The sequence below is a fragment of the Microcaecilia unicolor genome, chromosome 6 (assembly GCF_901765095.1).
Source record: "Microcaecilia unicolor chromosome 6, aMicUni1.1, whole genome shotgun sequence".
Lineage (NCBI taxonomy): Eukaryota > Metazoa > Chordata > Amphibia > Gymnophiona > Siphonopidae > Microcaecilia > Microcaecilia unicolor.
The window spans coordinates 298,038,848-298,325,114 of NC_044036.1; the positions used below are offsets into that span (position 1 = coordinate 298,038,848).

A 286,267-nucleotide genomic window follows, 5' to 3' on the forward strand; every position below is an offset into this window, starting at 1 on the left:
CATGACAGACAGCTGTCGGCAATGGTCACCTGTATGAAAGACACCTGTCCACAGACTCAGTGAATCAGTCAGACTCTAACCTCTACAAAATGGCCAAGAGCAAGGAGCTGTCTAAGGATGTCAGGGACAAGATCATACACCTGCACAAGGCTGGAATGGGCTACAAAACCATCAGTAAGACGCTGGGCGAGAAGGAGACAACTATTGGTGCCATAGTAAGAAAATGGAAGAAGTACAAAATGACTGTCAATCGACAAAGATCTGGGGCTCCACGCAAAATCTCACCTCGTGGGGTATCCTTGATCATGAGGAAGGTTAGAAATCAGCCTACAACTACAAGGGGGGAACTTGTCAATGATCTCAAGGCAGCTGGGACCACTGTCACCACGAAAACCATTGGTAACACATTACGACATAACGGATTGCAATCCTGCAGTGCCCGCAAGGTCCCCCTGCTCCGGAAGGCACATGTGACGGCCCGTCTGAAGTTTGCCAGTGAACACCTGGATGATGCCGAGAGTGATTGGGAGAAGGTGCTGTGGTCAGATGAGACAAAAATTGAGCTCTTTGGCATGAACTCAACTCGCCGTGTTTGGAGGAAGAGAAATGCTGCCTATGACCCAAAGAACACCGTCCCCACTGTCAAGCATGGAGGTGGAAATGTTATGTTTTGGGGGTGTTTCTCTGCTAAGGGCACAGGACTACTTCACCGCATCAATGGGAGAATGGATGGGGCCATGTACCGTACAATTCTGAGTGACAACCTCCTTCCCTCCGCCAGGGCCTTAAAAATGGGTCATGGCTGGGTCTTCCAGCACGACAATGACCCAAAACATACAGCCAAGGCAACAAAGGAGTGGCTCAGGAAGAAGCACATTAGGGTCATGGAGTGGCCTAGCCAGTCACCAGACCTTAATCCCATTGAAAACTTATGGAGGGAGCTGAAGCTGCGAGTTGCCAAGCGACAGCCCAGAACTCTTAATGATTTAGAGATGATCTGCAAAGAGGAGTGGACCAAAATTCCTCCTGACATGTGTGCAAACCTCATCATCAACTACAGAAGACGTCTGACCGCTGTGCTTGCCAACAAGGGTTTTGCCACCAAGTATTAGGTCTTGTTTGCCAGAGGGATTAAATACTTATTTCCCTCTGCAGAATGCAAATAAATTCATATACTTTCCACAATGTGATTTTCCGGATTTAATTTGTGATGTGCTATCTCTCACTGTTACCAATAACCTACCCTTCAATTATGGGCTGCTCATGTCTTTGTCAGTGGGCAAACTTACAAAATCAGCAAGGGATCAAATACTTATTTCCACCACTGTATATATGCAATTGGGCAAAACACTGTTTTACACACTAGAATCACATAAAAAATTATTCCAACTGTGACAGTGCACAGGACTGGGTAAGTATATTAAAACAGACTTCTGGTTCTTGCTTTGCATTAGCCATATGCCATAACAATGTTGCTGATGACCCAACCTCTCTCCATCTTTTGAATATCAGTTCCCTAGTGATTCATTTGTTATTGTATGTACGAGTTTCTTTTGGTAACACTAGACTGCCTTGAACCCAAATACCCAATAATCTACTGTCGTTAGGTTCAGCACTGATGCCATTATTTTACCCACTCTTGGCGTCAGATTGTCTGGTTTGTAAGTAGCGCCTTCATCTTTATGTCCAGTTTTCTGAGGAAGGATGCTGTCTGCCCAGAACAACACCTCTCAGATCACTTCTGTTTCCAAAAAACAGAGATTGTATCTCATGATAAACCCTTAGCCAGTGGGTAATAACACTGCCATGAGATATTAGATTGCTTGGTCAGTCATTTCACCTCAAGCAGTGCAACAGATTACGCACTCTTTTCTTTTTATTTTGAAATCTGCTTTATGAACATAAAGAGCCTTATTGAAATTTTATTACAAACAGAAAGTTCTAAAATGTTTTTCTACCTCATCTTCAGTTAGTAATATTAGCAATACTGAAATTCAGCAAGCTTGTGCCATTTTCATGGATTCAAGCAGTCTTCTGTTCAGAAACTTTTTCCGGCAGAAAGTTAGTTGAGTCTTACATATTAAATGTGACTTTTCATTTCTTCCTCATCTGAAAAAGAAAAAACAACAAAAAGTAGAAAATGTATTCTCCCATGAGGGTTACCACACTCATCTCTAGTAGTGTGCATGCTTTCTTTCTTTCTTTACTGCATTTATACCCCACATTTTCCAACTAGTGATAGGTTCAATGTGGCTTACAGTTAGCTTAAAGGGAAACAGATTACATGTTAAAGAGCCGTGTGGAACGGCGAAGCCAAGTTAAGATCAGTCCTAGGTCATGATTAGGGAGTGTTGATCGATTATCTGTTTGACTAAGTGGGGTCGTCGGAGAGAATTGTTTTGAAGAAGTGGGCTTTCAGGTCATTTCTGAACTGTAGGTAGTTGTTCATGGATTTTAGGGCTTTCGGTAGAGAGTTTCAGATTTTTGTGTAGACTGTGATAAAGTCACCTCCAGGATAGTTGGGTTAAGGCAGTTTCAGTCTGAAATACAAGTCCCAGAAGGTATTGCAGGCAAGGGTGAGATGAAGAACTCGGACTGGACTCCTAGCTGCAATCAGGGAAGACATGGGTGTAAGCTGGCAGGTTGTGTAGAGTGGCTGCCACTAGGCGGAAAGAGAGTTAGGAAACCCTGTGTGCAGGAGCTCATCATTGGTCTCATTAGTCTAATGCTTAACTCAGCTGGTTTGGGTGTGAGGAAGCTAATGGAAGGAGAATGATTGGTGGTGGTAGCTGAAGCCAGGGATTGATTAGGCAGGTGGGAAGGAGTCCCAGCAGTGGAGTTGAGTTTAGTTCAGTTCAGGAGAGAGGAACTGAAGGAGAAAAGCAGTTGCAGGCTGAAAACCCTTGGGCAGGGAGGTCCCTAAAGTACTGAAGCAGGCTGAGATTCCTTGGGTGAGAGGAAGTCCCAAAAGTATTGAATTCACTGTGAAGCTGATGCAGGAGAAAACCCTTGGGTAGAAGGAGTCCCTAAAATATTGAACTCTCCTGAAGGTAAAGAGGATAGAAGGTAGAAAATGCTGCTTGGTGACTGAACTGCGATGATGAACTGAAAGAACCGTTTGTCTTGGGAATTGAATTACCGTTTATTGTGCACTGGATAAAGAGCCCAGACTGGAGCCTGTAAGCCTGTATTGAATCCTGGTATGTGCTATGCTGCTGTTGGAACTGTGTACTAGAAACCTGCATGGAATAAAAGTCCTTAAGATTGAAGTTACTGGTGGACATTTATTTCTTCCTTGTGCCGGGAGCCTGTAGCTGGAGGAGATTGTTCTATCCTTGGCTGCACAAGAGAGGTACCTGGTTACAAGACGTAAGTGAAGCTTGTTGACTATGTGGTTTTGCATTTCAGGCTTTGGCATCTGGGGAAGTAGAGTGTAATGTAGGATCTTGCGCTCTTGGTTGCGTTGCATAGTGGTAGGATTATTAGGTCAGTCATGTAAGCCAGGGAGAGGCCAAAAATTATTCTGTTGACCAGCATACAGATCTTGAAGGATATGCGAGATTTGATAGGTTGTCAGTGTAGGTTTTGGAGTAGAGGTCTTGCACTTTTGAATTGGGTTTTGCCATATGTAAGTCTTGCTGCTGTGTTTTGCGCAGTTTGTAGTTTCTTTAGTGTTTGTTCCTTACATCCTGCCTAGATTCCATTACAATAGTCTACATGGGCGAGGACTTGGTTTGGACGAGAATGTGAAAAGCATCCTGTGGAATATAGTTTTTTTTTATATATTTAAGTTTCCATTTTGTGTGGAACATTTTCTTTGTAGTGTTTGCTATCTGTTTGTCAAAGGATAGCTTGCAATCTATGGTAATTCCTAAGGTCTTCAGGTTGTCTGCTTTAGGGAGAGTTGTTCCCATAGCTTTGATGGTTGTAAGGCGTTCAGTATTGTATGGTGATATGAGTATCAAGAAGTGTGTTTTCTCCTTATTCAGTTTAAAAGCTGATGCCCAGGATTCCATAATATTTATGCCATCTGTGATTTTGGTCATAATTTAGGATAGGCCTTTTTTGAAGGGGATGAAGATTGACACATCATCGGCGTATACGAAGGGTTTAAACCCTGTTTGAATAGTAATTTTAGTCATTTTGGAGGGCTTTATTTAATTTCGTGCTTTTTTCCTCATTTTGTTTTGATTATCCAACTAAAACTGAAAACAAAAAAGAAAAAAAAAAGAATTTTGCTGGGATTTTTTTTGTTTCATTATGACATCTTCAGGGGGTAGTTATTAATCAGCATTGAGGGAATAAAATTTGCCTATTAATGTGCATTAAATGGTAAAATCATGAGTTATTTTGCTGTAATGCATATTTGTTTAGGTCACTGGAGCCTATGTTATAGTAAGACGCAAAGGATGGAAAGCACCTCTGTGACAGAACAGTGTGTTTTAAGCCTGTAAAGTGTATTGGGTATTTCCTGAAGTGTATTTCTCTAGGTTGGCCAGCAGGTGGTGCATGTTTATGTTTTGAAGCTGCTGCAGAACCAAAGCTGTTTTCTTTGTTTAAGCCTTTTGCAAGGCAGTCTGCAGTATACTTTCAAACTTGTTGGTCTGGGCTCTGATTGGCCCAGGAGCTCAATTTCATTTGGAGTGTACTGGCTTTTGCCCCAGTCTTACCAGGGAGAAGAGAGAGACAGATCTCTTTGCCGAGACCCTGTGATCAGTTATATTTGATAATCTGTGAGCAGCATATATCTCCCTAGGTACTTTTTAGAAAGTAAACAAATGTTTATATAGTTTTATAATTGTTCCATATTTCAGTTACTTGTTATTGTTGCTGATTGCACATTTTCTGTTCACTGTTCAAGTTGTGACAATAAACCTGTTTAGTTTGTTGACTCTGTTGTCTGGACTGATAAAAGAATCCTGGTGGTTTGTGTGTTGGGTCTGTGAGTGCTTTCTGGGAACTGTGGAACCACTGGGAGTGTGGCCTTTAGTAACCTAGAAATCACTGGGGATAATTTGAGAGTGGGAGACTCGCCCAGAGGCAGTTGTGACCCAGTCAGTGGAAGGAGGGTGCTAGTGTAGAGCACAAGCAACAGGTATTGCACAAATCAAATAACACAGCTTGCATTGATCACCACAAGCTTAATTATTTGTGGGAAAAATAATCAGCTTTGAGTTGGCACTACTTTTTTTGGCCCTATGCTCCTGGACACCATCTTAAATTGGATGGAGCATTATTAACATTCAGCATAGACCCTTTCAAGTTTAATAAGTATTTAATATAGCATCTATGGAAATCCTTCTGAGTGATGTACAGTAATAAAATATTGACAAAACAAACCTTCACCCCCCGAAGGTACTTTTATAAACTCCAGCCCCCTCCAAACCCCCAGTCAATGACCCCACCCTCCTGAGCCTATACCTCCAATCTCTCATGCTCTAGGTGGTACAGAGCAGGAGCAATCCCCAGTCGCTCCTACCTCATGTGGCTCCAGGTTCAAAATGTCATCTTTTGGAGACAACTACTATAGTCAAGAGACCCCATTTTGAACCTAGAAATACAAGGGTTAGGAGCCAATAAGGACTGCTCCTGCCCTATACTTCCTAGACCAACAATATTTGGAGAGGTAGGGTCCTGGGTGCCTATGGGTTGAGTGACAGATTTTTCAAGGGGGGGGGGGGGGGAAGTAATTGACTGGGGCACTGTTCACTCTAAGGTGAGCAGGGGTTCTCCAGTTGCAGTGCTGCCAGTGGGAAGTGGTGCTTCAATATTGTGTTTTCAATCGCTAGGGACAGGCAAGTTCCCTGGCGTCTTGCAGAGCTTGCCTGTCCCTCACTATTGAAAATGTTATAGTGAAACAGTGCCCCTCCCCCCCACATGGGTTGGCCTTAAGCAGGGGCAACTGGGGCAGCTGCAGAGGACCCTGCACTTAACTGAGTCAGATTTGCAGCTGTTGGTTGAGCAAAAGTTTAAGTGTCTTCTTTCTTTCCCTCTCTCCCTCCCTCTCGGTAATCGTGCTCCTCAGTACTGATGCTCTATACTCCTCTCACCTCACCACTGGCCCCTCTCACTCCCCTTTAGTTTTGTGCTTCTCAGAGGGATAGCACCATGTTTGTGCAGCGCTGCGTATGCCTTGTAGCGCTATAGAAATGCTAAATAGTAGTAGTAGTAGTAATTTTATTGCCCTTTTGGCTTCACTTCCTCATACCTGGTGGGGGGAACCACACTGATCCACACAGGGCCCTGCAACTGCTAAGGCTGGCCTTGTGCACACAACACTGAGGGGTCCTTTCACTAAGCTGCGGTAAGGGCTCTCGTGTTAACCCAGCAGTAACCAGGTAGCGCCCATGAGGATGGTGGTAGCTCCAGATTAGCATGCAGTAATCCCGTGTTGGGCTTACCGCCGCTTTGTAAAAGGATACCTGAATGAACACATTCTGGCTTAAGACCAAGACTCACTCCTGTATGTGCTAAGGAAAAGCATTTGAAGACTCCATCCTTTAATGTACAGCCTACATTAGATGAGCTTTTTACCCATTTATTGACATGTGCGTTCATATTCACACTCTCACATACTTCCCTCTTCCTGGCCCAAAAAATATTAAAGAGTCACCTATCTATTAATCAAATGAAGGGTGTAGTTATTATCATGGGCTACCATTAAGACGTGTTATGTTACCACTAACTCATGCTATTTTTAGCACAACTTAGCTACTAATAACTGGTATCCTATATAATCTCACCTCCAACGTTCTATTGGTCTTGCTGCCTGTGTTCGTGACTTCATCGGAGTTGGTCTGCTAGGCTCCATAGCACAGGCTGTCATCATCATCAGAACCCGCAAAAAAGGCGCCCATTGGTCATGGTGACGATGGCCGAGCAGGGGAAGAAGATAAGCGCCGTCAGCAGCAGCAAGTAGGGCACGTTGCTGGCGTAGTCCGGGTTACAGAGCAGCGAGGCCCGTGAGAAGTAGACGCGGATCACGGCGCCGCCGGGTCATAGCGATCAGGAGCCGCACCCGCCGCCGGCTCATCAGGCGCCCATAGTGCAGCGGGAAGAACACTCAGAGGGAGGGAGGGGGGACCCTGAAATTCAGAGGGAAGGAGGGAGACCCTGAAACTCGGAGGGAGGGAGGAAGGGAGGGGGCACCCTGAAACTTGGAGGGAGAGAGGGGACGACCCTGAAACTCAAAGGGAGGGGATGACCCTGGAACTCAGAGGGAGGGAGGGGACGACCCTGGAACTTGGAGGGAGGGAGGGGGGCCCTGGCACACACTCATTCTCACACACACTCTCTCTCTCACAGACACACTCGCACCCAGTCTCACTCTCTGTCACACACACATACTTGCACATTCACTCTCTCTGAGTCACTCTCCCACACACTCTCTCAAACATACACACTCCGAGGAAAACCTTGCTAGCGCTCGTTTCATTTGTGTCAGAAATGGACCTTTTTTACTAGTTAACAATAAAATAGCACATCTTAATGGTAACGCACATTGATAATTTCCCTCCTTAGGAGAAGATTCTATATATGGCGCCTAAAAAGCAGCGCTGAAATCAGTGCTGACTAAGCGTATTCTATAATTTTCACCTAGATTTAGGCGCCGATTATAGAATATGCTGAGTTGATATTTCAGCGCCGATATCTGCATGCATCCATTTACGCCAATGAAAGCTTGGTGTAAATCTCAGCACGTAGATTTAGGCATACTACTGGGCCATATTCTATAATTAGATGCCTAAATTTTGGAACGCCCATGAAATGCCTATTTCCCTGCCCATAACCACGCCCCTTTTTGCCTGCGCAAGTTAAAGTTCTGCGCACATTGTTACAGAATAAGCTTAGCGAATTGTGCGCCTAAATTCTAATCAGTGCCAATTAGTGCTTATTAAGTGCTGTTATTAACGCTCATTAGCTTGTTAAGCCAATTAAGTTATATGTGGTGTTATAGAATCTGCTCCAATTTCACCGCCTAAATCAACCCACACTGTATAGAATCCAGGGGTTAATGCGTTACCTCTTTTCTGCTTTTTCCAATACTGTGCTACTTGGACACTGCATTATAAGCTCTCTAAGATAGGGTTAAATACACACCCTGCTGAATGGGAGAGGTATGCTGGCCTAGTTAGAACAGGGGAACTCCTGGGATCCAGGAGGAATTACTTTACATCCCACAGACTTTTTGCATGAGAAAAAGTAGACGATTGCTTTCCTTACCTTGTTCTAGAGCCTCTGGAATCACAGATATTTCTGTCAGGCTTTCACAGATGGCTTGGAACTTAAACTTCTCAAAGTCAGATTCATTGACTTTACCTGATCGAGCTAAAATTAAATACAAAGAAACAACAATGGTAGGATTCAAAAACAGTGTATTTCTGAGAAACAGACTACCAGTTACGTCAGGTGGAATTCTGCACAAAAATAGAATATTCTGCACACTTTGGGGTCCTTTCACCAAGCTACGGGAAAAAGGGTCCTGTGCTAGCGGCAGGTGTCGTTTTTCACATGTACCATGGCTGTTTTACTGCAGTGAGTAAAAAGACCCCAGACACACATGGCCATGAGATAAGCGAACTACCGCCATTCTGTAAAAGGGCCTCTCTGTTTCTAATTTTTTTTGGTTCAGAATTCCCCTATTATAAGTTATTTATATTTTGAGGAAAGAGCAGAGACCGGGATTGTGGGGGTAGGGGGAGGCAGAACTGCATGCCCACCCACCTTGGGCTAAGGCCCACCCGGAAATGGCTGTCTGGCTATGCCATTGCTCAAGTCTACATCATAAAGGACATACTGTGAAAGTAAAGCGGTATGTTATTTATATCATCAGAAAACGATTGGGTGTTCAGCAGCAGGCAATCCTTGCATGTCCGATAGAGATTGATTTCAGTTGTATCATCATCATCTGCAATGTTAAAAAGAAATGAGTGTAAGGAAGTCAGGCTGAAAATGATGGAGCTCTTCATATTTGTAGGATAGATTGCACATAATGCCAGAAAACATCATTACCATGTTGGAAAGACAACTGTAGATAAGTTTTCCCAGCCATTGCTTTTTTAGGCATAAGCTTCCAATTCAGTTGAAACCTAGGTAGGGAGTATAATACCTAATCCTTTCTTCACAACTGCTTAGATTATTTTTCTGTTTCCCTTTATAAAGTAGCCATCACAGCAACAGCCTTGTTAGGGGGCCACAGGCCACAAAGCCCTCTGGATCCTAGTATGTGCACACACCCAACAGGCCTGAATTTAGGAATAAGCAATATGAGCATCTGCTGCTGGCACCAAATTTTTATAGGCCTGAAATGTTTAGCTATGTCTCCATTCAGGCTCGGTTTTCTGTGCTGGCCCTGCAGCAGCATCAACAAGCTGAAAAAAAGAAAATTTAGCATGGGGCTTGCCAGCCATCACTCTCCGACAATCCCTGTGATGTCCTGCTGCTTGCACTGGCTTCCATGGGTACTGGAAAATCCATACAGGAGGAAAGACTAAAACAGTGATGAGCAACCTTTGTATAAAGGGGCCGCATCAATGTCAATACTATCCCTAGTGGGCTGCAACCATAGGAGCTGACTCTGTGGGTGCTTGAGCACCCCCAATATTGAGAAAATTGCTTGAATGTGTCCAGGGAAGGATTGTTTCCATTAGGCTTAGCACCCCCAATAATTCTGAAAAGTTGGCTCCTATGGCTGCAACCTTACATATAGTATTTAAAATTGCCCAAACTCTGACTAATGTTGTTTTCTGTGTGGTTTTGCCAGCTGCATAAAATTTAATGTTGCCTACCTGTGGACTAGAGCAATGCAGGGCCTGTCAAAGCTTGAGGGATGGCAGGCCCCGTGCTGAATTCTCTTCCAACCTACTGCTGCTGTGGCAGGGCTCATGCCTATGGGCAACTAACATTTCAGTTTCAAACTTAATTCTATCTGTAGGAATCACTATTTTTTAATGACTGGGACTTGTTCCCCCACAGCCCATAAGCAACTGCTACTGAGCTAATGTGAGGCTGTGACAGGACTGACTTTTATGTGGTCCTACTTATGTGGTTAGCCTGGCCGGTTATCGGCCAAGTGCCGACTCTGCCCCCAGAACACCCCCCTAATAGCTGGTTTTCAGTTCAGTGCTAACTGGTTATTTTCAGCAGTGGTATTTGGTTAAATGCTGCTGAAGACTGGCAACATAATTGGCCAAACAGGCGATTTAAACTGGCCAGGAACCATTTTGGCCAGTTAAATCACTTTGAGGAGGATCAACCCCTGATTATACTGCCACGGGACTTCATATTCATGTTCTAATTATTTGAGTGTTAAGGACTGGAAATCACGGTTACAGAGGGGTAATTTTGTAAAGGATTTCTGTGTAAACTCTGTCGTATTCATTTAAGAGGCCTCGCTTAAAATTGACCCATTGTAAAAGTAGAAGGTGCATCGTTTTCTTTGACCTGAACATAGATGTGTTTGAGAGAGGAGTTTGGGCAGAGTCACAAAGTATAAAACACTTTGCTGTATCTGTTTACACCAGCACCCAAGCTGGCATAAATGTGCATGGTGTCAGCTGCTTTCGTGATGCTATTTTATAAAAAAAATACAGAGGTGCCTATGTGGTTTTATAAGATAGCCTCAAAACAGATGCCAACTTGGCAGCTTGTTATAAAATTGCACTTGCAGGACACGAGATTCAGCTGGTGACGATCAGCGTTTTGCTGACCGCCACCAGTGTTAAACCCGGGAATTCAATCCTGGACCATGTCTGGGTACCAGCATTAAATTTCCAGGTTTCTGGAACCAGCTAACACGCAGTCAGTTAAGTGTGATATTCAGCAGTCCTTAACACTCAAATAATACATGCTATGAAGTCCTGTGAAATCTTGCCTAATGTAAAGGTCTCTCTAGCTAATATTCAGCCCATGGGAGGCAGGCCAGATAAGTCCTGTGATTGAGGCTGAGCTTGGATATTCAATGCTGGGCCGTTTCCAGTGACCGGTACTCAATATCCATCTTTTTTTGGCTGGTTTAAATTTAGCCATCCAAGTTAATATTCAACACTGGCCAGTTAAGTTTCTAATGGCCAAAGATAGGCCTGCAATTTGGGCAGCCCGATTTGACCACCAAATTTAGCCAGCAATGTGCTGAATATTCGCAGGCAGCTGGTTAGCCATTATCCCCTGGATTCTATATAGTGCAACCAAAATTGCATGCAAATACAGTTATATTCTGGATTTGCATGCATTACTTAACAAGCCAATCAGTGCCGATAATTGCCACTTAACAAGCAATTATTGACACTAATTGGCATTAATTAGAATTTACATGCACAACTTGCTAGGTATATTCTGTAAAGTGGTGCATGTAAATTCTAATGTGTGCTGCCAAAAAGGAGGTGTGACCTTGGACATGGAAAGGGCGGGCGAAGGGCACTGAAAATTTACACGTACGGTTATAGAATACACCTACTCTGTGCCTAACTTAGGCGCCAGTATTTACACATAAATGGACATGCCTAGAGTTAGGCTCAGACGTGGCCGCTAGGCATATTCTATAAAACGCATCTAGGCGGAAATATTTTCGGCACCATATATAGAATCTAGTCCCATGCACTAAATACTAATACTCAGTGGAGATAACTTCCTATCTCGCTCTGAATATTAGAACTTAGCTGGTTAAGTGCTATTCAACTGGCCAGGAGTAGTTTGTGATCGGTTAAATAGCAATGAATATCGCTGGTCTCTTCCTCTGACATTATAATGGAAAGCCCATGAGATGGTGGTCCCAGCCCTCTTGGACTTCATTTTCAAAATCCTTGTGCCAATTTTAAAACCTAAAATCAGAAGCCCTAATTTTATATGATGATGTGGTATTCCTGATTCAACGATGTAAAAACAGAAGAAACAAGTCTTCACAGAAATACAAATAAAAAACAAAACAGCGAAGATGACTAAAAGTAAACAGAAGACGCTTCAGATAAAAATCCAAGATTTATTGATCGGTGAGCAAGACTTGACACAGCTGTGTTTCACCCTACAGAGCCTGCATTAGGAGTCTATTTTCAAAACAACCTTTTGCGATCAGAGAAATCAATTCTTGTATTCATCATACAGTTGTGGATCTTGTTGTGGAGCTGCAATGTCTCTTAGGTCTGAATAAAATAGTGCTCTGGAAAGCTTTCTAATCTCGAGTATAGACCCGGATTGAAAATCCTAATTTTATATGATGATGTAGTATTCCTGATTCAACAACACAGAGATGGTCCAAAGTACAGAACAAAGTCTAAGATACAACAAAAAGCACCAAGAGCCTTCAGAAATGAGACACAGTTCCTTTTATTATAAAAATCGACTTTCCAATGTGGACCCGACACAGGCCATGTTTTGGCACACAGTGCCTGCGTCACCCTGACAGGGGCCATGTTTTGGCGCACAGTGCCTGCGTCAGGGGTCCATCCACTTTATAAAGTGGTTGCGTGACGCGTTTTAGTGAGTAGATTTAAACTGAACAACACAATGGCCCCTCTGTTTGTTCCTTTACTAAAGAACGAAGGGACTTTTTTGTCCTCAACGCGTCAAGCAACCACTTTATAAAGAGGGTGGACCCCTAACACAGGCACTGTGTGCTGAAACACGGCCCATGTTTGGTCCACATTGGAAAGTCGATTTTTATAATAAAAGGAACTGTGTCCCCTTTCTGAAGGCTCTAGGTGCTTTTTGTTGTATCTTGGTATTCCTGATTCAGGCATTGAACATTTCAGCTAAAGCCAGCTCACCTTTTACCAGACTGTCTTTTGTGACTGAAATCGAAACCCCATCCTTCTGATCATCCCTGGAAAAAAAAAAAAGAATAAGAAGTGCCTCTCTTGTCAGAGTTTTATTAAAGTAAAAATAGAAGCTGGGCTTAGTTTACTTTGTATAAAAAGTAGGATTAAAATGTAATCTTTTTGATCCTATAAAAATGTTTAAAATAAATGTAAGCTGGACATAGGAACTCTCATACAGCGAGTATCTCTGTGGAAGAGAATGTGTACTAAGGAAAGAAGTGTGTGAGGAAAAAAATCAGGGAAGAGAGAGACAGCGTGAGTCAGGAAAGATGAGCTATAGGAAGAGTGTATGGGGAAAGACAGAACATGGGGAGAGAGAGAGGTGTGAACGTTGCTCCTTGTGATGGCGATCGTGGATTGTATTGCCTTGAGTTATTTTTGTCAATGATATTAGATGTTTTGTATCGGTTTTGGGGAGGGATGAGTAGGTGGGTATGTGTGGGGTGTTTGAGTGGGAGTGTGGTGGGTGTGGAGGAGTGTTGGTTTGTGTGGTTTTTTTGGACATGTGGTGGACAACATTGTGATTTGTTGGATATGGTATTTGAATGAAGAACTATAATTACATGATACGGTTGTTTAAGAAAGTGCCTATGAGCTAATTACAACTAATTGAAGAGAACAAGCCTATTATTGGATTATATATATATATATATATATATATATATATATATATATATATATATATATATATATATATATATAAACTATAGTGTGTTTACAAGGCTAAGAGGCTTATTTTCAAAGCACTTAGCCTCCCAAAGTGCTTTGAAAATATGCCTCTAAGCGAGCAAAAATGTTGCCCAAATCTTCTTAACTTATTCTCGCATATCTAAGAAAAGCTTTCAGTTATCTTGGGTAGTTTTTGTAACAGCTGGGAACAAAGTTTTTGACCCTAAAATTTTTGCTTTGCATTTTAAAAATATATTCTCATGATCGTATTGAGATTTGCTCGAATACAAAGGAAACCAATAGTGTAGCTCTGTTAGTAACTTCAGACAATGAATCCTCCAATATCGAGGAAAGATATTCTAAATCCTTATGTTCTTGTCCATTGCCTTGTTCACCTTTTTCAGAGCTCCCTCCCCCCCAATAACCTTTTTGTAGTTAGATAATATATCTTATTAACTAGAGGAATAAGCTCAGGAATATTTTACATTTTCAACAAGATATTCCTTGAAGGTAGATCCAAGATGGCGTCGTAGTGTTTTAATGCATCAGATGCGCTCAGACTCTCTCCTCAAGCACTGCTGTGAATGGCTCCGGACCTCCGTGAATAATGGGGAAAAGGAGAGGGAAGGTGCGGAAGAACCCCTCGACCCCCACCGGGACCCACCTTCATCAACAGGCAACTTTGGAGCAGTTCGGGCTAACATCCAGTCCAAGGCAAGCCTCTTCTCCTGCAATCGGAGCCAGCATGTCAGCGCTGACCAGCAGTGTCGATGGGGACTCTTTGAGCCCCGTCTTACGTGCAGCTCCCCCACTATCAGGAAGGAATAGCATAAAGTCCTGTAGCTCAATCTCCCAATGTAGAGAAGATAAACGCGCAGGGAGGGAACTTGCCCACGCGGGGAGAATCGATTAGGAGCAGCCAACTGGATAAACAAATTGCAGCACAGACATTGCCATCACAGATAGTGAGTTACTGTAAACCAACCTTTAAAGGCTCCCCTTCCTGGTTCTTTTTTGGGGCTTTTGGCAAAATCAGCCGTAGTGACAATGGAGTCACTCTGGGACCTGACATCTAACTTGGATAAGAAATTGTCTTGAGATGTACAAGATAAACCTTGTATTGCTTGGATACCACCTACACTTCCGGAGAACATTAACAACATATTTGTTTAAAAAGGCATACCCTACCAACCCAACATAAATGCCTGACCACTGCAACACAACAAAACCAAAATACGGTATGGACACAACACAATTCTTCTGTGTACGATGACGCCCCAATGTAGCTATATCACCTGAACTTTACCTTATCTCATGTGGCAATACCACATGAACTTTATCTCTACATCACTCTGTATTGGTTTACACCGGAGACTGCAATCGCATCTCCAGCTCTATGAAAGCCACATTGAGCCTCCAAATAGGTGGGAAAATGTGGAATACAAATGTAACATTTAAAAAAAAAAATCTCAAGGAAGCGGGAAGGCTCATCTGCGTGTTTCTCCAAGCAGTCCTAGCAGAGGACTTTGAAGGACTCCGTGAGCCATCTAGGCCTCATCTTCCACAGCCCCTGTACACTTTCCCACAGCAGAGATCTGAAAGCCCCAGCAGCAATCTTCTTCCAGTCCTACTGCAGGAAAGAGGCTCAGACATTTCTTCCCATTTGATTATCATCGTTGGATGTCCTAATTTTGGACCCCCACTAGTTCCGCCCAAACATGTCCCTCAACACACACCTCCTTGCTATTTGGATCACCTGCAGTATAGGATGTCAAAATTCTGCCATTCCAAAATCACAATTTGAATGTATTTGGCAGATAGACCTTTTTTGCCATTTTGAGACATTTACCATTCCATGTGCTTTGAAAATGAGTCTTTGAGTCTCTTTGGCCTTCTCCACTTTGTTCTTCTTTCCTGGTGATTCTGTGGAGTGTGCTGCTTATTTTTTCTGAGGATCCCTAGCTGTCGGTAGGATTAGATCCTGGACTTTGTTCATCAAAAAAAGTAATTAGTAGGTTTTGTATTTGAAGAGGGATTAAGTAACTGGATTCTGAGGATGGAGAACCATTTGATGGTGGCAGAATTAAGGACACATGCAGGCTCATTTTTGAAAGAGAAGGACGCCCATTTTTCGACACAAATAGGAAGATGGGCGTCCTTCTCACAGGGTCGCCCAAATCGGTATAATCAAAAGCCGATTTTGGGCATCCCCAACTGCTTTTATGTTGCAGGGATGACCAAAGTTCACAGGGCGTAGCGAAGGCGGGACTTGGGTGTGCCTAACACATGGACGTCCTTGACACATAATGGAAAAAAAAGGGCGTCCCTGACGAGCACTTGGATGACTTTACCTGGTCCTGTTTTTCTTACGTCCAAGGCACAAAAAGGTGCCCGACCTGGCCTGACGACCACTGAAGAGAATCAAGGATGACGTCCCCTTACTCCCCCAGTGGTCACTAACCCCCTCCTACCCTCAAAAAATATCTTTAAAATTATTTTGTGCCATCCTCAAATGTCTTACTCAGGTCCATCACAGCAGTATGCAGGTCCCTGGAGCAGTTTTAGTGGGTGCAGTGCACTTGAGGCAGGCGGACCCAGACCCATACCCCCCTACCTGTTACACTTGTGGTGGTAAATGTGAGCCCTCCAAAACCCACCACAAACCCACTGTACCCACATCTAGGTGCCCCCTTCACCCGTAGGGCTATGGTAGTGGTGTACAGGTGTGGGTAGTGGGTTTTTTTTGGGGGTGGGGGATTTGTAGTTCTGATTTCCCCATTGCATTCCCTAAGACTACAAGTCCCTGCCTGCAATGGGGAAACCCAGGACTGGATCAACCCTGTTGGGTGAATCTGGATCAAGCTGGCAACCTTAGCAAGAACAGTCAAAATAATTGTTATCTCCACAGTATCTAGCCTATTTACTTTCATGATCAGGAAAGCAATGGTGGAGAAAATAACAAAGAATTTATTTTCAGAATGTGACTTACATCCTTCGGCTGTCCCGGTAGGTGACTTGATCCCCATTCACTGAGAATTCAATCCAGCCAGTAATGTTCACCTTAGTTGGGTCATAACCCTCTTGTTTTTTGTTAGCTTTGGCAACAATTGTCCATCTACCTGCAATCTGTGGTAAAAGCTGATTAATTTTCAGGGCTGCCTCTATGATGAGTAGAAGATTCATATCTTGACTAAGTCATTCTCTGCAGCGATGGCATTGTGAATCCTTTTTAGATGCAATGCAATTCTATGACTGAGAAAAACAGGTCATTTGATAACTGGAATATGGGTGGTTGAGATTAGCCATCTCTTTTCAGCTTAGTACTGAACATAGAGAAGATTGACCCTAGCATACATTGGGTCTTTGATGTAGTGTGGGCTCTGGAGGAACAGCGTGGTCATTGCCTAGCTAAACCGTGTTCAAAGCAGACATTTCCTAGCATTATCACAGCTAAAGTAATATAACAGTTGTAATAATCATATGGACATTGGCATCAACATTTCAAAACAATTGGGGGTGCCAAACACAATTTAAACTACTCCTCCCTGGACACAGTGAAGGAACTTGCTTAATATTGGGGTGCTCAGCATCCACAGAGCTGGCTCCTATGCATATAGGTACAATTGCTATTAACGTGACCGCTGAAAAGACAAAATTATTTTTACCTCTGTTGTATTGATGGGGGTCACAGATTTCAAGGAATTGTTTTCACAGATTAATGCTAAGAAAGATTAAAATATTGTTATTCTGAGTAAAGTACATCTGAGACAAGTTAAACTGATTGAAAGTTCAGCCTGGCAAATGGATCATTATGATAGCAAATAAGTCCAAGTCATCAGGGGCAGGATGAGCCAGGTCTGGTTTTGCTGCACTACAACATGGAATTGTCGTTATGCTTTTTATGTTTCATAATTTTTATTAATTTTTATATACTTATTACAGAAATTATCATACTGCAAAAGTGTAATACAGCCTTTAAGTAATTAGTACAGAGGAAATAATAATTAAGCAAATTGTCCTAAACAAAGACAAAATATTGGCTTCCTTAGACCCCAATAATGGGGGGGTAGGAATTAGTGAAGATAACACAATCATAACATATAAATGAAAAATTTGGTTCCGTTAGTCCCATATATATCTCAACTCTATCGTTGTTTATTGTCTAGGAAAGTCTGAAGCTGATCAGGCATATAATATATGTATTTAACTTGATTTAACCTGATGACACATTTAGAGGGATAAGCCAGGAGGAAAGAACCTCCCAATTCCAATACTTTTGACCTCATAGAGAGAAACTTTTTTCGTTTTTCTTGTGTAGATTTAGTCACATCCGGATAAAGCCAAATCTTTTGGCCAGCAAAAACACGGTTAGTTGATTTAAAGTAAAGACGCATTACTGCATTTAAATCCTGTTGGAATACAAAGGAAATTATCAACGTCCCCCTTTCAGGTGATTCTTCAATTGTTTGCTCCAAAATGGCTGTGACATTTTGTAAGTCTATAGAGTTCTCTGTTCCAACTTTTTTCATCGTACTTGGTATGTAATAGATCTTATTCAAAGGGGGAAAAACTTCTTGGGGAAAATTTAAGTTTTCTTTTAGATATCTCTGGAACATATCTTTTGGAGATTCTCCCAATATTCTAGGAAAATTCAATATTCGGAGATTTAATCTCCTATTAAAATTCTCTACTTGTTCCAGTTTTCTTCTGATTTCCATATTATCTTTTACCACAGCCATTTTAAAATCCTCAGTTTGCTTTGTCTCTCTCTCTAAGGCCTCAATCTTGGAAGAAAAATCTTGTTTGCCATATCTAGGGAGTTTTTCACTTCCTGTACATTCAAATTCAAAGTCTTTACCTCCTCCGAAGATTGTCTCAGGGTTTTTTCTATTTCCAATAACTTCAGCCATTCTTACCCAGGCTCACCTCCGTCTCTCCTGCAGCTGCATATATCCTTACAGAGTTGGACTCCCCTCTGAGCTCCTCGGAATAATCCTTTCCGGGTTCCAAGAGAAACCCCGTCCCGCTCAAGGCAGTTGCAGGGCAAGGAGGCGTCGTAGAGAAAGGCGGGGAGAGAGAGACTTCTATTTCCTGCGGGGGGCTCGCTTCACCGGTCCCTCCTGCTAAGGACTCCGCTCCGCTTCTTCGGGACAATGCGGGGAAGAAGCGTTCCAAACCTCCGCTTGCCGGTGTGGACGTCGTGGGATGAAGGGGAGTCCCCCGAGTCGTCCCCTTACGCTTGGTATGCGGCATTTAGAAAAACAGGTAAATAATTCAAGATTCAGCAAGTAGTAGGCAGAAGCTCGCTTCCAACACCTCCGCTCACGGCGCCATCTTGACACGCCCCCGTCGTTATGCTTTTTATAAATCTACATGTTCACACTGCTATGGAGTAAACCAGGGCTGACTCAACCTGACCTGATGAGCTGGAGTCATCTGGCAGCTGTACGAGAATGTAAAGAGTTCAAGATAGTGGCAACTGATGGTTGAAAATGTAAAGTGATGGAACAAACACTATTACCAGAGCTCCCCAGGCTCCTGCAGTAGCTTAGGGTAAATTCTGCAGCAAGAATTAGAATATGTTACAGTAAAGCCTCTGAAATTCCTGAGTAGTTCTGAGGCACACAAATAAATATGCATAGCTTTATATATTCAATTATATATTTTTATTTTATATTATGAAAAATGCCTTTCTAGACTTGCATGTCCTATATAATAATTCTCACCTCCAACATTCTGAAGCTGCCTGGGACCGTGGCTTCCGCCGGAGGTGGTCTGCGTCCTGCAGTAGATAACACTAACGTCATTGGCCTGGAAGCATTGAAGAGCGAGCAGGCTCAGCGAGTCTGCTGCCTTCCCTTCTCTTCGCTCTGAGCTCTGACTCTGGTCCCGCCCTTGCGGAAACAGGAAATTAGGGCGGGACCAGAGTCAGAGCGAAGAGAACGGAAGGCAGCAGACTCGCTGAGCCTGCTCACTCTTCAATGCTGCCGCCGGGACCCCGGTAAGAGAGGGGGAGAGGGAGTTTGGCGATTTTGGAGTGGGGGCGACGTACACATTGGGGGATGGAGGGAGGGAGGACTGGAACTCGGAGGGAGGACAGAGAGATGGACAGTGACAGAGGGAGGGAGGAAGCCATGCAAATCAGAGGGGAGGAAAGGGGTCCGTGGGACTTGGAGGGGGACAGAGGGAGAGAGCGGGGGGGGGGGGAACCTTGCCTGCGCCCATTTCCTTTCATACAGAAACTGGCCTTTTTTACAAGTATGTCTATATTTTTTGTGGGAAGGGATCAGCCAAATGGGATCATAGGTATTTGGGGGACACAGAAGAGGTTAGGGCTCTTCAACTTGGAGAAGAGATGGCTGAGAGGAGATATGATAGAGGCCTATAAAATACTGAGTGGAGTGGAACGGGTAGAGTGAAACAATTGTTTACTCTTTCCAAGAATACAAGTACTAGGGGGCATACAATAAAGCTACTAAGTAGTAAATTTAAAACAAATTGGAGAAAATATTTCTTCACTCAACGTATAATTAAACTCTAGAATTCATTGGCAGATAATGTGGTAAAAGCAGTTAGCTTAGTGGGGTTTAACAAAGGTTTGGACAAATTCCTACAAGAAATCTCCATAAGCCATTATTAAAATGGACTTGGGAAAATCAATTTTATTTATTTATTTGTTGCATTTGTATCCCACATTTTCCCACCTATTTGCAGGCTCAATGTGGCTTACATTATGCCGTAATGGCAATTGCCATTACCGGAATAAGAAATACAGAGTGGTATTGCAGTAAAGTTCATAAGTGACAAAGTATTTTAAGCAGTCAGGTATAGAGAGTTCGGTTTTGCCCAGTTCTGGTATAAGTTTCGTTGTCTGGTATTTAGGATGGATCATTGTGGTAAGCCTTTTTGAACAGATTGGTTTTTAGTGATTTTCGGAAGTTTGTTAGGTCGTGCATTGTTTTTATGCCGTTTGGTAATGCATTCCATAGTTGCGTGCTTATGTAGGAAAAGCTGGATGCATATGTTGATTTATAGTTTAGTCCTTTGCAGCTAGGGTAGTGGAGATTCAGGAATGTGCGTGCTGACCTTTTTGTTTCTGGTTGGTAGATCTGTCATGTAGACCGGGGCTTTGCCGTGAATAATTTTATGAACCAGGGTGCAAATTTTGAACGCAATACGTTCTTTGAGTGGAAGCCAGTGTAGCTTCTTTTTTTAGTGGTTTTTTCCAAATATGAGTCTGGCTGCGGTGTTTTGGGCAGTTTGGAGTTTCTTAATGATTTCTTCTTTGCATCAGGCATAGATTGCATTACAGTAGTCTAGGTGGCTTAGCTCCATTGATTGTACCAGGCTGCGGAATATATCCCTTGGGAAGAAAGGTTTTACTCTTTTGAGTTTCCACATTGAATGGAACATTTTCTTTGTTGTATTTTTCGCTTGGCTTTCTAATGTGAGATTTCGGTTGATTGTGACTCCGAGAATTTTCAGGCTATCTGAGACAGGAAGGGTATAGTCTGGGGTGTTTATAGTGGTGGGTTTGTACGTGTTGTATTGTGATGAAAGGAAGAGACATTGTGTTTTTTCTGCATTGAGTTTTAATTGAAATGTGTCCGCCCATGAATTCATGATATGGAGGCTGTGTTTGATTTCATTTGTGATTTCTGTTGTATCATGTTTGAACTGGATATTGATTGTGACATCGTCTGCGTAGATGTAAGGATTAAGGCCTTGGTTGGATAACAATTTGGCTAGAGGTGTCATCATTAGGTTGAAGAGGGTCAGTGAAAGCGGTGATCATTGGGGTACTCCACATTCTGGTTTCCATGGTAATGATGTGTTCGAATTTGATATCACTTGGTATGTTCTTGCGGTTAGGAAGCCCTTGATCCAATTAAGTACGCTTCCACAGATCTCGAAGTATTCTAGGATGTTTAGTAATATTTTATGGTTTACCATGTCGAACGCATTGGACATGTCTAATTGTGGGAGGAGTACACTATTGCCAGTTGCAATTACTTGTTTGAATTTGGTTAGGAGAGTGGTTAGTACTGTTTTGGTGCTGTGGTTGGATCGAAATCCTGATTGTGATTCATGTAGCACTGAGAATTTGTTTAAGTAGTCGGTAAGTTGCTTGGTTACTATGCTTTCCATTAACTTGACTGCCAGAGGGATGGATGCTACTGGGCGGTAGTTGGTTATGTCATTTGCTTTTTTCTTTGAATCTTTAGGTATTGGGGTGAGTAGTATGTTTCCTTTATCCTTAGGGAAGAGTCCATGTTGTAGCATGTAGTTTAGGTGTGACGTGAGGTCTGTTATGAAGCATTGAGGGGCAGATTTTATTAGGTTATTGGGACATGTGTCCAGTTTACAGTGGGATTTGGCGAACCTGTTGATTGCTTGGGTGACGATTTCATCAGTAAGTAGAGCGAAGTTTGACCAGATTCGGTCTGCTGGGTATTCATTGGGGATTGGGTCCAGACAGTCAATGAATTTTTTGTGGTCAGTGGTGTTAAGTAGTAGCGTGTTTCATAGCTTTATAATTTTCTCGTTGAAGTACTACTGTGTATTACTAGGATAAGCAGCATAAAATAAATCTGTTTTACTCTTTTGAAATTTTGCCAGGTACTTGTGACCTGGATTGACCACTGTTAGAAACAGGATACTTGGCTTGAGGGACCTTCAGTTTATTCTAGTATGGCAATTCTTAGGTTCTTATGTTCTTAAGAGAGATCAGCACATGGAGGGGAATGAGGAAGATGTTGAGAGGGATTGAGGTCCACAGAGGTCCAAGAAGTAGAGAAGGGACGTAGGCCAACTAAGACACCAAAATATCTTCCAAAAGGTTGCAATTAAATTATTGAGTGAATTGTCCTTCCTGATGTACCTGAGGAGAGTGAGGTTCCATGATTGAGGGGAGGAGACAAAGGCAGGCAATCTCCAGTTCCCCTTGGGTTTTCAGGGTATTCCTAATGAATATGCATGAGACTGAATATTTTAAAAAACATATACCCCTCTTTTACATACTGTAGCTATGCTAGTGGCTGCCAGTATTTAGCCTAAGATGGTTAGTGATCTTAAAGGTGCTGACTGACATGGGCAGGATATAACCCTGATATTCAACGCCAAGCCTAATTTGGGTACCATTATTGAATATCTGGATCTTGATGACCACCAGAAGTTATCCTGACACTGGTCTGAATAATCGGCCGGCACCTGGATAACTGGCTGGATAAAGTTAGGATGAACTCTTTGCTGTTTTAATTATATTGGCGCATTTACCGGTTAACGGTCTGAAAAACACCACTAACTTCACCCAGAGTCTGTCCAGTGTTTTTATGAAAGTTTAGTAACTTTAACTTATGAACTTTAACTTATGCAAAAGGTACTGAGTGAATGTATCTGAAGCAATTAGAGGTTGGTTGGTAGAATTTCCCCAAGCCTGAAGCAAGTCTCTTTATGCTGCGAAATGAATGTCTAGGATCAGTGGCATTCCTAGCCTCGACGGCACCTGGGACGGATCGCCGATGCGCCCCCCCGCGAAATGACCCCCCCCCCCCGGGTGCACACCGCCGGGGGGGGGGGGGGGGTGCCGCAGCGCGCGCCTGTCTGCTCCCAGTTGGCTACGCTCGCTAAATTGTCTCATTCACTGCAGCTCCCACCCTCTGCCCCCGAACAGGAAGTAACCTGTTCCGGGGCAGAAGGAGGGAGCTGCTGCAGCGAACGAGAGAATTTAGCAAGCGTAGCGAACTGGGAGCAGACAGGCGCGTGCTGCAGCACCCCCCCAGCGGCGTGCACCCGGGGCGGACCGCCCCCACCGCCCCCCCCCCCTTGGTATGCCACTGTCTAGGATAGTTTTCTTGTGAATGAATCAAATGAAAGTAGTATGAAGACTTAGCCTGTCTCATTACAGATTTATATTCTAACTGAATGCTTCGAGATTGGATCTACAGGGACCTTTCCTCTAAAGGTGTTCTGCCCATTGTACCTATCATCTGAAACTGCAAAAGTTCTCTTGTGAACCAAGGATTACTTGGATGTGAACCGGATTTACTGTATAAACAGAAAACCTGGAGAACAGTCTTAGCCAAGACATTTTGTATAAGGAAGGACCACGTCAGGACCTTCTTATGTAATGTTACATAAGTATTGCCATATTGGGACAGACCAAAGGTCCATCAAGCCCAGCATCCTGTTTCCAACAGTGGCCAATCTAGGTCACAAATACCTGGCAAGGTCCCAAAAAAGTACAAAACATTCTATACTGCTTATCCCAGAAATAGTGGATTTTCCCCATTTAATAATGGTCTATGGACTTTTCCTTTAGGAAGCCGTCAAAACCTTTTTAAAACTCCGCTAAGCTAACCGCCTTTACCACATTCTCTGGCAACGAATTCCAGAGTTTAATTACACGTTGAGTGAAGAAAAATTTTCTCTGATTCATTTTAAATTTATAAATTGTAACTTCATCACATGCCCCCTAGTCCTAGTATTTTTGGAAAGCGTAAACAGATGCTTCACATCTACCCGTTCAACTCCACTCATTATTTTATAGACCTCTATCATATCTCCTCTCAGCCGCCTTTTCTCCAAGCTGAAGAGCTCTAGCCGCTATAGCCTTTCCTCATGTTAAGCTAAAGAAGGTGTCAGAGAGACACAGTGAGTCTCTGGCAAACTTGTCTTTACTTAGGAACTGCAGTTTCCTATAAAGAAGAGTCCTGGAGTAGGACTGAAACCACCCCCCCCCCCCCCCCCCGGTGTGATAGAAAGGACACAGTATAGAAAATAATGATCTGACCAAGTCATAGGAATAATAGCAGGGAGCTAATTAGAAAAGGCAGGGGCGTAGCCTGACAACAGATTTTGGGTGGGTCTAGGCAAGAAGTGGGTGGGCACCAAGTGTTCTCCCCCCTCCCAACCACCACCCAAAAAATATCTCAGCTGGTGGGAAAACGTTTCTTCCACCTTGGCAGTCTGCAGCAGGCATGACCTGAAAACTCAGCATGCGCAGGTGTCGGTATCGTGGAGAGTAGCGTTCATTACCATCAGGGGGAAGTCTTCAGCTGGTGGAGCTTGGGATCCCCACCAGCTACCGTTAAACGTGTGCTACTGTTGGGTGGGCCTGAGCCCTAAGTGGGTGGGCCCTGGCCCACCCAGGCCCACCTGTGGCTACGCCACTGAGAAAAAGTGCAGCTTCTAGTTGCCAATTACCCCCCTGTATGAGGGCAATGATCTTTGATTCACTAAAGCCAGTCCTCAATATCCATTTGCCAAGCAGGCTGCAAGCTAAAACTTGCAGGGACTCTCTTTAATATGTATCTGTAGAATGTTATATCAATATTTAGTAGTAGCATAGTATCAATAATTTATGCATGCATCCTTTTCTTATAAATCCTACCACCTTTCTTACCATAATCGATCAGGTTGCGGCGCAGACTAACATATTTGTAGTTCTTGCAGGCTGACAACTGCTTGAACTCCTCCAGCTCAGAGTCAGAAAGGTTAGTGGCTCTAGCTGGAAAGAAGACAAGGTTAGAATATTGGAGAAATCTGCAGGAAAAACTGTCAAAGAAACTTATAGCTTTAAAAAAAAAAATTGCCATTCATGTAAGCCTGGGGTTCTTAGCCAAGCAAACACAGCAGGGGTGACACGAACAATGATGCAAAAACAAAACATCCAAAGGACTAGAAAGAGTTTACATCAGAAGCTTTATTAAAATGTAATGGATTCGACACAAATTGTGTTTCGGCCATAGAGGCCTGCTTCAGGAGTCCCTCTAAGTCATGGTCATGTAGAGGGGCATAATCGAAAGAGACGTCCAAGTTTTGATGAGGACGTCCTTGCAAAACGTCCCGATGCTGGGGCGGGGAAAGCCGTATTATCGAAACAAGATGGACATCCATCTTTCATTTCGATAATACGGTCATGGACGTCCAAATCTTGAAATTTTGGTCATCCTTAGAGATGGTCGTCCCTAGACTTCATCATTTCTGATTTTCGGCGATAATGGAAACCAAGGACGTCCATCTCAGAAACGACCAAATGCAAGCCCTTTGGTCGTGGGAGGAGCCAGCATTCGTAGTGCACTGGTCCCCCTGACATGCCAGGACACCAACTGGGCACCCTAGGGGGCACTGCAGTGGACTTCAGAAATTGCTCCCAGGTACACAGCTCCCTTACCTAGTGTGCTGAGCCCCCCAACCCCCCCTAAAACCCACTACCCACAACTGTACACCACTACCATATCCCTTACAGGTGAAGGGGGCGCCTAGATGTGGGTACAGTGGGTTTGTGGTGGGTTTTGGAGGGCTCGCTGTTTCTTCCACAAACGTAACAGGTTGGGGGTGGGTATGGGCCTGGGTCCGCCTGCCTGAAGTGCACTAAAACTGCTCCAGGGACCTGCATACTGCTGTCATGGACCTGAGTATGACATCTGAGGCTGGCAAAAAATATTTTGAAAGATATTTTGAGGGTGGGAGGGGGTTAGTGACCACTGGGGGAGTAACGGGAAGTCATCCCCAATTCCCTCTGGTGGTCATCTGGTCATTTTGGGCACCTTTTTGTGCCTTGGTCGTGAGAAAAACATGACCAGGTAAATTCGTCCAAGTGCTCGTCAGGGACGTCCTTTTATTTCCATTATAGGTCGAGGATGTCCTAGTGTTAGGCATGTCCAAGTCCCGCCTTCGAACGCCTGCTATACGCTCCCTTGAACTCTGGCCGTCCCTGCGACGGAAAGCAGTTGGGGACGTCCAAAATCGGCTTTTGATTATACCGATTTGGACGACCCTGTGAGGAGGACGCCCATCTTCCGATTTGTGTCGAATAATGGGCGTCCTTCTCTTTCAAAAATGAGCCCAATAGTAATTCGGCGCTCTGACAGTTTAGAGAATTGGGTAATACCCAGTAAATGTGTGTCAGTAACAAGAGTGCTAATATAGAGAGTCGCTGCTAGACAGACAGCATAGCCTGGGGTTCTTAACCAGCGGTGCCATGAGAAGAGGTCAAACGGGGTGTGGAGAAGGGTCTTAAAATCTGAGGCAATTTATTGAAACTTTCTAGATAGAGTGAAGGCAGTTATTAGAACAGTTTTCAAAGGTACTTACCCAGAACAGAAACGGACTGAATGCACGTGATAATGTAGGGCTCATATTTGAAACAGAAAAACATCCAAAAAGCGGCACAAAGAAGGAGATGGACTTTTTTTGTCCAAAACGTCCAACTCACTATTTTTCAAACCCATTTTAAGATGTTTTTCTATGCAGTTTGTCTGCAGTGTGTCCAAATAACAAGGAGTATGCGGGGGGGGGGGGGGGGGGGGGGGGTTGTTGGGGGCGGGATTTTGGCATTCCCAAAACTTGGATGTTTGGAGTAGCCTAGTGGTTAGTGCAGTGGACTTTGATCCTGGAGAACTGGGTTCAGTTCCCACTGCAGCTCCCTGTGACTCTGGGCAAGTCACTTAACCCTCCATTGCCCAGGGTACAAATAAGTACCTATATATGCTATGTAAATCACTTTGAATGTAGTTGCAAAAACCACAAAAATTTGGTATATCAAGTCCCATTTCCCCACCCCCTTCCCTTCTGCCATAAAGCAAAAACATTCAGGGCTAAAAGTTAGACATTTTAGTCTACACCTATTTCAATCATGACTAAGTTATAAAAAGACACCCAAATGACCAGATGACCACTGGAGGGATTAAGGCATGACCCCGCACCCCCCAAAGATGTGAAAGAAACAGTACATACCAGCCTCTATGACAGCTTCACATATTATGACCAGTCCTATTAGAGCAGCAAGCAGGTCCTTGGAGTAGGCTAGTGGTCAGTGAAATGAATTGTAGAGAAGGGGACCCAGGCACACATTCCATTCTAACTGTTACACTTGTGGTGGAAAGTGTGAGCCCTCCAAAACCCAATAAAAGCCTACTGTACCCATATATAGATGACACTTGCAGCTATTGTAGTGGTGTATAGTTGGGCACAGTAGGTTTTTGATGGGTTTTGGAGGGCTCACACTTTCCACCACAAGTGTAACAGTTAAGGGAGTAATGGTGAAATGTGTACCTCGGACCCCTAGGTTGCCCCACTACTCTGCTGGGATGTCTGTGTGGCCAGTTTACTAACAATGCTGCCCCCCCCATACGTCCCAATGGCTTGTTTTTGAGCATTTTTCCCCTTGTACTTTTTTTTGTTTTTGAAAATGGTCACAAAAGAAAAATGCACTGAGCTCAGAACGTCTACAAAACATCTAGAAAATGGCTATTTTCAAAACAGAGAGAGAGAGATTTTTCTGGTTCGAAAATTGCTAGGTTCGCCACTTGATTTTTGGACGTTTCCAGTAAAATATCCAAAATTGGATTTAGATGTCATATCGAAAATGCATGTGTGCTGCACTGTCAAAAACTGATTCACTGTTTCAAGTGTTGGTTGAGGGCAACACAACAATGTTCTCAGTAATGTTGGTTTTACTTTATTTGCACACTTCTTCTCCAGGTTGCACAATTATGTCCACATGACAAAGGCCGTGACCTAATGACTGAAATGACTGAATTGTTGCAGTGCTTGCGAACAAAATGTTTCCTATGTATCTTTTGTAAACAGTTATTGTATTCAACAACATTATGTACAATTTATGTAGCATGGTAGCTTTAGATGTGACTTATTTGGTAGTATAATTGTGTACTACTGTAATTTTAGTTGCTATGTTAGCGGGTAACAGTCAGCAACATACAGTGGGGGAAATAAGTATTTGATCCCTTGCTGATTTTGTAAGTTTGCCCACTGACAAAGACATGAGCAGCCCATAATTGAAGGGTAGGTTATTGGTAACAGTGAGAGATAGCACATCACAAATTAAATCCGGAAAATCACATTGTGGAAAGTATATGAATTTATTTGCATTCTGCAGAGGGAAATAAGTATTTGATCCCCCACCAACCAGTAAGAGATCTGGCCCCTACAGACCAGGTAGATGCTCCAAATCAACTCGTTACCTGCATGACAGACAGCTGTCGGCAATGGTCACCTGTATGAAAGACACCTGTCCACAGACTCAGTGAATCAGTCAGACTCTAACCTCTACAAAATGGCCAAGAGCAAGGAGCTGTCTAAGGATGTCAGGGACAAGATCATACACCTGCACAAGGCTGGAATGGGCTACAAAACCATCAGTAAGACGCTGGGCGAGAAGGAGACAACTGTTGGTGCCATAGTAAGAAAATGGAAGAAGTACAAAATGACTGTCAATCGACAAAGATCTGGGGCTCCACGCAAAATCTCACCTCGTGGGGTATCCTTGATCATGAGGAAGGTTAGAAATCAGCCTACAACTACAAGGGGGGAACTTGTCAATGATCTCAAGGCAGCTGGGACCACTGTCACCACGAAAACCATTGGTAACACATTACGACATAACGGATTGCAATCCTGCAGTGCCCGCAAGGTCCCCCTGCTCCGGAAGGCACATGTGACGGCCCGTCTGAAGTTTGCCAGTGAACACCTGGATGATGCCGAGAGTGATTGGGAGAAGGTGCTGTGGTCAGATGAGACAAAAATTGAGCTCTTTGGCATGAACTCAACTCGCCGTGTTTGGAGGAAGAGAAATGCTGCCTATGACCCAAAGAACACCGTCCCCACTGTCAAGCATGGAGGTGGAAATGTTATGTTTTGGGGGTGTTTCTCTGCTAAGGGCACAGGACTACTTCACCGCATCAATGGGAGAATGGATGGGGCCATGTACCGTACAATTCTGAGTGACAACCTCCTTCCCTCCGCCAGGGCCTTAAAAATGGGTCGTGGCTGGGTCTTCCAGCACGACAATGACCCAAAACATACAGCCAAGGCAACAAAGGAGTGGCTCAGGAAGAAGCACATTAGGGTCATGGAGTGGCCTAGCCAGTCACCAGACCTTAATCCCATTGAAAACTTATGGAGGGAGCTGAAGCTGCGAGTTGCCAAGCGACAGCCCAGAACTCTTAATGATTTAGAGATGATCTGCAAAGAGGAGTGGACCAAAATTCCTCCTGACATGTGTGCAAACCTCATCATCAACTACAGAAGACGTCTGACCGCTGTGCTTGCCAACAAGGGTTTTGCCACCAAGTATTAGGTCTTGTTTGCCAGAGGGATCAAATACTTATTTCCCTCTGCAGAATGCAAATAAATTCATATACTTTCCACAATGTGATTTTCCGGATTTAATTTGTGATGTGCTATCTCTCACTGTTACCAATAACCTACCCTTCAATTATGGGCTGCTCATGTCTTTGTCAGTGGGCAAACTTACAAAATCAGCAAGGGATCAAATACTTATTTCCCCCACTGTATGTAGCTGTCAGAAGTCACTAGTGAGCATGTGGTTTAGGAAGGAAGGGAATGCAAAGGTTCCATTGATCAGTTAAAGGAGTGCAGGAACCAAAATAGGTTAAGAATCCCTGATGTAAGCCAACAACGAAATTGTATGCAATTATTATCCCATTATTTTACTTTAATATTACATTGTAAATGTATACATTATCAAACTCTTAAAGAGCATCAAATTCTTGATCCATAATGCAATGATACAACCACAGGTTCTGGGTTTTGCTATATATCTTTTGATATGCAACGAATAGTAACACAGTTTTAGCAGTTCTTGCCAGTTTCACAACATGATAATTACAGAAATCCATCTAACTGTCCTTTAGAAATAATCACAAAAATTCATCAAGGCTCTAACAAACATTTTTATTCCAAAGTTTTCAAATTACTTTCAGTCTCCCCGACCTGCCAGCCTTTGAGGCTTAGAGAGATGCAACTTGGGATTTTAGATGTAATTAATTGCCTTTTTTCCAAATCCAAGTTCAAGGCAGGAACACAAGTTATTTCCCTGACTAATAGGGCTTATAATCAATCAAAGTTGTGTCTAAGGATGAAGTGACTTACCTAGTTCCTTTGTATACTTACAGAATAGAAGAAGAGGGACAGTTTTATCCAAGTATAATTTGATTGTAAGAGACACTAGGAGGTTATTTTTCCACTTATACAGGCTCATGGGGTCACTCAACCGCATTCCTAAGAATATGAAACAGTAAGTAGGAGGTGAAAACACTAGATGCACATTCATTGTAATGTCTCTGCTTTTGGTAAAGTATAAAGTTTGTGGTAAATTTTCAAAGTGTTAGTCAGTTACATGGGTAATTGTATTGTTAACTTCTCTGTCAGTCAGCCATATGTCAGTGAGCAGATTATCAGTGGACACCGTTCGCAAGAGATGGTGCAGAGATTTTGGGTTCTAACATGCAGTTCCAATAGAGAAGGTTCAGTTTTTGCTACAATCCCGTGTCCAGATCACACAGTTCTGTTTTCTCTTAAATTTGCTTAAGGACTAAGGGGTCCTTTTTACAAAGGCGCGCTGAAAAATGGCTCACGGTAGTGTAGGCATGGGTTTTGGGTATGCACCGATCCATTTTTTAGTGCACCTGTAAAAAAGGCCTTTTTTTTTTTTGCTGAAAATGGACATGTGGCAAAATGAAAATTGCCGCGCATCCATTTTGGGTCTGAGATATTGGAGTTTTGACTGCACCAATGGAGTCACGCTTTGCTCAAATGTCTCACGACTTTTTTAGCTTCAAATGGTTCATTATTGAACAAGTCTCCACATATATGGGGGGAGGGGATAGTTACAGCGCCTCACCTTGAGGGAACAATATTGTATTTTTGAACTTAACACTGCTGTTCCTTATGGTCTTAATGAGTCCATTGAATGGAGTACTATCATTTAACTATTTCATGAGCCATTATTTAGCTCATTTGAGTGACTTGTCTTTTTTTTTTCTGCCTGTCTCCTATTCTTTAGTTACTACTTGTTAATAAAGTTTATTGAAAGTAATAATTGTCAGGTGTTTCTGATGCTGGTTTCATTTTTCCAAGTTCCTGCCTATAAATAATGAAGCTCTGTTACCATTTGTAAGCCCTTACACTCTACTTTTCTGAAATTCTTCTGGCCTCGTGAACAGGGCCGGTCTTAGGCAGAGGCAACCAAGGCGACCGCATAGGGCCCCGCGCCTAAGGGGGCCCCGCACGGCGCACCTAAGGGGGCCCCGTGCAGCACCTCAACTCTGCCTCGCTCGTGCCTCCGCTCCGACCTCCGCCGCTGCTCGCCTTAGTCGCCTGAGATGATCCCCATTCCCGCGGATCGGCCACTCTGCTCCCGCCACCACCGGCGCGGCATCCACCCCCGGCTTGGGCCCGCTACTAATTGTAGTGGACTTGAACTGAATAATTTCTGGGGAGGGGAGGTTTCATGATAGCATTGTGCTTATTATTTCAATCAGGTTTTTTTGTACAAGTTTAGCTTCATTTGTCTTTATTTGAAATTTCGTAAATAAAAAAATGTTCTAAAAATGGAATAATCTTATCAATGGGGTGGAGCTAGGGTGGGGACAGGGCTAGGGTAGGAGGGGCTAGGATGGGGCCCCACCAAATTGGTTTGCATAGGGCCTCGCACATGCTAAGACCGGCCCTGCTCGTGAACATTTTAACAATCCCTGAAGCAGGAGAAGCTATATGTCCTCCTCCCTCCCCCCTCCAAATGGATTCTTGAGCTTAAATGTCATTCATGAATGTTTGTAATCCACCTTGAATGTGGTCTTCCTCATAAAAGTAGAGTAGAAATGTGCTGGTAAATAGGAAACAGTAGTTTATCCTGGGACAAGAGGACAGTCTATGAATCAAATAGAGGAAGCATTTTCCACTCTTACACAAACTATCCATATAGCAGTGATCTACATATGAGACTTTCTGTATAGCGACATTCTATGTGTATTCTGTGCTGCTGCTTTTACAGATACCAGCGCTGAATATACATGTATTATTTCAACGATGCACCTGAAACAAATGCTGACTGAGGGCTTTAAATACTGACCCGAATATATTTTCGTAGATGTTTAATTCCTACCTGAGAGTTTGATTATTCCATTCGTTTTTGAAATGTCAGTATATACACGCTCTCCGTATCTTCTAAAGCCATCACTACAAAAATGTGTAACAAATTATATACATAGTTTATTTGTTAGTATATGCTTAGATTAATGTCAAGCATAAGTATTATATATGTAGCACCCCTCTGGTAATTTACCCATAAAGGCGGCCAAGGGAGTGACTAAACCACAACAAATATAGGGGTCCTTTTATAAAGGCGCACTGAAAAATGGCTTGCAGTAGTGTAGGCATGAGTTTTTGGCGTGCGCCAATCCATTTTTTTAGCTCGTCTGTAAAAAAGGCCTCTTTTATTTTGCCGAAAATGTACGTGTGGCAAAATGAAAATTGCCGCATGTCTATTTTGGGTCTGAGACCTTACCGCCAGCCATAGACCTAGCCGTAAAGAATCTGGCTTGCATCCGTTACGCGCGCCAGAAAATAAAAATTATTTTTCAGATGTGCATAGCGAACGCGCGCCAAAATTCAAATTACTGCAAGGGCCACGTGGTAACCAGGCAGTAACCCCAATTTGGCGTGCGTTCGGCGAGCATAGGTGCCTATGCGGCTTGGTAAAAGGGGCCCATAATTTCTTAGACACTTTCACCTATTCCTCAGATTTATTATATCGGTGGGACAGACGTTGCTTTTTCCCTTTCACCAGACTATCTCCCACTTGTCCCAGATGCACTAACAATCTAATTGCTGTGTTTACAAAGGTGTGCTATAGGCGTGTTAGTGTCCTTAATGCGCGTTAAATGCTAACACGCCTATAGGAATGTATTGGTGCATTAGCGTTTAACCCGCCTTAATTTTAAAGGCATGTTAAAAATGTTAACGCACCTTAGTAAACATACCCCTAAAGGAGAACCGGGGCAAGAGTTCCCTTTGCAACTTCAATCAAAAGGTTTCAAACTATTGATTGCACAAGGCAGAATAGGTTATACAACTACAAAAAGTATACATCATGTGTTGTACACAAAGATATATCAACAGAAAGCAAGTAATTTTCTCCAATCCTGAGCTTTAACTCATAAAGGGGTTCATTTTCGAAACAGAAAAATGTCTTAACAGGCAGACATACGTATTTCTTGCAGAAAAAAACTTCTAAAGCGCATAATCAAACCAAAACAAAGTCCAAGTTCACCAGTTGCTGAAAGGAAAACTTTCCCAGAAGCGGTATTTTGTGGGTGTGACTTGGACGGAATATTTTTTGACAATAAGAGATAGCAAAATTACTTCCTAGGGTCGGAAAGAAAAACGTTCGGAATTAGACCTGCTTTAAAAGCGTCTAGGGTAAGGCTAAACCTGTCTTTAGACCCATGTGTGATATTGCCGAGTTGGAAAGTAGAGAGGTGGAAGTGGTCATTTGTGAGAAATAGTGGAAAGTTACTGAGTGCTTTGTTACCTTTGTGTCTTTGGCCCAGTCTGAACCTTTCAACCCTCACATTTCTTGCCTTGCCTCCTCTGTGTCTCAACTCCTCCACTCCTTTCCCACACATGCTAGCCCACCCAGCCACACCCATCCCTTCCTCTGTATCACGCTCTCTTCTCTCAACAAACCCTCACTGTCCCAAAACTCCCATTATACTCCCTCCCACCTGCTTGTCCCCAGTCTCTCAGGCCCAGATGCACTAAACAATCGTTAGAGCCCTTCCCTTACCGATTCCCTTAGCGAATTGGTAAGGAATGGGCATGCATCAAGGAATAGGAATGCAAATGAGCTGCTCGTTGTAGCTCACTTGCATTCTCTATTCTGTTGTTAAACACTCGGCCAATCGGCTGGTCGAGCATGCGCAGAGCAGCCAAGAGTTATGCTGGCTACTCTGCGCATGCCAAATACGCCTCCCTGTGCCGCCCATAGACGCCGCGCCGCTCACCCCCTCCGATGCGGCTCAGTGCAGTTGAGGACGCCCATCCAAAAAAACCCGTCTATTTTGGCTGTCATTCCCCCCCCCCCCCCCGAAGACGCCGCGCTGCTCACCCCCTCCGATGCGGTTCGATCCACAGGACAGTGCAGTTGAGGATGCCCATCGAAAAAAAACGTCCATTTTGGCCGCCTTTCCTCTCTGCAATAATAAAAAGACTCTGAGCCAATCACAGTGCGTTTAGCTCAGCTAAACGCGTTGTGATTGGCTCAGGGACTTCCAGGTCTCTCAGCTGAGTGAAGCACGGCCAAAAAAGACATTTTTATCATTGCAAGGGGGGGAGGGGAAAGGCGGCCAAAATGGACGTTTTTTTTCGATGGGCGTCCTCAATTGCACTGGATTGAGTCACATTGGAGGGGGTGAGCAGCGCGGCGTCTTCGGGGGAGGGGGGGGAGGGGGAATTACGGCCAAAATAGACATCTTTTTTGAAGCGGGGCATCCTTGATGAGCACTTGACTTTTTTCCCCCCGATTTTTGGTTTTTGTTACTTTTGTAGCAGTTTTTCAATCCCACGCAGCCCCTACGAGAGGTACAGACCTCTCGTTAGATTTTCCAGCGTTAAGGCAATCAGAAAAGGTTAGTGCATCTCATTGCAATAGGGTTTCTACCATAGGCGCCCCGTATAAGAGGCTTGGGGAGGCTAAGCCTCCCCAGCCCAATCTTGACCTTCCCCTGGCTGCTGCCCTCACAAATGCAGGGCTTGCACAGCAGCCAGGGAGCTCTCCCACCGTCCTTCCTTCCTGCTCTCCTCGACCAGCAGCCTTCCTTGCCCTCCCCCCCCCCCATGTATAACCGTTTTACTCTCCCTGGCAGCAACGTGAAGGAAAAGGCACTGTCTGCAGGATCGCCTCCGGCTTCAGCTTTCCTCTTCACTTCGCTCTTCACACAGTGTCCCGCCTTCGCGATGATGCATTTCCTGTTTCCGCGAAGGCGGGACATTGTGTGAAGAGCAAAGCGGAGGGAAAAGCTGAAGGTGATCCTGCAGACAGTGCCTTTTTCTTCATGTTGCTGCCAGGGAGAGTAAAACGGTTAAGGCGAGGGCAGGGAGAATCGCTGGGAGGGGAGAGGAACAGATCATCGCTGGACAAGACATGGAGAGAAGGGGAAGGCAGGGGGAGAGAACAGATCGCTGGAGGGGAGGGGAGAGGCGAATTTCTGGCCATGGGTGGATGGATGGAGGGGAGGGGAGAGATCGCTGGAGAGAAGGGGAAGAGAACAGATCCCTGGAGAGGAGGTGAGGGCAGGGGAGAAGAGAATTGCTGCACACAACATAAGAAACTGGGACCAAAGCTAACAGAAAAACTAAATACTCAGACAGCAAAGGTAGAAAACTTTTTTATTCAGAATGTATTAATTGAAATAGGTCAGCTTTTGGAAATGTGCATCTGTGATATTTTGCATGCATGTTTAAATTTTTCTAGTATTGCTGTATGCAGAGTCTGACTTCTTGAGGTAACTTTCCAGTTCAGTATTTTGCCTTCATATCTGTTGTGTCATGTGTTTTTCATGTGTGATCAAGGTGCAGTATTCTGTTAGCGTGTAGTATTTGCAGCCCTTTTTATTTTTTTCACTAGGTTGTATACTGGTGTTTTAGAGCCAGGTGTAATTATAGTGCTGCCTTTCCACGCATAAGGTTGTAGCTTGTCCTGTCCTTGTAATTGGTGCTGTTGTGGTTTGCTAAGGTTATGAGTGTGTTTTTGCATAAGTTTTTGCATAGTGTTTTGCAGTGGAGAGATTGTGTGTTGGCCTTACTGAGCTGGCACCAAAACATCTGAAAGGGTGTAGAGCCTAAATCATGACATACTTCCTCTTGAAGGATCTACATATGGTTGTTAATAAAAGGAGCTCATTGTGAACACTATCCACCCTAAAAGGGTGTTTTGTGGCTCTACATTAGAATTGTGATATTATGATCCTTTGTTTCATATTGTTCATGGTCTGCTTTTACCGTATGGGTGGTATATTGGTGTATTCTGTCCAGTGTAATATTTATGGTACAGTAAGGTTCTGAGTGTGTTTTTGCACAAAGTTGTGCATAGTGTTTTGCAGTTGAGCGATTGGTTAGCTTATGCTTTGAGCAACCACTTTATTCTTTGACATATGATACATATCTAATATTATTAACATTTGTATAGGGCTACCAGACGCACGCAGCGCTGAACACCTGACACAAAGAGACAGTCCCTGCTCAATAGAGCTTACAATCTAATATCTAAATTTATAAAAGATATTAATTGTGACTATTTTATTTTTACTTATTTTTTTTTCTGTGTGTTGTCAGACAATTATGGAGGTAAGCACCGCCCCTGGCCCCGCCCCTAACTCCACCCCCTTTAGCCTCCCCAAACAGTTGGGCCACCGACCGCCTATGGTTTCTACACAATTTGCTCATCTGCATTCCGTTTTTGACTGTTAGTGCATGCCAGGGTTTACTACTTGCTCGTTAAGTTTAGTGCATCTGGCCCTCATTGTTTCTTTGATTGTCCACTTCCAGTTTGTCACTGTGCTCTGTGCTGCGGCTGTGTGGGTGACCACTGTTTTCTGGTGGTGGTGGAAGTGTAATGAGAGAGAGAGAGAGAGAGATGGGGCAATACTGGATAAAGGCGAGGGGAGAGACAGAGGCTACGGGCTGTAGAGAGTGAGAGAAATTGGACATGACTGGATAGGTGGGGGCAAAGGAGTCAACTTTTCAAAATGATTGGGTGCTAAACCCAATAGAAATTACCCCTCCCTGGACACACAGGGTTTGCTCAATATTTGGGGTGCTCAAGCACCACAGAGCTGGAACAGATCACTGTGAAGTTGGTTATAGTGGAAGAGGAAGAATCTAGAAGAAGAAAAAAAAATTACACATACACAGGGGACCCTTGGAAAGAGAGTTAAAAGAAGACAGGAAAGCAGTAACCAGAGATTGGGACCAATAAAATTAGAAAAATTTAAATGGCTAGACATCAAAGGTAGAAAAAAGAATTTTATTTTTAATTTAGGATAAAGTTTATTACGGTAACCATGTTAGTCCACTTTAAAAGTTAATAAATATAAATAAAACAAAAAATAGGCACCTTTATATTGGACTATATACATTTTTTTTCTAATTTTTGGAGAACAAAACCTACTTCTTCAGGTCGGGACAGTATATTGCTGTAATAGTATGCTTGTCCTGACTTAAGGACAAGCATACTATTTCACCTCCAAAAACTAGACAAAAAATGTAATGTTAGTCCAATAAAAATGTATCACTTATTTTCTGTTTCTGTTTTATTTGCTAATTTTTAATGTAGCAATTGAATACAGTGGTGTAGGACGGGGGGGGGGGCGGTAGGGCGGTCCGCCCCGGGTGCATGCCGCTGGGGGATGTCGTCTCCGTTGGTTCCTTGCTGCCTCTGCCCCGGAACAGGTTACTTCCATATCATCAAGCTGATCAATCCATAGACTGGTGGGTTGTGTCCATCTACCAGCAGGTGGAGATAGAGAGCAATCCTTTTGCCTCCCTATATGTGGTCATGTGCTGCCGGAAACTCCCCAGTATGTTCTCTATCTCAGCAGGTGGTGGTCACACACAGCAGCAGCTCTGGCTAGGCCTCCAAGCCTAATTTTTAGGTTTTGTTGAGTGCCTGGGGTTGAGGGCTCTTCTTGAGCAAGTGCAAACCTGGTGGCGCCAGGTCCCTCCTTTTCTCCCCCCTCCCGCTGGCTCCGTTAAAAAAAAAAAAAAAAAAAATTTTGAACGTCCTTAAAGGCGTTTATTTCGACGTTTATTTAAACGTTTATTGCAGCTACTCACTGGGACACCAGGTCGTTACAGCTCGGAGCGGAAAGCAGGTAATTTTTACCTTTTTATAGCGGGCAGGGGGTTCCCCGATTGATCTCCATGTGGCATATGGCGTCGGAGGGCGAGGGCGCAAAGAGTCGCTCCCCGGATCGCTTAGGCGCTTCTAGAGGGGATGCGGGGGTCTTAAAGTCTGATTCGCCCTTGTTGGGTGACAGTTTCGTGACCGATGAGTGTCCCGGTCCTTCCTCCGGCGTGGCGGTTTTTCCCGCCATAAACGCCCATCCCCCGCTGCTCGCCTCCGCCATCTTGGCCGGCCACGCGGCTCGGACGGCTTCTTCGTGGGCCGCCCTTGAGGGAGACATTAATGCCATGGACGCCCTTAATTTGGGCGACGGCACCAAAGCGGCTAAAGTTAAGCGCCGTTTTTCCCGCGCGGCTCCTTCGCGGAGTGTCGCGCCGGACGCCATTTTGGATGAGCAGCATGTCTCTCCCCCGCTCTTGCGAGCGCCGGTTGAGGGTGCGTCTAGGGCTGTAGCCCAGTCTGCGGAAGTGCACAGTCTGGGGGGTTTCTCCCCCGAGTTTGTTTTGCTGCTGCATCAGGCCTTCCTTATGCAAAACGCTGCCCCTGCTCCCTCGTTTGGTAAAGAGGTTGAGGTCCCCGGAGGTAAACGCCCTCGGGTTGATTCCCAGGCCTTGGAGGACCTTGTCTCCTCCGATGTAGATGAGGGCAGCGTATCTGAGTTCTCCCAACGGTCCTTTGCGGATTCCTTGGAGGAGACGGATCCCCGCTCGGTTGGAGCGGATGACCCCTCTGCAGCGCGGCTTTTTAGCTCAGAGGATTTGCCCAACCTGTTAGTGCAGGCCATGGGCATTTTGAAGATTTCCTCTCCGGAGGACGTCTCTCCCTCGGCCCCTGTTGGCTCTGCCATTATGCTGGGGACGAAACGCCCGCCTAGAACCTTCCACGTGCATGATGCCATGCACACCTTAATTTCGGCTCAATGGGATGTCCCGGAAGCGAGCCTCAAAGTGGCTAGGGCTATGTCCCGCCTCTATCCTTTGCCTGAAAGTGAACGTGAGGCCTATCTGTGGCCTACCGTGGATTCTTTAATCACTGCGGTGACTAAGAAAACGGCTTTGCCGGTGGAAGGTGGCACGGCCCTAAAGGACGCCCAAGACAGAAGATTGGAGGCGGCCTTAAGGTCGTCCTTTGAGGCGACTGCTTTAAGTTTGCAGGCCTCGGTTTGCGGTTCCTATGTGGCCAGGGCGTGCCTGACTATGGTGCAGCGGGCTTCCCCCTCGGATCATTCCTTGAGGGCTGATTGGCCGGCCCTGGAATCGGGCTTAGCCTATTTGGCAGACTTGCTGTATGATGTCTTGAGAGCCTCAGCTAAAGGCATGGCTCAGACAGTCTCTGCGCGGCGGTGGCTTTGGCTGAAACATTGGTCTGCTGACCACGCCTCTAAATCCCGCCTGGCTAGATTGCCTTTTAAAGGCAAGCTGCTCTTTGGGGTCGAGCTGGACAAAATCGTGACCGATCTCGGCACGTCTAAGGGCAAGAAGTTACCAGAGGTCAGGGCTCGGGCTAGTACTCGTTCCGGTACCTCCAGAGGACGGTTTCAGGAAGCCCGTCGGTACCGCCCGGGCAGGTCGGGCTCCTCTGCCCCCTCTTCCTTCAAGAGGACTTTCTCCCCCAAGCAGCATTCCTTTCGCAGAGACCGCCGTCCCGGAGGTGCTCCCTCCGGTCCTCCCCCAGGGTCTCGTACCCAATGACGGGGCCTTGGTCCACGCCCCAGTGCAGATTGGAGGACGGCTGTCCTCGTTTCTGGGCGAGTGGACCACAATAACTTCAGAAGCTTGGGTGCTGGAAGTCATCAGAGACGGCTACAAGCTAGAGTTCTGCCGACCCTTAAGAGACGGGTTTGTACTCTCTCCCTGCAAGTCTCCGGTCAAAGCTGTGGCAGTGCAGCAGACCTTGGACAACCTGATCCGCCTGGGTGCGGTCGTTCCGGTGCCAGAAAATCAGCTTGGCAAGGGACGTTACTCCATTTACTTTGTGGTACCAAAGAAAGGAGGTTCTGTCCGGCCTATCCTCGACCTCAAAGGGGTCAATCGGGCCTTGAAAGTGCGGCACTTTCGCATGGAGACTCTCCGCTCTGTTATAGCGGCAGTGAAGGCAGGAGAGTTCTTGGCTTCCTTGGACATCAAGGAAGCGTACCTGCATATTCCCATCTGGCCTCCTCATCAACGCTTCCTGCGTTTTGCAGTCCTGGGACGACACTTCCAGTTCAGAGCCCTCCCTTTCGGGTTGGCTACTGCTCCGCGGACCTTTTCCAAAGTAATGGTGGTCATCACGGCCTTCCTGCGAAAGGAAGGAGTACAAGTCCATCCTTATCTGGACGACTGGTTGATCCGAGCCCCCTCTTATGCAGAGTGCGGCAAAGCTGTGAACCGGGTGGTTGCTCTTTTGAGCTCCCTGGGGTGGATCATCAACTGGGAGAAGAGCCAGCTGCGCCCGACTCAGTCCCTGGAGTATCTGGGAGTTCGATTCGACACCCAAGTGGGCAGAGTGTTCCTGCCAGACAATCGGATTGTCAAACTTCAGGCTCAGGTGGACCAGTTCCGAGTAGCCTCTCCTCTTCGGGCTTGGGACTATGTGCAGCTGTTGGGCTCTATGACGGCCACGATGGAAGTAGTGCCCTGGGCCAGGGCTCATATGAGACCACTACAACACTCTCTGTTGCAGCGCTGGACTCCGATGTCGGAGGATTATGCTGTGCGCCTTCCCTTGGACCCAGCAGTGCGCAAGGCGCTGAGCTGGTGGCTGCAGACCGACAAGTTGTCTGCAGGAATGCCTCTGGTGACCCCAGAGTGGATTGTCGTCACGACGGACGCCTCTTTGACGGGCTGGGGAGCCCACTGCTTGAGAAGGACAGCGCAGGGGCTCTGGTCTCCTGCAGAGGCAAAGTGGTCTATCAACCTCCTGGAACTCAGAGCCATTCGGTTGGCGCTTTTGGAGTTCATCCCGGTACTGGCGTTGAAGCCAGTACGGGTCCTGTCGGACAATGCCACTGTTGTGGCCTATGTCAACCGCCAGGGAGGTACCAAGAGCGCCCCTCTAGCCAAGGAGGCCATGAATCTATGCCAGTGGGCGGAAGCGAACCTGGAACAGCTGTCAGCGGCCCACATTGCCGGAGTCATGAATGTCAAGGCGGACTTTCTCAGTCGCCATACCTTGGAGCCCGAAGAGTGGCAGCTATCTGCTCAGGTGTTCTTGGACATCACGAAGCGCTGGGGCCAGCCGAGCCTAGATCTGATGGCGTCATCGGCCAATTGCCAAGTGCCGCGCTTTTTCAGCAGAGGACGGGACTCTCGATCCCTGGGAGTAGATGCTCTTCTCCAACAATGGCCGACACAAGAGCTTCTCTATGTGTTCCTGCCCTGGCCCATGTTGGGCAGGGTGCTAGACCGGGTGGCAAAGCATCCGGGCCGGATAATCCTGGTGGGTCCGGACTGGCCCAGACGTCCCTGGTATGCGGACTTGATCAGGCTCTCAGTCGACGATCCTCTGCGACTGCCTGTGGAGCACGGCCTGTTACATCAGGGTCCCGTGGTGATGGAGGATCCCTCCCCCTTTGGTCTTACGGCCTGGCTATTGAGCGGCAGCGTCTGAGAAAGAAGGGCTTCTCAGACAAGGTCATCGCCACTATGCTGAGAGCGAGGAAGCGCTCTACTTCTACTGCTTACGCCAGGGTTTGGCGTACCTTTGCAGCGTGGTGTGAAGCAGGCTCACTTTCTCCCTTCACTGCTCCAATTTCTTCAGTGTTGGCGTTCCTGCAAGAAGGTCTGGAGAAAGGCCTGTCGCTCAGTTCCCTTAAAGTCCAGGTAGCTGCTCTGACTTGCTTCAGGGGCCGCCTGAAGGGTGTTTCCCTGGCTTCACAGCCAGATGTGGTGCGCTTTCTTAAGGGAGTTAATCACCTGCGCCCTCCTCTGCACTCTGTGGTGCCTGCATGGAATCTCAATCTGGTGCTAAGAGCATTGCAGAAGCCGCCTTTTGAACCCTTGTCGAGGGCATCTCAGAAAGACCTGACGTGGAAAGCAGTCTTTTTGGTGGCTATCACTTCAGCCAGAAGAGTTTCCGAGCTCCTGGCGCTCTCATGTCGAGAGCCTTTTCTGCAGTTCACTGAGGCAGGAGTGACTATTCGCACAGTGCCTTCCTTCCTGCCCAAGATTGTTTCTCGCTTCCATGTGAATCAGCAGCTCTGTCTCCCTTCCTTTCGTAGGGAGGACTACCCAGAGGAATACTCTGCTCTCAGATGTCTGGATGTGAGACGAGTCATCATCAGATACTTGGAAGTGACCAATGATTTCTGGAAATCGGATCATCTGTTTGTCCTGTTTGCAGGTCCTCGTAGGGGTCTGCAGGCTGCTAAGCCTACAGTGGCAAGATGGGTCAAGGAAGCCATTGCAGCGGCTTATGTGGCCGCGGGGAAGGTGCCGCCTATCCAGCTGAAGGCTCACTCCACAAGAGCTCAGGCGGCCTCGATGGCAGAGGCCGGTTCCGTCTCCTTGGAAGAGATATGCAAGGCGGCAACTTGGGTTCGGCCCATACATTCTCCAAGCATTACCGCTTGACTGTGGCTGCTCGGGCGGAGGCCCGGTTTGGAGCTTCAGTGTTGCGGTCAGGGATTTCTATGTCCCGCCCTGGGTGAGTACTGCTTCGGTACATCCCACCAGTCTATGGATTGATCAGCTTGATGATATGGAAGGTAAAATTATGTATCATACCTGATAATTTTCTTTCCATTAATCATAGCTGATCAATCCATAGCCCCTCCCAGATATCTGTACTGTTTATATTCTGGTTGAATTTTAGGTTCAAGTTTAGTCTTCAGTTCCTTCAGGAGGACTTCGTGTTCAAGCTTTTTCACTTGGATTCTTCAAGAGTTGAGACGAGTTTGTGTTACAGTGAGCTGCTGCATTCCTCTCCCCTCCGTTTTACGGGGCTGGATTGAGACTTAAGTTCTGCCGGCACTCCCTCCCGCTTCGTGCGGCTGTAGGGCAGCTTTGTACCCCTCCCGCTTCAGCGGTGTTAGGGTCAGTCAGCTCCTCCCGCGGTTGCGGTTGCAGGATAAGCCAGATCCCCCCGCATCGGCGGGTGTGGTGTCCCTCCCCCGCTCCGCGGGGATGAGCTGGACGGATTCCCCTCCCCCACTTGTGTGGGGATGAGCTGGGTTAATTCCCCTCCCCCGTTTCGGCGGTGGTGAGCTGGGCAGAGTGTCCCTTTGTGGGTGTAATTCTCTAAGTGCTGAGTCCTGCGGATGGAGCTTTGATATCGACATACTGAGGAGTTTCCGGCAGCACATGACCACATATAGGGAGGCAAAAGGATTGCTCTCTATCTCCACCTGCTGGTAGATGGACACAACCCACCAGTCTATGGATTGATCAGCTATGATTAATGGAAAGAAAATTATCAGGTATGATACATAATTTTACCTTCCTGTTCTGGGGCAGAGAGAGCAAGGAACCAGTGGAGCCGACGCAGCTCCCAGCGACGTGGACTCGGGGGCGGATCGGCCCTCCTGCCCGCCCCTCGCTTCTAAACTAAGTAAGAATGCGCTCCAGGGGAGGGTGCGTGCCGGGGGGGGGGGTGCGCGCCAAGGGGAGGGGCGCCGTGCTGCACCCGGGGGGGGGGGGGGGTGCGCAGCGGAGACCCGCCCCAGGTGTCAGCTGCCCTCGCTACGGCACTGATTGAATACGTTAGGTTTTGAATTTTACATCTGCTCTCTTTATATTTTGCATGGTACAAAGGGATGTGTCACTATTTCTGTTTCTTTGGTTTTGCACTGTATGCAGAGTATGGCTTCTAGGGGGTGTAACTTAATTTTTGTCTATTTGTATTTTTAGTTTGTGGTTACTTATTCTATACTTCATGAGGGGCTACCTCTGGTCATGTGTGAAAAAGGCGGGGTATTCTGTTAGCATCAAGTGTCTGTTTTGTTTTCCAGTGTTCTTCTGCCTATTGCAATGCTCGGGGTGTTTTTTCAATAAATATTTATTTTGCCATTTGAACATCATATCGAAAATGTCCCTCCAAATCTTCCAGCAAAATATTATTCCCTTATTCAGAGAAACTTCTTCTTGTCTCGGAAGGAAATCTAAGAAAAGAGGAAGCTTTCTGGATAAGTGAATTACTTTGCTGGGACAAGTGGTAACTTAAAAGCGTGAGATTAAAAAGAATTTGTAGGTTTATTAGCTTGTTTAAATAGTCTAACATTATTTGTTCTTCATTTACATTTAATTGTTAAAGCCCTAAAGCAGTAAAAATAGGCATTAGATTAATTATCTGTTATAAAAATTCTTTTGCCTTAGTTTAGCCTTCTTTACCACCCACCCCAAGCACATCTCTTAATTTATAGTCATTTCTCCTAATTAAGAGGACAAGAGGAAAATTTGTCACTACAAGGTATTTTCATGAGCAACTGATTCACCCTAAGTACCAATGTATAGTTCAGTGAGAAGCAGACACAAAATAAGAGCAAAAAAGATACCAAATAATCTTAAGGCCTTTTATATTAGTTTAGTATTCCTGCTCCCTTAGCAAATTTAAATAACTAAACAACTCACCAATACTAAGATGCAGACAGCAGTCCAGCAACAAGAGGAATGCTCGGTGCTTTGTATAGAGCGCGCTTTGCAGAATAGTAGCTGAGTGTGGATCTCGCACCCAGGGCCGCTGAGAGACTGAGCTAGGCCCGGGGCAGGGCCGCTGCCGCCGCCACCCCCCAGATCGTTGCCGCCCACCTCAGATTGTCACCGCTGCCGCCCCCTCCCCCCAAGATCGCCGCTGCCGCAAGTGAGATAACTTGTGGCTGGCAGGGATCCCGAGACCCCGCCAGCGGAAGAATCCAGAGCTACTCTTCACTCCACACCTGCCCTGTCCCTGCGGCTGCTTTTTTCTCTCATCGCACATGCTCGGTTTGAAAACTGAGCATGCGCCTGAGAGGGAAAGCAGCCACTCAGAACGGCGGTAGAGGCAGAGCAATGAGCAGTGCTGGAGGGGGGCCCGGCGCTGGAGCTTTCTTTTTCCTGCTGCTGTTGGGACGTGATCACTCTGGGCCCGTCAGGCGCAGGAGAGAGAGAGAGCCTGGCCCCGGGCCCCCCTGGAGGCTGGGCCTGGGGAATTTTGCCCCCCCCCCCGCCCCCTCTCGGCGGCCTTTCTCACACCTAACTTTGGGGCCTTGTACTAATTATCAGACATTTCTGCTGGTAAAACACTACTTTACCCATGATAATGAGCTTTTCTACAATTGCCTGCTGTAAAAATAGGAACAGTATACACAAAGGGCCATTTTGCATATACTTTTACCCACTATTTCCTGGATTCTATATAGTGCCACTTACGTTGCATGTGCAAATACAGGTGTATTCTGTATTTGTGCACGCAGCGCATGGACAAAGTGAATGGGCCGTGTTGGCACTAGCGCATGGACAGCCGCTAGCACTGCTTAGTAAACCAGAGCATTAATTAGTTAGCAAGCCAATCAGCACTGATAATTGCCAATTAACAAGCACTTATCGACAGTAATTGGCTATAGTTAGCATTTCTGTGCACAACTGATTAAGCGTGTTCTGTAATGTGGGGCGCGTAAATTCTAAGGTACAAAGTTGAAAATGGGGTGTGGCCATGGGCGGGTCATGGTCATTTCTAAAATCTATGCACGTTGTTATAGAATACACCCAGTCCATGTGTAATTTAGGCATTGGGATTAACACCAAGTAAAACGTGGCATGAATGGCCACGACTAAATTTAGTTGCGTCGACAGGCACCAAGTGTATACTATAAACCATGCAGAAATTTAGGCTTATTCTATAAAGTATGCCTAAATTAAGGTGTACGTTATAGAATACGATTATTTTATTTATTTATTTGCTACTTTTATATCCCACATTTTCCCACCTATTTGTAGGCTCAATGTGGCTTACATAATACCGGAGAGGCGTTTGCAGACTCCGGTGTAATCAAATACAAAGTGATGTTGTGGTAAGATAAAGTTCATGTGGCACAGCCACACTAGGGAATCGTACAACGGAAGAGTTGTGTTATGCCCATTACGTACTTTAGTTTTGTTGTGTTGCAGAGATCAGGCATTTATGCCTTTTAAAACAGGTTAGTTTTTAGTTTTTTTCCGGAAGTTTAGGTGGTCATACGTAGTTTTCAAGGCTTTTGGTAATGCTTAGGATCTTTCATTTCGGTGCTGATTTTTTTAGGTGTGATATATAGAATCTAGCCCTATAGGGGAAGGATTATTTGTGCTAGCATTTGGAACTCTGCATTTACGGAGCTATTTTAGATAAAGGTTTGAGAAGTACAGGTCAGTGCATCTGTTTTCTCCTGTGTTTTAGAACAGAATCTGCCGAGGTAGAGCCTGCTGTAATATACAGGAAATGGATGTTTATGTGCCAGATGCATGCAGCATAAACATCCATTTAAAAAAATGTATACAATATAGATGTGTAGAAAACCAGCACATAACTGGTTACGCTTCTAAGCGTGCAAAGCTAACTGGGCATATTCTGGCACATAACCAGTTATGTTTGGAAAGATAACTGGTTATATTCTATCTTAGAAACATAGGGGCCCTTTTAGTAAGTAGCAGTAAAAAGTGGCCTGCGGAAGTTTGGACACGTGAAATTGGCGCGTGATGGGCCATGTTTTACCGCAGCTGGGAAAAGGGGCTTTTAAAATAAAAAAAGGGCCAGTAAATGACTGTGTGCTAAAATTAAAAGTAGCACATGACTATTTACTGCCTCAGCACTTACTGCCACCCTTTGACCTAGAGGTAAGGGCTCACGCGCTACTCATGCAGTAATCAGGCAGCACGCGCCAATGTGGTCCACGCTGCCGATTACCTCCGGGAACGTCCCCCATGGTAGAAAATAGAAAAATATTTTCTAACATGGTAAACAGCACGTGCCAACTTCAAAATTACCGCCTGGCGCCCACCACACAGACAGTAGTGACAATTTGGCATGCGCTACATGCGCGGTAGCCCTATCGCTGCTTAGTAAAAGAGCTCCAGAACCAGTTATGTTCCCGACACTGTCATAGTGACCTGTTAACCTTACCAGTTTGGCATTTGGAATGAGGGGCTTTCCAAATGCCCCCCCCCCCCCATCCCTACAGTGCAGTGCTGCTCCATAGCAGCTGTTTACCAAATCCTAAACATGCTTAGGAGCAGGTGTAACTCCCAGCATCAATCTTTTAGGACACAGAAGTATATTGCTATTGTCCCGCCCAAAACACGCCCTTTGCATGCACTTGGGTCTTATATGTGCACTAGTAAAAAAGCCCCGTTTCTGATGCAAATGAAATGGGGGCTAGCAAGGTTCTCTTCTGTATGCATGTGGGAGTGTGTGTGTCCCTGCCCTCTGCCCTCTCTCCCCTCCCCCCTCTGAGTCCTTCACTGTTACAGAGAGAGTGATTTGATTTCATGCTTTGCTGTGTTTTCCTTCACTGACTGTTTGTGTTACAGACAGGGCGGGGCAGACACTCATGGGGAAACCGGATATCTCTCTCCCTTCACACTTCCGGCTGGAGGCTTCATAGAACGTTGGTGGTGCCTTTTATATAGAGAGATATCCCAGGCTTTCTAAAATGGGAACTTAGACTTCCATGCAAGATAAACTTTTGAGTGCTGGTATGTGTGCATGTATTAAATCTGAATAGTTCTTGTAAAATGAGGGCTGTATTTCTGAAGTTTCAAGAGCACATTTTTACTCAGAAAAAGCATCTGAACAAATTGGCAGGTGGAAATGCGTTGGTGGTACTTTGTCCCAGAATAATTTTCAAATTCACCACATTCTGCAAAGTGAAAAGTACATGTGGGCAGTTTAAAAATGACCCCAGTGTTTGAAGTGCAGCATATACTTACCTGCTGCGGACATCTTTTACTTTTACTTGTCCTTGACTAATGAGAAATTCCAGCCAGGCATAATCGACTTGTTCTTCTGTTTTATGTCCAACTTCATTCCATGTGGCGCTGGCAATGAGAGTCCATTTACCTTCAATCTGTATAATAAAATACACTCGTAGATAAAAACTGACTAAGGTGACACTGTTATCTACATTTCTACAGCTGGAAAGCAGTACTTTGTAAGGTGATATAAATAATCTATGGAATTCAAATTGAATATGTGGAAGTTCTGAAGGGTTTCTTTTCTATGTGAAATTAATGTTACCTAATTTGTCAGTAGAGGAGGGGGAGTGATCTCCAAGAGCAGCTGGAGCAAACGTCATGGGATCATCTGGGTCATATGAGTTCATTCATTTCTCTTTGTACCTTTTATGGGCTGAGTTTTAAAAACTTTAGGTTGGAGTTATGTGAGTGGACGAGTAATTTTCAAACATTTTTTAATACAGGAGCAGTGGGAATTGAAGATTTTTTTTTAATTCTATGAGTTTTGGGAAGGAAGAGGATCTGGACTTGGGGAAGGTGGTTTGTTTAATGTTTTAGGTCACAAGAGAGGAATCTTGAGTCTTGGCTGTCCAGATTTAGACCTGGTATTGCAGAACACAGCCCTGAGCACCCCCCCCCCCCCCCCGTTTACTAAGCCGCGCTAGCAGCTGCCATGCGCTAATGCCGACCCAGCCCATTCATTTTGAATGGGCTGTGCTGGCATTGCCGCATGGCTTAGTAAACAGGGGGGATAATCTGAAAAACGGTGTTAGCCATCCGGTTTGATCCTTCCAACCCTGAAGCATGTCAGCTAATTACCTAGTAAAACTTAAGTAAGTTAAATTTATCAGATCAGTTTAGTAAATTTTCAAAAGCTTTGATCTAGTTGGCTAAGAGGTCTATTTACTAAGCTGCATTAGCAGTGCTGCCTTTTCCAAAGTGCTGGAACGCCCTCAACAGGTAAACCAGAAGTATTGCACCAAACACACCTTAACTTTGATAGCAGGCATTTGGTGCAGATTATTTATTTATTTATTTATTTTATTTATCATTTTACTTAATTACATTCACATTTATCACATAAATGTAAGGAAATACAGAAATTAATATAAAAAGGAAAACATTTTCTCTCAACAATATATATTTACATAATTGTCCACAATTGGAAGATCCAAGATCAGGAAAACTATCTTAAAGAAAATAAGAAAAACTCAAAATGGTTAATCTTACACTTCACATTTTCTGAGGGAGGAAGGTTAATCGGTTATTCCAGCCGGTACAGTGGTAACTGAAGGAAGTTGCTGCAGAGGATTCTTCATCTGTTTCCACAAATTCTAATAATTTCTTAGGTTCAAACAAATAAGTAATAAGGAAATAAAACACTTACAAGGGAATCGCGCCAGGAAGGTCCCACCTAGGGCAATGATTCCTGGCTTAAAAGCCAAGACCTCACACCTCCCAGTCTGCGATTCCTTTGATGTGTCAGGAAATATATTCCTCTTTGAACCCAAAAAACTATCAACCATGTATCGGAAATACAATTTTAAAACATTGTTCCTATATAAATCAAAGACGAAAGTCACTAATAATAACTATCTATAACTTCTAAATTTTCCAAAATGTCAGTTAAACTTACATCTCTTTTCTCTGATAAAGAAGATTTTAAAGGAAATATAATTTTAGTCACCAAAAGGTGGCTATCAGAAGGTATTAGCAAAGTATCAGAGAAATATTTCTTCAAGAATTCAGTAGCTGATATATAGGATATTATAGGTAAACTAGTAAAAAAGGCCCGTTTCTGGAACTAATGAAACGGGCGCTAGCAAGGTTTTCCTGGGAGTGTGTATGTTTGAGAGAGAGAGCCAGAGTGAATGTGCGGGTGTGTGACAGAGTGAGACTGTCTGTGTGACAGTGTGTGTGTGAGAATGAGAGTGTGTGACAGGGCCCCACCCCTGTTCCTAATGCCCCTCACCCCGTTCCCTCCCCTCCTTTTCCTCCTCCTTCCCACACTTTGGGTTCCTTAAGGCTTTCAAAAGTCTATGTACCCCCATGGCCCTAACGCCCAGTATCCGGATACCCCACCGCTTTCCTCCTCACCCCTCCCCCAAGATGTAATACTTTCACGTCCTTCATTTTTTTTTTAAAGTGTCCTATGTACCCTGTGTCCAAATGCCCGGCATTCAGATTGTGTTCCTCTCGTAAATTTTCATTTCTTTCATTCATTCAGAACTTGCCCCCCCCCCCCCCCCCCGAACACTTTTGGTTCCTTCAGTCTTTTAAAACTCTCCTATGTACCCTGTGTGCTAATGGCCAGCATTGAGATTGTTTTCCTGTCCCAAATTTGCATGTCTTTCAGTCATTCACAACTCCCCCCCCCCCCCTTCTCCAGTTGAACACTTTCGTTTCCTTCACGGCCAGATGCACAAAACCTAACGAGCCCACAACTTGCGTTTTAAACTGGTTCCAGCCAGTTTAAAACGCAAGTAGTTTACCCGGGGCATGCACTAAGGGCATTTTCCCTGCCACGGTAGCAGGCAACGAAAACGGAATGCAAATGATTCAAAAGCTATTATAATGAGCTGCACTACTGTTGCAGCCCATTATAATGAGATGCACTACCGTTTTTCCGATTCCCTTACCGTAGGAACCCTAACGGTAGGTCTGCACCTCTCGTTAGGGCTCCTGTGAGGGAATCAGAAAGGAAAAGGGCCCCCCAAAAAAAGTAAAAAAGAAAAAAAAAAAAGCAGGGAGCGCATGTGAGGGGCGTCCTTTAAGGACGTTCTCTCCCTGCGGTTGTGAGAGACGTTTTTTTTTTTTGCAGTTTTTTGCTCTGCCGGCGCTCGTGTTTTTTTCCCCCTTCTATTTTGTCTTCGCCGTGCCACTTACCCCTCCACAGCAAAATTTTTCTATTTTCCTGGTTGCTGGAGAATCGGGATGTCCCTTTAGATTAGGCTCCTCTTCCTGGTCTCTTCAGCCAATCAGAGCGCGTTTCGCTGACAACAGCCAGCTAAGCCCGCTTTGATTGGCTGAAGAGGCCAGGAAGAGGAGCCTAATCAAAAGGGACGTCCCGATTCTCCGACTCAGGTACCAAAGGAATAGAGAATGCAAGTGAGCTACAACGAGTAGCTCATTTGCATTCCCTATCGTTGATGCATTCCCGTTCCCTACGGATTCGCTATGGAATCCGTAGGGAACGGGAATTACCGACGTCTTTAGTGCATCTTGCTCTCAGTCTTTTAAAACTCTCCTATCTACCATGTGTCCTAATAGCCAGCATTCAGATTGTTTTCCTTTCCCAAATGTTCATGTCTTTCAGTCGTTCAGAACTCCCCCCTCTCCCCATTTAACACTTTCGGTTCCTTCAGTATTTTAAAACTCTCCTATCAACCCTGTGTCCTAATGGCCAGCACTCAGATTGTTTTGCTTTGCCAAATTGTCTGTCACTGAGGTCAGTGCATGCCTGCCTAGCAGACCACTTCTGGCAGGCACGGTCCCAGGCACATCCTGTTGGAGGTGAGAATTATTATATAGGATTTATCATTCTCAAGTTATTTTCCCTTAATTGGTTCTCCAGAAATTCCAATTTTTACAAGAAAGATAACTACTCTTCATTACCAAATTATCTGATTTTCATAGAGAAGCCATTTCCGTAATCAAAGTCTCTATTTTTATATCTTGGACTTCCACTTTGTTAGATAAGTATTAATATAAATTCTTTAACTCATATAGTGAAAAATTTTAAACATCTGAAGAACAGAGTTATTCACATTCTGCTGCAGTTCCTATAATACGTCCATTATGACATTATTGGCTTCACCAAGTCCAATTTCTCCACAGAAACCGCTCCAGATATCTTCGGGGGGAAGAGCTCACTCTCCAATCCCCCAGTTGGTTTATTATCCGAGTCAATGCTGCGCCAGGACCTCCTCGGGTCACATGAAAATCCTAACCCATTTCGGGCGTTTCCATTATTGACCTCCATAGCGAAGCATTACTATTTCCGGGTCTTGGAGGGGTCGTGCCAACAGGGGGACTCAAAGTCACTCCCTCCACTGAGATTCGGCAATAAAGCCTTGCTGTTCCCCGAAGCAAGAACCGATATCCCCGACGTTATGACCCCGAATCTCTCCAAAATAGACTGAGAAATGGTGGGAACCCCGGCCGTGTTCGAGGAGGACAGCACCATGGCTTTGCCTTTTCTCTTCCCCATTCTCTGGGGAGCGCGCCCTCTTCTTCAGGCATTCTGGTGTAAAACGGGAACTCAACTAGCGTACGTCCTCCCTCAACGCCATCTTGGATCCTCCAGGTTGGGACACTCTTTGTCTGGTTTCTCCTCAGAGGCCTGTCTGATATGGGTAACCCTACAGCATAGCCCTCTGAGTCATTGAAACACGGAAGCCTCTCCACCACTTACAAGGTGGTGTCCCTTCGGAGGGGCAGATTATTTATTTAGATTTTGCTCACACCTTTTTCAGTAGTAGCTCAAGGTGAGTTACATTCAGGTACACTGGATGTTTCTCTGTCCCAGGAGGGCTCACAATCTAAGTTTGTACCTGAGGCATTGCAGGGTTAAGTGACTTGGCCAAGATCACAAGGAGCAGCAGTAAGCCCAACACAAGCTTACCATTTGCTATACAGGAAGTACCGCTGGGCTACCACAGCAGCCCAGCGGTACTTTCCACCCCTAGCGCGCTGTCATTTCTGGTGCTACAAAAATGTATTTATTTTTGAAGTTACTGCCGGGTTAACGTGGGAGTCCTTACCGCCACCAAATGGCCACATGGCAAGTGCTTTACTTGCTGCATGGCCATTTTCTGCAGGAAGGCGAGACTTCACTTTTAACAGCTGCAGTAAAAATGGGGCCTCGGCGCATGTTTAAAACACACGCCGATGCCAGCACTGGCCCCCTTTTGCCGCAGCTTGGTAAAAGGGGCCCTAAGTCATTATTTAGCTGGCTAGATTTGATATAGAGCAGTTTCCAGAGGAGTGGGGTGAGGTGGAGACAAGGACAGTATCTGAATTCATGAAAGCATAGGACAAGCACAGAAGATCTCTGAGGGAGAGAAAGTGATTGTAGAGCTGAACTGTTGGTATGGATGGTCTTTATTTGCTGCTATGTTTTAAGTTTCAGTCCATAAGTAAAAATACCATCTAAGGTTCAGCAACACAGGTCTTTTTACCCACAGAGAGGTTGAGGTATAACGAAAGCCTCAGTTTCCCTATTGTCCTCTTTGTACAGGGCTCTTAATCTTTTTAAAGAGAAGAAATGGGTAACTGGGTCTCCTCAGTATCAGAACAGTAAAATCACAACCTGAATAGAAAACAACTTCTAAAGCTTAACAGTGCCACCTACAGGCTTTAGTAGGGATTGCACTTCTTTGTGTTCAATTTAATGGGGTCCTTTTACCAAACGGCAGTAAAAGGTGGCCTGCGTAATTGCCACCGGTAATTTTCTTTAAAGGTCCAGTAAATGGCCATGCGCTAACGAACACATGGCAATTTGCTATAGTGCTAACCTGGCAGTAACTGGGCCGTGCTGGGCACACCCCCAGCACTAGAAAAAAAAAATCCTAGTACTGGAAGCCGGAACTACCGCCGTAGGGCCAATTTGCAGTTCGCAAACCCGGTGGTAGCCCTACCGCTGGGTAGTATAAAGGCCCCACTAAGGATTTATAATTCCCATTTTTCAAGAGAATTGTACAAAGCAAAAGTATAACAAATCCAATAAAAACAATCAAAACTGAATGACAACAGTAACAAAATAAAATGGCAATGGGAAAATCCTCCTTTCTGCATACCACAATCCTCCCCTGAGATACACATTCCTACACAATATAAAATCCACCCTCTCCTCTTTATAAAACAGACAAGAAGGAGACAATCTACAAACTAAACAGCCAACTTTTAGCCTTTTAAAAAAACAACAGCATATAATTGGTCAAAAACTTTGGATCTGATAGAACATTCCAAAATGTGGGAGTCCTTCGATAAAGGAACATTATGCAGTTGAAACTAAATGGAAGTGGTGAGCAGAAAAAAAAAGCATAGCTTATGATGTTGACTAGAACATAGAAGCTGATCCTATTTATAGACCACAATTTTAGCCCACATGTATTGTGAATCTTGGTTATTTATTATTCAAAACCATTTTGTTAAAGGAATCCAATGATGTGATTTGAGCAGTGAAGCATCCCTCTCCCATTTAGGGCTCTTCCTGGCTGCAGTGCTCTTTACAAGTTTTAATCTAGGAATGAGCAGCCTGTAAATTTTCATAGCGTTACATTTCCTGTGTTATTTGCAGTACTATTTATTTTATTTTGTTTCATCTACCTTACTACTACTACTATTTAGCATTTCTATAGCGCTACAAGGCATACGCAGCGCTGCACAAACATAGAAGAAAGACAGTCCCTGCTCAAAGAGCTTACAATCTAATAGACAAAAATAAAGTAAGCAAATCAAATCAATTAATGTGTACAGGAAGGAGGAGAGGAGGGTAGGTGGAGGCGAGTGGTTACAAGTAAGAGGTGGGCTTTCAGTCTAGATTTAAAGGTGGCCAAGGATGGGGTAAGACGTAGGGGCTCAGGAAGTTTATTCCAGGCGTAGAGTGCAGCGAGATAGAAGGCGCGAAGTCTGGAGTTGGCAGTAGTGGAGAAGGGAACTGTATAATTATAGTACAGCAAGAGGCCCTCACTGGATGCCCACCGGAAGGGTGGAAGGCCAGATTTTAGGACTCAGGCTGTAAAAATACCAGCTAGGTTTAAAAATCTATGACTGGCTGAGTAAGGACTTGCTTTTCCTGCAAGTTAATATGTGTCCCAGCTTGGGATCCATCCACTGGAATAGTGGTGGGTCAATTTACATACCTTAAACAGCTTAAACTGCTAAAAGGCACTGGCTAGGTCTGAAAAACTTATGACGGCCTGGTTGCTGAGCCCCTGCAGTAGCAGGGTTGCTTGGTAAGCCTTATTAGAATTTAGTGTGACATTCAAAAGCAGTGCAAAAGCCAAGATCAAGGAATTGATGGCTAAAATCCTAAAAAGTTTGGTTCAGAACATGGAGTCTGTTGCAGTTAAAATGGCAGCCAGAGTCACAAGATATGGAACTGATCTCTTCATCTTAGAAGAGATGGTTGCACAAGATTAGGAACAGACCATATTAGGAGTTTACAAGACAGGAAGAAGATTAAGAAACAGGTGGACACCTGATCTGTGGTTAAGATAAAAAAGTCCCTCTCCATAGACTTGTATGGGGACCAAATACTATATAAGAAATGCAAATCTGAGCTAAAATCGGAGTCTTTCCCCAACGAATCTCAGAGGGCGAAGCTCTGGCCGGTTGGACCCAGAATCTGACTGATGTGTGTACCAACTTGAAGTCCTGATTGGTGAGAATAAAAGACTATTTCTATCTCAATATTCTCTAGTCTCTGTGTTAATTTCTCTGTTTCATTTCACACCTTATATCACATAAATAGACTATCTTTAAACTCTAGTACATCATGTGGGAGAATAGATGCCCTAGGATGTCCTTGGAAATTAGGAGCCAGAAAACAGAGGTCATATTTAGGAGACTTATTATGAGCCTTCTGAAACCCTCTCTCCACCTCCGTGGGCAAGGGTCCTGCGGGGGTCTAGAGAAGGGTAATTAAAAACAGAACAGATAAGAAGAATTTATCCATGGAACGGAGTGCACGGGAAGGACGAGTGTTGGAGAGATACTGGGGAGCAGCAGAGTGAGTACATTTATAGGTTAGTAGAAAAAGTTTGAACAGGATGCGAAAACAGATAGGGAGCCAGTGAAGCGACTTGAGGAGAGGGGTAGTATGAGTAAAGCGACCCTGGCGGAAGACGAGACGGGCAGCAGAGTTTTGAACCGATTGGAGAGGGGAGAGGTGACTAAGTGGGAGGCCAGAAAGAAGCAGATTGCAGTAGTCTAAACGAGAGGTGACAAGAGTGTGGACGAGGGTTTTGGTAGAGTGCTCTGAAAGAAAGGGCGGATTTTACGGATGTTGTACCTTCAATGTCGTTAAGAGTATGCACTCTTTGTTCAATAAGGCACATATTCATGGCAGAAGTTCATGGAACTGTGGCTGCCAGTGCCACAGTGTCCTACCTGCTGCTGGTGGCCACCCAATGCCACTGGTGTCCACCAACTGCCCTGTATGCCACTACTGTCCACCCAGTGAACAGTGGGAAATCACCTGCCTACTAAATGCCCTCCTGTTGGGCACCTTGCAAACTGGGGTTAACAGATGGAGCAGCCACTTAAACCCCACATTTTCCACAACCTGTAGGGGCTGATGACCCAAAGCGATCATTTCACCTATGTATCATGTAACCAGCTTGGATACAGCTTGCCTCTTGGTATAGGACAGAGCGGTAGGACAACAGCCCATTTCCTCTATTGTAGGCTGCTTCTGTGTTCGAGGTAGGGTCTGAGGAAGTGGGTTAACAACAGCTGTTACTTTCCTCATACTACTGCTTCATCCCTCTGACTTGAAGGACTTCCAGCTTCCCTGGAAGTCACATAACCCTATGTTGTGTTTGTAAGTGGTACTTCATAGAAATGTTTCAAAGATGGCCAATTATTTTCACCTGGCTCACATGCTTTTTACAGGGCAGACCTTTTCAAAGCATTGATCTTCCAGGACACAAAAGTGCCTCCAAACATTGGATTTATTTCCCCCTTGAATCCTTTATCCCTGTTTACTTGGCCATTCCTATGAAATCCTTTGATGTCGCTGAGGCACTGATGATTAGAGTTTCAGAAGATGCTGGTGTACTAGTAGGAATATGAACAATACTATGGCTACCATTTGCGTCTGTAGTAGGACTTTCCTCATCATCAGACACAGGGCTCCTAAAAATCTCCTCAGCTACCACAGATAAAATATCACCAGAACTTTCCATTTCTAATTCTTGGATATCATCATCATCTGATTCCAAGATTGTCTCCAACGCAAACTGGATAGCAAGGGAAAGAGAGCATTGTAATGGTTTTGGCCAGTGGCGTAGCCAGAAGGCAGTTTTTGGGTGGGCCAGTGGGCAGGTTGGGTGGGCATGCTTTTCCTCTTCCCTTTCCCCCCCTACCCCAACCATGAACTTAAAAAAATGAAATACTTTAGCTGGTGAAGATCTCTAGCCCACAGACCCCTGTTTAGAAAAGCACATCAGTCAAAGGCACTGCTCCATGCTAGTGACACTGGCTTCAGCACCATAGGCATGCTCAGTTCTCATGCATGACATATTCCAATCATTAAATAGAAAATAACATTTTTTCTACCTTTGTTGTCTGGTCATGGTATTTTTCTAATCATGTTGTCCCAGTCTCTGGTTTCTGCATTCCTCTGTCTTCTCTTTTTTTCCAATATCCTCTGTCCATTTGACCTTTCTTCTCTCTCCATGTCCACCATCCATGTCTTTATCCTCCCTCTGTGTCCTTGCTCTTATCCTCCCCCATGTCCAGCACCTCACCTTTGTGACCCTGCTCTTATCCTTCCCTGTGGCCATAATCTCCCCCTATTCCTTACCTTCATGTCCAACATTCTGTCCTTCCTTGTGTTCAGATTCTTCTCCCATTCTTTGACTCATGTCCATCAACCCCTTTCTGTGTCCAGTCCTTCCCTGCATCCATTCTTTCCCCCTCTCCGCCGTTCCTTCCCTCATTCCTTCACTTATCCAGCAACCCTTGTGAGCATTCATTCTAGGTATCCAAAATCTTCCACCATTCTTCCTTCATACCCAGCATGCCCTCTCTATGTCCTGTTCCTCCCTGTGTCCACCCCCTCCATTCCTTCTCTTGTGAGCAGCATTCCTTCCCTATATCCCCGACCCCCAATTCTGCATCTCCTCTATTTTCTGTCCTCCTCTGTGTCCTTTTTCTTCACCCCCAATCCAGCATGTCTTCTATTTTTCAGTCCTCCTCGGTGTCCTTCCTTATGCCCAATTTTCCCCTTCTTGTGCTCTGGCACTCTCAAATCTTCCTGCCCCTACAGCAGCTCTCTCCCCTTCAACCGACAACAGCTCCTTAAAACTAAACCCAACGATGCAGTCCTTAGAAGGCAGCGCGGGACCTCCCAGCCAAGTCAGGCTGATGACTCTGTGAGGTGTCTCACCCCTAAGACACAGATTTCCTGTTTCTGTGAGGGCGGGAGGGGCGGGAGTCCCGCCCCTCCTGCCCTCTCAGAAACAGGAAGTCCGTGTCTTAGGGATGAGACACCGCAGAGTCATCAGTGTGACGTGGCTGGGAGGTCCCGCGCCGCCTTGCCTTCCACAGACTACATCATTGCAGCGAGCCCTCGGATACCGTCATTACTACATCATTACCGCTACATGGATACCATCGTTTTGGCAGTGATCCTTTCTCCCACCCCTGCCTTGCACTTTGTAGACATGGCGTCCTGCTCCAGAGCCCGCCCTCCGCCGCACTGATGCAACTTCTGTTTACACAGGGACAGGGCGGAGAGAAGGCCCCGGAGCAGGATGCCATGTCTGTGAGTTGCTGCCAGGCAGCCAACAGTAAAGTGCAAGCGCCACGGCAGGGGTGGGAGAGGGTGAGAAAGAAATGGATGTGTGTTTCTGGGTGGGTCCGAGGCAAAATTGGGCGGGCCCAGGCCCACCCGTAGCTACGCCCCTGGTTTTGGCTACTGCTGCTGTACTCCTTTACTGAACCTCTAACCCTCTTCCAACTTCTTTGTCTGATAGCATGTGCCTACTTCTGTTTGGGAGACTAATACTAGTGGTACAACGGCTGTAGTTTTTCTTCCCTACTTCTCTTGCCCTCTTTTACTTGCATGTTTCCTCCCTCTTAAAAAAGGCATGATTGATGTGTGTAGGTTAAAAACAAAAGAGTAAGAACAGGAACATATTCTGTATGTGTGTCTCTCTCTACATTCCAGTGGCGTAGCCAGGTGGGGCCATGGGAGCCTGGCCCCCCCCCCCCCCAAATTTCCTCTGGGCCCCCTGCAGGACGTCAGACTCAGAAACAGAATGAAGGAAGAAGAGGACCTCGGCTGGCGGGGGTTGGGGTCCCCTGCCAGCAAAGGTAGGCGACGGCGGGTTGACGGCAGGAGGGGGGGGGGGGTCGAGAGGGTCGTCAGCAGAGGGGGTCCAGGGCCAAATCTATGGGAGCCCAGGCCCCTGTGGACCCACATAGCTACACCCCTGGTAGGCACGCTAATGTTTTTAGCACGCGCTACGCTTTGTAGCGCTATATAAATGCTAAATAGATTGTAAGCTCTTTTGGGCAGGGACTGTCTCTTTGTATCAGGTGTTCAGCGCTGCATGCATCTGGTAGCGCTATACAAATAATAATAATAATAATAGTAGTAGGAAAAATGTTAGCATGCCATAGTAAACAGAGCCCTTAGACTTACAAAGTTCCACAGGTTACAATGTAACTTTGTAAGTCTAAGTGGCTTGAAAATACACCCTATGTAACTTTGTAAGTAAGTGCTTTGAAAATACGCCTCTTTGTATACCACCCTGACCCTTCAACAAATCATCAGAGCAGTTTACAATACAGAGTATAAATAAAATGCATCAGAGTAAAGAAACACAGTTTTCTGTTGGTATTAACCTCGCAAAACCCAAATCTTTCACTCAGAAATCAAAGACCTAAATAAATGAATGTGCCTTTAATCTTGGCTTAAATTTCTTCAATGATGTTTTAAGGGCTCCTTAGTAGTGGAGAATTTTATTTTGCTATGGCTCAGATGACATGAGAATCAGATTATTTTTTGAATGGTACCTTCCATGTTTTTTGAATGCATGTTATTTGTGGTTAATTTTGTTATCTCTGAAGTGTCCCTTCCTCCCTTCTCACCCATTACTTCCCTCACCTGTAACTGTCTTGTCTGTCTGTATTATTTAGATTGTAAGCTCTTTTGGGCAGGGACTGTCTCTTTGTATCAGGTGTTCAGCGCTGCGTGCGTCTGGTAGCGCTATACAGATGCTAATAATAATAATAATAGTGTTTTGTTGCTGTTTGCCAACTTCAATAAAAACATTTAACTCTAAAGATATCACAATGCTTAAAAATGTAATTATTGAACTTTAAACACACTTACCGGTAATACCCATTTGTTAAATGATAATGTATATATCCTTAAAAAAAAACAGATGGTGTTTGCCTTGATAATTTTTGCACCTTGTCACTGTGTTGCAAGATGAAAAAGGTTGAAAATAACTGATCTAGAATAACTACAGAAGTCTACAAAGTAACAGCAAGGAGGCTGTGATTGGTCCAAGACAAAGGGACACATTTAACATTGGTAATAGAGACTGAAGACAGGTCCAAGGAAAAGAAAAAGGTCAATATAGCATGGTCACCTGACTATCAAATTAGTATAGAGGAAAGGGACAGGGAATGGGATTTGATATACCACCGTTATGTGGTTTTTGCAACTGCATTCAAAGTGGTTTACATATTATATTCAGGTACTTATTTTGTACCTGGGGCAATGGAGGGTTAAGTGACTTGCCCAGAGTCACATGGAGCTGCAGCGGGAATCAAATCCAGTTCCCCAGGATCAAAGTCCACTGCAAAAAACCTCCAAGATTACATTTTTCAAGCTGCACTCTACATGGAAACATTTACAATATGTAGTTCACACGCCAGATAGATATTGCCAGATCATTCAACCCAAAAGGAGGCAATGTCTGCTTTTAAACTGCTGCACCTCTAAAGTATTTTGAGAGTTTTGTGATTGAAAAATCTGATTAAAATCCAAATGAGCACATGACATATTCCACTGTATTTTGTAGATTACTGAAGGTAGCACTGCTCTGGAGTATGAGGCTTGCACTCTTGTACTAATGTTATCATGGATAGTTTTAGATATTGTTATTATTAATAAGATTTATTAAACTGTCTTTATGAAGAGATTCATCCATTGCAGAGTACAACAGGTTTAGCTTGACTTAACTTTCGTGGTGTTAACAGCATAACAACAGTAAAATGACCGAATGTAAGCATAAAATACAATCAACGGGGAAAACCTGGAGACAGACAAATTAAATCCTAGTAATAGCAACGACATGATACAGTATCAGAAATATATCTATATAATAATATAATCTCTCTTGTTGTCCCCCTTCTCCTCCACTGCTAACTCCAGGCTTCGCTCCTTTTCTCTCGCGGCACCTTATGCCTGGAATAGACTTCCTGGACCTATACACGTCTAGCTCCATCTCTACCTGTTTTCAAATCTATGCTGAAAACCCACCTTTTCACTGCTGCTTTTAGCTCCTAGCCACTACTCAATTGCCCTCCCCTTGTCCCTTCCTTTCTTCTCACCTATTACTTCCCTCACCCATAACTGTCTTGTCTGTCTGTATTATTAAGATTGTAAGCTCTTTTGAGCAGGGACTGTCTGTTTGTATCAGGTGTTCAACGCTGCGTGCGTCTGGTAGCGTTATACAAATGCTAATAATAATAATAACAGCAGCAGCAGCAGCACAGTAGAACATTCATATAAAAGAATTTTAAATGTGAGCAGAATCGTACACCATAATAGGCAGCATGGAAGTACCTCAGGGTTCTGTTCTTGGTCCCCTCCTCTTTTCTATCTACACTTCTTCCCTTGGTTCATTAATCTCATCCCATGGCTTTTCCTACCATCTCTATGCTGATGACTCCAAAATCTACCTTTCTACCCCTGATATCTCACATTGCATCCAAACCAAAGTTTCAGCGTGCTTGTCTGACATTGCTGTCTGGATGTCTCATGCCACCTAAAATTAAACATGACCAAAACCGAGCTTCTCATTTTTCCCCCCAAACCCACCTCCCCGCTCCCCCCCATTTTCTATTTCTGTTGATGGCTCTCTCATTCTCCCTGTCTCCTCAGCTCGAAACCTTGGGGGTCATCTTTGACTCTTCTTCTCTGCTCATATCCAGCAGATCGCCCTGTCGTTTCTTTCTTTACAACATCCGTAAAATTCGCCCCTTTCTTTCCGAGCACTCTATCAAAACCCTCATCCACACCCTTGTCACCTCTCGTTTAGACTACTGCAATCTGCTTCTTGCTGGCCTCCCACTTAGTCACCTCTCCCCTCTCCAATCGGTTCAAAACTCTGCTGCCCGTCTCGTTTTCCACCAGGGTCGCTTTACTCATACTACCCCTCTCCTCAAGTTGCTTCACTGGCTCCCTATCCGTTTTCGCATCCTGTTCAAACTTCTTCTACTAACCTATAAATGTACTCACTCTGCTGCTCCCCAGTATCTCTCCACACTCGTCCTTCCCTACACCCCTTCCCGTGCACTCCGCTCCATGGATAAATCCTTCTTATCTGTTCCCTTCCCCACTACTGCCAACTCCAGACTTCGCGCCTTCTGTCTTGCTGCGCCCTACGCCTGGAATAAACTTACTGAGCCCCTACGTCTTGCCCCATCCTTGGCCACCTTTAAATCTAGACTGAAAGCCCACCTCTTTAACATTGCTTTTGACTCGTAACCACTTGTAACCACTCGCCTCCACCTACACTCCTCTCCTCCTTCCTGTACACATTAATTGATTTGATTACTTTATTTTTGTCTATTAGATTGTAAGCTCTTTGAGCAGGGACTGTCTTTCTTCTATGTTTGTGCAGTGCTGCGTAAGCCTTGTAGCGCTATAAAAATGCTAAATAGTAGTAGTAGTAACACTGATATAACAGATATGATACCATGTCAGCACATGTCTTAGCAAGACCAGTATCATCTTACAATGAGGGACATTTTGATATGATGTCTAAGTCTAAACTGAGATGTTTTGCTGAAAACATCTCTAAAAAATGTCTAGCTCACAGCCATAATCTGCTAGCTCCGAGTGACCCTCAGCGGACACTAGCCGAAAATCAGTCTAAAACAAACCCGAGATAGCTGGAGAGTGGAGCAATAGGGGCCGCGGAGCCAGGACCACCTCTCGATTACCTGGACCGGGCTGGGACACCGCTAAGAGAGACTACCTTCACAGGTACACTTAAGACCGCAAGGCAGCCGGCCCCGGCCTTAACAACTGCCCGGGCACCCACCCCCACCGGCGGACCGTATACCCGCGACCACCGACTAAGAGGACGACTGAGAGGACGGGCACAGACGAGCTCCATCGGTAGACCAAAAGGCGGACAAGGGCAGAGCTCACGATCTGCTTCAATGATCCCCAATGAGTGATCACCCTGACCCGAGCACCCTCACATATGGGCAGCCGGACTTCCCCGGAGAGAGAAGGCCTCACCTGCAGATCGTGGGGTGAGAGGCTGCAAACTTCTTCCGACGCCTCCCCAAGCAGACCGACGCCAGCCAGGATTGGTGAGGCTTGGACAATGGTGCTCTCCACTGCCCCAGACATCACAGACTGGAGCTGGCACCCTGTGCACGCTGGGAGGCGAGCGAACGCCATGCAACCGACCTCCCACCACGATTTCTGAGAGAAGCGAAGAAGATGCACACCGCGCATCGGAAAGACAACGCGAACTAGGAACCCGACGGAGACCCGACAGTCGCCCCGACCCGGGACAGACCATCACCACTTCACGCCAAGCACGGGGACTGTGGAGTGGGAGACCCACGCACACCCCTGGAGAAACTAGTGCACCCGAGCCTGCATCGACCATCCTCTACCCTTGCAGTAGCTGAGCTGACCGCATCCAGCTAAGTTCCACCGGACCCCCGCGTTCCACCGGAATCCACGGCCGGAACCCAGGACCGGAACCCGACGGGAAAACCGCCAGTTAAGGAGCGGAGCAGCCCACGTAAGTTGCGGGCACCTGGTGAGCGGTGAAGGAGACAAAAGCGGCGCGCATCGGAAAGACAACGCGAACTAGGAACCCGACGGAGACCCAACAGCCGCCCCGACCCGGGACCGACCATCACCACTTCACGCCAAGCACGGGAACTGTGGAGTGGGAGACCCACACACACCCCGGGAGAAACTAGTGCACCCGAGCCTGCATCGACCATCCTCTACCCTTGCAGTAGCTGAGCTGACCGATGTTACAGCTTTAAGAACATTTTTTGCTGTATTTGTAGCACAATATTATCCTGATACTTGATTTGAAGTGAATTAAATTCTGATACTTGACTTTAAACTTCTAACAGCTTCTGCAGAGGACTCCCGAACCTCTTCTTCCCTTAAGGTACCTCACAACATTTCCTGCTGTATTTGCAGCACAATATTATCCTGATACTTGAATTGTAAAACTGACTGTAACTGCAATAGCATTTCTGCTCTACTTGTAGCACAGTATTATTCTGTTATCTGAATTGTAAGATTGATTGTAATTCTAATACTGAAACATCCTGAATTGCTGTAACAACTAACACCGAAATCTTCTAACCAACGACCATACTATAGGACCCCCATCATATTACAAAACATTCCACGACTGACTGCAACACCTCGCCAACTAACACCATTTCATTCTGCCGACCAGTAATTTAAAATAGAATACTGCACTACACCAATCAAAGCCAATATGAATATCAACAAACTGCTTTTAATTATCAATTTTCTCCCCCTAATCTACTATGCATGGACAACCCCCCGCACAGACAACAATCTACCCATACCACATAAACCCTACAGACAACTCAACTACAGTACAACAGAACAAAAAAATAACAACCAATTAAAAGGAAAAGGAACTACGCATGGAAACAACCAACAGAAAGGGAAGAAAGGACACAACAAAACCAGATACCAAGAAAACAGACAGCTAATAAAAATCAACACCTCCTCGTCTCAAACCAATCCCTACCAAGCAATTTGACTAGGTTATGTAAACGCAAGATCGGTAGTTAATAAAACAACAACAATAACAGACCGGATCACGACAGACAAGCTTGATCTCTTAATTATTACTGAAACCTGGATCAATGACCTTAAAGACCCCATAATTTTAGATCTTTGTCCCCCAGGCTACAAAATCACCCACTGGACAAGGAATGGAAAAAGAGGAGGAGGAATAGCCATAATCTACAGATCCCAGTTCACCATTACAACCGTAGCCGAATCCGTCCTGCCCCAACTCGAAATTGCCTCAGTTAGAATCAGCCACCCAAATCTGATGGAGCACCTGAACTTAGTCCTGCTCTACAGACCGCCAGGTAACTGGCAAGAATGCCAAACACACTTTATGGACTTCATATAGAACACATGTGTCTCTACCTCAAACTTACTTATAGTAGGAGATATCAACCTACACCTTGAAGATTCTACCTCAACAAACGTCCAAGAATGCGAAGAATTCCTTCAATTATGGGATTTCTACAGGCCAACTACGCAACAAACCCATATCAAAGGACATGCACTAGATATCATCACATACAAATTCGCCCCTAACTTAAATTTAGCAATAACGGATATAAAATGGACACCCATACCATGGTCCGACCACTATATAGCAAACTTCTCCCTCATATGGCAAATGAAAGAACCAACCCGCAAACAAGAACAAACCACCTATACCACTAGAGGAAAAATAGATCCTTTAACATTCTGGCAACAGTTCTATGATAACGGATGGACAATAAAGACAGATACAAGCCAATTTCTCGAAGAATGGGACAATAAATGTAGAAACATATTAGATAACATAGCACCTATTCAAACCAGAACCCCACACAGAAAGAACTCAGTACCATGGTTCAACAATGAACTGAAAAAGTTAAAAACACAAGTTAGAAGGTTAGAACGAGCATGGAATAAAAAGAAAAACGATTCCACATTCACCACCTGGAAGAAACTACAAAGAAAATATAAATACACCATAAGACAAACTAAGAGACTATATTATAAAACGATAATTGGACCAGAATACAAGGACACACACAAACTCTTCCAACTCGTGAACAAATTATTAGATACTACACCGGTAACTTCTGACAACACATACAAACCAGCAGCAAACAATCTCGCAAAATACTTCAATGAGAAAATCATAAAACTACGTCTCCTGATACCTGTCAATACCATAAACTATACAGAGCTTCTTGAATGTCTAGACCCAAAACCTGGTGAATACCCAGCGGACAGAACCTGGACTAACTTTGAGGCGCTATCAGAGGACACCATTTCCCAAAAGCTCAAAAGGTTTGCCAAATCTCACTGCAAACTAGACATATGCCCTAACAACCTAATAAAGTCTGCACTTCAACAATTCACAACAGATCTTACAGAGCACCTGAACTACATGTTACAAAATGGACTCTTCCCAAATGATAAAGGAAATATTTTACTCACCCCTATACCCAAAGATGCAAAAAAAAGCACAAGCGACCTAACCAACTACCGCCCAGTAGCATCTATTCCGCTGATAACCAAAGTAACGGAAGGAATGGTGACCAACCAACTCACCGACTACCTAAATAAATTCTCTATACTGCATGACTCCCAATCAGGATTTCGGTATAACCACATCACCAAAACAGTATTAGTTACTCTCATGACTAAATTTAAACAATTGATCGCAACTGGTAACAATATACTTCTCCTACAATTCGATATGTCCAGCGCTTTTGATATGGTTGATCACGGAATATTACTACACATCCTTGAATACTTTGGAATTGGAGGTAATGTCCTCAAGTGGTTCAAAGGCTTCCTAACCACACGATCTTACCAAGTGATATCTAACTCTACCACCTCAGACACATGGACACCCGAATGTGGAGTCCCACAAGGATCCCCCCTCTCGCCGACTCTCTTTAACCTAATGATGACACCCTTGGCCAAATTATTATCCAATCATAACCTCAAGCCATACATTTATGCAGATGATGTAACGATCTACATCCCGTTTAAACAAGATCTAATGGAAATAACCAACGACATCAACCAAAGTTTCCATATCATGCATTCTTGGGTGGATGCATTTCAGCTGAAACTCAATGCAGAAAAAACGCAATGCCTTATACTCACCTCACAACATAACACGAACAAATTCACCACCATAAACACACCAAAACTATCCCTTCCCATATCGGACACATTGAAAATTCTTGGAGTTACCATCGACTGACGTCTTACATTTGAAAATCATGTGAAAAATAAAACTAAAAATATGTTCTATTCAATGTGGAAACTAAGAAGGATAAGACCTTTCTTCCCAAGGACCATCTTTCGTAACCTGGTACAATCACTAGTGCTTAGTCACTTAGATTACTGCAATGCATTTTACGCTGGCTGCAAAGAGCAAATCATCAAGAGACTACAAACCGCCCAGAATACCGCAGCTAGACTCATTTACGGAAAAACAAAATATGAAAGTGCTAAGCCCCTGAGGGAGAAATTACACTGGCTTCCACTTAAAGAACGCATCACATTCAAGATATATTCTCTAGTTCATAAAATCATCCAGGGAAGTGCCCCAGCCTACATGTCAGATCTGATAGACCTGCCACCCAGGAACGCAAAAAAGTCATCTCGAACATTCCTTAATCTGCACTTCCCCAGTTGTAAAAGCCTAAAATACAAACTAACGCATGCGTCTAACTTCTCTTACCTGAGTACACAGCTGTGGAACGCATTGCCGCACAGCTTAAAAACTACATATGAATTAACCAACTTTCGCAAATACCTGAAGACCCACCTATTCAACAAGGCATACCAATAAGAGCAGCAATTATAAAGTAACACATCGCAACCTTACCTGTTATCTACAATGCTCTTGCCTACATCCACTAGTTTGAATTTCGATCACGCTATTTTCTATGATATCTCCACCTTACCTATTGTCAATAATGTTTTCTACTTATAGTTACCTGTTTAAATTTCGATGATACTACTTTCTGTGTAACACTAACTTATCTCCTAATCTACTATCTACTAACAACGACACACTGTAAGCCACATTGAGCCTGCAAAGAGGTGGGAAAATGTGGGATACACACGCAATAAATAAATAAATAAATAAATAAATAAATAATCGAACTAGAAAGACTTCTAAATTTCTGATTTATTTCAGTTTTCATTTCATTTTTTTTTTCATCTCATTATTTATATACTGCTTAGACCTAAGTGGTTTACAGCTTTATTTTACAGGTAGTAGGTCTGTCCTTACTGGGCTCACAATCTAAGTAGTACATTGTACTACTATTATACCTGGGACAATGGAGGGTTAAGTGACTTGCCCAGGGTCACACGGAGCTGCAGAGGGAATTGAACCTGATTCCCCAGGATCTCAACCCACTTCTGACCATCAGCAGTGGGAATCGAACCCAGTTCCCCTGGTCCACAACCCATTACACTAACCATTAGGCTTTGAGCTAGATGTTTTCATGCTCAACACGTCCATCTGTACCATTTTTGAAAAATGTCCCAGGAGAAAAACCTAGAAAAACAAGCCATAGGCATGTCTGTCTGGCAGCATTGCTAGTAAACTGGCCACACAGACATCCCAGCAGTGCAGAAGAACAATCTAGTAGTCAGTGTGGTGAACTTCACATAAAGGAGCCCAGGTACAAATTCTACCTAATCCCCTTCATATTATTATTTTTTATTTGGATTTTGCTCAGTAGTAGCTCAAGGTGAGTTACATTCAGATACATTGGATATTTCTCTGTCCTGGGAGGGCTCACAATCTAAGTTTGTACCTGAGGCAATGGAGGGTTAAGTGACTTGCCCAAGATCACAAGGAGCAGCAACGGGATTTGAACCGGCCACCTCTGGATTTCAAGACTGGTGCTCTAATCACTCCTCCACTCCACTACTGTATTGTGAGCCTTCCAGAAAGAGAGAGAACCAACAGTGCCTAAAGGTCCACCACTACAATAGCCCTCAGGCTTGCAGGCCACTTATATACAGTACTACTACTACTTATCATCTGACTTCAGTTATTGTCGTTTTCGGTTTTCATCAATTTTTTTCGCGAAAAATTTGTTTAGGATTTTGTCGGTTGCCTCGGATTTCGTCGGCGTGCCCACGTGACCTCGCTGCTAATTTTGCGAAAACAAAGGGCGACCCACGCATTCTACTGCTCAGTGTGGCGTTGTTTCTCATCTAGCCAAACAATTCCATGTTAAATGTTCATTTATTCTTTACATTAGTCTTTGCCTCGGTTTTGGTCGATTGTTTTCGGACGGATTATCGACGAATACCGAGATATCACTGTATTTAGGTACAGAAGGTATTTCTGTGTTCCAGGACAGCTGACATATTTGTACTGAAATTAAAGAGTTAAAGCGTGAATTAAACCTGTCCCATTGTTCATTGTCCACTGCACTGACCACTAGGCTACCCCATCTACTTGCTTGCTGCTTTTTTTAGAAATGGTCATATCTGGAGCTGTCATATCTACAGTATCAACTGTCACTGCCACATCTTTGGGGAGTGGGAGGGGATCAGTGACCACTGGGGCATTAAGGGAGGTGACATGCGGTCAGCTGATCAGGTAGGGCACTTTTTAAAAACTTAGACTTTACTGAAACAGGTTTAGATAAAAATGTACTACTTTTGCCCTAGACCTTTTTTTCTGTTCCATTATTGCTAAAAAAAAAAAAGTCCAGATTTTAAGCCTGCCCAAGCCTCACCCAAAAACACACCCCCTTGCGATTTACTTGAATTGCGGAGTAAAACGTCCCACTTCTGAGTTTCAAAAATCGCAACCTAGTTGCTTTTGTGAGAAAAACATCCATCTGCTGCTTTTCAGACTTTTTCTCTTTTCAAAATGAGCGCCAATGTATTATTACTTACTGTACCTCAGTAAGGCTGAAAGAATCTGTATGATCTTCTTTACATTCCAAAGGTGTGACTGAAAAGGAGGAAATGAGAACTGAAAGAAGCAAACATTGAAAGATAAACATGGTTCTTTCAGTTGTTTCGGGCTGTGAATCCTGTATGGTCCCAGTGCTGTGCTGTCACCCAGGGAGAAGGATGCTACTCAGGGGAGTTATATAGAGTTGGTCTAGAAAGAAGAGGGGGGAGGCGGACACTGTGCACATAGCCTCAGATAAACCTTCTGGATGTGCTCAGAATGTGAGCAGTTGTGCTTTCATTGCCTAAAACTGTTTTGGAAAGTTTTGGGTTCTGTTTGGTTGAAGGTTAATGATTTAATAAGATCAACAAATTGTGCAAGTCTGTCAAAAATTAAAACATTTGGCATGGTATTATTCCAAAATTAAAGACTCAGGCTTGGGGAAAGTCCAAGGATATAATGCAATATTTGTATGGTAATGCTGTGGATGTGGCACTCTGTGATCCCATAATGTATTCCTGTGGTGATGCTAGGGGGCATTTTTAAGCTTCTCATGGAAGTTGCAGGTCTGTGAGCACTTCATAGTTGTTGCACTAATAAAAAGGAAGTTTTGGACCTGATTCTACAATGTAAATGATTTTATTGAAATACATTGCATGCACTGGAGTATAGCAAAGAAAGCAGACAGAGCTTGAGTAGAAAGAGGGATAAAATAAATCAAATGAAGAAAAAGAGGCAAGGTGTCCCTTTAGAGACGTTGCTCTTAAGCTCCCAGACCCTACTACTACTACTAATTATCATTTCTATAGCGCTACTAGATGTAAGCCGCGCTGTACACTTGAACATGAAGAAACAGTCCCTACTTGACAGAGCTTACAATCTAATTAGGACAGACAAACAGGACAAACAAGAGATAAGGGAATATTAAAGTGAGGATGATAAAATAAGGGTTCTGAACAAGTGAACAAGGGTTAGGAGTTAAAAGCAGCATCAAAAAGGTGGGCTTTTAGCTTAGATTTGAAGACGGCCAGAGATGGAGCTTGACGTACCGGCTCAGGAAGTCTATTCCAGGCATATGGTGCAGCAAGATAAAAGGAACAGAGTCTGGAGTTAGCGGTGGAGGAGAAGGGTGCAGATAAGAGAGATTTACCCAGTGAACAGCGTTCCCGGGGAGGAATGTAGGGAGAGATGAGAGTGGAGAGGTACTGAGGAGCTGCAGAGTGAATGTACTTATAGGTCAATAACAGGAGTTTGAACTGTATATGGAAACAGATAGGAAGCCAGTGAAGTGACTCGAGGAGAGGCCTAATATGAGCATAATGACACTGGCAGAATATTAGTCGTGCAGCAGAATTTTGAACAGATTGAAGAGGAGAGAGATGGCAAAGTGGGAGACCTGTGAGAAGGAAGTTGCAATAGTCTAAGCGAGAGGTGATAAGAGTGTGGATGAGGGTTCTGGTAGTGTGCTCAGAAAGGAAAGGGAGAATTTTGGTCATATTATAGAGAAAGAAACGACAGGTTTTGGCAGTCTGCTGAATATGTGCAGAGGCGAGGGAGGAGACCCTCTGCTAGCCTATCATTAAACGTGCTTATTATGATCTCCTTGAACACCTCTTAGAGGGTACAACTACGCCACTGGCCATGTAGTCCCATTACAATCCCTAAATTTGGGACTCTTCAGTATGCAGGTAAGCTTCGCTATCGGGACCACTTCCACTGCCACATCCTCACAATGGTGGATTGAGCTGTGTGCAACAACTGATTGCATACCATCTCATGTTGACGCCCCACCACCCAAGCAGGTGCAGTGCAGGTGTTATCCAAAAATAGAGCGGATATGTTCTGGGTGTTTATGTACATTTAATAGCAGACTATGGACTTTCCCTTCAGGAATTTGTCCAAACCTTTTTTAAACCCAGATACGCTAACCACCGTTACCACCAGAGCTTAACTATTCTTTAAGTGAAAACATATTTCCTCCTATTCGTTTTGAAAGTATTTACAGGTACCTTCCTTGAGTGTTCTCTAGTCTTTGTATGTTTGGAAGAGTAAAAATCGATTTACTTCTACTCATTCTACACCACTCAGGATTTTGTAGACCTCAATCATATCGCCCCTCATCTGTCTCTTTTCCATATTGAAGAACCCTAACCTCTTTAGGCTTTCCTCATACAAGAGGAGTTCCATCCCTTTTATCATTTTGGTCGCTCTTCTTTGAACCTTTTCTAATTCCGCTATATCTTTTTTGAGATATGGCGACCAGAACTGAACGCAATACTCAAGATGTGGTCGCACCATGGAGCGATACAGAGGCATTTTAGTCACCATCCCTTTCCTAATAATTCCTAGCATCTTGTTTGCTTTTTTGGCTGCCGCCGCACACCAAACATAAGATTTCAGCGTATTATCTACAACAGCAACGATATTTTTCTTGAGTGCTGACCTCCAAGGTGGACCCTAGCATCAAGTAACTATGATTCAGATTATTCTTTCCAATGTGCATCACCTTGCATTTGTCCGCATTAAATTTCATCTGCTGTTTGGATGCCCAGTCTTCCAATTTACCAAGGTCTTCTAGCAATATTTCACAGTCCGCATGTGTTTTAACAACCTTGAATAGTTTTGTGTCATCTGCAAATGTATTCACCTCACTCGTCGTTCTGACTTCCATATCATTTATAAATATGTTAAATAACACTGGGCCCAGTACAGATCCCTTTGACACTACACTATTCACCCTCCTCCATCAAGAGAAATGATCACTTAACCCTACCCTCTGTTTTCTGTCCAATAACCAATTCCTAATCCACACCAGAACACTGCCTCCTATCCCATGACTCTTTAATATTCTTAGGAGTCTCTCACGAGGAACTTTATCAAAAGTTTTCTGAAAATCTAGATACATGACATCAACTGGCTCACCTTTATCCACATGTTTATGCACACCTTCAAAGAAATGAAGGAAATTGGTGAGGCAAGACTTCCCTTGGCTGAACCCATGTTGACTCTCTCCCACTAAACCATGTTTGTCTATGTGTTTTGTAATTTTATTCTTTATAATAGTTTCCACTGTTTTGACCAGCCGATGTGAGATTTACCGGTCTGTAATTTCCCGGGTCACCCCAGGAACCCTTTTAAAAAATTGGCGTCACACTGGCCACCCTCTGATCTTCAGGTACTATGGACGATTTTAATGTTACATATTACTAACAGCAGACAGCAATTTCATGCTTGAGTTCTTTGAGTACCTTTGGATGTATGCCATCCAGTCCAGGTGATACTACTCTTTAATTTGTTAGTTTGGCTCAGTACATCTTCCAGGTTCAGCGAGATTTCTTTCAGTTCCTCTGCATCATCACCCTTGAAATTCATTCAGTTTCTCTGCTATGGCCTTGTCCTCTCTGAGTGCCCCTTTTGCTCCTTCGTGATTTAATGGTCCCACGGATTCCCTTGCATGCTTCCTAATTCTGATGACCTGAAAAAATTGTTACGGTGAGTTTTAGTCGCTGTGGCAAGTTTCTCTTCATATTCACTTTTAGCCTTCTTTATTAATGCTTTGCATCTGACTTGCCAGTACTTATGTTGTTTCTTATTTTCTTTATTTGGGTCTTTTTTCCAGTTTAATTTTGTTTACTTGTTTCAAGTTTATGTTTATGTATTCTATATTTAGTGAGGGTCTGTGTGTGTGTGAAAGAAACCAGGCATTCTATTGGCACTGAAAGTCTGTTTAGGATTGATCTGTACTAATCTGGCCTGTATAGTTTTCCCTATAGATGTAATGATATTCTAGTACCCATTGTAAAGTTTACAGTGTGTGAATTCTGGAAGTTAGTGCTATTATGGAATAGTAGAATTAACCTCTAGGAGTGACATATGTAGAGTTTTGTATTACTTCACAATATGCCTGGTACTGGATTTATCTCACACCTTTATGCACTTATATGTCAAAATTCCACCCATATAACAGTCCACCCCTGACATCACTGCTTACTAAAGATGCTGGACTAGGGAACTAGGACTGACTGGGAACCAAGGGTTAAGTACCTGTATATATTTCCACAATGTTGTGTTATTTTGGTACATATAATTCCCTGGACTGTATTCAGCGTAGACATTTAGGCTGTCTCACACTTTCTCTCAGGAGTGCAGAAATTTGGGATCTATTCCACAGGGACAGAAATCTAACATGTCCTTGCCGGAATCTAACCCATTCTCTTTTTTTTAAATTGTATTTATTTAAATTTTCCAATATATCACCACATAAAGTGAATATGCAATCAGCATTATTTAACATTAGGAAACAAAAATGATAAGTATATAGCTTTACAGCCCATTTGTCCACAAGTTAAAGAAATTTGATTCCAAGATTAAGGAAATTAAAAAAGAAAAAAAATACAAAAATTAATAATCAATAGATGCTTCCTCTGGTTCAGACCCCAGCCTGCTAAATTAGGGAAGGTTTACTATAGTCACATCAACTCTTGCATTAATAAACTCTTTCAACTGTTTTGGATCTACAAACTGAAAATGTTTACCCTCAAGCATCACATTACAAAAACAAGGAAATCGCAAAACAAAATTTGCTCCCAATGCCACCACCCTGGGGCGAAGTTCCAAAAAGGCCCTTCGTCTGATCTGTGTAGGCCGTGAGAGATCTGGAAAGATACGGACCTTTGAGCCCAAAAACAGATTTTCTAAGTGTCTCAACAAAAGCCGTAGTACGGCATTCCTATCAGGCTCCAACGCGAAAGTGGCAAGCAGAGTTAACCTCTGAGTAACTATTTCTAATGAGCTTTCTAGGAATGAGGTAAGATTCATTCCCTCCCCTATTACGGGGGGGTTTCCCACCACCACTCCAGTACTCCCGATGGAATAAGCCCGTGTAATGGGAGGGAGTGAGTCCTTGTCCATTCCCAGGATGTCCACCAAATATTTTTTAACCATCTCCAAAGGAGAAATTAACGGCGATTTGGGAAAATTAAGAAACCTAAGGTTAAGCCTTTTAGTCTGATTTTCAAGGTATTCAAGTCGTTTATGTAGGAAATTATTGTCTTTAACCAAAGCTGTTTCTATAGATCCCATTTCTTGAATTTTGATATCCACACGTTCCAATTTCTGGGTTTGCTGTGCAGTCACTTGTGCTTGAAGCAGGGCAGCCTCAGAAAGAACTTCAATATCAGAAGAATTCTGCTTTAAAGTAGTTTGCATAGAGGTTTGGATATTGTAAACCATATCCCATAGTGACTCCAGCGTCACAATTGCTGGTCTAATCACTCCACTAGCCACAGCAGGAGATTGAGGTAGACTATCAGCCCGAGCTAACTTGGAAACAATAGCTTGAGGCAAAATACCTTTGAAGCCTGTTGTAGTAATGTTTCCCGAAGTTGAGAATCTATCTCTGTTGCTGCAGTCATACCCTCAGACAGGACCAGCTGAGCCACTTCAGCGTCTGTCTCTGTTTGAACAGCCAGCAACTCTCTTCCAGGCTGGGGAGGTGCAATTCGCTCCACAGGGCTCAAGGAAGCCCCGTTTCCTCTCTCAATCGACTCCGAAGGGCCAAGAGCTGCAGTGGGGGTCGAAGTTCCCTGAGGACCCGGTTGCTGCCTGGGAAATTGCAGGGTTGTTTGTTTCATCGTCGAGGAGGTCACAGGAACCGAGGGAAATTCCTTTACCTTCCCCCTCCGCTTCCCCATGGTTAACGAGGCTACAGAGGCACCGAGAGAAACTCACAAACACAGCAGCCTCCAGGAGCAAACACAGGTGCGTCTATTCACAGTGCCATCTTGGAAAAACGAGGAAAAAGCCTAACCCATTCTCATGGAGAATCTAACCATTCCTGCGGGAATCTAACTCATCCCCGCCTGACCTCGTGGGAATCTAACCCATCTCCGCCGCAAGTAGTGCCCTCCACCCAGCTCCCGGCCCGCCCAGCCCTTGCTGTGCCGCAGTCACCTTGACCTCCTCTCCCCAAGAAAGTCAGATTCTATAAGCAGTAAAAATACTAGTACAAGTAATATAAATCATTTTCTTCTGTACTCTGCTAAGACAGCAGATGTACAGATCAGAACAGGATCCAAAGCAGTCCAAATTACAAAACAAATAAAGTCAGAAACAACAGTTTATACCTAATTGTTCAACCACCCTTAGGATTCACCTTTGGGCTTAAAAAACAAAACCATGTGCATATAAGGACTGGATAAATGAATTAAAACAAAGTTTAAAGCAAATGTCCTTAATATGCAATAATGAAACAGTGAAGGAATATTTACATAGCAAGCAGCCTGAGGAAAAAGATTTATTTTCTACTGAACATAATTAATTTTGTATGAACTTGGCAGCTAACATTATGCTGAAGCAGCTGAACTGGACAATGTTGACACATTTAGACTGACGCTGGACACAACGTCTGCATGAAGGAAGCCCTTCCCGCATTACTCAATACCTTTCTGTGGAAAAGTAGTAATAGTGCATTTTTATAATATACCACTGCAGTTCACAAAACAAAAGGAGCAAGTTCTCACATGCCATCTTTTTCTTTTGATGTAGGCACAGGGGACACAAAGATTTTAAATGCTCCCAGGTTTCAACCTAATTCATGTTTAATGTAGGATATAAAAGTCATAATAAATTCTATATATATAAAAGGCAAGACCAACGTTCTATGAAGCCTCCAGCCGGAAGTGTGAAGCGCCAGAGATATCCGGTTTCCCCATGAGTGAAGGAAAACAGCACAGCATGAAATCTCATACAGTGAAGGACTCAGAGGGGGGAGGGGAGAGAGATGCCCTAACTCTCTCTGTAACAAAAACACAGAACAGCAGGAAACTTAACACTGAAGGACTGGACTCGGAGGGGGAGGAAGAGAGGGCAGGGACACACACTCCCACATGCACACTCTGAAGAAAACCTTGCTAGCCCCCGTTTCATTTGCATCAGAAACGGGGCTTTTTTACTAGTAAATAAATAAACAGATAGAAACTCTGAATGTTGAGCACCTGATTCTTCATAACATGATGTCTGTTTTAGGGGCCTCCCCCCCCAAAAAAAAAAAAAAATCTTTCCGCGAATATAACATTGCTAGGGTGTTCCTAAAACCGGCAAGAGGTAACCAGCCCCTCCAAATGACACACTGATTAGGATTTATAAAAAATTACTACTCTCTAGGTATGAAAAGTTATTCCGTTATTATACTTCCTCTGTGTACATGCCTGTACAAGCCGACATGTTTGAAAATAAAAGTGAGATTAAACAAAAATACAGAACGACGTGGAAGCAGCAGCTCAAAGGTCTGCTTGCTTTGTTTTGAGTGTACGGCGATGACGGCTGCGTGAGTAACGGGAAACAGAGACTTGCCTAATCAGCTTTAACTATAAACATTTCTATAGCGCTACTAGACTTACGCAGCGCTGTACAAATTAACATGAAAAGACAGTCCCTGCTCAACAGAGCTTACAATCTAAATTGGACAGACAAACAGAGTGGTAGGGGTGATACATTATCCCGACTTCATCCATCCACCTATCCTCCGGCCCTGGGTGCCCTCCTGGCACATACCTGAAAAGACAGTGTGGCACCCTAGTGGTTTCTTCGGGGCACGAAACATCCCCACTCTTTCCTACCCGCTGTTTGCTGATCCTCACTGTCTCCACTTTTTTTGATAAAATGGATGGCTGCCCGGCCTTTCAGCGGTGGCCTCGCAACTCTTCCGCGGAAGTCTCGCGAAGTCGCCGCTGGAATCCTTGAAAAAAAATGTGGAGACAGCGGGCAGGAAAGAGTGGGGAATCTTTCCTGTCCCGAAGAAGGCACCAGACAGGTTATCCTGAGGCATGTGCGGGAGGGCACAAAGCACTTTTCGTGGGGATTCCGCATGACCTGGGTCTGTCCCCGCTCAGCCCTCTAGGGCAGAGATGTTGGCTCTCTCTCTCCCCCTCCTGGGAGTGCAGGAATGCGGGATTACTCCCCCCCCCCCCCCCGGAGTCTGGCGATTTTGGTTCTCTCACACCTCCTTTTATTTATCAATTAAACTCCTACATCGCAAAATCAGTATTCTCGGCTCTCACACCTCTCTCGGGAGTACAAGAATTCGGAAGCTCTGCTCACCCGAACCACCTTTCCCGCGAGCGCACACATTTTGGATCCCCCCCCCCCATTCCCGAGAGTGCATAGATTACCTCCCCTCTGGAAAGCAGAGATTTTAGCCTCAATTGCACCTTCCCCGGGAGTGCAGGAATTCGGGGAAAGCAGAGTTAATAGTTACTGGTCCGCCCTGCTGCGTTGTCGGTCCCAGCCGCTAGGGGGCCGCTGCTGTCGGCCGCTTGCTGCATTGCAGCGTCGGAGCTGCGGTGCTGGAATCTCTCGCAACAATGGCGACTCCCAACCCGGGCAATAGCTCCGGCGGCGGCGGTAGCCCGAGTGCGGCCTTCCCGGGGACGCCGCCGGCCCCGGCGCTCAGCAGCATGCAGGGTAAGTGGGGGGCAAGAAGGGAGTAGCAGGTAGGGACTTTTCGGAATCGCTTCGGGTTGCCCGGCCCAGGCCTCGAGAGGAGCTGGGCCGCAGTCGGATGAACACGCCGGCTCTGTGCTTCAAGACAGGCGCTGGTTCCAGGGCCTGCATACGGAACCGCTGCCGAGAGCTATCCTCCTCTACTCCCCGGGGCTGTTACTGCTGGGATTAGCTCTTTGAGCTGCGGCAACAGATCCGTTAGGGGGGCTGGGTGATGCAGAAGATCCCAGCAGCATGAGGGGGCATCCAGGAAAAGGGGTGATGCAGATTGACTTTCAGCAGCGTTAAGTCCCCCCCCCCCCAATGAAAAGGTGATGCGGAAGACCCTTAGCAGCCAGTCCCCAGCCACTTCCCTGGAAAGGTTTTATGCAGATACTCCAGCAACTTGAGGTGCACCAGGGAAAGAGTGAGATACTGAGGACCCTGGGGATAGGGGATGATGCTAAGAACCCCAGCAGCCGGAAGGGGCCCCAGGAAAAGAAGCTATTTCTGAGGATCCCCAGCATTTTGAAGAGCCCTGGAGAGTGGGAATGATGCTGAGGATCTCTAGTAGCTTGAGCCCCAAGCCAGAGAAAGGGAGCGATGCTGAGGTCCCCAGCAGCCTGATGGTCCTCTAAGGAGAGGGATTGATGTACAGTATCATCAGTAGATTGAAAATTCCACACAGGAAAGTCAAGTAGTTAAGAGCCCTTTTTTTTTTTTTTTCAAACTGTGAGTACTTAGAAGACTGATATATTACTTAGAGAAGGTGACTTTGAAACTGTTTTATAAAAGGTTCTCTGCCCTCATTGAACTATTGTAATAATCTTTTTACAAGCTGGTATGCTGGCCTTTCAATGTATTCAAAGTGTGACTGCTCAGCTACTAAATGGGTCAAAAAGAGGGAGCAAATCTTCCTTGTATTGGCATTGCTTCACTGGTTACTGATTGAGCTATTTATTTTTAGTTATGTGGTTAATTTTTAAGGAATTACACCTAGGCCTTCCTTTGGAATTAAGGGTTATGTTGAAAATATAAATGTTGCCTTCTGCTGGCTCTCAAATTTTGAAACCTGGCAGAACTTCAGATGATGGTTGATACATGGTCGTAAGGAGAATGTTGAAGGCTGTTGAAAAAGTCTTCTCTGCTATAAGATAGATCAAAATCATAATATGTTGTCATTTTGACCTTGAATATTGTGTTCAGTTCTGTTCGCCGCATCTCAAAAAAGATATAGTGGAATTAGAAAAGGTGCAGAGAAGGGTGACGAAAATGATAAAGGGGATGGGATGACTTCCCTATGAGGAAAGGCTAAAGCAGCTAGGGCTCTTCAGCTTGGAGAAAAGGCGGCTGAGGGGAGATATGATAGAGGTCTATAAAATAATGAGTGGAGTTGAACGGGTAGATATGAAGCGTCTGTTCACGCTTTCCAAAAATACTAGGACTAGGGGGCATGCGATTAATCAACAATGTAGTAAATTTAAAACGAACCGGAGAAAATGTTTCTTCACTCAATGTGTTTAAACTCTCAAAAAAGATATAGTAGAATTGGAAAAGGTACAGCGAAGGGCGACGAAAATGATAGTGGGGATGGGACGACTTTCCTATGAAGAGAGGCTGAGAAGGCTAGGGCTTTTCAGCTTGGAGAAGAGACGGCTGAGGGGAGATATGATAGAAGTGTATAAAATAATGAGTGGAATGGATCGGGTGGATGTGAAGCGACTGTTCACGCTATCCAAAAATACTAGGACTAGAGGGCATGAGTTGAAGCTACAGTGTGGTAAATTTAAAACGAATCGGAGAAAATTTTTCTTCACCCAACGTGTAATTAGACTCTGGAATTCATTGCCGGAGAACGTGGTACGGGCGGTTAGCTTGACGGAGTTTAAAAAGGGGTTAGATAGATTCCTAAAGGACAAGTCCATAGACCGCTATTAAATGGACTTGGAAAAATTCCGCATTTTTAGGTATAACTTGTCTGGAATGTTTTTACGTTTGGGGAGCGTGCCAGGTGCCCTTGACCTAGATTGGCCACTGTCGGTGACAGGATGCTGGGCTAGATGGACCTTTGGTCTTTCCCAGTATGGCACTACTTATGTACTTATGTACTTATTGCCAGAGAATATGGTAAAGGCGGATAGCGTAGCGGAGTTTAAAAAAGGTTTGGATGGCTTCCTAAAGAAAAAGTCCATAGACAGTTATTAAATGGGGAAAATCCACTATTTCTGGGATAAGCAGTATAAAATGTTTTGTACATTTTTGGGATCTTACTGGGTATTTGTGACCTGGATTGGCCACTGTTGGAAACAGGATGCTGGGCTCGATGGACCTTTGGTCTCTCCCAGTATGGCAATACTTATATACTTATTTGGTTTCATGAGTGATTAATTCAAGTAGTTGTTGGTATTGTATTTATGTGTTGTGTTATGACTGTGTGTGCTTTTTGGAATCCCCCTCAAGGACATTGGTTTGGAGGGATATAAAGATAAAATGTAAGATGCTTTTACTGTAGAATGTTTGTATACTCATGAAATTGAGTTCATCTGGTTAATTCTGAAAGGGTGGTAATAATTTCTGGTACATTATGTTTGTATGTGTTGGTATGACACTTTATATGCAAATTGTATTAGACATTTTTCCTGTGGTTAAAAAAAAAGAGAAATAAGGGCTTGGATTTTTGGATGGAGTGAAGAACTAGTCTAATAGTTAGATTGCCCTACTTTGTCTGTACACTTGTCTTTTAGATTGTAAGCTCGTTGACCAGGGACTGTCCTTCTATGTTGTCCTTCTATGTTAATTGTACAGCGCTGCGTAACCCTAGTAGCGCTTTAGAAATGTTAAGTAGTAGTAGATTGGCAGGCTGAGAACAGGGTTCATATTGTACTGATTCTCCTTTTGACCTTGAGCAAGATTTACTGAAGCATGCTATGGTGTAGGGATGTGCTAACATGTCACTTGTCTTTTAAAATCCAAGCTTAAAGTGAGTACAGTAGCCTGTGAAGGAGCTAAGGGGCTCCTTTAATAAAGTGTGGTAAAGTTTTGCACTTGTAGTGCAAAAATTAACACATAAGTGCAAAGCCTGTGTGGTAAATGCAGGGGGCATGCCCAACAGCTGCCCTGCATTTACTGCATAGGGGCAGAGCCTTACCACACTGGCACTGTTACATGCCTGGGCAGATTGCAAAAACTGCAGACATGGAGACCACCTGTCCCCTCTCAGCCCATTTTCATCTCCCCTTCTGGCCCGATCTCCCTACTCCAAATTTCTGATGATCTCCTCCCCCAAAGCAAAGCCCCCCACACATGTATGTCAACCCTCCTTACCCTCCAAGCCCTCCTCCCATTGTCTCCTGGATTTACTCAGAGGTGATCCTGAGGCTGTTAAAACCTGGGGGAGTGCTTGCCCTTACCTCGGCTGTTAGGTTTCAGAGCCCAAAGTGTGTTCAAGGAAATAAACACACAACACAACTTACAAGTAGAAAATAATAGCTAAAGCTTTAGGAAAGACTGTCATGTAGGTGCAGATCCAGCAGCTTTCCTAGACAGGCTTCTAATCCCTATTTCAGCTGAGCTGTTTTTATTAGCAATTTTCAGGATACAGATATATTCCTTGGCATGATAAGGTAATTGGCAAGCAACATGCTTTTATTTTTTCAGTCCTTTTCTGTTACATTAACATGTACTGGCCCACATGCATCCTTTTTTGGCTAAGCTACGCACACTTTGCTTGGTTTCCTTCATGTCTTAGGTTTCAGGGCATTTGCTAGTACATTTGGTTCAACAGATAATTTTCCTCAGCCAAATATTCACAGCCCATACCCTTCAAGGCTACTGGTTTCAGCTACAGAGGAACTTAACAATTCCTCTTCATTATATGACTGACACTTTCCATTTCTCCCTCATCTCCTACTGAACCCTAACTCTCCAGTTCTCCCAGGCCCTTACAGCAGTCCCTGGTGTTGTAGTGGACTGGAGAAGTCCCTCTTCGCTTCTGCCACATCTGTCTCTGAGTTCCAAATGGTGCCTATGACCCCTAGCGGTAATCTCATGGTACTAGTGCTAGGGGCTCACTTTTCCATGTATGGAAAAATTGCCCTTAAATAGAAGGCAGCCCCCCGCCTTCCACTCCAGCTCTGGTTCACTATACTATCAGGGATCACCTGGGTGTGATGGAGAGTCTAGGGAAGTGCCGGGAGCATTGAGTGTATGTGAGAGTGGGGCTTTGCTTGTGGGAGAAGCTTATAGAGGATTTTGATCAGGGAGTGGTGGGATCAGATCGTGGGGTATGAGAAGGTGATCAGGAGAATGAGGAGGGGGTATGAGAAGGTAATTGGAGAGATTCGATGGGGGGGGGGGGGGGGGTTATCAGTAGTCTTTGCTGTCAGGGCTGTGCTACTGGACTGTCAGCAGCGTGTTTGCACTTACTTTCTCCTCTTCAGGTGGCAGTACATGCAACTGCACTGTTGGTAGTCATGACAGCTATAGCGTGGCACTGCATTACATTCAAGCTGCCATCAACAGCCACTCCTCTGCTCCATACCTCTCATGCCTACTCGCCACCCCTGTCTCCATGAAGCAGCTAGCATGGAGTTTTAACATATTTTAGACATTAGTCCTGGTGTGCTAACATCTACTGTACAGTAACAATTGCGCTAGGTGTAACACAGCTTAAAAGGTTCTCTAATTATGTGCTTGAGGCAGCAGAGGTTAACGATGCTGTTTGTGGTCTTTGTCAAGCCACAACAAGATTTGAATTCTGGTTTTCCTGGTTTGCAGCCTGCTACACAAATCCCTATGCTAAATGGATTTTCCAGTGAAGTAACCCTTATTTTCTGAAGACTTTTGGTTTTCTAGGTTTTGTGTAATTGTTGAATAGATGACATTACAAGTCATTGTGTTGTGTACTCCTTATTTTGATACATGTGTTGTGAATTTGTATTTTATTTATTTACTGTCCTTTTGAAGAAATATACCAAACGTTGTATAATAAGAGTAAGCTGGAAATGGGCAATAGACAATCATGACAGTAAAAATAACGTAATGTGTGCTGTTGTTTGTATATAATATGCTGCTTACATCAGGAGAAAACTAGGGGTAGGCATTTAAGGGTCCTTTTACTAAGCTTCGCTAAAAAGCGGCTGGTGGTAGTTTTGGCGCACGGGTTTCCTGTGCACTCCGGCCACTTTCTATCGTGGCTCTAAAATGGCTGAAATTCTATGTCTGCCATTAATAGCCACATGCTAATTTCCTTTATTTATTTATTTATTTATTTATTTATTTATTTATTATTGCATTTACAATTTTTTCAAGTAGAAATCTTGAAACAGAATAGATGACTATAGGTCATTACAGAACTTAAGGAAACTAATTTTTTACAATCTTATTTAAATCATGGCCTTTGCTCATCTTTAGTCCACTATAAGGAGGCAATTCCTCAATTACATAGGAAAAGTTACTTATTAACAAAGTTAAAGAAAAAAGCAGCAGAAAAGAAGGTCGAGTGATATTAAACTTATCACGGCGTTGAAGTTATTATATTCCTTGGTTGTGGCTTAGCTGAGTTAGCAATCTTGGTTTCTGAGAAAGAGTTCAGTTGTTTAGAGTCAAATTCAGCAGAACATAGTACAAGCTTACCAAGAGTCTGAAGTTCAAAAAAGGCAGACTTTACCACATTCTTAATTTGAGTTTTCACCATTAAAGCAGAGTTGACAGTTACTTCTAAGCTATGCACATCTTGGGAGATCAAGATGGCGACCAAGCAGGATGCATGACTAAGACGCTCCTGATAACTCTCTACAATTTACCTTTTTTCTCGATGAAAAATGCCGAAAAGGAAGGGCAAGCCGAAGGGATCACTCCTCCCGAAGCAGGGCACTTCCTTGCCTGGACAGCAGTCTTTGCCTGCATCTTGGGTTTCTACTCCGAACGCGGACGTTTCCATTAGTGGGGCTGGGAAGAGCCCCACTCTGGAGAGCGATTTCTCGCTCAGCCCGCTGGGACCGTTGACCCCGACGCCACCTCATGCACCCGGAAGCGCTGTGCCGATTGCGGACAGAAGCGCAGATTCGAAGGAGTGGCGCGCTCCGGTTGCCGTAGCGATGCCCGATGTAAGCTTGGGGCTGGCAAAAGGAGCCCAGCGTATGACCGGAATATCCCCGGGGGAAATCCTAGAGGACTCGCCGATAACAACTACACAAGAAGAAGTAACTTCTTGTGTTCTGGCAATGCAGCGTCTGATTAAACCCCAGGAGGTATCGCTGGAGACGATTTGGACGGCCCTGGAATCACTTCACAAGGTCTGTACCTCATTTATTACCGTCTCCTTGAATAATTCTGCACAGATAAACTTATTAAAATCTCAGACTGAGGGGTTATTGAAAAAACAAACTGACTTGGAAGGACAAATGGGGAAAATGTCTCAACAACAAGCATTAATTTCAGGGGATCGAATTCTAACTCATAGGAAGCTTGAGAACCTTGAAAACTTGTCAAGAAACCTGAATTTAAGATTATTAAATTTTCCAAGATCCAAATTTGTCACTCCTAAGGATATGTTTGTGAAGTTCTTAAAAGAGGTATATAAATACACTGATCAATCATTACCCCCAATTCAAAAAATTTATTACCTGGAAATGAAGACCTCCCCAAAACAAGACACTCTTAAACAGATTAATCCATCTGAAATCTTGGACTTAACAAACTTTCTAGAGCAGTCGATGGATAATACAGAGACTAGAGCAACCTTAATTGTTACTTTTGTCTTTTTGCAAGATAAAGAATCTTTAATGAGACTTTATTTTAAAGATATTCATCCAGACTTTAAAGGAAGTAAAGTCTCTATATTTCCAGACATTGCACGATGGACACAACAGAGAAGAAAAAAATTTTTGGATATGAGACAAGAGTCTCTTAATATAGGGGCGGTCTTCCAGCTACGATTCCCATGCAAATGTATGCTGATATTCAAGGAGAAAAAATATATATTCTTCGAACCTGACCAATTGCGGTCCTTCCTTGATACGAAGAGGAACCAGGTTCCACTCCAAACCATGAGTCTTGAAAAAATTTAAAATTTAGAAACTAATGCTTGTCTTCCTTTAATTACTTTGGTTATGCCAGCTTTCTTTGGTTTTTCAATCCACCTTGATCTCCATATACCATTCTAGTGGACTATAAAATCCATTTTCAATATAAGATTGATGTATAGATTATTTCCTTTTATTTCTGTTGTTTGAATTGGATGTATCTATTCAAAGAGGTTTATCTTTGTTTAAAATTGAAATTAATAAAGAAATATAAAAAAAAAAAAAAAAGCTATGCACATCTTAGGAAATAGAAATACTAGTATTTTCAAAACCAACATATAGGACAATCACATAATGGGGACTGACAAACTAACATAAGTTCCATTTTTGCAAAGTTTACACTCGGTCTCTTTAAAGACATCAGTCACTATCTACAGGCAATGTTTGAGCTTCTCAAACACCATAGAAGTTGCGACAGGAAAAGGAAAAAAAAATGGATGTCGTCGGCATAGATGTATACTGGGCAGTCAGGTCATGAAAATGTGGCAAATTGTCATCAGATGTTAAAAAAAATAAAAGGAAAAGGAAGATCCTGAGGTACTCCTGTCTTTAAGGCACAACATCTGAGGAAGTGCCATTCAAATCTTGTTGACGCCAGTTTGTCAAGAATGAAGTAAACCAAGATAGCACAGTAACCCACTAAACAATAGAGTCTAGGTGACTAACAATATTTCATGATTAATAGAATCAAAAGTACAAGAACTATATAGGAGTACTAAAAAAATATGAACAGTTGTCTAAATTCCAGTCTCATCACATCTATAGTTGATGAGCAGAGTCTCAGAACTATATTGTTTTTTTTAAATCCTTACTCGGTTGTGGTAAAACTGTTCTATCAACAACCTTTGCAGCAGTAGGATGGAAAGAGATAAGTCTTTAGTGAAATAAGACTGACATATCTTCAAGTCCTTCTTAACTGTGGTCAAACAAGCAATCAACAGAATCGGGAATCATACCCTTTTTAAATGATGCATTCCTTGTCATCTACAGCAGATGAATCCATTAACTGATGGGTTGTATCTGCCTACCAGCAGGTGGAGAAAGAAAACACTGAAAAACCATAGTGCCTCTTGGACGGCTAGCCCCAATTGTCTTCAGTATTTCTCTATCTCTCAGCAGGTGTAGACGTAGCTTGATCAGCTCCTGGATTTCAGACTGCCTGGGGTGACTCCTGTGCTTTGCCAGTTGAGCAGGGGTGTTGTGGCTGGTGGTGCCCGCTTTAAAGGCATATAGGTTCGCCCTTTCCCTGCCTTACCCATTCCCCCCGCCTCCCGGAGTCCCTCTGTTGCTGCCTGCCTCCAACTTTCCTCACAGCGTTAAAAAAAAAAAAAAGCGCACTTTTACTGCGTGGCTGTTCTGAGGCTTTTTCCAGAGATTCTGGCTCTGTGCAGCTTGACCGGAGCTCGTTGACTCGGTCTTCTGAGTTGACAGTGGTGCCCAGCTCTTCCGGGGAGGTCCCACAGACGCCATTCTGAATGGGGTAAGTTTTGGTGCGAAGCCGCCATTTTATTGCCATATTTCCGTCCAGTCGGGCGATGGCTGCTGAGGGAGTTAAGCGCTGCTCCCGTTGTGGTAAACACAGATCAGCAGCGGGGCTGTGTAAAACGTTCTCCTTAAACGCTCATGCTAGTATGGGCATGGTGAGCGATGTTTCTTCCCGCTCGATGGAGCTGGCAGCAGGCGCCATTTTGGAAGCGCCACATGTCTCGACCCTCACGGTTGCGGAGGAGTCTGATTGCAGGGGGACACCTCGTTTAGAGGCTGCCAGAGGAGCTCCTACATCCGTTTCTCCTAATTCGGAGGCGGAGGGCCAGGGTGAATTTTTCTTCCCTGAGTTTGTGCTTTTAATGCATAAAGGCGTTCATGCTGAAAAGAGCTCTGCCGCAGGTGTCTGACACTGCGTGCCTCCTGGCTTTCCTCCGGGTGCTGAGGCCCCGGGGATGGCTTCAGTTATTTCCTTCCCCTGGGCATTGGAAACACGCTAAACATAGACTGGTAAATTCCCCGTCTGAAAGTGGTGCATATCCCCCCCCCCCCCCCCCCCCCCCCGTGGTCGGGCTGTGGGGAGTCTGAGGGATCTGGCAGGCCCTCAGGGACGGATGATCCAGAGGAGGGTGCCTGTTTGCCACTGGATTTGGATGATCCCAATGCGGTTCGGATTTTCCACTGCGACGCGCTGCCAGCTCTCATTACTGATGCCTTGCAGGTCCTCTCGATTGATGATCCTGCTGAAGGCGAGGCCTCCTCTGTTAATCTTAGGATGACAAGTACTAAGAAGCCTACTCGGGCCTTTCCGGTGCATGACTCCATCCAAGAGCTTATTTCTGCTCAATGGTCTGACCCTGATGGGCCGTTGAAAGTGGCCAGGGCTATGGGTCAGCTTTACCCTCTGTGTGAGGAGCACTTGGCTCCTTTGGGGATGCCTAAAGTGGATGCATTGGTCACGGCGGTGACAAAAAAGACCACTCTCCCAGTAGAGGGAGGCGTCACTTTGAAAGACATGCAGGACCAGCGGCTGGAGTCCGCGCTCAAGCGGCCCTTTGAAATTGTGGGTCTTGCCTTGAGGGCGTCTATTTGCAGTTCCTGTGCAGCCCGGGCATGTCTTTCCTGGCTACAGCAAGCGGTGGAACAGCCCACCGATGGTACGGGTACCCTTTCTGAGGTTGCCCCGCGGATGGAGTTGGCCCTGTCATTTTTGGCTGACTCCCTTTATGATCTGGTCAGAGCTTTGGCTAAACAGATGTGTGTGACAGTTTCTGCCCGCCGCCTTCTTTGGCTACGGCATTGGATGGCTGACATGGCTTCTAAGTAAAGGCTGGTGAGGCTACCCTTTCGGGGCCTCCTGTTATTTGGAGAGGAACTGGAGAAGATTGTGAAAGACCTGGGGGACTCTAAACCCCAGTGGTTACCTGAGGATAGGCCGGGGCCTTCTTCCAAAGGTTCTGTGTTTCCCTCCTCTTCCAGACCTTGCTTCCGTGAAGCGTGTAGGTATCGCCCGGGGCGCTCTGCTGGGTTTCTCAACGTACCCGTTTTCAGCAGAGGTACTCCTTTCACTCGGACAAACGTTCCGCAGGGGCCAGGAGTTCAGGGACGTCCTCCACAATGATGGGACGCTGGTCCACTCCTCCATGCCTGCAATAGGAGGACGTCTTTCCCTCTTTCTAGAGGAGTGGACCAAGATTATCTCGGATCAGTGGGTTCTGGACCTGATCAGAGAAGGTTACCGACTGGAATTCGTTGCCCCGGTGAGAGATGTGTTTGTGGAGTCCTGATGCAGCACTGCCGTAAAACGGGCGGTGGTAGAGGAGACCTTACAAGTCTTGCTGCACCTTGGAGCGGTGATCCCGGTGCCTCCCGCCGAACGCAGCTGTGACCGCTATTCCATTAATTTTGTCGTGCCTCGAAAAGGCGGGTCTTTCAGACCGATTCTCGACTTATGAAGAATCAACGAGGCCCTCAGAGTATGACATTTTCGCATGGAAACCCTGCGCTCCGTCATTGCGGCGGTTCAGCCAGTAGAGTTTCTCATGTCTCTGGACCTAAAAGAAGCATATTTGCACATTCCTATCTGGCCTCCACACCAGCGGTGTTGGGAAAACATTTCCAGTTTCAGGCCTTGCCTTTTGGCGTAGCCACAGCTCCCCGTACCTTCTCCAAGGGTAATGGTGGTCGTAGCTGCCTGTCTCAGGTGAGAGGGTATCAGAGTTCACCCTTATCTCGACGACTTGCTCATCAGAGCAGATTCGGCAACCGAGAGTTGTCTTGCCACAGCCAGAGTGATGGTAGTCCTGCAGGTGGTAGGCTGGGTTGTCAATATACCCGAAATTCACCTGACCCCCTCTCAGTCTCTCGAGTATTTGGGGGTTCGACACTGCTTCGGGGTTTGTCTTTCTCCCCGACCAAAGGTGGTGCAAGCTTCAGAATCGGGTCCGTCTGCTCCTGCGGATGCCTCGCCCGCGAGCTTGGGACTTTGACCAGCTGCTGGGGTCGATGACGGCCAGCTTGGAGGTGGTGCCTTGGGTGAGAGCGCATATGAGGCCTCTGCAGATTGCCCTGTTTCAGCAATGGTCTCCAGTGTCCCAGGAATATCAACGCAGACTAACGTTGTTCCCTTTGGCCCAGCTCAGTAAGGAGTGGTGGCTCTCCAACAGGATGCTGCACCAAGGAATGCCTCTTGCGCTTCCTTCTTGGTGCCTGGTGATAACAGATGCCAGCCTTCTAGGCTGGGGAGCGCATTGCCAGGGAAGCTATGCTCAGGGTCTGTGGACACCCGTGGAAGCGGGTTGGTCCATCAATCGCTTGGAACTGAGAGCGATATTCCAGGCTCTTATGGCCTTTCGAAAGACTCTGAAGGGGCTTGCTGTCCGGGTTCTGTCAGACAACACGACAGCGGTGGCATACATAAATCATCAGGGAGGCACTCAGTGCAGGGCCCTGGCCGCGGAGGCCGCTCAGATTTGCCACTGAGCCGAGCTACACGTGCAGCTTCTGTCGGCAGCTCACATAGCAGGTCAGAGCAACGTGTAAGCCGATTTTCTCAGCAGGCATCAAATCGACCCGGCAGAATGGGAACTGGCAGAAGAAGTTTTTCTTCAGATTTGTGCCAAACGGATCTAATGGCGTCAAGTGCAAACGCCAAAGTACCTCGCTTTTTCAGCAGAAGGAGAGGTCCTCACTCGGCGGGGTTGAATGCTCTGGCTCAACCCTGGCTCTTGGAGCTCCTGTATGTGTTCCCTCCTTGGTCCTTGATAGGGCGAGTCCTACTGCAGATTCGACAGCACTGAGGTCTGGTGATTCTCATCGCTCTGAAAGTTTTGGAGGAGAAGCTTTCATTTTTGAAGGTTTTGTGTATTATAGGGTCAGTAGAATGGGACTATGTAATTTTTTTCACAACTTTGATGTTTCATGTTCTATAGCCTAAAAACTAAGTGTCTAAAAAATACCTAAAGTGGGGTATTTGATTTCTGGGGTTATTTACTTTTATTATTGATAAACTAGGAAAAAAGGCCCGTTTCTGACACAAATGAAACGGGCGCTAGCAAGGTTTTTCTTGGAGTGTGTGTGTTTTACAGAGTGTGTGTGAGAGTGAGTGTGTGATAGAGAGTGAATGTGTGAGTGTATGTGACAGAGAGAGTGAGACTGTTTTTGAGAGTGTGTGTGAGAATGAGAGTGTGTGCCAGTGGCCCCCTCCCTCCCTCCCAGTTTAAGGGTTCGCCCGCCCCCCCCCACCCACCCAGTTCCAGGGTCATTGCCCCCCTTCCTCCCAGTTTCAGTGTCACCCCCCTCCCAGTTTCAGGGTCTGCCTGGCCCCCCTCCAAGTTCCAGGGTCTGCCCCTCCTCCCACCCACCCAGTTCCAGGGTCGTTGCCCCCCCTCTCCCTCCCTCCCAGTTCCAGGGTAGTTGTCCCCCCTCTTCCCCCCCCTCCAGCCACCCTGCGATGTTTAAGTGAAAAATTAGGGAGCTATGAGAGTGTGTGCCAGGTGCCCCCTCCCTCCCCCCTTCCAAGTTCCAGGGTCCACCCCCCCTCCCACCCACCCAGTTCCAGGGTCGTTGCCCCCCTCCCACCCTCCCAGTTTCAGGGTCCGCCTGGCCCCCCTCCAAGTTCCAGGGTCCGCCCTCTCTCCCACCCACCCAGTTCCAGGGTAGTTGCCCCCCCTGTTTCCCCCCACACCCCAGCCACCCTGCGATGTTTAAGTGAATAATTAGGGAGCTGTGTAGTGTAACAAAACATACCTGTAACGTTGTGAAGCTGACTCCTTGGCTTCATTGAAGTGAAGGGTTGGTGAGGTCTGTCAGATTCATGAGTCTGTAACCATCTCTCTCGGCCCCGCCCTCGTGCCTCTGATAGGTCCGCCGCCCACAACGTCAAAACGTGATGACGTTGAGGGCGGTGGACCTATCAGATGCGAGAGGACAGGGCCGAGAGAGATGGTTACAGATTCACGAATCTGACGAACCTTACGAACCCTTCACTTCAGTGAAGCCACGGAGTCAGCTTCAGAACGTTGGAGGTGCTTTTTATTATACTAGAGATGTTTCATTTTCTAAAGATGTTATTCATACCTGGGACTGAAATTTTGCAGGATTATGCAGTTGATATCCCTCTGTATTGTGGTATAAATAAGTCACATACCCCACTTTTGGTATCTCTGTGCTCAGTGGGTCACAGGTGTCTGTATCCATCCTCTCCTCCAGGTTATGCATAATCAAATCTCTTCACGTGTATCTTCTGGCAGAGACTCTATACCATTTTGGTTACTTTCCTTTGAGCGACATCAAGTCTTTTTACAAGATCTGGCTTCCAAAACTGAACACAGTACTCCAAATGTGGTCTTATGACTTCTACAAGGGCATTATCACCACCTCCTTTCTTCTGGTTATGCTCTTCTCTGTGTATCCAAGCATTCTTCTGGCCTTGACCACAGCCTTATCACATCGTTTCAACACTTTTGAGATCTTCACCCCAAGGTCTCTTTCCTCATTTGTGCACATCAGCTTCTCACCTCCTATCACGTACAGCTCCTTGTAGAGTGATGCAGAAACTCGTTAGCTTAAATTCCAAGCATTTGCCTATGGTTCTAATTTCTGTAGACCACATTACATGCTTTCCACTCCTTATGAGGTATATATTCTGTTGAAGTTTTACATTTAGCCCTGTATTGTATTGGTAGCCAGTCAAGTTTTTGCAGAAGTGGTGTGGTGTGATGTGATTGCATCACTAGCTGTGCTGTGGCATTCTAAATCATTTGGAGCTGGATCAAACCCTTTGTAGTTAGACCCATATAGAGTGTCTTGAAGTTGTTATGACATTAACCACTGTGGCAAGACTTGCCTTCTTGATGTATGGAGAGAGACAGCATAGTTGTCACAGTTGAAGGAGGTAGATTCTGAATGTTGCTTGGGCTTAGCGGATTAGCATAAGTGTTGAGTTTAACTGTACCCAAGGTATTGCTAGTATTTAGGCTCCCTGGCTTAAGAAAGTTCGGGTTTCATACGGTGGAGGAGTAACCTACTGGTTGGAGCAGCTAGCTAAGAAACAGAGAAGTCAGGGTTCTCACACTGACATTCCTTGTGGCCTTGGCCAAGTCACTTCACCCTCCGTTTCCTCGGGCGCAAACTAAGTCCTCTTAGGATGAGGAAGTACATTCTACGTTGTTTCCCCAAACTTTTCACTATTGTGACACATCTTGCAACTTCGGCCCCATCATTCCTTCTATGTCTCTGCTCCTGGCTAACTTTGCAGCATTGTCTACTGCAGTTCTTGTTTCCTGTAAAGACTGCTCAGGCTAAGTTAGAACATACTAGACATCAGTTGTGGTGGGGCCTGCTGAGGGGTGGGAGTGAGAGGTGGTCAGCCCCATCATTTGTCATATAAGTACATAAGTATTGCCATACTGGGAAAGACCAAAGGTCCATCGAGCCCAGCATCCTGTTTCCAACAGTGGCCAATCCAGGTCACAAATACCCGGCAAGATCCCAAAAATATACAAAACAGTTTATACTGCTTATCCCAGAAATAGTGGATTTTCCCCAAGTCCATTTAATAATGGTCTATGAACTTTTCCTTTAGGAAGCCGTCCAAACCTTTTTTAAACTCCGCTAAGCTAACTGCCTTTACCACATTCTCTGGCAACAAATTCCAAAGTTTAATTACACGTTGAGTGAAGAAACATTTTCTCCGATTCATTTTAAATTTACTACATTGTAGCTTCATCGCATGCCCCCTAGTCCTAGTATTTTTGGAAAACGTGAACATACGCTTCAACTCCACTCATTATTTTATAGACCTCTATCATATCTCCCCTCAGCCGCCTTTTCTCCAAGTTGAAGAGCCCTAGCCCTAGTCCACATACATAAGATGGTTTACATATGCGCAAACAAGCCAATGCAGAGTAAGAGGAGGCCTGCTGCAGCCACAAGGAAAAGAGATGTGGTATGTCATGAGGAGCAGAAACCCTGTGTGATACAGGAAGAGAAGCGCTTCTGCTGCAGCAAAGAGGTGCACAGCAACACTTGAAACCTTGAGACCAATTCAAACTTCCTGTGCAGCACAGCTCAAGCTTACAGAGAGCTGACTTGTAGGACATGTGATGTTGTCTTCTACAATATTAAGAAAACAAAAAAACAAACAAAAAAATGTCCTAAACATTTGGAGGCATGAAAATCCTGGGTGTAATTCCTAGGTGCCATGGTGACCTGATACTTGGGATTTGTTGGGCCCTGTTTACTAAGCTGCTTTGTAGGCATGCTAGTGTTTTTAGCACGAGCTAACGCTAGAGATGCCCATATATTCCTGTGGGTGTTCCTAGCACTAGTGTGCGCCTTAGTAAACAGAGCCCTTAATTTAGATGATCTATAAGGAAGGCAGATGTTTTTAAAAATGTCTGTTTAGCTTTGCCCTATCCACAAAACTACAGTGAAAGTTTTATCATAGCAGACAGACAGAACTGGCTCATCCAAGTTTCCAAGCTTATTATATACTTGTTAAACCGCATCACCATCTGGGTGGTTCACAATACAGTAAAATTAAGGGACAAGGAAAGAACTACATGTGTTGAAAGGGAAAGAGAGTAGAAGGGATGGAGCAACGGGCAGGCTGCTGATGCCAAATCCTGACCCCCCAGGGGGGCATGAGAGGAGAGAGCCTCATATGCCAGTCAGACAGACAGACAGGTACAGAGTCCGGGTTATTCATGGAAAGCATCCCTGAATAAGTGGGTTTTTAACGCCGATTTAAAAAGAGTGAGAAGGCTGAGGGATAAGGGAAGAGCATTCCATAAGGTGGGAACTGCCACTCTGAGGATTCGAGAGCGGATGGTAATGGGTCTAATGGAGTGAATCGAGAGATCCAACAAGTGATTTTGCTGTGATGAACGAAGGCATTGTGTGGGTATGTAGGGAGTCGCAAGACATGATGCTGCTCGGAGTTATGAATCTTGTGAGTAAGAATCAGGATTTTGCTTAGCAAGATGTGTAGTTTTTAACAGTTGAGCTTGGAGGTGAATATTTTCCCTTCAGAGCCCTGAGCCTAGCTCATGGACTTCTGCTCGGTGTGGTGGATTGGCATCAATCTCCTTGGGGGCTCCTGTCTGTGGCAAGTATGTTTTGTCTCCCTCCCTTCCCCTGATGCACCCTTACAGAGCTCTTTCTAAAAAAAAAAAAAAAGGGGGGGGGGAGGGGATAGTTTGCTGTTTGGCTTTATTTTCCTACCTGTTTGCTGGGAAAACAAAACTGTGTTTAAAAAAAATAGTGTAGACCCTTGGTGAAGCAACTGGCAGCCCTGGGCTACTGGGCAGGAAGGCATGGGGGTGGGGGGGAGGTAGAGGAGAGAGAGAAGCCACACTAGATCCCTTGGAGTAAGTCCTGGATTGGGTCTGTTGGAGGGGGTCTTTGACAGAGGTGATACACAGAGCATGAAGATACAAGCCGTGCAGGAACCAGAGGAAGAATAATGATGCCTGTTCTTTTTTGTCTTATGTATGATGGGGCTTCACGTCACTCAGTGAAGGATTGGGTTCCCTTGTTGGCTGCAGTGTTTCTGACCTTGGTGGGAATGGTAGCCTTGTGTGGCAGGCCATAGCAGTACCCAGTTCCCTGGAGGAGGACTCCTCTGTGGCCATGGAGACTCCCCATGGATCAGGGACTCCTATGCAGGCCTTTGAGACAGGGCTGGTCCCAAGGGTATCCGTTTCTACCCAACCCCACCAATAGATGCCTCGCAGCTCAAGGCCCCCCCCCCCCCCCCCCCCCGGGTCCTGCATCTCATTCCCTGCTTCACTCCTCTCTTAGTCCCTAGTATCTTTCTCTTCCACTCCTTCCCCATTGTCTCCATGTTCCTTATGGGTCATTCCATGCCAAGTGGTCTAAACCTTCCCACCATCATGTCTCCAATTTTGTTCAAATTTTATCTGTTGCGCGAGTCAGGTGTTGAAATTTTGAACAAGCATTATGCTTGTGCCTGACATAATACTGCCAGATTTTCAACTAACCAGCATCTATAACCGCCCTGCAGGATCTCTTCAAAGTTGGCACTGTAAGCACAAATGGTAAAATGTGCCAAAGTTCAAAGCCAATTATTAAAAAAGAGTCTGCCTGAATCAGCTTGTGAACAGTATCATCTGAAAGAGAAAATTGTGCTCTACAACACTGATATGTTTTTGTTTTGCAATGCTTGTTCAAAATTTCAAGTCTGTATCTTTGTTTGCATGGAAGTTGTTGCGGTCTGAATATTGGTCCAGATATGTTCCGATGAGTCGTGACCAATTTTGATGCAAACTTTGAGACAACTTGTTTGACTGGATTTTGCATCCATAATGTTAAAATGTATTTCTTTGGAATTAGCATAAAAAACAGTACAGGATTTGAATTTTTTTAGCCATTCTTAAAAATGTGTTTGGACTTTATTAGACCCCAAAAATGGCATTTTGGTAAATGTTGCGCGCTCATGGACTGACAACCTTTCAGAAAAGGGGGGTCGGTCTAGATCTGCAACTATTGCAGTTAGAGACCTCAAATTTTGGGAAACTTCGTTTAACACCTGACTTGCGCAACAGATAAAATTTGAACAAAATTGGAGAACATGATGGTTGGAACTTTTTTAAATTTTAGACCACTTGGCATGGAATGACCCCTATCCTTCCTTCCCTCGTCACTCCATCCCGAGGTGGTTAGGCCTTGCTTCCCTTTCTCCGGTGCAGCAATTGGAATCCATAGAAGATGTTTCATGGCCAACACGGGGCTTTGTGCATCCTTGCTTGCTAAAGTTCTGCTGGCGCCTGCCCTCTCTGAGCTTCCTTTTTCGAGATGGTAGGAGCTGAAACACCTTGAGCATGCACGGATTCTCAAGGCCCCACACCGGCATGCATTTTCTAGACGCTGCTCCAGAGAAAGGGAAGTAAGGCCTGAACACCGAGCAAAGAAGGGAAGGAAGCACAGGGAACCTGGAGACCAAGTACTGATGCCACCTTCTAAATTGTGCCACTAGTCTGCCTAGTGGATGGGGTGGCACTTCTCTGAGAGACCAAGGTGACAGATTGAGGACTCGGAGACCAACTGGAGGATGTCCTTGAAGACTCCAGTCAGAAACACTCTGCCCAGCTGAAGGTGAACCTTTTCCCAGGGGAGGATGTGTGCTTCTTGACTATTCTCTAACTCATTCTTTTCTGAATAACACAAAGTCCTAGGTTTGAGGCTGGCATGGCAGGGCCCTTTCCTACTGTTTCATCTTGTATCCTGCCACCTAGAGTTGTTTGTTTTACCTTTTATTTATTTTTATTTCTCAGGTAAACGCAAAGCACTGAAGTTGAATTTCGCCAATCCTCCTTTCAAATCGACAGCAAGATTTACCCTTAGTACCACAGCAGCCCCCTTCCAAAACCCTCACATGTGAGTATTGTCTGCAGGCACCAAACCAAAACTGGCTTGCTAAGCGTAACATTGAGTGGAAGCATGTTCTGTGTCATCCATGGTATGGACTTTGTACACATTGCTATTTGATTCCTCATCAATGCTTGCATTTATGTTAGAGTACCTGCTGGATTTGTCTCGCTAGATTTCATATATTTTTTTAAAATTATTTATTAGGCTTTATTGTCGAAGTGGAATTGACAGGTAAATTGTTCAATATGTTTTTTTCTGAGCAATGTCCTGACTTCAGTTGTGCAGTAACTGTTCTTATTAAAACATATTTTTTGTAGTGCCTGTTCTCTCTGAAGCTTCTGCTCTTTTTCCTACTGCTCTCAAAATCTGTCTTGTATCCCTAGCCTAGCTGGGGTAGTTTTATATTTAAAAGGACCACATTAGTAGCTGTATTCATTTCACCTTATGTCATATAGTATTCTCATAACACTGTGAAAGACAGCCCTAAAGTGCTGAGGAGAAGGGCAGTCAGGCTCAGTAAAAAGAGTACAGGAACTTCCAGGGAAAAAGAGAGCACATAAAATACTGTAGAAAGACCAGGAGAAGACAGAGAATAGAGAATGTAGGACCTTCTGAGGAGGGGTCAAGGAGAAGGCAGAGGTAAAGTGTGAAAAAACTGTTAAGGAGAGATCAGGGGGAGGGACTACATCTGTCTTGAGGGTAAAGTAATATCCTTTAATAGCCAACTGTTAAGTATTTTCACTAAGTAGTGATTACCTCCAACAGTTGTTAGCCATATAGTTTAATGGTCTTAGGACTGTAGGGAACTTTCCCTTTGTGGAGTTGTGCTCTAGGCCTTCACACTTTGGAGGGTTGAAGTAATACTTTTAGGCTCCATGCATTATTGCTACTCCTCTTTGTTGTTTATAGCATTACACAATTACAGAAGAGTGCAATGCTATCAGAGCAAAAAAAAATGGTTTTGAGAAATGTACTTATTACAGTAAAATGGTTAAAATAAGGTGTTACTTTTCATCCTGCTAGACCAGCTCAGACCTATATCCCCTTATTAGCAGATGGAGGCAGACACTTGGATTCGTTTGACTTCATTGGTATAAGAGTGGTTCAGATAAGAACATTCCACTATTTTTCTGCCTCCAGCAGATGGTGCAGGTGGACTGGTGCAGCACAATCTTTTATTGTTGTGAGGTTTTTTTTGGTGTGCTTTTGGGCCACACTCCCCATTCCTCAAGCTGTGGCCCTTGGCTCTGATTGTAGTTTCTCCAAAGGATGCCCTCCTAGGGTCTGAGCCAAGGCCAGACCATGGGTTGAGGTAAAAGAGTATGTCCGCTGGGGTTTTCTTCTCTTCACTCTTGTCATTTAAGGAAAAAGAGCATGGGTCTTGGTGTTCTCTATATATTGCTAAATTGCAGTTACATCTATTTGGAACTCCATACCTGGGACTAGGGTGGAGCTTAAAGAATAGAAAAATACATACGCTGATTTTCAAAGGTCTTACCTCTAGAGCTGCTCCATATTAGCTAAAAACATTTGCCATAGTTAACAAAAATAAATTTATTAACAAAAATGCAGAAACAAATTTTTTTCATGAATTCTGTTTCAATTGTGCAATATATTCAGATAAACATTTTGCCACATATAAGTCTATGATGCAGCAATTCTATAGAAAAGCAACAAAATTAATATAATACTGATATTGTCAGTTTCTTGCTATGTGGATTAACATGCCAGTGCGGCTCAGTTTGCAATAAAAACTGAAGTTGTGACTTGTCGTTTGTCATGAGGCCACTGTATTCTTGAATGAGAGCAATGCCATGTTCAACATGATCATTCACCTCTGTAATGGCATGCAGTATCTCAACAGCCTGCTGGAAGTGTTCTCATGAGTCCTAAATGTCGGGGTCTTCATTGAGAAATGCATCTGGAAACTCCATAATAAGACAAAAATCAAGGTTAATGTCCCAGAATGACTCTTAACTCCTCAGTGATTTGTTTGGTTCGACCCTGTTCCAACATCATCCTCATGTTTCATTGCGCTTACTTTCAACCTCTTTGTTGAAGTACTCGGCTGTGAAATAGGGCCAGCCTAATTAGTTCTGGTGACAAATACCACGTGTTTGGAAAAATTCTGTGATGTATCCTTTGATATTGCAGGATTGAATTTGAGTAGTTCAGAAATGATTTCAGCAGTAGAAAGTCATTGTACAGAGCATTTGCTGCGAGAGGAGCCAATATCCAAGCCTCAGATAAGATACGTACACATCTTTTAGTCCCTTTTCCTCTTTTGGTGTGAGAGTGAATTGGTAAACATCAAGAACTTCAGACAATAAATTACCTTCAACATCCAGTGAGCATGGTCCATGGTCCTGGGTGCCATGAATTGGACTCTTGCTGGGACAGCTCCAAGAGACAACCAGTTCCAAAAATTCCCTGTACTCATCTCTTGGCTGGCTCTCTTCCAGATGTCTAATTGCAAACTTGATGGTGCTTTCTTTAATGGCTTGAGCTGAACCTAGATACAGGCTCATTCCCTTTTCCTGTTTCATACTTCTGTTGATCAACAAATGACCAGTATTCTTGAAAGCACTTGAGGAAGGGAGTGACATGTTCAATTTGACATCCTAATTTGATTCACAACTGCCCATACTCAAGAGTGCCTTATGCGGATTGCAGAATTATTGCTATTTGATTGATGCCTTCAGAATTTGTGGTGTTGAGCTATCAGTACATTTTCACCAATTTAACTGGCTGTACCTGAAATGTTTCTTCATATATACAAACAAAATTATGAGGTACAAAGGTCATTTTTACGAACTTCAAAATAAGCTTTTCCTACTTGGGATTTTGTTTGCTTCTTTTACTTTATTAGCCTTTTTCCTGTGTCTTTGTCTTCAGTTTTTTCTTTATTTGCTTCCTTCAACAGTTCTTGCTTTCATGCCGATGGTATTTTTGGGTGATTTTAATATACAGTTTTTGATTTTAAGTCGTGCTTTAGCTCGGGATTTTCTATCTTTTATTGATGACATAGGGTTCAGACAAATGTCTGTCTTCTGTTACTCATATTACAAGTCATATTTTAGATCTGATTCTTTACAGGCACTTGATGTACTGTCGGTCACAAATTTGTGCTGATTAGTGGTTTACAAAAGTAAAAAAAGAATACAGGGATATAAAGAAAAAAAAAAAACAGAAAAAGAATAAGGAAGAATAGATGGGTGAAACAACAGGTTCAAGGGCTCCATAGCAAGTGCTGAGGTAAATTAGGTGTTGGAGACATCTGGTCAAAAAGCCAGGTTTTAATCGTTTAAAAAAAAAAATGTGATATGGTTGTAGGCTGATATCTAATGGTAGGGAATTCCTTAGTTGCCGACCAGCACAACATAAGACAATTAAGGGATACATCCAGTTGAATGTGAGAAGAGTGGGGGGAATAACCTCTTACTTTTTTTTTTTTTTTTTTTTTACAATGTGTCCATTTCCTTGGACTGATCATTGTTTAGTTTTTATTCCTTTGTCTTTTCGTCTATAGTTCATTCAGCACACCTTTTTTTTTCGGAACTAGGAATTTTTGTCACTTGACCCTACTAAGTATCTCTTCTGAGATTTTTTTTAACGTCACAAGTTGACAAATGAGATTCTATTTTATCTTCTGCCCTGGACAGTTCAGCTTCTTTGCACTTCTGTTCTTCTAGTTCTAAACAGTATCAACCTTGGTCTCATCCTGGTTTCTAAAGAAACAATTTTGATCTGAAAGGATGTGGTGGAAAAAATCCATCTAGCTATTTTGCAGCAGTCTGTGTTCTGTTATAATTCATTGTTACTAACCAGGAAAACTTATTATTCTGATCTTTTATACAAGTGTCCAAACTCAAACTCCTCCTCGTTGTTTAAACTTCTAAAAAGATAACCAAGCTTCTTTATCTACTCGTCTGATAAATTAAATATATTGAGGAGTCATTGACTTAACATGAGCCATCTACATTTCAAGTGGAATTCAGTTCTATTGCCACTCTTTGCGGTACTTTTTCTCTTTTTATTCTTCTTACATTAGCAGAAACTTCTGAACTATTAGATAATCTCTTCTGTGTTCTTACCATCTGATCCTTCATCAGTATCGCTTATTAAAAAAAAGAATTCCATTGCTTTTTCAATTTTGAGCAATAGTCTTTCTTCTGATCAGGCTCCATAAACTTGAAAGCAAGCAGCAATTTTTCCACTTTTATAAAAGGTCCTAAATCTGATGTTTCTTTACCATCTAATTACAACCCTATTTCTAATTTGCCATTTTTAGCCAACCTTTGTGAGAAACTGGTTATCTAATCAGTTAGATTATGTGGATAAAACCAGCAGACTTCACTCATGTCAGACAGTTTTCTGTTGACATCAGTACAGAAACAACCTTATTAGGCCTTGTAGATACTGTATGTACGTACATTCCTCAACCCAGTTAATCCTGTTTTCCTTGCTTCACTAGATCTTCCAGCTGTGTTGTATTTGATACATCATGAAATACTCTTACATTGTCTGTCTGGTCTTGGCATACCCACTTTGAATCTATATTTAAGGATAAAGTGGGCTGTAAGTATACATCATTATCATCATCATTTCAGGTGTTTATTCATGGTTCTGTTCTTACCTCTCTGAATATACGTTCCTGGGCTCATTTCAATCTGTGGATCAAAATCATTTGTTTGTGGGGGTACTCCAGGGCTCTCTATTTGAATCTGTTATTCAGTATGTTTGGATCCTTTGGTGCTTCTTTTGCAAACACCTGGTTTTGTGTTTATGCAGATGACAAAGTTTCTCTTTCCAGTAGATACCTCCTCTGCTGACTATTGCTGCAGTTTCTTCTAAGTTAGATCATATTGCCTCAGGTGCAGACTTAGAAAGGAAGTTATCAAGCTGTGCAAAGGGCACTAACGGTAGGTGTTGTGCTCTAATGCAGCACTAAAGCCACTTTATGGTACATAGTAATGTGATACAAAGCATGCAAATGCATGTAAAGCAGCTTATTATAGCTGGTAAAATAACCCCAGCTCTCTTTATACAGAAAGGTGACCCCAGTGATAGCACCGTGAGATTACTGTTAGGGATTGCTGGCACCATTTTGGATTAGGATGATGGCAAGGGCAGGAGCAAATGGGCATCACTGCTGCCCAGACCATTAACCAATTTGATTAAGGTAGGCCCAGACGGGCCTTCAGGAGGATGGAGGAGGGGGTTATTGCCTTGGGAGCAGGGTTGCCTTGAGAGGCACTTCTGCCTGAGCCCCAGTACTAGCTACTTGAGTTTGAGGGTCACTTTTAGGTCGGGTCCTAGAGGGGCATTTAGTTGGGGGGCCCTATGCCACTGACATTTTTGGCCAGTGATGACCTGTACAGTGCAACCTGGGGATAGAGAAGTATGTACTGAGGATAGAGAAATACCTACTGTACCATAATAAGACTTGCCTTAAGCTATCCATGAAAAGGTCTCAGCTAAATGCAAATAACATTTGCTTGGTTGTAGATGGGTGGAACTCCAAATGTTTGGAAATGGTCTTTGCCACCCAGACAGAATGAGAGGGGTGTATTGAATGAATTATTTTGAATTGTACGCCCCTGTGACTTTATCCTGGAATAGTGGTTTATCAAATTCTGCTAAACAAACCACTGTCTTAGGTCCTCTGAAAATTCTTATGATGCATTTGCACTGATGTCTATGGTGGCTATCAAACTCAAAAACTTTTGGACCTTTATCTAAGAGAAGATGCCTAAACTCTAGTGTGTAGATTTCGTCTGTAGGGATGGTTTACCTGTTACCTAATTATTTAGGAGCCTGATTCTAATTAGCCAGCTGATTGTGCTAAAGGAACTAGGGGTTCACTTTCTGTTTCAACACTACTGATTTTTGAATTATTTTAAGTTTTTTAGTATTTAGCTTACGCCTTTCCAGTGGTGTTTCAAGGCGAGTTATGTTCATGTGCAGTGAGTTTTTACATGTGCCCAGGAGGCTTACATTCTAAGTGTGTACCTGAGGCAGTGTAGGGCAGTGGCTTGCCCAAGGCCACAAGTAATATCAGTGCGATTCAGACCCTGGTCTCACTGGTTCACATCTTGCCGCTTACATCTATTTCCGACATTATTATACTGTAAGAAACGTGGAATTATTTAATTTATACCCTTTTTTGTTCCATACTAAGACTGTGTTTAGTCAAACAAAGGCGTCATGGTAAGAACTTGTCTCATTTTACTCCTGGGGTTCACAAATGTTTTCCCAGCATTTATGTTTATATATGTAAAACCATTCATGGTTCTGCTGTAGATGTTCAGTTATTTACAAAACTGTCTTATGATGTCATTACAATAGTAAAATGTGTGACCTGCCATTTATTCTAAATATAGGCACTGTCTGGGGATGCTTTGTACTTCCATGATATACTCTATTTTGGTAACATTGATTTCCTTTTTTTTCCTCACAATGTTCAGTCTCCTTTGTAGTAATACCTTTTGAGTATAATAATATGATGACAGACTCATAAATTGAGAAATGTATTTTGATCCATATGTGCAGCCAGCCCCTAGAAGGTAATAAACTTTGAAACTGAAATGAATGACAAGTCTATCATTGAAATGCAATCCTGAGAACATTTGTAAATGTTTTTAATTTTAGTGTAGTTAAGGCAGAGAAGAGAATTTAATTGTAGAAGATGCTTTTCAACCCAGTATAGTGTTAGTTTTTTTTCTTTCTTAGAACTGTGCATTTTTGATTAATGTATTTTTCAGACTTGATGGAAGTTTCATGGCTGGCTTTGATTTTATTTTGTTACTGTAATAGTCATACCCCCTCAAAAAGTATAGCAACCTAGTGGCAGATTCTGAAGATACTACCCATTCCTGCACAGTAAAAAGGTTTTCTTTGTTGTTTTTTTAAACTTTCCTAAGGATTCAGAAGCAAGATACAGTAAGAAATCTAGAGGCACCTTACAAAAAACAAGATACGAGGATGACTGGCGGCAAGATGTACAGCACAAATGAACAGGCAACAAAAAACAGGCTGTACGTGCTTTGTCAACAGGCTGTTTGCCATGTAAATTTCTGAGCATTTCTAATGCAGTCAGAACTCTGCCCCTGGGACCCCTGCCAGAGAACCTTCCTACTAAATAACCCCTTTTCAGGCTTCTAGAAATATACCCGCTGCTATGAGATCTGAAGTATGATTCACAAAATGCAGGATTTCCCCTGAATATTTAATGTTATGATACATAACACTGTATCTGCTGTAAAGCCCTACTCTGAATTTGTGTCAGTTCACATTTATGCATAATTGTCTGAAGTGTATGCAATGTGTTGGTGTGCTGCAGGGGTCCTACTATTCCTGGGAGCAGATGTGTCTTTTGGCTCATTTAACCCTCATCCCCCTCCCCCCCCCCCCCCCCCACACACTGGTGCCAAGAAAAACAAACCCAAAAACCTCATGGTGGCCTAGTGTCTCTCTTGCACCTCCTATTCCCTCCTTCTACCTTCCTAAAAATGCTTTTGTGAGCTCATTATACCTCTCTCAACACTCCTCCCCCCCCCCCCCCCCAAATCCATGTTGGCCTAAGTGCCCTTCCCCACTACCCCCTCCCCCACTACCCCTTTTACATATCCTGATCCCTCATTCACCTCTAAAAGTAGGAGCAGTGCCCAATCACTCCTGCGGTGGTAATACAATCTTTCAGAATAGTGGTGCCTGGCCTCTAGCAGTGTGTTCAGTGCACTGCTAGGGATCAGTCTGTCAAATAAGGCAGTGCTCCCCCAAATCAATTGGATAAGGAAGCATTTCTCTATTTGGCAGACTGTTAGGTCATGAGGAAGGATTCTGCTTGGACCCATCCTAAAACCAGGTCCTGGGGTCTATGTGGGTTGGATGGGGAGGCGGGTTCTGCCATCAAAGGTTCTTTAAGCTAAATTCTTCTGGGTTTGGGTACCTGAGTCAGGAATGTCCTGGCCCAGATAGCCCTTGGGGTGGGGGCATTGAGGGCAAATGATACATAATTACATGATTATATGCACCCTCATTAACTGTATGGGAAATTGTGCCCACATAGTTCCCTATGGTGCTCCTGAATGCATCTTGTTGCAGATGGAGATCTGTAAAATTAAACACTTGGCACTAGTGTGCATAATTTTTACAGTTGTCCATTTTACAGGACTTTGAGCCCTGAGGTTAAACTTGAAATCTGTGAAATAAGATCTGTTAATCTTCCATAAGAAAAGAAAGTGAGAAGGTGACTGTATTCCTAATCTACTTCCATGCCATCATTGTGGATCAGACATTGTTTTCTAACTTCTAGATCAGAGCACATTGGTTTGAGCGGGTAGTAAAGTAGTATATGAACAAGAATGTATTGGGGGTGAGGGGAGGAAAGGAGGTGATGGAGATAGAAAACCAACAGAAGAACTAGAATATAGTAGTTTGATTAACCTCAAATCTTACAACAACACAGAATTACAACATTTACAGAATAAAATCTAATGACAAGCTGAACATACATCTAATTCTAATCATTCCTTAAAGTTTTGAGCACTGTTACTAGATACTATCTTGGGTAATAGTAGTAGTAGCAGCAGCAGCAGCAGTAGTACGTGTTATGCATACGAATGGTAATTTGACGTGGATATATGGGGAGATTTTTCAACTCTTCTGCATATTCCTCCCAGCAACTTCTGGGGTGACTCCCAGGTCCACCCTGAGCCACTCAGGCCTCCACCCCTCCTACATCATGCTTCTTCTGGCTGCCTGCCAGATGCTTGGGAGTTTTTGCAGTCATCCTGCATATTCCTCCCAGGAAAGCAACAAAAATGATATCAGGATTGCGTCAAGACATGCATGAGAAGAGACTTAGCAGGGTTTAAAAACGTTTTGGACAAGTTCCTAAAAGTAAAGTCCATAAACTATTATTAAGATGGACTTGGGACAATCCACTGCTTATTCTTGGGATAAGCAACATAAAATCCATTTTACTCTTTTGTGATCTGGGTTGGCTACTGTTAGAAACAGGAGACTAAGCTTTATTGCCATACTGGGACATACAGAAGGTCAATGCATATATACTTATGATGATGTGATTCAGGAAAGGATTTCAAAGCCTGCTGAAGTGTTAGTAAAAATCCTTTTACTTCCTTTACCAATTCAGAGCATGATGGGAAAGAAACTCCACCGCTGTGCAGTGTGTCAGCGGTGGGGTCTGGGAGCGAACGGATGTTGTAAATATTGCACCATGTTGGAGGTTTCGTCGGAGGCATGTCCCGCTCTTTCAGTAACACTGGCGGCGGCTGCGGGTGGACCAGTTTAGGGTGTATAGCTACGTTATGCAAGGTTCCACGTTAGGAGTCACCGATCAGGAAAAGGATCTAAGAGCCATCGTTGACGATACTTTGAAACCCTCTGCTCACTGTTCTGCAGCAGCAGCAAAGAAAGCAAATAGAATGTTAGATATTATTGGGAAAGGAATGGAAAATAAAAACAAGGATGTTATAATGCCTTTGTATTGCTCCATGGTACGACCGCACCTTGAACACTGTGCAATTCTGGTCTCCACATCTCCAAAGAGATATAGTGGAATTAGAAAAGATACAGAGAAGGGGGACGAAAATGATAAAGGGGATGGGACGACTTCCCTATGAGGAAAGGCTGAAATGGCTTGGGCTCTTCAGCTTGGAGAAAAGACGGCTGAGGGGAAGATATGATAGAGGTATATAAAATACTGAATGGAATGGAACAGGTAGACGTGAATTACTTGTTTACTCTTTACAAAAATACTAGGACTAGGGGGCACATAATGAAGCTACAAAGTAGTAAATTTAAAACGAATCAGAGAAAGTATTTCTTCACTCAGCGTGTAATTAAATTCTGGAATTCGTTGCCAGAGAATGTAGTAAAAGCAGTTAACTTAGTGGGATTTAAAAAAGGTTTGGCTAGCTTCCTAAAAGAAAAGTCCATAAACCATTATTAAAATGGACTTGGGAAAATCCACTGCTTATTTCTGGGATAATCAGCATAAAATATATTGTACTGTTTTGAGACATTGTCAGGTACTTGTGACCTGGATTGGCCACTGTTGGAAATAGGATACTGGGCTTGATGGACATTCGGTCTGTCCCAGTATGGCATCTCTTCTCTCTTGCTTTTGGCGCCTAACCACCTTCCCCATTCCAGATACATACACTGACTACATAGCTTATTACCTTTAGATTGTAAGCTCTCTTGAGCAGGGACTGTCCTTCCCCTTGTCTAAACTTGTACAGCGCTGCGTAACCCTGGCAGCGCTATAGAAATGCTAAGTAGTAGTAGTATTTATGTAGAGACTCCTGAGAAAATTAAAAAGTCATGGGATAGGAGGAATTGGAGAATCTTAGGCTTATTTCGAAAGAGAAGGACGCTCATCTTTCGTCACAAATCGCAAGATGGATGTCCTCACGGGGTCGCACAAATCGGCATAATCAAAAGCCGATTTTGGGTGTCCTCAACTGCTTTCCATCGCGGGGATGACCAAAGTTCACGGGGGCGTGTTGGAGGTGTAGCGAAGGTGGGACTGGACCGATAATGGAAAAAAGAAGGGCGTCCCTGACGAACACTTGGACAACTTTCATGGTCCTTTTTTTCTTATGACCAAGCCACAAAAATGTGCCCTAAATGACCAGATGACCACCGGAGAGAATCGGGGATGACCTCTCCTTACTCCCCAATGGTAACCCCCTCCCACCCTCATAAAAAAATTTTTAAAATATTTTTTCCAGCCTCTATGCCAACCTCAAATATCATACCCAGTTCCATGACAGCAGTATGCAGGTCCCTGGAGCAGTTTTAGTGGGTGCAGTGCACTTCAGGCAGGCGGACCCAGGCCCATCCCCCCCACACCTGTTACACTTGTGGTGGTAAATGTGAGCCCTTCAAAACCCACCAGAAACCCACTGTACCCACATGTAGGTGCCTCCCTTCACACCTTACGGCTGTGGTAGTGGTGTACAGTTGTGGGTAGTGGGTTTTGGGGTGGTTCAGCACACAAGGTAAGGGAGCTATGCACCTGGGAGCAATTTCTGAAGTCCACTGCAGTGCCCCCTAGGGTGCCCGGTTGATGTCTTGGCATGTCAGGGGGACCAGTGCACTACGAATGCTGGCTCCTCCCATGACCAAAGGGCTTGGATTTGGTCGTTTCTGAGATTAGCGTCCTCAGTTTCCATTATTGCTGAAAATCGGGGACGACCATCTCTAAGGTCAACCTAAATTTCGCGATTTGGGGGTCCCCGACCGTATTATCAAAATGAAAGATGGACGTCCATCTTGTTTTGATAATACGGGTTTCCCCACCCCTTCGCTGGGACGTCCTGCGAGGACGTCCTCAGGAAAACTTGGGCGCCCCTTTCGATTATGCTCCTCTCTGTAGAACCTAAATGGCTCCTGGATTCCAGAAGCAGTTGTGGTCGAATCTGCTCTTAATAGAGCCAAGAAATCCAGGTCTTAAGTTTCCTGGACATTGGACACTTTTCTTCCAAAAGGTTTTCAGAACACTATTCTCACCTTCTCCATAGTTTCTTACCAGCTTTTCATGTGCCAATTTGCAGAACATTGAGATGTTAGCAGATTTTCTTCCTCAGGATAGTGCAGCACAACTTCAGTCACTAGCAGGCAAGGAGGTGGAGTGTAGAAAACACAAGGTTTGAGTGACCTATGTTTTCAAAATGGTATTGAGAGCTGCTGTCCTGGAGCCCAAAGACAGTCATGGCTCTGGACTTCTGATCTGAGATACAATATGCAGGAGAAGCTTGTCTTCATGCCTTGCCATGGAGATAATCTCGTTGGAGATAAGGTTATGGAGGCAGCTTCTCTCATTAAAGAACATTGTGATTCCCTTAAGTCTCTCTCCAACCTAGCATGAGAACCAACCATATTTGAAGACATAGGTACTCTCTTCTTATTATTCCATTCAAGAGAACAGGAAACTCTTACTCATCCCAGACTGCAGAACTCAGAAGCCACAACCTGATCCTCAACGAAAACCTAGGATAAGAATATAATTTGTCCAGCAAGGACACTGACTACCATCTTCTAGTAGGAGGGAGGCTTAATTTTTTCCGTAAAACATTGGCCCTTTGTAAACTCTGACCATTGGGTTCTGAAAATTGTTAGTCCGGGATACAGACTTCATCTAATCAAACTTTCTCCAATCTGATCACTAAGAGTATCCTAATCAAACTCTCTGCATCTGGAAATACAGTGCAATCTGCTTAAGTGCATGGGTCTGGGACCAAAGAAATACATGCAGTTAACTGGAGCATGCACTTAACTGTTATGACCCAAAGAAGCTTGACATCTGATAAACACATGTACAGTACTGTTTATTATACGTACAGTATACAGTCTCCGTTAACTGACGTTAGGCTTACTTGAAGTAATCAGTTATAGTCCTCTGTACAGTATTGAATCTGTGAGTTCCATAGACTACGTCTGCCAGACGGTAAAAACTGTCATAGCACTGACATCCAGTGGCCTCCAGATAGGCCCGCACGGTGTTGAGACTCTCCAGTGCGTTTGCAAAAGTGACAGGAAGAGGTTGTTGAATTTTGTCAGCATGTTCCTCGCTGCTCATTTCATCATCTGTTTCATCATCAGCCGTTGCCTGCGTGTAGGCGCATATCTGGACATCAGTGCTGTCGTCAGCTGTTTGTAGATCGTAATCAACAGCTACGTAGTGATGAAACTCCTCTTCAGTAACACCGGCTGGGATATCAATAGCCTGTTCATCTGACACGTTTGCAACAGCTGCATCTGTTTCGTCCCTCTCCTCATCCCTAACAAAGCTTGCCCGCTTGTAGCAGTTCACACTGGTTGCCTGTGTAACATGATTCCGGGCTTCTTTCTGCATATGTAGGGAATCCAACAGTGATAGATTACGAGCCAGTTCAACAGCACATTTATCCTTGCCAGTCTGGTCATCCATAACGCTCATCAGACGACGTAGCACAAGAGCCCGATAATGTTGTTTGAAATTGGCTATTATGCCCTGATCCATAGGTTGGATCAGAGAGGTAGTGTTTGGTGGCAGGAAGATCACCTTGACGTTAGCCTGACATCATCACTGTGTGCAGCTGACATCATCACTGTGTGCAGCACAATTATCACAAAGCAACAAAATCTGATGCTTTTGTGCCTGCATTCAAGTGTCGAACTTCTTTAGCCACTGCTTCCAAATTTCCCCAGTCATCCATGAATTTGCATTAGCCTCATATGACACAGGAAGTCGCTTAACATTCTTGAAGCAACGGGGCTGTTTGCTCTTTCCATTGACGAGTGGTTCCAACTTCTTACTCCCATCCATATTGCAGCAAAGGAGGATCATCAGTCAGTCCTTCGACATTTTACCTCCTGTAGTTTCGGCTTGTTTGAATTCAAGTTTTCCATCAGGAATTGCTCGCCAGTAGAGACCATTTTCGTCAGCATTGAAAATGTCATGAGGTACAAACTCGTTCAAGATGGTAGGAAGAACTGAAAAAAACCCCAATTTTCAGCACCAAAGTAATCAGCGTCTTGTTTTTCACCATGCTATTTCTTGAATTTTATATTGTTCCTCTCCTTCCATCTTTCCAACCATGCAACAGTGGCTTTGAATTCAGTTAGTCCAAGACTTTCAGCTAGCTGATTAGCTTTCTCCATAAGCAGTGGACCACTGACAGGAAATTGTCTGCTCCTGACTTGAGAAAACCACCGAAGAAGAGCATCTTCTTCCTCCTCTGCTTTTCCCGCCTGTTTTCGTTTCCGGTGTGGATTTGTATTGTTTTGCCAGTCTTCCAGAAGCTGGTCTTTCTGCTTCAAGATACGTGAAATTTGACTGGGATTGACACCATATTCTTTAGCAATAGATGCGTGACTCTGTTTTCTAATTTTTTAAGAAAAGAAAAAAAGAAAGCAGTGAAAGGAAAAAAGGCAGCTCATCAAACAAGGGACCCTGTTTACTAAGGTGCGTTAGCGTTTTTAATGCACCTATAATTAGCGTGCGCTAACCGTGTAGGCACCTATAGGGATATTGTAAGCGTGTACACGTTTAACACGCATTAAAGACACTAATACGGCTTAGTAAACAGGGCCCTAGATAAATTACCTCTTTGTAAGGAGTTGAAGCATAGAGTCAAAGGACTACGTGAACCAATGGGTATTAAGCTGTTACGTCTAGTAGCGCTATAGAAATAAGTAGTAGTAGAAGTAAAATAAACTGTGTCTGGTAGATGTAAGGTTACTAGGATGATATTCTACTTGGGCCCTACAATGGAAAATTTGCAAGATATGTCTCTGTGAAATGTCCTTTTTTTTTTTTTTTTTAGAGAGAGAGAGAGGGCATAGTAAAAATGCATTCCTTCAGATTGCAGAGACCTGCTTGGCATTTAGATTTTTTTTTTAATTTTTAAAAGTTTTTATAAACAGAGAACAGATAGTAAGAGACATCAATCAGAAAATTCTTTGTGTATCAAAGAGTTTTGAACTTGATCCAGAACTGAAGAGGTAGCCATTGCAATGATATTCTTCTATATATATAAAACTCACCCTCAACGTTCTGAAGACAGTGACGTCAGTGAAGCCAAGCCCTGACTTCCTTCAAAAAGGTTCGAAGGTTCGTGGTGGTGAAGCCACCAAAATCGTTGCAGGCCCCGCCCTCGAGGGAGGGGCAATGGCAGAACAACGAAGGGGTTGGGAGGGAGGAGGAGGGGGGAGGGGAAATCGCTACGGGCCCCGCCCTCGAGGGTGGAGCAATGGCAGAACAACCAAAGGGTTGGCAGGGAGGGAGGCGGGGGGGGGGGAAATCGCTACGGGCCCCGCCCTTGCGTCAAACGTCATGACATTGAGGGTGGAGCAATGCCAGAACAACGAAGGGGTTGGCAGGCAGGGAGGGGGGGGTGTTGCCGACGAAAACCGTGATGGCAGAACAATGAAGGGGTTCACAGGGAGGGGGGGAGGTGTTGGCGATGAAAACCTTGCTAGCGCCCATTTCATTTGCTCAGAAACGGGCCTCTTTTACTAGTTTTAAATAAGGCATGAAGTGATGATGTGATGCACCTATCAATAAATGAGCTGATCCTTTTTTGGGGGGAGCTGCAAGGCTTTCATACTGAGAAAAGGGTGCCTTAAGTAAAGCAAGTTATAATAATCTAATTTAGAAAGAATTATGCATGGAAGGACAGATCTAAAATCTTCACTAGGCAGCATAGTTTATTCCTACTTAATAGGCATAACCTAAAGAAGATTGACTGAACTACTGTTGTAATTATGTGCTTTCATTGTAAGTTTGGAGCCCAAGATGATCCCCAAGTTACAAATTTGTTAAAGAATTGCAATTTGAGTATCCTGCTTGACAAGGGAAGCAGGTAAATAGATTGGGATAATCGTTTTCAGTCGCTCTTCTTCAGTCTTAGTAATATTGAGAAGCCCATGAAGCAGTGTTGAAGTTTTGTGATGGTATCCAAAATAGGTGTGCCAAAGGAGGGGGTGGGGGGAGGTCTTTATTTCTCTTTCCTAACTCACCTCTGCTCTTCCTGTGGTTGAAAGTACACACAAAACAATACCAATTGATCTACAGAGCTTTCAGAGATCAACTCTTCATTGGGGGGTGATTGTGTCTGATGACCTTAAAGCTTCCAAACAGATAGAAAAAGTGACGGTCAAAGCCAGAAGGATGCTTGGATGCATAAAAAGAGGGATGACCAGCAGGAAAAAGGAGGTGGTAATGCCATTGTATAAGTCTCTGGTGAAGCACCATTTGGAATACTGTGTGCAGTTCTGAAGACTGTACCTACGAAAAGACATAAACAGGAATGGAGTCTGTCCAGAGGGCGGCTACAAAATTAGTAAGCAGTTTGGAACACAAAAAATATAGGGACAGGCTTATGAACCTCAACATGTATACGCTGCGGGAGAGGAGATATGATAGAGATGTTTACATTTTTCAAGGGTATTAATGTACAGGAAGTGAGCCTTTTTCAACTGAAAGAAAATTCTGGAACGAGGGGGCATACGATGAAGTTCAGGCATAGGCTTAGGAGTAATCTAAGAAAGTATTATTTCACAGAAAGGGTGGTGGAATTGTGGAATGGCCTCCCGGTGGAGGTTGTGGAGTCGAGGACTGTGTCAGAATTTAAAAAAGCATGGGATAAGCATGTGGGATTGCTTAAAAAAAAGGAAGAGTTAGGGGTTATAGAGGATGGGCAGTCTGGATTTAGCCTTTATCTGCCATCATGTGTCTATGTTTCTATCTGCTTAAAAAACCTTCCCTGTCCTTTTATTTCAAATTTATAATTTTCAAACCTTTTTAAATGTATCTACTTGTCTGCTGGTGTATATTATAGGTAATCTAAATAAGTCTTATAGAAAACCAGCTCCCAACAGATTATTTATGCCAAGGTCTCGTGCTAGGGGAAATAGGACTTCCCTTTGGCACCTAACCAAATTGGCTGTTAGGGAAAACAAAACCAAAGCCACAGATGGAATATAAAGGAAATATATATATATATATATATATATATATATATATATATATATATATATTTCTCCGAGGACAAGCAGGCTGCTTGTTCTCACTGATGGGTGACGTCCACGGCAGCCCCTCCAATCGGAAACTTCACTAGCAAAGGCCTTTGCTAGCTCTCGCGCGCCCATGCGCACTGCGCATGCGCGGCCGTCTTCCCGCCCGAACCGGCTCGTGTTCATCAGTCTTCTTTTGTTTGCGCTCGGGATGGTCGTGTTTTTCCGCCGTTTCATGCCCCTCAAGTTGACCCTCGCACGTCTTCGCGATTTCGCTAAAAAAAAAAAAAAAAGAGACCTTTGTCCCTTCCCGTGCGTAAAGTTTGTTTCCCCGGCGTAAGTGTCCTTTCGCTTTCAGGGTAGGCCTTTTTTGTGGCCTCTGTACGGGTTTTTTCTCTCTCCCTTAATTTTGGTGCCCTTCGTCACCATCGCAAATTTTGATCTTGCCGGCGTGATTTTTCCGCCCATGTCATCAAAGTCTCCCAGCAGCTTCAAGAAGTGCACCCAGTGCGCCCGGGTAATCTCGCTCACTGATAGGCACGCTTCGTGTCTTCAGTGTCTGGGGGCTGGGCACCGCCCGCAGGCCTGTAGTCTTTGTACTCTTTTACAAAAGAGGACTCAGGCAGTGAGATTGGCCCAGTGGAACGTATTGTTCTCGGGCTCTTCGTCGACAACAGCACCGGAGGCATTGAGTGCATCGACGTCGACAGCATCGAAGTCTTCGACCTCGGCATCGACTGCATCGACGTTTCGACCCTCTGCATTGTCGGTACTAAGACATCGGAAGACTGCGTCGGCGGTACCCGGACCTCCGCTATTGCTGATGTCGTCGGACGGTGGTGCTTCGACTGGAGTGCAGGTGAGGGCTATCCATTCCCCTGCTGGTGGCGGTGAGCCTTTGGGTGGGTCTCCTCTTGCCCTGAGGGCTCCTGCGGTACAGCCCCCCCCCCCCCCCCCCGAGACCGACCTTCTTCGGCCTCGGCCCCGAGGAAGAGACGGTTGGATTCTACGTCCTCCTCGTCGGTACCGGGAAGCTCTGGTGACATGCTTCGTTTGAAGAAATCAAAGAAGCATCGACACCGGTCTCCTTCCCGTATCGATACCGAGAGCTCTGGGTCGCCGAGGGAGTCGGCACCCAGTAGGCATCGGCACCGGGAGGATCGCTCACCCTCTGTTCAGGAGGTGTCGATGCGCTCCACCTTGGACAGCCCGGAACCGCCTCCACGCCCGGAACAGACTCTGACCTCGACGCCTGCATCGGCCTCCATGTCTTTCTCCACAGCCACTCTGCACAAGAGTCTCCGGGCCGTTCTCCCAGAGATCCTGGGAGAGCTGTTGCGCCCTTCCCCTCCGGTACCGGGGGTGCCTGCGCCATCGGTACCATCGAGTGAGGCGCCGGCTGGCCCTTTGCCCGGGGTGAGGTCTCCGACATCGGTACCGCTTGCGGTACCGGCTGCGGCCGCCTCCCAGGAAGACTCCCAGACGACGTCGGTGGAGGGAGCTTCGCCGGTGCGGGCGAGGGAGTCTACCTCTCGGCGCTCCCACCGTGGCCGTGTTTCCACGGAGTTGAGTCGGGCACGGCTTCAGACACAGGTTCATGAACTTGTGTCTGATACCGATGGTGAGGCCTCGTGGGAGGAGGAGGAGGACATCAGATATTTCTCTGACGAGGAGTCTGATGGCCTTCCTTCTGAGCCCACTCCCTCCCCTGAAAGGCAGCTTTCTCCTCCCGAGAGTCTGTCTTTTGCGGCCTTTGTCCGGGAGATGTCTACGACCATCCCCTTCCCGGTGGTCGTGGAGGATGAGCCCAGGGCTGAGATGTTTGAGCTCTTGGACTATCCTCCACCTAAGGAAGCGTCCACAGTACCCATGCATCATGTCCTAAAAAAGACATTGCTGGCGAACTGGACCAAGCCTCTAACTAATCCCCACATTCCCAAGAAGATCGAGTCCCAGTACCGGATCCATGGGGACCCAGAGCTGATGCGCACTCAGTTGCCTCACGACTCTGGTGTGGTGGATCTGGCCCTAAAGAAGGCTAAGAGTTCTAGGGAGCATGCTTCGGCGCCCCCGGGCAAGGACTCTAGAACCTTAGACTCCTTTGGGAGGAAGGCCTACCATTCTTCTATGCTCGTGGCCAAGATTCAGTCCTACCAGCTCTACACGAGCATTCACATGCGGAACAATGTGCGGCAGTTGGCGGGCTTGGTGGACAAGCTCCCTTCTGAGCAAGCCAAGCCGTTTCAGGAGGTGGTCAGGCAGTTGAAGGCGTGCAGAAAATTCCTGGCCAGAGGGGTATATGATACCTTTGATGTTGCGTCCAGGGCCGCTGCTCAAGGTGTGGTGATGCGCAGACTCTCATGACTGCGTGCCTCCGACCTGGAGAATAGAATCCAGCAGCGGATTGCGGACTCCCCTTGCCGAGCGGACAACATTTTTGGAGAAAAAGTCGAACAGGTGGTAGAGCAGCTCCACCAGCGGGATAACGCTTTCGACAAATTCTCCCGCCGGCAGCCTTCAGCATCTACCTCTTCAGGTAGACGTTTTTATGGGGGAAGGAGGACTGTTCCCTACTCTTCTGGTAAGCGTAGGTACAATCCTCTCTCTCGACAGCCTGCGGCCCAGGCTAAGCCCCAGCGCGCTCGCTCTCATCAGCAGCGTGCACCTCAGCAAGGCTCCACAGCTCCCCAGCAAAAGCAGGGGGCGAGCTTTTGACTGGCTCCAGCAGAGCATAGCCGATGTCAAGGTGTCCATGCCGGGCGATCTGCCGTTCGGGGGGAGGTTGAAAGTTTTTCACCAAAGGTGGCCTCTCATAACCTCCGACCAGTGGGTTCTCCAAATAGTCCGGCAAGGATACACCCTCAATTTGGCCTCGAAGCCTCCAAATTGCCCACCGGGAGCTCAGTCCTTCAGCTTCCAGCACAAGCAGGTACTTGCAGAGGAACTCTCCGCCCTTCTCAGCGCCAATGCGGTCGAGCCCGTGCCATCCGGGCAAGAAGGGCTGGGCTTCTATTCCAGGTACTTCCTTGTGGAAAAGAAAACAGGGGGGATGCGTCCCATCCTAGACCTAATGGTCCTGAACAAATATCTGGTCAAGGAAAAGTTCAGGATGCTTTCCCTGAGCACCCTTCTTCCCATGATTCAGAAAAAGATTGGCTATGCTCTCTGGACTTAAAGGATGCTTATACACACATCCCGATACTGCCAGCTCACAGACAGAATCTGCGATTTCAGCTGGGCACACGTCACTTCCAGTACTGTGTGCTACCCTTTGGGCTCGCCTCTGCGCCCAGAGTGTTCACGAAGTGCCTGGCTGTAGTAGCAGCGGCGCTTCGCAGGCTGGGAGTACACGTGTTCCCCTATCTCGACGATTGGCTGGTGAAGAACACATCCGAGGCAGGAGCTCTACAGTCCATGCGGATGACTATTCGCCTCCTGGAGCTACTGGGGTTTGTGATAAATTATCCAAAGTCCCACCTTCTCCCAGTACAAAGACTCGAATTCATAGGAGCTCTGCTGGATTCTTGGACGGCTCGTGCCTATCTCCCAGAGACGAGAGCCAACAACTTGTTGTCCCTCGTCTCGCGGGTGCGAGCGTCCCAGCAGATCACAGCTCGGCAGATGTTGAGATTGTTGGGCCACATGGCCTCCACAGTTCATGTGACTCCCATGGCCCGTCTTCACATGCGATCTGCTCAATGGACCCTAGCTTCCCAGTGGTTTCAGGCTGCTGGGGATCTAGAGGACGTGATCCACCTGTCCACGAGTTTTCTCAAATCCCTGCAGTGGTGGACGATTTGGTCCAATTTGACTTTGGGATGTCCTTTCCAAATTCCTCAGCCACAAAAAGTGCTGACTACGGATGCGTCTCTCCTGGGGTGGGGAGCTCATGTCGATGGGCTTCGCACCCAGGGAAGCTGGTCCCTCCAGGAACGTGATCTGCAGATCAATCTCCTGTAGTTACGAGCGGTCTGGAACGCTCTGAAGGCTTTCAGAAATCGGCTGTCCCATCAAATTATCCAAATTCAGACAGATAACCAGGTTGCCATGTATTACATCAACAAGCAGGGGGGCACCGGATCTCGCCCCCTTTGTCAGGAAGCCGTCAGCATGTGGCTCTGGGCTCGCCGTTACAGCATGTGGCTCCAAGCCACATATCTGGCAGGCATAAACAACAGTCTGGCCGACAGGTTGAGCAGGATTATGCAACCTCACGAGTGGTCGCTCAACTCCAGAGTGGTGCGCCAGATCTTCCAAGTGTGGGGCACCCCCTTGGTAGATCTCTTCGCATCTCGAACCAACCACAAGGTCCCTCAGTTCTGTTCCAGACTTCAGTCCCACGGTCGATTGGCATCTGGACTGGGGGGAAGGTCTGCTGTATGCTTATCCTTCCATACCTCTGGTGGGGAAGACTTTGTTGAAACTCAAGCAAGACCGGGGCACCATGATTCTGATTGCTCCCTTTTGGCTGCGTCAGATCTGGTTCCATCTTCTTCTGGAGTTGTCCTCCGAAGAACCCTGGAGATTGGAGTGTTTTCCGACCCTTATCACACAGGACGAAGGGGCGCTTCTGCATCCCAACCTCCAGTCTCTGGCTCTCACGGCCTGGATGTTGAGAGCGTAGACTTTGCCTCTTTGGGTCTGTCGGAGGGTGTCTCCCGTGTCTTGCTTGCTTTCAGGAAAGATTCCACTAAGAGGAGTTACTTCTTTTTATGGAGGAGGTTTGCCGTCTGGTGTGACAGCAAGGCCTTAGATCCTCGCTCTTGTCCTACACAGACCCTGCTTGACTACCTTCTGCACTTGTCTGAGTCTGGTCTGAAGACCAACTCTGTAAGGGTTCACCTTAGCGCAATCAGTGCATACCATTACCGTGTGGAAGGTAAGCCGATCTCAGGACAGCCTTTAGTTGTTCGCTTCATGAGAGGTTTGCTTTTGTCAAAGCCCCCCGTCAAACCTCCTACAGTGTCATGGGATCTCAATGTCGTTCTCACCCAGCTGATAAAACCTCCTTTTGAGCCACTGCCATCTGAAGTACTTGACCTGGAAGGTCATTTTCTTGGTGGCAGTTACTTCAGCTCGTAGAGTCAGTGAGCTGCAGGCCCTGGTAGCCCAGGCCCCTTACACCAAGTTTCATCATAATAGAGTAGTCCTCCGCACTCACCCTAAGTTCTTGCCGAAGGTAGTGTCAGAGTTCCATCTGAACCAGTCAATTGTCTTGCCAACATTTTTTCCCCGTCCTCATTCCTGCCCTGCTGAACGTCAGCTGCACACATTGGACTGTAAAAGAGCATTGGCCTTCTATCTGGAGCGGTCACAGCCCAACAGACAGTCCGCCCAATTGTTTGTTTCTTTTGATCCCAACAGGAGGGGAGTGGCTGTGGGGAAACGCATCATAACCAGTTGGCTAGCAGATTGCATTTCCTTCACTTACGCCCAGGCTGGGCTGGCTCTTGAGGGTCATGTCACGGCTCACAATGTCAGTGCCATGGCTGCGTCAGTGGCCCACTTGAAGTCAGCCACTATTGAAGAGATCTGCAAAGCTGCGACGTGGTCATCTGTCCACACATTCACATCTCATTACTGCTGCAGCAGGATAGCCGACGCGACAGTCGGTTCGGGCAGTCAGTGCTTCAGAATCTGTTCGGGGTTTAGAATCCAACTCCACCCCCCTAGGCCCATGTTTTATTCTGTTCCAGGCTACACTCTCTGTTAGTTGGATAAGTTGTTAGGTCAATCTCAGTTATGTCCTCGCCGTTGCGAGGCCCAATTGACCATGTAAAAGGGGCGATCAAGGAAGACAAAGACGTAGCGGAGAGACTGAATGAATTCTTTGCTTCGGTCTTCACCGAGGAAGATTTGGGTGGGATACCGGTGTTGGAAATGGTATTTCAAGCGGACGAGTCGGAGAAACTTACTGACTTCACGGTAAACCTGAAGGACGTAATGGGGCAGTTCGGCAAACTGAAGAGTAGCAAATCTCTTGGACCGGATGGTATTCATCCTAGAGTACTGATAGAACTGAAAAATGAGCTTGCGGAGCTACTGCTAGTGATATGAAACTTATCCTTAAAATCGAGCGTGGTACCGGAAGATTGAAGGGTGGCCAATGTAACGCCCATTTTTAAAAAAGGCTCCAGGGGAGATCCGGGAAATTATAGACCGGTGAGTCTAACGTCGGTGCCGGGGAAAATGGTAGAGGCTATTATTAAAAACAAAATTACAGAGCACATCTGAGGACATGGATTACTGAGACCGAGTCAGCACGGCTTTTGTGTGGGGAAATCTTGCCTGACCAATTTACTTCAATTCTTTGAAGGAGTAAACAAACATGTGGACAAAGGGGAGCCAGTTGATATTGTGTATCTGGATTTTCAAAAGGCGTTTGACAAGGTACCTCATGAAAGGCTACAGAGGAAATTGGAGGGTCATGGGATAGGAGGAAATATCCTATTGTGGATTAAAAACTGGTTGAAGGATAGGAAACAGAGAGTAGGGTTAAATGGGCAGTATTCACAATGGAGAAGGGTAGTTAGTGGGGTTCCTCAGGGGTCTGTGCTAGGACCGCTGCTTTTTAATATATTTATAAATGATTTAGAGATGGGAGTAACTAGCGAGGTAATTAAATTTGCTGATGACACAAAGTTATTCAAAGTTGTTAAATCGCGACAGGATTGTGAAAAATTACAAGAGGACCTTACGAGACTGGGAGACTGGGCGGCTAAATGGCAGATGACGTTTAGTGTGAGCAAGTGCAAGGTGATGCATGTGGGAAAAAAGAACCCGAATTATAGCTACGTCATGCAAGGTTCCACGTTAGGAGTTACGGACCAAGAAAGGGATCTGGGTGTCGTCGTCGTCGATAACACGCTGAAACCTTCTGCTCAGTGTGCTACTGCGGCTAGGAAAGCAAATAGAATGTTGGGTATTATTAGGAAAGGTATGGAAAACAGGTGTGAGGATGTTATAATGCCGTTGTATCGCTCCATGGTGCGACCGCACCTTGAGTATTGTGTTCAATTCTGGTCGCCGCATCTCAAGAAAGATATAGTAGAATTGGAAAAGGTGCAGCGAAGGGCGACTAAAATTATAGCGGGGATGGGACGACTTCCCTATGAAGAAAGACTAAGGAGGCTAGGGCTATTCAGCTTGGAGAAGAGACGGCTGAGGGGAGACATGATAGAGGTATATAAAATAATGAGTGGAACAGGTGGATGTGAAGCGTCTGTTCACGCTTTCCAAAAATACTAGGACTAGGGGGCATGCGATTAAACTACAGTGTAGTAAATTTAAAACAAATCGGAGAAAAGTTTTCTTCACCCAACGTGTAATTAAACTTTGGAATTCATTGCTGGAAAATGTGGTGAAGGCGGTTAGTTTAGCAGAGTTTAAAAAGGGGTTGGACGGTTTCCTAAAGGACAAGTCCATAAACCGCTACTAAACGGGCTTGGAAAAATCCAAAATCCCAGGAATAACATGTATAGAATGTTTGTACGTTTGGGAAGCTTGCCAGGTGCCCTTGGCCTGGATTGGCCGCTGTCGTGGACAAGATGCTGGGCTCGATGGACCCTTGGTCTTTTCCCACTATGGCATTACTTATGTACTTATGTTTGTTGTTTTGAGTGAGCCTGGGGGCTAGGGATACCCCATCAGTGACAACAAGCAGCCTGCTTGTCCTCGGAGAAAGCGAATGCTACATACCTGTAGAAGGTATTCTCTGAGGACAGCAGGCTGATTGTTCTCACAAACCCGCCCGCCTCCCCTTTGGAGTTGTGTTTTCCCTTGTCTTTGTCTTGCTACATACGGGACTGATGAACACGAGCCGGTTCGGGCGGGAAGACGGCCGCGCATGCGCGGTGCGCACGAGAGCTAGCAAAGGCCTTTGCTAGTGAAGTTTCCGATTGGAGGGGCTGCCGTGGACGTCACCCATCAGTGAGAACAATCAGCCTGCTGTCCTCGGAGAATACCTTCTATAGGTATGTAGCATTCGCTATATATAAAAGATCCACAGCAAGGCTTAGTAAAGTCTAGTAAAGTCCAATGTAGATATAACTTGCTGATAATTAAAAAAAAATACAGAATAGGTTGGTACTAAATAAAGACTATGCAAAATGAATCTTACTGGAATACTTGGTGATTACACAAACCTGGCTTCGTAGTACTGAAACTTATACTACACTTCTTATGTAAAATACAACTGTTAGCAGCTTATTCCCTGACCACGAGTTATGACCTAACCAATCTTATCACAGACAAACATCAATCACTAATCCCTGACTATTGGCAGTAAATCTTGTTGTCTCACCATGCTGTCTCTGAGGCAGTCTCCTGATGAGGTTGGCACAGATTTCTCCTTAGACTCCAGCTATATCCACAGTGAATCTCTGTCTCAGATTCAGTCCAGGGTCTATCTTCTGAAAGCAGGTGTCAGTCATACCGTGTTGCATCTTCGAGCGGATGTAGCTGAGTCAGGCTGTATTTTCACCAGATAGGTGGTTCACAAGGGTAGCACAACACAGTCTCTTGCTCTCACCGAGCCTTCTAACCTTGATGGGTTTCTCAGGTCCCCTCCGTCCTCTTGCCAGTCTCAACTGTTTTCTCTCTCCCGTTCCCGCTTTCTTAGTACCTCTCGGTCAGATGATACCAAGGGACCAATCATGATCCTGTCCAGCCAATTCCATGAGCAAGAAGTGTCCTTTTTTTGTGACCCTGAAGTTGTTACATTATGGTCTGCATGTCTGTCTCTAACCATTCTTTCTGGAGCCATGGGTCTCACTCCCCTTTCTGCTTCTCAGGGAGATAAAAGGGGTGGTTGCAACACAGAATGTCCTTGGATGCGGCATGCCAGCCAGTGATTTTCCAAAAGCTGAAAAGCTGGATCTTGCTGGCCCAGATGTGTTCAGGTCAGAGGTTGTAGAATCCATCTTGTTGTTAAGGCTTTTATGAACCAAGACCAGCTCAGGTGAGATCTCAGGTAAATACCCCTACAATATGCTGGATCGCATCATTTCTGTGCAGCGCATTGCATACTTTTCAATATTCCAAGCATCCAGCAGTAGTCCAAGCATCCAGCAGTGTCCAGCAGCTTCCAGTGCTCAAGATAGAAAATGGTACTTATCTCAATCTAATGCACGAGCCCACTCCTCTTATGATTTGTCAGTCCCCCAGACCAAGAATGGCCAACATTTTGCTTAGCTCCTTGCCATTCTGCTTCAGGGTCTTAGCAGTCGGGATTTATGCAGTGTCTCAACTTGAAACTGCTGTCCGATGTCTACAAATAGCCTGAGAGTTAGAGAAGTGATTAAAGTAACCACTGCAGTGGAACAGAAACTTCTTATAATACCTAATAATTTCTTTTGATTTATTGACCTGTTCCAGCTAATCCAGAATAGTGTAGTCTTATCTTAATAGAGTATTTATATATTCTTTCCAACTGATTTTAATCTCAGCAGCACATTTCTTCATCCACAAACATTCAAGTCCCCTGCAGTTTTGTTTTAATTCTAGCAGAAGAGCTAGCAGGGTTTTATAAAACAAGAATACAATTGGTTCAGCGTACACTACCAATCACAGATTTGACAGCTACGTTGTATTCCTTGTGGGGTATAGGTTTTGGAATGATTTTCAGTCTCTCTGTGCACAGAAAATTGTCTATTGACGAAATTTGAATCAAAGTGTTATATTTTGGATTCTTGTGCTAACTATCGTTTGAAATACCAAGTACCAAAAACCCTTCCACAGGGTAGTTTTACAGTTATCCTAGCTGATATTAGCATAAATTAATTATTAAATTTATACAGTAATGTTCCTTCTAATTATAGGCCAGTGGCAAATGTACATGTATTTGCCAAGGTTTTAGAAGGTAGTAGCTAAACAATTGAATTTCACCCTTCATACTTTGGTTTATGAAGTGATTATAGAACTGAAACATTAGTAGGAGCTCTAATTACAGAAATAAGAATTGTACTTAGCAAGGGACATCAAATTGTAATAATGCAATTTGATTTAAGTTCTGCATTTTACTGGTTGATATGTTAAGATTAAGGGTCCTGTTTACTAAGCTGCGTTATGGGTGCGTTAGCATTTTTAATGTGCATTAATCATGTACGCGTGTTAACCATGTATGTGCCTACAATATCCCTATAGGCATCTACATGGTTAGCGCACGTGCTAATTGTAGATGTGTTAAAAATGCTAACGTGCCTTAATAAATAAGGCCCTAAATGAATTTGGGATTTCAGGGAATATGTTGAACTGGTTTAAAGTTTTTTTTTTTTTTTTTTTTTTTTTAACATATGTTTCATAGAGTGAAGATGGGTGATAGATAATGTGCTGACAAAGTGGAAGGTGAATTGTGTGTGTGTGTGATAGGTTGGGGGGTATGCAAGGCTCCCCACTGTCCTCAGTTTTATTTAATGCTTTTATAAATACATTTGTGGAGGGTTTTATGTAGTTAGGAGTGAAGTATTTTATTTGTGCAGATAATGCTCTGTTACTGCCTATTTATGTAAGTGGGTAGGATTTTCATTTATTGATAAATTATTGGTTTGATTTGGAGGATAAAGGGGTTTGCACAAATCGGTTGCATGAATATTTTCATATTTGATTAATTTAAAATCCTAGTACAAGCTTAAATTCTTTCTCTATATAAGTAAAAATTTAAAACTCGTTTACAAACTGTACTGGTTTGGTTTCCAGTAGAGGTATGTGTATTGTTTAAAGCTGGTTTGGTCAGCCAGTCCTTCAGTAATTATTTAGAGTCTAGAATCTACCTCCACTCTTCCTAGGCCCATTTGTTTCTGTTCCAGTCTGTACCAAAAACAAAAAAAAAAAGAAAGAAGAAACAACGTTAACAGTTGCATTAATATGTTATGTTTGTTTCCGTTGGTTTTGCTTATTGCATGCCCTATGTCTATTTCCCACTTTTGTTTCGGCACCCTGATAGTTAAGAATTACCCATATGTGGAAAATTAGTGTCCTGCCTGTCCTTGGAGAAAGCAAAGTTACTCACCTGTAGCAGGTGCTCTGAAGACAGCAGGACACACATTTCTATATACCTGCCCTCCTCCCCCTAGGAGTTGCATTCTAACAGCAATTACTCTGTGAACATGTGGAGAGAGAAGATTCTCAAATACCAAGAAATGCAGTTTGAGACCAATGTGGCAGAAAGATACAGAAATATTTCCTGTCGTTTTGGCTGCCACAGGCAAAGAATTTCCAAGCACATCTGGATAGGATGCCTATATATGTTACATCTTACAAACTTCAGAGGGAAGCTTTCTTTTGGCATTAAGTATTATGGCGAGCATTAGCAGTACATGAGACTGAGGTCATACTCCACGTTTCCATATGTGAGGCTCATTCGTGTCAAACTAACCCATTTGGAGAAAGTTGCCCCTGGGACAAACTAAGGTGACACGTCTCTGGGTAAGCATTTTTTTTACTTGAGCACTGTATCAATGACCTTATGGTCATAATACTGAGAGGGAATTTTAAAAACAATCCATGAATGTAAGTAAGACTTTTGAAGTTAAAGTGCTAAAATACTTAAACACCAACACAAAAGGACTTACATTGGATTCCATACAATATTATAAACCATTATAGCTATTGTCAAGTTCTGATCACTCATCTATCTCTCCGTTTTACTCCCTCACCACTGCCTTTCCGCTTGAAATCTCCTGCTCTTTTCAGTTGTAGCTCAAAGCAAGTTATATTCAGGTACAGTAGTTACTTCCCTGCCCCTGGAATGCTCAAAATTTGTTTTATACCTGTGGCAATGGTCTGTTTCAGTGAGGCCCAACCTAGAAATTCTACTTGGCACTCTTCTCCAAAGGAGTTTGACTGTTTATGAAGTGCGCAATATTGATAGTCTATTTTGTTGTTTTGGTTAAAAGATATTCCGTTGGGAATAATGGTGGAGATCTCAGATGCTCTTCATTCTTGCAATGGAAAGATGTAGAATTAAGGATCTGTCTTCTCTTCATGGACAGCAGTTCCAACAAGTTTGGGAGCTATTCTGGGAGCTATGCCTAGAGCTCACAGCCAGATCCTGAACTGCTAATAGCTGAAACACTTTTATGAGGTTTAGCCCTCTAGCCTCACAGAGTAATGATGATTTGTGATACGGGGGGGCGGGGGGTGAAAGTAGGGAGCTTTGGGGGGCAAAGGGGTATATTAGGTGTTTGTACAATTTCCTCAGTTATGCCCATTATTATTTTCTGTGTATCCATTGCAGTTGGAGTTTTGTTGAAATGTATGCTGCAAGTTGTCTTCTTGTTGGACATGATGATTTAAAAAAAAAAAAAAAAAAAAAAACTTCACACAAAATACAATTTAAATACAATCCTCAATTAGATTGAGATCTGCATTACATATCCACTAATATAGTAGGTGGGAAAAAAACCTCAAAGACCTTTACGGAAATCCCTTTGGAGCTAAAAGCTCTTCATCACTGGCAAAAACCCACGCCACATATATAAGTCAACAGTCTAAATATACAGTGAAAATTTACAACTTTCTAAATGTTATAAACACAATTAAAGTGCACTTATTTTGCCTCATCTAGCTAAACAGAAAAGTCTTGACTGACGTTGGCTAGTGTTTCGCACTGCTGTCTCAAGGTCGGGACTTTTCCTTCAAAGTTCTGAAAAACTTAGCTGTTGGAGTAATAGCATCCTCTACCCATACACTGTTCTTATAGTCAATAAAAATACTTCTACATACCTGAGGCAATGGAAGGTTAAGGGCATAATTATTAGAGTGGGCTACTGTTACTTTTTATTGTACCGCTGGCTTGTGCTTTTTTTGTCACATCCCATTTTATGCAGTGAGACTTGGGGCTGCTTTTACAAAGTGGTGCTACCAATTAGCTTGCACTGAATGTGAAGAAGCCCATGGGAATTGAATTGGCTTCTTTGCGTTCAGCGCACCACTGATCGGTAGCGCCGCTTTGTAAAAGGAGCCCTTAGTTACTAATAACTGGAGTTAGCAGTAAAATAACTTGTCAGTGTTAGTCCACATTGATAACATCCCTCTTTAGTGACGCGTATATTCTGATATTGTTATCCCTTTCTCATACTGTCGTGACCTGAAGAAGATGGCTGTGGCTTTGAAAGTTAATGAAAAAATGTATTAGGTTAGTCCAATACAAAAAGTATTGTCTTATTTTCCGTTTTTGTTTTAACATAGTAAATGCTGGCAGATAAAGACTTGTACGGTCCATCCAGTCTGCTCAACAAGGTGTGCAGAGTTGTATCTGGCACTCTGCGCAGGTTCCACTCCTTCATGTTTAAACAATGGCATCATAAACAGGTCAGTTGGCAACTGGCCTTGCTGACCTCATTTGTGCAGGTTTATGATGCAGTCTCAAAATATAATACCACAATATCTCTGTTTTCAGTCCCAAGACTGTTTGTTTTCTCCTCCCCCATCGCTGACTAGCATCATTTATCCGCTAATACCAACTTTAGGATCCTACTCCCTTCCCCCCAATAGAGATACACAGTACCTGCAATCATAGCATATGCTTTGAATGTGTAATATGAGATGGTTGTACTTGATTCCTACCTTTTCCAATTTTGGGGCATAGACCGTAGAAGTCTGTCTTGCACCAGTTCTGCTTCCCAACTACTACAATTGCCATCAAAGCCCACTCCAGCTTTGATCCTGGTCCAACTTTGTCATTTACAAGACCCAGTGTAGAAGTCTTCCTGGCAATGGCCTTACTTGACAATTTTCTAGAGCTGCCGTCAAAGAACACGTCAGCTATGAAGTCATTTTAAGTTGTGTTTTAATTGGATTCCATCCTTTTTTCAATATAAGGAGCCTCTGTGTTTATCCCATGCATTGAATTCCATCACAGTTTTTGTCTTTCACTTTCCACAGGAAGGCATTCCAGGCATCCACAACCTTTCTGTGAAAAAATATTTCCTGATGTGCTTCTAAGACTACTACCCTGCAACCTTAACTCATGACGTCTAGTTTTACTACTTCCCTGTCTCTGAAAAAGATTAATTTGCATATTACCTCGTATCCTATCCCTCCAGGGTATATATATATTCAGGTCTTCAAGTGTCTTGTCATACATTTGGCACAAGCCAAAAAAGCAAACAGGATGCTAGGCATTATTAGGAAAGGGATGCAAAATAAGATTAAAAATATGTCGCCTGTGTATTGCTCCATGATGCAACCTCACCTTGAGTACTGCATTCAATTCTGGTCATTGTATCTTAAAAAAAAAAAAAGCAGAATTAGAAAAGGTTAAAAGAAGAGCGGCCAAAATGATAAAAGGGACGGAACTCCTTCCATATGATGAAAAGCCAGTGCCTTAGCGAGGGCAGTTGACACCTGGGGCGGGTCGCTGCTGCGCACCCCCCCTCCCCCCCCGGAGCGTGTACTTACATGGGAAAGCGGCGAGGGATGGGCGGGAGCGCCGAACCACTCCGAGTGCATGTTGTTGGGAGCTGCGTCGGCTCCGCTGGTTCCCTGCTCTCTCAGCCTCGGAACAGGAAGTAACCTGTTCCGGGGCAGAGTGAGCAGGGAACCAGCGGAGCCGACACCCCCCCAGCGGCGTGCACCCTGGGCGCGACCGCCCCACCGCCCCCCTTCCTACGCCACTGTGAAAAGCTTAAAGAGGTTAGGGCTCTTCAGCTTGGAAAAGAGACGGCTGGGGGGGGGGGGGATATTTAGAACGGGTAAAAGTGAATTGATTTTTCACTCTCTCAAAGTACAAAGAGCAGGGACACTCAATGAAATTACATGGAAATACTTTTAAAACGAATAGGAGAAAATATGTTTCACTCAAAGAATAGTTAAGCTCTGGAACTCTCTGCTGGAGGATGTGGTATCAGCAGTTAAGTGTATCTAGGTTTAAAAAATGTTTGGACAGGTTCTTGGAGGAAAGTCCATAGTCTTTATTGAGACGGACATAGGGGAACCCACTGCTTGCTTCGGTAGAATGGAATGTTACTACTAATTGGGTTTCTGCCAGGTGCTTGTGTTGGCCACTGTTGGAAGCAGGATACTCGGCTAGATGGACCATTGGTTTGACCCAGTATGGCTATTCTTATGTTCTTATCATTTTTTTCACCTTCCTGTGAACAGCCTTAAGTCTTTTGACATCCTTGGCAAGATATGGCCTCCAAAATTAAACATAGTAGTCATCAACGATTTATATAGGGACATTAACACCTCCTTTCTTGTACTGGATATGCATCTCTCTATACATCCTAGTATTCTACTGGCTGTAGCCATTAACTTGTTACATTGTTTTGTTGACTTAAGATCCTCTAACACTATCACCCCAAGGTCTCTCTTTATCTGTGCTTATCTGTCTTTCACCTCCTAGCAGATAGTACACTGCCTTGAGAGTAAACAAATCCTTCTAAATAAATACAGGTCTTTTGGATTTCTACATCCCATGTGCATCACTCTGCGCTTTTTTGCATTAAATTTTAACTGCCAAACATTAGACTATTGTTTTGTTTTATTTCTATTTAACAAGCAGGGAGGAAAAGGATCCTGCCTCTTGTTCTAGTAAATTGTTAGAATGTGGAACTGAGCCATCTTTCAGTCTTTCATGGAATAACTCTCATTTCCACTATCTGGCAGGAACAGACAGTGTCCAGGAGGACAGCACAACCAGGGATTCCAGGCACATGAGTGGCCTCAGTAGTGGATCAAATGATCTTTTGTGATGGGGGCACACCCATGATATATCTCTTCATTTCTCCATAGATCAGGATTTAAGTTTTGTTCCAGGATAGGGGCACGCAGCAAACTAACCTCAGATGCCTTCCTTGTAGATCTGGGGGTGGGGAATGTCTATGCATATCTTCCAGTTCTAACAGCAAAGGCGCTTCTAAAACAGGATCAGGGGTCCATGATTCTCATAGTCCCTAACGGCTAAGCTGCTTCTGATAGAACTTTCAAGAAGTCCGATGAAACTGGATTAGTTCTCAAAGCTTAGGGAATGCTGTTTTATCCCAGTATTGAGTCCTCCTCCTCCACAGCTTGGGATGTTAAGAGGTCAACCATGATTACTCTGAATCTGCCTGATATCCAGGACAAACTCCACTAAAAGATTTGATCATTTCAAATAGAAGACGTTTTCTATCTGGTGTGACGGAAAGACACTAGACCTTTTATCTAATCTCACGCATGAACTGCTCGTGTACCTTCTATGTTCCAAGGAGTCTGGTTTAAAAACAACTCTATTAGGGTTTTCTTTACTTTCCACATGGTGATGGTAAGCACCAGTTGCATTAAACTCTTCTCTCTACAGTAGGGATTCTCAACCCAGACCTTGGAATATACCTAGCAGTCAGGTGTTCAGGATATCCACAATGAATATGCTTATGAGAGGTTTACACAAAATGAAGATAGTATACAAAAGTTTCTCTTGCACATTAATTATGGGTATTCTGAAATCCTGACAGGCTAGGTGTTTTCTGAGGACTAGGTTGAGAACCACTGCTCTTACAGCATTTAGTTCATGTTATGCAGGGCTTGCTTCTATTTTGTTTTGGGGTGTCTGTGCACTCAGCTAATGAAAGGAAAGGGGATGGTATTCAATATACTGCCTTTTCTGTACATACAATCAAAGCAGTTTACGTATTATATATAGGTACCTATTTTGTACCTGGGGCAATGGAGGGTTATTGTGACTTGCCCAGTCATGCTGCAGTGGGAATTGAACTAGGTTCTCAGGTCACTGCACTAACCATTAGGCTACGCCTCTACTCCAAAGCTCCCATAGAGCCACTAGACACTTTAGATCTGAAGTACCTGATCTGGAAAGGCTTATTTTTGGTGGTGGTAATTTCCACGCACAAAATTAATGAGCTCCAGGCTGTAGTGACTTTCACGTGCAGAATTAGTGAGCTTCAGGATGTAGTGACTTATTCATCCTATTTAATGTTGTTGTTTTTTTTTAACAATAGAGTGGTTCTTTATATCCATCCAGAATTGCTTCCTAAGGAATGATAAATTCCTACCTTAATCAACCAGTTCTGCCAATATGTTTGCCACAGTTACTTGTCCACAAAGGTGAACATGCCTCACACATTTTGGATAGCAAACAAGCTTCAGCCTTACTTGGAGCAGACTAGAGCCCTTAGAAAATCCACCTAGCATTTTGCTTCTTTAGACCCCCAACAGACCCGGGACTGGGCTACCTTAATTGGGCTACCAATGTGCCTTGACATGACTCAATGGTCACACCTAAAGGGGTGTTTTGTTTTAGGGTTGTTGTTTTTTTAAATACCTGGGACAATGGAGAGTTAAATAACTTGACCAGGGTCATGTGGAGCTGCAGTGGGAATCAAAACCAATTCCCCAAGATCTCAGCTCACTACACTAACCATTAGGCTACTCCTCCACTCTAATAGCCAACTAAACAGTTTGACCATTGAGTCATGTCAAGGCACATTGCTGTCCAATTTACCCCCAGAAAAGGCCATTTACTTATCTGTAACAGGTGTTCTCTGTAGTTAGCAGGATAGAAGTCCTCGCATATCCACCCATCTACCCTAGAAGGTGATTTTTACCCTAAGCGTTATTAGAGACTGAAGAGAACCTGTGCAATATCAGCGTGGAAACGTGTGCACGTGTAGGGTTGTTTCTCAAAAGCTTTTGGAGTAATAAGTTGGGGTAGTTTCTACAAGCAGACTGTCAGATATCATCTGCCAACTGTGAGGACTTGTATCTTACTGTTTATGGAGAGCATCTGATACAGGTAACTAAATTGGTTACATCAGAAAAGAGAAGGGACTTTTGTTTTAAAATGTGATTGTTTACACTTTTGTGAAGCAATTGGTTTAGCTAAAATTTGTAGCGATATAATGTATGTTTATGTTTTATAATTGGATGAACAAGAGAAATTCTAATAAAGATTCTCCTGAAGAAGCCTGTTGTTGGTGAACCGTGGACCATGTTGAGATTGTGGTTACATTTGCTTGATGGGACTAAGTGCATTGGTGGTCTGATCAGGCTTTAACTGGAGAATCTTTTTGAAGATGTTCATAGATGATCAATTTTCTAGTGTTGGTCAACTGAGATGAAAATGCCTTTAGTGTTCATTGGGTTTGAAGTTTTCTTTGCCATTACATGGCACTTAGACTGCCCAGAGACAGATTATTTTTCTGAGACTATTCATTTTTTTTATAGTTATTTTTGGTTCTAGTATTGGATGTTCCTTGTTCCTTTTTTTTTTTAATGAAACGGTGTTACATTTTAAAATATTTCAAAATAATACACATCACTCTACTTTTTGAATTATGGTTTACTTGTGGTGTCATATCTTTAGCCTTCTATTTTGGTTTCTGTAATTATTTAAAACGTGTCATTTGCTTAGAGAGTAAGTTATATAACAGGCTGCCTAACTTGTGTGGCTGGTATGTACATAAGTAAACCATTTTTCAGAGAAACTATGTGCCTATGTTAGTACCTCATTCATTTGCACCTGCTGTATAATTTTCACAAATTATAAAATACTAGTAAAAAAGGCCTGTTTCTGACACAAATGAAACGGGCGCTAGCAAGGTTTTCCTCGGAGAGTGTATGTGAGAGTGACTGTGAGAGAGAGAGTGAATGTGCGAGTGTGTGTGAGAGAGAGAGAGTGAGTCTGGGTGCGAGTGTGTCTGTGAGAGAGAGAGAGTGTGTGTGTGAGGAGTGTGTGCAAGTGCGTATGTGAGACAGTGTGAGAGAGAGAGTGTGTTTCACACAGATACAGTGTGTGTGAGACACAGACTCTCTGTGAGACTGAGTGTCAAGAGAGTGTGTGAGTGACTGTGTGACACATAGAGAGTGAATGTGATACAGTGTGAGACATAGAGTGTGTGAGAGACAGTGTGTGAGAGTGAGAGAGAGAAAGACATTGACTGTGAGAGAGAGTGTGTGTGTGTGTGACAGAGATACCTCCCCCCCTCTCTGGTGTCATGCCCCCCCTCTCTCTCTCTCTAGTGTCTGTTACTGTGCAGGACGCTGAGCTCTGGCTGTGCTTCAAGGAACTGACCAATCCTATTTAATAGAATGCACCTCCAACATTCTGAAGCCGAGAAACCTCGTGTGGTTGGTCACTTCTGCTTGTGACGAACCCGGAAGTACGTGATGTCAATTCAGGAGATGGATACAGAGAGCAGGAATGCCTCAGCCATGCAGTCAGCTTCAGAATGTTGGAGGTGCGTTTTATTATATAGGATGTGCATAAATTCTAAACCAACCAACCCTGAGGAATTCCTTTGCTCAGGGCCTGAATACTTTTGTACACAGTGATGTAGTCACATAGGTTTACACAAGTATGATCTGGGCATTTTCATAAAGGGCTATTTCTGCATGTAAACCACTTGGAGATAACTTTTTTAAATTATCCATTAATCAGTAACATTGCTTAAATCTGAGGTACAGTCTGCACTGACAGAATAACAATCAGCAGCTTAGAAATTAAAATACCGAATAAAATCAAGCATGAGCTGAATAGAAACAAACTGCAACACAAAATAGATGATTATATACTATATGTATTTATTAATATGGTGGCAAATCTGAGCCAGCAATACATTCTTCAATAATAAATCTGAAATATTGCAATACATACCATTAACAGGGTGCTGAAGGACTTGTAATTCCAAACCATCCAATAACATGGTTTAAGGCAAAGTCCTGGTAGAAAGTGATTACAAAAGGGAAGCAGGCACATTGTTAACCATAGTTCTTACAGAATGTTGTTCATTTTTTATTTACCTTTTCCTTCCTTCTGAAAAGCCAACACCCCCAACTCTTCTCTCCCAGAAGATTATTTGATATCCTTTAAGTGTTTTACTTCTACAGAAACTGATGAAAAATAGGATTGGGAATATAACATATACTTATTTTATTTTTTAAACAGAGAGAGGTTGCGTACACACAGCATTGAATCTTCAGGAAAGTTAAAGCTCTCACCGGAGCAGCACTGGGATTTTACTGCTGAAGATCTGAAGGATCTTGGGGAGATTGGACGAGGCGCTTATGGTTCTGTCAACAATATGATCCATAAACCCAGCAGTCAAATTATGGCAGTCAAAGTAGGTGTTGAATAAAAGGACTGCATTTGTGATTTTGTTCATGTTCGTTGGAGGACTCATTTATGAGAAGGCAGTAATGCTTCCTGATGACTTTGTGCTTAAACTTAGTTCTTGCAAATTAGTCCTTTGAGATCTCTCCATTTTGGGTAGATGAGCATATAAATTCCCATATTCGAGCTCACATTGGCTCCCCATCCCCCATGCTTTTTACTTGAACTTTCAACTGTTCCTCTCACTGCCAACTGTATCGGTTTAGATTTACACCACTCCTCTTTTGATTACGCATGGTGAGTTACATTCTGGTACATTGGGTATTTCTCTGTCTCTGGAACTTAAAATCTGTTTTCCTAATTTTCATTAACAAATTACGGCATGTTAATTTAAGTGCATAGTTACTAAATAGGCTCATACAGAGACTATGGGGCCTCTATTATATTGCATTACAGGTTAGTAAATGAGGCCCTAAGGATTGCACTTGAGGCATTGGAGGTTGGAGTGTCTTGCCCATGGTGAGAAGGCATGTCAGTGGAATTTGAATCCTATCATCTCTAGGTCTTTGTAAAATACTCGCCTCCACTACCTCCGTTGGCAGGCTATTTCAGACCTACTCATTTTCCTCTATAATACTTAAAAAGATAAACACTGAATTCAGCATCTAGGATAAAGTTTTCTGTTAATACACTGTAGCGGCATAAGTGAGAGTGTGGGTACTTAGCCTTAACTGACAAAGCCACTTAGAGGGGTGAAAGTAAAACAAGACGTTATATTGAAAAGAATGTTAAATTCTGTTCCCTTCACAGACATGATAAATTTAATAATAAAAGTCTTTTCCTGCAAGGCCCCCACAGTTTCAGTGTGCACTAGTCTTTGTCATTATGGCTAATCAAAACCAGGCGTGGCCTGTAGGATTAGGATTTCACAGGGTTCAAAGGTACAACTTGGCCTACCTGTATTAAGCTTCTGCTGCTTGCACATCTGTGGTGACTGATCTTTTCTTCTCTGGATTCCTCTGCTTTGCTTGTGCCCAGAGGTTTTATCTGGCTGCCTGAACCACACTGTTCCAGCTCTGCCATGCCTTTTCTGCTCTGTACTTCAGGATTTAATATGGCTCTGTGAGGGCGTGTTAAGGGGAACTGGTAGCTTCTTATACATTCCATTACGTGTTCGCAGCTACCAAATGTAGCAAAGCCACAGTCCAAAACATCTGTTCTCCGAGGACAAGCAGGCTGCTTGTTCTCACGACTGGGTTGACGTCCGCGGCAGCCCCCACCAACCGGAAAAAGCTTCGCGGGACGGTCGGCACGCAGGGCACGCCCACCGCGCATGCGCGGCCGTCTTCCCGCCCGTGCGCGACCGCTCCCGCCAGTTACTTTTTTCCCGCGACTGAGAGAGTCGTGTTTTTGCAACTCTCTCGTTTCAGCCGCCGGAATTTTCGACCGCGTTTACGCGGGTCGTCGCTCTTGGCCCTTTTGGCCTCTTCTTCTTTCAGTTTCGTTTGTTATCCAAAAAAAAAAAAAAAAAAAAAAGAATTTTGCGCGTGTGGAGCACGCGCTCCTCCTTTTTCCCTCGCTTTCTAGCGGGGACGCCTCGTTGCGGCCTAGTGGCCGCTCGGTCGGTTTCAATTTTCGTGGTGTGATTTTAGCCACCATTGCCGACTTTGACTTCGCCGACGCGATTTTTCCGTCGATGTCCTCGAAGGTCCCGAGTGGATTTAAAAAGTGTGGTCGCTGCGGCCGGCCGATCTCGCAGACCGACACCCACGCTTGGTGCCTCCAGTGCCTCGGGCCGGAGCACAATCTCAAGTCGTGTGCTTTGTGTCTCGGTCTCCGGAAACGGACTCAGGTTGCGAGGCAAGTTCTGCGGGACCGTCTTTTTGGAACTTGCGCCGGCCCCTCGACGTCGACCTCGACGGCATCGGTATCGAAGGCCGGTTCTTCGGTACCGGTATCGATGCCCGAGACATCGGCACCGATGGCAGCGACCCCAGGAGAACAGGTCCCGTCGGCCCGCCGGTCCGCCGGCGAGAGTGGGGTAGAGAGACCGCGTGGGCAGTCGGCCCCGGTCACTCCCTCAACTCGTGAGCCACGGGACCGAACCCTGTCGGACCCGGTACCTCGAGACCGAGGGGGATCGACCTCCTCCTCCTCCATGCCCTCCGGCACCGGTGACGTGCACCGGAAGAAGGACAAGAAGCGCCGTCACCGGGAGCCCTCGGTGCCTGAGGAGGTGTCGACGCCGAAGCGTCATCACAGAGAGGAGAGATCTCCGTCGGTGGTGGAGGTACCGACGCGTCGGGGTTCCGGCACCTCGGTGCCGTCTCCTGGCCCCCAGCAGCTTCTGGCACCGACACCCTTGCCGGCCCCACCGCCTTTCTCGGCAGCGGGCCTGGACGAGTGCCTCAGAGCCATCCTTCCGGGGCTCCTGGAAGGGCTGATGCGCCAGGCTGTGCCGGCGCCGGGGGTGCTTGCGCCCTCGGCGCCGATGACTGTGGCGCCGGCGAGCTCTAGCCCGGCGCCGGGGCAGTCGACACCGCCGCCGCTTGCGGTGCCGGTCTCGACAGCCACGCAGGTGGAGTCCCCGTCGACGTCGATGGAGGGAGCTCCGTCCCCGCCGGCGCGGGAGTCCACCGCTCGACGACACCGAGGCCTCGGGCCTCGACGTCGAGCCGGGCCCGGTACCGGACTCAGCTACATGAGCTAATGTCCGATACCGAGGATGAGGACTCGTGGGGGGAAGAGGAGGACCCGAGATATTTCTCCTCAGAGGAGTCTACGGGCCTTCCCTCGGACCCCACGCCGTCACCGGAGAGGAAGCTCTCACCTCCTGAGAGTCTCTCCTTTGCCTCCTTTGTGCGGGATATGTCTATAAGCATTCCCTTTCCCGTGGTCTCTGTGGAAGAGCCGAGGGCCGAGATGCTCGAGGTCCTCGACTATCCATCACCACCTAGAGAGTCCTCCACGGTACCGCTGCACAATGTCCTGAAGGAGACGCTGCTCCGGAACTGGGTGCGACCATTAACTAATCCCACCATTCCCAAGAAAGCAGAGTCCCAGTACAGGATCCACTCTGACCCAGAGCTCATGCGGCCCCAGTTGCCCCATGACTCAGCGGTCGTGGATTCTGCTCTCAAGAGGGCACGGAGTTCGAGGGATACCGCCTCGGCGCCCCCGGGGCGGGAGTCTCGCACTCTGGACTCATTTGGGAGGAAGGCCTACCAGTCCTCCATGCTCGTGACCCGCATCCAATCGTACCTGCTCTATATGAGCATCCACATGCGGACCAATGTGCAACAGCTGGCGGACCTGGTCGATAAGCTCCCGCCGGAGCAGTCCAGGCCTTATCAGGAGGTGGTCAGGCAGCTGAAGGCGTGCAGAAAGTTCCTGTCCAGGGGGATTTTTGACACCTGTGACGTGGCATCTCGTGCTGCGGCCCAAGGTATAGTGATGCGCAGGCTCTCATGGCTGCGTGCCTCTGACCTGGACAACCGCACCCAGCAGAGACTGGCCGACGTCCCTTGCCGGGGGGATAACATTTTCGGTGAGAAGGTCGAGCAGATGGTGGACCAACTGCATCAGCGGGAAACCGCTCTCGACAAGCTCTCCCACCGGGCGCCTTCAGCACCCGCCCCCACGGGTGGGCGTTTTTCCCGGGCACGGCAGGCTGCACCCTATTCTTTTGCAAAGCGTAGGTACAACCAGCCGGCCCGAAGGCCTCGTCAGGCACAGGGACAGCCCCAGCGCGCTCGTTCTCGTCAACAGCGTGCGCCTAAGCAGCCCCCTGCGCCTCCACAGCAAAAGCCGGGGACGGGCTTTTGACTGGATCCACGGGAACATAGCCGCCCTACAAGTGTCCGTACCGGACGATCTGCCGGTCGGAGGGAGGTTAAATTTTTTTCACCAAAGGTGGCCTCTCATAACCTCCGACCAGTGGGTTCTCCAAATAGTGCGGTGCGGATACGCCCTGAATTTGGCCTCCCTGCCTCCAAATTGTCCTCCAGGAGCTCAGTCTTTCAGCTCCCATCACAAGCAGGTACTTGCAGAGGAACTCTCCGCCCTTCTCAGCGCCAATGCGGTCGAGCCCGTACCACCCGGGCAGGAAGGGCAGGGATTCTATTCCAGGTACTTCCTTGTGGAAAAGAAAACAGGGGGGATGCGTCCCATCCTAGACCTGAGAGGCCTGAACAAATTCCTGGTCAAAGAAAAGTTCAGGATGCTTTCCTTGGGCACCCTTCTGCCAATGATTCAGAAAAACGATTGGCTATGTTCCCTGGATTTAAAGGACGCATACACTCACATCCCGATACTGCCAGCTCACAGACAGTATCTCAGATTCCGCCTGGGCGCACGGCACTTTCAGTATTGTGTGCTGCCCTTTGGGCTCGCCTCTGCCCCACGAGTGTTTACAAAGTGCCTCGTGGTGGTAGCGGCCTACCTACGCAAGCTGGGAGTGCACGTGTTCCCATATCTCGACGATTGGCTGGTCAAGAACACCTCGGAGGCAGGAGCCCTCCGGTCCATGCAGTGCACTATTCAACTTCTGGAGCTGCTGGGGTTTGTGATAAATTACCCAAAGTCCCATCTCCAGCCAACTCAGTCTCTGGAATTCATAGGAGCGCTGCTGAATTCCCAGACGGCTCAGGCCTACCTTCCCGAAGCGAGGGCCACCAATCTCTTGGCCCTGGCTTCGCAGACCAGAGCGTCTCAGCAGATCACAGCTCGGCAGATGTTGAGACTTCTGGGTCATATGGCCTCCACAGTTCATGTGACTCCCATGGCTCGTCTTCACATGAGATCTGCTCAATGGACCCTAGCTTCCCAGTGGTTCCAAGCCACCGGGAATCTAGAAGATGTCATCCGCCTCTCCACCAGTTGTCGCACTTCACTGCTCTGGTGGACCATCCGGACCAATTTGACCCTGGGACGTCCATTCCAAGTTCCGCAGCCCACGAAAGTGCTGACGACGGATGCATCTCGCCTGGGGTGGGGAGCCCATGTCGATGGGCTCCACACTCAGGGTCTGTGGTCCCTCCAGGAAAAGGATCTGCAGATCAACCTCCTGGAGCTCCGAGCGATCTGGAACGCACTGAAGGCTTTCAGAGATCGGCTGTCCTGTCAAATTATCCAAATTCGGACAGACAATCAGGTTGCAATGTATTACGTCAACAAGCAGGGGGGCACCGGATCTCGCCCCCTGTGCCAGGAGGCCGTCGGGATGTGGCGTTGGGCGTGTCGGTTCGGCATGCTCCTCCAAGCCACATACCTGGCAGGCGTAAACAACAGTCTGGCCGACAGACTGAGCAGAGTCATGCAACCGCACGAGTGGTCGCTCCATGCCAGAGTGGTACGCAAGATCTTCCGAGCGTGGGGCACCCCCTCGGTGGACCTTTTCGCCTCTCAGACCAACCACAAGCTGCCTCTGTTCTGTTCCAGACTTCAGGCACACGGCAGGCTAGCGTCGGATGCCTTTCTCCTCCATTGGGGGACCGGCCTCCTGTATGCTTATCCTCCCATACCTTTGGTGGGGAAGACCTTACTGAAGCTCAAGCAAGACCGCGGCACCATGATTCTGATAGCGCCCTTTTGGCCCCGTCAGATCTGGTTCCCTCTTCTTCTGGAGTTGTCCTCCGAAGAACCGTGGAGATTGGAGTGTTTTCCGACTCTCATTTCGCAGAACGACGGAGCGTTGCTGCACCCCAACCTTCAGTCTCTGGCTCTCACGGCCTGGATGTTGAGGGCGTAGACTTCACTGCGTTGGGTCTGTCTGAGGGTGTCTCCCGGGTCTTGCTTGCCTCTAGGAAGGATTCCACTAAAAAGAGTTACTTTTTCAAGTGGAGGAGGTTTGTCGTGTGGTGTGAGAGCATGGCCCTAGAACCTCGTTCTTGCCCTGCACAGAACCTGCTTGAATACCTTCTGCACTTATCAGAGTCTGGCCTCAAGACCAACTCAGTAAGGAATCACCTTAGTGCGATTAGTGCTTACCATTATCGTGTGGAAGGTAAAGCCATCTCTGGAGAGCCTTTAGTCGTTCGATTCATGAGAGGCTTGCTTTTGTCAAAGCCCCCTATCAAGCCTCCTACTGTGTCATGGGATCTCAACGTCGTCCTCACCCAGCTGATGAAACCTCCTTTTGAGCCACTGAATACCTGCCATCTGAAGTACTTGACCTGGAAGGTCATTTTCCTGGTGGCAGTTACTTCCGCTCGTAGGGTCAGTGAGCTTCAAGCCCTAGTAGCTCATGCTCCATATACCAAATTTCATCACAACAGAGTAGTGCTCCGCACTCACCCAAAGTTCCTGCCGAAGGTGGTGTCGGAGTTCCATCTTAACCAGTCAATTGTCTTGCCAACATTCTTCCCCAGGCCGCATACCCGCCCTGCTGAACGTCAGTTGCACACATTGGACTGCAAGAGAGCATTGGCCTTCTACTTGGAGCGGACACAGCCCCACAGACAGTCCGCCCAATTGTTTATTTCTTTCGACCCTAACAGGCTAGGGGTCGCTGTCGGGAAACGCACCATCTCTAATTGGCTAGCAGATTGCATTTCCTTCACTTACGCCCAGGCTGGGCTGACTCTTGAGGGTCATGTCACGGCTCATAGTGTCAGAGCCATGGCAGCGTCGGTGGCCCACTTGAAGTCAGCCACTATTGAAGAGATCTGCAAGGCTGCGACGTGGTCATCTGTCCACACATTCACATCTCATTACTGCCTCCAGCAGGATACCCGACGCGACAGTCGGTTCGGGCAGTCGGTGCTGCAGAATCTGTTTGGGGTGTAAATCCAACTCCACCCTCCAGGACCCGAATTTATTCTGGTCAGGCTGCACTCTCAGTTAGTTGTTCTTCGTAGGTCAATTTCTGTTGTACCCTCGCCGTTGCGAGGTTCAATTGACCTGGGTTATTGTTTTGAGTGAGCCTGAGAGCTAGGGATACCCCAGTCGTGAGAACAAGCAGCCTGCTTGTCCTCGGAGAAAGGGTATGATACATACCTGTAGCAGTTGTTCTCCGAGGACAGCAGGCTGATTGTTCTCACCTTCCCTCCCTCCTCCCCTTTGGAGTTGTGTTTCATACTTTATTGCTTGTCATTCAACTGGCGGGAGCGGTCGCGCACGGGCGGGAAGACGGCCGCGCATGCGCGGTGGGCGTGCCCTGCGTGCCGACCGTCCCGCGAAGCTTTTTCCGGTTGGTGGGGGCTGCCGCGGACGTCAACCCAGTCGTGAGAACAATCAGCCTGCTGTCCTCGGAGAACAACTGCTACAGGTATGTATCATACCCTGTCCCTCCATTCTTTGATAATTAGGTTTTAATCATAGTCATTCAATTGCAAGTAACTGTAGTATTTTCTTGGAGGCCTGATGCATTGGGTTGTATATGCTGCTTCATGCATCTACCCCAATATCATCTCGAACACTACTGCCGTTAAAGCTTGTGATACTTTTTAAACCACCAGCAGAAACATTGTTCACAGATACTGCTACATTTGTTTCATTTGTATGCAACATTATAAAGTATCAGGACGTTCTCTTCAAAAATGGATTTGACTCTGATCTGGAATACTTTTTGTACAAGAAAGTGTTATACAATGTGAATTAGCAAATGGTAGGAGAAGTGTCTTTGTCACTCCTGTTTCCACATCATATTGATACCCTAACAAATATTTATTGGTTAGATTTACACACTGTAAAAATGACTTTGAAGTTAATCTCAATATAATCTGCTTTGTAGTGGTTGACCAGCCATGGAAGATAGGATAGAAATAAAATCAAAAATTAAATAAAATAATAGCATCAAGCCATTTAAAGTTGACATGAGAGTAAAATATTGATGCTTTTCAGGTTGCCAAATGCTCACTATTCAGCATTGTATCTCAGAAGTCATTTCTTATGTCAACAAACAGGACTGAATCAGACATACAGGTGGACAATGTCATCCAGGGCTGCTGAGAGACAGCTGCGCCCGGGGCAGGACTGAACCGCCCCTGCACCTTTCTGTCTCTTGAGTCACAGCCGTGCTGCTCTGTCCTCTACTGCTCCTGTGTGCTGCGAATTGGGGACCCAGATGATAGCATTAATGCAATGGCAAGGACAAATCAAGGTCAAGTGTATATATAAAGTAGCTCATACAATGAGTTTATCTTGTTGGGCAGACGGGATGGACCGTTCTTTATCTGCCGTCATCATCATCATGTTGTTAATGGTCTACACCCTTATCGTGACTGAATAGATAGGGATGGGCTGGAGTGTAAATTTTAAGGGGCTTCGATGTTAGCTTCAGAATTTAGTACAAGAATAATACTGGGCAGACTTCTACGGTCTGTGCCCTGAGAAAGGCAAGGACAAATCAAACTCTGGTATACATTTAAAGTATCACATACCATGCAAAATGAGTTTATCTTGTTGGGCAGACTGGATGGACCGTACAGGTCTTTATTTGTCGTCATTTACTATGTTACTATGATAGCATTAATGCAATATCACGGAAGCAGGCTTAGAAGAAGCTTGCTGGGCTTGAGCCCAAATTTTCACCCCCCCCCCCCCCCCCCCCCCCGCAGCCCTAATGTCATCCAGTGCTGCTGCAATAGAACAGTTGTCCCAGAGCTTAGAACTAGTATAAATTGAGCATGTACATTCCCCCCCCCCCCCCATCTGCAGCAGTCTCTTCAGTCCCTCACTTTTGTTTTTTTACACTCTGCTGTATTGACATGAAAACAAAGCTCTCCCATGTTCAAGACATTTTTTCAGCTCTGTGTGTGCTTATCTTGGATAAGTGTTGTTAATAGACTCAGGAATATGTTGGAGAAGGGATGCCAGCATGGAACCCTGGGGCACCCCACAGTTTAACTGGTGAATGGAGGAGCAAGAGAAAAGGAGGAGATGGTAAATGTTCTGCCATTCAAGAAGGAGGAAAACCGATGAAGTACAGGACTAGCGATAGTAAATTCAGTTAATCATTAAAGTAAGAGAATGATCAAATCCAATGCAGCTGATAGATCTAATGAAACAAGTAGGGCAATTTTACCATTATCCAATGCTGAGTGAAAATCATTTAATAATGCTGTAAGGATTTTTTTGGGGCTATGCCCTGGCATATCCTTTCTGTCAGTTTATAGATAAAAGATGGGTTGGAGATTGGATGGTAATTAGATGCCAGAGCAGGGTCTGAGGAGGGCTTCTTGAAGATGGAGTTGACAAGAGCCTATTTCCAAGACCCTGGGAACTACCTGGTGGAGAGACTCTTGTTGATAAGTTCAAGTTCATTTTAGTTGATATACCGCAAAATTTCAAAAAGAAATCTAAGCAGTTTACAATGGACTAATAAATAATCAGGGGAAAAAGAGAAGCACGACAGTATCACATATCACAAAACAAGAAACGAGGAAAACGGGAGAAAGGAAAGATTACAGCCCCCCAAAAAAGGATGTCATAGCCAGAGGAAGCAGACTGTGATGAGATTCTGTAATCAATGGACTGAATGCCAAAATTCCTGAGTCTGGGGACAATCCCAAAAAGCATGAAACAAGGTGTGGCATTTTTGACAAATTGGGGAATCCAGCTTTTCCATTTTGAACAACTGTTCTGGTTTAAGATAAGCTTGACATAAAAAGATGCAACTGGCATTCTGTCAGGTCTGCGCTGACAGTAAGCGTTTGTATTCGTTTTAAGTAAGCCTAGGAAATCCAAGGCAGAGAGGGGGTGCAGCAGATCTACACTCCAGTGGTATATTAGATCAGATAAGTCTAGGTCTGGATAGAGTAGGAGCATTCTTTTATGAAGATCAGATACTGATAGGTGATCTTTCCCACCCCACCCCCATCCTGAATCAATGTCTGAACTCGAAGTGAATGTTGAGCTGTCAAAGCCATGAGGTGTAGGGTGGCAACATAATAAAGACAGTTGATAAGCAAAATGGTCCCCCAGACGTGTAAGAGAGCCATCCCCTAGTCATGTGAGAGGCAGCAGGTTACCATCAGTGCCCTGAGATTGAAGATTCTGAGTTTTCCAATGACTAAAGACAGCGTTAACCAATGCTTGGCGTAAATGAGGTATTTCCCTGAATGGGCAGTAGATCAGATGTGGTTGCCAAAATTTGCCAAAGGGATTTAAGTTCCCTCCAGAGATCTCGGAGAGGCCGAAACAAAATACTGGATCTAATCATAGAGGGTGTTCAGGGGGTATTAAGGAGATATTGAAGATGGAAAGGGTGAAAATACTACTGTTTCAGGAGCACAGGTGAATAATTTTGCCACCCTAAATGACATATCAGACATGCATGATTATATTTTTTTAATGTCGGGAATACATAAACCCTCTTCTTCCCATGATCCTACAAGCAACCAAAAGGGCATCTTGGTTTGGCCCTTAATCCGTTTAATGTAAAGAACCATACAAACCAACATCTTAATCATGGTTATAAAGAGCAGTATAGTACTTCCTAAAAATTTCAAGAATGGCAGTATCTGAACGAATCAAACGACCCCCTTCATCTTTCTTCTGTAGGATCTTCTGTGTGACCCATCATTTGATGCAATAAATTGGACAGAAGTTTCCCACTTTTATTACCATGGATGAAGATCTTGTATTTGTAATACCTTAGTGATTTGACTGCCCGCTGATGTAACAATTTATTAAATTCAGTCAGGGCAGCAAGAAGGCTAGCCTTATTAGTCTCTTCGAGGCTCCAAACCTAGCTATATCCCGACAAACCTGCTTTTCCAGTCATAGGGCAAGCCTATCTTGCATTTTGTGTTTGTGTTCTACATAGGTAATGATCTCTCCTCTGAGCACTACCTTAACTGCCTCCCAAATTAAAATCGGTCTATCCAAATTAATCTGATTATGTCTTATGTTCTTGCCATTTCTTAGTTAAATAGTCATGGAAGTAAGAATCCCTATATAAGTCAAAGGGAAACCACCAGTGATGCTGACTTCCATTCCCCCCACCCCCACCCCCTTGCTAAGATGAAGCTGTATCCAGATCATAAAATGGTCAGAGATGGCATATGTCTCAATCTCGTCCCTAGAAATCCTAGAAAAATGACCTGTGGAAACCAAAATATAGTCAGTCCTTGATTGGGTGGAATGTGCCATAGACAAATGGGTATAATTACGCTCACCTGGATGTAGCACTTTCCAAACATCAATCAAATCCGAAGTATTACTAAGAAACAAGAACCCCTTTGAGAAATCCATCCACTGTCCAGGCGGAGAAGAGGATTTATCCATTTTGGGATGAAAAAACGAAATTAAAGTCCCCCCCCCCCCCCCCCTCCAAAAAAAAAAAGATTTCCGTGCTGCAGGGGTAATAAAACATCCAGTCAAGGATCAAAATACCTTGTTAAACACATTGGAGCCATAAAAGTTGCAGATTAACATCTGCCTGGCTAAAATAGTATGTTGGCATTAACATTTCATTGTTCTAAAATACTTATGTTGACATCAATATGAAAGAGAATGAGGACTCTGGCCTTTCTATTCACTGCTGGGGACTCTATTATTTTTCCCACCCACCATTTCTGACATTTTTTATGTTCTAAGGATGAAAGATGAAGTTTTTTTTTGTTGTTGTTGCTTAATGGGCCTTAAGCTCCTTTTGCATGCAGGAGTGAGTATCCCCCATTGTATTTACTCTGTCCTCCAGATCTCCCAGACATTACTGAAGGTGACCTACGTCTCTGGTATGGTCCTCCAGGGTATAGTGAACTTTTTCCAAATTTTCCGTTATTGGCAAAAGGCATTTATCGAACAGTAGTTGTGAGTAAGTAGCTCCGCTGCCACTTCCGATACCCAGGCTGAGCTCAGTGGGACCTGCTGGGCTTGAAGACGTGGCCATCTTGTCCTCCTTCCCTTTCCGTAAATTTTTGGAAGCCATGGTTTGAAAAAAACGTTGTTGAAAGTCTTGTCCACTGCTATAGACACACTTACGTTTTTGCTGCGATGCTTAGGAAGTCAGTGATACAAAGAAATCGGGGTTTATTTGGATGGTGGTGCAGGAAAGATCTGACTAGCATCTTTCCCCGATCATAGCATCACATGACCTTTTCCCGGGATCATTTAAAAATTAATATTTGGATATGTTTACTTTTAAAATTTGGTAAAGTCAATGAAATAAAAAGTATACACTTGCTTTTCATTTGTGCAGTCATTTCTAAACATACCTTCATAAGAGCTAGCCCAATGACTTTGGTTCTAGAACTAATGCTGTTCACTGCCATGTAGGAGATATGGGTTTGATTTTCTAGGCTGTGTTTATGCCCTCTGAATTAGCTAGAGAGTCTACAGAAGCAATATTCATAAACCCCGGGTTGAAGGAATGACCCTGGACTTGGTTTTGAATTTAGAAAAGCATATCTCTCGTATCTCAAGATTGGCTAGGTTTTGATTGTGGTAAATTAATTAGCTAAAACTTTATTTAACAGTCCCTCAGCTTAGAAATATCTTGCTAGCTTTATTGAATGGTTTACAGTGAAGAATTTGTCTTCAGTTGATTCACAATGGTGCTCCATGCTTGATCCTCTGGCTGCACTATTAGAAATCATATTTTTCTGATCTGAGCTGGTTTGCATTGCAGTTTGGGTCTCAGTTTAAAATTCTTTGATCTATAAAAGCTTTTATAGTCGAAGCCTATGGATTTTTGTCCAGCAATGTAAGGAAAGATATACTTGCTCCGGTGTCCTAGATCAGGATCTGATTTTTTTTTTGCAAAAGAAAGTAGGCCAAAATAGGCCAAAACTAAAGCCAGTGCTTTTCATTCATTGCTCGTGTGTTGTGGAATCCCTCCCTACAACATGTGTCTCTAGAGAGATTATTTAAGATTCAGGAGCAATCTTAGTCTACTTGTTTAGAGGGCATTTATTTAATTTTTTTTAGATGCTCTATTGTCAATTGAAATTGACCTAATATTTCTTACTTTCATTTGATTTTATATAATTTTATGATTTGTTTAATTTTACATAAGTATGTAAATGTTATGTCTCTGTTATGCAATGTTCATTACCTTTTAGGTTTAATTGTTTGGAAAATGAATAAGTATGAACAAATAAAAAAGTTCTTGCTCAACGGCAACACCTAGATGTTAGACTTGGAGTCCACATTTTCTGATTTTCAGAGGGATCTGCAATTTGTGTTTGTGGGCTGAAACCTATTGAGAAATAGGAAAATAAAGGGTCAAAACCAGGTAACGGCTGGAATGGTAGAAGGCCAAAAGAGCAGCATGAAACTATTAACTCCCCTGCTTCCTCGTCTTAATTTTTTTTTTTTTTTAATCTACACGTTTAGTAAATATAATGCATTTTAGGCTACATGGTTGTAAGCAACTTAGGTTTCAAAGGCTGATAGCCTTTGATCACATTCCACATGGTACACCTGAGGCATGCAACCATGCTGTATGCTGTTCCCTTTTAAATGCTTTGGCGCTTTGTAAAATTTTTTTTTTTTGTACCACAAAAACAAACCAGAAGGAGATTGTGGTTCTCCAAGGACAAGCAGGCCAGCTAATTCCCACATGTGGGTGACATTATCCACAGCACTTGATGTGGAAAATGCCCAGCATATTGTATCCTTTAAGAGCTCTTTAAGAAAAAAAAAAAACACCAAGAAGGAAATTGTGATTCTTTTGAATTCAGCTCTGATGGGGCATCCTTTTTTCCTGTATCGTCTGCCAAGTTGCGTGTGCATTAAGGCAGCTCTCGCAATGATGATAGGTCACTGTCATGCACTGCCCACCCGAAGGTGTGGGCCGAGTGTCTGTGGATTTCAAAACAAAAATCAATAATCCAGAATCAAGATGAGTTCACAATTCTGGGCAAAATCCAAAAACAAAAGGCAGTCCACGATCCTCCTCCTCTGAAATCCAGTAACAAGTAGTCCAAGAGCTTCCTCCATAATCCAGCAACAAGTAGTCCAGGATCTGCCAACAAAGACCTCCTTGAGGAAGGGGAGAAATCATCTCCAGTTCTTTGATTCTACCAACCATAGGATCCTGAATGGCCTCTCCCTTTACAGTTGAGGTGAGTGGGCAATTCTCCAACAGTCCGCGATTTACTTGTCTATGCAAATATTATGCAAATGGTTTCTAGCTCGGTCACTAGGTACTTGTCCCTTGCTCCCAGCATGCAGGGAATGATATAAATAGATCTCAGGCTATTATCTTCCACTCAGGGTCTCGCCTAACTAAGTGGGTGGGCTATGGGACTAACCTTGGATCCAAGTAATTAATCTATACTGCCCAGTTCTAGGACTCCTTCTGGACCGGTGGTCTTTACTGCCCCGTGACAGGACATATCACAGTCACACCAATCCAGTCTGTGGTATTAGTACGGATAGGGGACATGTAGTCCACCAATCCTTTCCTCTCTCTTTGTCTTCCTCCATTTTGCTTTCTAGGTGACTATAGGGTGTGACTTTCTGTAGCTGGGCATTCTTATTATTTAGTTCAGCTGGGTCTATGTAGCTGTCTTTAGTCTGTATGTCTGGCAGACCAAAAGAAAATCTGAGTGGGTTCCCAACTATCAAATCCTGGGATGCAGTGTTTATGTTTTTATTTCCTGGCCCCTTTTTCTTTTCATGTACATGGGCACTTGCTCGCTGCACTCATGCTGGAACCCTAATACCTGTATACATGGACTGTTGAGTTTCTTAGATTGTCAGTTTTCAGCCTTCCACAATCTGTTGCTTCACCTTTTTTCCAAGGTCTGTTTTCCTGTGGCTCCAGAGCTTCCTTGCTCTTCTATCCTATGCTCTTCACAGTTAGATGGCATGCGCATTATGGGTTTTCGCCACTACTTTTACGAGTGTCTGGACTGGAATTAGGGCACTGATCCTATTCTTCCATCTCCTTGCAGTCCATTTGGCTGCTGGCTCCAGAAGCTTCTGCTCCTAACATTATAACATAATAAATATTAGATAAAGACCTGCATGGTCCGTCCAGTCTGCCCATCAGTCACATTCATTATCAAAGCATTTGTTGAACCAATAGTCCAATAGTAGTATTACAACATTTTACTTGCTAAGTTCCACTATACAATATCTTCCCCTCCCCTAACTGAAATATACAAGACTCGCGCTCATACAGTATAAATGTGGTATAAAATACGCTTACTTGCTCATGATCTGTCCTTGCCATATTTAGGGCTCAGACCTGTATCAACCCTACTTCCCAGCCCATCCTGATCTGTCTTGCTATAGAAGTCTGTCTGGCATTGGCCTTGCGTTCAGACTACTACTACTGCTACTACTTATCACTTCTGTAGCGCTAGAAGGCATACGCAGCGCTGTACCACCATACATGAAAAGACAGTCCCTGCTCAAAGAGCTCACAATCTAAATAGGACAGACAAACAGACAGAACAACTAAGAGGTAAGGGAATTAATGAGGTGGGGATAAAAGGGTACAGGGCAAGTGAGTAGTGGTTAGGAGTCAAAAGCAGCGTTAAAGAGGTGGGCTTTTAGCCTGGATTTGAAAACGGTCAAAGACGGGGCTAGACGTACAAGCTTGGGAAGTCTATTCCAGGCGTGAGGTGCAGCGAGATAAAAGGAATGGAGTCTGGAATTAGCAGTAGAGGAGAAGGGGACAGATGAGAAATTTATCCACAGAATGGAGTACCCGAGGGGGGGCGTAGGGAAGAAACAAGAGTGGAGAGGTACTGGGGAGCAGTAGAGTGAATGCACTTATAGGTCAGTAAGAGAAGTTTGAATTGAATGCGGAAATGGATAGGGAGCCAGTGAAGTGACTTGAGGAGAGGGCTAATATGAGCATAGACTAGAACCACAAGATTACCCAAGTGCCAGGGTCTGCATGATCCATACTTCCATCATACCGAGTGCAGTCCTTAGCTTTCCAGCTTTGTTTTCTCAGCAGTTCTCTAGAGGGGAGGAGATGCAAATCAGTATGTGCATTGTGCTGTACAATAGATGTTTCATGTGGGTGTGCTCCTAACTTTAGTTTACGGTCTGTTGAAGCCTTGCTTAATTTTTTCTCCCATTGGACAGACAGCGAGCTCCCTGGGTGATTTGCTGCTAGAGAACTCTTCACAGTCCCTCAGATCATTTGAAAGCTCCTCACCATCTCTGCCATGGTCGCCACTGATTGAAGTTTTCCTTGGAAATGGATGTCACTTCAGTTGGATTCTGGGTAGCCCTTGCCCTTTTCCGGTGATAGACAATGCTGCACAGCTTCAAGGGCCTACAGGCATGATTTCGTAACTGCTCCCTTTCAAGTGTTGAGTTTGGCTGTATATCAACCTGACTGTATTGATGGGCTTATGGTCTCACTTTACTTGGTCCTGCAGGATGAGATGTTTTAGCTCAGTTGTGTGTTTTCCTATATTTGACTTAGTCTTGCTGAATGGTTCCTTGAGGGTATTTTTTGTCCACAAAGTGCTGTTTGTATACATGTTAATTGTTTCTTCTCCGAGGACAAGCAGGCTGCTTGTTCTCACTGATGGGTGACGTCCATGGCAGCCCCTCCAATCGGAATCTTCACTAGCAAAGGCCTTTGCTAGTCCTCGTGCGCCAAGCGCACCGCGCATGCGCGGCCGTCTTCCCGCCCGAAACCGGCTTGTGCCGGCCAGTCTTCTTTTCTCCGCGCTTGGTACGGTTGTGCTTTACCGTTCGTGCCCCGAAAAGTCGGCCTCGCGCGTCGTTTTTTTTTTTTTTATTTTATTTATTGGTATAAATCATTATTTCACTACAAATTATGAATATGCAATAGGCATTAACAACAGGAAAAAAAATAAAAACAAGAAATTACATTTAAAGCCTGTTCGTCCACAAATAAAGAAACATTGGTTCCAAGAATGAAGAAATATAAGTGTAAATAACAAAAAACAATTAATCCCCACCAGTTGCTACCTCAGGGTTACTGATCCCAGCCTGCATTTTATGGAGGGCACACCACATTCATATCTACTCTAGCATCAAGAAATTCTTTTAACTGTTTAGGGTCAGCAAATTGAAATTGTTTGCCCTCAAGCGTTAAATTACATATACAAGGAAATCGTAGTACAAAGTTTATTCCCAATGCCAACGCTCTAGGACGCTGTTCCAAAAAGGCCTTGCGCCTAGCTTGAGTGGGCCTTGAGAGGTCAGGAAAAACGCGAACCTTTGAACCCATAAACAGGTTTTCTAAGTGTCTTAAGGAAAGTCTTAGTATTGCATTGCGGTCAGGTTCCAAGACAAAAGTAACAAGCATAGTAGTCCTCTGGGTAATAATCTCCAGTGAACTCTCGAGGAATGAAGTTAAATTCATTCCATCCCCCACCATTGGGAGGTTTCCATCGCCCCCCTGTGGGTTCCAGATGTAATAGGCCCGTGTTATGGGAGGCAATGAATCCTTGTCCATTCCAAGAATGTCCACCATATATTTCTTAATCATTTCAACAGGTGAAATCAGGGGAGACTTAGGAAAATTTAGAAACCTAAGATTAAGTCTCCGAATCTGATTCTCCAGATATTCTGTTCGTTTATGGAGAAAAACATTGTCCTTAACCAAAGCAGTCTCTAAAGTTCCCATTTCTTGTAATTTAGTATTCAAATTTTCCAATTTCAAGGCCTGCTGCGCAGATACCTGTGCTTGGAGTAACGCAGCTTCAGAAATAGTTCTTATATTGTCAGTGTTTTCTTTTAATGTAGGTTGCATGGAGATTTGAATATTATGTACCATATCCCATAGTGACTCTAATGTCACAATTGCTGGTCTAGTCACGCCAGAAATTCCAGGAGGGGATTGAATTTGAGCACCAACTTCAGATAATTTAGAAACAATTTCCAAAGGAAGTACCTGTAAAGCTGATTGAAAAAGTATTTCTTTCAGTTGGGGACCATTTTCTATCGCCGCAGTCCTTCCCTCGAGCAGGTTAGGTTGAAAGCCTTCATTCTCCCTCCCTGCTTGGGCTATCGGCAATTCCCTTCCGGGTTGAGGCGGAGCAATGCGCTCTACAGGGCTCAGGGAAGCCCCGTTAGCGCTCTCAATCGACGCCGATGCGTCGAGAGCGGCAGAGGGGGTCGAAGTTCCCCGAGGTCCCGGTTGCTGCTTTGGAAATTGCAGAGTCGTCTGCCGCAGCGCCGAGGGTATCCCAGGAGCCGAGGAATGCTCCCTAACTTTCCCCCTCCGTTTCCCCATCGAGGAGGACACAGAAACAGCGAAAACAGCAAAAAAAAACTACAAAGGACCTCAGCAGCAAACTCAGGTGCGTCCGGTCAGAGCGCCATCTTGGAACCTTTTTTTTTTTTATGTTCCTAAACCCACTTGCTGATTTTATACAATCAACTAGTATTTATTGCCATTTTTATGCCAATGATACCCTGTTAATTTATTCCACAATTTCCATCAGTCCTTCTCAATAGCTCTCAGATCACAAATCGGTTCGCGCGTCGTTTTTCGACTGCTTTCTGTGAGAAATCCAGAAATTATTTGGATTAACCACTTTTTTCCTCCCTCTACTTCGAGTTTTTTTCGCCCCGTTAAGTTTTCTTTCGTCGTCGGGGTAGGCCTTACTTAGGCCCCGGTCGAAATTCCCTTTTTTTCTGTGCCAAATTTCGCCATTTCGTCTTTCGATTTCGCCGGCGTGATTTTTCCGCCCATGACATCGAAGCCTTCCAGCGGCTTCAAGAAGTGCACCCAGTGCGCCCGGGTAATCTCGCTCACTGACAGGCACGCGTCGTGTCTTCAGTGTCTGGGGGCTGGGCACCGCCCTCAGGCCTGTAGTCTGTGTTCCCTTTTGCAAAGGCGGACTCAGGTAGCGAGGTTAGCCCAGTGGAACATTTTGTTCTCGGGCTCTTCGTCGGCATCGGCACCGGGGGTATCGAGTGCATCGACGTCTTCAGCGTCCAGACCTTCAACCTCGGCGGCCAGTACATCGAGTGCATCGAGGCATCGGCCCTCTGCGTCGGCGCCGAGAGATCGGACAGCTGCATCGACGTCGGTGGTACCGGGACCTCGTCTGCTGATGTCGTCGGACGGTGGTGCTTCATCTGGAGTGCAGGTGAGGGCTGTCCATTCCCCTGCTGGTGGCGGTGAGCCTTCGGGTGGGTCTCCCCCTACCCTGAGGGCTCCTGCGGTACAGCCCCCCCGAGACCGACCTTCTTCGATCTCGGCCCCGAGGAAGCGACGGCTGGATTCTACGTCCTCCTCGTCGGTACCGGGAAGCTCCGGTGACATGCTTCGTCCCAAGAAGTCGAAGAAGCATCGTCACCGGTCCCCTTCCCATGTCGGTACCGAGAGCTCTGGGTCGCCGAAGGAGTCGGCACCCAGCAGGCATCGGCACCGAGAGGACCGCTCACCCTCTGTTCAGGAGGTGTCGATGCGCTCCACTCTGGACAGCCCGGACCAGCCTCCACGCCCGGAACAGGTTCTGACGTCGACGCCTGCATCGACCTCCATGCCTTTCTCTGCAGCCGCTCTGAACGAGAGCCTCCGGGCCATTCTCCCAGAGATTCTGGGAGAGCTGCTGCGCCCTACCCCTCCGGTACCGGCGGTGCTTGCGCCACCGGTACCGTCGAGCGTGGCGCCGGCTGGCCCATCGCCCGAGGTGAGGTCTCCGGCGTAGGTGCCGCGTGCGGTACCGGCTGCCGTCGCCTCCCAGGAAGGCTCCCCGACTACGTCGGCGGAGGGAGCTTCGCCGATGCGGGCGAGGGAGTCTACCTCTCGACGCCCCCATCGTGGACGTGGCTCCACGGAGTCGAGTCGGGCACGGTTGCAGACACAGGTCCGTGAACTTGTGTCTGACACCGAGGGTGAGGCCTCGTGGGAAGAGGAAGAAGACCCCAGATATTTCTCTGACGAGGAGTCTGAGGGTCTTCCTTCCGATCCCACTCCCTCTCCTGAAAGACAGCTTTCTCCTCCCGAGAGTCTGTCTTTTGCTTCCTTTGTCCGGGAGATGTCTACGGCCATCCCCTTCCCGGTGGTTGTGGAGGACGAGCCCAGGGCTGAAATGTTTGAGCTCCTGGACTATCCTTCTCCACCTAAGGAAGCGTCCACTGTTCCCTTGCACCATGTCCTCAAAAAGACATTGCTTGCGAACTGGACCAAGCCTTTAACTAATCCCCACATCCCCAAGAAGATCGAGTCCCAGTACCGGATCCATGGGGACCCAGATCTGATGCGCACTCAGTTGCCTCATGATTCTGGAGTTGTGGATCTGGCCCTAAAGAAGGCTAAGAGTTCTAGGGAGCATGCTTCGGCGCCCCCGGGCAAGGACTCTAGAACCTTAGACTCCTTTGGGAGGAAGGCCTACCATTCTTCTATGCTCGTGGCCAAAATCCAGTCTTACCAGCTCTACACGAGCATACACATGCGGAACAATGTGCGGCAGTTGGCGGGCTTGGTTGATGCGCTCCCCCCTGAGCAAGCCAAGCCATTTCAGGAGGTGGTCAGGCAGCTGAAGGCGTGCAGAAAATTCCTGGCCAGAGGGGTGTATGACACCTTTGATGTTGCGTCCAGGGCCGCTGCTCAAGGTGTGGTGATGCGCAGGCTCTCATGGCTGCGTGCCTCCGACCTGGAGAATAGAATCCAGCAGCGGATTGCGGACTCGCCTTGCCGTGCGGATAACATTTTTGGAGAGAAAGTCGTACAGGTGGTAGAGCAGCTCCACCAGCGGGACACCGCATTCGACAAGTTCTCCCGCCGGCAGCCTTCAGCCTCTACCTCTACAGGTAGAAGATTTTTGGGGGGAAGGAAGACTGTTCCCTACTCTTCTGGCAAGCGTAGGTACAATCCTCCTTCTCGACAGCCTGCGGCCCAGGCTAAGCCCCAGCGCGCTCGCTCTCGTCAGCAGCGTGCGCCTCAGCAAGGCCCCTCGGCTCCCCAGCAAAAGCAAGGGACGGGCTTTTGACTGGCTCCAGCAGAGCATAGCCGACATCCAAGTGTCAGTGCCGGGCGACCTGCCAGTCGGAGGGAGGTTGAAAGCTTTTCACCAAAGGTGGCCTCTCATAACCTCCGATCAGTGGGTTCTCCAAATAGTCCGGCAAGGATACACCCTCAATTTGGCCTCAAAACCTCCAAATTGTCCACCGGGAGCTCAGTCTTACAGCTTCCAGCACAAGCAGGTACTTGCAGAGGAACTCTCCGCCCTTCTCAGCGCCAATGCGGTCGAGCCCGTGCCATCCGGGCAAGAAGGGCTGGGATTCTATTCCAGATACTTCCTTGTGGAAAAGAAAACAGGGGGGATGCGTCCCATCCTAGACCTAAGGGCCCTGAACAAATATCTGGTCAAAGAAAAGTTCAGGATGCTTTCCCTGGGCACCCTCCTTCCCATGATTCAGGAAAACGATTGGCTATGCTCTCTGGACTTGAAGGATGCCTACACACACATCCCGATACTGCCAGCTCACAGACAGTATCTGCGATTTCAGCTGGGCACACGTCACTTCCAGTACTGTGTGCTACCCTTTGGGCTCGCCTCTGCGCCCAGGGTGTTCACGAAGTGCTTGGCTGTAGTAGCAGCGGCACTTCGCAGGCTGGGGGTGCACGTGTTCCCATATCTCGACGATTGGCTGGTGAAGAACACATCCGAGGCAGGAGCCCTGCAGTCCATGCAGATGACTATTCGCCTCCTGGAGCTACTGGGGTTTGTGATAAATTATCCAAAGTCCCATCTTCTCCCAGTGCAGAGACTCGAATTCATAGGAGCTCTGCTGGATTCTCGGACGGCTCGCGCCTATCTCCCAGAGACGAGAGCCAACAACTTGTTGTCCCTCGTCTCGCGGGTGCGAGCGTCCCAGCAGATCACAGCTCGGCAGATGTTGAGATTGCTGGGCCACATGGCCTCCACAGTCCATGTGACTCCCATGGCCCGCCTTCACATGAGATCTGCTCAATGGACCCTAGCTTCCCAGTGGTTCCAGGCTGCTGGGGATCTAGAAGACGTAATCCACCTGTCCACGAGTTTTCTCGAATCCCTGTATTGGTGGACGATTTGGTCCAATTTGACTCTGGGACGTCCTTTCCAAATTCCTCAGCCACAAAAAGTGCTGACCACGGATGCGTCTCTCCTGGGGTGGGGAGCTCATGTCGATGGGCTTCACACCCAAGGAAGCTGGTCCCTCCAGGAACGCGATCTGCAGATCAATCTTCTGGAGTTGAGAGCGATCTGGAACGCTGTGAAGGCTTTCAGAGATCGGCTGTCCCACCAAATTATCCAAATTCAGACAGACAACCAGGTTGCCATGTACTACGTCAACAAGCAGGGGGGCAGCCAGATATGTGGCTATGGGCTCGCCGTCACGGCATGGTGCTCCAAGCCACATATCTGGCAGGCGTAAACAACAGTCTGGCTGACAGGTTGAGCAGGATTTTCAACCTCACGAGTGGTCGCTCAACTCCCGTGTAGTGCGACAGATCTTCCAGGCGTGGGGCACCCCCTTGGTAGACCTCTTCGCATCTCGAGCCAACCACAAGGTCCCTCAGTTCTGTTCCAGGCTTCAGGCCCACGGCAGACTGGCATCGGATGCCTTCCTCCTGGATTGGGGGGAGGGTCTGCTGTATGCTTATCCTCCCATACCTCTGGTGGGGAAGACTTTGTTGAAACTCAAGCAAGACCGAGGCACCATGATTCTGATTGCTCCTTTTTGGCCGCGTCAGATCTGGTTCCCTCTTCTTCTGGAGTTGTCCTCCGAAGAACCGTGGAGATTGGAGTGTTTTCCGACCCTCATCACGCAGGACAAAGGGGCGCTTCTGCATCCCAACCTCCAGTCTCTGGCTCTCACGGCCTGGATGTTGAGAGCGTAGACTTTGCCTCTGGGTCTGTCGGAGGGTGTCTCCCGTGTCTTGCTTGCTTCCATGAAAGATTCCACTAAGAGGAGTTACTTCTTTTTATGGAGGAGGTTTGCCGTCTGGTGTGACAGCAAGGCCTTAGATTCTCGCTCCTGTCCTACACAGACCCTGCTTGAATACCTTCTGCACTTGTCTGAGTCTGGTCTCAAGACCAACTCTGTAAGGGTTCACCTTAGCGCAATCAGTGCATACCATTACCGTGTGGAAGGTAAGCCGGTCTCAGGACAGCCTTTAGTTCGCTTCATGAGAGGTTTGCTTTTGTCAAAGCCCCCCGTCAAACCTCCTACAGTGTCATGGGATCTCAATGTCGTTCTCACCCAGCTGATGAAACCTCCGTTTGAGCCACTGCACTCCTGCCATCTGAAGTACTTGATCTGGAAGTTCATTTTCTTGGTGGCAGTTACTTCAGCTCGTAGAGTCAGTGAGCTTCAGGCCCTGGTAGCCCAGGCCCCTTACACAAAATTTCATCATAACAGAGTAGTCCTGCGCACTCACCCTAAGTTCTTGCCAAAGGTTGTGTCGGAGTTCCATCTGAACCAGTCAATTGTGTTGCCAACATTCTTTCCCTGTCCTCATTCCTGCCCTGCTGAACGTCAGCTGCACACATTGGACTGCAAGAGAGCATTGGCCTTCTATCTGGAGCGGACGCAGCCCAACAGACAGTCCGCCCAATTGTTTGTTTCTTTTGATCCCAACAGGAGGGGAGTGGCTGTGGGAAAACGCACCATATCCAATTGGCTAGCAGATTGCATTTCCTTCACTTACGCCCACTTGAAGTCAGCCACTATTGAAGAGATCTGCAAAGCTGCAACGTGGTCATCTGTCCACACATTCACATCTCATTACTGCCTGCAGCAGGATACCCGACGCGACAGTCGGTTCGGACAGTCAGTGCTTCAGAATCTGTTCGAGGTTTAGAATCCAACTCCACCCCCCTAGGCCCATGTTTATTCTGTTCCAGGCTACACTCTGTTAGTTGGATAAATTGTTAGGTCAATCTCAGTTATGTCCTCGCCGTTGCGAGGTCCAATTGACCATGTTTGTTGTTTTGAGTGAGCCTGGGGGCTAGGGATACCCCATCAGTGAGAACAAGCAGCCTGCTTGTCCTCGGAGAAAGCGAATGCTACATACCTGTAGAAGGTATTCTCCGAGGACAGCAGGCTGAGTTGTGTCTTCCCTTGTCTTTGTTTTGCTACATATAAGACTGGCCGGCACAAGCCGGTTTCGGGCGGGAAGACGGCCATGCATGCGCGGTGCGCTTGGCGCGCGAGGACTAGCAAAGGCCTTTGCTAGTGAAGATTCCGATTGGAGGGGCTGCCGTGGACGTCACCCATCAGTGAGAACAATCAGCCTGCTGTCCTCGGAGAATACCTTCTACAGGTATGTAGCATTCGCTTTTTGGTGGTACGCCTTGTTAGGAGTCCTTCCTTGTTGCATTCAGATCCTATTCCCCTCTTTTTGCAACTACTGTGCTCTTCTATAATCCTGCAAGAAACATATTTTGCACTTTCCTCAGAGTGTTAGGCTGTCGCCTGTTTGGTCTTTATTGGTCTTCATGCTCCTGGCCCGGGGTAGTCCTGCTTCCTGTGTTTCTGTTTCTTTTAGACCGTGAGGTGGTGTGGTCATTTGTGGACTCATCTGGAAATCCAAGAATTTTGTTGTATCATTTCATTGGTAATTCGCTGCATCAGAGGTAGTTTTTGTTTGGACAGCCTTTCAGATCCACAGGCTCGCATCCAGTTTTTTTTGCTTTGGTCACCCTATTTCTTTTTGGTGGTGTCACGTTCTCTTCTCTGGGGCTTTGAGACTTCATTCTGTGCACCCTTTAGTTCCTGCACACCTTTTTGGGCTATGTTTGCAAGGGGTGCTCTGGTTCATCCAACTGCTATCAGTCTGAATGTTACCATCCTTTTCGTCTCTTCCCTGAAGAGTTGGATCCTTCATGTAGCTGAATAGTTCCTTTTTGAGGCCTACAATTTGGATGTGGGACTTGCTTGCAATTCCCCTTTTTTGTCTTTTGGCGTTCTGCATTGTGCACCGTGGTACTCTGCTCTTTCTTTGACTTATGAACATTTGGCTCCCAAGGGTGTGGTGATCTTTTCTGATCTGAGCAAGAGGGCCTCGCCCGGCTTCTGGGGAAACTTCCCCCTTCCCCCCACACATTTTATGGTTGTTTGTTTGACTGTTTTGACTTTACAGAATTCATGGTGGTTAGGCTTCTGGGAGCTTCTCTACCAGCACATCCCATCGTTGTCCATTTTCTTTGAGTGTAGTTCACACCCCTTTGTGGGATAATGTGCATCTTGGAATCTTAATGATGGACTTTGTGCCTTCCACTGACCCCTCTTTTGGTCTCTTGATAAGCTTACTCTGAAGGGTCATGCTTGCTTCGGCCAGGCACGTGGCAGTGTTACAGGCTTGATCCTGCCGAGACTCGTTCCTCATTTTTTTCTAACGCAGGAGTCACTATGAGACTGTTTTGTTTTATCCGAGGATGATCTTGAGTTTCTATCTGAATTGGCTTGTTTCTCTACCCTTCTTTCACAGGGAGGACTATCCGAGGGTGATCTTGGGTTTCTATCTGAATCGGCCTGTTTCTCTACTCTTCTTTCGCAGGAAGTGCTATCCGGGGAGTTTAGTTCCCTCAGATGTTTGGGTGTTGCGTAGAATTATGATTGCTTACCTGGAGGTCACCATGGTGGTCAAGTGCTCTATCTGTTATTTGTGGATGCAAGTAGATTGACCAAGCCTCTAAGGTAGTGCTAATTTATAGGCACCTTCTCATCAGCTTTCATTTTAGTAGGTAGATGTTGTCTGTGAGTCTGAAGACACATTCCACGAGAGTGTAAGCTTCTTTCTTTGCAGGGTCGTCACTGATTTCAATTGACAGATTTTGCAGATCTACAACTTGGTTCTCAGCTCTCACCTTTCTGAAGGTTTCTGTTTAGATATTTGGGCCGGGAAGATTTGGCTTTCAGGGGCTGTCCTTTCAGCAGGGATTGCCTTGTCCTTCCTGTTTACATCTTGCAAGTCTTTGAAATTGATCTGTGGGACAACATGGAAGAAACATTTATATTCTTACCTGATAATTTTCTTTCCTTTAGTCCCAACAGATCAGTCCAGAAGCCCTTCTTTGGACACATGTCTGTTTCTACATAGGTTCTTGCCTCATCTCGGATGCGGTTTCAGAAAAACAAAAAGAAAAAACCCCCCAATAAAACAGTCAATTAACAGAATGAAGATAAGCAGATAGGAGCAACTGGAGGGTTCAATCCTCTGGCAGATTTGATTTGCGCTATTTCTTTTCATGTTTCTTGATTCATTGCTCCCAAGTTGCCTTTTTTCAGAGGCAGAGGTTTTTCTTTTTCTCCTTTCTGTCTGTACTGCTTTGCTATCAAAAATACTGAGGGGGAAGTTGTTGCATAGTATCCTATATGGCAGAGCTGTATCTCCACCTGCTGGTAAATGGACATAACCCGTAAGTCTCTGGATTGATCTATTGGGACTAAACAAAAGAAAATTATCAGGTAAGAATTAATTTTTCCATTTGCAGAAAAAAAATTGCATCTGTTGTGTGATGAAATAGCTCAGTTTACATTATAAAGTAAACTAAATGAAATATGGGCATATAAACTAATCTTAATGATCCAGTCATTGAAAATACCATATACTTAATAGTGAAACTAATATCTTATTGGTGGCCATTTATTGATACACATTGTCATTTTTAACTTAGAGGATTCGGTCAACAGTGGATGAAAAGGAACAGAAGCAACTCCTTATGGATTTAGATGTAGTAATGAGAAGTAGTGACTGCCCTTATATTGTTCAGTTCTATGGAGCACTCTTCAGAGAGGTAAGCTACCACCTTTATTTCAATCAGTTCTATGATGAATTTCTGTCCTCGCCGAGGGTAATTTTATACATAGGGAGGCTAAGTAGGCAGCTATGTTGGGCCTGTATTATAAAGATACATAGGCACCTATATATCCTTATATCAGATTACAGCTTTATGCTACTTCTCAAGATCATTAAATAATTAGTAGACCTTCAGAAGGTGGGTGGGGTGGAGGAGTATCCTAGTGGTTAGTGCAGCGAACTTTGATCCTGGGGAACTGGGCTCGATTCCCACTGCAGCTTCTTATGACTAGGCAAGTCACTTAACCCTTCATTGCCCCAGGTACAAAATAAGTACTTGTATATAATTTGTAAATCGCTTTGATTGTAACCACAGAAAGTTGGTATATCAAGTCCCATTCTCTTTCCCTATATGAAGACTATTCTTCAATATTAAATAGATGTCCTACAACCAGCACCTGTATTCCTCATAGGTCCTTTTTTTATATTTTTATTGCTTTTTTCTGCATTTTCCAAATTGTATTGTAAAATGCTTAATGACCTTCCATAACATAATCTTTCACAGTTTCATAAAGCTTTTTTATTAGAAATATATACTTCATATATATACTCTTCATATACTCATCTTCTGATGGTCCACCAATTATTGAATAATTTTGAGAAGTGGTATAGTTGTAATTTGATTCGCTGAATAAAGTTCTCAGGACAACCTCTATCAGTACATTTATACAATATTGGCAGAAATCCTGTGGATATTTCAAATAAAACAAATCTGCATTTACATTTACTGTCGAATAGGTGTAAATGGTCATGCACATGTAATAAACAATGTACATAAATCATGATTCTCCTCACGTTCCACCCAGATTCTGCCCCAGAACATGCCTACCCCTGATTTGCATAAAAGTATGTGTGTTCTTGTCATCACACAGACTTTACGCAGGGAGTAGTTTTTATATAGAGGCATTCTATGTATATACAATGGCATATACATGTAAAAGCCTCTATAAAATTCCCCCTTTATTTGTTCAGTTCTGTGGAATACTTTTACTGCCTGTGTGTCACTCTGTGGTGGTTGCTCTTCCTGATAGTGGAATAATGCCTATATTTTATAGAATAGGCTTAAATTTCTGCCTGGTGTACAGAATATGCTGAGTACCACTCCACGCAGCCAAATTGTCATGGCCATTTATGCCATGTTTTACTTGGCGTAAATCCCGATGCCTAAATTGGGCACAGACTGGGTGTATTCTATAACAACGCACGTAGATTTTAGAAATACCCATGCCCCGCTCATGGCCATGCCCCTTTTCAGCTATGCAACTTAGATTTTAGACACACCATGTTTCAGAATACGCTTAGCAAGTTGTGTGTAAATCTTGTTAAGTGACAATGCTGATAATTGCTTGTTAACATCCAATTGATAGTACTGATAGACTAGTTAACTAAGTTATTTGCATTGTTATAAATTATGCTTCGATTTCCACGCGGAAATTAATCGCGATATATAGAGTCCCGGGGATAATGTGTATAGCACTGCGTACATCTAGCAGTACTATAGAAATAAGTGGTGAGTAGTACTGGTGTGATCAAACACTGCAAGTATAATTATTCTGCTAGCCGTTAAGTATAATATGGGTTTCATGTGCTACTGAAAGTAGAAATTGGCTAAAAATAGGGTTAGACCCAGTTTGCAGTAATTGAAAAGTGTGTGTGTATTTAAAAAAAAAAGTGGAAGGGGATATCCATATTTCAAGATCTTGGAAAGAATTGCTGTTACTTTTCCTGTAGCTGCCTAAGTGCCCTGACCTTTCCATCACTTTAAATGTAACTTTAATCAAAAGGATCACATGCTTGGCAATGATATAAAGCTGAGAGACACTGTAAAGTTTCTTTTCTTCATGCTATTTCTGAGTAATTTTTCTTCTTTTTCAGGGTGACTGCTGGATCTGTATGGAACTTATGTCTACCTCGTTTGACAAGTTTTACAAATATGTATATAGTGTATTAGATGATGTTATTCCAGAAGAAATTTTAGGAAAAATCACTTTAGCTGTAAGTGCATTGTTTCTTTTATTCTTATCATGCTTTATATTTTTAATTTAATTTTTTTTTACATTGAATCACATTTCAGGGAAAACATATAGAACTTATAATATCAACCTTAGTCCCCAGTTCCATAAACAATTATTTACATATTTTCTAATCCACATATATTGTTGTTTTCCAACTTTTTCCAACTCCCCACCCAAATCCACAGCATACCTTTCATACTTCTCCCATCTGCTGTCTCTGTTACAGTAACAGTAGCCTTAGAATTAACATATCTATCCCATTAATGTGCTTTCAACAATAAATTTTAGTAGGTTTTATTAAATGTGTTCTATTTGTATATAGGGACTTTGTCCATTGTACCCGCTGAAGCCTCATTGTTATATTTAAGACCTTTTAATATTTTATTTGCAAGTGAAGAGTCTTAGAGATAATATAGTAAATGTGGGCAGATAAAGACCTGCATGATCCATCCAGTCTGCCCAACAAGGTGGACAGAGTTGAATCTGGCACTTACACAGGTTCTGCTTGTTTGTGATTAAACGCTGGTATACTTAATCTCTGTCTCTCCCTGCCAATTTTGGGGCACAGGCCATAGAAGTCTGCCCAGCTCTGGGCCTATTTCCCAAATACTAGAGAAGTCTGTCCGGCATTGGTCATACTTCTCAACCTCAGAAGCTGTTGCCAAAGCTCACTCCAGTTATTTAGGTAATTTAAGTTTTGCTTTAATTGGATTCCATCCTTTTTCTGTATAGTGTTCCTCTGTGTTAATCCCATGTATACTTGAATTCCATCAAAACACGGTGGGTGGGAGATGTCATCAGTGCTCCAGCTGCATCCCATAAAGCGGGAGTTTTTGTTCACCAGGTCTGAACAGACCCTTCTGGGTGCTTTATAATTGCTCAAGTTACCTTAAATCACCAATTGTTAATATTCGTAATGTATACACCCTGAAACATTTTTAAGGTACTTATTGACTCTTTGCTCCAGCAGTCTGATAGTCCTATCATAATGGGTGGAGACTTTGTAATACAGTCCATGACCCTGCTATGGATAAAATTCATTCTTTATTACATGAAGGTCTGAATATGACCAGGGGTATCCCCTTGATTTGTTCCACATTAGACCTAATAGATGTTTGGAGAACATTGCACCCTGGTGAGAAGGACTTTACTCGCTTATCTTGTGCACATGACTCATAACCTAGAATTGATTATTGGTTGCTTTCCAGGAGGCCTTTCTCTCAGACCCAGGGTGTGGAGATTAGCCTGTATAGTATTTTGGATCATGCTCTCATGGTGTACTCTTGAGTTGGGGAGGGCTGCAGATAAATTTTTCAGTGGAAGTTCCCTCTCATTTGTACTGGGATTTGGAATTAAAATATTTTTTTGCCTGCAAAAGTGGTCTGAATATAGATTTCATAATGCCATACATTTAAATGATCCAGTGTTTTGGGAAGCAGCTAAAGCAGTACTTTGGGGTGAGATTCTGTCTTATGCTAGCTTTAAATGGAAAGCAAGGGATAGGGACATTCTTAGGCTTGAGAAACAAATTATGATGGCCTGTATTCAGTATGGAGCCAGTCCTACTCCTCGACACAATACTTCCCTGATAGCAGCTCAAGCAGCCCTCAACGAGCTTATTCATATTAGAACAGTGAAATCTTTGCAAAATATTACAAATTTCAATTTTATCTCCATGGCAATAAAAGTGGTAAGCTATTAGCTAAAGTGCTTAAGCAATCTAAGGGGCCAGCAATGATTGCACAGGTGGATAAAGGAAGAGGAGTGCTGGTGTGGTCTGATCAAGAGGTGGCTGAAGTTATTTTTGCCAACTTTATACTCAGCCCTTTGAGGCTGGTTTGACCAGTGACACCTACATGGAGAGCATTTCCCTCCCTGTTAATTAAACAAGTGCTAAATTCACCTGTAACCAAGGATGAAGTGTCACTGACCATTCAGCAAAGCGTGCTCTTTAAAGCACCAGCGTCAGATGGCTTTCAGGCGGAATGTTTTTATTATTCTGCAACTCTCGATTGTTCCCACCTTGCAATCTCTGTTTATGCAGTTTGTGGCGAGAGGTGAATGTGCCAGATTGTGGTGCTCTTGAAGCCTGAGAAAGACCCAGTTCACCCTACTTCTTATCACTCCATTTTCCTTTTAAATGTGGAGACCAATTTATTTGCTATAATCTTGGCGAATCATTTGGCACTATTGTTGCCATTGGCTTCTCTTCAGGTGGGATTTGTGAGAGATCGTAATGTGACATAATTTAAGAACAATTCTTACCTCATTGGAATATGTAGAGTGAAGAATGTTGTCTTCGCTGTTTGTCAGTTTTGACGGAGAGAAGGCATTTGATCGGGGTGGAGAATATGGGATAGAGGGGTTTTTTCTGGATGCGGTACAGTCCTTGTACTCCTTTCTAAGGGCTTTGATTTGGGTAAATGATATTTTGACAGAATGTTTTGCAATACAAAGAGGTACACGTCAGGGGCTGCCCTTTGTCTCCACTTTTATTTATTTTGACTTTAGATACCCTTCTAAGATAAATTGTGGGTAACCTGAACACATGGAATTTAAAATTTCTGCTTTTTTTTTTTAATTATATTACAAGCAATAAAACAATTTGCCAGAAATACAGAGAAGATAATATATAGGAATTATTTCAATCAGGTAATTCTATTCTCTTCCTTAGACCACTAAATAGGGAGAGTGAAACAAGACAAGGAGATCAATTAAACAGTAAACAGAAAAAAAAACATGGTATTAACCTGTTTATCCCCAGATATTACTCATCTAATTCATTATTCCACATTGATCATCTGGTTGGCTTCTTCAAGCCCAATACGGTGTATAGTCAATTCATTTCATCGAAGACATAGTTATTATCCAATATTAGTTAGAAATAATACATCTGATTACATTCTTTCTCTTTTAAAAACCAGAAGTTATTTAACAATACATATACTTAAATCTCTAACTCAGATCCCACTGATTAAAGTAATCCCTGTTTTCACAGGCTTCACTCCTTTTAAAGTAATAATTGAGGAAATATTTCTGAGGAAAACTTTAGGAGTCATACCCGGAACTCTGGGAAAAACAATAATCTCGATATTAATCATCTATAATAATATTCATTTTATTATTCAAAGTTTCTGGTCTGTTATCATTTTCAAGATCATAACCACTTCTTGCTCGTGTAGAACTTCATTTGTTATATCAATTTTTCACTCTCAAAGGGTTCAGTTAATTTGTTATATCAATTTTTCACTCTCAAAGGGTTCAGTTAAATTGTCCATGTAACTCTCTAATAAGATTATATCAGAAACAAAATTATTTACTGCCACCGTTAGGTCCCGAAGCGCCTTCCAGATGATATTCAATGTAACCTCCACGGGAGCCAAAAACTCCAAGCTGATTTCTCTTAGGTGTTTAGGAGTGGTTCTGCCGATTCGGGTTCTGCTGTAAACGTCCTCCGTTTCAGCATATGCCTCTAACTCACTCCTCCACTCCTTTGGACATGGTGGTTGACTAATTCGGGAGCGATGGGAGTTGTTTTTTCCAGGTCCAAGAGCGTCGATGCTCCTTCGCCGGCGCTAATCAAAGGACTCGCCAACCCTTTCATCTTTGGGCAGTTCGTCGCGCAGCGGTTCCGCACTTGCTGCTCAGGGGACAAAACGCTGGCCATCGGCGGCTGACTGCCGGTTGTCCCCTTCCTCTCAGTTAAGGTAACTGCAATTGCAGAGAGGAAATTTACGTAGAGAAGATAAAACTTCAGAGGGCAGCTAGGCTGTTGGGCATACGAACTGCAGGTCGCCATTTTATCACTCTCCCAGTTCGGGACACTCTTTGTCTGGTTTCTCCTCAGAGGCTTGTCTGATATGGATAACCCTTCAGCATAGCCCTCTGAGTCATTGAAACACAGAAGCCCCTCCACCACTACAAGGTGGTGTCCCTTCGGAGGGGTAAAATTTCTGCTTTTGCCGATGATTTTTTAGTACATCTTGTCCATCCTCAATCCTCTATTGCTTTCATGGAAAGCTTCAAAGAACGGGAATTTCTCTGGTTTCAAACTGAATTTAAGTAGAGGAGTGTGGTAGCTGTGTTAGTCCACTCTTAAGGTTATCAATAGAAATCAAACAAAATAAAACATGGAAAAGAAAATAAGATGATACCTTTTTTATTGGACATAACTTAATACATTTCTTGATTAGCTTTCGAAGGTTGCCCTTCTTCGTCAGATCGGAAATAAAAAGCACATTTGCTTATTTCCGATCTGACGAAGAAGGGCAACCTTCGAAAGCTAATCAAGAAATGTATTAAGTTATGTCCAATAAAAAAGGTATCATCTTATTTTCTTTTCCATGTTTTATTTTGTTTGATTTCTATTGATAAACTGAATTTAATAAATCATTGGCTCTACCTACTATGGATATGGTGCGAAGGAACTGGGAAGGTCCCTTTCTTTTAGAGTGGGCAACTTCATCTTTTCATTACTTGGGGATACAACTGCCTTTTAAAACCTCGTTTCTCATGGAACATACTAGAGATTGCCTAGCTAAATGGTGGATTCTTCCCCTTTCTCTCCATGGTAGAATTCATCTGTTTTAATATGAGTTTGTTTCACAAGTGGCTCTATACTTTGCAAGTACTTAGACCAGCAAATGTTTATGTGTAGAGACTGAGGTGGCCTTTTATCAACCTTGGCCATTTAATTCTTTGCTACACAACTCATCAGGTTTCTTGCCATGTTATTTATGTCATAGCATTCTGTTACATCCATTGAGAGACATGTGGCAGGTCATAGTAAGATTTTTAGGGGGCTATCCCAAAGAATCAAATACATTTTCCATTTGAGGAAATCTCCAGTTTTCTCTGGGCAGTGAGAATTCTAGTTTTAAGTGATGGGCTTACATGGGTGTGACTTGGCTACAACATGTTTTGCATGTTCTCGGCCGATCTTCAACATCAGGGTATTGCTGAAGTATGGGATTTTATGGCATATTAACAATTACGCCATTATATCTGTTTTTTATACTCTAATAGTTTGGACTTTCCTTCAGGGGATCATCCTTTTACAGTCCAACATTCCCAGTTTGGGAACACATGATCACAATTTTTTTGCAAAATTGTACTAAATGAAAAGTCTATTAATTCATTAAATAATTGTTACTTAAACATGTAGTTTTTTACAACTGGACATAACATTCCAAAAAAATTATTTATTTTCTGATGTGACCTTGAAAATGTACTGAAATGCAAAATTTTTATAAAAATTTTTCAGACATAATGTAGAATAAGAAAAAACTTCATTGGCAGGTGCTATTTGGGAATTGAGTAGGATATTATGTTGCTAAATGTGCTGTGTCACTGAAATATTTGTAACATATTTATTCATGTCATAGCTGAGTGAAAACATTTATGTTCCCAAAATGGGAACGTTGGCATGTTATTTGGTGAACTATTACATGACAGGTGTGGTAAAGTCTATGTCCAATTCTTCTATTCTAGGTTATTATGTTCTATTAAGTATTCTATGTTAGGCAGCTCAACTACTTCCGGTTGTCAGCCATGTTTGACACAACACGTGATAGTTTTAGCACATGTTTTAGTAATGGATTCTTGGAAATTTTATGGAAAAAGACAGCCATGAACAAGGTTCACTACACTGGCAGAAGCTGTAAGTAGTGAATCTGATGCTGTTTAGGATATTGTCATCTTACCACCGGACAGTGGAGATAAGGCGGTTGACAGTGATGAAGAAGAGGTCAGTGACGCTCATTTTGATTTAGAGGATTTGCTAACAGATGTTGCAGGTGAACTGGAGCTGCATATAGATGATGATAATGAAAGTGATGAGGATGAATCAGACCAAAGTAACAAGAGAAGGAAAAGACCTTGCTTCGATATTCCAAAACGGAAGAAAGCCGAAAGAGTCAGATATCCTGATGATCCATGTATACCACCAAGAGTAAGTGAAGATTATTTGTTTCTCACTGATTTTGAAATATTTTGCCGGTTTTTCACTCAGGAGTTGATAATGGACATCCACGATCAGACCGAACTTTATGCACAGCGAGACAAAAACAATCCATCATTTGTCGTGTCATATGAGGAAATCCAACAGTTCTTGGGTGTCCTGCGGATAAGTGTCTATCACAGTGTACCTGGAGAGAACGACTGCTGGTCAACTGCTGAAGATCTATGCATTCCAGGTTTTGCAAACATAATGTCGAGAGACAGATTCCACTCAATATAATGACATCTCCATTTAGTCGATAACTAAAAACTGGAAACCTCAAAAGTGGCAGTATATTACAAGTACCTGTGCAGTCGTTTCCAGCAGTTTGGAATATTTGACCAGAACCTGAGCATGGATGAGGAAATGGTCCCTTATCACAGGCACCATTCAGCCAAGATGTTCATAAAGAATAAACCGATTAGATTTGGGTTCAAGCTGTGGATGTTGTGTGGTGTCGATGGATATCCATACAATATCGGAATATATTGTGGAAAGAGCAGTGAAGATGTGAAGCTGCGTCTAGGAACAAGAGTTGTCAATGGATTGTTGAATGTTATACAGAATCCTTCCTCACATGTTATCTTTTTCGACAACTTTTTCACAAGTTATCAGCTAGTAGTTGACCTGAGAGACAAAGGCTTTCGTGTTTATGGGACGATTCGTGAAAATCGAACCGGAAAATGTCCTCTCAAGTCCACAAAAGAAATGAAGAAAAAGGAGAGGGGTTGTCACGATTATCAGTCGGATGGAACTGTAATAGTATCAAAATAGCATGACAATTCTGTCGTTTATGTTGCCAGTAATCATTTTGTTGTCCATCCAGTCAAACTTGCTAAGAGATGAGTAAAAGGGATGAGGGATGCTGATATCTCACAACCGAACGTCATCAGACAATACAACCAGGGCATGGGCGGTGTTGATTTACTTGGCAGAATGTTGGCCACTTACCGTCCTCGTCTCCATTCCAAGAAGTGGTGGTGGAATCTTTTTGCAAATGGTTTGAATATGGCTGCTGTTGCAGTTTTCCGTTTCTATCAATATTTGCACCCTGGTGAGAATGTTACTCATCTTGAATTCCGAAGAAATGTGGCTCTTTCCTTACTCCAAGGCTCGGTCCCCCAACAGCACCACCCATCCCAGCAATTCGATTTGATGGAGTCAACCATTTTCTAAAGTCTTGCATGCAGGGTCGATGTGTATCTTGTGGAAAAAACACACGTTTGAGCTGCGTCAAATGCAACAAGTGCCTTCACAAGGCATGCTCTGAGAGCTATCACCGGAAGTGACATATACCAGAGACATGGTAACTTTACAGTATTATCAGTGATCTTGTGGACTAAGATTTGTTACTTAACAAATACTTGCAATCTTTAAAATATGTCATTATTTCTCTGTTTCGTGTGTTTATTTTCCAGCATAGTTCAGTTTGTTTGATACATGCCAACGTTCCCATTTTGGGAACAGTATTTTAGTTCATGATAATATAAAATGTCATAAATATCAATCTTTCTCTATTATATGCTCACCCAGTACTTACAAAAACTTGAATTTCAGAAGTTTATATCAGTGCATTATGGTAGCAGCCTGTAAAAGGTTAAAGGAATTTTTTGACATTCGGTGTTCACACTTTATCCTGAATTGCAACAAGTTTTTACATTTAGGAATTGAGAAATGTGCACCAGTGGAGCATAGACCTAGGCCTCCCTTTGGTGATGTCAGATATAGGTCAATTAATTAACCCCCCCCCCCCCCCCCCCCCCGAAATTTCAATAAATGCTGAGTTAAGAGAATGTTAGTTTTTTGTACTCTATTGTGAATCTTGGTTAAATTTAATTTTTCTTCATCAAGCACATACCTTTAAGGGTGGGGCTAGGGATGGATGGAGGGTGGGAAACATTCAGTTTTAAATTGTGGTCACCGTTCTGGTCTTTATATGTAGGAATGATTGAATATTTAAGAATGAGGTTGTATTTTTCTTAGTCGATTCCTGTTATATAATTGTATTGTTTCATTTTGTGAATTCCTGAATAAAAACATTTTACAAATAAAGCAAATCTGACTGCAGATTTTAAATAATGGAGGGAGGGGGAAGGATATCATTATTCTATTGGAAGCCGGATAGATTCACGTATATAGGTTTACAATTTAAAGGGAAACTATGGCATATTTTTTGTTTGTACACCTTGTATCTTTACCTGTCTATGGTCAGCTATAGTAAGTCAGGATCTGTCATACATAAACAGAATAGGCTCTTCATTAAAACAGTAAGAACAATATTTATTATAACACATTGATTCCAAATCAACACTAGTACAGTTTTATACTATGGAATTTAGAATGCCTCATGATGCGATTGATAGTTTGCATGCCCACTTTTCCCACAACCTGAGTTAAAATCCCATCCTGAAATTTCTGCTAAGTAGCTGGTCTCTGGCCAACTCAGCCATTTATTCACTTTCGGCAGGTAGATGAGTACCCAGCCTTAGTTGAGAAGGCAATAGCAAACCATCTTGCTAATAGTCTGCCAAGAAATTGTCACACAAGTGGCAGCTCCTGTAAGTCATTTGTGACTTAATATTTGTGTATAGGGGGCCCACTTTGCATTTATTATGGAATAAAAATGCTGTCTCCATCATGGTAAAGTACACAAAAGTTTACCTTTTCCAAGAAGCCAGTGGCTGTTATTTTTGGCTCATAAATACAGTAGCATTAGTGTGCATTTCTAACTATTGTCTCAAAGTATTTTTCACTTTTAATGTCTCTCTCTCTAATAAGGGCACCAGGGCAACAAGTCACAGAATACTAAGGGATGAAAATGAACAAAATAAGGCATAACAAAATAGGCTGGTGTTTGAATCATCTAATTCAGTTTTGAAAATCAGAACATTAACACCGTTCAGCTTTTCTAATTTTAACATCATATAAATGTTGTTTTTTTTTTAGACTGTGAAAGCACTAAACCACTTAAAAGAAAACTTGAAAATAATTCACAGAGGTAAGTTTGATATGTTTTCATCTTGCTCTCCATCATTTTCTATCCTCTTTTCATGCTTTCTTTTTACCCTCCATTGCCTTACCATCTTTCTTCCCTGTTTTTCTTTCCATTGTTTTTGCCTTCCACATCCCATACACATATGTATTTGATAAAACCATCATCTCTATATATAAAAGGCACCACCAACGTTCTAAATGAAGCCTCCAGCTGGAAGTGTGAAGGGGGAGAGATATCCGTTTTCCCCATGAGTGTCTGCCCCGCCCTCAAATCGCTCTCTCTGTAACAGTGAAGGACTCAGAGGGGGGAGGGGAGAGAGGGCAGGAGCCCTCACTATCTCTGTAACACAAACACAGCACAGCAGGAAACTTAACACTGAAGGACTCGACTCCGAGGGGGGAGGGGACAGAGAGGACAGACAGCACAGGGGAAGGGAGAGGGGGCAGAGGGCAGGGACACACACACTCCCACTCCCACATGCACACAGAAGAAAACCTTGCTAGCCCCCATTTCATTTGCATCAGAAACGGGGCTTTTTTACTAGTTAACACATAACACAGTATATGTTAGCAAGTCAAATGATACTTATATGTTAGGTTCCGAATTTCCTCCTCTTATTCCTGAGAGTGTATGAACATCTTATTACTATTCAGTTGTGGTTGATCTCGCCACCATAATCTTTGGAATTTGATCCAACAAGGCCTACTTTATTCTCTGAAGGATAGCAAGTCCTTACAGCATGGGTGACGCCACCACCAGAACCCACATAGAAAAGCTGCTTCAGCTCGATGATTACTAGAAGCTTTTGAGCTACTTCACCATTTCTTGCCTGCCACTGTTGTGTGGGACTACCTCGATCTTGGCCTTTTTATGGAAGAGGTCTTGTGTCATTGGAGTTGGTATAAAGATGTGATTCTTCTTGGTTTAAGTGATTTTAACGTTTAATGTTTTCTTGCCTAGTTCTGTTGCTGTTATGTTGTACTTTTTCCTGGTAGCATCTTAGGTTTTCAGCCTCTTAGCTACTTTTTTATTTTACTCAGCCCTCTGTAAGCCTCTGTTGAGCAACTTGGACTCACAGTTGTATTTAAATTTTTTTTTTTTGTCAAAAATGAGTCACTTGTTTTTTTTACTTCTGCTATTTTTCTGGACCATATGTCCCAGATAGAAGCCCCCAGTGGCTTTAAGAAGTACAACAGGATCATATCCATTATGGATAACCCATAGTTGGTGCCTCTAATGCCTGGAGCCCGATCATGATTCTTCTTATTATAGGTTGTGTTCACAAATGTCCGAGCTAGTAGGACCTTTGTACTAAGTGACAATTATTGAATGTCTTATTTAGTTATGACCCTTTATACTATAAGAGCATACAGATATTTTCAATCTTAGTTTTATGGATTAAAAACACAAGAAATCATATCCCTTAATATATCCAGAGTCCTGAAATCAATTAGACCCTATATTATTCTTCATATTGAAATACAGTGGTGGTAATGCATCTAATGATGTTCTATTAGTGATTCCCTAAATGCTATAAAAGCTGAGTGAATGTAGAGGATGCCTTGATATAGTTCTTTTCCCACGTGCTAAGCAGTAACCATGGTTACATTTTGTCTAATTAGTAGAGTCTTCTTACTGACTTCAGTGAACCATAGCTCTCAATTCTAAGTGATGGGACTTGACATAGAATCAACCTAGAATCAAGCCATGTCTATTATCTACGTGAAACATTTTCTTATAAAGATACTAGGTACCATTAAGATTAACCAATGAATGTATATTTCAATATTATGTTAAAAGACCCATGAATAAATACAATTTTGTTAAAATCTACTAATGTGTTCATTTTATATCCTTGAACTGGCAATGTTTTGGTTACAAGGCAAAAACATTCTCAGATGCACCATTTTGTTTTTTTATCCATCTTCAATGTGCTTGTACCATTCTTTCTTGAATTCATATACAGTACTTCTATCACTTCCACTGGGAGGCAATTCCACGCATCCGCCAAACTTTCTGTAAAGTAGTATTTCCTTAGTACTGCAGAAAGTATTAAACTATCTTAGCTAGGAAGAAAGATAGCGAATGAGAGCGATGATGTTTACTGGAAAGTTATGAGCACAAATGCTCAGTCTTTGCAACAGAGTTCATTATCTGCAAGCCCTAATGTTACACAGGCAGACTGGTATATTTTTCTGTCACAGAGATGTGGTTCAGTGATGCCCATAAATGGGATGCAGACATACTGGGCTATATCCTATTTATAAAAGACAGAAATGGTTGGAAAGGTGGAGAGGATGAAAAACAATATTAAAGTGGCCGGAATGCATTAGATCTGGGGAGAGGAAAAAGAAATATGGATCATCTTAGAAAGAAAAGATGGAATCTCCACTCCCACAGGTATCATCTACAGACCTCTAACACAAGCAGAGAAGTTGGGTAAAGATGTGTTCATAGACATCCAAAAGTTGAGAATGAAAGAGGAGGTGTTATTGCTGAGAGATTTCAACCTGCTGAATGTGGATTGGAAGGTTCCATCTGCAAAATTGTAAAGTAGTAGAGAGGTTGTGGATGCTTGTCAGGCAAATGGTGACAACCTACAAGGGGAGGGGCGACATTAGATCTTGTGCTCACAAATGGAAATAGTAAGTCCAATGTTCAGGTGGGTGCCCACCTTGGCAATAGTGATCATCACACTTTATGGTTTGATGTAAGAACTAAAGCAGAGTGCAAAAACATAAAGGTCAAAGTCTTGGATTTTAAGCATATTGGCTTTGGTAACATGGGAAAGTATCTGAAAGAGTTGATGGGATGGAAGGACATAAAAGTGGTGGAGAATCTGTGTTCCAAACTGAAATGAGCTATAAAATCAATAACAGATCTTTTTGTAAGGAAGGTAAGCATAAATAAGAGCAAGTGAAAAAGGATGCTGATAAGTTTTTCAAAACAAGTGGCTGACAAAATAAAGGTAAAAGAGGTGGTGGTCATGAAATACAAAAGCATGCAAGAAAAACACAGAACAGATTACCGGATAAAACCAAAAGAAGTGAAGAGAGAAATTCGGCTGGCAAAGGCTCAGGTGGAAGAGCAAAATGGCTAAAAGAATGGTGATAAGACCTTTTCAGGTATATTAATGAATGGTGGAAGGCTAGAAATAGAATTGTAAGTCTGAAAAGTGTTATGAACTGCTATGTTGAGAGTGATGAGTAAAAGCGGACGTACTTAACAAATATTTCTGTCTTGATGGAAAAGAATCCTGGCGTAGGACATTGGTCATCTGATAACGGTACATATGAGAATGAAGTTGATATTGCACCATTCATGGAAGAAAATGTTTATGAACAGCTTGAAAAACTGAAATGGAAAAAGCAATAGGGCCAGACGGGATCCATCACAGAATCTTGAGGGAGCTCAGAGAGGTACTGGCAGGTTCTCTTAAAGATTTGTTTAATAAATCCTTTGAGTTGGGAGATATTCTGTTGCATTGGAGATGAGCGGATGTGGTCCTTGTTCACAAAAATGGAGACAGAAGATGTGTGAAACAGGCCAGTCTTACTTTGATAGTTGAAACGGTAATGAAGACACTGTTCAATGAAAGGATAATGAAATTCATGGAATACAATGGGTTACAAGACCCGAGGCAACATGGTTTTTACCAAAGGAAAATCATGCCAAATCTGATACATTTTTTTGACTGGGTGATTGGAGAATTGAATAGTGGGCACTTTTAAGATGTACTGTACTTGGATTTTAGTAAGGCCTTTTGACATGGTTCCTCATAGGAAGCTTGTGTATAAACTCACCGGGCTAAAGTTATTACACAAAGTGGTGAACTGGATTGGAAACTGGTTGACTGACAGATGGCAGAGGGTGGTAATAAATGGAATTTACTCAGAAAGGCAAGTAGTGCATCTCAGGAATGGGTTCTGGGGCCCATACTATTCAACATATTTGTGAGCAACATTGCTGAATGATTAGAAGGAAACGTTTGCAGTTTTGTGAATGACACCAAGATTTGCATCAAAGTGGACACCCCGGTGGGAGTAGACAACATGAAAAGAGATCTAAGATAAAATTAGAAGAATGGCCTAATGTTTGACAGTTATAACTTAATACAAGAAGTGCAAACCGATGCACTTGGGTGTGAAAATTCAAAAGAGCAGTATGAGCTAGGGGGCAAACAACTGACATGCACAGATTAGGAGAGAGACCTTAGGGTTATCGTGTCTGAGGCTCTGAAGGTGACAAAACAATGTGACAAGGCAGTGGCTTTTTCCAGAATAATTCTGGACTGTATGTATAGAAAGAAGCATAAGTAGCAGAAGAAAGAAGGTGTTGATCCCCTTTACAAGTCGGAGTATTGTGTCCAGTTTTGGAAGCTGTATAACTTCAAGGACATAAAAAGACTTGAGGGAGTCTAGAAGAAGGTGACAAAAATGACATAGGGTTTGAGCAAAAAGACTTATGAGAAGAGACTGGAAGACCTGAATATGTTTACGCTAGAGGAAAGGAGAGAGAGGAGACAAGATACAGACATTCAAATACTTGAAAGTTATTAATATATATACAAACCTCATCCAGAGACAAGGATGGCAGAACTAGGACATGAAATGAGGTTGCAGGGCAGTAGACTTAGAAGCAACATCAGGAAATACTTTTTCACAGAGAGGGTATTGGATACATGGAACACCCAGAAGAGTTGGTGGAATCAAAAATGCATGGGATAAACACAGAAAATGCATAAATAGAAAGAAGATGGAAAATTAACATGACTGTTGAGGTGTTATGTTGGACAAGAGTAGTGGAATCTAAGTATAATGCCGGACAGACTTCTATGGTCTGTATCCTGCAAATAACAAAAGACAGATGAAGATTTGGCAACTTCAGTATTGAGGAACTAGGGCCAATGCTGGATACACTACTACAGTCTGCGTCCTGCAAATGGCAAAAGACAAATGATGATTCATCAACTATAGTATTGTATATTACTTTATTATCTTACGATGTGAGTGAGGATGCTGTACAACTCAAGGGGTCGGGTAAGACATCTTAAATAGCAAATACTGTTAGCAATACTTTGGTCATAACATATTATCCAAGACTCTATCATATTTAACTGCTTATGTGGTTGGCATGATGGCAAATTTTCAACCAGTGTTTAAGCATGAATGACAGCCTGCACAAAGTGACAGGTGGAGATCTGGCTGCCTTGTTGGGTAGACTGAATGGACTGTGTTGGTCTTTATCTGTCATCATTTACTGTATTGCTGTGTGACTGTGAATTGCTTTTGATGGGGCGTGTCATCAAAGGTAGTAAATACCTCATGGTTCACTGTGAGTAAGCATTTATGCTGGAAGCTACTAGGACACTTCTATGGGAAAATAAAATTTCAATAAAGAAACAAGATTAGATGAAGTAGAGAAGATGTGTATTCACTGCTCTCTGTTTGAATTAGAAAAGAAAAAAATATTATCTTAGTCTTTTTGTCTGTAATTACTGCTTACTTTTAGCTCACAGTTGATTCTCTTTTGCACATGGGAAGTTGGGGTCCCCATCGGGCTAGTATTCAAAAGGTCTGACTGGCCTGTCTGCCTAAATTTAGGTCATGGGAGTGAAGTTAGGTAGATTGAAGTAAGCCTGAGGTGTGCCAATTTTAGGTCTTCTAAATTCAGATCTGGTCTGATTGTACGTATATCTGTCTTTCTATCATGGGTATGCCAGAGAGGGAGCGGAAGCTGTAGAATGTGTAGTCCACATGAGGGTATATAAACATTGAAAAAATTCATCAAGAAAATGAAGGTGAATATCCTCAGGGAGATGGCAGAATTAGCCACTGGAATGATACTTTAATTAGGATAATTGATAATTTGGCTTCGTTTAAGAACGTAAATTTAAGAAAAATCAACAGATCGTTTTTCAAAGAATTGAACATTTAAAAAATGGAATTAATGCTCCTGGAATGCCAGTAACAAAAGAAAGGAGATTAGTTGATAAGGAAAAAAATAGAAACAAAGATTCTGAGATTATAGGAGGTTGTTTATGAATCTGTAAAAGAATTATTACACAAACCACATCTTGACAGCAAATTATTCGTCATGAGAACTTTAAGATGGTAGGACATGAATTGAGGTTGGTGTGGTCCGACTCAGAAATAATGTCAGGAAGTATTTTTTTCACTGAGTGTGATAGATAACATGACGTTTTCAAATCTGTCTTAAATTTGATTAAAGAAGATGATAAACGTAGGTGAGATGGTAATGAATAGTTTAGGAGCTTGGACTGAAAAGATCGACTATCTCGTAGCATCAAAACAAATTTCATGAAAAGATGGAATTACCAATTGATTTTGTTGGGCTGATCAAAGCGTTTGTGAAGGACAATACGGAGTTATAAATTGAGATAGATAAGCTGGTTCACCTGAGGAATGGATTTTGTAAACAAGGAGCAGTATTTTGTAAATTATACGATTGGTCAGGGGTAGCCAATGTGCTTCTTTCAGAAGCAGGGTAACGTGATCATATTTATGATGTCCAGTAATAACTTTAATAGCTGTATTTTGTACTAATTGTAGGCAACGAAGACCTTTATACCAGAAATTACAGTAGTCAAGCTGACTAATCACTAACAAATATGTACGAGAATATTAATGGCTGGAGGATGCAAGAGTGTTTTGATAGTGAATAATGTGAAGTTTGAATAGTGATATTTTGACTACTGATGAAATCTGAGGAATAATGGGCAGAAGATCGAAAGCCCTGCGCTGTTCCAAACAGTGCTCTAAAAATAGCGCTGGAACAGCGTGAGGTTTTACTGCCCCTATGATCAGAGCTAATAGCATGCAAATTTATCTACACTATTAGTTCTGATCATAGGGGTACTTATCTGATAATAGGGTTACTTCTGCAGGAGGATTGTGCCAGGGCATGCCCCCCACCCCCAAAAGCACAAAATCCCTGGTGGTCCAGTGGGACCGCTAGCTTCCCCTCTCCCACCCCCCACTGAACAAAAATGCCTTGGTGTTCCAGTGGGACTATCTATCTGTCCCCTCCCCCAGCAGCCTGCCTTGTGGTAGTGGGAGGAGGGGGGGCTAGCATTCCCTTCCTCTTCGAGGGTGTTCCCAAAATTGCAGTGCCTGGTGCATCCTGGGATGCACAGGGCGGGGCTTAACATGGGTTAAGTCCTGCCGGGCACATCCCCCATGATGCACCGGGCAGGGTGGGACGCTTCCATTTTGGGAAGACTGCTGAAGAGGAAAGAGGGAGTGCTAGTTCCTCCCTCCTCCCATGACCACTAGGTACCCTGCCAGTGGGAGGGGGCAAATAGTGGTCCCACTGGATTATCAAGGGCGTTTTTGTTCGGTGGGGAGGGGGAGAAGCTAGTGGTCCCACCGGACCACAAGTGCTTTTTTGTTCAGTGGGGAGGGGGAGAAGTTAGCGGTCCCACTGGACCACCAGAGCATTTTTGTTCGGTGGGGGAGGGGAAGCCAGCGGTTCCACTGGACCACCAGAGTGTTTTTGTTCTTTGGGGTGGGGGTCCTAGAGGTCCACCGGACCTCCAGGTCTTGTGTTTTGTTTTTGGGCGGGGGGGCAGACTTAGGTTTGACAAGTCATGGAGAAAATCTTGGACCTGTCAAACCTCTTCGGTGGGTCTCCCTCATTCTTCACTCCTAGCAAACCCTAACGCCAGCTCCTATCTGATGTAAGGTTTGCAGCAGTAGCAGCGCTCTTATTTGGCACGCTGCCCGCTGATCATGAATGCAGGAGACCCTTGTTTGTATGATTTGCATGCAATTAGTGTTCAGAGCTGGCAAACACGTTATTATGTGCACTCACCAGCTGTGCTCATCGAGCGGGCGCAAACACAGGCGCTAGTATGGCGCTGTTGGCTTCTAGCACCTGTGTTTGCTTCTTTTCTGCCTATAAGAGAGATCTGAATCAATAAGAACCCCCAGAATTTTAACATTCTGAACCAGAGGAACTACACGAACAAAGTTTGATTGAACCAGCCACTGTTGCAACAAACTAGTTGGAAAAGATAAGCAACTTAGATTTATTAAGATTCAACACAAAGCTTATTTTCAGTAATCCAACCGGTGGCTTTTGTAAGTCTGGTATTAACGTGATGTATGTTAGTAGGGTTTGTAGGATCTACATAGGATCTGTATATCAGCATAAATAAACAGCATAAATTCCAAAGATTGAAGAAGCGTTAAAAATGGTGAGAGAAAGAGATTGGTCCTAAAACTGAACCCTGCAGAACTCCACAGGGAAGTGACAAGGAAGTAGATAGTCATTCCACTGAACTGTACAGCAGCGATCAGATAAATAGGAATCAAACCATTGGAGAGCAGTGTCTCCTAAACCTACCTGCTAGAGTCTATTAAGAAGGATAGTGTGATCTATGAGGTTAAACGCTTAGATCAAGGGATAAGAGAATTGAAGTTGAGTGATCCAGATGATTACGTATGTCAGTTGTGAGTTCAAGAAGGTAAGTTTCAGTACTATGGTGTGACCGTAATCCTGTTCGATTAGTATGCAGAGCCAAAGATGAGAATGTTGGGAAACAGTCCTCAGGGGATAAATTAGCCTTGTTTTTTGTTAATCACATTAAAAAAAAAATTGGAAGAAAGGTATGGTTAGGGTAAAGAACAGGATGTTGGCTGTGAAGAAAAAGAGGAAATAAATGGTTGCACTGCAGGGTTGATGAAATTTTATAAGCCAGATGATAAATGTATATATCAGCTTGTGGTGAAATTTACAAAAGGGGCAGTACTTAGGGGCAATCCTTGTCTAGCAGAGTTACTGGGAATGGCAGTATTGATAACAATTGATCATAGAGACTGGGGAGTTATCCATCCAAATGAGCCCTGGTGAGAGTAGTTTTTTAAAAGATCATCTCTATCAGTAACAGGGGTTAAGAGCTATTGACCAATTGTCAATCTCCCAAAGATAGTATGTATATTGGAATCATGTGAAATGGTACAATTGCAGAATTACTTAGAGGAGGTAAAAAGCCCATAGTAGAGAATGACATGGGGATGGGAATGCATGGAAATCCATGATAACAGTCATAAGTTTAAATGGAATTGTGGAGATGGGTTGGGGATGGGGAGAAACTTTGTCCCTGTGTTGTTCTCTAACCCTCGGTTTGGTTTTTCATCTGGATTTAGTACAGAAACAGTTTTGGTGGCTCTTTTGGAGGAAATGTGTGAATGTTTGGGTCAATAGAATTCTCGACTCCTGACCTTTACTGCGTGTGACAAAACAGCTATTAATTTGCTTAATCATAACATTTTATTGAGCTGGCTTTAAAAAGTAGGGATTGTGGTAAAGCTTTTAGCTTGGCTTTCTGTGCTTTTGATGAATAGAACATTTAATGTCTGGGTTGGAGTTAAATAGTCTAAAGTCATGTTACTGGTACCTCGGTGTGCTCTTCTTGCACCGATTTTGTTTAATTTTTATTTCAGGCCCCTGACTAAATTGATATGTTCTTTTGGGTTTAGCCCATTTATGTGCAGATGATGTACAGTTTTTTGTACAGCTGTACTGAATGGCATATTTTACTATTTGGTCAAATACGAATAATAAAAAATATTATTCAGCCGAACACGAATAATGGGCATTGAGCTTTAACATAAAAGAAGCAACATGAAATCAAAGATCAAGTGTTTTTTTCAATTGGATTTAGCACAGTAGAGCCCCTATTCATATTAAAATTTAAATCACTATTCGGCTGAATGTGAATAATGTATTTGGGGCCAAATTGAATAGGAAAATTCGGTACAGCCCTAGTTTTTTTTTTTGTACCATTTAGGAAATCTGTAGAAGATATTAAGAGCTAACTAAGGAATGCAAGCAGTCTATTAATAACTGTTTAGGGGAAAACTGAATGAAGTTGGACATTGATAAAACAGCGGTTCTGTGGGTGAGCTTAGGGCCCCAGCAAGTGGATTAGTTGACTGTTAGTGAATCATGACGTCCCCTTGGTCATTGAGTCAAAAACTCAGGGGGTTTCATCATCACAACTTACCTTAGATTCACAAATAGAGGGAGTTGTAATAAAGGCCTGGAAGAAATTGCAGATGACACATCAATACAGATATTATTTGTGCTCACAGGACTTCTGTACAGTTCTACTGTATTAAGTCAACAAGACTACTGTAATGTGATTCATTTGGATCTTCAGAAAAAAAAACTTCAGATGAATTCAGATATCTGACGGCTAGTAGCAAGAGATAGGAAACTGTGACAGCACTACTTGAGGCCTTGTGTTGGTTGCCCATAAAGGAAGAAATCGATTTAATGTACTCTGACCTTTAAGACCACATGGGAGTATAGGGACAGCATTATCTAAGAGAAAACTGTTTGTATATACTGTTGATTTTATATAGTCTTTGCTCTAGTGATTCAGGGACCCTTTTACAAAGGCGCTCAAAAAGTGGCCTGAGGTAGTGTGGGTGCGTGTATTGGATTTGCGCTGGATCACTTCTCTACTATGTCTGGAAAAAGGTTTTTTTTTTTTGTGCCAGGAAATGGACGTGTGGCAAACTTAAAACCAGCGTGCTTCTATTTACAGCCTGAACCCTTAATGCGATCCATTGACTTAATGGTAAGCGCTCACATGTTACCTGCATGGTAACCATCTGTGCGCCAACTGCCGATTACCGCCAGGAACTCCCCTGTGGTAGAAAATTGAAAATTGAAAATTATTTTCTACCATGGGATTTCATCGCATGCCAAACTCTGAATTACTGCCAGGTGCACACAGTACCTGGGCGTTATGCCGATTTGACTTGCGCAGGCAGGCCCTTACGTGCCTTTGTAAAAGGGTCCCTGAATTTGTCATTACCACCCGTCAGAAAGTTTTGTTGAGTTAGGGTATGTATTAGCATTTTCTCTGGGGCAGTTCCTGAATTGTGGAATAAGTTGCTAGAGAACATGAAAAATATCAAAAATTACCTTAACTTTAGAAATAAAACAAAAATAAAAATGAGAGAAAAAAAAGGCAATACCTTTTTAAAAAAAATTAGATTAACTTAATACGTTTTTTAACTAGCTTTCGAAGGCCAGAATCATCTTCTCTGGTCAGTATAGTATGAACAAAAGATTACAATATTAGAATGTCTAGGAAACAGCTAATAACCTGGCTGTTCAAGGAACATTTTCAATAATCGGTAATTTTTAGATGAATATAATACCAGCTGTTTTATTTGATATGTTTTGGAAACATAAGAGTTTAGTTGAGAGGGTGGTTTTAGATTTATTATAGAATTTTATGATTGAGAATGGGATGGGTAGGAGCCACACTGTAATTTTGTAATAATTGAAAGTAGAAAAATTTAAGCTTGAATATTTAATTTAAATCTAAATTCAGGCACCTAGAGCTCTTTAAATATTGGGCTACATGCACCTTATCTGATTCCAGTGATTGAGGGTCAACACCTCTTGCTGAATATATTGTTTAAGAAATACTGTGCATAGAGAATCAACTTTGTTCTCTTTGCCACACCAAGGATCCAAAAATTAAATCTATACCATGTGCCTGATAAGAACTGCACTGTTTTTCTGTTCACTACTCTCTTTCTCCGCCTCCACCTTGCACTTTTTTGGGATCTTGCCAGGTATTGGTGACCTGCATTGGTCACTGTTGGAAACAGGATGCTGGACTTGATGGACCTTTGGTCTGTCCCAGTATGGGCAATACTTATGTACAACACATGGGAACAAGTTGATCAAATCAGAGAGAGACTTATTTTTATTTCCCAAAATTCCACTGAGGCTCATTTTCAAAGCACTTAGCCTCCCAAAGTTCCATAGAAACCTATGGAACTTAGCCTCCCAAAGTGCTTTGAAAATATGCCTCATTGTCTGTTTGTTTATTTGTACCCCACATTATCCCACCTATTTGCAGGCTCAATGTGGCTTACATAATACCGTAAGGTGATAGCTACCTACGGTGAAGAAACAAATACAGAGTGAGGTTAATTTTCAATGAAATAGTTATGTACAGACACATTAGGGAATCATAGAGAGGGAAGTTATGTAAAGTTCATAATGTTCATTACAAGTTTAGGTATCTTTATGTTGCTGGGTTCAGTTGGGTCAGTGGGATATGCCTTTTCGAACAGGTTGGTCTTTAGTGATTTCCGGAAGTTGAGGTGGTCATACGTAGTTTTCACGGCTTTTGGAAGTGCATTCCAGAGTTGTGTGCTTATATATGAGAAACTGGATCCATGAATAGATTTGTACTTGAGTCGTTTGCAACTAGTGTGGCGGAGATTTAAGTAAGTACGTGATGATCTGATTGAGTTTCTGGTTGGCAGGCCTATGAGGTCAGACATATATCCTGGGGCATCACCATAGATAATTTTATGGACTGAGGTACAGATTTTAAAAGTAATACGTTCTTTGATTGGGAGCCAATGTAATTTTTCACAAAGGGGTTTGGCACTTTCGAATCGCGATCTTCCAAATATAAGCCTGGCTGCCGTGTTTTGAGCAGTCTGAAGCTTCTTTATAAGATTTTCTTTGCATCCGGCATAAATTCTGTTGCAGTAGTCGGCACGGCTCAGGACCATTGATTGTACCAGATTGCAAAATATTGCCCTCGGGAAGAACGGTTTTACTCGTTTGAGTTTCCACATTGAGTGGAACATTTTCTTGATTGTAGAGTTAATTTGGCTCTCAAGTGTCAGGTTCCTGTCAATTGTGACACCGAGGATTTTCAGGTTATCTGAAATAGGGAAGGTATAGTCAGGGGTGATTAGGCTCGTGGGTATGTTTGAATTGTAGCAAGATGAGAGAATGAGGCAGTGTGTTTTTTTCTGTATTGAGTTTGAGTTGGAATGCATTTGCCCATGAGTTCATGGTATGCAAGCCGAGGTTAATTTCGTTGGTGATTTCTGACAAATCATTTTTGAAGGGGATGTATATTGTAACGTCGTCAGCAAAGATGAAAGGGTTGAGGCCCTGAGTGAATAAGGCCTTGGCTAATGGAGTCATCATTAGGTTAAATAGGGTTGGTGATAATGGTGAACCTTGAGGTACTCCACAATCTGCTTTCCACGGGGATGATAAATTTGAATTTGATTTCACTTGGTATGTTCTGGTGGTTAGGAAGCCTTTGATCCAATTTAGTATATTTCCACCAATCCCAAAGTAATCTAGGAGTCTTAGTAATATGATTGACCATGTCAAATGCACTAGACATGTCGAATTGGAGAAGTACGTTATTGCCAATTGCTTTTTCCTGTTTGACTCTAGCCAGAAGGGTGCTTAACACTGTTTTGGTGCTATGGCGAGGATGGAATCCCGATTGTGATTCATGTATTATAGAGAATTTGTATATGTAATCAGTAAGCTGTTTGGTTGCCATACTCTCCATCAGCTTAACTACTAGTGGGATAGATGCTACAGGACGGTAATTGGTGAGGTCATTTGGGTTTTTTTTTTGTATCTTTTGGTATTGGGGTGAGCAAGATGTTGCCATTTTCCTTCGGGAAGAGACCTTGTTGAAGCATGAAGTTTCAAGTGGGAAGTGAGATCTGCTGTGAAGCAATCAGGGATGGATTTTAATAGGTAGCTGGGACAGGTGTCCAATTTGCAGTGAGTATTGGAGGCTCTATTAACCGCACTGGTAATTGAATCGGTGGTGAGGAGAGCGAATTCTGACCAGACTCGGTCCTCTGGGTGTTCTCCAGAGGTCGGGTCTAGGCCATTGATGAAGTTTTCAAAATCGGAGGTGCTCTGAGGAAGGTTGTGTCGTAATTTTACAATTTTTTCATTAAAGTATCAGAATTGGTTGTGGTGACCGAGGCAGTGTCCAGAAGTTTATGTACAATTTGATATATTTTCTTCGTGTCTTTGTGATCTGGTCCTATTTTGGTTTTATAGCAGGACCTTTTGGCTTGTCTTATTGCGTATTTATATTTCCTTTGAATTTGCTTCCATGCGTTAAGTGTGTGATCGTCTTTTATTTTTATCCATGCTCGTTCAAACTTTCTAGTTTGTGTTTTTAATTTTATCCATGCTCGTTCAAACTTTCTGGTTCGGTTTTTGAGAGCGTTACACTCTTTCAGCACTTACAGCTCATGGTTCTTATTCACACACGATTGAACTTAACACAAGACTCAGACTTGGTGGCCTCTCTCTTTTCTTGTAGTGTGTTATTTTCTTGGTATTCAGATAAGTCCACTGGTATTCTTGCCCTTGATTTCATCACTGAAGGAACAGGCGTCGTACAGTTGAAAGCTGATAATTGTGAGCTCTATGGCTAGTAATAAGCAGGCCTATTAAGAGAGCCTAGCGATAGATATCTACTCTTGTTGAGGCTCACTAGCACCTTCCTTTTCATTACTTTTTGTTGACTCATTGGTCACATCCTGATGAAGGTTTAAAAGTAAAAAAAATTTTAAAAACTGGGATTAAGGTATTTGAATTCATAATAAAGTCCCTTAATTTCAGCTATATTCAAGTGCCTTACTTTTTAATTCTGAAAGTTTTGGCAAATAAAGTACAAATTTTGTAATAAGTTCTGAAAAATGTAGCAGTTTTTATCTTATTTTGAACTACCTATACTTAAATTCCATGGAATTCTAATATCAGATTATTGACACCTACCAAATCATGTTCTCTTACAGATATCAAACCTTCCAATATTCTTCTGGACAGAAATGGAAATATTAAACTCTGTGACTTTGGTATTAGTGGACAACTGGTGGACTCCATTGCTAAGACAAGAGATGCGGGTTGTAGACCGTACATGGCTGTAAGTCAGAAGTCTAATTCTAGAATTTGTTAAATCAACCTGTACTGGAAACGAACTATATCAGGAAGATGTGATTTGTCTTCACAATCTCACATTAAATATTAATTTTAAAAATGTTTTGATGTGGTAGGGCTTTAAAAATTAGCAGTGAATCACATTGGGCTGAAATAAAAGATAAAGCAATATGTTTTGATGTATGGGTAGATTCTACTAAAATCTGTACAAGTCAAGAATCTTTCTTATTACTGTAGTATATTGTTGATATTGTGAGATTTAAAGTCCTAGATATGTATATTTTGGAGGTTAGAAAGCAGCTTGGAATATTTCAAATATCTTAGATATAAATAATATAAATAATTAAACAATTTATCTGATTACCTTTCGGAGTTAACCAGATAAATTGTGGCCTTTAAAAATAGCAGCGCACAGATCAGTTCAATTTTAAATGGATGATTAATTTGTTTAGTTAAAATGTATTGATTTTGTCTATGAGATGTCAGAAGTGTTCCAGGGGCATATATTTTTGGTCCAAATTTCGTTATTAGGTTACCCTACATAAAGAAAAGCAAGAAATGACACTTACTACGAGTATGTCACTGAATTGTTTATTACAATATTACAGGTAATTTCACTATTGACAAAATTTATTTGTGTATTTATTTGTAAAGTTTTTATATGCTGCCTACCTTTTAGTGAAAACAATTGAAGTGGTTCACAGATGAAATTGCAATTCAAAACCTTCCCTTTCCCACCCTTCTTAATTTAACATTTCGTATTTCCTGCTTATAAATGATTCCCTAATTCCTGACCATTTTTTACCTAATCTCACTACTATTAGATAAACTAAATGAAAAGTTGTGCACCTACCCAAATATATCCGACATTATGGATAAAGCAAGTTTTTAGTGCTTTATGAAAAGGCCCAACAATGACTGAATATTTGGACAAAAGGAAAGTGTTCCTTTAGAGCCTAGACATGACCAGCAATTAGAAGAAGTAGGCAGACTATCTTTAAATGACTTCCTAGGTGATCGCAAAGCCCAATAGCTGACAAAAAACTCTGACTGAGTGATGGCAGTGGTGTGGGCCTGGGCCCCATATACTTTGGGCTTAGTCTTATCCAAAATTGGTGATCCTTCTGTGTGGCTGGTGGGGATCCTCAAGTCCTGCCAGACAAAGACCTCCTCTTGGCCAGAACACGCAGCCTGGACAGCTGGCGGCAGTATCCCCACCCCCACCCCCCACCCAGTGCATGCTTAGTTTTCTTTGATACCTAAATACCTAAATGTGAGATGTATTTGGTATTGATCCATGGGAAATGTAAAAGCTTATCCAGAATTTTCAAAGCTTTTAATCACAGGGATAGGGTGAAACTTAGGTAAGAAATGCAGGGGGGCTGGGGTATCTAGAACTTATTTTTCACAGAGATTCATGTCAGCAGTGCAACCTGGCTATTACACTTCTGCTTCCAGTGGGTAGCCTGTCAAAGAATGTAGGCTTTATGGTAGTGCAGAAAATTGAGGAAGCCCACTCTTCTTGAATCTTTAGTTTGTACAGAGGCAAATATATTAGTGACAGCCCTGCCTCAATTACTGTAAGCTTTGCCTTCAGCTTGCTCTTTGAACACCATTTTATTAGGAGCTTTTCTTCGTTAATATAGCAAAGAATTTGATAGGTTTTTAAAAATCCATTATATCCCAGATGCAGGCAGAGGCCAAAATGCAGCTACATTGGGTGATTAAAGATCCATACAGCTCTTGAATGTTTGTGTATATCTAGCTCCTCTCTTGCTAATTCTTGTCTTGCTTCTTTTTATTTCCTTCAAAAAGGAGATTAGTTATGTTCTCTAGACTTAATGGAAGCATACACCCACCTAGAGAGACATCGCAGTCACCAGACTTATCTCAGATTTATATTAGGAGAACACTTTCGTACCACAGCTTGCCATTTAATTTAGTATCAGCTCAACTTGTGTTCATATAATGGCTAGCCATGTCAGATGTACATCTGTGCAAATTGGGATACATGTGTTTCCTTGTCTGGATGATTGGTTGGGCAAGAACCCAATCAGGAAGGGGCGCAGAGAATCATCCAGGTGCTGGAGTCACTAGGGTTCTTAATAATTTACCCAAAATCCTATTCATAGGAGCGCAGCTAGGCATGATTCAGGTGAAAACATTTCTTTCCACAAGAAAAGATGACTACTCTGGTGTCTGTGGTTCAAGAAGTAACAGCGAGTCCGCAGAAAGTATGGGATATACTGAGATTTCTAGAGAGTGCTTCATTGTCACATTGCAGAATAAGACAGGTCCAGTTAACCTTACAGTCAGTGGACAGAGGCCACTCAGTTCTTATGGAATGTAGTCTTAACAAATCTTTCAGAAGCTCCCTGTCTTAGATGGTCCAGTTCAATCTTGAAAAAGAAATCCCCTTTCCAGTTCCTTCTATCCAATTTGTCCTCATGACAGATGTATTCAAACTGGGTTAGGGAGTCTATAGGCAGTGTCTTTGGTATGCTTAAGAAAAACTTAATTGCATAAGGCTCCTGCTGCAAAAGGGGCTCTGGAATTCAGTGAGGGCTTTCAAAAATAATTTGACAGCAAAATTATTCTAGTCCTGATGGACAATCCATATATTTATTTAATCTATCTATTAATGTATTTTTTAATAATAGGCAGTATTTACTACCTTTTGAAGAAATTCATTGAAGGAAGTGTACAGCAAGAATAAGCCAGACTTAAGCAATAGACAGTTATATCAGTAAAAAATATTGTAACGATAATACACATGGTAAAGGGGGGCCCTTCTACTAAAGCTTGGCACGTGCTGATTGCTAAAAAGCCCATAGGTATAAAATGGGTTAATTCTGTTAAGTGCAAAGGGCCCCATAGTATGCTATTTAGTATGTTAACACAATACACATTAAAACATCTTAATTCAGCATAGGGAGTAAGCAGAGTTGAATATATAGATGTATATTACAGAGCACATCCAAGGACATGGATTACTGAGACCGAGTCAGCACGGCTTTTTTGTGGGGAAATGTTGCCTGACCAATTTACTTCAATTCTTTAAGGAGTAAACAAACATGTGGACAAAGGATATTGTGCATCTGGATTTTCAAAAGGCGTTTGACAAGGTACCTCATGAAAGGCTACAGAGGAAATTGGAGGGTCATGGCATGGGCGTAAACTGGGGGGGGGGGCGAGGGGAGGCAATGCCCCCCCAAACAACGACGAGGCGCCGCCGCGCCAGTAGTTAAAAATAAAAACAAGCAGGCACGCGCTCCTTTCCGTCCGCTTGGCTTCCCTGCCCTCTCTGTCTGCGTCCCGCCTTCCTCTGACGTCAGAGGAAGGCGGGACGCAGACAGAGAGGGCAGGGAAGCCAAGCGGACGGAGAGGAGCGTGTCCGTCTACCCTCCTCTCTTCCTCCCTCCCTCCAGCACAGGCAACAGTCTTCAGCTTTTTCGCGTTCCTGGCAGCGGTAGCGATGTACACGCTGCCTTTGGCTCTGCCCCGAAGCCTTCTCTTCAAGTTCCTGTTCCCGCATAGGTGGGAACAGGAACTTGAAGAGAAGGCTTCCGGGGCAGACCGAAGGCAGCGTGTACATTGCTACCGCTGCCAGGAACGCTGAAAAAGACTGCTGCCTGCGCCGGAGGGAGGGAGGAAGAGAGAGGGGTAGACGGAGTCACGATCTTGGACCTCGCGGGGGGGGGGGCAGCAGATGGAAGATGGATGGGACTGGGAGGGGTGGGGAGCAGAGGGAAGGAGCAAGAGATGGTTGGGACTGGGTGGGGTGGGGAGCAGAGGGAAGGAGCAACAGATGGATGGGACTGGGAGCGTTGGGAGCAGAGGGAAGGACCAGGAGATGGATGGGACTGGAAGCGTTGGGAGCAGAGGGAAGGACCAGGAGATGGATTGGACTGGAAGCGTTGGGAGCAGAGGGAAGGACCAGGAGATGGATTGGACTGGGAGGGGTGGGGAGCAGAGGGAAGGAGCAAGAGATGGTTGGGACTGGGAGGGGTGGGGAGCAGAGGGAAGGAGCAAGAGATGGTTGGGACTGGGAGGGGTGGGGAGCAGAGGGAAGGAGCAAGAGATGGATGGGACTGGGAGCGTTGGGAGCAGAGAGAAGGACCAGGAGATGGATGGGACTGGGAGTGTTAGGAGCAGAGGGAAGGACCAGGAGATGGATTGGACTGGGAGGGGTGGGGAGCAGAGGGAAGGAGCAAGAGATGGATGGGACTGGGAGGGGTGGGGAGCAGAGGGAAGGAGCAAGAGATGGATGGGACTGGGAGGGGTGGGGAGCAGAGGGAAGGAGCAAGAGATGAATGGGACTGGGAGGGGTGGGGAGCAGAGGGAAGATGGATAGGACTGGGAGGGGTGGGGAGCAGAGGGATGGACCAGGAGATGGATGGGATTGGGAGAGGGAAGGAGCAGAAGATGGATGGGACTGTGAGGGATGGTGAGCAGAGGGAAGGAACAGAAGATGGATGGGACTGGGAGGGGTGGAGAGCAGAGGGAAGGAGCAAGAGATGGATGGGACTGGGAGGGTAGGGAGCAGAGGGAAGCCTACTGGAAAGAAGACACTGCATAAAACAGAAGACACTGGGACCAAAGCGAATAGAAAAACTAAATGATCAGACAACAAAGGTAGATAAAAGTATTTTATTCAGAATTTAATTATTGAAATATGTCAGCTTTTTGAAATGTGCATCTGTGATATTTTGACTATAAATTTCAATTCCTTCCTCCATATTAGCATATTCATTTGCATATGTATATACCCCCCCTCCCCCCCCCACCAAATAAAACAGTCAAACTACGCCTGTGGGTCATGGGATAGGAGGAAAAGTCCTATTGTGGATTAAAAACTGGTTGAAGGATAGGAAACAGAGAGTGGGGTTAAATGGGCAGTATTCACAATGGAGAAGGGTAGTTGGGTTCCTCAGGGGTCTGTGCTAGGACCGCTGCTTTTTAATATATTTATTAATGATTTAGAGATGGGAGTAACTAGTGAGGTAATTAAATTTGCTGTTGACACAAAGTTATTCAAAGTCGTTAACTCACGACAGGATTGTGAAAAATTACAGAAGGACCTTACGAGACTGGGCAGCTAGATGGCAGATGACGTTTAATGTGAGCAAGTGCAAGGTGATGCATGTGCGGAAAAAGAACCCGAATTATAGCTACGTCATGCAAGGTTCCACGTTAGGAGTTACGGACCAAGAAAGGGATCTGGGTGTCGTCGTCGATAATACACTGAAACCTTCTGCTCAGTGTGCTGCTGCGGCTAGGAAAGCGAATAGAATGTTGGGTATTAGGAAAGGTATGGAAAACAGGTGTGAGGATGTTATAATGCCGTTATATCGCTCCATGGTGCGACCACACCTTGAGTATTGTGTTCAATTCTGGTCGCCGCATCTCAAGAAAGATATGGTGGAACTGGAAAAGGTGCAGCGAAGGGCGACTAAAATGATAGCGGGGATGGGACAACTTCCCTATGAAGAAAGACTAAGGAGGCTAGTAGGCATATTTTCAAAGCACTTAGCCTTCCAAAGTTTCATAGGTTTTTATGGAAGTTTGGAAGGCTAAGTGCTTTGAAAATATGCCTCTAGGGCTTTTCAGCTTGGAGAAGAGACGGCTGAGGGGAGACATGATAGAGGTATATAAAATAATGAGTGGAGTGGAACAGGTGGATGTGAAGCGTCTGTTCACGCTTTCCAAAAATACTAGGACTAGGGGGCATGCGATGAAACTACAGTGCAGTAAATTTAAAACCAATCGGAGAAAATGTTTCTTCACCCAAAGCGTAATTAAACTCTGGAATTCGTTGCCGGAGAACGTGGTGAAGGCGGTTAGCTTGGCAGAGTTTAAAAAGGGGTTAGACGGTTTCCTAAAGGACAAGTCCATAAGCCGCTACTAAATGGACTTGGGAAAAATCCACAATTCCAGGAATAACATGTATAGAATGTTTGAACGTTTGGGAAGCTTGCCAGGTGTCCTTGACCTGGATTGGCCGCTGTCGTGGATAGGATGCTGGGCTCGATGGACCCTTGGTCTTTTCCCAGTGTGACATTACTTATGTACTTATGTAAGATAACCCTTTTTTTTTCCATCTAATTCATTATTCTAACTTAAGGAGAAAGAGTCGGGAAAGGTGCATGAAAAGAGTAAGATTGGATAAGCAAGTCCTTACAATATGTGCAGCTAGTGTTAGTCCTTGTGTGTATGACTAGCTCATTAGTTGCTTCTTCTATGAAAGGCTTGGGAGAGGAGCCAAGCTTTCACCTGCTTCCTGAAATAGAGCTAATTTTGTATTGAGTGAATCTTTTGGAGTGTGTTCCAGTGTGGGGGCTGTTCTGGAAAAGGCTTTTTGGGTGTCACATTGCATGATTCTTTGGAGAGGGAATGGTTAGGGATATTCCTTGGCACCCTAGAGGTATAAAGACGGAGATCCTGTTCTTCAAGTACTCGGGCCTATTTCCTTAAAGGCCTTAGAGATCAGACACAGAGGGGGTAATATTCAGCTGCTGGTAGTCAGCATTTTTTTCCAACGCTGATTGCTGCTGAAAACTTATGCCCAGATATTTAGTGTCGGGCCATGCCCGGTACCAGCATTAAATATCTGGGTATGTGTGGATGGCAGACACTTAACTGGGTGTAAATATTTACAGGTTAAGTTAAACTGGCTAATGATAGGACTGATGTTTATGCAATCTTGGCCAGTTAACTAACCAACTAAAGGCTGATTATTGGCACTAATAAGGTTAAGTGGTAACTCCGCCCAGACTCCATCCCTGGACTGCACACATAATAGCCGGTTTTGGTTTAAGTGGTTAGGGGACAATTAGCGAAACTATCTGGGTAAGTGCCACTGAATAGTCCCTCAGGGCTCACTCAATGCCATTGAACAGGGCAAAAGGCTGTCTTACCCAGTTAACTGGCTTTGAACCCCAAGAAGTAAAACTAGGCATATACAACAACATGGGAGAAATAAAAACAAATTTCCTCCTGTACTGAACAAAATACAAAGACATCCGTGATGCACATTTCGCAAACCTAATACATTACAACTAATTCAAAATAAAACTTTTTTCCTACCTTAATTTTCTGGGCATTTTATTTTCCCTGTCCCTTCTACCGTCCTTTCCACCCCCTATGGTGTAGCAACTCCCTTTTTCCTGTACCCCTATACTACACATCAATTCTATGTTCTTTCACGCTTCCCTTCTACCTTAAGGTCCAGCAGCTCCTCTCCCCTCCCCCCCTCCCGCTCTTTAGCTTGGCTGCAGAAAATTCAGCCCATTGTCAGGAGAGGAAGATACACAAACCCCCAATTCTGTGCTCATACCAGAAGTGAAAGCCTGCTAAATGCTGTTTACTGTCTACAAAACCAAGGAAGGAGCATGGCATCGCGGTTTGTGTAGCCGTATTTTCTGTGAGTCCAGCCATTTCTCCTCCTCTCTTCCCAGCATCCCTCACAGATCAGCAGCTCTCTCTCTTACTCACTCTCTCCCTCCATAGTCTTACCTTCCTCTCTCTCTAGCCTCCCCTCATAGTCCCACATTGCATCATCTCTTCCTGCCCTCTCCCCCCCACAAGTCTAGCATCTCTCCCTCTGCACCCACAAATCCAGTACTTCTTCCTCTGCACCCCTCGTCCAGCACTTCTCCCTCTGCACCCGTCAAGTCCAGTACGTCTCCCTCTTCACGTCTTCCTAAGCCTCTGCTCCCCCTCAGTCCAGTACCTCTTCCTCTGCACCCTCCAAGTCTAACATCTCTCCCTCTGTTCTCCCTTGAGTCCAGCACCTCTTCCTCAGCTTCTGCTCCCCCTCAGTCCAGCACCTCTGTCATCAACAGGAAGTTGCATCAGATGAATAGGACCTGGCTGAGGAAAGGCTTCGGGTCAGCAAATTACTGCTGCCAGCAAAGACTGCAAAGAGCAGGAGGTGGGAGGGGGGCTGGGAGGACAAAGGAAGAAGTGCTGGACTTGTGCGGGCGGGGAACAGATAAGCGAGAAAACAATAAACAGTAATGGCACACCATTGCAGCTGCTGTTTTTTGTGTGCCGGCCCTGCAACACACCAGTTAAGAACCGCTGCTGTAGAGAAATGAGTTTCTATTTACAGTGGGGGAAATAAGTATTTGATCCCTTGCTGATTTTGTAAGTTTGCCCACTGACAAAGACATGAGCAGCCCATAATTGAAGGGTAGGTTATTGGTAACAGTGAGAGATAGCACATCACAAATTAAATCCAGAAAATCACATTGTGGAAAGTATATGAATTTATTTGCATTCTGCAGAGGGAAATAAGTATTTGATCCCTCTGGCAAACAAGACCTAATACTTGGTGGCAAAACCCTTGTTGGCAAGCACAGCGGTCAGACGTCTTCTGTAGTTGATGATGAGGTTTGCACACATGTCAGGAGGAATTTTGGTCCACTCCTCTTTGCAGATCATCTCTAAATCATTAAGAGTTCTGGGCTGTCGCTTGGCAACTCGCAGCTTCAGCTCCCTCCATAAGTTTTCAATGGGATTAAGGTCTGGTGACTGGCTAGGCCACTCCATGACCCTAATGTGCTTCTTCCTGAGCCACTCCTTTGTTGCCTTGGCTGTATGTTTTGGGTCATTGTCGTGCTGGAAGACCCAGCCACGACCCATTTTTAAGGCCCTGGCGGAGGGAAGGAGGTTGTCACTCAGAATTGTACGGTACATGGCCCCATCCATTCTCCCATTGATGCGGTGAAGTAGTCCTGTGCCCTTAGCAGAGAAACACCCCCAAAACATAACATTTCCACCTCCATGCTTGACAGTGGGGACGGTGTTCTTTGGGTCATAGGCAGCATTTCTCTTCCTCCAAACACGGCGAGTTGAGTTCATGCCAAAGAGCTCAATTTTTGTCTCATCTGACCACAGCACCTTCTCCCAATCACTCTCGGCATCATCCAGGTGTTCACTGGCAAACTTCAGACGGGCCGTCACATGTGCCTTCCGGAGCAGGGGGACCTTGCGGGCACTGCAGGATTGCAATCCGTTATGTTGTAATGTGTTACCAATGGTTTTCGTGGTGACAGTGGTCCCAGCTGCCTTGAGATCATTGACAAGTTCCCCCCTTGTAGTTGTAGGCTGATTTCTAACCTTCCTCATGATCAAGGATACCCCACGAGGTGAGATTTTGCGTGGAGCCCCAGATCTTTGTCGATTGACAGTCATTTTGTACTTCTTCCATTTTCTTACTATGGCACCAACAGTTGTCTCCTTCTCGCCCAGCGTCTTACTGATGGTTTTGTAGCCCATTCCAGCCTTGTGCAGGTGTATGATCTTGTCCCTGACATCCTTAGACAGCTCCTTGCTCTTGGCCATTTTGTAGAGGTTAGAGTCTGACTGATTCACTGAGTCTGTGGACAGGTGTCTTTCATACAGGTGACCATTGCCGACAGCTGTCTGTCATGCAGGTAACGAGTTGATTTGGAGCATCTACCTGGTCTGTAGGGGCCAGATCTCTTACTGGTTGGTGGGGGATCAAATACTTATTTCCCTCTGCAGAATGCAAATAAATTCATATACTTTCCACAATGTGATTTTCCGGATTTAATTTGTGATGTGCTATCTCTCACTGTTACCAATAACCTACCCTTCAATTATGGGCTGCTCATGTCTTTGTCAGTGGGCAAACTTACAAAATCAGCAAGGGATCAAATACTTATTTCCCCCACTGTATATGGTAGAAGTAAGCACTAGTTGCACCACGTTGAGTCATAATGGAGATGGTCTTTAATGAAACCTGACTCTGAGAGCTGTAGAAGGTATTGAAGCAGTTTTTGTGTGGGATAGGAAAATAGATACAGAGCATTATCACACCAAACTGCAAACCTTCACTTACAACCATAACACCTTCTACTAGAGAAAAGAGAGAGACCTGATGATTGAATGCAACATCATTCAACTGCATGATTAGTGTTAAAGAATTCCCCAGCTTGAATGCTATCCTGACAAATGACTCTTGAAGGAGAGGAAACAGATTTGTCTTAGCCAAAAGGGGTCTATGACAATTAGAGCTCCTGGTCCTGATTGATTTTAAGAGTGTGCTCGCTAAGAGTAAAATTAAAGGATATTTATAGAGAAGACCCTCCCTTTAACCCTCCATTGCCCCTGGTACAAAAGTACCTGAATATAAGTAAACCGCTTTGAATGTAGTTACAAAAACCTCAGAAAGGCGGTATATCAAGTCCCATTTCCCTTTCCCTCTAATGTAGAAGGAAGGCATCTGAGGTTAATCAGTTATGATAACTTATTCTAAAACAAACTGGTGGATTTTCCTGTTATGGGGGGGGGGGGGGGGGGGGGGGAATCAGTAATAGGTGTACCTCACTCACATATTGCAAAGTTGATATATTTGGCTCAGTTTGCCAGGATATTTTCTTTCCCTACAAGATGTCCCATTTCTGTATTCTTCATAGGGAAATTGCTCATCCCCTTTATCATTTTGGTTACCCTTCTCAGTACCTTTTTCTAATTTGGCTAGATCTGTTGTTTTTTTTTTTGAGATGGCTGTTATGTTCAGTCAACTGCACTGCCATTTTGCTGCTTGTTCTGTCAATGTAAATAATGTTACACAGGCACTTAATGTATATTGTAAAAGAAGATTCATATACTGTTGTAGGTTCTGATTTTGTATGTTTTCTGTGTAATTGGATTCTGCCATCCCATAAAAGCCCTTTAAGACCAGCGTGAAAACTCCTGCACCACATGGCTCACACAGAACTGTGTGGTGCATGGAGCAGAAAGTTATTGCTTTGACAGTGATTGTAGCTGTAGCCAAAAGGAAAAAACTTTAAATAAATAAAAGGCACAAGAATCTCGGACACCAAAGATAGATTTCTAGTCTCCATGGTTGCCTGGCAACTGAGATTTGTTGAGTCCTGTCATAAGATCTCTGTAGAAATCCATAATGCAACAGCACCTTGAGTACTCTGTGCTGTAGAGGGCGTCTGAAACAGGGGATTTTGTTTTGGCCTAAACAGTATGGCTGAAATTCATCGGCCAGTTTTGGCTTAAAACAAAGCTGAAACCGGAAGGCACAGCCTCTCCTTGACCAAAAGCAGGCTTCACACCCCTCCCCCGAAAGCCACCGCTGCCACACTCCCATCACCTGTAAGCCCTCCCTGGGGCTACTTTATAAGTCCTGTGGTTTATTGGCCTCATTGGGCTGGAGCGATCCCCACTTGCACTGCCCATGTGGGCTTTGCCATCAGAATGGCTGCTGGGGCCTTCCACAGCAGTCTTGTCAGCAACCACTTTGAGACTGGAGCCAGCATGGGCAGGTACGACTGGGAATTTCTCCTGTTCATTCAGGTTTCAGTCTCAAAATGGCTGCTGTGACCTCCCACGGCAGACTTGCGAGACTGTTGCAAGTGGCCCAGGTGGCCATTTTGACTGCGAAGCTGGCATGGGCAGGAGCAAGTGGGGATTGCTCCTGCCTCAACAAAGCCACTAGACCTCCAAGTCTTCAAAAGTAGGCTAAAGGAGGGCCTATGGGTGGTGGGAGGGCAGTGACCTTTGGTCCGGTGGGGAAGGGGGGGTTGCCTTTCGGAGAGAGGGGCCCACATTTCTACCGAGCTCCCAGGGAGTTGTGCGGTCCACTTTTGGTCAGAAGGAGGTGCTGGAGTGTTGATTTTCATCTGAAAATACACTGGCATTTTTGGCTAAAACTGAAATGTGGTCGGCTTGTAGTGTGCTGTTCTGGTTGGCCCATCTTATAAAGAATATATTGAAACTAGAAATGGTTCAGAGAGTGATGACTGATAGTTCTTCTCAACCTTTTTTTTTTAAGGCACACCTAACTAGTTGGGTTTTCAGGATTAACCGAATGAATATGAATGGGATAAATTTTCAAATACCAGAGGCCCATTGTATGCAGGTCTATGTTGTGTATATTCATTGTAGTGATCCTGAAAAGCTGACTGGCAAGATGTGCCTCTAGGAGATGATTGAGGATGCACTGCTCTCTGAGAAAAGGCTAAACAGGGTAGGGCATTTCAATCTGAAGAAGGGACAACTGAAGGAGACATGGTAGAAGTCCCTAAAATTGTGGAGGGGTTGATCAGACAAATAGGGAATGATTTATTTATCCTTGTAAATAGTGTCAGGACTAGGGGAGACACCATCAAACTAGTAGGTGGTATTTTCAAAACAAATTGGAGAAAATATTTTTTACTCTGTATACAATTGAACTATGGAATTTGCTTTATCCACATCCTTTGTCAACAGTTAACATAACTTGGGTTTTAAAAGGGCTTTGAGAAGTTTCTGGAGCAAATGTCCACAAACCATTAATATCTAGGTAGAATTGGGAAAAGCACTTGATTATTCCAGTGTATGAACAAAAAGAATTGGGTTCATTCTTTGGGATATTGTGAGCTGGATTTGCTGTGGAGTACTAGTGTTGTCTTGGCACTGATACGTGGTCTTGTCGTCTGGCTGCAGAAGAGGAATGTGTTCAGGACTAAGGCCGGTCTTAGGCAGGGGCGACAGGGGTGGCTTCACAGGGCCCCATGCTCCTAGGGGCCCTGCATCTCTGGCATGTCTGTTCACCTGTCTTGGAACACCTCCCTGCTCTGTACCTTAATAATGTGCATCTACATTTCAGTAGAGGGCGGCAGACAGTGGGAGCAATTTTCATATCCCATCAACTGCCAAGCCCAGAGCCTCCTCGCTGCTGTGTCCCACTCCCTTTTGTTGTCGCTTCCGCAAGGGCGGGATGCAGCAACGAGGAGACTCTAGGCTTAGCAGCTGACAGGATATGAAAATTGCTGCCGCTGTCTGCCGCTCTCTGCTGAAACATGGTGGATGCACATCAAGGTATGAGTTGAAGTGGGGTTCTGAGAGCTCTAAACCTCCTTTTACACTTTGATTAATTATGGCTTATGGCGGTGGGCAGGGGTGGAGGGGCCTACTGAACTGATCTGCACAGGGCCTCGTAATTGCTAAGACCAGCCCTGTTCAGGACAGTTGCAAAAAAAAAAAATAAAAAATCTGAAAAATGTACAGTCCTCTGATGTGGGTCAGCCTCCAGTCACAGCTGCTGCTAGCCTCTTGACCCACAGCACTGCATTTGGAGAGAGGCCAGAGAAGTGTCAGAATAGTGAAGAAAGTGGTGGAAGTGACCAAATTGCTGCTAGTAGAGAGGCAGCCACAGGCAAAAAAAAAAAAAAAAGTTAAACTGGCATAAAAAGGCAAAACTGAAATAAGAAATTGTAAGGGTAAGAAAACTTTTTCTTAGAGAAATTTAACAATATATGAGAAAAAAGAGGTCTCTGATTTCCTAAAAGAGCAACTGAAAAAGTAAGGAGAAAAAAGCCCACATTCATAAACTAGAAGAGACTACTGGTGAAGGAAGTCAGACAAAAATATCTGGAATAGATTAGATAAACTGAAAGACTTGTCAAGAGAGCAAAGATGCAAAGGGAATCAACACCCCCCCCCCTCCCCAGCAAAAATTGACAAACAGGAGAACAAGATATATTAATGAGAAAAAGTAATGCAACATGGCATTGTGAGACTCAAAGATGAACAAGATTAATTTATAGAGGTTGAGGTTGTTGGGGCAAAACAAAACTACTTAACATCATTTCTCCGAGGACACGCAGGCATAATATTCTGATATGTGGGTGACGTCATCCATGGAACCCGGTGTGGACACTGCCATAGTGCACTGTCACTTAAAAACTTTGAGGCAGTGCCCCCACCAAGCACAGGACCAGCAGTCTACCATTTTCTGTGGAGCATAGAGGTTGGGTTTCTAATCTCTCCTCAACATATTTTTCTATTTTGGTGCCTTCCCTTTTTGGGGACATTTTTCTATGTTAATCAATTTATTTCTTTTTATTCACAAATCTTTCTTTTTTTCGGCCTTTGAGGCCTCTGAGCCCTTATTTTGACTGGGAAGTAGTGTCCATTTTCAGGTACAGAACTACTTGAGAGTTCTCCGGACCATTGAGACTTTTGACCTTGTGTTGGCCGTTTTTTTCCTCCATGTCAGTGAGGATGCCAAGTAGCTTTAAAAAGTGTACTCGATGCAATAGGACCATTCAGGCACAGACCCCCATAATTGGTGTGTTCAGTGCTTGGATCCTGAGCACCAGGATATACAGTGTGTTCTATGCGCATGCAAACGAGGCCACTTTAAGCCCACAGAGTCCAGCAAAAAAACCTTTTGGTTTGGTATCGAGCATGGCAGGGGAATTCGGTACTGGATGTGGAACCCAGACTTCGGGTTCATTGATACAACATCGAGAACATCCGACAATGGACTCGGTACTGTGACCGAGTAAGAACTCCGTGTGGTGCTGTGTGCATCAAGGGACCTGTAGAGTAAGAAAGCAAAACAAAAACTAAGAAGCATCACTATTCTCCCTCCAGGTACTCTGCCAACACCTCCCTGCATCAACATCCTTGATGCATGGGAAGAGTCCATGCTGCAGTGACTGTTCTCCTTCTTTACAACTTATTTCTCATCTAGAGCCTGCAAGGTCCTCGAGATCTCCTACGCCTGCACAGGCTATAACTCAGGCTGCCTCCATGCTGCTGTGTGTCTTAGTTGGTACCAACGCCTACTCTGGAAGAGGAAATCTGGGCTATTCTCTCAAGAAGAGCTCTCAGGGCTACTGCATACACAGTCTATTCAGGCTTACAGGGGGCTTGCTGCTTATGCCAGCCTCAGCACAGCCTGTAGATGCATCGGAGAGAAGTCATGGGAGAGGTCCCGCACACTGGCTTGGCATCAACCGTCAGGGGCACCACGAACCTGGCCAATGCGTGCATTTGCAGAGGAACTTCCTCCAGCCTTGGAGACTCATCTACCTCTATGTACTTCCACACAGAGCCAGTGCTCTAGTCAACACACTCTTCCACGTACCTCCCAAGAGCAGTACTTTGAAGAGTCAGATTCAGATCTCTCCTTGGAGAAGGAGCAGAACCCACAGGACATCTCAGCTGAGGAGTCCGATGGCATTCCATCTGATCCTTCTCCTCTTCCTGAGAGATGTAAGTCTCCTCTAGAAAATATATCCTTTCCTGGCTTTATCTGTGAGATGGCCAAACCATATCTTTCAAACTTGAGACTGAGGAAGGCCTTGTTCAGATCTCTTTGAGGTTCTGGATTATGATACTCCTCCTAGAGAGGGAATCGCTGTTCCACTTCATACAATCATGAGGAATACTCTGATCAAAAACTGGGAGACTCCACTGACAGTTCAAGTTGCTCCAAAGAAAATTGGTGGGATGTACAGGTTACAGAAATGCACTGAGTTTGAAAAAAAAAAAAAAAACAACAGTTACCCCATCATCCCTTAGTTGTGGAATCTGCTTTGACACATTTCTCCAAGTGCAAGATCTCATGCTTCTGCTCCTCCAGACAGAGAAGCTAGAACATTAGAGACTTTTGACAGAACATTTCAAGCCTCTATCTTAACTAATTGTGTATTAGATTATCAACTTTATTCCACCACCTTCTGCCTCTTCTAGACAATTTGCGGGGGGGGGGGGGGGATTTTGGTGCTGTATTTACTGTACATCTAAGTGTTGTTATACTATCACTCCTTCAGCTCAAAGGACTATGCCCCAACACTCATGTCTGCAGCAGCACAGTGGACGGAAGTCACAGACCCTTCTCAGTCTAAACAACCCAGTTTTTGACTCCTTCCTAGAGAGTATTGCCACTGTCCAGTTGTCTGTATCAGGCAGTCTACCAGTAGGAGGCAAGCTGATCTTTCAATGGGATCACTCATATCCCCGGCCGTTGGGTGCTACGTGTCATCCAGCATGGTTATTCTCTGCGTTGGGGAAGAAAGACCTTCCACCAAGACAGTCTCTCTTCAACTTCTTCCAAATGATAGTACTTTGAGAGGAGCTCCCTGCCCTCCGGCAGAATGCAGTGGAACCAGTTCCTCCGCTGTGGAGGGGTTGAGAGTTGCACCACATTAGCTTTATCTAACTATTTAACCACAACATCACTTTGTATTTGTCTACACTGGAGTCCGCAAGTGCCTCTCTGGAACTATGTAAGCCACATTGAGCCTACAAATGAGTGGGAAAATGTGAGATACAAATGTAACAAATAAATAAATACTTTCTTATACCAAAAAAACGAGGAGTTCAACCAATTCTCGACCTATGAGATTTACATAAATTCCTTCTCAAAGAAAAATTTTGCATGGTTTCCCCGCGATCACTTCTTCCCATGATCCAACCCAATGACTGGCTTTGCTCTCTAGATATGAAGGAGGCACAAACTCACATAACTACTCTTCCTGGCACAAACATTTCTGTGTTTTCTGCTGTGTGACTCTATATATCAATACAGAGTCTTGCCGTTCGGCTTGGCTTCGGCTCCTCGAGTCATCACAAAATGCCTGATAATGGTAGCTGCAACACTCTACAAGTGGAGCATACATGTCTTCCCCTACCTCAACTGGCTAATCAAGGTAGCCTCCTGAGAGTCGGCTCAGAACTCAATTCTAGCTGCCATATGTCTCCTAGAACTCCTTGGTTTTTGATAAATTACTCCAAATCACATCTTCTTACAGTTCATTGGGCCTCTCCTGGACATTACTCAGGGTTGAGCCTTCCTCCCTCAACTGAGAGCAAACAACATAGTGGCATCTCTCCGCTCAGATTTCCAGATCTGCTCATCAGATGCTTGGCCTACTCATCCACATGGCTTCAACAGTTCATGTAACACCATTGGCTTGGCTCCACTTCCAAATACCCCAGTGGGCACTCTTCCCTCGGTGTTCTTAAGCCATGGGGGTTGCTGTCAGCCCGTATTAGAGTTACTACACAGCTATGTCACCCTCTACAGTGGTGGATGGTTCTCCAGAATCTCACCCAGGGGCTTCTGTTTGAGCTCCTTCCACATCACAAAGTCCTCACTACGGGTGCCTGCATGGTATGTTGAGGTGTTCATCTTGATGATCTCTAATGCATAGGGTTTTTGGCCCCCACAGGAAAAACACAATTTTCTGGAATTGTGATCTAGAATGCCCTTAAAACTTTCCAAGATCGCATCCTTGATCAGATAATTCTCATTTGCATTGACAACCAGGTTGAGATGTATTACCCAAACAAATAAGGAGGAATAGGTTCTTACCATTTCTGTTGACAAGCAATCCAGATATGGACTTGGGCAGCTTCTCGAAACATCTCTGTAAGAGCTGTTTATCTAGCCAGCAAACACAATGCTGTGGCAGACAAATTGAGCAGAGTCCTTCAGCCTTGTGAATGGTCCCTCAGCATGCCTGTGGCTCATCGAATATTCCAGCAGTGGGGGGACCCCAGCCATAGACTTGCAAGCCTCTCCTCAAAACAACAAGCTTCTCTGCTTTTGTTCCAGAATCTGTGCTCCCATCCGTGTAGTCTCAGATGCCTTCCTGCTCCACTGGGGAACAGATCTTCTATACGACTTTCCCTATTGCCTCTCATTGGAGAAAACTTTTCTCAAGCTATGTTGAGACTAAGGGACTATGATCCTAATTGCTCCTTACTGGCCACATCAAATTTAGTTCCCTTTTCTCCTAGAGTTATCATCCAAGGAACCATTGAGGTTAGATCCTTTTCCAACCCTAATAACATAGAACAAGGGGTCCCTCCTCCATCTAGACCCTTGCTTTCGGCCCTGACGGCTTAGTATTTGACAACAAAGACTTACGTTCCTTAAACCTTCCAGACAGTGTCTCTAGAATACTCCTAGCTTCTAGGAAATCTTCTGCACAGAAATGTTACTGTTTAAAGTGGAGAAATTTCCCTTCTGGCTTACAGCCAAAGCACTTGACCCTGCTAAGTGCTGTCTTTTAACCTTATGGAGTATCGCCTCCATCTTTTGAATTTTGGCCTCAAAACTAACTTAGAGTACACGAGTGCCATTAGTGCTTTTCACTCTAGGGTTGATAATAAGCCAGTTTCCATTCATCCCTTGATAGTCATCAAAGGTTTATTTCATACCAAACCTCCTATTAAACCACCTCTGGTAGTGTGGCATCTCAATGTTATCCACACAGCTCTCATGAAACCTCCATTTGAACCACTTCATTCCTGTTCTATGAAGTTCCTCACATATAAGGTATTGTTCTTAATAGCACACACTTATGCCAGAAGAGTAAGCAGACTTCAAGCCCTTGTGGCAGACCCACCTTACACCAGGTTCTACCACGACAGGGTTGTTATCCGAACCCACCCCAAATTCCTCCCTAAAGTACTATCAGAAGTCCACCTCAATCAGTCCGTACTTCCTGTTGTCTTCTCCAAGCCACAATTTCATCCTGGAGAAGCAGAACTGCATACCTTAGACTGCAAACATGCTCTAGCATATTATCTGGAGCATGCAAAACCTCATAGGAAGTCCTCCCAGCTTTTTGTATCCTTCAGCATTAACAGATTAAGGATCTCCATCACCAGACGTACTATCTCAACTTTGTATCTCAGGCTGGGTTTGACCCTTCATGGTTGTATCCTCTCACAGTGTAAGAGCCATGGCGACCTCATTGCTGCGTGTCCATTTTGGGTCTGAGACCTTCCCGCCATCCATTGACAGTGGTAAAGTCTTGCGCGGTAACCAGGTGGTAATGTGACCTTCACACATGCGCTGCGTGCATCTGGTAGCGCTATACAAATGTTAATAATAATAATAAAAACTTAACTCTCTCTCTTTGAATACTTAATATACTGTGTCACTTATGAACATTAACACTAGACCACTCTGTATTTTGCTCACCGGAATTGGCGATCGCCATCACGGTACTATGTAAGCCACATTGAGCCTGCAAATAGGTGGGAAAATGTGGGATAAAAATGCAACAAATACATTTATTTATTTATTACATTTGTATCCCACATTTTCCCACCTATTTGCAAGCTCAATGTGGCTTACATAGTACCGGAGGGGCGTTCGCCAACTCCGGTATGAACAAATACAAAGTGATGTTGTGGTAGGATAAGGTTCATGTGGAACAGACACATTAGGGAATTGTAAAGCGGAAGAGTTATGTTATGTCCATTACGTGCTTTGGTTTTGTTGTGTTGCAGAGTTCAGGCATTTAGGTTGGATCGGTAGGGTATGCCTTTTTGAACAGGTTGGTTTTTAGTGATTTCCGGAAGTTTAGGTGGTCATTCGTTGTTTTCAAGGCTTTTGGTAAAGCATTCCACAGTTGTGTGCTTATGTAGGGAAAACTGGATGCATAAGTTGATTTGTATTTGAGTCCTTTGCAGCTTGGGTATTGGAGATATAGATATGTTCGTGTTGATCCGGATGTGTTTCTGGTTGGTAGATCTATGAGGTCTGTCATGTATCCCGGGGCTTCGCCGTAGATGATTTTATGAACCATGGTGCAGATTTTGAAAGCAATATGTTCTTTTATTGGGAGCCAGTGCAGTTTTTCATTAAGGGGTTTTGCACTTTCAAATCGCGTTTTTCCAAATATAAGCCTGGCTGCCATGTTTTGGGTGGTCTGAATTTTTTTTTATGATTTGTTCTTTGCATCATTATTAGCCCATTTCTGCTCTGTCTCCATTGAAGAAATTTTCAAGGTGACAGCATGGTCTTCCATACCTTCACTGCTCACTGCTGTCTGGAGCAGCATTCTAGGTGGGAAAGCTGGTTTAGACAAGCAGTCCTGCAAAATCTTTGTACTACTTGAATGTCAACTCTGCCCTCTGGCCCCTTTTTTCTGCCAGGCCCATTTTCTCCTTAGCTCCCGAGATGATTTATTATATTTGTGAGCCTGACAGTTAACGAGTCCCGCATGGTGAGAATATCATGCCTGCTTGTCCTCGAAGAAAGCAAAGTTACTTACCTGTAAGCAGGTGTTCTCAGAGGACTGCAGGCATATATTCTCACATCCCTCCCGTCTCCCCTTGGAGTTGTCAGCTTTAGTCTTATACTGCTGGTTTCAAGTTCAAGCATTGGACGGGAAGGCACCTGCGCATGTGTGGTGAGGGCAGTACCTCAAAGTTTTAAAGTGAGAGCGCTGTATGGCAGCATCCACATCAGGGTCTGTGAATGATGTCAGCCATATGTGTGACTACATGTCTGCTGTCCTCAGAGAGCACCTGCTACAGGTAAGTAATTTTGCTGTTTCTGTTCAGTGTTTAATAAGGAAGAGAAGAGAATAGGACAATAGAAAACTGTCACAAATAGGAGTAAAGAAGACAGTGTTCATAAGGATCTAGCTAAACTAAAAACAGATACAGCAGTGGGACTGAATAAGATGCATCCATTGGTATTAAGGGAACTTGAGAAAATTCTGGCAGCTCCAATGTCCAACCTTTTGAACGCTTTTTTACAGCCAGGAGTGGTTCTGGAGGACTAGAGACAGGCAGATGTGGTTCCTCTTCACATGAATGGAATTAAGGAGGAGATTGGGAACTACAAGCCAGTTAGTCTGACCTCAGTGGTGAGTAAATTAATAAAATCAGAACTAAAATAGAGGATAGTACAGTTTCTGGAATCCTAGGCATTATAAAAGTTACAAAAGCTGGTAGCATCTTATAGACCAACCAATTTATTGAGACGGAAATTTTGAGGAGATGTGTGTGTTTTTCATCTCGAAAGCTTCTGCCTCAATAAATTGGCTAGTCTGTAAGGTGCCGTCAGCTTTTTTTTCCTACTCCATGCTAACACATTTACCCCTCTGAAAGTTTTCATCAGTGTATTATAGAAGGTGAGGTAGATCTGGTCAGATGAATTTGATCAGTTTCTTTTTGAATGGGTTACAAGAAAGCTGGATCTAGAGGACAGTGCAGTTGGATTTCAGTGAAGCCTTTGACATTGTACCATGTAAGAGACTTATGAGCATCTTTATACGGGCCTTAATGCGACTGACTGTTCAAAACTAGTTAAGTGGGAGATGAAAGAAAGGTGTGGTAAATGGAATTCACCCTGAGGAAAGAGTCATTAGTAGTGGTGTACCACAGAGATTGGTCTATGGTCTTATTCTTTTGAATATTTTGTATATTGCAAATTACACCAAAATCTTCAACAGGGTAGACACTATAGAAGGTGTAGACACTATGGAAGGTGTGGAAAAATGCGAGGAGTGATCCAACAAAGTCTGGTAAGTAGTATAACGTTTGACAATCAAGACTTAATACTAACCATCAGGATTACACATTTCAGTGGCAAAAAACCCAAGGGTGTAGTATATTATAGAGCAGGGATTCTCAACCCAGTCCTTGGGACACACCAAGCCAGTCTACAATGTATATACATGAGATAAATTTGAATGCAGTACCTCCATTGTATGCAAATCTATCTCATGCATAATCATTTTGGTTATCCTGAAAACCTCATTGGGTTGGGTGTGTCCCAAGGACTGGATTGAGAACCCCTTTTATAGAGTTAGAATCTATGCATGAAACAAGAGCAAGATTTTATATCAGATGATCTTAAGATAACAGGTAGCCATAAGGATACTTGGATGCATAGGATAGACCAGCAGAAAAAGATGGTGATAATGACTCTGTAGAAGTCTCTAAGGATCCTTATTTTCAAGTACTGTATATTATTCTGGAGTTTGCACCTTCAAAGGAATATAGACCAAATTAAGTGAGTCCAGAGGGCAGGTACTAAAAAGATCAGTGGTTTCATAGCAGTTTCTTTTCATATGGACTTGTGAACCTAAGGAGAAAAACTTTAAACTAGATTCTTTAAGAAATGTGATTAAAAACCCACTGATAATCTGGAGAGATGAGACGGTTGTATTCGCAGTTGGGAACACTGAAGCAGCAGAAAACTGAAATGCAATAAAGATACCAGATATAAATGAAGAAGACTGTGAATTGAGGAGAGCAAGACAACTTGTCAAATAAACAGTGGGATATTTGGTACAATTGCTATGGTGAAACAAATAGGAAACAAGAGAAAGGGAGGTAAAGGAACAACTTGAAAAGTCATGTTTACAAATAGTCTGTCCAGCAAACTCACTGCTGTTCTCCAGTCTCTTAGAACGTCTCCTGTTTCAAGAGAGAGGTTGATCAAATTTTTTTAAATTATATATGCATATATATACATGCAATTACTTTTGGTTTGGTGATATCAGGGGCTACATTGAGGCTTCAGTTCTCCCTTAAGGCACTAAGACGGTGATTTTCTTTTTCTGGTGAGCCCTTACATTTTTGTGTGTGTTCTGGTTTATTTCTTTTTAGTTACTGATGACAGGAAGCCTGATGACAGCTCACAAGTATTATATTTATTTTATTGTTTTTATGATGAGATATTGAGGGACTGAAAATGGGGAGCAGGTAAGATTATTTGTGTTTTGAGGTTGTAGAAGGTCTTTACTTTGCATAAGGAACTGGTTATTAATATAATTTGTTACTATGTCACTAGAACCCACACTGGTTTAATCTTAGGCATCTTTTCAGGAAACAGTTTGTTATGTTACTTTATTGAAAGCACAGTCTAACATGAAGAAACAGTCCATTATTACAAGACTTAGTTTATCTTTTAACCTTCGGTCTTTGTATAACTAAAACCTGGCTTATAAAGGAACAAGATTTCTCTGCCCCCGGTTATTCCAGACAGTGTGGTTATTAGTCTAGGACTAGATCTCATGGTAAAAGGGGAGGAGTGATCATAATTTTTTTTTTTTTATAATTTCTTCTTTATTAATTTTTTTTTTCATTTACTTCAATAGACATAAATGGCAATATCAGAAAATACAACACAAAGAAATAACTGCTTACAGCCATTCCTAAGAAAATAAAAAGGAAAACTATTTTAAATTTGTCCACAATTAGTGAGTCAAGATACTAGGAAAAATAAAAATGAAAATACAACTTAAACATAGTTGTTAACAAAATACAAAGCGGTTGAGCAGAACAGGATATTACAGCCGACGTTTCAGCATTCTTAATCAGGGAGGCAAATCTTCAGGAGGTTTAACACCTTCCTTTAATACAAGAAATTCCAATAGTTTCGAGGGAGTAAAAAATATGTAATTAACTGTTTCGAAAGTAACATGGCATTTACAAGGGAACTTCAACAAAAAAGTAGCTCCTAAATTAATTGTCCTAGATTTGTACAATAGAAATTCCTTTCTCCTTTTTTGTGTGCTCCTTGCCATATCGGGGAAAATCTGAATTTTTTGTCCCAAGAAACAATCTTTTAAATGACAAAAGTACAGTCTGAGAATATTATTTCTATCAAGTTCAAGAGCAAATGTCACTATTAAAGTTGTTCTCTCTGTGACCACATCCAACGAGTTTTCAAGAAATTCAGTCAAATTTAAATTTGGAGTAACCTGAGGCTGTTCTTTTGAAGTTCTCACTACTCCAGAGATATACTGGGCCCTTGTTATAGGGGGATAACCCTCTACAGGAATCCCTAGTATATCACTGAAGTATTTTCTAAGCATGTCCATAGATGAAATTAAAGGGGATTTGGGAAAATTCAACAACCGCAAGTTATTTCTTCTTCCACAGTTCTCCAAATGCTCCATCCTTCTTTCCTGAATCTCTTTATCTTTAACCAGTGTCATAGTTAAATCCTGTAATTGTTTAATCTCAGTTTCCATCTTTAAAATCTTTTCGTTTTGTTCCTGAGCTTTTGTAGATAGGTTCTGAGTAGATTGTTTGTTCTACAATTTCGCCCTTTATAGAAATATTTATTTGAAGCAAAGTGTTATTTACCTGCTGGATTGCCTCCCATAACGTATTCATAGTCACCTGGGTAGGTCTTATCATTCCTCCACCTTTCTCCGGGGCGACTCCATGAGAAGCAAGGAGCCCGACCAGCGTTTCTCCCTGAGATATTATCTCCTTCCCTGGAGTAGAAGTACACGATGGTCCTCCTTCCACAATCAGCATTTTTAGCTGTTGTGGCTGCATCGGTTCAGCTTCGCTTCCGGGTTGTGGAGGAGCGGTGAGAGAAGGAGGGCTCAACGTGGCGCCTTCAATGCTGCGCTCTATCCCCGAATGGGGCGAGGCCGTCGAAGTAAGGTCCTGCTCGCCATGGCTCCCGATTCCAAAGGTTTCCAGCGTCGTCTGACGAGAAGCTAGGGATGGCGCTGGAGCCCTGGAGGTAGGAGCCTGCGTCTTTCCCTTTCTTTTCCCCATCTAAAAAGTCGGGGATAGAATTTCTCTGTCAGCGTCGGCGTTAAATCTCAGGAGCTCCGGGAACCACAACTGCTACTGACGCCATCTTGATTCCGATCATAATTTTTTTTTTAAGAGCTTGGTTTTATTCTGGGGTGTGTGGGCCAAATAGAGGGAATAGAATATTTATTAGTGACGTTTCAACTGCAAAATCCAGATGTCCAAACTTCTAAGTTATTTCTGGCAACTTAAATTAATATTCCATTGCTTGGCTGTGATGCTTTTAGATTTTTTCTACTACTTATTCTTACCTCTGTTGCCTTGATATGTTACCCTTTTCTGGCTAGATACATATATAACAAAAAAAAGGGGAGGGGGAGGTCTTAATTTTGTTTCCTTTCTCCAGAAGTAAACAGTGCCTGGGCCTGAGATTAGGGGTTGGCTGTCCCATGTTTCATGTGGCAGTGAGGCATCAAGTATCTTTCCCTTAACTCCCTCCCTCCTTATCTCCCTTGTTTCTCTTCCCTTCCTGTCTCCTCAGCTGGAATAGGCCACTGGGGATTACCCACACAATCGCCCTCCCCCTCTTATTTTTTACAAGATCACTTCAGGGGTATTGTGCAATTAACTATCTTATTTCTGTTAGATTATGGAAGTTCATTATATTTGGATCTGTCTTCTAGGCAACTGATCCAAAATTCAGCAGCTAGGCTAATATTTTGGAAAATACAATTGGATCATGTAACTCTTTTGAGTGCTTTACACTGTTCAGGCTCAAATTATTTTCAAGATGCTTTGTTTTGTATTAAAGCTTTTGGATAGTAATAGCCCTGAAGGTGGATCTCGGTAAGTTTGTTAAAATTCAGGACAAACTCCGAGTTGTAATTATTTGATTTTAGTGTTTCCATCAACTAAAGGTATATGGCTTAAAGCTGTTTTTTCTCACTCTTTTTCTTAGCTGTTCATCATTGGTTTAATCTTCCTTTAGGGCTTCCTTCAGAGCAGTGTTCAATGATTAGTAACTTATTTCGAAAAGCTCTAGGTTGTGGGGTATCTGTATTTTGTGTTAATTCCTTGGTGATTGTATCAGTTTCTTACTTAACAGATGTAACTCACCTTGAATCTTGATTGAGAGAGTTGGTGAGTGATAAGTCTCTGATAGCATAGCATCCCTACAGGCAATAGCAGGAGGCATCTTCTGCTGCTGCCTTGGGGCCAAATTTCATAAACGTGGTCTCATGGCAGTAGGAGGTGACATCAGATTAAACATGTCTCCTAATGCCAGCTAATGTGGATGTGTAGCAGGTGGATGTGTAGCAGGAGGGAGATCAATTGTGGGTAATCTCAAGGTGGCCTGCTCATCCTTTGAGAAAGGGGAGGGTGTAGAAGCAAGGAAAGAAAGCAGGGGCAAGAGCTTGGGCAGAACATACCAGGATGAGAAGAGGAAAATAGCATACAGAGGAAGGAAGAGAATTAATAAGAAAGATCCTTTTTTCAAGGGAGGGGGTGTAAGAAAGGGGTGATATTATCATGATGGAGATGGTAAAAACTAGTGAAGTGTATCTGGAAGGGAGAGGGTGAGAAGGGTGAAGAGCATCCAGAGAGAGTGAGAGAAAGAAGTGGAAACCACATGTGGAAGGAGAAATGGAAAGGGTGAGAAGATGGATGTGTCTGTAGTAGGAAAGATGCAAGTACAAAGGGAGAAAGTGTGTTTTGAACTATTATTTAATAAAATATATTTTTTAAACTATTGTGATATTTTTTGACGGTACTTATAACCTCCATCCAAAATACTCTACTAAATATTGCCTTGGTAAGAATACTTCATAATGACTTATTTAAATACAGCATATAGAAACTCAAAAAGAAATCCAGTCTCGCCCTAAAATCTCCCAGTCCATTCTGATTTTATTGTCCCTCCACTGAGACGAATACACAGGGCCCTATATACCAAGCTCCTTTCTCAAAGAGCAAATGTGGGAGAAAATATTTAATACTCGGCTTCATTAATACATCCTGCATACTCTACAAACAGTTGGTTTTTCACAGGACAAAGGGGAAAATGGAAGAAGGGAATGGGAAAGGAAAAGAGTCTGAAGAGCAGGAACAAGAAGAAAGAAATGGGGTCAAAAGTGAGTGGGTGTGAAGAAAGAGCCTTTAGGGATGGCGGAAGGGAATGAAAAAAAAGTGGTGGGTGGAGATAGGTATGAAGTATTTGGAGGGCCTGTAGAAGCTAGCGTGAAAGACTGTGCAAATGGTATTAGAGACAAGAGGAAGAACCGTGGATCCTCTTGGAAAGAGGAAATGGTACTTCCATCAATACTGGTTTAGTGCACAGACTTCTGACTCAAATAGAAGAATTGGGCAATGATATTGAATATGTGGACATAAAGGGAAAGATGATAATAGTGGGAAACTTCAATTTATCAGACATGGATTGGAACACCCCACGTGCAAACTGGAAAGAAGTAAGGAGACCATGGGTGCCTTACAAAGAGTTTTACTTGGTAAAATGGTGTCGGAACCCACTAGGGATAATACCAGAGATGTGATCTGCCTAGATTTCAGCAAAGTCATTCATACTGTTCCTTATGGAAAGTGAGCAGCCTAAGGTTGGGATCAGGGTAATGAACTGGATGAGAAATTGGTAGACTGACAGATGTCAGAGGGTGGTGGAAAATAGAATACACTCAGAAGAAATATATATGAACTAGTAAAAAAGGCCCGTTTCTGAAACCAATGAAACGGGCGCTAGCATGTGGGGTTTTTTTTGTGTGTGTTTATGTGTCACAGAGTTATTTGTGTGTGTGTGTGAGGGTGGGGTGTGTGTGCAGGTTGTTGATGTGTGTCTTTTTTTTTTTGTTTGTTTTGTTTTTTTGCTTGGGGGGTTGGGGGATGTGCTGTGCTATGCTGGCAAAGTGGGATGGATTGGTGTGTGGCTTTGAGGGTGTGTGTCTGTTGTATTGTGTGTGTGTGGATTTGTCTGTCAAGGAGGTTTGTGGAGGGGGGTCTTTCTGTTGGTGAAATGTAAATGTAGTTGTGGGGGGGGGGGGTCAGCCTTTGCAGAGTGGTGGATTGTTTTTTCCGTTTTTTTTTTGTGTGTTGTGCTGAGGCAGCGGTGTTTTTTTAGATGGGCGGAAGGTAGAGGAGCACGTTCTTGGTCTGTCGGTATTTTTTGGCCGTTTCAGGGCTGCTGTAGGGGAACACTGGAAGAGAAATGTGCTGTGGGAAGCAGCGCCGTCTTTTTCCATTAGGCTGGGGTTCTGGGCATCCTGGGGAGACGGCTTGCCTGAGGACGGGGATGGTTATTTTAAGTTGGCAGAAGGGAGAGGAGCACGGTCTCGGGCCATCGGGTGGTGATCCAGTATGTTCGGTCCATTTCAGGCCGGCTGCAGGGGAATGCTGGAACATGCGTTGCGGGAAGCTGCGCCAACTTTTTCCGGGTGCTCGGGGAATCCCCGAGGTGGGAGACGGCTTGCCTGAGGCTGGGGATGGTTGGGCACGGCTGCTTTGGCAAAAGGGGAAGAGGAAGGGGGTGGGGAGTTACCTGTAGCTGCGTGAGAAAACGGGTATTCTTTATTTTGTATTATTAGTTTGCATTTCTGTTGAAGAAAGAGTGGATGCCTTTTGAATGATGGAGGTGGTGCGTCGGTGTGCGGTTGTTTCGTTAGTTTGGCAGCCAGTCTCCAGCGATTCCTAGGCAGGGAAGGAGTAGGGAAACACGCTCCGCGTATTTCCCTACTCCTCCCCCTTCCTTGGTCGCTGTTTGCTGCTGGCTGGGTCGCGGGTAATCCTTCCAGCTGGGCCGCAGCTTGTCCTGTTCGCCCACGTCCCAGATGGCGACGGGCACGTTGTTTTCCGGCTCCTCTGACTCCATGTCAAGCGATCCCAGATAATGAGCCATTCTGCTGGGGAATGCTCCTCCCTTATTGTCACGTAGTTTCCTCTGATTGGTCCGTCTTACGTTGCCTAGTGTTGCCTGGGAACGGTGTTGTGATGGTCCTTTGTGTTTCAGAATGTTGAGGGTGTTTTTTCTGATTGGTCCGTCATGCGAGGGCGGGGCAGAGAGACATGGTCAGTGTTGTGGCTTCATCACCATGAATCCAAGAACCCTTCAGGGAGTGACTGAGTGACTTCAGAACATTGTCTTCAGAACTTTGAGGGTGAGTTTTATTATAGTAGATAGGGGGCAAAGCAAGATGGCACCAGCTAGGAAGGATGAAGGAGTTTGGCGATGTTATCTTTGACAGATTTTCCTTTTTTTTTTTTTATTATGGGGAAGAAAAGCTATGCCCCTGATACAGAGGTAGTTGGTCCAATGGAAGGCTATGAGGCATATTTTCAAAGCACTTAGCCATCCAAAGTTCCATAGGTTTCTATGGAACTTTGGAAGGCTAAGTGCTTTGAAAATATGCCTTGTGTACCAGAACTCCACCTTAACATCTCCCTCGTCCCAGGGGCGTAGCCAGACACCCAATTTTGGGTGGGCCTGGGCCCAAGATTGGTGGGCAGAAGAACCCCGCCCCATTCCACAGGTGATTTGGTCTCTCCTGCATGCCATATGGTCTCTCAAACATCCCCACTCTCTCACATCTTTTAAATAGCAGATTTTCACCAGCGGCGAGCAGCAATTAATGTACACTGCTCATGTTGTTCCCACAGCCTTACCAGTGATGCAACTTCCTGTTTCCGCATTGGCGGGAGTACGTCAGAAGGAAGGCTGTGGGGGCAGTGCGAGCAATATGTATCAGTCACTGCTTGCTGCAGACGAAGATCTGCTATTTACAAGGTATGCAGGAGGAACAGTTGTTGGGAGTTTTCAGCTGGTGGGACTTGGGAATCTCTGCCAGCCACATCATAAGTGTGCTGCTACTGGGTGGGCCTGGGCCCACCTAGGCCCACCCTTGGCTACGCCACTGCCTCGGCCTGGCAGCTATAGGGAAGAACAACCACAATGAGAGAATCGGCATCCTCCCAGGCTTAAATTATCGCTCTGTCCCCAGAGGGGCACAGGCTTCCCCCACAGCCCTGCATGTTGGTATCTGGGGCAGTTACGAGGAGAAGAGCACACTGAATGGAATACTTGTGTGCTGTGGGTTTTATCACTCCTCTGGAAGATACCGAAGCTGTAGCAGGTTCTAATTTACTCTTGGTTATAAGATCTCTGTATTCTCTTGGTGAGCATAAAGCAGTTTCTTTGCCTGAAATCTCAACATTACTTTCATTTGAAAAACCTGATGTTATGACTCTTGATTCTCTGTGGGTCGCTATAGACAATTTAGGGAAAATACTTTCTGGTAAATTCAATTAAATTGCAGAAGAACTCTTTCTGGGACAGTAATGGAACAGAATCTGTGCTACAAGATCAAGTTAAGATTGGACACTTTGGAGTTAAACGCATCCAACTTTGAGTTCTCTGAAGCTGCTTTAATTAAAGATAATTTTGGTTAATCATAAGAAGCTGGGGGCATTAAAGAATATATCCAGGCCAAAAAAATCTATGGTTTATACATTTTTCAAGGTCAGCTCAATTTACTGCAGGTCAAATATTGGACATTTTGAATTTGACAAAGGATACTCTTCAACCTGTAGTTATAGTTTATTATATTCCTACCCCTCCCTCTTCAGGCTTTGAGCATTCAGCTGTTACAGATCTTACAGAGCATAGTTTTAAATGTCTGGAACATTTCCTGATTATGGCTGAAAATAGTTGTTTGCTTATTAATATATAAATATCTGTATCATTAATAGTTATGTTTGCTGGGGACGTGGTTGGGGATAATATTTTGACATTGTACTTAAGCAGGCACAGGAAGCAATTATTTTGAGGTTTTCAAATATGGGTCATGCAGAGTAGGAGCCTGTTCTCTTCTTAAATTTTCATGTAAGTGTACAATATATTATAACAAGTATATTTTTTTTCAAGCCAGCTCAGTTCTTGTCTCTTGTGTAGCAAAATATAACAGTTTTTGAAGAAGATCCCCCAGAGACTTAGTCCTATTAGGTCATTTGTATAATTACTGCTTTAATATGTTGTTAAACTTTGACCTTCCTGTTGCTGGGTATCTGTTCTTCTTGTTTTATTATATTTATTTATTTTCTTTCTATTTCTCCTGTTGCTGTATCCGTCCCCCACATATTGAGGACTTTAAACGGGGTAGAGATTGTAATGTGATAATTTCTTCTCTGTTTAATATAATAATTGCCTAATATATCCTATTTCTTATCATATCAAACCTATAAATGGCAAGTGACCGACTCACCTGCAAATGCGCAGTAGAGACTTCCCTCTCTGTCCCGCCCCCGCGTCAAGACGTGATGACGGGGGGAGGGGGGCGGGACAGAGAGGGAAACTGCGCGGAAGGGGAGGGAGGGAACCGCTGACGTCGCTACCGCTCCCCCCCCCCAAGGTAGCCGCTACCGCCCCCCCCCCCCCCCCCCCCCCGGAGTCGCCACCACCCCCCCCCCCCCCTTCACCCGGCCCGGGCCCTCTCTTCGTTATTCAACTTACAGCAGCGCCGAAACAGCAGCAAGCAGCTCAGCTTCAGCTCCCGTCGGCCTTCCTTCCCTGCCTGTGCCCCGCCCTCGCCGACGTGACGTCACACGAAGGCGAGGCATAGGCAGTGAAGGAAGGCCAACGGGAGCTGCTGCTTGCTGCTGTTTTGGCGCTGCTGTGAGTTGAATAATGAAGAGAGGGCCCGGGCCGGGTGAAGGGGGGGGTGGTGGCGACTCCGGGGTGGGGGGGGCGGTAGCGGCTACCTTGGGGGGGGGAGGGGACATGGGAGGTCTCAGAAGGAGGGGGGGGGCCTTGGGGGGGGGAGGGGACATGGGAGGTCTCAGAAGGAGGGGGGGGCCTTGGAGCTGGGAGGGCTAGACTGAAGGGGGCCTTCCAGCTGGCTGGGAAGAAGGCACAGGGGGGGCCTTGGAACTGGGAGGGAGGGAAGGGGGCCTTGGGAGCTGGGGGGGCCTGGGGCCTTGGAACTGGGAGGGAGGGTGGGGGGCCTTGCAGCTGGGAAGGGGGGAGGACTGGAGCCTTGGAGCTGGGAGGGAGGGCAGGGGGGCCCTTACAGTTGTGAGGGAGAGCAGGGGGCCTTGGAACTGGGAGGGAGGGAGGGCCGGGGGCCTTGGGAGCTGGGGGGGAGGGCCTGGGGCCTTGGAACTGGGAGGGAGGGAGGGAGGGAAGGGGGCCTTGGGAGCTGGGGGAGGGCCTGGGGCCTTGGAACTGGGAGGGAGGGAGGGCGGGCAGGGGGCCTTGCAGCTGGGAAGGGGGGAGGACTGGAGCCTTGGAGCTGGGAGGGAGGGCAGGGGGGCCCTTACAGTTGTGAGGGAGAGCAGGGGGCCTTGGAACTGGGAGGGAGGGAGGGAAGGGGGCCTTGGGAGCTGGGGAGGGCCTGGGGCCTTGGAACTGGGAGGGAGGGCGGGGGGCCTTGCAGCTGGGAAGGGGGGAGGACTGGAGCCTTGGAGCTGGGAGGGAGGGCAGGGGGGCCCTTAAAGTTGTGAGGGAGAGCAGGGGGCCTTGGAACTGGGAGGGAGGGAAGGGGGCCTTGGGAGCTGGGGGGGAGGGCCTTGGAACTGGGAGGGAGGGAGGGAAGGGGGCCTTGGGAGCTGGGGGGAGGGCCTGGGGCCTTGGAACTGGGAGGGCGGGGGGCCTTGCAGCTGGGAAGGGGGGAGGACTGGAGCCTTGGAGCTGGGAGGGAGGGCAGGGGGGCCCTTACAGTTGTGAGGGAATGGGGCCCCTTACAGTTGTGATGGAGAGCAGGGGGCCTTGGAACTGGGCTGGAGGGAGGGAAGGGGGCCTTGGGAGCTGGGGGGAGGGCCTTGGAACTGGGAGGGAGGGAGGGCAGGGGGCCTTGCAGCTGGGAAGGGGGGAGGACTGGAGCCTTGGAGCTGGGAGGGAGGGACAGAGGGGGCCTTGGAGCTGGCAGGGAAGGAGGATGGCAGGGGGCCTTGCAGCTGCAACAGGAGGGGGGCCTTGGGAAAAAAAACATTCCAATACGCACCCGTTTTAACGGGCTTAAAGGCTAGTTAATATAATAATTGGATGATACGGCTTATTTCTTATCAAATAATGTACTTGAGATATGTATTTTGAAATAGCATAAAAATAAAATATTTAAAAAAAATATGACTAGTGGAGTGTACTAGGAATTGGTTCTGGGACAGATTCAGTTCAGTATCTTAATGAGCAATATTGTCAATTGGTTAGAAGGAAAAGCTTGCCTTTTTTCAGATGAGAGATAGATTTCCGAATGATTGGGCACCTCAGAGGGAATAGATGACATAAGAAGTGATCTAAAATTAGAAGCATGGCTAATTCTTGTCAGTTAATCTTTAATGTGGAGAAAAGCAGAGCGATACATTTGGGGTGCAGAAATCCAAAGAGCAATATGTGATGGGAGGTGGAGGTGAGATGCTGATCTGCACGGCCAAGTACAGACACTTTGGGGTCCTAAGCTGCATAGAGAGGGCCTAACCAGCAGAATGGAGGAATCAATAATAGCCCTGTACAAGTCATTGGTGAGTTCCTCACATAGAACTCCTGTGCTTATCTATTTAATAATGTGTCCTTGCAATTTGGCATATGTAGGTAGATCATCCTGACAGATAAAAATGTGTTTGAACACAAACCATGTATTCAGAATAAATTATTTACTGTTTCTCAGATATGCAGTGGTTAGGTTATGGACATTCTGTAAATCAACTGTATTGGAGAAACAATCATTGTGTCAAACAGACATGGCTGAATGGTAACAATGATTGCCTTTTGAATTATAGAGAACAATGTTGGATTTTTTCATTACAAGCCGTAATACCCTCTTAGGTCCTGATAGAAACATTTGATTTTGCTGGGAAAGTATGTGCCAAAATCATTGCGAGTCAATACTGACTAGGGAGGTTGGTTTTGTTGTTGGGGTTTCAGTTAATCATTTACTGTTTTGAAAATCTGCTTGGCTAAACTTTCATTGAGAGAGACACTATTTTTCCTGTTATGTCTCTTTTCTTGAGTTGGAGATCTGATCACCTATGTGAATCCTAGCACTGTCATTGTATCAAGGCCAACAGCAGTGATTTGTCTGGAATTTCAATATGTATTTTAAAGTCTCCTATGATCATTAACATAGGAAAGCTAGGGGTTGCCTCAGTAAACAGATCCAGATATTTTGCACAGATGAGATGCGCATTATGTCATGAGCAGCCAAATTGGCTCCTCATCCAGAGGTATTCTGACTCATACAGGTAGGGTGTGGCAGCTACACAATCTCTCTCAGACCAGGACTGCTACCCTTCCACCCCACTTCCTTGGTCGTGGTAGTTGCTGAATGATGAATTCTATTGGGAATTTTCAGTCAGTAGGACTCCCTAGCTTTTGTCCAACCAGATCTCGGTGGTGTTCACTGATGATGAATCGTAGGATATTTGTTATTGACACAGCATTCATCAGACGTAAGCTTCCAAATGTGGTATAGCAGAAAAGAGGGTAAGTAGTTGGTTGGCGGTAGTCTTGCGAGTATAATTAGGCATATGGCTCCTTAAACATATGGCCTCTTGGTGATCAGAGACAGCTATAGTTATTTCTTACCCTGCTACTTGGGATGTCTGAGAACCCTTGTTTTATTGGGCCAGGATATTCTTCTTAAGGCAGATATGAAATCATAGAGCTCTCTGTGTGTACATATTGCAGAGAAGGCTTCATTGATGGCATCTTCCCCAATAGTTTTCCTAGATATAACTTCTCACTAATAGTTTCATACAGTTTGTCCTTGCCACAACATAACATAGTAACTTAAGGAAACAATAGCATAAAGCAATCATCTGGCCTTTCCAGTCTGCCTAAATGGACTGTACTGCTAAAGATCTTAGTTGCCAGCAAAAAAGAGTGTGATCGGTTTGCAATTTATCTTTTTATTTATTTATTTTTATTTATTGCATTTGTATCCCACATTATCCCACCTTTTTGCAGGCTCAATGTGGCTTACAATTCATTGAGGATATGGGAAAATCTTCCTTGTAAGACAGGTTTTTTTTTTCTTTTGGTCATCTTCCTTTATACTTCATCTTGGGTAGAAGAGCATACAAGACTCCCAAATTTCCCATTCCTAATTACAAGGTTCTCTAATAATCTAAATATGGTAATGAGCAGCACTAATGTAATTGTTGACCCAACATCTAACCTCCGATGGTCCATGCATAGGCTTTCAGATAGACCCAGCCAGGTGAGCACCTGCATTTCCACTAGTACTTCAAGTTGATTATATCACTTGTAGCCTGCAAGGCAGCCATGAAAGACTCCTGAGGAAATTAGAAAGTCATGGGATAGAAGGTAATGTCCTGTTGTGGATTAAGAGCTGGTTAAAAGAAAACAGAGTAGAGTTTTTGTCAGTATTTTCACTGGAGAAGGGTAGATAGTGGGGTTCCCCAGTGGTCTGCTGGGAACACTGCTTTTTAACATATTTATAAATGATCTAGAGGGGGAAATAACCAGTGAGGTAATTACATTTGCTGATGACAAAGTTATTCAAAGTCATTAAATCTCAAGAGGATTATGAAAAATTGTAAGAGGACCTTACGAGACTGGGCTTCTAAATGGCAGCTAACATTTAATGTGAGCACGTGCAAAGTGATACATGTGGGAAAGAGTAACCCGAACTATAGCTACGTGATGCTTGGTTCCACATTAGGAGTCACTGCCCAGGAAAAGGATATAGTTTCAGAAATATTAGTTTGAAACCCTGTGCTGAGTGTACAGTGGCGGCTAAGAAACCAAATAGAATGTTAGAAATTATTAGGAAACGAATGGAAAACAAAAATGAGAATGTTATAATGCCTTTCTCTCGCTCCATGGTGTGACTGTATCTCCAATACTTTGTACAATTCTGGTCACCACACCTTTTCTAATTCTGCTATATCTTTTTTTTAAGATATAGCAGAAATAGAAAAGGTACAGAGAAGGGTAACAGAAATGATAAAGGGGATTGGATGGCTTCCCTATGAGGAAAAGCTAAAGCAGCTGAGGGGGCGATATGATAGAGGTTGAGTGGAACAAGTAGACATGAGTCGCTTGTTTATTCTTTCCAAAAATACTAGGACTTGGGGGCACACAATGAAGCTACTAAGTAGTAAATTTAAAACAAACCAGATAAAATATTCCTTCACTCAATGTATAATGAACTCTGGAATTTGTTGCCAGAGAATGTGGTAAAACAGTTAACGTAGCAGGGTTTAAAAAAGGTTTGGATAATTTTCTAGAAGAAAGGTTCATAAGCCATTATTAAGATGGACGGGAAAATCCACTACTTATTTCTAGGATAAGCAGCATAAAATCTATTTTAGTCTTTTGGGATCTTGCCAAGTACTTGTGACCTGGATTAGCCAGTGTTGGAAACAGTGATGGCATGATGTATCTTCGGTCTGTCCCAGTATGGCAAAGCTTATGTTGTTGCATAGATTTCTGTATAATCTTGCCCCCATAACACTTGTCCAGATACTGGCTATCCCCACTACATCTTACTCCAGACAAAATAGACCATAGTACCTAAAGATTGTTAGCCCTCTACAGGCCTTTGAAGCCTCTAATGTCCTCTCAAGGAGCATCACTATCCATATCCTTGTCAAAAGAAGTCACATAATATGATACTTGCCATCAGTCTTTCTCGGGAATAGCCCCTACACTCGAGCTCACTGCTAGAAGGGGTCACTCTTGACAGGACTACAGCTAATTCAGGATGCAGGTGAAAGCCTAGCTCTTCTCTTAAGCCTATAAGTAATGCCATACTGGGAAAAGACCAAGGGTCCATCGAGCCCAGCATCTTGTCCACGACAGCGGCCAATCCAGGCCAAGGGCACCTGGCAAGCTTCCCAAATGTACAAACATTCTATACATGTTATTCCTGGAATTTTGGATTTTTCCAAGTCCATTTAGTAGCGGTTTATGGACTTGTCCTTTAGGAAACCGTCCAACCCCTTTTTAAACTCTGCTAAGCTAACCGCCTTCACCACATTTTCCAGCAATGAATTCCAGAGTTTAATTACAGGTTGGGTGAAGAAAAATTTTCTCCGATTTGTTTTAAATTTACTACACTGTAGTTTAATCGCATGCCCCCTAGTCCTAGTATTTTTGGAAAGCATGAACAGACGCTTCACATCCACCTGTTCCACTCCACTCATTATTTTATATACCTCTATCATGTCTCCCCTCAGCCGTCTCTTCTCCAAGCTGAATAGCCCTAGCCTCCTTAGTCTTTCTTCATAGGGAAGTCGTCCCATCCCCGCTATCATTTTAGTCGCCCTTCGCTGCACCTTTTCCAATTCTACTAAATCTTTCTTGAGATGCGGCGACCAGAATTGAACACAATACTCAAGGTGCGGTCGCACCATGGAGCGATACAAAGGCATTATAACATCCTCACACCTGTTTTCCATACCTTTCCTAATAATACCCAACATTCTATTCGCTTTCCTAGCCGCAGCAGCACACTGAGCAGAAGGTTTCAGTGTATTATCGACGACGACACCCAGATCCCTTTCTTGGTCCGTAACTCCTAACGTGGAACCTTGCATGACGTAGCTATAATTCGGGTTCTTTTTTCCCACATGCATCAGCTTGCACTTGCTCACATTAAGCGTCATTTGCCATTTAACCTCCCAGTCTCGTAAGGTCCTCTTGTAATTTTTCACAATCCTGTCGCGAGTTAACGACTTTGAATAACTTTGTGTCATCAGCAAATTTAATTACCTCGCTAGTTACTCCCATCTCTAAATCATTTATAAATATATTAAAAAGCAGCGGTCCTAGCACAGACCCCTGAGGAACCCCACTAACTACCCTTCTCCATTGTGAATACTGCCCATTTAACCCCACTCTCTGTTTCCTATCCTTTAACCGGTTTTTAATCCACAATAGGACATTTCCTCCTATCCCATGACCCTCCAATTTCCTCTGTAGCCTTTCATGAGGTACCTTGTCAAACGCCTTTTGAAAATCCAGATACACAATATCAACCAGCTCCCCTTTGTCCACATGTTTGTTTACTCCTTCAAAGAATTGAAGTAAATTGGTCAGGCAATATAATATGATTCATGTGTAATGGCAGCCAGTTTATCAAGTTCTGGAATAAACATAAATCATGTGACAGCTGACTATCCACTCATTTGTGGAGGAATGGCCTAGTGGCTAGAGCACCGGTCTTGACATCCAGAGGTGCCCGGTTCAAATCCCACTGCTGCTCTTTGTGATCTTGGGCAAGTCACTTAACCCTCCATTGCCTCAGGTACAGACTTAGATTGTGAGCCCTTCAGGGACAGGGAAATACCTGAATGTAACTCACCTTGAGCTACTGCTGAAAAAGGTGTGAGCAAAATCTAAATAAGTACAAATTTGGCAACCAGACTAGCTTGCTGTGCACCTTGTAACTATGACTAGTCCCCATCCCTTATTGAGCTATACATTCATCAATTTACCCACCCATCTATTTACCCCAACCACTTTGTACTACTCATCTTGTCTGTGTGTATTCAAGCAAACCTTTTTTTAATGTGATAAAATTTCATCTTAATAAGATTCAGGACTTTATGGAAAGCATAATATTTAAAGAGTTGCAAGATAGGAAGTTTTAAACTAGCATTACTATCTAATATAATAAAACGCACCGTGAACGTTCTGAAGACAACGTTCTGAAGCCACTCAAACACTCCCTGTAGGGTTCATGGATTCGTGGTGTGAAGCCAGCCAGCCGTCTCTGCCCCGCCCTCGCGTCAAACGTCATGATGTCGAGGGCGGAAAAAAACCCAAACAATTCCGGCAGCGCAGCCTCAGGGAAGGAGGCAGCGCTCCTGACGTCTCTAGCCTTCCCTTCGCTGTGTTCCGCCTTCTTCTGACGTCAAGGATGACGTCAGAAGAAGGCGGAACACAGCGAAGGGAAGGCTAGACGTCGGGAGCGCCGCCTCCTTCCCTGACGCTGCGCTGCCGGAACCGCCACGGAGGTAAATTTAAAAAGAAGAAAAAAAAAAAAGGATGTTGGGGGGAGAGAAGAGGGTGGGCAGTAAAGTTGAACAATGGGAGCGGGAGGGCAGGGGAGAAACGACAGCATGGATGCGAAGGGGGGGGGCATGGATGCGAAGGGGGGGGGAGAAGAGGGCGGGCCAGACTGGGACATGGGAGAGAGAGGAGCATGGATGCGAGGGGGGGTCATGGAAGGGAGAGAGGGGACTTGCTGGAAAAGGATGAATGGAGGCGGCAGGGGACAGAGGAGCATGGATTGGGAGGGCAGGGCTCAGGGAGAGAGGGGAATTGCTGGAAAGGGATGAATGGAGGGGGCAGGGGACAGAGCAGCATGAATTGGGAGGGCAGGGCTCAGGGAGAGAGGGGAATTGCTGGATAGGGATGAATGGAGGGGACAGATGGGCATGGATGGATATGGATTGCAGGGCAGGGCTCAGGGAGAGAGGGGAATTGCTGGATAGGGATGAATGGAGGGGGCAGGTGACAGAGGAGCATGGATGGGCATGGATTGGGAGGGCAGGGCTCAGGGAGAGGGGAATTGCTGGATAGGGATGAATAGAGGGGACAGATGGGCATGGATGGATATGGATTGCAGGGCAGGGCTCAGGGAGAGAGGGGAATTGCTGGATAGGGATGAATGGAGGGGGCAGGTGACAGAGGAGCATGGATGGGCATGGAATGGGAGGGCAGGGCTCAGGGAGAGAGGGGAATTGCTGGAAAAGGATGAATGGAGGGGGCAGGGGACAGATGGGCATGGATTGGGAGGGCAGGGCTCACACTCTCTCTCTCATATACAATGTCTTTCTGACTCTCACTCTCACACACTCTGTCTCACACTGTATCACATTCACTCTCTATGTGCCACACAGTCACTCACACACTCGCTTGGTCTCATACACTCACTCTCACAGAGAATCTGTGTTTCACACACACACTCTCTCTCTCGCCCACACACACACACTCTCTCTCACACTGTGCCTCACATACACACTTGCACACACTCTCATTCTCACACACACACTCTCTCACAAACACACTCACACCCAGACTCACTCTCTCTCACACACACACACACACACACTCACACTTTCACTCTGACTCTCAAACAGTCACTCTCACATACACTCTTCCAAACATACACACTCCGAGGAAAACCTTGCTAGCGCCCGTTTCATTTGTGTCAGAAACTGGCCTTTTTTACTAGTTATTTATATGTAATGTTTTGTCTGTGAATTTTAATTTGTGGATGTGAGATTGTAACCAGCTTAGATTTTTATAGATAATGTGGGATATATATCTGATAAATAAATGTTACATACTGACATTACGAGCATCATATCTGTTTGAATTCTGCAGTGCAAAAGTCCTCAAATCCAATCCTCGAGATCCATATCCTAGGCTGGTTTTCAGGATTTCCACAGTGAATGTGTATGAGATCTGTTTGCATTCACTACTTCTGTTGCATGCAAACAGATCTCAGACATATTCATGGTGGAAATCCTAAAAAACAGGCTGGGTTGTGGACCTCAAGGACTGGATTTGAGGACCCCTGCTGTAGTACGTATTGCCTATTAAAGTGTGATTCATATAATATGAATGACACACTGTAATAGGTGTGCTGATCTCATGATCATCATATGTTATATGAATGTTCCTCCATGCTGTCTGTTCATTTGTACCCTGCTGACATTTATCATATTTCTGTTATATGATTGCTATTTCTGTTATCAGGATTCAATTTGCCTATCTTCAGGTTTACCTAATTAATTATATGTATGCTTGTATTTGTTGGAAATATTGCAAGTTAATTATATCTAATAGTGGTTTTACCTTTCCTTGCAGCCAGAAAGGATAGACCCCAGTGCATCCAGGCAAGGTTATGATGTGCGTTCAGATGTCTGGAGCTTGGGAATCACGCTGGTGAGTTCACATCTCATTTCCTTGCTTTGTTGGAATTGCATGTTGTGCAGACTGGATGGACTGTTCAGGTCTTTATCTGTTATCATTTACTATGTTACTATGTTTTAATCATGTTCGGAGCCAATAAAAAGTGATGCTGCTGTTTTTTTTTTTTTTTTTTTAACGGCTTTGGAATTCACTACAGATAACAGGATCTTTTTTTAAAGCCTTCCTCTTAAAGAGCTGTTAGGGCAGTTTTGGCAACCTCCAGTATCATGTGACATATGAATGCATTCTTACTGATACTCTGGTCCCCCCAAAATGTTAACATTATGACCATTTCCAAAGCTTACAGGCCAGCTTGGTTGATGTCTTGATTCACTAACCAGAAGCTAGAATCTGGTTGGGGACCCCACCCTCCTAGTGGATGTTGGAGGAGATTTTCAAGGACAATTGTAGTTGTTATGACGCAAACAGAAGAATGGGTACTGACCCTTGTGTTTCAGAAACAGATTAAAAAAAAAAGGTGAATTTGTTGGATCTCTTATCTTCTTTCAACTTGAAATAAAAAAATTAAGTGGAGAGGGAAAATACCAGCATTGGTTGGAATGAGAAATTGTTAAATGAAAAGTGAATGAGTGAATAGCTTATCAGTTAGCTAAAAACAGCTTAGAAAACCATTTAAAAACACTGTCGCATAAAGACCAGTAGAAGCAAGCGGCGCTACTTTTGTAGCTGGATGGTGCAAACTTCATCTTAGGCTGCCTGCCATCACAATGTCCCGAGTGGCCAGAGAGCCCTTCCTTGCCTCATGAGCTCTGAGCTTCCTTGCCGTGCTGGGTTCTGGGCCTGTCTGCAGTCCTCTTCCCAGTGTAGCCATTCCTAAGTTGAAATCCTCATAAATGGTGTGGAGGGGGCTGCCGTGGACGTCGCCCAGATGTGAGAACAAGCAACCTGCTTGTCCTCGGAAAAAGCGAAAGATACATACCTGTAGCAGGTATTCTCCGAGGACAGCAGGCTGATTGTTCTCACCAACCCTCCCTCCTCCCCTTTGGAGTTGTTATTTTCTTATTTCTTTGCTCTTTCATTTAACTGAGCGGGAGCGCACGGGTGGGAAGACGGCCGTGCATGCGCAGTGGGCGTGCCCCGCGCGTGGGACCTCCCGTGAGACTTTTTGAGTTTGCTGTGAAACTCTTCCGGTTGGAGGGGGCTGCCGTGGACGTCATATTTCTAGCAAGTTTTGGACTTGTGCTAATTCAAGCCTTTATGCACATGAACATTTGTGAATGGGCCCCAGGATTTTTGAAAGCAAACTGAGTCCTTCCTTTTTTTTTCACTATAGAAAGAATATCTCACCAATAAAGAATACTACCACAAGTTACTTTCAAAAGTTAGACAAAATTCTTCATAAAATATGTATAAGACAACTTTTTAAATTATGGAATTATGCACACAGCTTAGCAGTGTTCATGAGAGGCAAAGTAAAAAAAAAAATCTTTGTCAGCTGCCCTATACATTTCTGCAAATATAGTTTAAAGCCAAAGATCAGCAAATATATTATGACCAGATTCTTTTTTGTTGTTGTTTTTTCTTAAGAAAAATGACAGGTGGTCCCCAGTTTACTATGTGAAAGCCTAGTGCCCTAAATTTTATATTTCTGAAACTAGACAAAATGGTGAATGCATCAGTTACTTAAAATCCGCTTTCAAATCAGAGACAGTCATGTGCACATTAGCTTTACTTCAAGGAGGATTATGGATTAAATTAAATTGGAACATTGACTTGTACATTGTTGAAAAAAATGTTCTGTTTGGTTTGAAATGATATAACTTGGAGCCCAGTTTCTTATATTCCTGCAATTGGATCATGTGAATGATGGCGTGAGGAGGTGACCATGAGTCTCTTGGTTTTGACCCTATCTCCTTCAGTCTGTCACCAAATAATGATAAAATAATTGAATACTCAGTTGCATGTTGTTGAAATTCTAGATGTAAATCTATTTTTGTAGGTATATGCAGAATACAACAGTTTATTTATATTCTTTCAGTATGAGCTGGCCACAGGGCGATTCCCGTACCCAAAGTGGAACAGTGTATTTGATCAGTTAACACAGGTGGTAAAGGGAGACCCACCCCAGTTAAGCAACTCGGAGGAAAGAGAGTTTTCTCCAAGCTTCATTAACTTTGTCAACCTGTGGTAAGTGCTAAGACATCTAACCTCGTAAAACTTGCTATCATGCTACTTTAAAGTGCAAGCCTAGAATTTGCTCTTTTCAGTTCACCTGACTTTTTAGTGATGCCTGCAATGCACAGATGCCAAAATTGGAACGGCCAGTTGAAGTTTGAGGAGTCGTGGAACCATGTTTTCTGTTAAAGGAATTTTATTTCCAAAGAGAGACACTCAGCTGGCCTCCTTTAATTTGAGCTCTAACAGGTAGCCAATGTAAAAATATCACCAATCAGTCTGGCTACAATATATACTGAATCCATGCGTATAAAACATTACAGTAGTCCAATAAAGAAAACATTGAAGCACAAACTAACTTCTGCAAATCATCAGTAGAAAAATAAAAACAAATCTGACAAAATGTAAATTTAAAAAAGATATATACATAATATGTCATTTTTTAGATTCACCAGTGGTGCTCGCATGGAAATGATCCTGCATGTCGTCCTGTTGGTTTTACTGCTGCTTCCACTGATAACGATGCCTCCCAGGAAGGCAGCAAAAAGGGGGGGGGCAATGCAGGGAGGGTAGGAGAGCTGAAAGAGAGACAGGACCAGGCTGCATGTTGCAGGAGGGAGGTCGTGGGTTGGAATAGGAACCAGGGGGGGGGGGGTCATACTGGATTGGGGGAGGAAAAAGATGGGGGGTAATGTTGGATGGAAAGAAGAAAGTGATGGAAAAGAAACAGTGTGATGAGTGGAAAGAAAACGATGGAGTGATGCTACATGGGGGAAGAGAGGGAAAGATGGGGCCATGGTGGATGGGGGGAGAGAGAGAGAGAGATGGAGCAATGCTGGTTGGCAGGGGGAGAGAGAGGGACAGAGGAAATGCTGCCTGGCAGGGAAGAGAGAGACAGAGGACATGCTGCCTGGCAGGAAAGAGAGGCAGAGGAGAGAGAGACAGAGGAAATTCTGTCTGGCAGGGAAGCGAGAGAGACAGGAAATTCTGTCTGGCAGGGAAGAGAGAGAGACAGGAAATTCTGTCTGGCAGGGAAGAGAGAGAGACGGAGGAAATTCTGTCTGACAGGGAAGAGAGAGAGAGATACGGAGGAAAGTCTGGCAGGGAAGAGAGAGAGAGAGAGAGACGGAGGAAATGCTGCCTGGCATTCCCTTCGGTTCTCACAGCTCCATTTTGTACCTTGTACAGTATTTCATGTTCCTCATCTCAATACATCTTCCTTCTCGCAATCCTTGTTCAGAACTTTTTCTCCTCTCTCGGTCTGGATTCCTTCTTACAGTTCCTCTCCCACCCCTTCCCAGCAATTTTATATGTCCCAGCCACTATCACTTTTTACTACTAACCTTCCCTATCTCAACCTGTTTCTCATCCTCCTCATAGGCGAGAGGAGGCAGGAGGTGTGTGACTACAGTTAACCCATGGAGGTTAGATAACAGGAGACAGGATGACATCAAAAAGCTGAAGCCAGTTAATGTTTGATAAAATTATAATACATGGACATTTTTTATATTGTTTGTCCATCACATCCTGCAGAGACTCCTGAGGCAGGCCTTTAGCCGAAACACAGGCCTGTGTCGAGCCATTGGATGCAATAAAGAATTGAACTTCAGCTGTTTGATGCAATAAAGAATTAGACTTCGCAGTGTTGTTTGTCAACGTTTTGGTACCTTTGTGTTTGTACACCTAACGCTGGCAAACATCAAATTTGTTGCAAAAGCCTTGGTTTCAGGGTGGTTTCTTTTGAGAGACTACCATTGCTAATGTTTCTGTGATTTCTTCTATTGCTTTAGCCAAACTCTTGAAAATTTGGCTATATCTGTATATTAATACAGTAAGGTGGGTTTGCATTGCTTAAAATTAGCCCTTTGCTGCCATCTGCTGATCTGTAAAAGAGAGACAAACTGCAAGAAAGCTGTTTACAAGACTATTGACAGACGGCCAATGCAGTAATAAAGTGTCTAAGGTTTGCCTGCTGATTTTGTGCAAACTTTTATATGCATTTTATGTAAAAAAAAAAAAAAACATTTTTCTATGCAGGAACCAAGCTTGTGCAGGGCCTCTGGCAGGCCAACTTTCCAAGTTTATTTAGATTTGATATACCGTCGTAGAGGGGCCTTTCAAGGCAGGTCACATACAAAACACATGCAAAGGTTGAAAGGAAAAGAAATACAATGGTTGACAGGACAGAGGAATAAGGGGCAGGGGGAAGGTTTGAAGGATGAAATCTGCTCCTGTTACCTGGTGGCGCTCATAGTGGGTAGTGGAGCAGAAACCAAATAGGTTAGCTGCCAAAGCCATCTGAATAGGAATGTTTTAAGGTAGGATTTAGATCTGTCCAATGATTGCTTGAGACGAAGGTGAAAAGGAAGGGAGCTCCAAAATGTAGGGTCTATAACACTCTAGATCATATAAAAAATGTTAGTACTAATGGAGTCAATGCAGATATTTTATTTTATTTTTTTTATTTGCTGCATTTGTACCCCACATTTTCCCACCTATTTGCAGGCTCAATGTGGCTTACACTATGTTGCAAAAGGTATAATCATAAACAGAGTAAGAGGTATGGTCTAATTTAACATATTACTATGTAAAAAATTAAGTAGATAGGTCAGTAGAATTATTTACATAACACAAAATAAAACAGGTTAGTTAGTTTAGATGTAGAATGGAATAGTGATGCCTGCACATCCCAATCAGTAGGAGAGAGAATCCCTAGGATCAGAGAGGGAGTGGCAGTAAGTTTGGGAAGGCTTTTAAAAATTACTCACAAGAAGACACAAAGAGTGAGTGAGAGGAAGATGATTTTTCCTTTGTACTGATTATTTTGTGGATGAATATTTTAAGTGTTGAGCTCTGGGAACTGATTTCTTTTAATTCCTTGTGGAATTGATCAGCCCAGATAGGGAACTGGGCTGTGCTGAGCGGACTGAATTGATCCCAGAAGAGCTAGAGCCCTTGCAGGCAAAGTGAGGGGAAAGAACATAAGTTAAAGAGACTGGTGGAGTTTACAGAGGGCTGGAGAAAGGCAAAGGTTACGTAATAGCCAGCAGACTGGAATTGCCACTTTTAAAAAATGAGCACTCTAACTGAAGTATGGACTGGCCAAGGGGAAAGACAAGTCATTGGCTATGCCTCTGCAGCAGCTGGCTGGGGCCTGGTCAACTATAAGGGATAACTGGAGCCTTGTTATATATGGGAGAATTGTAAGGGATTCTGTGAACACTTTAATCTGGACTTCTGCATTAAGTTGATTCTGACAATGTATATAAATGTAACCACATTGTTTTGCTAATTTGCCTTTTGTACTTTACCTTTAGAAAATTGCAATAATAATTTTGTTTTATGTTTCAACATTTTTTATTGATGACAGTTCAAATGAAAAATTTCCAATAATCTGAATATGCATATGGTTAGAAACAAACATGAACGCCTTATAACCATGTATTACAGTCCGTCATCAATTTCTTTTAAAACATTTTCTCCCCCCCCCCCCCCCCCCCCCCCCCCCCCCCCCCCCCCCCCCCCCCCTCTGCTTGTGTTTTAACTCCCCCCCTTTTCCTTATAGAACATTAAAAGCAGTTTAAATACAACCTTTTAAGCCAGAACAACATAGTCTGAACAGTAACAAAGCTAACAGTTCTCCATCGATTGACTATATTTAACCTGTAGCTCCCTCCCCCCCTCATATTCTATGACACTACTCTCCTATAACGACCATAGCCAAGTATAACAATGCTTCATGGATCTCATTAACACTTTTGACCCCCCCTCCCCCTTCTCCCCAGCTTCCCCTACACGAACCCTGCCCTCCCCCCCCCCCCCGATGCTTTGTACACCCCTCTTTGTGCTGCATGCTTACCCATATCAGACTACTTCACGCCCCCTTTAGTACCCTGATAATTTTGTTTTAAAAGCAGTGTTATAGGTAACCTGTATTAACACAATCCATACTTTTCTATAACTTTTGAAATTTTTGTTGCATAAATCCTTCAGATTAACTAAGGTTTCAGCACCGTGCATGTGTGTGCAATGTCTTTCTGAGGCTGCACAAGTAATTTGGCACTTAGTGCTCTTGTGGTACCCTGTCAAGGCACATATATGTGTACTCTTGTAAGAGTGACAAGGTTTCTTATGTGTGTGTGCCTTCTGAGGACAGTGAGGTATCTAGACACCATACATGTGTCTCCCTCTCTCTCTCTCTCTCTCTCTCTCTCTCTCTATCTATATATATATATATTTTTTTTTTTGTTTTATTTGTTTTGCTAAAAACATGTCTCTCTTTTCTTACATTTCAGCCTTACAAAGGATGAATCAAAAAGGCCAAAGTATAAAGAACTTCTGGTAAGTCAGAAGTGCTTCTACAAGTCTGAGCAAGCTCTTTGGAGCTCAGTTTTCTGGTAAATAAAATAAAACTAGAATTAATTTTTATTTACCAGTTCGGAGGAATTTATGGGGAAGAAATTATTAAAGTTCGGTGGTTTAGTTAAAGAAAAAAAGTGTTTATAATTCTTTTGTGCATTTGGACCAGCACTTCCTGTGTCATCGTCCTATCCATTTGTGTATGTTATGTAGTGGAGCTTTTCAGAGCAGGATTCTACATAGATTCAGATTCTAGGGTTGCACAGTGCTTGATTCATGACTTTATTTTCCCACTGACTGCTTCCAGCTTAAAATAAAAAACAAAGAAGCTGTCATTTCAGGAACATATTTCTAAAACTGAAATCTGATTCTGAGCCCTGTTTATTAAGCAGTGCTAGAGGCGCGTTAGTGTTTTTAACGCGCGCTAACCTTGTAGACGCCCATACTATTTCTATGGGCATCTACACGGTTAGCATGCACAAACTTTTAGCACACCTTAATAAACAGGACACTTAGTTTGTTCTTGATAGCATGTTTACAGAAAAACGAGAGAATTCATGATCCTCATTTAATACATTTCTTGGGTTATATGGATAAATGAAAAATTCTTACCCTGCCTTTCTAGACCTTGGATCAGCCCATTGAGTTGCTTTATAGGGTTGATCTGGTTCTCATTGTGCTCCATTGCATCTACGTATGCGGTCCTGCTTTTCTTAACCGCAGGACCCAGAGGTGCAGTGAGGCAAAATTAGAATTGGTTTAGCTTATTGTGTGTGACCTGAGCCAGCTGGCAGCCCTTCCTTTGTCTCATAGTAAAGGCCTTCGAGATGGTGTGTGCTGTGACGTGCTGTCACACTGCTATAGTGCCTGACTTCCGGGCATATGAGGTGTTCAGTGGAGATCGTTAGTGTACACATTGTCACAGGCTGCTGCGAACGGCATCTATGTATTCTACATATATGTTTATCATCTTAAGTAGAGTGGTGTGGTAGCCGTGTTAGTCCACTTTTAAAGGTAACCAATAGAAATCAAACAAAATAAAACATGGAAAAGAAAACGAACAAGGGCAACCTTCGAAAGCTAATCAAGAAATGTATTAAGTTATGTCCAATAAAAAAGATATCATCTTATTTTCTTTTCCAAGTTTTATTTTGTTTGATTTCTATTGATCATCTTATTAAGGAAATAGCACCTCATGTTATCATTTACACAGAAATTACTCCATATAAATAATAATAGAAAGCATTTGTTGTGTTTTGCTGTCCTAATTCAGAAACACACCTTCATCCTGATGTATGAAGAGCGCGCTGTAGATGTGGCGGGATACGTGTGTAAAATCCTCGATCAAATGCCCGTGACCCCCAGCTCCCCTATGTATGTGGACTAACCGTGCTGCTACAGAGAACTCCAGGAAAAGGGCTGAGAAGAAAATGAGATGTACACAAGTGTCAGCGCCTCTTGCAGTGTTTTAACGCTCGCCCAGACACCATGTGCAATAAGATTGGTGTTCTCATCATGTCTGTATACTCTTCTCACCTAGGAAATGCATCCTGTCTAATACCCCATCACACAGTGTTAGTAGTGATCAGGAGAGAGGGACAGGCCCTCAACTTGCTCCTTCACATATAGATTAATGAAATGTACAAGTAAGTATAGCTCGGTGTGTTCACCCAATTTGGATGGCACCCAGAATGTATTTCTAGACTCTAAAGTGGAAAAGTACGGAGGCTGTTGTGTGATTCGCTGGAATGTTCCTGCTGTCAGACTCTTCCCAGAGATCAGTCAGGCCCTGCGTGTTGCCTTTGCTTCCTAGTCCCTGTGCAGCAGGGCTCGGGAGGGTATGTTCTCTCTTCACAAAGTGCAATAGATAATCCCTTTTCCCACTTTCTTGCTGCTGTGTTCCTGGAACAGCTTGTTTTATTCAGTTTCAGTTTCTTTTTTTATTGGTCCAACATATACTCAGCTGTTCCCCAAAATGTCCCAATTCTTGCTGGTCTTAATACTAGATGCATAGGCTTTGCAAGATAGGATGTTAGTGTTATGGTAAGTTTGACGTCTTTCACCAGCACTGAGAATATGCCACCTGGCTCTTTTTCATCTTAGTTTCAGAGATGCACTTGGGCTCTGACAGCTGATCCCTTCTCTTCTGTGTCTCTCTTGGATGGATGTGTGCTCTGGTATCTTCTGTCCTTGTCTGTCTCTGTTGGATGTGTCTTATCGTCATTGGTTCTCTTGGGTTGAGCCTAGAGAGCTGAGAGTTTCTGTCCTACCTCTGGGTTGGTTCATTGTGGGTGTCATTGCTGCTACTTCTTTGTTTTCCTGCCATGTGTCTTGTTCAAGTTTCTTGTCTACTTCTGCCGGATTCCTTCTCCAAATTTTGTCTAGACTCCTGTCTTGCCAGGTGTTTTTATGTTCATGTCCTTTTTTTCATTAGCATTCTTGCTTTGCTAAGTTAGTGCTGTTTTTAGCCTGTCCTTAGCACTAAGACTAATGCTGAAGAAGACTGGCCTTTAACCAGCTCTGCGAATCTGACCTCTTTCTTTCTCCTCAAGGGATCCCTTCCCAGTGGCCACCTACTCACGTCCCAGCCAGGGTCCATGACAGCCTCATTTCCAGGCTTTCTGGCCAAAGGCATGCTGGGACTCCAGTAGACTGACCACATTCAGAGACCGGTCTTCCAACCCATATTTACACAATCCATTTTCTAGTCAGCAGAATACAACTCCAGAGTCTCCTAGTTAATGTATGCAGATATTGGAATGTAGATAATGATTACAGTAACCTATTCTGCCCCCCCCCCCCCTTTTTATAGGGATCCTGAGTAATACACAGCAGTACAGAGCAGCAGTCACCAGACACCATACAAACACTGACAGGTTCTTCATTCATGCAAAAGCCTCTTTACCACCAGTTATTGGCAAAACAAAGCAGCACCAACAGCCGAGATCCTAGTTTTTCAGTAGAAATTTGTGCAGAAATCCTAGACATGTTCTGCACTGACACATGCAGGCATTTTTCCATTTGTTCGTTTTTCCAACTGAGTTTCTTTAATATCTGAAAGAGATCCATAGTGAACTGCTGCTTTTATTTTTATTTTACTTCTGAGATCACTTTACTTCTCTTTCTCCCATTCTCAGTATGGCTTTATTCCCACACACTGGACGTTCCCCAGAGTGGGTCTGGCAAAGCTATTGAATAGTAATCATCTAAAGCCATGCTGTCAGCCAGACCCAGGCAGGATTGGGGGTACTGTCTGGGACCAGGAACTGTAGCTTTCCTTTTTATTTGTAGTCCATTTTTGGACTTTTTGAGTTCTGCTTTTGGGGAAGCAGAAACAGGGGCTTTTAATGCAGAACAGAATGTTGAGGGGAAGAAAAGGATGGTCCTTGGACTTTCCCATGATGCAGATGACTGTACAGAATGGCAATTTAATAGATTATTAATCATAGATTATTATAAACTATTATGGATGAGGTGTTTAATACAGTGTATCTTTATTAAAAAAAAAACAAAAAAAAAAGCAAAAACAGAAACAAAAAATAATAAGGTGTATAATGTTCCCAAGCTGTGAAAATAGTGTAAGAAGTGTACAGTGTGAGATCTGCGGGGTATTTTCTCTTGTACCATAGACAAATGTATAAAAATGATAAACTGCTGATGTGCAGGGATATTGCCTTATTTGTCTGTAAAATGGAGCTTGGAAACGTAACATCTGGCTGGAAGAGCTCTAGGGTATTTTATCCTTTTATTTTGGTTTGACCTTCTCTATTTAAAGATATTATACATGGAATCTAAGTGTTTATGTAATGGTTCTATACTTTTGCCTGCAGGTCAGTTGTAATAAAACTAGGATGTAACTGTGACCTTGTTACTTTATTTATTTAGATTTTGCTCACACCTTTTTCAGTAGTAGCTCAAGGTGAGTTACATTCAGGTACACTGGATATTTCTCTGTTCCAAGAGGGCTCACAATCAGCTTCCATATCATCAAGCTGATCAATCCATAGACTGGTGGGTTGTGTCCATCTACCAGCAGGTGGAGATAGAGAGCAAACTTTTGCCTCCCTATATGTGGTCATGTGCTGCCGGAAACTCCTCAGTATGTTCTCTATCTCAGCAGGTGGTGGTCACACACAGCAGCAGCTCTGGCTAGGCCTCCAAGCCTAATCCTTAGGTTTTGTTGAGGCCTGGGGTTGAGGGCTCTTTTGAGCAAGTGCAAACCTGGTGGTGCCAGGTCCCTCCTTTTCTCCCCCCTCCCGCTGGCTCCGTTTAAAAAAAAAAAAAATTTTAAACGTCTTTAAAGGCGTTTAATTCGACGTTTCTTTAAACGTTCTTGCAGCTACTCACTGGGACACCAGTTCGTTACAGCTCGGAGCGGCAAGCAGGTAATTTTACCTTTTTATAGCGGGCAGGGGGTTCCCCGATTCTTCTCCTCGTGGCATATGGCGTCGGAGGGCGAGGGCGCAAAGGGTCGCTCCCCGGATCGCTGGAGCGCTTCTAGAGGGGATGCGGGGGTTTTACAACCTGATTCGCCCTTGATGGGTGACAGTTTAGTGACCGATGAATGTCCCGGTCGTTCCTCCGGCGTGGCGGTTTTTTCCCGCCATAAACGCCCATCCCCCGCTCCTCGCCTCCGCCATCTTGGCCGGCCACGCGGCTCGGACGGCTTCTTCGTGGGCCGCCCTTGAGGTTGGAGACATTAATGCCATGAACGCCCTTAATTTGGGCGACGGCACAAAGCGGCTAAAGTTAAGCGCCGTTCTTCCCGCGCGGCTCCTTCGCGGAGTTTCGCGCCGGACGCCATTTTGGATGCGCAGCATGTCTCTCCCCCGCTATTGCGAGCGCCGGTTGAGAGTGCGTCTAGGGCTGTTGCCCAGGCTGCGGAAGTGCACAGTCTGGGGGGTTTCTCCCCCGAGTTTGTTTTGCTGCTGCATCAGGCTTTCCTCATGCAAAACGCTGCCCCTGCTCCCTTTTCTGATAAAGAGGTTGAGGTTCCCAGAGGTAAACGCCCTCGGGTTGATTTCCAGGCCTTGGAGGACTTTGTCTCCTCCGATGTAGATGAGGGCAGCGTGTCTGAGGTCTCCCAACGGTCCTTTGCGGATTCCTTGGAGGAGATAGATCCCCGCTCGGATGGAGCGGATGACCCCTCTGCAGCGCGGCTTTTTAGCCCAGAGGATTTGCCCAACCTGTTGTTACAGGCCATGGACACTTTGAAGATTTCCTCTCCGGAGGACGTCTCTCCCTCAGCCCCTGTTGGCTCTGCCATTATGCTGGGGACGAAGCGCCCGCCTAGATCCTTCCACGTGCATGATGCCATGCACACCTTAATTGCGGCTCGATGGGATGTCCCGGAAACGAGCCTTAAAGTGGCTAGGGCTATGTCCCGCCTCTATCCTTTGGCTGTGAGTGAACGTGAGGCCTATCTGTGGCCTACCGTGGATTCTTTAATCACTGTGGTGACTAAGAAAACGGCGTTGCCGGTGGAAGGTGGCACGGCCCTAAAGGACGCCCAAGACAGAAGATTGGAGGCGGCCTTAAGGTCGTCCTTTGAGGCAGCTGCTTTAAGTTTGCAGGCCTCAGTTTGCGGCTCCTATGTGGCCAGGGCGTGCCTGACTATGGTGCAGCGGGCTTCCCCCTCGGATCTTTCCTTGAGGGCTGATTGGCCGGCCCTGGAATCGGGCTTAGCCTATTTGGCAGTCTTGCTGTATGATGTCTTGAGAGCCTCAGCTAAAGGCATGGCTCAGACAGTCTCTGCGCGGCGGTGGCTTTGGCTGAAACATTGGTCTGCTGACCACGCCTCTAAATCCCGCCTGGCTAGATTGCCTTTTAAAGGCAAGCTGCTCTTTGGGGTCGAGCTGGACAAAATCGTGACCGATCTCGGCACGTCTAAGGGCAAGAAATTACCAGAGGTCAGGGCTCGGGCTAGTACTCGTCCCGGTACCTCCAGAGGACGGTTGCTGGAAGCCCGTCGGTACCGCCCGGGCAAGTCGGGTTCCTCTGCCCCCTCTTCCTTCAAGAGGAATTTCTCCCCCAAGCAGCATTCCTTTCGCAGAGACCGCCGTCCCGGAGGTGCTCCCTCCGGTCCTCCCCCAGGGTCTCGTACCCAATGACGGGGCCTTGGTCCACGCCCCAGTGCAGATTGGAGGACGGCTGTCCTCGTTTCTGGGCGAGTGGACCACTATAACTTCAGACGCGTGGGTGCTGGAAGTCATCAGAGACGGCTACAAGCTAGAGTTCTGCCAACCCTTAAGAGACGGGTTTGTACTCTCTCCCTGCAAGTCTCCGGTCAAGCTGTGGCAGTGCAGCAGACCTTGGACAACCTGATCCGCCTGGGTGCGGTCGTTCCGGTGCCAAAAAATCAGATTGGCAAGGGACGTTACTCCATTTACTTTGTGGTTCCAAAGAAAGGAGGTTCTGTCCGGCCTATCCTCGACCTCAAAGGGGTCAATCGGGCCTGGAAAGTGAGGCACTTTCGCATGGAGACTCTCCGCTCTGTTATAGCGGCAGTGAAGGCAGGAGAGTTCTTGGCTTCCTTGGACATCAAGGAAGCGTACCTGCATATTCCCATCTGGCCTCCTCTCCAACGCTTTCTGCGTTTTACAGTCCTGAGACGACACTTCCAGTTCAGAGCCCTCCCTTTCGGGTTGGCTACTGCTCCGCGGACCTTTTCCAAAGTAATGGGGGTCATAGCGGCCTTCCTGCTAAAGGAAGGAGTACAAGTCCATCCTTATCTGGACGACTGGTTGATCCGAGCCCCCTCTTATGCAGAGTGCGGCAAAGCTATGGACCGGGTAGTTGCTCTTGTGAGCTCCCTGGGATGGATCATCAACTGGAAGAAGAGCCAGCTGCGCCCGACTCAGTCCCTGGAGTATCTGGGAGTTCGATTCGACACCCAAGTGGGCAGAGTGTTCCTGCCAGACAATCGGATTGTCAAGCTTCAGGCTCAGGTGGACTAGTTCCTAGTAGCCTCTCCTATTCGGGCTTGGGACTACGTGCAGCTGTTGGGCTCTATGACGGCCACGATGGAAGTAGTGCCCTGGGCCAGGGCTCATATGAGACCACTACAGCTATCTCTGCTGCTGCGCTGGACTCCGATGTCGGAGGATTATGCTGTGCGCCTTCCCGTGGACCCAGCAGTGCGCAAGGCGCTGAGCTGGTGGACGCAGACAGACAAGTTGTCTGCAGGATTGCCTCTGGTGACCCCGGAGTGGATTGTCGTCACGACAGACGCCTCTTTGATGGGCTGGGGAGCCCACTGCTTGGGAAGGACAGCGCAGGGGCTCTAGTCTCCTGCAGAGGCAAGTGGTCTATCAACCTCCTGGAACTCAGAGCCATTCGGTTGGTGTTATTGGAGTTCATCCCGGTACTGGCGTTGAAGCCTGTACGGGTCCTGTCGGACAATGCCACGGCTGTGGCCTATATCAACCGCCAGGGAGGTACCAAGAGCGCCCCTCTAGCCAAGGAGGCTATGAGTCTTTGCCAGTGGGCGGAAGCGAACCTGGAGCAGCTTTCAGCGGCCCACATCGCCGGAGTCATGAATGTCAAGGCGGACTTTCTCAGTCGCCATACCTTGGAGCCCGGAGAGTGGCAACTATCTGCTCAGGCGTTCTTGGACATCACGAAGCGCTGGGGCCAGCCGAGCCTAGATCTGATGGCGTCATCGGGCAATTGCCAAGTGCCGCGCTTTTTCAGCAGAGGACGGGACCCTCGATCCCTGGGAGTAGATGCTCTTCTCCAACAGTGGCCGACACAAGAGCTCCTCTATGTGTTCCCGCCCTGGCCCATGTTGGGCAGGGTGCTAGACCGGGTGGCAAAGCATCCCGGCAGGGTAATCCTGGTGGGTCCGGTTTGGCCCAGACGTCCCTGGTATGCGGACTTGATCAGGCTCTCAGTCGACGATCCTCTGCGGCTGTCAGTGGAGCAGGGCCTGTTACATCAGGGTCCCGTGGTGATGGAGGATCCCTCTCCCTTTGGTCTTACGGCCTGGCTATTGAGCGGCAGCGTCTGAGGAAGAAGGGCTTCTCAGACAAGGTCATCGCCACTATGCTGAGAGCGAGGAAGCGCTCTACTTCTACTGCTTACGCCAGGGTTTGGCGTATCTTTGCAGCATGGTGTGAAGCAGGCTCACTTTCTCCCTTCACTGCTCCAATTTCTTCAGTGTTGGCGTTCCTGCAAGAAGGTCTGGAGAAAGGCCTGTCGCTCAGTTCCCTTAAAGTCCAGGTAGCGGCTCTGGCTTGCTTCAGGGGCCGCCTGAAGGGTGCTTCCCTGGCTTCGCAGCCAGATGTGGTGCGCTTTCTCAAGGGAGTTAATCACCTGCGCCCTCCTCTGCACTCAGTGGTGCCTGCGTGGAATCTCAACCTGGTGCTAAGAGCATTGCAGAAGCCGCCTTTTGAACCCTTGTCGAGGGCATCTCTGAAAGACCTGACGTTGAAAGCAGTCTTTTTGGTGGCTATCACTTCAGCCAGAAGAGTTTCCGAGCTCCAGGCGCTCTCATGTCGAGAGCCTTTTCTGCAGTTCACTGAGGCAGGAGTGACTATTCGCACAGTGCCTTCCTTCCTGCCCAAGATTGTTTCTCGCTTCCATGTGAATCAGCAGCTCTGTCTCCCTTCCTTTCGTAGGGAGGACTACCCAGAGGAGTACTCCGCTCTTGAATATCTGGATGTGAGACGAGTCATCATCAGATACTTGGAAGTGACCAATGATTTCCGGAAATCGGATCATCTGTTTGTCCTGTTTGCAGGTCCTCGTAAGGGTCTGCAGGCTGCTAAGCCTACAGTGGCAAGATGGGTCAAGGAAGCCATTGCAGCGGCTTATGTGGCCGCGGGGAAGGTGCCGCCTATCCAGCTGAAGGCTCACTCCACGAGAGCTCAGGCGGCCTCGATGGCAGAGGCCGGATCCGTCTCCTTGGAAGAGATATGCAAGGCGGCAACTTGGGCTTCGGCTCATACATTCTCCAAGCATTACCGTTTGACTGTGGCTGCACGGGCGGAGGCCCGGTTTGGAGCTTCAGTGTTGAGGTCAGGGATTTCTATGTCCCGCCCTGGGTGAGTACTGCTTCGGTACATCCCACCAGTCTATGGATTGATCAGCTTGATGATATGGAAGGTAAAATTATGTATAATCATACCTGATAATTTTCTTTCCATTAATCATAGCTGATCAATCCATAGCCCCTCCTAGATATCTGTACTGTTTATATTCTGGTTGAATTTTAGGTTCAAGTTTAGCCTTCAGTTACTTCAGGAGGACTTCGTGTTCAAGTTCTTCTTTCACTTGGATTCTTCAAGAGTTGAGACGAGTTTGTGTTACAGTGAGCTGCTGCATTCCTCTCCCCTCCGTTTTACGGGGCTGGATTGAGACATAAATTCTGCCGGCACTCCCTCCCGCTTCGTGCGGCTGTAGGGCAGCTTTGTACCCCTCCCGCTTCGGCGGTGTTAGGGTCAGTCAGCTCCTCCCGCGGTTGCGGTTGCAGGATAAGCCAGATCCCCCCGCATCGGCGGGTGTGGTGTCCCTCCCCCGCTCCGCAGGGATGAGCTGGACGGATTCCCCTCCCCCACTTGTGTGGGGATGAGCTGGGTTAATTCCCCTCCCCCGTTTCGGCGGTGGTGAGCTGGGCAGAGTGTCCCTTCGTGGGTGTAATTCTCTAAGTGCTGAGTCCTGCGGATGGAGCTTTGATATCGACATACTGAGGAGTTTCCGGCAGCACATGACCACATATAGGGAGGCAAAAGTTTGCTCTCTATCTCCACCTGCTGGTAGATGGACACAACCCACCAGTCTATGGATTGATCAGCTATGATTAATGGAAAGAAAATTATCAGGTATGATTATACATAATTTTACCTTGTACCTGAGGCAGTGGGGGTTAAGTGACTTGCCCAAGATCACAAGGAGCAGCAATGGGATTTGAACCGGCCACCTCTGGATTGCAAAGACCGGTGCTCTATCCACTAGGCCACTCTTTCACTTCCTAAGCTCAAACACTTCATGAAATAGCCAATACAATTCATTGACTGTTCTAGTTATTCTTTTATTTATGCTCATGTTTTCTGGTTGCCTTCAATATTGCGTATGGTTCTGGGGTTTTTTTTTACACACAGTGTTCTGAGAATGACATCTAGTTTATTCACTTAATGCTACAAAACTGCTGTTTAAACTGCAAGCCGCCTGCTGTTTCCATTTAGGATCAAAGCTGTAACTGTTTTCCATCTCACTATAATGGCATTATAGGACCCATAATCTACTTCTAACCATCTATGTGAAACTTGTGCACAAAATGGGAATATCTGGTATATTGAACAAAACACAAACTACACTGAACTTAATGCAGCTGAAACATAATGATTTCTCATCATGCATCATAACAGTTTTATTGAACAACAACCTTAAAAAAAAAAACGGTGGGGAAAGCATGCTGAGCTTGGCTCGTGGAATTCTTTCCAACCCCTCTACATGTATAAGTGTGTATGTATGTGTATATCTGCATTGCCTTTGTATGTGTATACATGTATGTTGTTTCGCCCTTTCTACAACTTGGCTGAGGGAGGGGAGGGGTGGGGCAGTTAGAGCATGTCCCAAACATTCATTTGGTTTTGAAAAAAGTAATAATTTAAAAGCCACACAGAAGAACACTAAAACTGCTTTTACTACTGTTAGAAATATGCAATCTCCCTAAAATCGAGTGTAGTACCGGAAGACTGGAGGGTAGCCAATGTTACTCCGATTTTTAAGAAGGGTTCCAGAGGAGATCCGGGAAATTATAGACCGGTGAGTCTGACGTCGGTGCCGGGCAAGATGGTGGAGGCTATTATTAAGAATAAAATTGCAGAGCATATACAAAAACATGGACTGATGAGACAAAGTCAGCACGGATTTAGTGAAGGGAAGTCTTGCCTCACCAATCTAATGCATTTTTTTGAGGGGGTAAGCAAACATGTGGACAATGGGGAGCCGGTTGATATTGTATATCTGGATTTTCAGAAGGCGTTTGACAAAGTGCCGCACGAAAGACTCCTGAAGAAATTGCAGAGTCATGGAATCGGAGGTAGGGTATTATTATGGATTAAGAACTGGTTGAAAGATAGGAAGCAGAGAGTAGGATTGCGTGGCCAGTATTCTCAGTGGAGGAGGGTAGTTAGTGGGGTCCCGCAGGGGTCTGTGCTGGGTCCGTTGCTTTTTAATGTATTTATAAATGACCTAGAGATGGGAATAACTAGTGAGGTAATTAAATTCGCCGATGACACAAAATTATTCAGGGTCGTCAAGTCGCAGGAGGAATGTGAACGATTACAGGAGGACCTTGCGAGACTGGGAGAATGGGCGTGCAAGTGGCAGATGAAGTTCAATGTTGACAAGTGCAAAGTGATGCATGTGGGTAAGAGGAACCCGAATTATAGCTACGTCTTGCAAGGTTCCGCGTTAGGAGTTACGGATCAAGAAAGGGATCTGGGTGTCGTCGTCGATGATACGCTGAAACCTTCTGCTCAGTGTGCTGCTGCGGCTAGGAAAGCGAATAGAATGTTGGGTGTTATTAGGAAGGGTATGGAGTCCAGGTGTGCGGATGTTATAATGCCGTTGTATCGCTCCATGGTGCGACCGCACCTGGAGTATTGTGTTCAGTACTGGTCTCCGTATCTCAAAAAAGATATAGTAGAATTGGAAAAGGTACAGCGAAGGGCGACGAAAATGATAGTGGGGATGGGACGACTTTCCTATGAAGAGAGGCTGAGAAGGCTAGGGCTTTTCAGCTTGGAGAAGAGACGGCTGAGGGGAGATATGATAGAAGTGTATAAAATAATGAGTGGAATGGATCGGGTGGATGTGAAGCGACTGTTCACGCTATCCAAAAATACTAGGACTAGAGGGCATGAGTTGAAGCTACAGTGTGGTAAATTTAAAACGAATCGGAGAAAATTTTTCTTCACCCAACGTGTAATTAGACTCTGGAATTCGTTGCCGGAGAACGTGGTACGGGCGGTTAGCTTGACGGAGTTTAAAAAGGGGTTAGATAGATTCCTAAAGGACAAGTCCATAGACCGCTATTAAATGGACTTGGAAAAATTCCGCATTTTTAGGTATAACTTGTCTGGAATGTTTTTACGTTTGGGGAGCGTGCCAGGTGCCCTTGACCTGGATTGGCCACTGTCGGTGACAGGATGCTGGGCTAGATGGACCTTTGGTCTTTCCCAGTATGGCACTACTTATGTACTTATGTACATGTAAGAGAAGCAAATGTGGAGATGGCCAAAAGGAGACAAGGATCTCACAGGAGCCACACTATTGGAACCAGTTTATTGATATGACCTGACACGGCCGTGTTTCCGCATGTGCCTGCATCAGGGGTCCTAACACAGAAAACATTTAATTACACACATAAAAATACATTGATTATTAGTACATTCGTATATAATAATAAAAATATTTTTTTAAACTATTTAACAAGAGATGCATCTTGACAGCTGATATGGGTGGGTATAAAAACCAAGAGGCTATTACAGAAATGTGCATAATGGAAAGAATGTGTGTCTGTCATACCTTAATTCAGTGGTTTCCAAACCTGATCCTGGAGGCACCCTAGCCAGTCAGGTTTTCAGGATATCTACAATGAATATTGATGGAAGAGATTTGCATGCAGTGGAGGCAGTGCATGCAAATCTCTCTCATAAATATTCATTCTCCGAGGACAAGCAGGCTGCTTGTTCTCACTGATGGGTGACGTCCTCGGCAGCCCCTCCAATCGGAATCTTCTCTAGCAAAGTCCTTTGCTAGCTCTCGCGCGCCCGCGCGCACCGCGCATGCGCGGCCGTCTTCCCGCCTGAAACCGGCTCGAGCCGGCCAGTCTTCTTTCGTCCGCACTCGGTACGGCTGTGTTTTTCGCTGTGTCGAGCCCCGGAGAGTCGACCTCGCGCGTCCTTTCTTCAAATCGACTTGTTTTTTCTTCGGAAAAGATTTAATTCGTTCGGGAAGTGCTCCGCAAACCCCCTTGGGTTTCGTTTGCCCCTTCCCGTATTTCCAGTCTTTGCCCCGGTAAGTTTTCTTTCGTCGTCGGGGTAGGCCTCTTTTCGGCCTCGGTCGAGATTTTTCTCCCTCAAAGTTTTTGGTGCTCAAATTCGTCATTTCGGATTTTGATTTCGCCGGCGTGATTTTTCCGCCCATGACATCGAAGCCTTCCAGCGGCTTCAAGAAGTGCACCCAGTGCGCCCGGGTAATCTCGCTCACTGATAGGCACTCTTCGTGTCTTCAGTGTCTGGGGGCCGAGCACCGTCCTCAGAACTGTAGCCTATGTTCCCTGTTACAAAGGCGGACTCAGGTAGCGAGATTGGCCCAGTGGAACGTTTTGTTCTCGGGCTCTTCGTCGGCATCGGCACCGGGGTCATCGAGTGCATCGACGTCGTCAGCGTCCAGACCTTCATCCTCGGCCGCCAGTGCATCGAGTGCATCGAGGCATCGGCCCTCTGCATCGGCGCCGAGACATCGGATAGCTGCATCGGCGTCGGTGGTTCCGGGACCTCGTCTGCTGATGTCGTCGGACGGTGGTGCATCGTCAGGAGTGCAGGTGAGGGCTGTCCATTCCCCTGCTGGTGGCGGTGAGCCTTCGGGTGGGTCTCCCCCTACCCTGAGGGCTCCTGCGGTACAGCCCCCCCCCCCCCCCCCCGGGATCGACCTGCTTCGACCTCGGCCCCGAGGAAGCGACGGATGGATTCTACGTCGTCCTCGTCGGTGCCGGGGAGCTCCGGTGACATGCTTCGGAAGAAGTCGAAGAAGCATCGACACCGGTCTCCTCCCCGCGTCGGCACCGAGAGCTCTGGGTCGCCGAGGGAGTCGGCACCCAGCAGGCATCGGCACCGAGAGGACCGCTCACCCTCTGTTCAGGAGGTGTCGATGCGCTCCACTCTGGACAGCCCGGAACAGCCTCCACGCCCGGAACAGGTTCTGACGTCGACGCCTGCATCGGCCTCCATGCCTTTCTCTGCAGCCGCTCTGAACGAGAGCCTCCGGGCCGTTCTCCCAGAGATTCTGGGAGAGCTGTTGCGCCCTACCCCTCCGGTACCGGCGGTGCTTGTGCCTCCGGTACCGTCGAGCGTGGCGCCGGCTGGCCCATCGCCCGGGGTGAGGTCCCCGACGTCGGTACCGCGTGCGGTGCCGACTGCGGCCACCTCCCAGGAGGGCTCCCCGACTACGTCGGCGGAGGGAGCTTCGCCGGTGCGGGCGAGGGAGTCTACCTCTCGACGCCCCCATCGTGGACGTGGCTCCACGGAGTCGAGTCGGGCGAGGTTGCAGACACAGGTCCGTGAACTTGTGTCTGACACCGAGGGTGAGGCCTCGTGGGAAGAGGAAGAAGACCCCAGATATTTCTCTGACGAGGAGTCTGAGGGTCTTCCTTCCGATCCCACTCCCTCTCCTGAGAGACAGCTTTCTCCTCCCGAGAGTCTGTCTTTCGCTTCCTTTGTCCGGGAGATGTCTACGGCCATCCCCTTCCCGGTGGTTGTGGAGGACGAGCCCAGGGCTGAAATGTTTGAGCTCCTGGACTATCCTTCTCCACCTAAGGAAGCGTCCACTGTTCCCTTGCACCATGTCCTGAAAAAGACATTGCTTGCGAACTGGACCAAGCCACTAAGTAATCCCCACATCCCCAAGAAGATCGAGTCCCAGTACCGGATCCATGGGGACCCAGAGCTGATGCGCACTCAGTTGCCTCACGACTCTGGAGTTGTGGATCTGGCCCTAAAGAAGGCTAAGAGTTCTAGGGAGCATGCTTCGGCGCCCCCGGGCAAGGACTCTAGAACCTTAGACTCCTTTGGGAGGAAGGCCTACCATTCCTCTATGCTCGTGGCCAAAATCCAGTCTTACCAGCTCTACACGAGCATACACATGCGGAACAATATGCGGCAGTTGGCGGGCTTGGTTGATGCTCTCCCCCCTGAGCAAGCCAAGCCTTTTCAGGAGGTGGTCAGGCAGCTGAAGGCGTGCAGAAAATTCCTGGCCAGAGGGGTGTATGACACCTTTGATGTTGCGTCCAGGGCCGCTGCTCAAGGTGTGGTGATGCGCAGGCTCTCATGGCTGCGTGCCTCCGACCTGGAGAATAGACTCCAGCAGCGGATTGCGGACTCGCCTTGCCGTGCGGACAATATTTTTGGAGAGAAGGTCGAGCAGGTGGTAGAGCATCTCCACCAGCGGGATACTGCATTTGACAAGTTCTCCCGCCGGCAGCCTTCAGCATCTACCTCTACAGGTAGAAGATTTTTTGGGGGAAGGAGGACTGTTCCCTACTCTTCTGGTAAGCGTAGGTACAATCCTCCTTCTCGACAGCCTGCGGCCCAGGCTAAGCCCCAGCGCGCTCGCTTTCGTCAGCAGCGTGCGCCTCAGCAAGGCCCCGCGGCTCCCCAGCAAAAGCAAGGGGCGAGCTTTTGACTGGCTCCAGCAGAGCATAGCCGACATCCAAGTGTCAGTGCCGGGCGACCTGCCGGTCGGGGGGAGGTTGAAAGCTTTTCACCAAAGGTGGCCTCTCATAACCTCCGATCAGTGGGTTCTGCAAATAGTCCGGCAAGGATACACCCTCAATTTGGCCTCAAAACCTCCAAATTGTCCACCGGGAGCTCAGTCTTACAGCTTCCAGCACAAGCAGGTACTTGCAGAGGAACTCTCCGCCCTTCTCAGCGCCAATGCGGTCGAGCCCGTGCCATCCGGGCAAGAAGGGCTGGGATTCTATTCCAGGTACTTCCTTGTGGAAAAGAAAACAGGGGGGATGCGTCCCATCCTAGACCTAAGGGCCCTGAACAAATATCTCGTAAAAGAAAAGTTCAGGATGCTTTCCCTGGGCACCCTTCTCCCCATGATTCAGCAAAACGATTGGCTATGCGCTCTGGACTTGAAGGATGCCTACACACACATCCCGATACTGCCAGCTCACAGACAGTATCTGCGATTTCAGCTGGGCACACGTCACTTCCAGTACTGTGTGCTACCCTTTGGGCTCGCCTCTGCGCCCAGGGTGTTCACAAAGTGCCTGGCTGTAGTAGCAGCGGCACTTCGCAGGCTGGGGGTGCACGTGTTCCCATATCTTGACGATTGGCTGGTGAAGAACACGTCCGAGGCAGGAGCCCTGCAGTCCATGCAGATGACTATTCGCCTCCTGGAGCTACTGGGGTTTGTAATAAATTACCCAAAGTCCCATCTTCGCCCAGTGCAGAGACTCGAATTCATAGGAGCTCTGCTGGATTCTCGGACGGCTCGCGCCTATCTCCCAGAGACGAGAGCCAACAACTTGTTGTCCCTCATCTCGCGGGTGCGAGCGTCCCAGCAGATATCAGCTCGGCAGATGTTGAGATTGCTGGGCCACATGGCCTCCACAGTTCATGTGACTCCCATGGCCCGCCTTCACATGAGATCTGCTCAATGGACCCTAGCTTCCCAGTGGTTCCAGGCTGCTGGGGATCTAGAAGACGTAATCCAACTGTCCACGAGTTTTCTCGAATCCCTGTATTGGTGGACGATTTGGTCCAATTTGACTCTGGGACGTCCTTTCCAAATTCCTCAGCCACAAAAAGTGCTGACCACGGATGCGTCTCTCCTGGGGTGGGGAGCTCATGTCGATGGGCTTCACACCCAAGGAAGCTGGTCCCTCCAGGAACGCGGTCTACAGATCAATCTCCTGGAGTTGCGAGCGATCTGGAACGCTCTGAAGGCTTTCAGAGATCGGCTGTCCCACCAAATTATCCAAATTCAGACAGACAACCAGGTTGCCATGTACTATGTCAACAAGCAGGGGGGCACCGGATCTCGCCCCCTGTGTCAGGAAGCCGTCAGCATGTGGCTCTGGGCTCGCCGTCACGGCATGGGGCTCCAAGCCACATATCTGGCAGGCGTAAACAACAGTCTGGCCGACAGACTGAGCAGGATTATGCAACCTCACGAGTGGTCGCTGAACTCCCGAGTGGTGCGCCAGATCTTCCAAGCGTGGGGCACCCCCTTGGTGGATCTCTTCGCATCTCGAGCGAACCACAAAGTCCCTCAGTTCTGTTCCAGGCTTCAGGCCCCCGGCAGACTGGCATCGGATGCCTTCCTCCTGGATTGGGGGGAGGGCCTGCTGTATGCTTATCCTCCCATTCCTCTGGTGGGGAAGACTTTGTTGAAACTCAAGCAAGACCGAGGCACCATGATTCTGATTGCTCCTTTTTGGCCGCGTCAGATCTGGTTCCCGCTTCTTCTGGAGTTATCCTCCGAAGAACCGTGGAGATTGGAGTGTTTTCCGACCCTCATCACGCAGGACGAAGGGGCTCTTCTGCTTCCCAGCCTCCGGTCCCTGGCTCTCACGGCCTGGATGTTGAGAGCGTAGACTTTGCCTCCTTGGGTCTGTCAGAGGGTGTCTCCCGCATCTTGCTTGCTTCCAGGAAAGATTCCACTAAGAGGAGTTACTTCTTTCTATGGAGGAGGTTTGCCGTCTGGTGTGACAGCAAGGCCCTAGCTCCTCGCTCTTGACCCTCCTGATCCAAGACCCTGCTTGAATACCTTCTGCACTTGTCTGAGTCTGGTCTCAAGACCAACTCTGTAAGAGTTCACCTTAGCGCAATCAGTGCATACCATTACCATGTGGAAAGTAAGCCGATCTCAGGACAGCCTTTAGTTGTTCGCTTCATGAGAGGTTTGCTTTTGTCAAAGCCCCCTGTCAAGCCTCCTACAGTGTCATGGGATCTCAATGTCGTTCTCACCCAGCTGATGAAACCTCCTTTTGAGCCACTGAATTCCTGCCATCTGAAGTACTTGACCTGGTAGGTCATTTTCTTGGTGGCAGTTACTTCAGCTCGTAGAGTCAGTGAGCTTCAGGCCCTGGTAGCCCAGGCCCCTTACACCAAATTTCATCATAACAGAGTAGTCCTCCGCACTCACCCTAAGTTCTTGCCAAAGGTCGTGTCGGAGTTCCATCTGAACCAGTCAATTGTCTTGCCAACATTTTTTCCCCGTCCTCATTCCTGCCCTGCTGAACGTCAGCTGCACACATTGGACTGCAAGAGAGCATTGGCCTTCTACCTGGAGCGGACACAGCCCCACAGACAGTCCGCCCAATTGTTTGTTTCTTTTGATCCCAATAGGAGGGGAGTGGCTGTAGGGAAACGCACCATATCCAATTGGCTAGCAGATTGCATTTCCTTCACTTACGCCCAGGCGGGGCTGGCTCTTGAGGGTCATGTCACGGCTCATAATGTTAGAGCCATGGCTGCGTCGGTAGCCCACTTGAAGTCAGCCTCCATTGAAGAAATTTGCAAAGCTGCGACGTGGTCATCTGTCCACACATTCACATCTCATTACTGCCTGCAGCAGGATACCCGACGCGACAGTCGGTTCGGGCAGTCAGTTCTTCAGAACCTGTTTGGGCTTTAGGATCCAACTCCACCCCCCGAGGGCCCTGTTTGTTCTGTTCCAGGCTGCACTCTCAGTTAGTTGGTAAATTTTTTAGGTCAATCTCAGTTATGTCCTCGCCGTTGCGAGGCCCAATTGACCATGGTTGTTGTTTTGAGTGAGCCTGGGGGCTAGGGATACCCCATCAGTGAGAACAAGCAGCCTGCTTGTCCTCGGAGAAAGCGAATGCTACATACCTGTAGAAGGTATTCTCCGAGGACAGCAGGCTGATTGTTCTCACAAACCCGCCCGCCTCCCCTTTGGAGTTGTGTCTTCCCTTGTATCTCTTTTGCTACATATGAGACTGGCCGGCTCGAGCCGGTTTCGGGCGGGAAGACGGCCGCGCATGCGCGGTGCGCGCGAGAGCTAGCAAAGGACTTTGCTAGAGAAGATTCCGATTGGAGGGGCTGCCGAGGACGTCACCCATCAGTGAGAACAATCAGCCTGCTGTCCTCGGAGAATACCTTCTACAGGTATGTAGCATTCGCTTTGTGGATATCCTAAAAACCTGGCTGGCTGGGGTGCCTCCAGCATCAGGTTTGGGAACCACTGTCTTAATTCACTATGCGAAGAACTCTGATCTCTATAATCTGTCAGCACATTGAAAATTGTTCAGAGAGATGTGTAGATCCCATAAGAATAACCATACTGGGTCAGACCAGTGGTCCATCTAGCCCAGTATCCTGCTTCCAACAGGGGTCAATCCAGGTCACAAGTACCTGGCAGAAACCCAAATAGTAGCAGCATTCTATGCTACTGATTCCAGGACAAGCAGTGGTGTCCCCTATGTCAAGCTCAATAGCAAACTATGGACTTTTCCTCCAGGACCTTGTCCAAACCTTTTTTTTTAACCCAGATAACTAACTGCTGTTACTATATCCTCTGATAATGAGTTCCAAAGCTTTACTATTCATTCAGTGAAAAAATATTTCCTCCTATTTTAATGGTATTTCCAATTTTCCATGTAACTTCATTGAGTTTTTGTACCTTTTGAAAGAGTAAAAAAATTGATTCACTTTTACCTCTCAGGATTTTATAGATATCAATCATATCCCCCCCCCCCCCTCTGCCATCTCTTTTCCAAGCTGAATAGCTCTATCCTCTTTAGCCTTTCCTCATATGAGAGGCGTTCCATCTTCTTTATAATTTTGGTCGCTGTTCTTTGAACCTTCTCTAATTCTGCTATATTTTGTTTGAGATACAACATCCACAATTAAACACAGTACTCAAGGTAAGGTCGCACCATGGAGTGATAGAGGCATTATAATATTCTTGGTTTTACTTTCTGTCCGTTTCCTAATAAATCCTAGCATCATGTTTGCTTATTTGGCTGCTGCCACACACTGGGCAGAAGATTTAAGCATATTGTCTGCAATGACACCTAGATTTTTTTTTCTTGGGTGCTGACTTTGAAGGTGGACCCTAGCATCAGGTAACTATGATTTGGATTATTCTTTCGAAGGTGCATCATTTTGCATTTGTCCACATTAAATTTCATCTGCCGTTTAAATGCCCAGTCTTCCAATTTCCTTTCCTGCAATTTTTCACAGTCCATATTTGTTTTAACAACTGTGAATAGTTTTGTTATCTGCAAATTTAATCACCTCACATGTCATTCAGATTTCCAGATCATTTATAAGTATGTTAAATAGTACTGGTCCCAGTGCAGATCCATGCAGCAATCCACCCTCCTCCATTGAGAAAAATGGCTATTTAACCCTACCTTCTTACTTTCTGTCCAATAACCAATTCCTAATCCATGACAGAACATTGCCTCCTATCTCATAATTTTTAATTTTCTCAAGAGTCTTTCATGAGGAACTTCCTAAGAATAGCTGAAACATCTAGGATAAAATAATAGTCACAATTGTACAAACACCATTAGAAACTGGTTAAAAGCCAATTAAATACAAAGAATAACAATCTACAACTTACACCAAATGGTGAGAACTTCTCTTATTTCAAGGTTGTCCTACAGTCTCCTCTCTATGAGATCAAGAATTGCCAGTTGCCATTGAAGAGTCTCAACTACGTTTCACTAGAAGCCATAAGGGTCCCACTACACACTCTGAGCTAGTGTACTGTACCTGAACATTAATGTCACAATGAATCACCAGCAACCCACATTCAAAATCTGCTCTAAGATATCTACTACTCTTAACTAATACTTAAAAATCATGAATATATATGTAAACCCACTGATGAATCTTAACTATTTGTTAAAAATAAAGCTCTTGACATATGGGGTCACACTAACAATAGTAAATAAAAAAATCTTTAAAACTCTTAGAATACTGACATACTATGTACAAATATAGTTACTAAAAAAAGAATCACAACTGGCAATAATCTGATGGCAGGCATATGCTGAAAAATGGCTGTGTTGGATTATATAAATAAACTGGTTCCAATAGTGGGGCTTTTGTGACATCCTTATCTCCTTTGGCCATCTCAGCCTTTTTTTGGAAAAAAATAATTGTGATAATGGGGCTCATTTTCAAAGCACTTAGACTTGCAAAGTTCCATAGGTTACTATGTAACTTTAAGTGCTTTGAAAATATGCCTTAATGTATCTAACATTAGATGTAACTGTCAACAAATTTTCTTCAAGGACAAGCAGAATGGTAAATCCTCGCAACATGGGTGATGTTGCCAATGGAGCTGGCATTCAGAAAAGCTTCTTTTCCCCCAATAGATAGGTTTTGGCCATCTTCACGTTTACTTTATTTGTGAGGACCTCAGGCTCTCAATTCTGGTATATTTTGTTAGGATTGTTTTATTTTGCTTTGGCTATTTTCCTTGGTGAGATGTCCTAGAAACCTCTGCCCCAACCCTAGAAAGTCCACAGAAGTGTTAAGTACACTTGGCACATTAAGACCATAACCATTATGGATACCCATAATTGGTGCCAGCAATGCTTAGGAGCCTTATTGTGATCCCTCTTAGAAACTTTGCTCACAGATGTCAGAGAAGTCTTCATGGTCATGAAAAGCAACATGAACTAAATTTTGGTGCTAATAAGTCAGGTTCATTGACTCAAACAGCTTAAGGCCTCGGTCTTCATAGGTTCCAGAGCTGCATCAAATGCCGGGGATGCATCAGCATCGAGAGTGCATCACTCACCCTTGACGTTGAGCTTCAATAGAGGCAATCAGGATCAGTCATCATCCAAGACCCGCCCAAAGAAGAAGGATTCATTGTAGACATCAATGCCTAGAGATTGTGATGTGAAATGTGGGCGGGGGGGGGGGGGTGGAGAGATTGACATGGTGCCACACTGTGAAGAGATGGTCTGGGAGAGGAGGGAGGGGGGAAGGGGTTGTCCAGGGAGGGAGACGGGGGGGGGGGTAGAAGGGGAATTAAGTACGTGGGGGGAGGGTGGGAAGGGTTCTAATAAAATGGCTAAAAAATTGAAGTATACAACGTGTTATTGGGGGTCTGACGATTCTATAAGGTATTTTCATTGTATTTTGTTCGTGGTTCTGGTTGGCTCACTTGGAATACGATGTTTAGAGCCGTGTATAGCGTTTTATGTTTATTCTGCTCAATAAAGACTTCTAAAAATTAAAAAAAAAAAAAAAAAAGTGCCCCTGATGTGAGGACCGCTTTTCCTTGGTATTGGACAGAATGCAAGAGCTTTACATGCAGGGCTGTGGAGTCAGAGTTAGTATATCTTTGTCCTGTATCTAAAGTTATATTTACCAGTACTTTATATCCAGAACAAAGAATTTAAAAAATATCAGTGGGAGTCTGAGTCAAACAATAGAAAATATAGAAGTCAATGGTTTGATGTACCAGCTGTACAGCCCTGCTTATGAGAACCTGATACCTGACATCTGATACTCCTCAAGTGACTCAAGAATATGTGGCCACTTCTACTGTGATTCCCATGCCTTTGTCAATGGCAGGCGTCGAGGAGCAGCTCATTTGGCATTTTGCTCAATGCAATGCTGCAGCTTTCACACCGTTGATTCAGAGAAACATCCAACCAGCCTTTGATGTTCACTGCTGGGGAGCCATCAACACTGACATCTCAATGGGCCTCAAGGTCAATATATACTGTACTGTCATTGATCTTCAGCATCTTTGGGGAGGAAGCTTCTTGAGGCATTGGAAATCCTTGGTGTCTTGACACCCACATCCAAAGTCTGACACTGATATCTGTAAATCAACAGGCAGAGATCTAGAGTTCTCTTGGAGTACTTTTCAGAGTTTGACTGTCAGCACTCCTGGGGTTCCGATTTATGAGCCAGATGGAACTGGGTCGATTCCCACTGCAGCTCCTTGTGACTCTAGGCAAGTCACTTAACCCTCCATTGCCCCAGGTACAAATAAGTACCTATATGTACTATGTAAGCATCTTTGAATGTAGTTGCAACAGCCACAGAAAAGCAGTATATGAAGTCCCATTCCCTTCCCCTTTTTCTCTGAAGAGGGTTTGCCTAGCTAACATCAAACCTGTCTCCACCACATGAGAGAAGAGAATTTTCGTTCAAAGAACTTTCATCGATTTTGTGCAGGAAATAGTTGAGTACATTCAGTTTAAGTTAAAGAGGGATAAGGAACGTAGGGCAAAAAAAAAAATTAGACATCCTGTTCCTCAACCCTCTGCCCTTCCAGGAAGATGTGACAAGCTATGCAGATGAGAATGTGATAGACCCTCTTTTCCCCATAGGGCTTATTAGTAAGATAGTCAGCTCCATGTATGAAGTTTAAAAGATGCCCATATTTGAGAAACAGCAGCTTCTTCAACTTTCAAATTTGGTTGAATCTGTTTCAAAATGGCCAGAAGTTCCAAGATTCACTCCTTGGTGCCCTAAGGAAGAGAGACATTGGAATAGTTTGAGATGGAAGTTTTGTCAGAGCAGTATGCCCACTTCCTTCATAGGCTTGCCAGCTCTGCATGGGCATGTACTTGTGAAATGTACACTGTACTGGGGAGTTTGCAGATACTCTTCCTTAGGAGGATGCCCAGTTGCTCTGTTCACAAGTGCATAGTCAAAGTGATCTATTTTTGATACAGAATCGAGAGCTTCTGCTATGAGTAGTGGTGCCCAAAGAAGCGCATGCATTCAGGCTTCAGACCTAAGATATGATGTGCAGGAAAAGCTTGCTAACGTGCTGTGCTATGGAGAGAATCTCTGGGGATAATGTTCAAGAGGTTGCTACTCATTAGTTAGCATAGTGACACCACAAATGCTACATGCCTAAAAAAAATAAGATGGGAGAGTTAGAGTATATATCACTAAATGAAAAGGTGGATATAATAGGCATCTTAGAGACCTGGTGGAAGGAAGCTAATCAATGGGGCACTGTGTTACAAGGGTATGAATTATATCACAATGAAAGAGTGGGTTAAATTGGACGGAGTGGGATGGTGCTATATGTTAAAGAGGGAATTGAGTCTAACAATGAAAATTCAGCAGGAAATGGATTACAGTTTGGATTCTTTATGGATAGAAATGCCATGTGTGAAGGGTAAGATAATTCTGGTAGGGCTGTCCTACTGTTTACCAGGTCAGAGTGACCATACAGATGAGGAAATATTAACAAAACTTAGGGAAAGTAGGAAATTTTGCAACACTATAAAATAATGGATGATTTCAATTACCAAAATATTGTGAAGAACCTTACAGCAGAAAATCATGAAAAAAAATATATTTGCTCCAATTGTGATGAGTTAGTCTTTCTAATATAACTGGCTCAAACCACCAACTATACTTACCACTTATTTGTCAATCACCGGTCAAAAAACAACCCACCCCCCACTCTATTATAACTGCTTCAAAAGGATTATTCTAAAACTTTTTCAAAAACATTAATATCAGTACTTAGAGAGATCCACACGTCTTCAAGAATAAAATATATTCAACCAGTCCCTTATTGCATAGTTCATACTTCTTTACTGCCTGTGTGTCACACAAATTGTACACACGTTAAACTTCATAAAAGAAGTTTCCAAGCTTATTAGAGATGTAATATCCCACCAATTGAACAGAGTTATCTGAGGGTAGGGTTGGAGGGATTGAACTACATTTAATAGGATAATAAGGGAGTCGGTACAAAAGGGGAAGGGGATTGTGCCATCCAGGCCATTTTCATGCAGTCTGTTGTGATAAAGGAATCTTTATCAAGTGTTTGCATCATTGGATGAAAATGCCTTAAGGTCATCTTTGAAGGGTTTAGGATTGTAATCTAAGGGCCCTGGACTGAGAAAATTGAACATTGAGTGATTGGGAACAATTTCTCTGAAAGAAGATACAAGCAGGCAGTTTTGCTGTGATGATGTAAGCAATCTAGGTGGACAGTAGAAGGTTAAAAAAAAAACTTGGAAGATATAAAGGATCACCACATTGTTGGATCTTGAATACCAGGAGTAATGTTTTGTAGGTGATGTGGTGAGACAGTGGTAGCCAATGTGCTGCTTTTAGGAAGGGGGGGGGGGTTAAGTGATCATATTTTCTAGCTCGTCCAATCAATTTGATAGTGGTGGTCTATATCAGTGGAAGTCTTCAGAGGTCCTTTACTTTGATTCCATTTTAAATTGTATTTTAAGTCTAATTAGCTAATGATTAAGGAATAAACCGAGATATTCAGTGCTGGAGAATTATATGGAGCAGGTCAGTCGGAGCTTAAAAAGAATCTTTGTAAAACTGCAGCAAGCTGAGATGTGATGGAATTGTCAAGAATTATGCCTGAGATTTTTGTAGTCAATTGTACTGGAATAGAAGTGGAGCAGAGAAGGATGGGTATAGCAGGTGCTTTGATTTCATCATTTTGACTTGTCAGGATTCAGAATGAGTTTGTTCTTTGTCAACTTGTCAGTTATCTATTGTTTATAATGTGGGTCTGATGAGCACTGGGGAGGTCTAGCATTCATCAATATCTGGATATCATCTGCATAGAAATACCCTGTAAAATCCAGAGATTGTGTGAGAGTTAGAAGGGGTACAAGAAATATGTTAAAAAGAGTAGGGGCCAATATGGATCCTCGTGGAACTCAGGAAGCAGGTGAAAAGGGTTCTGATAATCATTGAATTGGACTGTGTAATAGTTCAAGAGGTAAGATGAAAGCCATGCAAGAAAACTGACTCTAAGTCAGTTGGTACAACAGATACTTAACTTCCAGAAGGCAACACCTTCAGTCTCTATTTCTCGTCATACTATGTTGCTTTAAGACGCTCAACTATGATTTCGCACCATTCATGAAAGTGTGTATGTTCAACTTGAAAAAAGCCATGGGACTGGATGTGATTCTTCGCAGAATATCGAGAGAGCTCAGAGAGGTTCTGGTGGATCTTCTTAAAGATTTGTTTAGTCTTTAGACGGCAGAGGCTCTGAGAAGAACAGATATGGCCCTTCACAAAAATGGTGACAGAATTGTGAAACTACAGGCCAGTAAGGTTCACTTCAGTCACTGGAAAAGTAATGGAAGTGCTGCTGAAGAAAAGGATAGAGAATTTCCTGGAATCCAGTGGGTTAAAAGACCTAAGGCAACATGTTTTTACAAAAGTTAATTGTGCCAAATGAATCTGATTAAATTTTTTGGGTGATCAGAGAATTGGAATGAGGACAAGCGCTAGATGTAATCTACTTGGATTTCAGCAAAGCCTTAGTCACAGTTCCTCATAGGAGGCTCTTGAATAAACTTGATAGGCTGAAGTTAGGGATCAAAGTGGTGAACTGGATTATAAACTGGTTGACAGATGTCAGAGGATGGTGGTTAATAGAATTCACTTGGAGGAAGGAAAGATGAGTAGTGGAGTACCTCAAGGATCGGTGCTGGGTCGATTCTATTCAGTATATTTGTGAATGACATTGCTGATGGTTTATAAAATAATGTTTGCCTTTTTGCAGATGATACACCCCAGAGGGAGTGGGCAATATGAAAAGTAATCTGCAGAAGTTAGAAGACTGGTCTAATGATTGGAAGATAAAATTTAATGCAAGAAGTGCAGAGTAATGCGCTTGGGCAGTAGAAATCCAAGGGAGCCATATGTGCTAAGATGTGAGAGATATGCACAGAGAGAGACCTTGGGGTGATAGTATCAATGGTATCCAAAGGCAATGAAATAGTGTGATAAGGCAGTGGCCATAGCCAGAAGACTGCATAGAGAGGGGCATAACCAGCAGAAGAAAGGAGGCGTTGATGCCCATGTACAAGATGTCGGTGAGGCCCTACTATTGAAAAGTATTGTGTTCCGTTTTGGGCCTATATCTTGCTAAGGATGTAAAAAGACTTGAAATGGTTCAGAGGAAGGTAACAAAAATGGTATGGAATTTGTGCCAAAAGGCATATGGGATGAGACTGGAAAACCTGAATATGTATACACTAGAGGAAAGGAGGGATAGGGGAGATATGATAGATGTTTTAATACTTGAAAGCTATTAATGTAGAAACATCTTTCCCAGACAAAGTACCTCATGAAAGACTCCAGAGGAAATTGGAGAGTCATGGGATAGGAGGTAGTGTTCTATTGTGGATTAAAAACTGGTTAAAAGATAGAAAACAGAGAGTAGGGTTAAATGGTCAGTATTCTCAATGGAGAAGGGTAGTTAGTGGGATTCCCCATGAGTCTGTGCTCGGACCGCTGCTTTTTAACATATTTATAAAAGATCTAGAGATGGGAGTAACTAGTGAGGTAATTAAATTTGCTGGTGATGCAAAGTTATTCAAAGTCATTAAATCGCGGGAGGATTGTGAAAAATTACAAGAGGACCTTACAAGACTGGGAGACTGGGCGTCTAAATGGCAGATGACGTTTAATGTGAGCAAGTGCAAAGTGATGCATGTGGGAAAGAGGAACCCGAATTATAGCTACATCATGCAAGATTCCACGTTAGGAGTCATGGACTAAGAAAGGGATCTAGGTGTTGTTGATGATACGTTGAAACCTTCTGCTCAGTGTGCTGCTGCGGCTAAGAAAGCAAATAGAATGTTGGGTATTATTAGGAAAGGAATGGAAAACAAAAATGAGGACGTTATAATGCCTTTATATTGCTCCATGGTGTGACCGCACCTTGAATATTGTGTTCAATTCTGGTCACTGCATCTCAAAAAAGATATAGTGGAATTAAAAAAAGGTGCAGAGAAGGACGACGAAAATGATAAAGGGGATGGGATGACTTAGCTAGGAGGAAAGACTAAAGCGGCTAGGGCTCTTCAGCTTGGAGAAAAGGCGGCTAAGGGGAGATATGATAGAGGTCTGAGGGGAGATATGAACGGGTAGATGTGAAGCATCTGTTTACGCTTTCCAAAAATACTAGGACTAGGGGGCATGCGATGAAGCTACAATGTAATAAATTTAAAGCGAATCGGAGAAAATGTTTCTTCACTCAATGTGTAATTAAACTCTGGAATTCGTTGCCAGAGAATGTGGTAAATGCGGTTAGCTTAGCAGAGTTTAAAAAAGGTTTGGACAGCTTCCTAAAGGAAAAGTCCATAGACCATTATTAAATGGACTTGGGGAAAATCCACTATTTCTGGGATAAGCAGTATAAAATGTTTTGTACTTTTTTGGGATCTTGCCAGGTATTTGTGACCTGGAGTGGCCACTGTTGTAAACAGGATGCTGGGCTTGATGGACCTTTGGTCTTTCCCAGTATGGCAATACTTATGTAGTTATGAGATGGGGAAGTGGTAAAATTAGAGGACATGAATTGAGGTTGCGGAGTGGTCAACTTAGGAGTAACGTCAGGAAATTCTTTTTCATGCAGAGGGTCTGTTCAATTGTGGTGCTTTTATCAATAAACTTCTTGTTTTGAACTCTGAGACTTCCTTTTGGCTGCTTGTGGATTGCCAATGTCCTATCCTACTGCTCTTCTTTTTGGATCTTCATCTATATAAGGTATTTCTTCTGGTTCTGACTTTTTAAGGAATGCATTCCTTTTATATTGAAATTTTATTATAAAAGAGTTATGGAACCTTTACACAGGTATGTTTCACAGCATAATAATCAGATTATTACTCTCAATATTGTCTGTCATTTGAATTAAGATGTTACAACTCAGAAAACAAACAAAAAAACACAGCAAGGTTCATATTCACAACCATTTCTGTAGTTGGTGGCTGCACTGCCAGCAAAAAATGCTTTTTTAAAAAATTTGCAGCATTTGAACAGATAACTTTGGGATATACTCCAGAGAAGACTCATAAGTTTGAGAGATTTCAGTGTGTGGTGTTGACACATATTCAAAATTCTCCCCACTGGGGGAACATATAAAAGAAGCTACGGCAATCTATTTTGGAAACCAGTTGCCTGAATATATTGAATGAGTTCCCCTGCTGCAGTGATTTTGCAAAACTGTTAAGTGAAGATCCCATGAAATACATACTGCCACATTTGTACCCTCTCCTGCCTTCTTTTCATGCCTCTCAGTCTCTCTTCATACCCCTAGGTCATTCATTACAGCTCTCAACCCCCTCCGATCCTTCCCTATTTTGTCACCCCCATCCATCAATTGCTGGGTACTTTCTCCTCCAAATTCCTACTCACTCTCTTGAGTCTCGATCATCTCTTAATCCCTAGTTTCTTATTCTCTCTCTGTGTCTCTGTCCATTCTCCTACTCTTTCACTCAAGTGTATGCTTCTACAGTCACCAAATTCTTCCCTTGTTTTCCCCCTCCCATTTGAATCCCTGCAGAGCTGTCTCATGATCCTATCCTTTATGTGCTCTCATTCAGCCCTCTCCTCTGCCCACCCCCAGTCTTTGCTTTCATTTCACCTCAAATCTCTAAAATTCTTTCCCTTTGTTCCATTACTGGCCCTGATGATGATCCAAGTCCAGCACCTGTTCTCAACTTTGGCTCAGTGCTTTCTCACTTTTGCAGCACTGCATGGGCAACTAAAACTTTCAATATTTGAACAACAGGGCTTTGCATCTACAGAGCACTGCATGGTTCAAATATCAGCAGTTTGAACTCTGTCCTTTTGCCCAATATCTAGCCACCATATTTGACCATGACCTTTAACCCTGACCTTTTCATCCCCAATCTTTGCCCCTGACATTTTCCTACACTCTTGCCCAATGAATGCTTTCTTCTACAATCGACAAGTTCTTTTGTTTCATCTTACATTCCTTACTCCCTGGGTTTTTGACTTTTGACACCATGCACCTTAACACCAATCTTTGATTCCTGACCTTTGACCCCACGGCCTGTAGCCCTGACTCTTGATCCCCAACCTTTGACATAAAGCTGACTCCCTGACTTTTGATTCCCAACCTTTGACAGTCCTCACTTTCGACTCCCACCTTTTACCCCCGTCTTTCACCCCCTGTCCTGAGATGATGAATATTTATTTGTATATCATCTGAAACCAACAGCTCTAGGCAACTCATAAAAGTAGAGGAGGATGCAAAGCAAAAACATGATACAATAAGTAACAAGATCCAGCTTGAAACCATCTAAAAAATATAGCCCCAAAGAAAACAAGTTGATTATAAAACTTATTTAAAAAAACCAAGTCTTGGTAATAAAAGTCATAAGCAGCTTGCAAAACCTCAAATACATTCCAACCACATTTCAACTGGCAGCAAGTTCCAGAGACCTGGGGCGATCTCAGGATCTGTTTACCAGTCCACTTTTTCTTATCACTCATACCATGTGGTAGAAAAATTTGGTTTGAATACAGAAAGTGCAAAAAAGGGGACCTTGTCTAAAGCGAAAGATAGGTCAACAAATAATTGGGATTAGACCCATACAGAATTTTAAGAGAGAAACATAGTAGCTTAATTCAACACATGCTGCAGCAGGTAGCCAGCGAAGCTTCAATAACAATGGTGTGACTCTATTGAACTTATTTTTATAAAGAATAATTTAAAATAATTTGGGTGCTGTATTTTGCAGCAGTTGAAGTTTGTGTGGTTTTTGAGGAAATTGCAGATAAAGAGGCTCATTTTTTTAAACAGAAGATTTTTCACAAAATGACAGATGGACATTTTTCGTAAAAACATCCAAATCACTATTTTTGAAACTCATATTTAAGAAGAATTTCTATGCAGGTCATCTAAATCTCAAGGGGACATGTTGGAGGTGTGTTGGGCAGGACTAAGATGGGCTTACGATTTGGACATGTTTCTTACTGGAACATTATAAAAACATCCAGGTTAAAAAAATAGGACATTTTTAACTAGACCTATTTCAATAACGACTAAGTTCCAAAGAGGTGCCCAAACTGACCAGATGATCACTGACGAGATAAAGGCACGACCCCCCCCCCCTTTAATCCCCTAGTGGTCACTAACCCCCTACCACCATCCCTCCAAGAGGTGTAAGTGACTGTACATACCAGGCTCTATGAATGCTGCAGATATAATGGCCATTCCTCTTAGAGCAGCAAGCAGGTCCCAACAGTAGCCAAGTGCAGTGGACTGTACTACTACTACTACTACTACTACTACTGTAGAGGAGGGGACCCAGGCCCATGTCCCACTCTAACTGGTACACTTGTGGTGGAAAGTGTGAGAGCCCCAAAAACCACCTTCTGAAATCATACATAGGTTACACTTGCAGGCATAAGGGCTATTTTAATGTGTACAGTTGGTACAGTTCATTTTTTGCTATTCCCGGAGGGCTCACCATACAATATAAGGGGGGTTATAACATGATACAAACCTGGGACCTTTTATGTGAAGTTCACTGCAGTGCCCCCTAGGCTTCCCCACTGCTCTGCTGGGATGTCAGTGTGGTCAGCCTAGTAGGATTGCTGGCTCCAAGACATCCCAATGGCTTGTTTTTGTATGTTTTTCCCTTGGATGTATGTTGTTTGAAAATGGCCCTAAAAGAAAGATGCACTGAGCACAAAAACATCTAAAATAAGGTGTTTTTTTAAACAAAAAAGATAGACATTTTCTGTTTTGAAAATGACCATGTTTGGCACTGAATCTTTGGGCAATGTGTGTATTGCATGTTAGAGGAGGTGTAGCCTTCCAGTGTGACACACTTAATTCTGAGCACCAATCACTAATATTTTAATATTTTTTTCATGTGATTCATTTGGATTTAAAATTATAGGTTTTATTATTTTGTTTAATTGAGAGCAATTAGAAACCTGAGATGTTTGATACTCCAGAAAGTTTTATTGATTAAATTCTAGCTGCCAAACCTTTGACCATCTAGTTTTTGGAGATTTCTTCTCATGGTTTCTACTCTCTCCAGGGTAACCACTCTTATTGGCTATCTTCATGTCATCCACAAAAAGGCAAATTTTCCTTTAACCCTTCAGCAATGCCTCTCACAAATATATTAAGCAGAATCGGCCCCAGTATCGACTCCTGAGGCACTCCACTACTCGCCTTTCTTTCTTCTGAGCGGATTCCATTTACCATCATCCTTTGTCACCTGTTGGTCAACCAGTTTTCAATCCAGTTCACACTTTGGGTCCTAAGTTCAGCTCTCTAAGCTTACTCATGAGTCTTCTTTGATGGACAATATCAAGGATTTGCTGAAATCCAAGTAGATTTTATCTAGCACTTCTCCTTCATCCAGCTCTTTGGTCACCCAATCAAAGAAATCAATATGATTAATTTGGCAGGATTTTCCTTTGGTAACGCCATGTTGCCTCAGATCCTGCAACCCGTTGGATGCTAGAAAGTTAATTATCTTTTCCTTCAGCAGCAACTATACTATTTTTCCTACCACTGACATGAGGCCTGCCAGCCTGTAGTTTCCCATTTTTTTCCCTGTCTCTGCTTTTGTGAAGAGGGACCACATTCACTCTTCACCAATTCTGCGGAACATCTCCCATCTCTAAAGATCTATTAAATAAATCCTTAAGAAGTCCCACCAAGATTTTTCTGAGTTCCCTTAGTATCCTGGGATGCATCTCATCCAACCTCCTAGCTTTGTCTATTTTCAGATTTTCCAGTTTATACACACTTTCTTCCATGAACGGTGCAATATCCACTGCATTCCCAGATATACCTTCAGCAGCCGACTGTGGTCCTTCTCGAGGATTTTCTTCTGTGAACACCAAAGATAAGTATTTGTTTAGCTTGTTTGCTTTGTCCTCATCACTTTCCACATTGCTATAATCAGTATCTTCACCAATTCCATTCCTATCTTTTCTCCTTTCCACAATATATCTTAAAAAGTACTTAATTTAATGTGGGCATTTATAGTCCGCTTAACCTTCAAGTTCAAGGTGGAATACAAATCAGTCTTTAAAACAACAGTTTACAGAAGAACGACAGTTTACAATAGAACATTAGCTTACAGTGGAATGATAGCTTACAATTGAACATTTTCAGCATAACATTAACAATGGGGCTTATTTGCTTAACGTTAGGACAATTGTAGACATAACTTCAACAATGGAGCTTGTTTATATAACCTTTACTTTGGGTCGTTTTAATGTCTTATGGAAAGTGTTTCTTATAATGTATGGATTACATGTGGTCTGAACACCCTGGCATGTCTACTTGATCTTTCATCTCAATTTATATCTTTAGCCATTTTTTTTCTTCCACCTGTGCTTTCACTAGCCATATTTCCCTCTTCACTTCATTGAGTTTATTCCAGTAATGTTTTCCATGATCTTCTTGTTGTGTTCTTTTGTATTTCTTGAACGCAACCTCTTTTTGCCCTTATTTTTTCAGCCACTTGTTTGGAGAACCATATAGGCTTCCTGTTTCTCTTGTTTTTGTTTACTTGCCTTGTATAATAGAATTTTGCCTCACAATAACCTACATATTTATTCATAAGCATACTTGTCCATCTAACTATTTGGTAGTCTCTCAACTATGGCCACATAGAAAAGGAGAAGGTATCCTTGTTATTTTAAAGGAAAGCTTAGTGTTTGCATAAACCATTTGTTCTTAGTGGTGGGTTTGAGTCATTATAATTGTCTTTTTTTAATATTTAAACATTTTATTGATCAGCATAAAATATCAAACACAATAACAGTAGAACCACGTTCTTCATTTTACAGTGATTTCTCCCTTCTCACTCCCCCCTCTCCCTACCCACCCTCCCAACCCACTTCCCTTTTAAATTCAACCAATGAAGGAGGTCTTATATATAAAGAAGAATTCTTTTGCGGGCTACCGGGTGAAGTGTCATCAGAAAGTGTTGCCATGTACCTTTAAACTGTTTTTTCGCAACCAAAGAGGCCCTCCGCAAACCACATCTCTCCAGTTTTAGTAAGTCTATCATGTGCGTTCTCCACACAGTCACCAGAGGTCCGTGCGGTTCTCTCCAACATAGTAAAATCACTTTTTTCCCCATCAGGACTGACTTACGTAGAAATTGTTGCAAGCCCGATGGGGGTCTATCCCCCAGCTGGAAGTCCTCAAAAAGAATCAAAGATGTTACTGGAACAGTCTGCTTCCAGAGCTGGGATGCTGTGCCTATGACTTGCTTCCAGAAATCGTGAACTGCTTAGCACTGCCAAAACATATGTGCCAGCGTAGCCAGCTCTTGTGAACATTTAGGGCAATTACCAGATGTACCCATCCCTGCTCTGTAGGCTCTTCTCGGTGTTATGTAGAGCCTCAAAGCGAATTTATATTGTAGTTCCCAATGTCTCGGAAATACCCCTCACCGGTGCAGAGTTTTTAAATGTCGGAACTGGTCTTCTGTCTTACTAATTTGTAAATCCTCGGTCCACTGATCGATGAGCTTTGTGAAATTCAAATCCTCTGTTGTGTCTTTTAGGTATCTATGATGGAAACGCAAAGGTATGGTGGTACTCGCACTCAGCGTAAGTGCATCATTCAAAACGTCCTGTACATCCTCAGTCAGATTGGTCCACCCCAGAGAAGAAATATAATGTTTTATCTAGAATAAATGCAACAGTACACAACAGCAACAACAAAGCAGAAAACCCAACAATACTAGAACAACATTCTGCAGTTTGGCAATAACATTGATTGTATTTATTTTATTTTATTTATTGCATTTGTATCCCACATTTTCCCACCTATTTGTGGGCTCAGTGTGGCTTACAATACATTGTGAATGATGGAAATACAGTTTGTTACAATGCGATTATAGGTTACATTGTGAAGAGTTATGGAAGACAAAGTCAAGTCAAAACATCTTTGGGGCATGGAAATTATTGAATGTGACATTGGGGAAATGATAGGATGATCGAATAATAGCAAGAGGGTGTTAGGGTATGACAACTTTATTTGTGGGTAGATTTTAGGTGTGGAGAGAATACAGGGGAAGAGAATTCAGAAGAGAGTGTATTGATGCATTTCTATTAGTGTGTATGGAGTTCATGTGTTTTGGTCCTTGCAGTAAGATTTTTCAAAGAGATAAGTCTTCAATCGTTTGCGGAAGTCGGTTAATTTGTAGATCGTTTTCAGGTTGCGTGGTAGTGTATTCCAGAATTGCGTGCTCATATAGGAGAAGGTTGATACATGTAGTACTTTGTACTTTATGCCTTTGCACTTAGGGAAATGGAGATTGGGGAAAGTTCGGGATGATCTTTTGGCATTTCTGGGTGGCAGGTCTATTAAGTCTGACATGTATGCAGGGGCTTCACCGTGAATGATTTTGTGAACTAACGTGCATACTTTAACGGTGATATGTTCCTTGAGTGGGAGCCAGTGTAGTTTCTCACGTAAGGGTGTTGCACTTTCGTATTTTGGTTTTCCGGAGATGAGTCTGGCTGCTGTATTCTGGGCTTTTTGAAGTTTTCTCAATATTTGTTCTTTGCAGCCTGCACTAGGTTGCGGAAGACAGATCTTGGAAAGAATGATTTTATTCTTTTCAGTTTCCACATGGAGTAGAACATCTTTTTTGTTATGCTGTTCGCGTGAGTCTCACGTGTTAGGTGGCGGTCGATAGTGACTCCAAAGATTTTTAAATTTTCTGATATTGGCAGATTTAGTTTAGGTGTGTTGATAGCGGTAAATTTCTTCGTGTTGTATTGGGAGGTAAGTATGAGGCATTGAGTTTTTTCTGCGTTCAGTTTCAGTCAGAATGCATCTGCCCAGGTGTTCATGACGTGTAGACTTTGGTTGATTTCGTGGGAGATTTCATTGATGTCTTGTTTAAATGGAATATATATCGTTACATCATCGGCATATATGTAAGGGTTAAGGTTGTGAGTTGATAGAAGTTTTGCCAAGGGAGTCATCAGTAGGTTGAAAATAGTTGGCGAGAGGGGGGATCCCTGCGGTACTCCGCACTCAGGTGTCCATGTGGCTGACGTAGTTGAATTTGATGTGACTTGATATGAGCGTAAGGTTAGGAACCCCTTGAACCAATTTAGGACATTGCCTCCGATGCCAAAGTATTCAAGTATGTGTAATAGGATTCCGTGGTCAACCATATCAAAGGCACTTGACATGTCGAATTGTAAGAGGAGTACATTGGTGCCGGTTGCGATCATTTGCTTAAATTTGGTCATTAGGGTAATTAATTCTGTTTCTGTGCTGTGATTAGACCGGAATCCTGATTGGGCGTCATACAGTATTGAGAACTTGTCGAGATAGTTTGTGAGTTGTTTGGTTACCATTCCTTCTGTTATTTTGGTTATTAGTGGTATAGATGCGACAGGTCTGTAGTTAGTTATTTCGTTTGCGTTTTTCTTTGTGTCTTTGGGTATAGGGGTGAGTAAAATTTTTCCTTTTTCCTTTGGGAAAAGTCCGTTTTGTAGCATGAAATTCAGGTGGTTCGTTAGGTCTACTATGAATTGTTGAGGAGCTGATTTCATGAGGTTGTTTGGGCAGACGTCTAGTTTGCATTGGGATTTGGCGAATCTTTTGAGCGTTTTAGAGATGAGGTCTTCTGAAAGTAATTCGAATTCGGTCCAGATCCTGTCTGCTGGGTATATTCCGTCTTCTGGGTCTAGACAATTTAGGAGTGTGGCATATTCAATAGGGCTGGTGGGTATTTTAAGTCGTAATTGTATAATTTTCTCATTGAAGTATTTCGCGAGGTCGTCGACCACTGGTGTATCTTTGTTGTTGTTTGTAACTGGTGTGGTGTCTAGCAATTTATTTACAAGGTAGAAGAGTTTGTGTGTGTCTTTGTAGTTTGGTCCAATCATTGTTTTGTAGTGTAGTCTTTTAGTCTGTTTTATGGTGTATTTGTATTTCCTCCGGAGTGATTTCCAGGCATTCAAAGTGTGTTCATCTTTCTTTTTGTTCCATGTTCGTTCTAACTTTCTGACTTGTGTTTTGAGTTCTTTTAGCTCTTCGGTGAACCAAGGATTTGATTTTTTTTCTATGTGATGTTCTGGTTTGGATTGTAGTGCGTGTATACGTAAATTTATAAAGCAGCATGGAAAGAGAAAAAAAAAGAAAATTGAAAATAAAGTGCAATTTACTCTTACTGGCATGGAATATTAATTCCACTGCAGATACATGTTGGAGCCCACATTTTTTCAGTATTTATCATCCTATTCATGTGATCAGTCGGTTCAGGCAGACAGTATTGCAGAATCTGGGGTCTAGAATCCAACTTCACTCTCCTAAACCCATTTACTCTCTTTCAGATTGTATATAGTTTCAGGTTAATCTGTGTTATGTCCTCAGCATTGTGAGGCCCAGTTGACCAATGTTTGTTGTTTTTGGTGAGCCTGGTTGCTAGGGATTTCCCACTTGTGAGAATATAGAAGCCTGCTTGTTCTCAGAGAAAGTGAAGATACTTACCTGTAGCAGGTATTCTCTGAGGAAAGCAGGCTTTATATTCTCACAATCCCTCCCACCTCCCCTTGGACTTGTCTCCTTTGTTATTTTTACTTTATTTTTGCTATAGTATTAATCTGAGGAGACCGCGTTTGCGCAAAAGGCGGGAAGGCACTCATGCATGCGCAGTGGAGCGTGGCTACAAAGCTCTCTTTTAGCTATGGCAAAGGCTGGACCTGGCAACAGTGATCAGCGTCACCCACTTGTGAGAATATAAAGCCTTCTGTCCTCTGAGAATACCTGCTACAGGTAAGTATCTTCGCTTTTTCTATTACTTTACTTCCTTGGTCAGATCATTGTCAAATCAATACGTGGTTTTCATTTGAGATTGTTTTTCACCCGTGTAAAGTGAGGACCAGCTAATTTTAAGACTATCAGGCTCATTTTCGAAAAAGAAGGACGTCCATCGTCCATCTTTTGACATAAATCGGAAGATGGACGTCCTCCCAGAGATGTCCAAATTGGTATAATTGAAACCCGATTTTGGACATCTCCAACTGCAGTCCGTCACAAGGACGTCCAAATTTCAAGGGGGCATTTCAGAGGTGTAGCGAAGGCGGGACTTGGGAATGCCTAACACTTGGATGTCTTTGACCTATAATAGAAAAAAGCAAGGACATCCCTGATGAACACTTGGACGTTTTAACCCGGATGTGTTTTTATTACGAATAAGGCACAAAAAGGTGCCCGAAATGACCAGAAGACCACCGGAGAGAATCGGAGATGACCTCCCGTTACTCCCCCCCTACCTGTTACATTTGTGGAGGGAGCAGCGGTCTCTGACGGTATTTTTGAAACGAAAGATAGACATCCATTTTGTTTTGAAAATGCAGGTTTCCCCGCCCCTGGATTTGGACATTTTGCAAAGATGTCCAAATCGCAACTTGGATGTTTCTTTCGAAATTGCCTTTCTAAGGGACTCATTTTCAAAGCACTTAGACTTGCAAAGTTCCATAGCTGCTTCAGCCTTTCCTCATAGAGAAGTTATTCCATCTCCTTTATCATTTTTGTCGCCCTTCTCTGTACCTTTTCTAATTCCACTATATCTTTTTTTTGAGATACGGTGACCAGAATTGCACACAGTGTTCAAGGTGTGGTCGCACCATGGAGCAATACAAAGGCATTATAACATCCTCATTTTTCCATCCCTTTCCTAATACTGCCTAACATTCTATTTGCTTTCTTTACTGCTGCCGCACACTGAGCATAGAGTTTCAATGTATCGTCAACGATGACACCTAGATCCTTTTCCTGGTCAGTGACTCCTAATGTGGAACCTTGCATCACATAGCTATAGTTCGGGTTCCTCTTTCTCACTTGCATCACTTTGCACTTGCTCACATTAAATGTCATCTGCCATTTGGATGCCCAGTCTCATAAGGTCCTCTTGTAATTTTTCACAATCGCTTGTTGCATTTGTTTTGAACAGTATCAAGTATCTATTTGGCAAAAAAGAAATATTTTATCAAAAAGTTCTCAGATCCCCTATGGGGACAAGAGATTTATTTGCTTTAGTTAAGAAATTGACCTCTTATAGCTGTGCTAATACATCTGTTAAGATCTCTTCTCAACAGTTTCCTATTGATTTTAATAAAATCTTGCATATAGTAAAAATACTTGATTTGATACCCTCACCTTTAACGCAGAAACAAGGCCTTGATGGAAATATAATGTGGGAGACTCGTAATACTGTATCAAGACAACAGACCTTGGATACGATTGTATGTTTAAATAATTCCTCCTGTGATTTAGACTTGTGCTCTTGCATTTGTGCTGAAATCCTTGAAAGAAACGTTAACTGAGCCCTTAATGGTGTTTTTTTGAAGGTGTTATTCCTGACCCTTTGAAATGAGCCGTAATTCAACCACTCCTTAAGGATGAAAAGTTAGATCCCCAGTTACCAGAACATTATCGTTAGATTTCTTCATTACCATAAGGTGATTGAAAAATTGGTCTTGCAATAGTTACAGGATCATATGAAGGTCAGTGGGATACTTGATAAATTTTAGTTTGGTTTTCATAGTAACATATAGTAACATAGTAGATGACGGCAGAAAAAGATCTGCATGGTCCATCCAGTCTGCCCAACAAGATAAACTCATATGTGCTACTTTTTGTGTATACCTTACCTTGGATTTGTACCTGTCCTTTTCAGGGCACCGACTGTGTAAGTCTGCCCAGCACTATCCCCGCCTCCCAACCACCAGCCCCGCCTCCCACCACCGGCTCTAGCACAGACCGTATAAGTCTGCCCAGCACTATCCCCGCCTCCCGCCACCAGCTCTGCCACCCAATCTCAGCTAAGCTCCTTAGGATCCATTCCTTCTGAACAGGATTCCTTTATCTTAGGCATAGTACTGAAACCACACAAATATCTATTGAATGTGATCAGGTTAGAGTTCAGCCGAAGGTTATAGTACTTGATGGTCACGACAGACATAACTGCCACCTTTGATACTATTGACAACCACCACCACCACAAGATCCTGTTGACAGCAGTTTGTGTGTGGCAGGGCTCAGCTTGAGTTGGTTTAATATTGTATTGGGTGTGCCCCAAGGTCCAGCACTGTTGGCTGTACTTTTCAATATTTATATGGTACCAATCTGCAAATTACTTTCATGTTTAGGATTTTTGGATGTTTTCAGCAAAACATTCAAAATCTGATTTAGACATCATATTGAAATGTCCCTCTAAGCCTTTCAAATATTAAAGTATGCTCTTTTAAAATCTTGCTTCACCACTTGATTCATGTACCCCGTTCCAAAAATGATTTTTATTTATTTACAAAAGCTTGATAACCACAGATTGCATCAAAAATGCAGCAAGCTGGTTAACAAAATGTAAAAAGCCCAAGTAAGGCCCATTATTAGTAGGGAGGATAACAGAGAGAGTTAGAGAAGGAAGGAAAGAGAGAAAAAAAACCCAGTCGAGTTTTAAAAGTTCAATTAAGTAGTCATATTTTTATATGTATTAAAAGTTTGATTAAAGAGCCATGTTTTAAGTAGTTTTTTTGAAAAAAGATTAAATTTTTATTGCAGTTAGTAAGGTGTTCAAAGCTTTGGGGCAACATAAGAAAATGTAGTTTCCTGAGTTATATCCAGATGAGAAAGTGGAGGAATTTGTAAAAGTATGGATTGAGAGGAGCCAGGGTAGGGGTGTGGGGAATCTGTAAATTGAAAATGTAATCTGGAGCTAAAGGTTTTAAACCTTTGTGTTCTAAAGTTAGTAGTTTAAATATGTTCTGAAATAAGTAAGGATGTTACATGATTGAACTGATGCGCACTATGAAGAAGCTTTACTGCTGTAGCTTGAACAAGCTGTAGATGTTTTAGGGGTCCTTTTACTAAGGTGTGCTGAAAAATGGGCTGCACTAATGTAGGCGCGTGTTTTGGGTGCGCGCAGATCCATTTTTCAGCACACTTGTAAAAAAGGCCTTTTAAAATTTTTGCCAAAAATGGACGTGTCAAAATAAAAATTGGCATGCGCCCATTTTGGGTCTGAGACCTTACCACCACCCATTGACTTAGCGGTAAGGTCTCACACATTAACTGTGTGATAATTGTCTACTTGCGTAGAATGACGATTACCCCCCAATTTCCGCCGCACGCAGGAAAATAAAAATTATTTTCTGTCACGCATAGTGGACGCGCATAAAAAATTAATTTACTGCCGGGCCATGCGGTAACTCCAACTTGACACATGTTGGGCGCTCATAAGTGCCTACACGGCTTAGTAAAAGGGCCCCTCAAAGAGGAAAGAAGGAGTCCTAAAAATAGAGGTGCAGAAATCTAAATGTGTGAGAACTAAGGACAAAATAAGCATTTGGATATGTTATAGGCAAATAATGACTTAATTTTGCTTTCTGACAATATTCCTGTGTGGAGGTAAAAGTAGTTAAATTAGCAGGGTTTAAAGTGGGGTTGGAAACGTTCCTACAAGAAAAGTCCCTAAGCCATTATTAAGATAGACTTAGGAAAATCTACTTCTTATTCGTAGGATAGGCAACATAAAATCTATTTTTACTCTTTTGGGATCTTGCCTAGTACATGTGACCTGGATTGGCCACTGTTGGAAACAGGATACTGGGCTTTGATAAACCTTCGGTCTGGCCCAGTATGGCAAAGCTTATGTTCTTACGTTAAGTTCTAAATACTCCGATAACTCAAAAACTGAGAAAATGGTACAGCATTTTTTGGATGCCCAGGATGCATGCTTCTGCAATGCAATGTTATCTGTGGGTTTCACATATACTGTAGTATTAAAGGAGACTTGAAATGTGACCAGTACACCCCTCTTCCTCCTTTCCTGTTTCTAAACACTTTCTTCCCCTTCTCAACCCATCCCTTCCTCCAAACAGATTTTCTTTTCCCTTGTCATTTACTTTTTCCTTCTGCACTTACCCTTTCTCCCTCCCTCTCTCTTCAGCCACATTTCCCCATTCTTATCACCTCATTCCACACATTCTGAACCCCTTCTTATTCCTTCCCTCCTCCCTCCGACACCTCACCACTTTCCTCCTTCCTTCCATCCACTGTCGCTAATTTTCATCTCTACATCCAGACCTTCTCCCATTCTCATCCTCTTCACTCTGATACCTTCTCATCTCTTCCTTCCTGTCTGGTCTTCTCTCTCTCTTTCTCTCCTGCCCCCTCCTGCTAGAGGTTATTGGCTACCCAGGCTTTGCTATCAACTCAGCACAGCTGGCCCCTTCGCAACCCCTATTTGGCAGACAGCCAGAGATGCATATGCATATCATCATTTGCTGCTGCTGCAGGGTTAGTCTCTTGGGATGAGCCATGAAATCTTGTAGATCATTGTAGGACTGGCTCCACAGCAGTAGGGGATGACTTCAATTAAACGTCTCTCCTTCTAGCAGTAGATTGCACTGTACCTCACCAGATCAGATCGAGGAGGGGTTTGGGTTAACCTGATCCTGATTCCAATGTGGTTGCAAGATGTTATGTTTGTAATTTATTTATTTATTGAGGGGCAAATTCCACTTCATGGCTGCTTTTACTTACGGGGCCTTCTTTTACAGAGGGCTCAGGACAACTAAATGGCCATTTTGCCCATAAGTAAAAGCACCCCTGGCAAGCATTTAAAATTTGTGCAAACCTGCTACCTTTCTTCCCTCGCTCAAAACAAGCATACAAGTTTAACCACTTTGTGAATTGAGGAACTGAGTTCTAGGCACTCGACAAAGGAAAGGAGAAGTCATTTTCAAAAATGGATGATAAGCAGAATAACTTCCAAAGTAAATTAAAGCATTTGAAAATTTCTCCTACGTCTTTAAGCTATATTGAGGTTTTATAGACCAGCTATCTCTTTATTTTGTTTTTGTTTTATGGGTGACTTTTTTTTCTATTAAGTTCACATTAAAAAAAAAATTCCATCAAACTTCACTTTAGCACATGCTATTTGCAAATGGCTAGTGCTAAATATAAAATGTAATGACGAAAAAAGGTGTGAGAAAACATTGCATTTGAAAATGAATGCATAACCTCATGCTCTATCCACTTGACCACTAAACGTGTGGATACACAAAATATCACGCATGCACTAAATTGTGCATGCTCAGTCTTGTGAAAATCATTGTTTTCTTTGACTAAAAAGTTTTAAAAGGAAGTACGGTACATGGGATAGTTGTTAGTTCTGAGAAGTGGAGGAATAGCCAAAACCAAAATGAAAGGAAAATACTTAGTAACCTCTGGGAAAAAGGTCAATCACACAAAACAAATATCCACAGAATATTAAATGTAAAACACCTAAATTCCATGTTTTTCTTCAAGCATAGTTGTGAAAAAATGTTTTTTTAAGTGTGCTCATATTGATATCAATGACACATACAGACCACTACTACTACTACTACTACTATTTAGCATTTCTATAGCGCTACAAGGCGTACGCAGCGCTGCACAAACATAGAAGAAAGACAGTCCCTGCTCAAAGAGCTTACAATCTAATAGACAAAAAATAAATAAAGTAAGCAAATCAAATCAATTAATGTGAATGGGAAGGAAGAGAGGAGGGTAGGTGGAGGCGAGTCCAGTTAATGTTTGTAATCATTGCACAGTGCTTATTATTTTTAAATATAAATACTTGAAACCAACATTTGTAAGCACTGGGGTCTTTTACTAAAGTTTAGCTCGAGTTATCTGCAGCAGTGCCCAGTTTATTCCTAAGGGCCCTGCTGCAGATAACTTGAGCTAAGCTTTAGTAAAAGACCTCCTTAGCTTTCATAGATCTCTTTCGGGTCCCAACACGGACCGTGTTTCACAATTAAGCTGTTTGAAATATGAACATACTAAAAAATATGTTTTCACAACTATGTATTGAAGAAACACCTGAAATGTAGGTGTTTTACATTTAATACTCTGTCGTATTGAGAAGTGGAGCACGAGAGCAATTATACCTCAAGAGACAAAGTTAAAGGAGCACAGAAAAATCAAGGAAATGAACACAGAGTACTACAATGTGTTTTGCTGTGTCTTGTACTCCTTTGGTGTAATACTTTTCTACTGTTTGCCCATTGTTCCTCCTCTGTAAGTGAGAGGGGTAGATGACCAAGAAAGTGTATAGTTGGGGGCAACTGTATGGGTGTAGATTCTGTATAAAGAGATATACAGAGGAGGGAGCGAAATGTCAGGAGGAGAGTAGAAGATGCAGGAAGGAAGCTTACCACAATAAAGAGGTGAAAAGGAGGGAGACAGTGATGGGGCAGAGGCAGAGCTGTTTGCCAGATGCATTGCACACTGAGTGGAAGAATGCACTTGCAGAACAATCCAACTGTGTTTTGAGTCTAAGTCCAGTTAGCCTTCATCTTTGCGTCTTTCCTAAGATACAAGAACATTCCTGTCAGTAAAGAGCTTAATTTTTAGCAGTCCATAAAGGGATAGCGGATTGTTTTAGAGCTTCAGTTCTTATTCTTATAACATTAACTGAAGCCAAATCCATGTTCTTGAAAAGGTGCAGACTTGAGCATTATATATTAGAAAGGGAACAAAATAAAAGCAGCTGACATTTATTAGACGTCCCTGAAGCAGCTGTCACATAAGCAGTCTGTCTAAACTCCTGTATATGTGATTTTGTTTATTCAGAAAGGTAGAAAGGAACGTTCTGAGGCCAAGCAGCAAGTACTGACACTCCAGATACTATGCACATTGCCCCGCTGTCTTATGATCTGGATTCTTCTTCAGTGGACCAAATGATATGTTTGAATTGTTATTTCTCTATGTCCAACTACTTAATCTGATAAAACCCACACTCAGGCGCATACTTACTTCTCTGCTTTTGGGAGGACCCAGACACCAAGAGTCAGTCATCAATCTTTAGCAAGTTGTACACTTTAATGAACTTTTGTGCTAGAGCTGACATTTACAAAAAGAAAAAGGAAGGAAAAAAAGGAGAGAGAATCACCAGTAAAGGAACTAGGCAGTGAGGAAAAGAGGAGACTGGCACTGTTGGTGGAGTGTTGATGAGGTTAAATTCATTCAAAGACTGAAGGACTTTATGTAGTCTAGGAGGTGGAAATGAGGAACTTGGGAAGTACATTGGACTGGGTGATTTTCACTCTACCCTTTGGAGGAGGGTGGTTCATGCAAACGCTTTGTCTGCCTATTCCAGATTAAGAGCTTTATTGTTTAATGTCCTGTTAGAGGAATAATGATTCTTAAGGGGCATTTTTGTTTTTGGTCTATGTAATGTGCCATTGTGCATCCCTAATACATATTTTTTAAATTTGCATTTGACTTACACCAAATGTTCTGCAAACTGATTTTAACAATTTGTTGTGAGGTTCATAATGTTTAAGTTTTTTTTTTTTTTTAGAGGGAGAGGGAGCAGGGTGCAATTTTGCCACTTTGTAACTTCTTGCAAATTGTACCAACTAATTAATTTGTTCTTTTCCATTTGATTCAGGATATGTCATGGGTGAAATAAGAATTTTGACAGATTTGTGTGGGAGAAAATGTGTCCATGAATATGCATATAAAATTGTTGACTTCTAATATCTCTTTGGTTATGCGTGCTAGATTTTAAAGAACATGTTAGGAGGTGCAAAGAGTGAAAATAAGGGTGAATATGGAATATCACACATTCCTCATATTCAAACATATCACCTAATGACTTCATTTAATAATTAGTTGACAGCAGATATTAAGGAGATGCGAATTGTCAACAATCATGGTTGGGTTATTATTTCTAGGAGGGGAGATTCATCTGTGCATAAATGTTGCATATTATGCACAGATGAATCTCCCCTCCTAGAAACAATAACAGGTGATATGTTTGAATATGAGGAATGTGATATTCCATATTCACCCTTATTTTGACTCTTTGCACCTCCTAACATTTGGATGCCAGTCTTGTAAGGTCCTCTTGTAATTTCACAATCCTCTTGCGATTTAACAACTTTGAATAACTTTGTGTCGTCAGCAAATTTAATTACCTCACTAGTTACTCCACTAAGGCATTGGTTCCTAAACCTGGTCCTTGAGGCACCCCAGCCTGTCAGGTTTTCAGAATATTCACAATGAATATTCATATGAGAGGTTTGTGTGCAGTGGATGCAAATATCTCTCATGAATATTCATTATGGATATCCTGAAAACCTGACTGGCTGGGGTGCCTCCAGGGCCAGTTCTGGAATCACTTGCACTAGGGACTTAAGTTGCAGCCCTTCCCCTCCCCCTCCCCCGCTGCAGGAAGAAACAGTCAGAAATTGCTTCTGTCCCCACTAGACCTTCTCCCCCCCCCCCCCCCAAAGGATAGCCAGTAGGTGCTGGCTAGGGCCAGTAGGTATTTTCTGTGAAAAAAGGGGTAAAGCTTGAGGACTGCTTTTGAATTTACACATTTACAGATTAGATGAGAGGCAGGGAGGGGAAGACATGCCCTTCACCATTACTTCACCACTCATTTTTCTGCAAGTAAATTGTGCTGTTTTATCAATGATTAATAAATAGGCCTCTTGATGTCACGTGGAAAGTTTTGCATGCATAATTATTTTGTACTTTACATTATAAGCAAAACATTCATATTTCAAAACCACGCACACTAAGGGGTAATTCTATAATTGGTGCCACAATTTAGGTGCCTTGATGCCACATATTGAGTGCTAATTTTATAATGGCATCTGGGTGCTCAGATTCCAATATGAAATACTAGGGAAAGTCATATTCAGTATGCTTGAAGTTTAAATATCAATTGGGGGGAGGAGGATTATGTATGTTGCATGACATACTAAATATTCAAAAACTTCTGAAATCTTTATGTTCATGAGGACTTGGGAAAAATCCACAATTCCAGGAATAACATGTATAGAATGTTTGTACGTTTGGGAAGCTCACCAGGTGCCCTTGGCCTGGATTGGCCGCTGTCGAGGACAGGATGCTGGGCTCGATGGACCCTTGGTCTTTTCCCAGTGTGTCATTACTTATGTACTTATGTAGTTATGTACATCATGTGTTTCCTCAATCCTTAAACATGGCTTTAAAGTTGTGGAATTCTTATGTCTGTCCTTTTTGCCTCAAATTCCATGGAGTTTAGTAAAGGCTTTTTTTTTTTAAGTTAACAACTCTCTCTTGATAATTCCAGCTACCACTTTGAGAGGCACTGGTTTGAAAGAATTATTTAGAGGGACAGAGTATGGCCAAATAAAAGGTAATTTTCACTGAGGGAGAGAATGCTGGCAGGATAGTGCTTTTAGCATCTGGAAATGACTATGAAGATTGCGTCACATTCTCCACAAGATCTTATCGAGGTAGGTTTTCTTAAAAGCATGCTTGCAGAACCTCTGTGTATGAAGACATCCTTCACTATATAAATCAATGCTCACGTTGCTTGTTGGGTCTGTGGAACCAGAGTGAATAGACAGCCGCCAGCATGAGACGTGCAAGGGTGCTACATGGCAGACGGGAAACTGTCCACATCTTGTTGGCTAAAAACAAGTCCTCAGATATACTTGAGATGGAATTAAGCTTTTTCTCACTGTACTGAATCCAAGAATACAATTTCTCAATGTGTGTGCACATAAGCAAGGAATCGGTGAAGGTAAAGCAACAACATTCAAACAGCTGAAAGATGTTGTGCTCTATTATCAGCCTCAAGTGCTCACTTTCCTAAAGTACCAAAGGAGCACAATTTCCATATTAGTCTCCTCCAAGATCTCTAAAAATAGGTAAATGTTTTCATAAGCGTCGGGTATGTGAGTGGTACACAAGCACTGCCATACTGGAATAGACCAAAGGTATCCTGTTTCTAACAGTGGCAAATCCAGGTCACAAGTACCTAGTGATCCAAGAAAGTAAAATAGATTTTGTGCTGCTTATCCAGGATTAAGCATAGATTTTGCCAAGTCCATCTTAATAATGGTTTATGGACGTTTCTTTTAAGAACGTGTCTAAACCCTTTTTAAACCCTGCTAAGCTAACTGCTTTTACCACATTCTCTGGCAATGAAATCCAGAGCTCATAGCAATTACATATTGAGTGAAGAAATGTTTTTTTTCTGATGTATTCTAAATGTACCGGTGCTGTGGAGGACTTGCAGCCCATCTGCATATCCTCACATCCTAGTCCAGGGTGACTACAAGGTCCACCCCGATCCTTCCAGGACCTTCGCTCCAGGAGCCGAGCACTTCTACCAGTTAACTTGTTCCACACCACAAATGTTGTTGTTAGAAAGTGTCTAAAAAATGTGACTAGGGCACCTATTTTAGCCTTCTTTTATAAAAACAATATAGACACCTATATAAGTATGCACCCAGAACACATGCAAATGCACAAGTTTACATCTGCTTGGTGGCAGGCATAAATGTGAGTGCATATTATTATACCCCCTAATTCTATAATCTGGTGCTGTTGAAGTTTTATTGTATAACTGTATAGAGTCATCTTCGCCGTTTCCAGTGTGGCCCTACCATTAGGGCACCTCAGGCAAGGGCCTCAGACGACACTCTTCCGGGAGTGGCATCTCCCTCCTTCCTTCTTCAACCTTTGTTTATTAAAAGTCAGTGGTGGCGGCAGCGATTCCCATTGGCTGCTGTGTCACCAGCACAGGCCTCCTCTCTGCTGCGGCCCACCTCTGATATAACTTCCTATTTCCTCAGAGGTGGGCCGCAGTAGAGAGAAGAGACCGGTGCCGGCGGCAGGACAGCCTATGGGAATCACTGTTGCCGCTGTCTTTTAGAAAACAAAGGTAGGTTCCCAGAAGGGGGTTGAAGGAAGGAGGGAGATGTTAGACCACGAGCGGGAAGGGGGGGCATCTCAGCCCTCCCCTTAGGCGGCAGATTGCCTTGGGCCATCCCTGATTGGAAATTAGTGCTAATTTGCAGTTACATGCTATTTTAGGAAATTAGTGCGCAAAAGCTATAGCGTATAACTGTAAGGGTTGTGCACATGGGAGGGACAAGGGCATGTCCAGTACTTAACATGTTGGTTATGTGCACGACTGCAACATTTAGTCATGGTCATAAATGTGGGCCCATAGATGCTATTCTATAGTGGCAAATACATGCATAATTGGTGATATAAAATTAAATCTTAGAATGCAGCATTCTAGTGCCTAAATTCATAGGCTAGATTCTATATATGGCACCCCAAAAAAATCAGTGCTGAAAAAAGTGCTATTTTATAAGCTTCAGTGCTGGAAAAAATGCTATTCTATAAGCACGCTTAAAGTTAGGTGCGGTTTATAGAGTAGCACCTACGCCCGGGAATCGCTTGACCGTTTGCACCAACTGAAATGTGCCGCAAATGTATGCACTTCCATTTGGTGCATATCCCCATTATTCTATAACAAATTGTGTTAATTTTAAGAACACCCCCATTCCGCCCTTGACCCTCCCATTTGTCTGCCCCCTTTTTCAGATCTGCGTAAATTTTAAGTGTGGATCCTGTGCCTAATTTTACACATGTAAATTCTAATTAAATCTAGTGCCAATAATTGCTTGTTAAAAAGCCAACTATTGGTGCTAATTAGCTTATCCAATTAAATTGTTCATGCATTAAAATTTGCACGCACAATTTTGGTGACTTTTATAGAATTAGGGACATGTGTCTGTATGTAAATTTTATGAAGTATGCCTGTTCAGTGCAGCTCTGCCCCAAAAACATATACATGCAGGACACATACTTCTATACATGTACTATATATAGCTGCACAGTTTTAGAAATGTCTCTTTTTCAAGGTTAAAAAAGGCTTTACATATATCCCCTTAATCATACATGTTGCCCTTCTCTGCAAATGTTCTGGTTCTGTGGTATCTTTTTGTTATTTGGCTACTGTGGCTGGATCAAAACGGAAACATTATGATTTTATTAACATTCTGTTGGTGAAGATTTCAAATAATTGTCCACAGTGCTTTTTTTTTTCATGGTGATGACTCCTAATATGAGTCCCATACTGCGTACCTGTAATTGGGAATATCTTTTCCCTAAGTGCATCACTTTGCATTTGCCCTCATTAAATTTCATTTGGCATTGGAAGCTCAGTCTCCCAATCTGGCAATATTCTCCTACAACCCTTCACAATCTGTTCATGAGTTAATAACCGCGAATAATTGTGTGTCATTTGGGAATTTAATTAGTGTTCCCATTTTCAGATCACTTGTGGCTGTATTAAACTCTACCAGTCCCAGTACAGATCCCTAGACCATGCAACTGTTCATTTCTGTTTCTTGAGAGAGCTGATGGTTTAGTCCTCTGTTTCTAATTTTTTTTAACCTGTTACCAATGTACAGTAGGACATTGCCTCTATTAATGACTTTAATAGTGACTGATGAAAAACTATATTAAATGCCTTTTGAAAATCCAGATATACTACATTAGTAGGTTCATCACTATTCACATTTTTAAAACATATTTTCAAAAAATTCTAAGAGACTGGTGGTAGCTAAGGGGGGGGGGGGGGGGGGTCTTTTACTAAAGAATAGCAATTGCTTATATCCCACACTGTCAATTAAAATGTTCTATTATGTTATGTGTTGATATTGTAAGTAGTATATTATGCCATACTTTGTATTGTTATTTGAATATTTTTACTGCTGTAATTGTCTATTGCTCATGTTTGATTTATTCTTACTGTACACTGCCTTGAGTGAATTCCTTCAAAAAGGCAGTAAATAAATCCTAATAAATAAATGAATGAATGAATGTATGTATGTTATCTGCAGCAGGGCCTACAGGAATAAAATGGATCCTGTAGAAAATAGCATGATCTAATCTTTAGTAAAAGACCCTCTAAATCCCCCAGAGTTGTCCTTCAGTATCGTATCATAACTGGTCAGCTGCTCTAGCAGTAGTCATCTGGATGTCACTGTCTTACTGAGTTAGCAAATGTCAAATGTAAAGTGTTTATTTTGAGATTCATATATTGGCTGGAGAGCAGCTTCTGGATGGAAGAAATGCAAGCAAACAATACCTCCAGCGCTGTGCTTTGTTCATGTAAACAGTTTGCATTATGTTGGATGTCAGAGCCTGCCATGTGTGACATGTCAGGCTTAATGCAAAAAAGCAGCAGATTCTGCCTTCCCCAAGGACCTTGATGGTTTAAAAAAAATATTTAGAGAAAGAAAATTGGTAAACTGATTACTTGCACCTGTCATCCTAGGCCAACACTCTGCAGAACTGCAAAGAGAAGTGCTCTGCTCAGACCTCAGCTTTTACAACTCTTTCTCTTCCCATGGTGTAGCAAGCAACAGGATGGGAGCTGCCAAGAGAAATGTATTTGCAAAGGTTTGGGGGGAACATAGAAAGGCTTTGCTTGCTGACATTTAACTTGTCTTTAAAACCTTTACAGTCATTTGTAGAAACCAAATGCAGCAGGCCCCTTCCTTAGAGATTTCCAGCATCCAGAAAATGTTTTCAAAGTAACTGTAAAATGCAAATTAATCCAGCTCTTGTTCTGAGCATAGAAAAATAAAAAAATATGATAGATTAAAAGACTATGGCCTATCTAGTCTGTTCATTCATACGACTAAACTCTACTTTCCCTTCCTTAGCCACAGGGCCGGTCTTAGCAAGTGCGGGGCCCTATGCAGACCAATTTGGTGAACTGATTGTACCTACTTTATATCAGATTTTGCTACTTCATGATTTCCATTCTCAGATTTTAGCTTAGTAATCTTTTCTTCCTGTGATTGCAGTCTAGCTTCCAAATGATTAATTCGAGGTGTCATATCATTAATTACTGGAAGCAGTGTTTTAGCTAAATCTGCTATTGCCATCCAAATTTTTATCAGGAGAAATATCTGCAGATCTATGTGAAAATAATCCAGATATGTTAGAAACAGCCTCTTCCAAGCCAGGAGATCTTACTTGCTCAGCTTCTCCAGCAACTAATGTTGTTGGGCCAAATTCCTCTCAGGGAGGCAGACATTTCCAACCCTTGCACCGTCCGCAAGTGTCGTTAGATGAGAGAGACACTTCTCCTGATCTCCTGCCTGCATGGAATCCGATTTCGATTTGGCATAAGTGCACAACTGTTGGCGTCAGCAACGATGGCTCACCTCACGTCAACTCCGACCAGCTTTTCCCGCTCAGTGACTCCCGCCCTCACGTACAGAAACAGGAAATACATCAGAAGGCAGGACATTGAGCGGGAAGCTGGAGCCTGGAGGTGAGCCGTCGCGCTGCAACTGTCTGTTGTCGCCGTCGGGGGCGGGGCCATCGCTGCCTGGGCTGGCTCGCTGGCATCGCTCAGTTAGTCGCCAGGGTCCAGGGACTCGGGAGCTGACGGTGAGCTCAGCAGGCCCAAGCCGGGAGTGGGCGCTGCGCCGGTGGTGACGGGAGCGGAGCGGCTGAGCCGCTGGAATGGGGATCATCTCAGGCGATTAAGGCGAGCAGCGGTGGAGGTCGGAGCGGAGGCACGAGCGAGGCAGAGTTGAGCGCGGGGCCCCCTTAGGCACGCCATGCGGGGCCACCTTAGGCGCGGGGCCCTATGCGGTTGCCTTGGTCACCTCTGCCTAAGACCGGCACTGCTTAGCCATCCTCTTAATGCAATTAGTCAGGCAAATTCTGCTTATCTGTCCTTGTCCTCCACTGAGAACTCTGGCTCAGCACCAAACCCCTGGCTCATTTTGAACTTTTTTTTCCCAGATTTTGGGGTATTTTATTTTTCAGTTTTTTAACACATGTGTTCTGAACCCCAATGCAATTTCTCAGAGGCGCTCAGCATTGTTCATCTTTGATTGCAGAACAGTTTCTATTGAATATCGAGACAAAGCATTTGGTACAATCAGTCTGGAACTGTAAGCATTATAAGACATTCATCTTGACCCCTGAGGCAGGCGCTGGTGAGCACCGAAACACGGCCCATGTTGGGTCACTATCAATGAAGACTGTATCATTGTTCCAGTTCTGAAGGCCCTTTTGTTGCTATATTTTGTGTACCTTTGGACCCTCTCTTTCTTGCTGTCTGATAATTTTTAATGCACATTAGGTTAATTTAGTGGATATTAAATGCTAAAGCACTAACGAAGAGACAACTCTAGTGATGGAACATATTCTTTGTTTTGCCTCCACTGTCAAGTATGCATATTTTGCATTTGTTTTTTTTAGATTGTAGTTCTAAAGTGTGTTCACTCCAATCATTGAAAGTGCTGCCTTCAGTGATCGTAAGTGACACGCACTGACCCTATTGGTCCTTTTCATTGACCTTTAGTCTTCTGGGCTATCTTTTTGATCCTTCCTCTGTGCAACATAGATTCTCCATTTTGGCTCAGAGCACACAGCTTTGCTTGTTCTCCTCTTGGAAAGCAGACTCTCTTTTCACCAAACGCACAAAAACCTTCAAACAAATTCCCTTTTAAGCCAAATACCAATTTTACTTCCTTTTCAACCACTATCATCTACAATAAAATCCACCAATTCTTCAGCCACTCTAGACCAACATCTCTACAATATTGTCAGCAACTCTGAATATCCAGTACAAAGGCTCTTCTCCTAAGGCCGAAAGCCTTCCAGTTTTGGCTTCTGCTTGCTGTCAGTAACTGTCCATGCTTATATTGCATTAGTTGAAATTCAAGAAAAAAAAAAAGTCTGGTTGAACTATGTCTGTGATAAAACATGGATATGCTTTATGAGGCCAGAAACCCCTCTTTGGTCATGTTAAAATGCCACTATGAACCCATCTTGAGACTACGTTTAAAGGCCAAACTTGGTTGTCCCTGATCCATTGCCTTGTTTATAACCAATTTCTAAAATAATTAAACTTCTTGAAATCTTGCTTGTACCGTGTGGTAACAAGACTCTTGCCTGCCTCCACATGGCAGGAACTGTCTGTACAGTGCTGTGTATAACCTGTATAGTAAACATCAGCAAGAAGATGAGCACTCAACCAGTTCCGCAAACCCATTTCTTCTGCTTTCTTTTGAAAAGAAATTTCATGAATCAGATGGAGAAGTTGATATATTTCTATACAAAGTTAATTTGGAAGATCATACAGCATTCTGGTCATCTTTAAACTAGAGGAATATGGATGATTTGAAGGAATTTAGGGAACACTAGGGTTAATGAGCCATTGAAAATACTCAGGGGGGGGGGGGGTGTTTTACTAAGCTGTGGTAACATTTTTTGCATGTGGTCAAAAACAGCTGGCAGTAAATGCCGAGGTGCCCATTATAGTCCTAAGGGCATCTCGGCATTTACCGTGGCTTAGTAAAATACCCCCTCAGAGAGATGTTTATGTTTACCATGCAAGACAGATGACGGTCTACTCTCCATTCTTTAACAGAGAAAATGTATGGCTTCCTGCTGTTGTAGTTGTCATGTTTACAAACCACCAGAAAAGAAGTGAGGGGGCAACTTTGTGGCTCAGTGGAAAATGCTGTACATTTCCACAAATAAGGCCCTACAGGTGCTTCTATCTCCTAGGTCAATTGGGGCTGGGGATGGTGTTGAGGCAGTGCTCATAGTCAGGGCCGGTCTTAGGCAGCGCGCCTC

The 286,267-nt window shown here is 44.1% G+C and overlaps 2 protein-coding genes across 3 annotated transcripts; one reads left to right on the plus strand and one right to left on the minus strand.

The window, feature by feature from the left end:
• Positions 1–1,852: 1,852 nt before the first annotated feature.
• On the minus strand, positions 1,853–69,996 carry LOC115473214. The gene is made up of 11 exons (XM_030207994.1): positions 69,774–69,996; positions 48,069–48,205; positions 32,413–32,486; positions 30,420–30,527; positions 24,886–24,990; positions 17,147–17,202; positions 16,471–16,607; positions 12,762–12,817; positions 8,798–8,908; positions 8,224–8,328; positions 1,853–2,109 (listed from the first exon to the last, which is right to left on the minus strand). Exons 1-11 carry the CDS (start codon positions 69,876–69,878, stop codon positions 2,081–2,083), a joined length of 1,023 nt encoding a protein of 340 aa, XP_030063854.1. The 5' UTR covers positions 69,879–69,996; the 3' UTR covers positions 1,853–2,080.
• Positions 69,997–78,071: 8,075 nt separating this feature from the next.
• On the plus strand, positions 78,072–236,154 carry MAP2K4 (mitogen-activated protein kinase kinase 4). 2 transcript variants are annotated; one of them, XM_030207980.1, is made up of 12 exons: positions 78,072–78,232; positions 96,618–96,720; positions 103,638–103,751; positions 133,133–133,307; positions 159,808–159,927; positions 161,865–161,984; positions 170,949–171,000; positions 185,637–185,764; positions 225,692–225,769; positions 227,796–227,944; positions 232,228–232,273; positions 233,565–236,154. In XM_030207980.1, the coding sequence occupies exons 1-12, from the start codon at positions 78,133–78,135 to the stop codon at positions 233,676–233,678; spliced, it is 1,299 nt and encodes a 432-aa protein (XP_030063840.1). In that variant the 5' UTR covers positions 78,072–78,132; the 3' UTR covers positions 233,679–236,154. The 2 variants fall into 2 exon arrangements, with proteins under 2 accessions (XP_030063840.1, XP_030063841.1); XM_030207981.1 differs by lacking the exon at positions 103,638–103,751.
• The last annotated feature ends 50,113 nt before the right edge of the window (positions 236,155–286,267 follow it).

Bases quoted from the DNA above. Each gene is read 5' to 3' on its own strand.
- LOC115473214 (XM_030207994.1), bottom strand. From the start codon at position 69,878: ATGTTTATCTTTCAATGTTTGCTTCTTTCAGTTCTCATTTCCTCCTTT. The intron at 30,528-32,412 runs GTAGGAATTAAA...TCATATTCTTAG, and splicing joins TGGAATAATCAAACTCTCAG to GAATGCGGTTGAGTGACCCC. The intron at 24,991-30,419 runs GTAAGTATACAA...TCTTCTTTCCAG, and splicing joins TGTCCCTCTTCTTCTATTCT to CTAGAGCCACTAACCTTTCT.
- MAP2K4 (XM_030207980.1), top strand. From the start codon at position 78,133: ATGGCGACTCCCAACCCGGGCAATAGCTCCGGCGGCGGCGGTAGCCCG. The intron at 159,928-161,864 runs GTAAGCTACCAC...CTTCTTTTTCAG, and splicing joins ATGGAGCACTCTTCAGAGAG to GGTGACTGCTGGATCTGTAT. The intron at 185,765-225,691 runs GTAAGTCAGAAG...CTTTCCTTGCAG, and splicing joins GTTGTAGACCGTACATGGCT to CCAGAAAGGATAGACCCCAG.